Source organism: Lissotriton helveticus, chromosome 1_2 (genome assembly GCF_964261635.1).
Source record: "Lissotriton helveticus chromosome 1_2, aLisHel1.1, whole genome shotgun sequence".
Lineage (NCBI taxonomy): Eukaryota > Metazoa > Chordata > Amphibia > Caudata > Salamandridae > Lissotriton > Lissotriton helveticus.
The window spans coordinates 329,196,317-329,484,674 of record NC_136058.1 but is presented as its reverse complement, the minus strand read 5'-3'; the positions used below and the strand labels follow the sequence as shown (position 1 = coordinate 329,484,674).

Genomic DNA, 288,358 nt, shown 5'->3' with positions numbered 1-288,358 from the left:
AGAGTATTCTGCTTAATTCAGAAACTCTGTCCATCACCACCCCTTGTTGTTAAATATTTTGTCCACCCTAAGCGTGAAAGGGTATACTCAGATGTGAGTCCCTTGCTAATTGCACCATCAGGATTCAAGCAAGCCGGGCCGACGACGGCTGAAATGCCAGAAATCGGTCCCCGGAAGCTTGTTTCCTTCCCAGTGTAAGAATTGGCTTGGTAGTTTGGTTTTCCCTGTTTCCATCATGCACTGGGACAGGAACAGACTAATTTGCATATAGCCAGGTTCTGAACAGCGATGGTGCAGTCAGCTAAAAAACGGTGTTGGATCTAGCCCTGATCTCTTGACTGGGTGAGAGTATTCTGCTTAATTCAGAAACTCTGTCCATCACCACCCCTTGTTGTTAAATATTTTGTCCACCCTAAGCGTGAAAGGGTATACTCAGATGTGAGTCCCTTGCTCATTGCACCATCAGGATTCAAGCAAGCCGGGCCGACGACGGCTGAAATGCCAGAAACCGGTCCCCGGAAGCTTGTTTCCTTCCCAGTGTAAGAATTGGCTTGGTAGTTTGGTTTGCCCTGTTCCCATCATGCACTGGGACAGGAACAGACTAATTTGCATATAGCCAGGTTCTGAACTGGGATGGTGCAGTGAGCTAAAAAACGGTGTTGGATCTAGCCCTGATCTCTTGACTGGGTGAGAGTATTCTGCTTAATTCAGAAACTCTGTCCATCACCACCCCTTGTTGTTAAATATTTTGTCCACCCTAAGCGTGAAAGGGTATACTCAGATGTGAGTCCCTTGCTCATTGCACCATCAGGATTCAAGCAAGCCGGGCCGACGACGGCTGAAATGCCAGAAACCGGTCCCCGGAAGCTTGTTTCCTTCCCAGTGTAAGAATTGGCTTGGTAGTTTGGTTTGCCCTGTTCCCATCATGCATTGGGACAGGAACAGACTAATTTGCATATAGCCAGGTTCTGAACTGGGATGGTGCAGTGAGCTAAAAAACGGTGTTGGATCTAGCCCTGATCTCTTGACTGGGTGAGAGTATTCTGCTTAATTCAGAAACTCTGTCCATCACCACCCCTTGTTGTTAAATATTTTGTCCACCCTAAGCGTGAAAGGGTATACTCAGATGTGAGTCCCTTGCTCATTGCACCATCAGGATTCAAGCAAGCCGGGCCGACGACGGCTGAAATGCCAGAAACCGGTCCCCGGAAGCTTGTTTCCTTCCCAGTGTAAGAATTGGCTTGGTAGTTTGGTTTGCCCTGTTCCCATCATGCACTGGGACAGGAACAGACTAATTTGCATATAGCCAGGTTCTGAACTGGGATGGTGCAGTGAGCTAAAAAACGGTGTTGGATCTAGCCCTGACCTCTTGACTGGGTGAGAGTATTCTGCTTAATTCAGAAACTCTGTCCATCACCACCCCTTGTTGTTAAATATTTTGTCCACCCTAAGCGTGAAAGGGTATACTCAGATGTGAGTCCCTTGCTCATTGAACCATCAGGATTCAAGCAAGCCGGGCCGACGACGGCTGAAATGCCAGAAACCGGTCCCCAGAAGCTTGTTTCCTTCCCAGTGTAAGAATTGGCTTGGTAGTTTGGTTTGCCCTGTTCCCATCATGCACTGGGACAGAAACAGACTAATTTGCATATAGCCAGGTTCTGAACTGGGATGGTGCAGTGAGCTAAAAAACGGTGTTGGATCTAGCCCTGATCTCTTGACTGGGTGAGAGTATTCTGCTTAATTCAGAAACTCTGTCCATCACCACCCCTTGTTGTTAAATATTTTGTCCACCCTAAGCGTGAAAGGGTATACTCAGATGTGAGTCCCTTGCTCATTGCACCATCAGGATTCTAGCAAGCCGGGCTGACGACGGCTGAAATGCCAGAAACCGGTCCCCGGAAGCTTGTTTCCTTCCCAGTGTAAGAATTGGCTTGGTAGTTTGGTTTGCCCTGTTCCCATCATGCACTGGGACAGGAACAGACTAATTTGCATATAGCCAGGTTCTGAACTGGGATGGTGCAGTGAGCTAAAAAACGGTGTTGGATCTAGCCCTGATCTCTTGACTGGGTGAGAGTATTCTGCTTATTCAGAGACTCTGTCCATCACCACCCCTTGTTGTTAAATATTTTGTCCACCCTAAGCGTGAAAGGGTATACTCAGATGTGAGTCCCTTGCTCATTGCACCATCAGGATTCAAGCAAGCCGGGCCGACGACGGCTGAAATGCCAGAAATCGGTCCCCGGAAGCTTGTTTCCTTCCCAGTGTAAGAATTGGCTTGGTAGTTTGGTTTTCCCTGTTCCCATCATGCACTGGGACAGGAACAGACTAATTTGCATATAGCCAGGTTCTGAACAGCGATGGTGCAGTGAGCTAAAAAACGGTGTTGGATCTAGCCCTGATCTCTTGACTGGGTGAGAGTATTCTGCTTAATTCAGAAACTCTGTCCATCACCACCCCTTGTTGTTAAATATTTTGTCCACCCTAAGCGTGAAAGGGTATACTCAGATGTGAGTCCCTTGCTCATTGCACCATCAGGATTCAAGCAAGCCGGGCCGACGACGGCTGAAATGCCAGAAACCGTTCCCCGGAAGCTTGTTTCCTTCCCAGTGTAAGAATTGGCTTGGTAGTTTGGTTTGCCCTGTTCCCATCATGCACTGGGACAGGAACAGACTAATTTGCATATAGCCAGGTTCTGAACTGGGATGGTGCAGTGAGCTAAAAAACGTTGTTGGATCTAGCCCTGATCTCTTGACTGGGTGAGAGTATTCTGCTTAATTCAGAAACTCTGTCCATCACCACCCCTTGTTGTTAAATATTTTGTCCACCCTAAGCGTGAAAGGGTATACTCAGATGTGAGTCCCTTGCTCATTGCACCATCAGGATTCAAGCAAGCCGGGCCGACGACAGCTGAAATGCCAGAAACCGGTCCCCGGAAGCTTGTTTCCTTCCCAGTGTAAGAATTGGCTTGGTAGTTTGGTTTGCCCTGTTCCCATCATGCATTGGGACAGGAACAGACTAATTTGCATATAGCCAGGTTCTGAACTGGGATGGTGCAGTGAGCTAAAAAACGGTGTTGGATCTAGCCCTGATCTCTTGACTGGGTGAGAGTATTCTGCTTAATTCAGAAACTCTGTCCATCACCACCCCTTGTTGTTAAATATTTTCTCCACCCTAAGCGTGAAAGGGTATACTCAGATGTGAGTCCCTTGCTCATTGCACCATCAGGATTCAAGCAAGCCGGGCCGACGACGGCTGAAATGCCAGAAACCGGTCCCCGGAAGCTTGTTTCCTTCCCAGTGTAAGAATTGGCTTGGTAGTTTGGTTTGCCCTGTTCCCATCATGCACTGGGACAGGAACAGACTAATTTGCATATAGCCAGGTTCTGAACAGCGATAGTGCAGTGAGCTAAAAAACGGTGTTGGATCTAGCCCTGATCTCTTGACTGGGTGAGAGTATTCTGCTTAATTCAGAAACTCTGTCCATCACCACCCCTTGTTGTTAAATATTTTGTCCACCCTAAGCGTGAAAGGGTATACTCATATGTGAGTCCCTTGCTCATTGCACCATCAGGATTCAAGCAAGCCGGGCCGACGACGGCTGAAATGCCAGAAACCGGTCCCCGGAAGCTTGTTTCCTTCCCAGTGTAAGAATTGGCTTGGTAGTTTGGTTTGCCCTGTTCCCATCATGCACTGGGACAGGAACAGACTAATTTGCATATAGCCAGGTTCTGAACTGGGATGGTGCAGTGAGCTAAAAAACGGTGTTGGATCTAGCCCTGATCTCTTGACTGGGTGAGAGTATTCTGCTTAATTCAGAAACTCTGTCCATCACCACCCCTTGTTGTTAAATATTTTGTCCACCCTAAGCGTGAAAGGGTATACTCAGATGTGAGTCCCTTGCTCATTGCACCATCAGGATTCAAGCAAGCCGGGCCGACGACAGCTGAAATGCCAGAAACCGGTCCCCGGAAGCTTGTTTCCTTCCCAGTGTAAGAATTGGCTTGGTAGTTTGGTTTGCCCTGTTCCCATCATGCATTGGGACAGGAACAGACTAATTTGCATATAGCCAGGTTCTGAACTGGGATGGTGCAGTGAGCTAAAAAACGGTGTTGGATCTAGCCCTGATCTCTTGACTGGGTGAGAGTATTCTGCTTAATTCAGAAACTCTGTCCATCACCACCCCTTGTTGTTAAATATTTTCTCCACCCTAAGTGTGAAAGGGTATACTCAGATGTGAGTCCCTTGCTCATTGCACCATCAGGATTCAAGCAAGCCGGGCCGACGACGGCTGAAATGCCAGAAACCGGTCCCCGGAAGCTTGTTTCCTTCCCAGTGTAAGAATTGGCTTGGTAGTTTGGTTTGCCCTGTTCCCATCATGCACTGGGACAGGAACAGACTAATTTGCATATAGCCAGGTTCTGAACTGGGATGGTGCAGTGAGCTAAAAAACGGTGTTGGATCTAGCCCTGATCTCTTGACTGGGTGAGAGTATTCTGCTTAATTCAGAAACTCTGTCCATCACCACCCCTTGTTGTTAAATATTTTGTCCACCCTAAGCGTGAAAGGGTATACTCAGATGTGAGTCCCTTGCTCATTGCACCATCAGGATTCAAGCAAGCCGGGCCGACGACGGCTGAAATGCCAGAAACCGGTCCCCGGAAGCTTGTTTCCTTCCCAGTGTAAGAATTGGCTTGGTAGTTTGGTTTGCCCTGTTCCCATCATGCACTGGGACAGGAACAGACTAATTTGCATATAGCCAGGTTCTGAACTGGGATGGTGCAGTGAGCTAAAAAACGGTGTTGGATCTAGCCCTGATCTCTTGACTGGGTGAGAGTATTCTGCCTAATTCAGAAACTCTGTCCATCACCACCCCTTGTTGTTAAATATTTTGTCCACCCTAAGCGTGAAAGGGTATACTCAGATGTGAGTCCCTTGCTCATTGCACCATCAGGATTCAAGCAAGCCGGGCCGACGACGGCTGAAATGCCAGAAACCGGTCCCCGGAAGCTTGTTTCCTTCCCAGTGTAAGAATTGGCTTGGTAGTTTGGTTTGCCCTGTTCCCATCATGCACTGGGACAGGAACAGACTAATTTGCATATAGCCAGGTTCTGAACTGGGATGGTGCAGTGAGCTAAAAAATGGTGTTGGATCTAGCCCTGATCTCTTGACTGGGTGAGAGTATTCTGCTTAATTCAGAAACTCTGTCCATCACCACCCCTTGTTGTTAAATATTTTGTCCACCCTAAGCGTGACATGGTATACTCAGATGTGAGTCCCTTGCTCATTGCACCATCAGGATTCAAGCAAGCTGGGCCGACGACGGCTGAAATGCCAGAAACCGGTCCCCGGAAGCTTGTTTCCTTCCCAGTGTAAGAATTGGCTTGGTAGTTTGGTTTGCCCTGTTCCCATCATGCACTGGGACAGGAACAGACTAATTTGCATATAGCCAGGTTCTGAACTGGGATAGTGCAGTGAGCTAAAAAACGGTGTTGGATCTAGCCCTGATCTCTTGACAGGGTGAGAGTATTCTGCTTAATTCAGAAACTTTGTCCATCACCACCCCTTGTTGTTAAATATTTTGTCCACCCTAAGCGTGAAAGGGTATACTCAGATGTGAGTCCCTTGCTCATTGCACCATCAGGATTCAAGCAAGCCGGGCCGACGACGGCTGAAATGCCAGAAACCGGTCCCCGGGAGCTTGTTTCCTTCCCAGTGTAAGAATTGGCTTGGTAGTTTGGTTTGCCCTGTTCCCATCATGCACTGGGCCAGGAACAGACTAATTTGCATATAGCCAGGTTCTGAACTGGGATGGTGCAGTGAGCTAAAAAACGGTGTTGGATCTAGCCCTGATCTCTTGACTGGGTGAGAGTATTCTGCTTAATTCAGAAACTCTGTCCATCACCACCCCTTGTTGTTAAATATTTTGTCCACCCTAAGCGTGAAAGGGTATACTCAGATGTGAGTCCCTTGCTAATTGCACCATCAGGATTCAAGCAAGCCGGGCCGACGACGGCTGAAATGCCAGAAATCGGTCCCCGGAAGCTTGTTTCCTTCCCAGTGTAAGAATTGGCTTGGTAGTTTGGTTTTCCCTGTTTCCATCATGCACTGGGACAGGAACAGACTAATTTGCATATAGCCAGGTTCTGAACAGCGATGGTGCAGTGAGCTAAAAAACGGTGTTGGATCTAGCCCTGATCTCTTGACTGGGTGAGAGTATTCTGCTTAATTCAGAAACTCTGTCCATCACCACCCCTTGTTGTTAAATATTTTGTCCACCCTAAGCGTGAAAGGGTATACTCAGATGTGAGTCCCTTGCTCATTGCACCATCAGGATTCAAGCAAGCCGGGCCGACGACGGCTGAAATGCCAGAAACCGGTCCCCGGAAGCTTGTTTCCTTCCCAGTGTAAGAATTGGCTTGGTAGTTTGGTTTGCCCTGTTCCCATCATGCACTGGGACAGGAACAGACTAATTTGCATATAGCCAGGTTCTGAACTGGGATGGTGCAGTGAGCTAAAAAACGGTGTTGGATCTAGCCCTGATCTCTTGACTGGGTGAGAGTATTCTGCTTAATTCAGAAACTCTGTCCATCACCACCCCTTGTTGTTAAATATTTTGTCCACCCTAAGCGTGAAAGGGTATACTCAGATGTGAGTCCCTTGCTCATTGCACCATCAGGATTCAAGCAAGCCGGGCCGACGACGGCTGAAATGCCAGAAACCGGTCCCCGGAAGCTTGTTTCCTTCCCAGTGTAAGAATTGGCTTGGTAGTTTGGTTTGCCCTGTTCCCATCATGCATTGGGACAGGAACAGACTAATTTGCATATAGCCAGGTTCTGAACTGGGATGGTGCAGTGAGCTAAAAAACGGTGTTGGATCTAGCCCTGATCTCTTGACTGGGTGAGAGTATTCTGCTTAATTCAGAAACTCTGTCCATCACCACCCCTTGTTGTTAAATATTTTGTCCACCCTAAGCGTGAAAGGGTATACTCAGATGTGAGTCCCTTGCTCATTGCACCATCAGGATTCAAGCAAGCCGGGCCGACGACGGCTGAAATGCCAGAAACCGGTCCCCGGAAGCTTGTTTCCTTCCCAGTGTAAGAATTGGCTTGGTAGTTTGGTTTGCCCTGTTCCCATCATGCACTGGGACAGGAACAGACTAATTTGCATATAGCCAGGTTCTGAACTGGGATGGTGCAGTGAGCTAAAAAACGGTGTTGGATCTAGCCCTGACCTCTTGACTGGGTGAGAGTATTCTGCTTAATTCAGAAACTCTGTCCATCACCACCCCTTGTTGTTAAATATTTTGTCCACCCTAAGCGTGAAAGGGTATACTCAGATGTGAGTCCCTTGCTCATTGAACCATCAGGATTCAAGCAAGCCGGGCCGACGATGGCTGAAATGCCAGAAACCGGTCCCCAGAAGCTTGTTTCCTTCCCAGTGTAAGAATTGGCTTGGTAGTTTGGTTTGCCCTGTTCCCATCATGCACTGGGACAGAAACAGACTAATTTGCATATAGCCAGGTTCTGAACTGGGATGGTGCAGTGAGCTAAAAAACGGTGTTGGATCTAGCCCTGATCTCTTGACTGGGTGAGAGTATTCTGCTTAATTCAGAAACTCTGTCCATCACCACCCCTTGTTGTTAAATATTTTGTCCACCCTAAGCGTGAAAGGGTATACTCAGATGTGAGTCCCTTGCTCATTGCACCATCAGGATTCTAGCAAGCCGGGCTGACGACGGCTGAAATGCCAGAAACCGGTCCCCGGAAGCTTGTTTCCTTCCCAGTGTAAGAATTGGCTTGGTAGTTTGGTTTGCCCTGTTCCCATTATGCACTGGGACAGGAACAGACTAATTTGCATATAGCCAGGTTCTGAACTGGGATGGTGCAGTGAGCTAAAAAACGGTGTTGGATCTAGCCCTGATCTCTTGACTGGGTGAGAGTATTCTGCTTAATTCAGAAACTCTGTCCATCACCACCCCTTGTTGTTAAATATTTTGTCCACCCTAAGCGTGAAAGGGTATACTCAGATGTGAGTCCCTTGCTCATTGCACCATCAGGATTCAAGCAAGCCGGGCCGACGACGGCTGAAATGCCAGAAACCGGTCCCCGGAAGCTTGTTTCCTTCCCAGTGTAAGAATTGGCTTGGTAGTTTGGTTTGCCCTGTTCCCATCATGCATTGGGACAGGAACAGACTAATTTGCATATAGCCAGGTTCTGAACTGGGATGGTGCAGTGAGCTAAAAACCGGTGTTGGATCTAGCCCTGATCTCTTGACTGGGTGAGAGTATTCTGCTTAATTCAGAAACTCTGTCCATCACCACCCCTTGTTGTTAAATATTTTCTCCACCCTAAGCGTGAAAGGGTATACTCAGATGTGAGTCCCTTGCTCATTGCACCATCAGGATTCAAGCAAGCCGGGCCGACGACGGCTGAAATGCCAGAAATCGGTCCCCGGAAGCTTGTTTCCTTCCCAGTGTAAGAATTGGCTTGGTAGTTTGGTTTTCCCTGTTCCCATCATGCACTGGGACAGGAACAGACTAATTTGCATATAGCCAGGTTCTGAACAGCGATGGTGCAGTGAGCTAAAAAACGGTGTTGGATCTAGCCCTGATCTCTTGACTGGGTGAGAGTATTCTGCTTAATTCAGAAACTCTGTCCATCACCGCCCCTTGTTGTTAAATATTTTGTCCACCCTAAGCGTGAAAGGGTATACTCAGATGTGAGTCCCTTGCTCATTGCACCATCATGATTCAAGCAAGCCGGGCCGAAGACGGCTGAAATGCCAGAAATCGGTCCCCGGAAGCTTGTTTCCTTCCCAGTGTAAGAATTGGCTTGGTAGTTTGGTTTGCCCTGTTCCCATCATGCACTGGGATAGGAACAGACTAATTTGCATATAGCCAGGTTCTGAACTGGGATGGTGCAGTGAGCTAAAAAACGGTGTTGGATCTAGCCCTGATCTCTTGACTGGGTGAGAGTATTCTGCTTAATTCAGAAACTCTGTCCATCACCACCCCTTGTTGTTAAATATTTTGTCCACCCTAAGCGTGAAAGGGTATACTCAGATGTGAGTCCCTTGCTCATTGCACCATCAGGATTCAAGCAAGCCGGGCCGACGACGGCTGAAATGCCAGAAACCGGTCCCCGGAAGCTTGTTTCCTTCCCAGTGTAAGAATTGGCTTGGTAGTTTGGTTTGCCCTGTTCCCATCATGCATTGGGACAGGAACAGACTAATTTGCATATAGCCAGGTTCTGAACTGGGATGGTGCAGTGAGCTAAAAAACGGTGTTGGATCTAGCCCTGATCTCTTGACTGGGTGAGAGTATTCTGCTTAATTCAGAAACTCTGTCCATCACCACCCCTTGTTGTTAAATATTTTCTCCACCCTAAGCGTGAAAGGGTATACTCAGATGTGAGTCCCTTGCTCATTGCACCATCAGGATTCAAGCAAGCCGGGCCGACGACGGCTGAAATGCCAGAAACCGGTCCCCGGAAGCTTGTTTCCTTCCCAGTGTACGAATTGGCTTGGTAGTTTGGTTTGCCCTGTTCCCATCATGCACTGAGACAGGAACAGACTAATTTGCATATAGCCAGGTTCTGAACTGGGATGGTGCAGTGAGCTAAAAAACGGTGTTGGATCTAGCCCTGATCTCTTGACTGGGTGAGAGTATTCTGCTTAATTCAGAAACTCTGTCCATCACCACCCCTTGTTGTTAAATATTTTGGCCACCCTAAGCGTGAAAGGGTATACTCAGATGTGAGTCCCTTGCTCATTGCACCATCAGGATTCAAGCAAGCTGGGCCGACGACGGCTGAAATGCCAGAAACCGGTCCCCGGAAGCTTGTTTCCTTCCCAGTGTAAGAATTGGCTTGGTAGTTTGGTTTGCCCTGTTCCCATCATGCACTAAAACAGGAACAGACTAATTTGCATATAGCCAGGTTCTGAACTGGGATGGTGCAGTGAGCTAAAAAACGGTGTTGGATCTAGCCCTGATCTCTTGACTGGGTGAGAGTATTCTGCTTAATTCAGAAACTCTGTCCATCACCACCACTTGTTGTTAAATATTTTGTCCACCCTAAGCGTGAAAGGGTATACTCAGATGTGAGTCCCTTGCTCATTGCACCATCAGGATTCAAGCAAGCCGGGCCGACGACGGCTGAAATGCCAGAAACCGGTCCCCGGAAGCTTGTTTCCTTCCCAGTGTAAGAATTGGCTTGGTAGTTTGGTTTGCCCTGTTCCCATCATGCACTGGGACAGGAACAGACTAATTTGCATATAGCCAGGTTCTGAACTGGGATGGTGCAGTGAGCTAAAAAACGGTGTTGGATCTAGCCCTGATCTCTTGACTGGGTGAGAGTATTCTGCTTAATTCAGAAACTCTGTCCATCACCACCCCTTGTTGTTAAATATTTTGTCCACCCTAAGCGTGAAAGGGTATACTCAGATGTGAGTCCCTTGCTCATTGCACCATCAGGATTCAAGCAAGCCGGGCCGATGACGGCTGAAATGCCAGAAACCGGTCCCCGGAAGCTTGTTTCCTTCCCAGTGTAAGAATTGGCTTGGTAGTTTGGTTTGCCCTGTTCCCATCATGCACTGGGACAGGAACAGACTAATTTGCCTATAGCCAGGTTCTGAACTGGGATGGTGCAGTGAGCTAAAAAATGGTGTTGGATCTAGCCCTGATCTCTTGACTGGGTGAGAGTATTCTGCTTAATTCAGAAACTCTGTCCATCACCACCCCTTGTTGTTAAATATTTTGTCCACCCTAAGCGTGAAAGGGTATACTCAGATGTGAGTCCCTTGCTCATTACACCATCAGGATTCAATCAAGCCGGGCCGACGACGGCTGAAATGCCAGAAACCGGTCCCCGGAAGCTTGTTTCCTTCCCAGTGTAAGAATTGGCTTGGTAGTTTGGTTTGCCCTGTTCCCATCATGCACTGGGACAGGAACAGACTAATTTGCATATAGCCAGGTTCTGAACTGGGATGGTGCAGTGAGCTAAAAAACGGTGTTGGATCTAGCCCTGATCTCTTGACTGGGTGAGAGTATTCTGCTTAATTCAGAAACTCTGTCCATCACCACCCCTTGTTGTTAAATATTTTGTCCACCCTAAGCGTGAAAGGGTATACTCAGATGTGAGTCCCTTGCTCATTGCACCATCAGGATTCAAGCAAGCCGGGCCGACGACGGCTGAAATGCCAGAAACCGGTCCCCGGAAGCTTGTTTCCTTCCCAGTGTAAGAATTGGCTTGGTAGTTTGGTTTGCCCTGTTCCCATCATGCACTGGGACAGGAACAGACTAATTTGCATATAGCCAGGTTCTGAACTGGGATGGTGCAGTGAGCTAAAAAACGGTGTTGGATCTAGCCCTGATCTCTTGACTGGGTGAGAGTATTCTGCTTAATTCAGAAACTCTGTCCATCACCACCCCTTGTTGTTAAATATTTTGTCCACCCTAAGCGTGAAAGGGTATACTCAGATGCGAGTCCCTTGCTCATTGCACCATCAGGATTCAAGCAAGCCGGGCCGACGACGGCTGAAATGCCAGAAACCGGTCCCCGGAAGCTTGTTTCCTTCCCAGTGTAAGAATTGGCTTGGTAGTTTGGTTTGCCCTGTTCCCATCATGCACTGGGACAGGAACAGACTAATTTGCATATAGCCAGGTTCTGAACTGGGATGGTGCAGTGAGCTAAAAAACGGTGTTGGATCTAGCCCTGATCTCTTGACTGGGTGAGAGTATTCTGCTTAATTCAGAAACTCTGTCCATCACCACCCCTTGTTGTTAAATATTTTGTCCACCCTAAGCGTGAAAGGGTATACTCAGATGTGAGTCCCTTGCTCATTGCACCATCAGGATTCAAGCAAGCCGGGCCGATGACGGCTGAAATGCCAGAAACCGGTCCCCGGAAGCTTGTTTCCTTCCCAGTGTAAGAATTGGCTTGGTAGTTTGGTTTGCCCTGTTCCCATCATGCACTGGGACAGGAACAGACTAATTTGCATATAGCCAGGTTCTGAACTGGGATGGTGCAGTGAGCTAAAAAACGGTGTTGGATCTAGCCCTGATCTCTTGACTGGGTGAGAGTATTCTGCTTAATTCAGAAACTCTGTCCATCACCACCCCTTGTTGTTAAATATTTTGTCCACCCTAAGCGTGAAAGGGTATACTCAGATGTGAGTCCCTTGCTCATTGCACCATCAGGATTCAAGCAAGCCGGGCCGACGACGGCTGAAATGCCAGAAACCGGTCCCCGGAAGCTTGTTTCCTTCCCAGTGTAAGAATTGGCTTGGTAGTTTGGTTTGCCCTGTTCCCATCATGCATTGGGACAGGAACAGACTAATTTGCATATAGCCAGGTTCTGAACTGGGATGGTGCAGTGAGCTAAAAAACGGTGTTGGATCTAGCCCTGATCTCTTGACTGGGTGAGAGTATTCTGCTTAATTCAGAAACTCTGTCCATCACCACCCCTTGTTGTTAAATATTTTCTCCACCCTAAGCGTGAAAGGGTATACTCAGATGTGAGTCCCTTGCTCATTGCACCATCAGGATTCAAGCAAGCCGGGCCGACGACGGCTGAAATGCCAGAAACCGGTCCCCGGAAGCTTGTTTCCTTCCCAGTGTAAGAATTGGCTTGGTAGTTTGGTTTGCCCTGTTCCCATCATGCATTGGGACAGGAACAGACTAATTTGCATATAGCCAGGTTCTGAACAGGGATGGTGCAGTGAGCTAAAAAATGGTGTTGGATCTAGCCCTGATCTCTTGACTGGGTGAGAGTATTCTGCTTAATTCAGAAACTCTGTCCATCACCACCCCTTGTTGTTAAATATTTTCTCCACCCTAAGCGTGAAAGGGTATACTCAGATGTGAGTCCCTTGCTCATTGCACCATCAGGATTCAAGCAAGCCGGGCCGACGACGGCTGAAATGTCAGAAACCGGTCCCCGGAAGCTTGTTTCCTTCCCAGTGTAAGAATTGGCTTGGTAGTTTGGTTTGCCCTGTTCCCATCATGCACTGGGACAGGAACAGACTAATTTGCATATAGCCAGGTTCTGAACTGGGATGGTGCAGTGAGCTAAAAAACGGTGTTGGATCTAGCCCTGATCTCTTGACTGGGTGAGAGTATTCTGCCTAATTCAGAAACTCTGTCCATCACCACCCCTTGTTGTTAAATATTTTGTCCACCCTAAGCGTGAAAGGGTATACTCAGATGTGAGTCCCTTGCTCATTGCACCATCAGGATTCAAGCAAGCCGGGCCGACGACGGCTGAAATGCCAGAAACCGGTCCCCGGAAGCTTGTTTCCTTCCCAGTGTAAGAACTGGCTTGGTAGTTTGGTTTGCCCTGTTCCCATCATGCACTGGGACAGGAACAGACTAATTTGCATATAGCCAGGTTCTGAACTGGGATGGTGCAGTGAGCTAAAAAACGGTGTTGGATCTAGCCCTGATCTCTTGACTGGGTGAGAGTATTCTGCTTAATTCAGAAACTCTGTCCATCACCACCCCTTGTTGTTAAATATTTTGTCCACCCTAAGCGTGAAAGGGTATACTCAGATGTGAGTCCCTTGCTCATTACACCATCAGGATTCAATCAAGCCGGGCCGACGATGGCTGAAATGCCAGAAACCGGTCCCCGGAAGCTTGTTTCCTTCCCAGTGTAAGAATTGGCTTGGTAGTTTGGTTTGCCCTGTTCCCATCATGCACTGGGACAGGAACAGACTAATTTGCATATAGCCAGGTTCTGAACTGGGATGGTGCAGTGAGCTAAAAAACGGTGTTGGATCTAGCCCTGATCTCTTGACTGGGTGAGAGTATTCTGCTTAATTCAGAAACTCTGTCCATCACCACCCCTTGTTGTTAAATATTTTGTCCACCCTAAGCGTGAAAGGGTATACTCAGATGTGAGTCCCTTGCTCATTGCACCATCAGGATTCAAGCAAGCCGGGCCGACGACGGCTGAAATGCCAGAAACCGGTCCCCGGAAGCTTGTTTCCTTCCCAGTGTAAGAATTGGCTTGGTAGTTTGGTTTGCCCTGTTCCCATCATGCACTGGGACAGGAACAGACTAATTTGCATATAGCCAGGTTCTGAACTGGGATGGTGCAGTGAGCTAAAAAACGGTGTTGGATCTAGCCCTGATCTCTTGACTGGGTGAGAGTATTCTGCTTAATTCAGAAACTCTGTCCATCACCACCCCTTGTTGTTAAATATTTTGTCCACCCTAAGCGTGAAAGGGTATACTCAGATGTGAGTCCCTTGCTCATTGCACCATCAGGATTCAAGCAAGCCGGGCCGACGACGGCTGAAATGCCAGAAACCGGTCCCCGGAAGCTTGTTTCCTTCCCAGTGTAAGAATTGGCTTGGTAGTTTGGTTTGCCCTGTTCCCATCATGCACTGGGACAGGAACAGACTAATTTGCATATAGCCAGGTTCTGAACTGGGATGGTGCAGTGAGCTAAAAAACGGTGTTGGATCTAGCCCTGATCTCTTGACTGGGTGAGAGTATTCTGCTTAATTCAGAAACTCTGTCCATCGCCACACCTTGTTGTTAAATATTTTGTCCACCCTAAGCGTGAAAGGGTATACTCAGATGTGAGTCCCTTGCTCATTGCACCATCAGGATTCAAGCAAGCCGGGCCGACGACGGCTGAAATGCCAGAAACCGGTCCCCGGAAGCTTGTTTCCTTCCCAGTGTAAGAATTGGCTTGGTAGTTTGGTTTGCCCTGTTCCCATCATGCACTGGGACAGGAACAGACTAATTTGCATATAGCCAGGTTCTGAACTGGGATGGTGCAGTGAGCTAAAAAACGGTGTTGGATCTAGCCCTGATCTCTTGACTGGGTGAGAGTATTCTGCTTAATTCAGAAACTCTGTCCATCACCACCCCTTGTTGTTAAATATTTTGTCCACCCTAAGTGTGAAAGGGTATACTCAGATGTGAGTCCCTTGCTCATTGCACCATCAGGATTCAAGCAAGCCGGGCCGACGACGGCTGAAATGCCAGAAACCGGTCCCCGGAAGCTTGTTTCCTTCCCAGTGTAAGAATTGGCTTGGTAGTTTGGTTTGCCCTGTTCCCATCATGCATTGGGACAGGAACAGACTAATTTGCATATAGCCAGGTTCTGAACTGGGATGGTGCAGTGAGCTAAAAAACGGTGTTGGATCTAGCCCTGATCTCTTGACTGGGTGAGAGTATTCTGCTTAATTCAGAAACTCTGTCCATCACCACCCCTTGTTGTTAAATATTTTCTCCACCCTAAGCGTGAAAGGGTATACTCAGATGTGAGTCCCTTGCTCATTGCACCATCAGGATTCAAGCAAGCCGGGCCGACGACGGCTGAAATGCCAGAAACCGGTCCCCGGAAGCTTGTTTCCTTCCCAGTGTAAGAATTGGCTTGGTAGTTTGGTTTGCCCTGTTCCCATCATGCATTGGGACAGGAACAGACTAATTTGCATATAGCCAGGTTCTGAACAGGGATGGTGCAGTGAGCTAAAAAACGGTGTTGGATCTAGCCCTGATCTCTTGACTGGGTGAGAGTATTCTGCTTAATTCAGAAACTCTGTCCATCACCACCCCTTGTTGTTAAATATTTTCTCCACCCTAAGCGTGAAAGGGTATACTCAGATGTGAGTCCCTTGCTCATTGCACCATCAGGATTCAAGCAAGCCGGGCCGACGACGGCTGAAATGTCAGAAACCGGTCCCCGGGAGCTTGTTTCCTTCCCAGTGTAAGAATTGGCTTGGTAGTTTGGTTTGCCCTGTTCCCATCATGCACTGGGACAGGAACAGAATAATTTGCATATAGCCAGGTTCTGAACTGGGATGGTGCAGTGAGCTAAAAAACGGTGTTGGATCTAGCCCTGATCTCTTGACTGGGTGAGAGTATTCTGCCTAATTCAGAAACTCTGTCCATCACCACCCCTTGTTGTTAAATATTTTGTCCACCCTAAGCGTGAAAGGGTATACTCAGATGTGAGTCCCTTGCTCATTGCACCATCAGGATTCAAGCAAGCCGGGCCGACGACGGCTGAAATGCCAGAAACCGGTCCTCGGAAGCTTGTTTCCTTCCCAGTGTAAGAATTGGCTTGGTAGTTTGGTTTGCCCTGTTCCCATCATGCACTGGGACAGGAACAGACTAATTTGCATATAGCCAGGTTCTGAACTGGGATGGTGCAGTGAGCTAAAAAACGGTGTTGGATCTAGCCCTGATCTCTTGACTGGGTGAGAGTATTCTGCTTAATTCAGAAACTCGGTCCATCACCACCCCTTGTTGTTAAATATTTTGTCCACCCTAAGCGTGACATGGTATACTCAGATGTGAGTCCCTTACTCATTGCACCATCAGGATTCAAGCAAGCTGGGCCGACGACGGCTGAAATGCCAGAAACCGGTCCCCGGAAGCTTGTTTCCTTCCCAGTGTAGGAATTGGCTTGGTAGTTTGGTTTGCCCTGTTCCCATCATGCACTGGGACAGGAACAGACTAATTTGCATATAGCCAGGTTCTGAACTGGGATGGTGCAGTGAGCTAAAAACGGTGTTGGATCTAGCCCTGATCTCTTGACTGGGTGAGAGTATTCTGCTTAATTCAGAAACTCTGTCCATCACCACCCCTTGTTGTTAAATATTTTGTCCACCCTAAGCGTGAAAGGGTATACTCAGATGTGAGTCCCTTGCTCATTGCACCATCAGGATTCAAGCAAGCCGGGCCGACGACGGCTGAAATGCCAGAAACCGGTCCCCGGAAGCTTGTTTCCTTCCCAGTGTAAGAATTGGCTTGGTAGTTTGGTTTGCCCTGTTCCCATCATGCACTGGGACAGGAACAGACTAATTTGCATATAGCCAGGTTCTGAACTGGGATGGTGCAGTGAGCTAAAAAACGGTGTTGGATCTAGCCCTGATCTCTTGACTGGGTGAGAGTATTCTGCTTAATTCAGAAACTCTGTCCATCACCACCCCTTGTTGTTAAATAATTTTGTCCACCCTAAGCGTGAAAGGGTATACTCAGATGTGAGTCCCTTGCTCATTGCACCATCAGGATTCAAGCAAGCCGGGCCGACGACGGCTGAAATGCCAGAAACCGGTCCCCGGAAGCTTGTTTCCTTCCCAGTGTAAGAATTGGCTTGGTAGTTTGGTTTGCCCTGTTCCCATCATGCATTGGGACAGGAACAGACTAATTTGCATATAGCCAGGTTCTGAACTGGGATGGTGCAGTGAGCTAAAAAACGGTGTTGGATCTAGCCCTGATCTCTTGACTGGGTGAGAGTATTCTGCTTAATTCAGAAACTCTGTCCATCACCACCCCTTGTTGTTAAATATTTTCTCCACCCTAAGCGTGAAAGGGTATACTCAGATGTGAGTCCCTTGCTCATTGCACCATCAGGATTCAAGCAAGCCGGGCCGACGACGGCTGAAATGCCAGAAACCGGTCCCCGGAAGCTTGTTTCCTTCCCAGTGTAAGAATTGGCTTGGTAGTTTGGTTTGCCCTGTTCCCATCATGCACTGGGACAGGAACAGACTAATTTGCATATAGCCAGGTTCTGAACTGGGATGGTGCAGTGAGCTAAAAAACTGTGTTGGATCTAGCCCTGATCTCTTGACTGGGTGAGAGTATTCTGCTTAATTCAGAAACTCTGTCCATCACCACCCCTTGTTGTTAAATATTTTGTCCACCCTAAGCGTGAAAGGGTATACTCAGATGTGAGTCCCTTGCTCATTGCACCATCAGGATTCAAGCAAGCCGGGCCGACGACGGCTGAAATGCCAGAAACCGGTCCCCGGAAGCTTGTTTCCTTCCCAGTGTAAGAATTGGCTTGGTAGTTTGGTTTGCCCTGTTCCCATCATGCACTGGGACAGGAACAGACTAATTTGCATATAGCCAGGTTCTGAACTGGGATGGTGCAGTGAGCTAAAAAACGGTGTTGGATCTAGCCCTGATCTCTTGACTGGGTGAGAGTATTCTGCTTAATTCAGAAACTCTGTCCATCACCACCCCTTGTTGTTAAATATTTTGTCCACCCTAAGCGTGAAAGGGTATACTCAGATGTGAGTCCCTTGCTCATTGCACCATCAGGATTAAGCAAGCCGGGCTGACGACGGCTGAAATGCCAGAAACCGGTCCCCGGAAGCTTGTTTCCTTCCCAGTGTAAGAATTGGCTTGGTAGTTTGGTTTGCCCTGTTCCCATCATGCACTGGGACAGGAACAGACTAATTTGCATATAGCCAGGTTCTGAACTGGGATGGTGCAGTGAGCTAAAAAACGGTGTTGGATCTAGCCCTGATCTCTTGACTGGGTGAGAGTATTCTGCTTAATTCAGAAACTCTGTCCATCACCACCCCTTGTTGTTAAATATTTTGTCCACCCTAAGCGTGAAAGGGTATACTCAGATGTGAGTCCCTTGCTCATTGCACCATCAGGATTCAAGCAAGCCGGGCCGACGACGGCTGAAATGCCAGAAACCGGTCCCCGGAAGCTTGTTTCCTTCCCAGTGTAAGAATTGGCTTGGTAGTTTGGTTTGCCCTGTTCCCATCATGCATTGGGACAGGAACAGACTAATTTGCATATAGCCAGGTTCTGAACTGGGATGGTGCAGTGAGCTAAAAAACGGTGTTGGATCTAGCCCTGATCTCTTGACTGGGTGAGAGTATTCTGCTTAATTCAGAAACTCTGTCCATCACCGCCCCTTCTTGTTAAATATTTTCTCCACCCTAAGCGTGAAAGGGTATACTCAGATGTGAGTCCCTTGCTCATTGCACCATCAGGATTCAAGCAAGCCGGGTCGACGACGGCTGAAATGCCAGAAACCGATCCCCGGAAGCTTGTTTCCTTCCCAGTGTAAGAATTGGCTTGGTAGTTTGGTTTGCCATGTTCCCATCATGCACTGGGACAGGAACAGACTAATTTGCATATAGCCAGGTTCTGAACTGGGATGGTGCAGTGAGCTAAAAAACGGTGTTGGATCTAGCCCTGATCTCTTGACTGGGTGAGAGTATTCTGCTTAATTCAGAAACTCTGTCCATCACCACCCCTTGTTGTTAAATATTTTGTCCACCCTAAGCGTGAAAGGGTATACTCAGATGTGAGTCCCTTGCTCATTGCACCATCAGGATTCAAGCAAGCCGGGCCGACGACGGCTGAAATGCCAGAAATCGGTCCCCGGAAGCTTGTTTCCTTCCCAGTGTAAGAATTGGCTTGGTAGTTTGGTTTTCCCTGTTCCCATCATGCACTGGGACAGGAACAGACTAATTTGCATATAGCCAGGTTCTGAACAGCGATGGTGCAGTGAGCTAAAAAACGGTGTTGGATCTAGCCCTGATCTCTTGACTGGGTGCCAGTATTCTGCTTAATTCAGAAACTCTGTCCATCACCACCCCTTGTTGTTAAATATTTTCTCCACCCTAAGCGTGAAAGGGTATACTCAGATGTGAGTCCCTTGCTCATTGCACCATCAGGATTCAAGCAAGCCGGGCCGACGACAGCTGAAATGTCAGAAACCGGTCCCCGGAAGCTTGTTTCCTTCCCAGTGTAAGAATTGGCTTGGTAGTTTGGTTTGCCCTGTTCCCATCATGCACTGGGACAGGAACAGACTAATTTGCATATAGCCAGGTTCTGAACTGGGATGGTGCAGTGAGCTAAAAAACGGTGTTGGATCTAGCCCTGATCTCTTGACTGGGTGAGAGTATTCTGCTTAATTCAGAAACTCTGTCCATCACCACCCCTTGTTGTTAAATATTTTGTCCACCCTAAGCGTGAAAGGGTATACTCAGATGTGAGTCCCTTGCTCATTGCACCATCAGGATTCAAGCAAGCCGGGCCGACGACGGCTGAAATGCCAGAAACCGGTCCCCGGAAGCTTGTTTCCTTCCCAGTGTAAGAATTGGCTTGGTAGTTTGGTTTGCCCTGTTCCCATCATGCACTGGGACAGGAACAGACTAATTTGCATATAGCCAGGTTCTGAACTGGGATGGTGCAGTGAGCTAAAAAACGGTGTTGGATCTAGCCCTGATCTCTTGACTGGGTGAGAGTATTCTGCCTAATTCAGAAACTCTGTCCATCACCACCCCTTGTTGTTAAATATTTTGTCCACCCTAAGCGTGAAAGGGTATACTCAGATGTGAGTCCCTTGCTCATTGCACCATCAGGATTCAAGCAAGCCGGGCCGACGACGGCTGAAATGCCAGAAACCGGTCCCCGGAAGCTTGTTTCCTTCCCAGTGTAAGAATTGGCTTGGTAGTTTGGTTTGCCCTGTTCCCATCATGCACTGGGACAGGAACAGACTAATTTGCATATAGCCAGGTTCTGAACTGGGATGGTGCAGTGAGCTAAAAAACGGTGTTGGATCTAGCCCTGATCTCTTGACTGGGTGAGAGTATTCTGCTTAATTCAGAAACTCTGTCCATCACCACCCCTTGTTGTTAAATATTTTGTCCACCCTAAGCGTGACATGGTATACTCAGATGTGAGTCCCTTACTCATTGCACCATCAGGATTCAAGCAAGCTGGGCCGACGACGGCTGAAATGCCAGAAACCGGTCCCCGGAAGCTTGTTTCCTTCCCAGTGTAAGAATTGGCTTGGTAGTTTGGTTTGCCCTGTTCCCATCATGCACTGGGACAGGAACAGACTAATTTGCATATAGCCAGGTTCTGAACTGGGATGGTGCAGTGAGCTAAAAAACGGTGTTGGATCTAGCCCTGATCTCTTGACTGGGTGAGAGTATTCTGCTTAATTCAGAAACTCTGTCCATCACCACCCCTTGTTGTTAAATATTTTGTCCACCCTAAGCGTGAAAGGGTATACTCAGATGTGAGTCCCTTGCTCATTGCACCATCAGGATTCAAGCAAGCCGGGCCGACGACGGCTGAAATGCCAGAAACCGGTCCCCGGAAGCTTGTTTCCTTCCCAGTGTAAGAATTGGCTTGGTAGTTTGGTTTGCCCTGTTCCCATCATGCATTGGGACAGGAACAGACTAATTTGCATATAGCCAGGTTCTGAACTGGGATGGTGCAGTGAGCTAAAAAACGGTGTTGGATCTAGCCCTGATCTCTTGACTGGGTGAGAGTATTCTGCTTAATTCAGAAACTCTGTCCATCACCACCCCTTGTTGTTAAATATTTTCTCCACCCTAAGCGTGAAAGGGTATACTCAGATGTGAGTCCCTTGCTCATCGCACCATCAGGATTCAAGCAAGCAGGGCCGACGACGGCTGAAATGCCAGAAACCGGTCCCCGGAAGCTTGTTTCCTTCCCAGTGTAAGAATTGGCTTGGTAGTTTGGTTTGCCCTGTTCCCATCATGCACTGGGACAGGAACAGACTAATTTGCATATAGCCAGGTTCTGAACTGGGATGGTGCAGTGAGCTAAAAAACGGTGTTGGATCTAGCCCTGATCTCTTGACTGGGTGAGAGTATTCTGCTTAATTCAGAAACTCTGTCCATCACCACCCCTTGTTGTTAAATATTTTGTCCACCCTAAGCGTGAAAGGGTATACTCAGATGTGAGTCCCTTGCTCATTGCACCATCAGGATTCAAGCAAGCCGGGCCGACGACGGCTGAAATGCCAGAAACCGGTCCCCGGAAGCTTGTTTCCTTCCCAGTGTAAGAATTGGCTTGGTAGTTTGGTTTGCCCTGTTCCCATCATGCACTGGGACAGGAACAGACTAATTTGCATATAGCCAGGTTCTGAACTGGGATGGTGCAGTGAGCTAAAAAACGGTGTTGGATCTAGCCCTGATCTCTTGACTGGGTGAGAGTATTCTGCTTAATTCAGAAACTCTGTCCATCACCACCCCTTGTTGTTAAATATTTTGTCCACCCTAAGCGTGAAAGGGTATACTCAGATGTGAGTCCCTTGCTCATTGCACCATCAGGATTCAAGCAAGCCGGGCCGACGACGGCTGAAATGCCAGAAACCGGTCCCCGGAAGCTTGTTTCCTTCCCAGTGTAAGAATTGGCTTGGTAGTTTGGTTTGCCCTGTTCCCATCATGCACTGGGACAGGAACAGACTAATTTGCATATAGCCAGGTTCTGAACTGGGATGGTGCAGTGAGCTAAAAAACGGTGTTGGATCTAGCCCTGACTCTTGACTGGGTGAGAGTATTCTGCTTAATTCAGAAACTCTGTCCATCACCACCCCTTGTTGTTAAATATTTTGTCCACCCTAAGCGTGAAAGGGTATACTCAGATGTGAGTCCCTTGCTCATTGCACCATCAGGATTCAAGCAAGCCGGGCTGACGACGGCTGAAATGCCAGAAACCGGTCCCCGGAAGCTTGTTTCCTTCCCAGTGTAAGAATTGGCTTGGTAGTTTGGTTTGCCCTGTTCCCATCATGCACTGGGACAGGAACAGACTAATTTGCATATAGCCAGGTTCTGAACTGGGATGGTGCAGTGAGCTAAAAAACGGTGTTGGATCTAGCCCTGATCTCTTGACTGGTTGAGAGTATTCTGCTTAATTCAGAAACTCTGTCCATCACCACCCCTTGTTGTTAAATATTTTGTCCACCCTAAGCGTGAAAGGGTATACTCAGATGTGAGTCCCTTGCTCATTGCACCATCAGGATTCAAGCAAGCCGGGCCGACGACGGCTGAAATGCCAGAAACCGGTCCCCGGAAGCTTGTTTCCTTCCCAGTGTAAGAATTGGCTTGGTAGTTTGGTTTGCCCTGTTCCCATCATGCATTGGGACAGGAACATACTAATTTGCATATAGCCAGGTTCTGAACTGGGATGGTGCAGTGAGCTAAAAAACGGTGTTGGATCTAGCCCTGATCTCTTGACTGGGTGAGAGTATTCTGCTTAATTCAGAAACTCTGTCCATCACCACCCCTTCATGTTAAATATTTTCTCCACCCTAAGCGTGAAAGGGTATACTCAGATGTGAGTCCCTTGCTCATTGCACCATCAGGATTCAAGCAAGCCGGGCCGACGACGGCTGAAATGCCAGAAACCGATCCCCGGAAGCTTGTTTCCTTCCCAGTGTAAGAATTGGCTTGGTAGTTTGGTTTGCCCTGTTCCCATCATGCACTGGGACAGGAACAGACTAATTTGCATATAGCCAGGTTCTGAACTGGGATGGTGCAGTGAGCTAAAAAACGGTGTTGGATCTAGCCCTGATCTCTTGACTGGGTGAGAGTATTCTGCTTAATTCAGAAACTCTGTCCATCACCACCCCTTGTTGTTAAATATTTTGTCCACCCTAAGCGTGAAAGGGTATACTCAGATGTGAGTCCCTTGCTCATTGCACCATCAGGATTCAAGCAAGCCGGGCCGACGACGGCTGAAATGCCAGAAATCGGTCCCCGGAAGCTTGTTTCCTTCCCGGTGTAAGAATTGGCTTGGTAGTTTGGTTTTCCCTGTTCCCATCATGCATTGGGACAGGAACAGACTAATTTGCATATAGCCAGGTTCTGAACAGCGATGGTGCAGTGAGCTAAAAAACGGTGTTGGATCTAGCCCTGATCTCTTGACTGGGTGAGAGTATTCTGCTTAATTCAGAAACTCTGTCCATCACCACCCCTTGTTGTTAAATATTTTGTCCACCCTAAGCGTGAAAGGGTATACTCAGATGTGAGTCCCTTGCTCATTGCACCATCAGGATTCAAGCAAGCCGGGCCGAAGACGGCTGAAATGCCAGAAACCGGTCCCCGGAAGCTTGTTTCCTTCCCAGTGTAAGAATTGGCTTGGTAGTTTGGTTTGCCCTGTTCCCATCATGCACTGGGACAGGAACAGACTAATTTGCATATAGCCAGGTTCTGAACTGGGATGGTGCAGTGAGCTAAAAAACGGTGTTGGATCTAGCCCTGATCTCTTGACTGGGTGAGAGTATTCTGCTTAATTCAGAAACTCTGTCCATCACCACCCCTTGTTGTTAAATATTTTGTCCACCCTAAGCGTGAAAGGGTATACTCAGATGTGAGTCCCTTGCTCATTGCACCATCAGGATTCAAGCAAGCCGGGCCGACGACGGCTGAAATGCCAGAAACCGGTCCCCGGAAGCTTGTTTCCTTCCCAGTGTAAGAATTGGCTTGGTAGTTTGGTTTGCCCTGTTCCCATCATGCATTGGGACAGGAACAGACTAATTTGCATATAGCCAGGTTCTGAACTGGGATGGTGCAGTGAGCTAAAAAACGGTGTTGGATCTAGCCCTGATCTCTTGACTGGGTGAGAGTATTCTGCTTAATTCAGAAACTCTGTCCATCACCACCCCTTGTTGTTAAATATTTTCTCCACCCTAAGCGTGAAAGGGTATACTCAGATGTGAGTCCCTTGCTCATTGCACCATCAGGATTCAAGCAAGCCGGGCCGACGACGGCTGAAATACCAGAAACCGGTCCCCGGAAGCATGTTTCCTTCCCAGTGTAAGAATTGGCTTGGTAGTTTGGTTTGCCCTGTTCCCATCATGCACTGGGACAGGAACATACTAATTTGCATATAGCCAGGTTCTGAACTGGGATGGTGCAGTGAGCTAAAAAACGGTGTTGGATCTAGCCCTGATCTCTTGACTGGGTGAGAGTATTCTGCTTAATTCAGAAACTCTGTCCATCACCACCCCTTGTTGTTAAATATTTTGTCCACCCTAAGCGTGAAAGGGTATACTCAGATGTGAGTCCCTTGCTCATTGCACCATCAGGATTCAAGCAAGCCGGGCCGACGACGGCTGAAATGCCAGAAACCGGTCCCCGGAAGCTTGTTTCCTTCCCAGTGTAAGAATTGGCTTGGTAGTTTGGTTTGCCCTGTTCCCATCATGCACTGGGACAGGAACAGACTAATTTGCATATAGCCAGGTTCTGAACTGGGATGGTGCAGTGAGCTAAAAAACGGTGTTGGATCTAGCCCTGATCTCTTGACTGGGTGAGAGTATTCTGCTTAATTCAGAAACTCTGTCCATCACCACCCCTTGTTGTTAAATATTTTGTCCACCCTAAGCATGAAAGGGTATACTCAGATGTGTGTCCCTTGCTCATTGCACCATCAGGATTCAAGCAAGCCGGGCCGACGACGGCTGAAATGCCAGAAAACGGTCCCCGGAAGCTTGTTTCCTTCCCAGTGTAAGAATTGGCTTGGTAGTTTGGTTTGCCCTGTTCCCATCATGCACTGGGACAGGAACAGACTAATTTGCATATAGCCAGGTTCTGAACTGGGATGGTGCAGTGAGCTAAAAAACGGTGTTGGATCTAGCCCTGATCTCTTGACTGGTTGAGAGTATTCTGCTTAATTCAGAAACTCTGTCCATCACCACCCCTTGTTGTTAAATATTTTGTCCACCCTAAGCGTGAAAGGGTATACTCAGATGTGAGTCCCTTGCTCATTGCACCATCAGGATTCAAGCAAGCCGGGCCGACGACGGCTGAAATGCCAGAAACCGGTCCCCGGAAGCTTGTTTCCTTCCCAGTGTAAGAATTGGCTTGGTAGTTTGGTTTGCCCTGTTCCCATCATGCATTGGGACAGGAACATACTAATTTGCATATAGCCAGGTTCTGAACTGGGATGGTGCAGTGAGCTAAAAAACGGTGTTGGATCTAGCCCTGATCTCTTGACTGGGTGAGAGTATTCTGCTTAATTCAGAAACTCTGTCCATCACCACCCCTTCTTGTTAAATATTTTCTCCACCCTAAGCGTGAAAGGGTATACTCAGATGTGAGTCCCTTGCTCATTGCACCATCAGGATTCAAGCAAGCCGGGCCGACGACGGCTGAAATGCCAGAAACCGATCCCCGGAAGCTTGTTTCCTTCCCAGTGTAAGAATTGGCTTGGTAGTTTGGTTTGCCCTGTTCCCATCATGCACTGGGACAGGAACAGACTAATTTGCATATAGCCAGGTTCTGAACTGGGATGGTGCAGTGAGCTAAAAAACGGTGTTGGATCTAGCCCTGATCTCTTGACTGGGTGAGAGTATTCTGCTTAATTCAGAAACTCTGTCCATCACCACCCCTTGTTGTTAAATATTTTGTCCACCCTAAGCGTGAAAGGGTATACTCAGATGTGAGTCCCTTGCTCATTGCACCATCAGGATTCAAGCAAGCCGGGCCGACGACGGCTGAAATGCCAGAAATCGGTCCCCGGAAGCTTGTTTCCTTCCCAGTGTAAGAATTGGCTTGGTAGTTTGGTTTTCCCTGTTCCCATCATGCACTGGGACAGGAACAGACTAATTTGCATATAGCCAGGTTCTGAACAGCGATGGTGCAGTGAGCTAAAAAACGGTGTTGGATCTAGCCCTGATCTCTTGACTGGGTGAGAGTATTCTGCTTAATTCAGAAACTCTGTCCATCACCACCCCTTGTTGTTAAATATTTTGTCCACCCTAAGCGTGAAAGGGTATACTCAGATGTGAGTCCCTTGCTCATTGCACCATCAGGATTCAAGCAAGCCGGGCCGAAGACGGCTGAAATGCCAGAAACCGGTCCCCGGAAGCTTGTTTCCTTCCCAGTGTAAGAATTGGCTTGGTAGTTTGGTTTGCCCTGTTCCCATCATGCACTGGGACAGGAACAGACTAATTTGCATATAGCCAGGTTCTGAACTGGGATGGTGCAGTGAGCTAAAAAACGGTGTTGGATCTAGCCCTGATCTCTTGACTGGGTGAGAGTATTCTGCTTAATTCAGAAACTCTGTCCATCACCACCCCTTGTTGTTAAATATTTTGTCCACCCTAAGCGTGAAAGGGTATACTCAGATGTGAGTCCCTTGCTCATTGCACCATCAGGATTCAAGCAAGCCGGGCCGACGACGGCTGAAATGCCAGAAACCGGTCCCCGGAAGCTTGTTTCCTTCCCAGTGTAAGAATTGGCTTGGTAGTTTGGTTTGCCCTGTTCCCATCATGCATTGGGACAGGAACAGACTAATTTGCATATAGCCAGGTTCTGAACTGGGATGGTGCAGTGAGCTAAAAAACGGTGTTGGATCTAGCCCTGATCTCTTGACTGGGTGAGAGTATTCTGCTTAATTCAGAAACTCTGTCCATCACCACCCCTTGTTGTTAAATATTTTCTCCACCCTAAGCGTGAAAGGGTATACTCAGATGTGAGTCCCTTGCTCATTGCACCATCAGGATTCAAGCAAGCCGGGCCGACGACGGCTGAAATACCAGAAACCGGTCCCCGGAAGCATGTTTCCTTCCCAGTGTAAGAATTGGCTTGGTAGTTTGGTTTGCCCTGTTCCCATCATGCACTGGGACAGGAACATACTAATTTGCATATAGCCAGGTTCTGAACTGGGATGGTGCAGTGAGCTAAAAAACGGTGTTGGATCTAGCCCTGATCTCTTGACTGGGTGAGAGTATTCTGCTTAATTCAGAAACTCTGTCCATCACCACCCCTTGTTGTTAAATATTTTGTCCACCCTAAGCGTGAAAGGGTATACTCAGATGTGAGTCCCTTGCTCATTGCACCATCAGGATTCAAGCAAGCCGGGCCGACGACGGCTGAAATGCCAGAAACCGGTCCCCGGAAGCTTGTTTCCTTCCCAGTGTAAGAATTGGCTTGGTAGTTTGGTTTGCCCTGTTCCCATCATGCACTGGGACAGGAACAGACTAATTTGCATATAGCCAGGTTCTGAACTGGGATGGTGCAGTGAGCTAAAAAACGGTGTTGGATCTAGCCCTGATCTCTTGACTGGGTGAGAGTATTCTGCTTAATTCAGAAACTCTGTCCATCACCACCCCTTGTTGTTAAATATTTTCTCCACCCTAAGCGTGAAAGGGTATACTCAGATGTGAGTCCCTTGCTCATTGCACCATCAGGATTCAAGCAAGCCGGGCCGACGACAGCTGAAATGTCAGAAACCGGTCCCCGGAAGCTTGTTTCCTTCCCAGTGTAAGAATTGGCTTGGTAGTTTGGTTTGCCCTGTTCCCATCATGCACTGGGACAGGAACAGACTAATTTGCATATAGCCAGGTTCTGAACTGGGATGGTGCAGTGAGCTAAAAAACGGTGTTGGATCTAGCCCTGATCTCTTGACTGGGTGAGAGTATTCTGCTTAATTCAGAAACTCTGTCCATCACCACCCCTTGTTGTTAAATATTTTGTCCACCCTAAGCGTGAAAGGGTATACTCAGATGTGAGTCCCTTGCTCATTGCACCATCAGGATTCAAGCAAGCCGGGCCGACGACGGCTGAAATGCCAGAAACCGGTCCCCGGAAGCTTGTTTCCTTCCCAGTGTAAGAATTGGCTTGGTAGTTTGGTTTGCCCTGTTCCCATCATGCACTGGGACAGGAACAGACTAATTTGCATATAGCCAGGTTCTGAACTGGGATGGTGCAGTGAGCTAAAAAACGGTGTTGGATCTAGCCCTGATCTCTTGACTGGGTGAGAGTATTCTGCCTAATTCAGAAACTCTGTCCATCACCACCCCTTGTTGTTAAATATTTTGTCCACCCTAAGCGTGAAAGGGTATACTCAGATGTGAGTCCCTTGCTCATTGCACCATCAGGATTCAAGCAAGCCGGGCCGACGACGGCTGAAATGCCAGAAACCGGTCCCCGGAAGCTTGTTTCCTTCCCAGTGTAAGAATTGGCTTGGTAGTTTGGTTTGCCCTGTTCCCATCATGCACTGGGACAGGAACAGACTAATTTGCATATAGCCAGGTTCTGAACTGGGATGGTGCAGTGAGCTAAAAAACGGTGTTGGATCTAGCCCTGATCTCTTGACTGGGTGAGAGTATTCTGCTTAATTCAGAAACTCTGTCCATCACCACCCCTTGTTGTTAAATATTTTGTCCACCCTAAGCGTGACATGGTATACTCAGATGTGAGTCCCTTACTCATTGCACCATCAGGATTCAAGCAAGCTGGGCCGACGACGGCTGAAATGCCAGAAACCGGTCCCCGGAAGCTTGTTTCCTTCCCAGTGTAAGAATTGGCTTGGTAGTTTGGTTTGCCCTGTTCCCATCATGCACTGGGACAGGAACAGACTAATTTGCATATAGCCAGGTTCTGAACTGGGATGGTGCAGTGAGCTAAAAAACGGTGTTGGATCTAGCCTTGATCTCTTGACTGGGTGAGAGTATTCTGCTTAATTCAGAAACTCTGTCCATCACCACCCCTTGTTGTTAAATATTTTGTCCACCCTAAGCGTGAAAGGGTATACTCAGATGTGAGTCCCTTGCTCATTGCACCATCAGGATTCAAGCAAGCCGGGCCGACGACGGCTGAAATGCCAGAAACCGGTCCCCGGAAGCTTGTTTCCTTCCCAGTGTAAGAATCGGCTTGGTAGTTTGGTTTGCCCTGTTCCCATCATGCACTGGGACAGGAACAGACTAATTTGCATATAGCCAGGTTCTGAACTGGGATGGTGCAGTGAGCTAAAAAACGGTGTTGGATCTAGCCCTGATCTCTTGACTGGGTGAGAGTATTCTGCTTAATTCAGAAACTCTGTCCATCACCACCCCTTGTTGTTAAATAATTTTGTCCACCCTAAGCGTGAAAGGGTATACTCAGATGTGAGTCCCTTGCTCATTGCACCATCAGGATTCAAGCAAGCCGGGCCGACGACGGCTGAAATGCCAGAAACCGGTCCCCGGAAGCTTGTTTCCTTCCCAGTGTAAGAATTGGCTTGGTAGTTTGGTTTGCCCTGTTCCCATCATGCATTGGGACAGGAACAGACTAATTTGCATATAGCCAGGTTCTGAACTGGGATGGTGCAGTGAGCTAAAAAACGGTGTTGGATCTAGCCCTGATCTCTTGACTGGGTGAGAGTATTCTGCTTAATTCAGAAACTCTGTCCATCACCACCCCTTGTTGTTAAATATTTTCTCCACCCTAAGCGTGAAAGGGTATACTCAGATGTGAGTCCCTTGCTCATCGCACCATCAGGATTCAAGCAAGCCGGGCCGACGACGGCTGAAATGCCAGAAACCGGTCCCCGGAAGCTTGTTTCCTTCCCAGTGTAAGAATTGGCTTGGTAGTTTGGTTTGCCCTGTTCCCATCATGCACTGGGACAGGAACAGACTAATTTGCATATAGCCAGGTTCTGAACTGGGATGGTGCAGTGAGCTAAAAAACGGTGTTGGATCTAGCCCTGATCTCTTGACTGGGTGAGAGTATTCTGCTTAATTCAGAAACTCTGTCCATCACCACCCCTTGTTGTTAAATATTTTGTCCACCCTAAGCGTGAAAGGGTATACTCAGATGTGAGTCCCTTGCTCATTGCACCATCAGGATTCAAGCAAGCCGGGCCGACGACGGCTGAAATGCCAGAAACCGGTCCCCGGAAGCTTGTTTCCTTCCCAGTGTAAGAATTGGCTTGGTAGTTTGGTTTGCCCTGTTCCCATCATGCACTGGGACAGGAACAGACTAATTTGCATATAGCCAGGTTCTGAACTGGGATGGTGCAGTGAGCTAAAAAACGGTGTTGGATCTAGCCCTGATCTCTTGACTGGGTGAGAGTATTCTGCTTAATTCAGAAACTCTGTCCATCACCACCCCTTGTTGTTAAATATTTTGTCCACCCTAAGCGTGAAAGGGTATACTCAGATGTGAGTCCCTTGCTCATTGCACCATCAGGATTCAAGCAAGCCGGGCCGACGACGGCTGAAATGCCAGAAACCGGTCCCCGGAAGCTTGTTTCCTTCCCAGTGTAAGAATTGGCTTGGTAGTTTGGTTTGCCCTGTTCCCATCATGCACTGGGACAGGAACAGACTAATTTGCATAAAGCCAGGTTCTGAACTGGGATGGTGCAGTGAGCTAAAAAACGGTGTTGGATCTAGCCCTGATCTCTTGACTGGGTGAGAGTATTCTGCTTAATTCAGAAACTCTGTCCATCACCACCCCTTGTTGTTAAATATTTTGTCCACCCTAAGCGTGAAAGGGTATACTCAGATGTGAGTCCCTTGCTCATTGCACCATCAGGATTCAAGCAAGCCGGGCTGACGACGGCTGAAATGCCAGAAACCGGTCCCCGGAAGCTTGTTTCCTTCCCAGTGTAAGAATTGGCTTGGTAGTTTGGTTTGCCCTGTTCCCATCATGCACTGGGACAGGAACAGACTAATTTGCATATAGCCAGGTTCTGAACTGGGATGGTGCAGTGAGCTAAAAAACGGTGTTGGATCTAGCCCTGATCTCTTGACTGGTTGAGAGTATTCTGCTTAATTCAGAAACTCTGTCCATCACCACCCCTTGTTGTTAAATATTTTGTCCACCCTAAGCGTGAAAGGGTATACTCAGATGTGAGTCCCTTGCTCATTGCACCATCAGGATTCAAGCAAGCCGGGCCGACGACGGCTGAAATGCCAGAAACCGGTCCCCGGAAGCTTGTTTCCTTCCCAGTGTAAGAATTGGCTTGGTAGTTTGGTTTGCACTGTTCCCATCATGCATTGGGACAGGAACATACTAATTTGCATATAGCCAGGTTCTGAACTGGGATGGTGCAGTGAGCTAAAAAACGGTGTTGGATCTAGCCCTGATCTCTTGACTGGGTGAGAGTATTCTGCTTAATTCAGAAACTCTGTCCATCACCACCCCTTCATGTTAAATATTTTCTCCACCCTAAGCGTGAAAGGGTATACTCAGATGTGAGTCCCTTGCTCATTGCACCATCAGGATTCAAGCAAGCCGGGCCGACGACGGCTAAAATGCCAGAAACCGATCCCCGGAAGCTTGTTTCCTTCCCAGTGTAAGAATTGGCTTGGTAGTTTGGTTTGCCCTGTTCCCATCATGCACTGGGACAGGAACAGACTAATTTGCATATAGCCAGGTTCTGAACTGAGATGGTGCAGTGAGCTAAAAAACGGTGTTGGATCTAGCCCTGATCTCTTGACTGGGTGAGAGTATTCTGCTTAATTCAGAAACTCTGTCCATCACCACCCCTTGTTGTTAAATATTTTGTCCACCCTAAGCGTGAAAGGGTATACTCAGATGTGAGTCCCTTGCTCATTGCACCATCAGGATTCAAGCAAGCCGGGCCGACGACGGCTGAAATGCCAGAAATCGGTCCCCGGAAGCTCGTTTCCTTCCCAGTGTAAGAATTGGCTTGGTAGTTTGGTTTTCCCTGTTCCCATCATGCACTGGGACAGGAACAGACTAATTTGCATATAGCCAGGTTCTGAACAGCGATGGTGCAGTGAGCTAAAAAACGGTGTTGGATCTAGCCCTGATCTCTTGACTGGGTGAGAGTATTCTGCTTAATTCAGAAACTCTGTCCATCACCACCCCTTGTTGTTAAATATTTTGTCCACCCTAAGCGTGAAAGGGTATACTCAGATGTGAGTCCCTTGCTCATTGCACCATCAGGATTCAAGCAAGCCGGGCCGAAGACGGCTGAAATGCCAGAAACCGGTCCCCGGAAGCTTGTTTCCTTCCCAGTGTAAGAATTGGCTTGGTAGTTTGGTTTGCCCTGTTCCCATCATGCACTGGGACAGGAACAGACTAATTTGCATATAGCCAGGTTCTGAACTGGGATGGTGCAGTGAGCTAAAAAACGGTGTTGGATCTAGCCCTGATCTCTTGACTGGGTGAGAGTATTCTGCTTAATTCAGAAACTCTGTCCATCACCACCCCTTGTTGTTAAATATTTTGTCCACCCTAAGCGTGAAAGGGTATACTCAGATGTGAGTCCCTTGCTCATTGCACCATCAGGATTCAAGCAAGCCGGGCCGACGACGGCTGAAATGCCAGAAACCGGTCCCCGGAAGCTTGTTTCCTTCCCAGTGTAAGAATTGGCTTGGTAGTTTGGTTTGCCCTGTTCCCATCATGCATTGGGACAGGAACAGACTAATTTGCATATAGCCAGGTTCTGAACTGGGATGGTGCAGTGAGCTAAAAAACGGTGTTGGATCTAGCCCTGATCTCTTGACTGGGTGAGAGTATTCTGCTTAATTCAGAAACTCTGTCCATCACCACCCCTTGTTGTTAAATATTTTCTCCACCCTAAGCGTGAAAGGGTATACTCAGATGTGAGTCCCTTGCTCATTGCACCATCAGGATTCAAGCAAGCCGGGCCGACGACGGCTGAAATACCAGAAACCGGTCCCCGGAAGCATGTTTCCTTCCCAGTGTAAGAATTGGCTTGGTAGTTTGGTTTGCCCTGTTCCCATCATGCACTGGGACAGGAACATACTAATTTGCATATAGCCAGGTTCTGAACTGGGATGGTGCAGTGAGCTAAAAAACGGTGTTGGATCTAGCCCTGATCTCTTGACTGGGTGAGAGTATTCTGCTTAATTCAGAAACTCTGTCCATCACCACCCCTTGTTGTTAAATATTTTGTCCACCCTAAGCGTGAAAGGGTATACTCAGATGTGAGTCCCTTGCTCATTGCACCATCAGGATTCAAGCAAGCCGGGCCGACGACGGCTGAAATGCCAGAAACCGGTCCCCGGAAGCTTGTTTCCTTCCCAGTGTAAGAATTGGCTTGGTAGTTTGGTTTGCCCTGTTCCCATCATGCACTGGGACAGGAACAGACTAATTTGCATATAGCCAGGTTCTGAACTGGGATGGTGCAGTGAGCTAAAAAACGGTGTTGGATCTAGCCCTGATCTCTTGACTGGGTGAGAGTATTCTGCTTAATTCAGAAACTCTGTCCATCACCACCCCTTGTTGTTAAATATTTTGTCCACCCTAAGCATGAAAGGGTATACTCAGATGTGTGTCCCTTGCTCATTGCACCATCAGGATTCAAGCAAGCCGGGCCGACGACGGCTGAAATGCCAGAAACCGGTCCCCGGAAGCTTGTTTCCTTCCCAGTGTAAGAATTGGCTTGGTAGTTTGGTTTGCCCTGTTCCCATCATGCACTGGGACAGGAACAGACTAATTTGCATATAGCCAGGTTCTGAACTGGGATGGTGCAGTGAGCTAAAAAACGGTGTTGGATCTAGCCCTGATCTCTTGACTGGTTGAGAGTATTCTGCTTAATTCAGAAACTCTGTCCATCACCACCCCTTGTTGTTAAATATTTTGTCCACCCTAAGCGTGAAAGGGTATACTCAGATGTGAGTCCCTTGCTCATTGCACCATCAGGATTCAAGCAAGCCGGGCCGACGACGGCTGAAATGCCAGAAACCGGTCCCCGGAAGCTTGTTTCCTTCCCAGTGTAAGAATTGGCTTGGTAGTTTGGTTTGCCCTGTTCCCATCATGCATTGGGACAGGAACATACTAATTTGCATATAGCCAGGTTCTGAACTGGGATGGTGCAGTGAGCTAAAAAACGGTGTTGGATCTAGCCCTGATCTCTTGACTGGGTGAGAGTATTCTGCTTAATTCAGAAACTCTGTCCATCACCACCCCTTCTTGTTAAATATTTTCTCCACCCTAAGCGTGAAAGGGTATACTCAGATGTGAGTCCCTTGCTCATTGCACCATCAGGATTCAAGCAAGCCGGGCCGACGACGGCTGAAATGCCAGAAACCGATCCCCGGAAGCTTGTTTCCTTCCCAGTGTAAGAATTGGCTTGGTAGTTTGGTTTGCCCTGTTCCCATCATGCACTGGGACAGGAACAGACTAATTTGCATATAGCCAGGTTCTGAACTGGGATGGTGCAGTGAGCTAAAAAACGGTGTTGGATCTAGCCCTGATCTCTTGACTGGGTGAGAGTATTCTGCTTAATTCAGAAACTCTGTCCATCACCACCCCTTGTTGTTAAATATTTTGTCCACCCTAAGCGTGAAAGGGTATACTCAGATGTGAGTCCCTTGCTCATTGCACCATCAGGATTCAAGCAAGCCGGGCCGACGACGGCTGAAATGCCAGAAATCGGTCCCCGGAAGCTTGTTTCCTTCCCAGTGTAAGAATTGGCTTGGTAGTTTGGTTTTCCCTGTTCCCATCATGCACTGGGACAGGAACAGACTAATTTGCATATAGCCAGGTTCTGAACAGCGATGGTGCAGTGAGCTAAAAAACGGTGTTGGATCTAGCCCTGATCTCTTGACTGGGTGAGAGTATTCTGCTTAATTCAGAAACTCTGTCCATCACCACCCCTTGTTGTTAAATATTTTGTCCACCCTAAGCGTGAAAGGGTATACTCAGATGTGAGTCCCTTGCTCATTGCACCATCAGGATTCAAGCAAGCCGGGCCGAAGACGGCTGAAATGCCAGAAACCGGTCCCCGGAAGCTTGTTTCCTTCCCAGTGTAAGAATTGGCTTGGTAGTTTGGTTTGCCCTGTTCCCATCATGCACTGGGACAGGAACAGACTAATTTGCATATAGCCAGGTTCTGAACTGGGATGGTGCAGTGAGCTAAAAAACGGTGTTGGATCTAGCCCTGATCTCTTGACTGGGTGAGAGTATTCTGCTTAATTCAGAAACTCTGTCCATCACCACCCCTTGTTGTTAAATATTTTGTCCACCCTAAGCGTGAAAGGGTATACTCAGATGTGAGTCCCTTGCTCATTGCACCATCAGGATTCAAGCAAGCCGGGCCGACGACGGCTGAAATGCCAGAAACCGGTCCCCGGAAGCTTGTTTCCTTCCCAGTGTAAGAATTGGCTTGGTAGTTTGGTTTGCCCTGTTCCCATCATGCATTGGGACAGGAACAGACTAATTTGCATATAGCCAGGTTCTGAACTGGGATGGTGCAGTGAGCTAAAAAACGGTGTTGGATCTAGCCCTGATCTCTTGACTGGGTGAGAGTATTCTGCTTAATTCAGAAACTCTGTCCATCACCACCCCTTGTTGTTAAATATTTTCTCCACCCTAAGCGTGAAAGGGTATACTCAGATGTGAGTCCCTTGCTCATTGCACCATCAGGATTCAAGCAAGCCGGGCCGACGACGGCTGAAATACCAGAAACCGGTCCCCGGAAGCATGTTTCCTTCCCAGTGTAAGAATTGGCTTGGTAGTTTGGTTTGCCCTGTTCCCATCATGCACTGGGACAGGAACATACTAATTTGCATATAGCCAGGTTCTGAACTGGGATGGTGCAGTGAGCTAAAAAACGGTGTTGGATCTAGCCCTGATCTCTTGACTGGGTGAGAGTATTCTGCTTAATTCAGAAACTCTGTCCATCACCACCCCTTGTTGTTAAATATTTTGTCCACCCTAAGCGTGAAAGGGTATACTCAGATGTGAGTCCCTTGCTCATTGCACCATCAGGATTCAAGCAAGCCGGGCCGACGACGGCTGAAATGCCAGAAACCGGTCCCCGGAAGCTTGTTTCCTTCCCAGTGTAAGAATTGGCTTGGTAGTTTGGTTTGCCCTGTTCCCATCATGCACTGGGACAGGAACAGACTAATTTGCATATAGCCAGGTTCTGAACTGGGATGGTGCAGTGAGCTAAAAAACGGTGTTGGATCTAGCCCTGATCTCTTGACTGGGTGAGAGTATTCTGCTTAATTCAGAAACTCTGTCCATCACCACCCCTTGTTGTTAAATATTTTGTCCACCCTAAGCATGAAAGGGTATACTCAGATGTGTGTCCCTTGCTCATTGCACCATCAGGATTCAAGCAAGCCGGGCCGACGACGGCTGAAATGCCAGAAACCGGTCCCCGGAAGCTTGTTTCCTTCCCAGTGTAAGAATTGGCTTGGTAGTTTGGTTTGCCCTGTTCCCATCATGCACTGGGACAGGAACAGACTAATTTGCATATAGCCAGGTTCTGAACTGGGATGGTGCAGTGAGCTAAAAAACGGTGTTGGATCTAGCCCTGATCTCTTGACTGGGTGAGAGTATTCTGCTTAATTCAGAAACTCTGTCCATCACCACCCCTTGTTGTTAAATATTTTGTCCACCCTAAGCGTGAAAGGGTATACTCAGATGTGAGTCCCTTGCTCATTGCACCATCAGGATTCAAGCAAGCCGGGCAGACGACGGCTGAAATGCCAGAAACCGGTCCCCGGAAGCTTGTTTCCTTCCCAGTGTAAGAATTGGCTTGGTAGTTTGGTTTGCCCTGTTCCCATCATGCACTGGGACAGGAACAGACTAATTTGCATATAGCCAGGTTCTGAACTGGGATGGTGCAGTGAGCTAAAAAACGGTGTTGGATCTAGCCCTGATCTCTTGACTGGGTGAGAGTATTCTGCTTAATTCAGAAACTCTGTCCATCACCACCCCTGTTGTTAAATATTTTGTCCACCCTAAGCGTGAAAGGGTATACTCAGATGTGAGTCCCTTGCTCATTGCACCATCAGGATTCAAGCAAGCTGGGCCGACGACGGCTGAAATGCCAGAAACCGGTCCCCGGAAGCTTGTTTCCTTCCCAGTGTAAGAATTGGCTTGGTAGTTTGGTTTGCCCTGTTCCCATCATGCACTGGGACAGGAACAGACTAATTTGCATATAGCCAGGTTCTGAACTGGGATGGTGCAGTGAGCTAAAAAACGGTGTTGGATCTAGCCCTGATCTCTTGACTGGGTGAGAGTATTCTGCTTAATTCAGAAACTCTGTCCATCACCACCACTTGTTGTTAAATATTTTGTCCACCCTAAGCGTGAAAGGGTATACTCAGATGTGAGTCCCTTGCTCATTGCACCATCAGGATTCAAGCAAGCCGGGCCGACGACGGCTGAAATGCCAGAAACCGGTCCCCGGAAACTTGTTTCCTTCCCAGTGTAAGAATTGGCTTGGTAGTTTGGTTTGCCCTGTTCCCATCATGCACTGGGACAGGAACAGACTAATTTGCATATAGCCAGGTTCTGAACTGGGATGGTGCAGTGAGCTAAAAAACGGTGTTGGATCTAGCCCTGATCTCTTGACTGGGTGAGAGTATTCTGCTTAATTCAGAAAATCTGTCCATCACCACCCCTTGTTGTTAAATATTTTGTCCACCCTAAGCGTGAAAGGGTATACTCAGATGTGAGTCCCTTGCTCATTGCACCATCAGGATTCAAGCAAGCCGGGCCGACGACGGCTGAAATGCCAGAAACCGGTCCCCGGAAGCTTGTTTCCTTCCCAGTGTAAGAATTGGCTTGGTAGTTTGGTTTGCCCTGTTCCCATCATGCACTGGGACAGGAACAGACTAATTTGCATATAGCCAGGTTCTGAACTGGGATGGTGCAGTGAGCTAAAAAACGGTGTTGGATCTAGCCCTGATCTCTTGACTGGGTGAGAGTATTCTGCTTAATTCAGAAACTCTGTCCATCACCACCCCTTGTTGTTAAATATTTTGTCCACCCTAAGCGTGAAAGGGTATACTCAGATGTGAGTCCCTTGCTCATTGCACCATCAGGATTCAAGCAAGCCGGGCCGACGACGGCTGAAATGCCAGAAACCGGTCCCCGGAAGCTTGTTTCCTTCCCAGTGTAAGAATTGGCTTGGTAGTTTGGTTTGCCCTGTTCCCATCATGCACTGGGACAGGAACTGACTAATTTGCATATAGCCAGGTTCTGAACTGGGATGGTGCAGTGAGCTAAAAAATGGTGTTGGATCTAGCCCTGATCTCTTGACTGGGTGAGAGTATTCTGCTTAATTCAGAAACTCTGTCCATCACCACCCCTTGTTGTTAAATATTTTGTCCACCCTAAGCGTGAAAGGGTATACTCAGATGTGAGTCCCTTGCTCATTGCACCATCAGGATTCAAGCAAGCCGGGCCGACGACGGCTGAAATGCCAGAAACCGGTCCCCGGAAGCTTGTTTCCTTCCCAGTGTAGGAATTGGCTTGGTAGTTTGGTTTGCCCTGTTCCCATCATGCACTGGGACAGGAACAGACTAATTTGCATATAGCCAGGTTCTGAACTGGGATGGTGCAGTGAGCTAAAAAACGGTGTTGGATCTAGCCCTGATCTCTTGACTGGGTGAGAGTATTCTGCTTAATTCAGAAACTCTGTCCATCACCACCCCTTGTTGTTAAATATTTTGTCCACCCTAAGCGTGAAAGGGTATACTCAGATGTGAGTCCCTTGCTCATTACACCATCAGGATTCAATCAAGCCGGGCCGACGACGGCTGAAATGCCAGAAACCGGTCCCCGGAAGCTTGTTTCCTTCCCAGTGTAAGAATTGGCTTGGTAGTTTGGTTTGCCCTGTTCCCATCATGCACTGGGACAGGAACAGACTAATTTGCATATAGCCAGGTTCTGAACTGGGATGGTGCAGTGAGCTAAAAAACGGTGTTGGATCTAGCCCTGATCTCTTGACTGGGTGAGAGTATTCTGCTTAATTCAGAAACTCTGTCCATCACCACCCCTTGTTGTTAAATATTTTGTCCACCCTAAGCGTGAAAGGGTATACTCAGATGTGAGTCCCTTGCTCATTGCACCATCAGGATTCAAGCAAGCCGGGCCGACGACGGCTGAAATGCCAGAAACCGGTCCCCGGAAGCTTGTTTCCTTCCCATTGTAAGAATTGGCTTGGTAGTTTGGTTGGCCCTGTTCCCATCATGCACTGGGACAGGAACAGACTAATTTGCATATAGCCAGGTTCTGAACTGGGATGGTGCAGTGAGCTAAAAAACGGTGTTGGATCTAGCCCTGATCTCTTGACTGGGTGAGAGTATTCTGCTTAATTCAGAAACTCTGTCCATCACCACCCCTTGTTGTTAAATACTTTATTGAAGGCAGGCAGTCCTCCCATTGTTTTGGAGGTCACTGGTCCTGCAGGATGAGTTAACGTTTGTAGCAAGGGTGAAAGCAGAAGACAGACCGGCAGGGCTGGCACCAAGTCAATCACTGGTCCTTCTGCTTTCTTGCTGTTGCGGCTCTTCGTGGTCCAAGCTTCCTAGGTTGTCAGGAATCTGATTTCAGGGTCTGGGGGTACCATATTAATACTAGATTTAGGGACATTATAGAGGAGTGACAGTTATGGACCATGGGTACTTTACCTGGGGTGTATACACCTTTTATTATGCCACAATCCTGTGGGAGGGGGGCATAGAACTAGCCCTGATTGCATAATTCTCATGATGGTTGGCACTGAAAAATGTGCTTCACTAAACCTTCAGCACCTGGGGTTGGAGTTGGCAACGGGGGGCACACCTCCCCTTCTCACTTATATTTCCCACCAAAAGAGGGGGATTGGACCAAGGCTGCCATCTCCTACTAGCAGCAGAGGCTGGTTTTGCATTAAAAGGTGGCAAGGCCTTTGAAGCTTCCCTCTCGTGGCCTGTGCCGATTCTGGGGGAGGAGGTGTGACATGGCTTTGTTTCTGGCTTCAGACAGCAAGGGTTCTTGACCCAGGGGTCCAGAAACATGTCTGGTGGTGGCATACTGCCTAAAGCCAGTCAGAGACCCCACCAGGGTTGGAAGGTTTTCAAGGGGCACCTCTGAGGTGCCCTCTGGGTACATGTTTTAATAAACCCAACACAATGGCCCCAACAGCGCTAGGATGCCTGGCCTCACCTTGGGGGTGCCCAGGAGTGGGCACTTCACAGGGAAAGGCCAGGAAGGGTTCCAGAGCGGTATGTGTACAGCGCCTTGAGAACCCTTCGGGGGTGATTCGTGCGCTATATAAGCACTACATTTACATTTGGCATCAGTGTGGGTTTATGAAAAGGAGTTTTTGGGTACCAAAGACTCCTGGGTTTAGTGAAGCCATCATGGTGCTGGGGAATTCGAATTGTCAAGTTTCCAGCACATGTACTCTCTATGGCTTCCTTGGCACTTACAATATTAAGAAAAGACGCACATATTGTGGGAGTTTATCTGCTCATGCAGATATGCCCACACCTAAGATTCAGTGCATCCTGCCTTAAGGCGTGTAAGGCCTGCCAGAGGGGTGACTTAGTTATACCTTAGACAGTGCACACAGGCAGTGTACCATGTCGACTTTATCATTTTGGTCTGCACCAAGCCATGCAGGCTGCAGTGGAATGGTCTTGGTGAGGGGTCCATAGTGGACACGCGTCAGTCCCAATGCCCTGGGTACCAGGGGCACCATTTACTAGGGACGTACAGGGGGGTCTGAAGCGGTGCCAATTGTGGTACAGTTTTAGGGAAGGAGATCTGGAACAGGGGACCTGGTTGGCAGGGACCCCGTGCACTTTCAAGCGAAACAACATCATGGTACAGGCGAAAAACTGATGGGCTAACCATGTCAAAAGAGGCACCTTCTCCCAGTCGGCCTTGAGAGCCCTTGCGAGGAAGGGACAGGCGTTAGGTTAGAAGACATTTGTGGTCCACATCACCAGGCAGGATGCTTAAAATAGCATAATGGCAAGGGTAAGAGCATTGGCACTAATTAGAGGGTAAGGCTAAGCACGCAGAGAAAATGTGATACCCCATGCACAGATGCCACAACGCTTAGGGGAAGGAGGAGCTGTGGCTACTACCAAGGGGAGGGTTGAATACAATGCACACAAGGAAAACAGGTAAAGTTCAGTTTTCACTGGGTATATGTACCGTCCATACTGAGAAGATCCAAATAGGAAGATTACCATTAATGCAAGATGTGTTGTCTGCTAGTGGAGGCAGGCCGTGCCGCTAACCTCCTGTTTAGACCCCGTCTCTTGCTCCCCCACTGCATTCTTCCTCTGCGATCCCCTGCCACCTCTGCTTTCCCCTCTGCTTTCCCTGTCCGCCTCCAGCCCTGTGTGTGCCTCCTCTGTGGAACTCATCCGCCTCCCACTCTCACTTACGTGCAAGAATCCGGGCGGCCCGACCAAACAGCCCCCTCGGTGTCCCACGCCGCCTGCTGCTGCAGCCTGACGGTCATCTGACCACACAGCTGAGCTGTGTGTGCTCCCCCCCCCCCGTGGCGGCCCCCGACTGCGCACACAGATCCCATGGCCCACCGGAGACTCCGAGGTGGCTGCCCACCTGCCAGCCAGGGCCCCCCTCGCAGAGCACCGTGCCAAGCTCTCACTGCAGACCCCTGTTGTGTCCTGCTGAACACATTCTAGTTGTTTGCAGGATGTGATCTCACATTGTACACCCACCCACCACTGTGTCACGAGTCATGTGACACAGTTAATAAAAGGAGCCGAGCGCACGTGCTCGTGGCTCATTAACCCATCATACTGCACAGTGTCTGTGTCCAGTGATTGCCAGCATGTGGGCCTAGGGCCCCCCGACACAACAACCCCCTACCAAAACCAAATGTGTGGCCTTTTCTGGACTGTAAGTTGCCTTCTTTGAAACCTTCTGTTTTCAAAACGTGTTCATTTCATTAAGGGCAACTTAAAATAACACCAAGCAGTTACTGCGTCTCCACATGCACGCATGCAACAAAGGTTCTGTTCGTGTTTCCCTTTTTTCTCCCTTCCCCTGATTTATTCTCTCCCCCCACTAATGTTTCCTTTTCAAACTCCACACCAATATCTTGTTTTCAACAAATATAGCAGATTGCTGGCTTCTGTTCGTCCACAAACCTGACCTGTTTTCCAAATATTACTAGAAGCTTTACAGCACTAACAATCTTATAATCATGAAAGTCAATCTTATAATCATGAAAGTCAATAATATTTATTCTTTCTATCTCAGAAGGGTAACATGCTTATATTGCACTCCAGAGTGAACACGTATTAGTGCCGCACGGAAATTAACTAATTTATCTTTCCTAGCATTCAAGCCGGAGAGGAAGGGTTGCACCATATCTGTGCAGAAGGCACATTAACACTTAAAGTGATCTAAGTAGGGCCTGACACTTTGACTTGCGGATTAAAAGTAAATCTTTCCAAATCCGCATTAATAAACTGAGTATGTGACATGAAAATTATGCGCCAGTCTCCGAGGAAGGCGATTTAACCCTTAGCATCCTTGTCAGGTTTCAATCCCATGACTGCAGTTTACACACCCAAACACAGATACATCACGGCAGCACTTCTGTTAACCCACTGAGCTACTAAAACCCATAACTTGGAGGTTAAACACATGCGTGTCTGCAAGCGAAGACAATTTGGTAGTGGTGTTTCCTACAAGGGAATAGCCGCACATCAAAGCATATTCAAATAAAGGAAAACCTAATAGTCAGGGCACATTAATGTCAAAATTGCTGTGACAATGATAGAATATTGGGTAGATGCACAGCTGTGATTATAACAATGTTTGTTAAGGTAGAAAATGTTTTTATGGTGCTCCTAAAAGTGACGACGAGGGTCCAACGTCGTCTCGTTAATGCATAGATGTGAAATCGGATATTATCCAATATCATCCCTTTAAGGCACACATATTAGTTGTCTTTCCCATTGAGGGAAAAAGTACTTTCACTCAGTTCAGTGTTAGTTGAATATATAAATTGTTTAATGAAATTAGTCTTCTTTCATATTTATCAAACGATTTATATATTCAACTAACACTGAACTGAGTGAAAGTACTTTTTCCCTCAATGGGAAAGACAACTAATATGTGTGCCTTAAAGGGATGATATTGGATACTATCCGATTTCACATCTATGCAAAATTGCTGTGACTACAGCAGGGGTGCTAAAGGGACCACTGTCACTCACTACCAGGAATGACTAGAGCAGATCAGTATGACCTGACGGCTCAGAAATTGAAAAGGTCAGCACAGCACAACCCAATTTGAAATGTTAAAGGATCTTGTAAGTCTCAAGATTATTTAAACGATAAAACTGTAAAATGCAAGTAATACATCAGCAAATTATCAATTATTTCAAGACAAGATGACCAAATCTGAGTCTTTATGCGTGTGACTTTTATTCTTGTATTCAAGTTCAAGCGTGAGATGCAGCCAACACACGTTTCGTCAGTACAAAGTTGGTACCCAGACGTTCGCAAGGCAAAAGGGGGTCGGCAGTATCCTAAGTGATTCAGGTCGCTTAAGGATGTGGGATTGATAACCACAAAGTGTTTCGGGTCGCTTCAGGAAGTGGTATTGATAACCACAAAGTGATATCTTGTAAATGGATCAAAGCCAAAGAGACCCCAGCATAAGGTACAGGGCGGGGATAGAGTTCCTATGTGTAAAGGATACAAGTAGGTTCCGCAGGAGCGTCAGGAATCCGAAGAATATTCCTCAGCCTTCCCCTGCGGCCTTCCGACTCTATCAAACACTAGAGTACGAGAGACACGCCAGGGAAAAACAGGGAGACAAAACAAGGAAAGATGGGGGAAAAAATGCTTGATGGTAGTCTTCAGACTGGATGCGTGGCAACTTCAATTGGGTACGGGACAACAAGTTAGCTGAAATACAAAATAAGTAAGCACCCTTATCTAATGACAATACTATCCTAACATTCTCTATGACACCTATGCATATAAACATTTCATACCAAGGGTTTCCTAAGTGTCGCAGAATTAATATGTAGGCTCTTTCTTGTAGGAAACACGTCTGGAGCTGTGGCAAAGATGATATAACAGATCAGTAAGTAACTGCTTACTTCAATACACATAAGTGCACTACAATTTGATTTGATATACTGCTCACTCTGGTTGCTGTAGAGGGCTCGAGATAAACATCCACTAATCTGATGGAATGTAATGACCCCAGTGCCAACACCCCTGTCGGTTGTACGAATATCTAAGAAAACAAAACATGTATTTAGGCTTCACATATGTCATGTACCTTAACCAATGTAATGTGAAGCGCTACTGCGCTGTTACCGTGATTCAATGACGCGAAGAAGTAGCTGCACCCACTCAGGTCCACGCAAGATTCACAGCAAATACGTGAATATTCCAGGATAGATCTCCAATAATGGGAAGGCTACGCAAAGAGGGGAGAGGGTAATAAGGAGGCAAGGAGACCCCAGTAGAAGGAAAAGAAGACTGACTAGCTAACTAAATAGGGACACCAGAGAAAACCCAACCGGGCAGAGGAGACCAAGCCCGGCTGCCGGGTGAAGCAACTCGAGTGAGGGGCAGCAAGAACAAAGCCCGGCCGGACAGCGGAGAACAAGCCCGGCTGTCAGGCGGAGCAATTGTGAGGAGAGAAGGGGAATGAAGGATACCCGGCCAGACAGCGGAGACCAAGCCCGGCTGTCAGGCGGAGTACAGGAGAAGGAAACAACGAAAACTGAGCCCAGTCGGATGGCGGGGAAAAACCCGGCCGCCGGGCGGGACTCTAGTGCGGGAAAGAAATGTTCACGGAAGGACCCGTGAACCTGCAGCAGTCCAAAATCAGGCGCTAAATGGAGGACGCCCGTGCAAATGCTGACAGCTGCAGAGAGGGAGAGAGAACCGGCGCCCGTAAGGAACACGGGGGCCCGGGACGCTCCCTCTGATCTAACTTGAGCCGGAAGAAAATACAGAAAACGGAAGTCAGGCAATCAGAAACAGGACGGACACAGAACCCGTCGGAGCTAGACGCAAGGACGTGAAGCGTCGCTCCATAGGTCATGGAGTCCTATATAGCGAGATCTTAAAGGGACAGTGTGGTAGGAGGTTCGAGGCATGACAGTACACTCCCCCCACAACAACCCCCTCCCGGTTTGGGCTTGTCAGGGTGTCTTTGATGATACACCCTTAACAGTCGAGGTGCATGAATGTTAGAAGCGGGTTCCCATGTACGCTCTTCAACACCGTACCCCTTCCAATGGACCAAATATTGTACAGTATTCCTCACTCTACGGGAATCTAGGATAGCCTCGACCTCATATTCTTCCGAATCTTGAAGAGTTATAGGAGTAGGTTTCACAGGTAATGAGGTCCCTGGTTCAACCGGTTTTAGCAATGACACATGGAATACCGGATGGATCTTAAACGAAGGGGGAAGTTGTAGTTTCATGGCCACAGGATTGATCATCTTTTCCACCTTGTAGGGACCTATGTATTTGGGGTTGAACTTGCGTGGACCCCCCAGAGTAATGTATTTTGTGGAGAGCCAAACCTCATCCCCTGGTGCGTAAATAGGTTCCAATCTCCTGTGTAGATTTGCCCCCTCTGTGTATCTCACCTTTGCCATTTCAAGACTCTCTAATGCCTTCTTATGTACTTCATGTAGTCTCTCTACCCTGTCGGAAGCAGCAGGGGTCGGACAATCTGTAGAACATCCGGAGGGTAATAACTTAGGGTGGTAACCATATGAACAAAAGAATGGAGAGGTGTTGATGGAGGAGTGTGTACTGTTGTTATAGGAGATTTCTGCTGACGATACTAGCTCATCCCAGTCCACTAAGGATTGTAACACCTGATTCCTTATGTATTGTTCAAAACACTGGTTAACTCTTTCCGTCTGTCCATCTGACTGTGGGTGGTGACTCGAGGACAAACAGACTTCTATCTGGAGCAAAGAACATAAACACTTCCAGAATCTTGACACAAATTGGGCTCCTCTATCAGAGACCAAAACCGAAGGGAAACCATGAAGTCGAACTATTTGTTGCATGAATATGGATGCCAATTCTACTGCCGTGGGTAAACCCTTTAAAGGCACGAAATTAGCCATCTTTGTGAATAGATCTACTACAACCAGCAAAGTATTGTTCTTCAACTTTGTGAGCGGTAGTTCCACTATAAAATCAAGTGACACAGTATGCCAGGAGCCGGGAGGGGAAGGCAATGGCATGAGAAGGCCCACGGGATTGAGGCGTGATACCTTGGTTTGCGTGCATACATAACATGTCTTAACAAAGTGTTCTATGTCTGTAAGCATAGTAGGCCACCAAAAACGGTCACGCACAGTTCTGATAGACTTTTTGATCCCTGGATGACCTGCTACCGGATGGGAATGGTACCACTTCAAAACCTGTTCTTACAACTCCCTTGTCGGTAACACCACTCCCCCTTGCACCCACATAAGGCCTCCTCTCTTAGTAATGTCATGTGAACCCACCACAGTCGTCATGTCTACCGAGGCTTGACTGGTCCTAACCTGCGCCAGGAAATCTTCCTCAGTCTGTAAGCTTCCTATGATGTTCGTTCTGGGAATAATAAAGGTCTGTTCTATTGGTTCTGTAGGGGAATCGAATCCCAATCGTGATAGGGCATCTGTTTTACCATTAGGTTTTCCAGGTCTATATTGGACAGTGAAGTCAAACTCACTAAAGAATTGAGACCAACGCAGTTGTCTCATGGAAAGTGCCTTGGCTGACTTGATGTATTGGAGGTTACGATGGTCTGTATATACTACTGCAGGATGTCTGGCACCTAGGAGGTACTGCCTCCACTCTTCAAAGGCCTTCTTGATGGCTAAGAGTTCCTTATCCCCTACTGCATAGTTGTATTCAGCAGGGGTGAACTTATGTGAGTAATAGGCTACTGGATGACACTCGCCAGACATTGCATCCGCTTGGGATAGTACACCTCCTACTGCCACTTGAGAAGCGTCCACCTCCACCACAAATGGCAGTGCGGGATCCGGATAGCGCAGGACAGGGGCACTAGTGAAAGCTTCCTTTAGTAGCTGAAAGGAACGATCCGCCTCACAAGACCATACAAAGGGAACCCCCTTCTTCAACAATGCTGTAATGGGTGACACCAGGGCTGAGAAGTTCTGGATGAACCTCCGATAAAAATTGTCCAGACCCAAAAAACTTTGGATTTCTTTTACTGAACGGGGAGCTTGCCATGCCAGAACAGCCTCTACCTTGGAGGAATCCATGCTAAGGCCTTTGGGGGAAACAACATACCCCAAAAAGGGAACTTCCTGGGTGTGAAAAGTACACTTTTCTAGCTTACAATACAAACGGTTTTCTAGTAAACGCTCTAACACGTTGCGTACATGTTGTTGATGTTCTGTAAAGGTAGGGGAAAAAATTAATAAGTCATCTATATATGCAATTACATATATCTCAAGCATGTCCTTTAGGACTTCGTTTATGAAGAATTGAAATGCCGCAGGGGCATTGCAAAGCCCAAAGGGCATCACAAGGTATTCAAAGAGACCGTATTTGGTGCAGAAGGCGGTCTTCCACTCGTCTCCCTCCTTGACCCGCGCCAGATGATAAGCGCCACGTAGGTCCAATTTAGTAAAATATTGGGCATTGCGGATTCTGTCAAGGAGGGAGGCGATAAGAGGCAGAGGATAACGGTTCTTTATTGTGACGTCATTCAACTTCCGATAATCAATGCAGCACCGCAGACCCCCTTCACGTTTCGGAATGAAGAACAAAGAGGAAGAAGCTGGGGAACGCGACTGTCGGATAAACCCTTTCTCCAGCATAGAGTCTAGATAATCACGTAAATATACGTTCTCTTTTTCAGTAAGTGCGTAGACTCTACTGCATGGTATTCTGGCCCCTGCTTCGAGATCAATACGGCAGTCATAGACTCTATGTGGAGGAAGAACCTCTGCTTCTTTAACATCAAATACCGCCTGTAGATCTTGATAACAGGGTGGGAGGACAGGACTGTCCTCAGGACCTCCTTGTACTAAGTGTGCGTCTTCCACAGCTGCCCCTACTCAGGGTGCAGGTGTAACGGGAGGAAATGTTATGGTAGAAGTCTCCCAATTTATGTTAGGGTTTTGAGACCTCAACCATGGAATACCCAGTAGCACCGGGAATTGTGGAGAACAAATCAAATCAAACATCAAGTCTTCATGATGATCAGGTTCTATTGTCATATGTAATGGGGTGGTACGATGAGTAACAGGACGCGAAATAAGAGAGCTACCATCTATGGTCGTGACATTACTGGTGATCTCTCTTTTAGTACAGGTTATCATATTCTCCTTAGCCCACTCCACATCCATGTAGCTCCCAGAAGCCCCGGAATCTATCATGACTAAAACATGTAAACCATGTGCACCTTGTGTTAGATATGCAGATACATATAAATGATTAGTAGGAGTGTGGGCATAATCGGAGGAAGAGACTGTAAGGCCAGACCTACCTGGGTTCCTCGTCTCACAAGAACCCAGGCTGACTAGTTTCCCGAATACTTGGACTGAGTAGGTTTAACTGGGCACTCTCTTAAAAAGTGACCTGCTTTACCACAATACAAACAGAGCCTAAGTGTTCTTCTTCTCTGTCTTTCTTCGGAAGTCAGAGGTCCCCGAACTATACCTATCTGCATAGGTTCGCTTTCATCATTGGTTTTCTCTGGAGCACTCTTTTTCTCCTTCATAGCAACATAGCGGTACTCATGCTTCCCTCTCTCTTTCTTCCTTTCATGCAACCGATGGTCAATCTTCACTACCAGATCAATGAGAGCTGTACATGAGGTGGGGAGATCAACTATCTGTGATAAGGCATCCTTTAAGTCCTCCCGTAAACCCCTGTAGAATATGGTACTGCGTTTCTCTTCAGGCCAGTTGGATTCGACCACCAACCTACGAAACTTAGTTATATAGGCAACTAGATCCTGAGTACCCTGTTTCAGTTCTAACAATTCCGTATCAGAAGAATGGGTATACATATGTCTGTCGCATAATTTACGAAATTCTCGCCTGAAGGATGAATAGTTATGTAATAATGGGTCATCTCTGTCTACTAAGGGTATTGCCCAATCAGCCGCAGGACCACTAAGGTACGATATTACAAAGGCTACTTTTGCCTGATCAGAGGGAAAACAGTGAGCTTTACAGGAAAAGTGCAGTTGACATTGACTAAGGAAGGCTGCGCATTGCGCTGCATCCCCTGCATATCTTTCAGGGGGTGCTAAAGGTATGGAAGGAGGCGTGGTTACTTGCACCACCGATGTCCCTCCGCCTGTAGCCCCTGCAGTCTGTTGTCTTTGTATAGTGTCTACTCTGGCCATCAGTGTTTGAGTCTCGACCTGCAGACTCCCTAACATACCAGCTAAATCCGCCAGGGTAACTGCTTCCAGATCCATGACGCTCGGGCAGAACACACCACGTGGGCTTCACGTTCTGTAAAGGATACAAGTAGGTTCCGCAGGAGCGTCAGGAATCCGAAGAATATTCCTCAGCCTTCCCCTGCGGCCTTCCGACTCTATCAAACACTAGAGTACGAGAGACACGCCAGGGGAAAACAGGGAGACAAAACAAGGAAACATGGGGGAAAAAATGCTTGATGGTAGTCTTCAGACTGGATGCGTGGCAACTTCAATTGGGTACGGGACAACAAGTTAGCTGAAATACAAAATAAGTAAGCACCCTTATCTAATGACAATACTATCCTTACATTCTCTATGACACCTATGCATATAAACATTTCATACCAAGGGTTTCTTAAGTGTCGCAGAATTAATATGTAGGCTCTTTCTTGTAGGAAACACGTCTGGAGCTGTGGCAAAGATGATATAACAGATCAGTAAGTAACTGCTTACTTCAATACACATAAGTGCACTACAATTTGATTTGATTTACTGCTCACTCTGGTTGCTGTAGAGGGCTCGAGATAAACATCCACTAATCTGATGGAATGTAATGATCCCAGTGCCAACACCCCTGTCGGTTGTACGAATATCTAAGAAAACAAAACATGTATTCAGGCTTCACATATGTCATGTACCTTAACCAATATATTGTGAAGCGCTACTGCGCTGTTACCGTGATTCAATGACGTGAAGAAGTAGCTGCACCCACTCAGGTCCACGCAAGATTCACAGCAAATACGTGAATATTCCAGGATAGATCTCCAACAATGGGAAGGCTACGCAAAGAGGGGAGAGGGTAATAAGGAGGCAAGGAGACCCCAGTAGAAGGAAAAGAAGACTGACTAGCTAACTAAATAGGGACACCAGAGTAAACCCAACCGGGCAGAGGAGACCAAGCCCGGCTGCCGGGTGAAGCAACTCGAGTGAGGGGCAGCAAGAACAAAGCCCGGCCGGACAGCGGAAAACAAGCCCGGCTGTCAGGCGGAGCAATTGTGAGGAGAGAAGGGGAATGAAGGATACCCGGCCAGACAGCGGAGACCAAGCCCGGCTGTCAGGCGGAGTACAGGAGAAGGAAACAACGAAAACTGAGCCCAGCCGGATGGCGGGGAAAAACCCGGCCGCCGGGCGGGACTCTAGTGCGGGAAAGAAATGTTCACGGAAGGACCCGTGAACCTGCAGCAATCCAAAATCAGGCGCTAAATGGAGGACGCCCGTGCAAATGCTGACAGCTGCAGAGAGGGAGAGAGAACCGGCGCCCGTAAGGAACACGGGGGCCCGGGACGCTCCCTCTGATCTAACTTGAGCCGGAAGAAAATACAGAAAACGGAAGTCAGGCAATCAGAAACAGGACGGACACAGAACCCGTCGGAGCTAGACGCAAGGACGTGAAGCGTCGCTCCATAGGTCATGGAGTCCTATATAGCGAGATCTTAAAGGGACAGTGTGGTAGGAGGTTCGAGGCATGACACTATGTTCTGTGTAGATTAAATTACTCAAGTGTCCCCTCTTGCGTCCACATTAAGCGTCCAAAGTATATCTTAGCTAGGCAAAAAAAAAACAATCAGAAAAGCCTTAGACAGACAGACTTAGGATACTGCCGACCGCCTTTTGCCTTGAGAAAGTCTAAAGGCAAAATGAGTTTCAACACATCCTCTTCCCTGCCGTTCTAGCTGTGCCGAAGGCCTTTGAGTTCTGAGGCCCAGGTGAGCTGTGTCCCACTCTACTCTCTGCAGACAGAGCTGTGTCCCACTCTGCTCTCTGTCGGTAGAGCGGTCTCCCACGTTCCTCTATGCAGACAGGGCTGTGTCCCACTCTACTCTCTGTGGACAGAACTGTATCCCACTCTACTCTCTGCAGACAGAGCTGTGTCCCACTATACTCTCTGCGGACAGAGCTGCGTCCCACTCTACTCTCTGTGGACAGAGCTGTGTCCCACTCTACTCTCTACAGACAGAGCAATCTTCCACTTTACTCTCTGCAGACAGAGCTGTGCCCCACTCTACCCTCTGCAGACACAGCTGTGCGCCCACTCTACCCTCTGCAGACAGAGCTGTGTCCCACTCTACTCTCTGAGGGCAGAGCGGTGTCCCACGCTATAACCTGTGAGATAAAGGAGCATAGTGTGTCTGGTGGTAGATTAAAGAGGCATCAGGTGGACTCAAGACTACGCAGTCTTGGTATTCAGCACCCCAATACTCAGTAGTGTTGACTGTGGTCTTCTCATCAAAAAGTTAGGCCCCATCACGGTCACAAAGAAAGCACTGGTTAATGTTAACAAAAGGCAGGTTATTAACAAGTCTACTGCTTATTTTACCATGCCCCTATTTTCTCTCTCTGCCTTGCACTACAATTCCTCCCACAGTGCTCTTTCTCGTTTCTCTTCCTTGCTACTTCCTCCTTGTCTCAGGTCTCTTTTATACTTTTTTTCTTCCGTAATATATCATGCATCTCTCTCTCTTTCTCTCAATTCAATTTCTCTACATTACTCAAATTCACTATTGCTTTATCAGCATGGCACAAGTCAGGGGTAGACCCAGTTTGATAGGGTCCCCCCCCCTATTTTTCAGAAAAGGGACTCAGTTCCACTTTGCTCATTAAGCATGTGTCAGATGTATTACTTTGTGCCCCAGCACTGCAGTTTCTTGCATCTGTAAACACTGGCCTCTGCGTGTTTGTAACTATCCGTCCCACTAGCAGTGTCCCCTTTATTTGTGTGAATGGCACAAGAGAAGAACAGTGAACTTGACAAAATTAACCTTTCTATTACTTAATGCATTGTAAATGTGAAACACTTTGGGGCGGTATAAAGAACAATGTCAGGAAACAAACGCAAATTAACAGCACATTTTATTTATTCGCAAAAAAATGTTTCAAAATGTAATTTCCAAGTTCCACATATCTGTTTAAAAATATTTACACTTTCAACAATTTCCAAGATTAGTTACAAATTGATAGGGAGAAAAACACCAGGTATAAAACAAAAAAATCAAAAAAATGTTTAATGTTATTTTATGTTTCTTGTTATTTGTATATAAAATAGGCAGTCAACCATTTAAGTAGAGTAGAGTGGAGTAGTGTGGCTCACTGGTTAGAGGCGGCAGACCCGAGAGCAGAGGACGGCCCGGGACCAGGGTTCGATTCCCGACGCGGCAGGTTTCTGGACCAGGGTCAGCGGACTCGATAATTCTCTCGCCTCGGTGCCCACTCTGATCAGCGATCACACTCGGCAACTCTGGGCACTAGCTTGCCTCATCTTCACTAACGGCCCCACCAGACCGCCGGGGATGCCTGGTCTCACCCTGGAGATACCCATTAAGGGACCATCTCTCAGGGAAGCCAGGAAGGGTTTCGCAGCGGTCGAAGCGCGGAGGTACCCCTTCGGGAGTGATTCCAGCGCTATATAAGCACATAATTAATTAATTAATTAAGTGAGAATTATTATAAGGGCCTGCCATCACTACATTTGATGTCATTGTGATTTGCATCTGATAACTGGCCCCCTCACTATTTTCCTTAGAACTCGTGCCCTGTTTATTGGCATGTGAAAAGAGAAAAAGGCCCAGCCGGCACGATTCAAGATCTGTTAAATTTATTTAACAGACTCAGGTCCATTAGCCAAATTAACTGGACCTAAGATATCGATTTACCATATAATTTAATGTATTTGTTATTTTCACGCAGAAACAACAAGGTGATACATAAAACAATTAGTATACATCATTAAAACATTCAGACATAACATAAGCACGTAAATAGACCGCGTAGTTAAGGAAGAGAATAAATTGTGAACAAAGAAAATCAGTTTGAACATTTATACCGAAAACCAGTCATGATTACACAACAATAGCAGGACTGGACACACATTTTTCTACCAATCAAAGTGCTTCTAGTCACAGGGGAAAACACAGTTGCGACAAGTAGAACAATAGTTTTGAATAGTTTTCTACAGAGGCAAAATAAATCAATTTCAAAGTTGCCCGTAGTGGGTGATGCCTGCCGACGCATTTCGAAACCCTGATTCGTTTAAGGGAATCTCTTCAGGGCGTTGACTGGAATTTCTAAAGGAAAAAAGGGGTAATACGATAGTTTCCCAAAAAAGGTGAACCTCAAACCCTCTGACAAGACCTGAATATATGTATTACAACTGAAGTAATTACCTGCCCTCCTAAGGGGGAAGGGAAAACAATCCTATTGAGTTCTTGGATGAATAAATCTAAAAGATGCAAGTCAAAGCGGTATGTATGTTATTATTTTTATTTGAGGCCAAAGAGTATTCTCCAACCAGGTGAGATACCATGTTTAAGAACAAAGAACTTACTTGTGGAACTCAGATATGGGGATTGAATCCAGAAGCCATAGTGTGGGAGCTGATCAAGCACGCATTCAAACGAATTGCTAAAGTAGCAGTGTTAATTAAAGGGAGGATGCACTGTGGGCCTTCTATCATTTGGTATTTGAATGTCCACAAGAATTGTAATTATATATTTTTCTGCAACTCCTTCATGTCGCAATAACTGCACATGTTGCTCCTGTCTATGTCCACAGATGGTTCAATATTATTGTTAATGTTCTTAAGTTCTGTCTGGATTCGCAGCAAATCTAGGATTATTTCTGTGTGAGTTAAATGAAGGTGTGTGCTCGCTGAGGGCTGTGTGGGATCAAAAATTTACAAAAGCTCTTCACACTTTCAGTGTACTTCTATGTATTCTCCCTGTGCGTTCACTGATTACTTTGATTGCAATTATATAGTTTTCTCTGTGTGTATTCGCTGATGTATCCATAGGTTTAATAACTGACAAAAGAAATTTACACATTTACTGCACCAGAAAGGCTTTTCCTGTGTGATCGCTGATGAATCATTAATGTTGACAAGTCACTAAACCTTCCTGCACATTCATTGTAATCGTATGGGTTAGCCCCTGTGTGCATTCACTGATTTCTTTATGGATTTGATAATCAACAAAACCTCTTCACAAATTCACTGCACTTTAATGTTTTTGTCCCTTGTGTGTATTTCTTGATGTCTTTGTTGGCCTGATAAGTGACTAATGCTCTTCACACATTCAGTGCATTTGAATGGTTTTTCTCCTGTGTGTATTCGCTGATGATTTCTTAATGCTAAAGAGTCACTAAAACTAATATCACATTCACAACAATGGTAGTGATTTTCCCCAGTGTGTGTGCGCTGATGTTTCTTTAGGGCTGATAAGTGACTAAAGCTCTTCACACATTTACTGCACCTAAATGGCTTTTCTCGTGTGTGTGTTCGCTGATGCTCTTTTAGGTGTCCCGAGTGAATAAAGCTCTTCATACATTCACTACACTTGAACGGTTTTTCCCCTGTGTGTGCTCGCTGATGAATCCTTAATGATGAAGAGTCAATAAAAGCACTGCCACATTCACTGCAATAATATGGTTTTACCCCTGTGTGTGTTTGCTGATGTCTTTGTAGGTTTGAAAAGTGACTAAAGCTCTTTATACATTCACTGCACTTGAATGGCTTTTCCCCTGTGTGTGTTCGCTGATGAATCCTTAATGATGACGAGTCAATAAAAGCACTGCCACATTCACAACAATGGTAGGGCTTTTCTCCGGTGTGTGTTTGCTGATGTTTTTGTAGGTGTGAAAATTGACTAAAGCTCTTTGTACATTCACTGCACTTGAATGGTTTTTCCCCTGTGTGTGTTCGCTGATGTATTTGTAGCTGCGATACCTGTCTAAAGTACTTTGGACATTCAGTGCACTTGAATGGTTTTTCCCCTGTGTGTGTCCGCTGATGATTCCTTAATGTTGAGGCACGACTAAAACTACTTCCACATTCATTGCAATTGTATGGTTTTTCCCCATTATGTGTTTGATGGTGTACTTGTAGGTTGGCTAGTCGGCTAAAAGTCTTCACACATTCACTGCACTTAAATGGCTTTTCCCCTGTGTGCGTTCGCTGATGACTCAGTAGGTTTGATGAATACCTAAAGCTATTTCCACATTCACTGCACTTGAATGGTTTTTCCCCTGTGTGGGTTCGCTGGTGGCTGTGGAGCTGCGATGACTGACTAAAGCACTTAGCACATTCACTACACTTGAATGGTTTTTCTCCTGTGTGTGTTCGCTGATGAATCCTGAGACTTGAGGAATCACTAAAACTACTTTCACATTCATTGCAATGGTACGGTTTTTCCCCTGTGTGTGTTCGCTGATGTCTTTGTAGTTCTGATAACCGACTAAAGCTCTTAACACATTCACTGCACTTGAATGGTTTTTCTCTTGTGTGCGTTTGCTGATGAAGCTTAATTAGTGATGACAAACTAAAACTCTCGCTGCATGTGTAGGATTCTTCCTCCTTGGTTAGCGTCTGTGGGTCGGGTATATATTTGTCTGCATCCAAAGACTGTGTTCCCTGAAGGGCCAACATGCCTGATAAAGCACTTGTGTTATTCTCACACTCCCTGTGTGTGTGGTATTTTGCACGTTTGAGTTCTGATTTAACAATAATGTGTCATAGTCACCAAATACTTACCACACTCATAATATGCACAATGTTTCTTTGTAGGTGGTTGTGCCTTTAGATTGGACTATAGTAATGCATGCTTAAGGGTAAAGATTTATCTTCCTTCTGGTCAGTGCAAATTGGAACAGTCCATTGTAGATAGCAGAACTCCTCTTTTTGTAGCTCTTAGGTTGTCTGGCTCCACTCAGTTTCTCTGGTTGCTGAGGGTTAGCCAGAAAGAGTTTACAATACACCTAGACCACTTAATGATGGTCTGTTATTGCTTTAGAAAACAGAGTACTGTGGTAACCACATCATACTGATCCCATGGTCAAGAATGGTGTTGGACATCAGTTTATATAGGAGGTGGCTTGCCAGTTTTCTTGTCTAAATGTTCTAGAGGTCACATCTTAGTCTTGTGGTGTGGAGGTGCGCAGCTCTGACTCTTACATCCAATGTACTGTCCTTGACTGCTTTTTCATGGATCTGTCAGTTTATGTGCAGGTTCATCTGTCGCCAACTGAATAGATGTGTTCCTGAATACTGGGACTCATTGTTTCTTCTATGTTTACAGAGTTACAGCATTAGCTTCATTATTCATAATCATTTCATGCATTCAAGGCTTTTCTGTTGGATGTAAAGATATTTAGAATTACTAAATGTAAGCATAATGGGACATGAGTTCACAATGTTTAACTGATTGTAAAAGACATCTCTTCTTTATCGTCTTTGAAACTTAGCATGGAATATTTCAACATACATAGGTATTTAACTAAAAGTTCTGTGGATCACGTCACATCGCATTAACTTCAGAAAAGGATTTGATTTACTAGTGTTCACAGAGAAACTTAGTTAAGAAGGGTGCTCACATAGCACCCACATGCTAGAGGTACCGCTTTAGGTAGATGCACATGGACAAGATTTAATTTAAACAAGAACCGATTGTGGATAAAGAGAGGAATCAGGATGGCCTGCTGTTAATTCAGTAACACTTCAGGAACCATATAACAAAGGTAACTCTTCAGCAAGTGCATAACAAAGGTAAATCCAATCCAATCCAAAATCCTTTTTTTCGGCCATCAAGGCCATAAAAGCCATAAAAGATATAAAAACATTTAAAAATCATTCCATCATTTCACAGTTACAAAGAGATTTTTACAAGGAAATATACACAACCCATAAAACACAGCGGTTTACATTATATAGATAAAATCCACATTTACAAAATACTAGATAATAAGAATATCTCCTCCAGTTTCACCCTAGCTAGGCAGAAATTTTCGTCTTAACATCCACATAGCTAGCAGGTACTTGGAGACTGCAAAAACAATAGAGCTTAAAGTGCTAGTTTTTAGGATTCTGAAGGAATGTAGACATTTTTTGAAGCATAAGTGTTTGCACAGTGGTACCAACCAATACTTCCTAGATCTGCTGTATGCGGGGCAAAAGAAAAGCACGTGAATTTCATCCTCCACACTACCATTACAACCTGGGCAAGATTTATCATCTGAAGCAGACCATTTGCATGTAAAAGCTTTAAGGGGCAGGGTGCCATACCTCCATTGAATAAAAAGCTTTCTTGCAATTGAGGGAAAAACAATGTCCATAAAGTCTTCAAACCTATAGGAACTTTTAGCATCAAGAAATTGTTGTGTTAGAGTGCCAACGTTCAAAGCACACACGGCCGTACTCTGTTAATTGAGAGTGGCGTAGATGGTAGGGAAGAAACGAATCACAGGTGGAGGTCACGGGGACTCCGTGGGTAGACTTCAAGGGACCTCGTCCGATGTTTAGGGGGCTCGCGTCTCAAATTTCGCCATTGTGAGACGCGAGCCCCCTAGACATCGGATTCATTCCGTCTTCGTGCGTGATGCCGATTGGCTCCGACGACGAGTCAGCGTTGACGAGGTCCCTTGAAGTCTACCCACGGAGTCCCCGTGACCTCCACCTGTGATTCGTTTCTTCCCTACCGTCTACGCCACTCCCAATTAACAGAGGACTTATCGTCTACGGCACAGCATGATCTGAAACATATCTGTGATGTTCATCACTCTTCGCTTGACCGTTTGAAAAAGAGCGACAATTGATCTTGGTTGTCAGCCCCTACCCTGTCCTGAAGAAGACCCCGCAGCAAGGGTTACATTTTTTCCTGCAACTGTCAGAGGGTTGAAACGTCGACAACTGTTTTCGAATCACCAGCTTCACGCCACCATTATAACATTTATGTATATTGTGAAGTATGATTTCCAATCAAGTGATTTAATGAACTTATGGTTTTGTGTTAGTTTATATATCTAAATTAACTCATATACAGAATTGTGCCATTTGGTTGTTTTTTAATGTCACTATTTCCCTTCTACACCATCCTCACTTTCACCTCCTTCCTCCTTTGGGGCACCCCACAGCCTTTGTAAATTGTGCCTTTAAGATATGATATTGAATATAAAAGCTACATGAAGCTTAATTTATTGTTTCTTTATACTCATTTGAATTGTGTTAATTAATGACCATACACTGGGACCCCTCTCTCTCAGTACTGATATTACCCAGGTCCCAGTGACTTTATTTGGGTGAACCCGTATGTTATACCCCAAAACCTAAGTGGCTTCAGAGCGAACTCATCTTCTATGGATGGTAGTGCCAGATCTAATCTCAGGGGAAAAAATGGGGTACCTTGTGGTACCGACAGCAAGCGTCTGGTAACATTTGTTTCCACTTTGGTGAGTTCACTGGCACCGCAGTGCCCCCACAGCTCTCCACCATAGAGGGCTGCTGCTCTGGCCTGGGTTTTATACATTTCCAGTGCCGGACTTACTGGCTTGAAGGTTGAGGAGTTTGCGATCTTCAGAATGCCACCCACCATTTGCGATAGTTTTAAGCGTGATTTGGCTTGCTGTGGTCGCCAGGAGAGATTTTCGTGCAGAGTCACCCTAAGATATTGAAAGGTCATAACCCTTTCCAACCTTTCCGATCCAAGAGTCGGATTTGGTCGGTAGATACCGAGGGATTAAATATCATGAACTTCGTTTGATCGGCATTTATCTCAAGGCCGTGGTTTTTGCAGAAGTCTCCAAACCCATCCTATATCCTTTGGATCCCCATTGGGATTTGGAAAGCAGGATGGTGTCATCGGCAAACATAATTGCCGGCACCCTCCTACCTGCCAACATTGGGGCATCATTGTTAGGGACACTGTCAAGATGTGAAATGACACCGTTTACATAGAGCGGTAACTGCAAACACAACAATGATGGACAGAATGTGGATCAATGTCACACATTCACCCCAGTCCAAAGATCTGGGCCCAAATCCATCGTTTTTCCACTCCACACCACCCTGGGTTAGACAATGGCGATATGCAAATCAGCGCTGACCCTGTGCCCCATGGGAACAGTCCAGTCCGAACTACAAAAGCCATGTCCTTCCCAGAACGGAAACAAGCATCCGAGGACCGGCCCGGTTTCGAGGTAACACCTCTCTTCAGCCCGGCTAGCTTGATTCCAGTGGTGTGGAGTGCCTGGGACTCACGTCTGAGCATCCCCAGTACACTTAGAGCGGTAACTGCAAACACAACAATGATGGACAGAATGTGGATCAATGTCACACATTCACCCCAGTCCAAAGATCTGGGCCCAAATCCATCGTTTTTCCACTCCACACCACCCTGGGTTAGACAATGGCGATATGCAAATCAGCGCTGACTCTGTGCCCCATGGGAACAGTCCAGTCCGAACTACAAAAGCCATGTCCTTCCCAGAACGGAAACAAGCATCCGAGGACCGGCCCGGTTTCGAGGTAACACCTCTCTTCAGCCCGGCTAGCTTGATTCCAGTGGTGTGGAGTGCCTGGGACTCACGTCTGAGCATCCCCAGTACACTTAGAGCGGTAACTGCAAACACAACAATGATGGACAGAATGTGGATCAATGTCACACATTCACCCCAGTCCAAAGATCTGGGCCCAAATCCATCGTTTTTCCACTCCACACCACCCTGGGTTAGACAATGGCGATATGCAAATCAGCGCTGACCCTGTGCCCCATGGGAACAGTCCAGTCCGAACTACAAAAGCCATGTCCTTCCCAGAACGGAAACAAGCATCCGAGGACCGGCCCGGTTTCGAGGTAACACCTCTCTTCAGCCCGGCTAGCTTGATTCCAGTGGTGTGGAGTGCCTGGGACTCACGTCTGAGCATCCCCAGTACACTTAGAGCGGTAACTGCAAACACAACAATGATGGACAGAATGTGGATCAATGTCACACATTCACCCCAGTCCAAAGATCTGGGCCCAAATCCATCGTTTTTCCACTCCACACCACCCTGGGTTAGACAATGGCGATATGCAAATCAGCGCTGACCCTGTGCCCCATGGGAACAGTCCAGTCCGAACTACAAAAGCCATGTCCTTCCCAGAACGGAAACAAGCATCCGAGGACCGGCCCGGTTTCGAGGTAACACCTCTCTTCAGCCCGGCTAGCTTGATTCCAGTGGTGTGGAGTGCCTGGGACTCACGTCTGAGCATCCCCAGTACACTTAGAGCGGTAACTGCAAACACAACAATGATGGACAGAATGTGGATCAATGTCACACATTCACCCCAGTCCAAAGATCTGGGCCCAAATCCATCGTTTTTCCACTCCACACCACCCTGGGTTAGACAATGGCGATATGCAAATCAGCGCTGACCCTGTGCCCCATGGGAACAGTCCAGTCCGAACTACAAAAGCCATGTCCTTCCCAGAACGGAAACAAGCATCCGAGGACCGGCCCGGTTTCGAGGTAACACCTCTCTTCAGCCCGGCTAGCTTGATTCCAGTGGTGTGGAGTGCCTGGGACTCACGTCTGAGCATCCCCAGTACACTTAGAGCGGTAACTGCAAACACAACAATGATGGACAGAATGTGGATCAATGTCACACATTCACCCCAGTCCAAAGATCTGGGCCCAAATCCATCGTTTTTCCACTCCACACCACCCTGGGTTAGACAATGGCGATATGCAAATCAGCGCTGACCCTGTGCCCCATGGGAACAGTCCAGTCCGAACTACAAAAGCCATGTCCTTCCCAGAACGGAAACAAGCATCCGAGGACCGGCCCGGTTTCGAGGTAACACCTCTCTTCAGCCCGGCTAGCTTGATTCCAGTGGTGTGGAGTGCCTGGGACTCACGTCTGAGCATCCCCAGTACACTTAGAGCGGTAACTGCAAACACAACAATGATGGACAGAATGTGGATCAATGTCACACATTCACCCCAGTCCAAAGATCTGGGCCCAAATCCATCGTTTTTCCACTCCACACCACCCTGGGTTAGACAATGGCGATATGCAAATCAGCGCTGACCCTGTGCCCCATGGGAACAGTCCAGTCCGAACTACAAAAGCCATGTCCTTCCCAGAACGGAAACAAGCATCCGAGGACCGGCCCGGTTTCGAGGTAACACCTCTCTTCAGCCCGGCTAGCTTGATTCCAGTGGTGTGGAGTGCCTGGGACTCACGTCTGAGCATCCCCAGTACACTTAGAGCGGTAACTGCAAACACAACAATGATGGACAGAATGTGGATCAATGTCACACATTCACCCCAGTCCAAAGATCTGGGCCCAAATCCATCGTTTTTCCACTCCACACCACCCTGGGTTAGACAATGGCGATATGCAAATCAGCGCTGACCCTGTGCCCCATGGGAACAGTCCAGTCCGAACTACAAAAGCCATGTCCTTCCCAGAACGGAAACAAGCATCCGAGGACCGGCCCGGTTTCGAGGTAACACCTCTCTTCAGCCCGGCTAGCTTGATTCCAGTGGTGTGGAGTGCCTGGGACTCACGTCTGAGCATCCCCAGTACACTTAGAGCGGTAACTGCAAACACAACAATGATGGACAGAATGTGGATCAATGTCACACATTCACCCCAGTCCAAAGATCTGGGCCCAAATCCATCGTTTTTCCACTCCACACCACCCTGGGTTAGACAATGGCGATATGCAAATCAGCGCTGACCCTGTGCCCCATGGGAACAGTCCAGTCCGAACTACAAAAGCCATGTCCTTCCCAGAACGGAAACAAGCCAGGGTGGTGTGGAGTGCAAAAAAACGATGGATTTGGGCCCAGATCTTTTGACTGGGGGAGTGTGTGACATTGATCCACATTCAGTCCATCACTTGTTGTTTTTTGCAATTGCCGCCCTAAGTGCGCTGGGGATGCCCAGACGTGGGTCCCAGGCACTCCACACCACTTGGAGTCAAGCTAGCCGGGCTGAAGAGAGGTGTTACCTCGGAACCGGTCCGGTCCTCGGATGCTTGATTCCGGTCTGGGAAAGATATGGCTGTTGTAGTTCGGACTGGACTGTTCCCATGGGGCAACAGGGTCAGAGCTGATTTGCATAAAGCCATTATCTGACCCAGGGTGGTGTGGAGTGCAAAAAAACGATGGATTTGGGCCCAGATCTTTTGACTGGGGGAGTGTGTGACATTGATCCACATTCAGTCCATCACTTGTTGTTTTTTGCAATTGCCGCCCTAAGTGCGCTGGGGATGCCCAGACGTGGGTCCCAGGCACTCCACACCACTTGGAGTCAAGCTAGCCGGGCTGAAGAGAGGTGTTACCTCGAAACCGGTCCGGTCCTCGGATGCTTGATTCCGGTCTGGGAAAGATATGGCTGTTGTAGTTCGGACTGGACTGTTCCCATGGGGCAACAGGGTCAGAGCTGATTTGCATAAAGCCATTATCTGACCCAGGGTGGTGTGGAGTGCAAAAAAACGATGGATTTGGGCCCAGATCTTTTGACTGGGGGAGTGTGTGACATTGATCCACATTCAGTCCATCACTTGTTGTTTTTTGCAATTGCCGCCCTAAGTGCGCTGGGGATGCCCAGACGTGGGTCCCAGGCACTCCACACCACTTGGAGTCAAGCTAGCCGGGCTGAAGAGAGGTGTTACCTCGAAACCGGTCCGGTCCTCGGATGCTTGATTCCGGTCTGGGAAAGATATGGCTGTTGTAGTTCGGACTGGACTGTCCCCATGGGGCAACAGGGTCAGAGCTGATTTGCATAAAGCCATTATCTGACCCAGGGTGGTGTGGAGTGCAAAAAAACGATGGATTTGGGCCCAGATCTTTTGACTGGGGGAGTGTGTGACATTGATCCACATTCAGTCCATCACTTGTTGTTTTTTGCAATTACCGTTTACATAGAGGCAGAACAGGGTCGGGGCCAGGACACAACCCTGTCTCACCCCTCTGCAGACTGGAAACCTGGATGACAGTGCCCCGTCCCTTCCGCATCTAACCTGCGCGAAGTTCCCTTCGTGGAGCCTCATCAGTACGTGCAGAATTTGGGGCGGAACGCCCAAATTCTCGAGAACTCCCCACAATTTCTTCCTTAGTACCAAATCGAATGCGGACCGGAGGTCCACAAACACCATGTAGAGGCTGCCACCCTCAATCTTTGCCGTCTTCCAGTTAAGGAGGATAAGGCGAAAGATCTGGTCCATGGTGGATGTGTTCCTTCTAAAACCCGCCTGAAAAGGGCTCAGGAACTCATGGTCCTCCATCCAACCCTGGAGATGGTCCAGTAGAAGGCGAGCAAAAAGTTTCTGGGGGACATCAATGAGACTGATCGGCCTGTAATTGGCTGGGAGCAGAGGAGAGACATTTTTAGGGCTCGGGCCTACGTCACACGAAGTGGGGCGGGGCTTCCGAGCTCTAATGGTATAAAAAAAAAAAGTTCAGTAAGGGCTGTGGGCTGCCGCATTCCAGAAAGCGCGCGTTTTTTGCGTGTGGTATTCTGCCATGTGAATGGTAATTGGTCCAGGCAAGGCTGTGTTTAAGTAAGGCAGCACGCCATAGGGCATTGGAATTTTTGCAATGTCCACTTCCTGCATAAAGTGTTCGGACACGCGCAGAAGAATACATAAATCCTCAATTACCAGCTGTCCGAGGTGCCGGTAATTGAAGGCAGATGGTGCTGGGAGCGTGTGCACTGATGTGTTTTTTTTCCCTTGAGCTCTGTGTGCACGCCGGCAAACCCGCGCCTGCTCTTTGACTGAGGTAGGCTAAACAAGCATTGGCAAAGCAAATAGGACTCTCCTATACAAAATCTGTTGGTTTTGTCAGGGATATGTTTAGCCATGTTGTACAGCAGCCTGGCTAGTAGTGTAGAGTAGTGAGGGCAGAGTAGCGAGGGCAGAGTAGGGAGTGCAGAGTAGGGAGTGCAGAGTAGGGAGTGCAGAGTAGGGAGTGCAGAGTAGGGAGTGCAGAGTGCAGAGTAGGGAGTGCAGAGTAGGGAGTGCAGAGTGCAGAGTAGTGAGGGCAGAGTAGTGAGTGCAGAGTAGTGAGGGCAGAGTGCAGAGTAGTGAGGGCAGAGTGCAGAGTAGGGAGGGCAGAGTGCAGAGTAGTGAGGGCAGAGTAGTGAGGGCAGAGTAGTGAGGGCAAAGTAGTGAGGGCAGAGTGCAGAGTAGTGAGGGCAGAGTAGGGAGTGCAGAGTAGGGAGTGCAGAGTAGGGAGTGCAGAGTAGGGAGTGCAGAGTAGGGAGTGCAGAGTAGGGAGTGCAGAGTAGGGAGTGCAGAGTAGGGAGGGCAGAGTAGGGAGGGCAGAGTAGGGAGGGCAGAGTAGGGAGTGCAGAGTAGGGAGGGCAGAGTAGGGAGGGCAGAGTAGTGAGGGCAGAGTGGTGAGGGCAGAGTAGTGGGGGCAGAGTAGTGAGGGCAGAGGGCAGAGTAGTGAGGGCAGAGTAGTGAGGGCAGAGTAATGAGGGCAGAGTAGTGAGGGCTGAGTAGGGAGGGCCGAGTAGGGAGGGCAGAGTAGGGAGGGCAGAGTAGGGAGGGCAGAGTAGGGAGGGCAGAGTAGGGAGTGCAGAGTAGGGAGAGGAGAAGTGAGTAGTGAGTAGAGTAGTGAGTAGTGAGTAGTGAGTAGAGTAGTGAGTAGTGAGTAGAGTAGTGAGTAGAGTAGTGAGTAGTGAGTTGAGTAGTGAGTAGAGTAGTGAGTTGTGAGTAGAGTAGTGAGTTGAGTAGTGAGTAGAGTAGTGAGTAGAGTAGTGAGTAGTGAGTAGAGTAGTGAGTAGTGAGTAGAGTAGTGAGTAGAGTAGTGAGTAGTGAGTAGAGTAGTGAGTAGTGAGTAGAGTAGTGAGTAGAGTAGTGAGTAGAGTAGTGAGTAGAGTAGTGAGTAGAGTAGTGAGTAGTGAGTAGAGTAGTGAGTAGAGTAGTGAGTAGTGAGTAGAGTAGTGAGTAGAGTAGTGAGTAGTGAGTAGAGTAGTGAGTAGTGAGTAGAGTAGTGAGTAGTGAGTAGTGAGTTGAGTAGTGAGTAGAGTAGTGAGTAGTGAGTAGAGTAGTGAGTAGAGTAGTGAGTAGTGAGTAGAGTAGTGAGTAGAGTAGTGAGTAGTGAGTAGAGTAGTGAGTAGTGAGTAGAGTAGTGAGTAGTGAGTAGAGTAGTAAGTAGTGAGTAGAGTAGTGAGTAGTGAGTTGAGTAGTGAGTAGAGTAGTGAGTAGTGAGTAGAGTAGTGAGTAGTGAGTAGAGTAGTGAGTAGAGTAGTGAGTAGTGAGTAGAGTAGTGAGTAGAGTAGTGAGTAGTGAGTAGAGTAGTGAGTAGTGAGTAGTGAGTAGTGAGTAGTGAGTAGTGAGTAGTGAGTAGAGTAGTGAAGAGAGTAGTGAGTAGTGAGTAGAGTAGTGAGTAGTGAGTAGAGTAGTGAGTAGTGAGTTGAGTAGTGAGTAGAGTAGAGTAGTGAGTAGTGAGTAGAGTAGTGAGTAGTGAGTAGAGTAGTGAGTAGAGTAGTGAGTAGAGTAGTGAGTAGTGAGTAGTGAGTTGAGTAGTGAGTTGAGTAGTGAGTAGAGTAGTGAGTAGAGTAGTGAGTAGAGTAGTGAGTAGAGTAGTGAGTAGTGAGTAGAGTAGTGAGTAGTGAGTAGAGCAGTGAGTACAGTAGTGAGTAGAGTAGTGAGTAGTGAGTAGAGTAGTGAGTAGTGAGTAGAGTAGTGAGTAGTGAGTAGAGTAGTGAGTAGAGTAGTGAGTAGTGAGTAGAGTAGTGAGTAGTGAGTAGTGAGTAGAGTAGTGAGTAGAGTAGTGAGTAGAGTAGTGAGTAGTGAGTAGAGTAGTGAGTAGTGAGTAGAGTAGTGAGTAGTGAGTAGTGAGTAGAGTAGTGAGTAGAGTAGTGAGTAGAGTAGTGAGTAGTGAGTAGAGTAGTGAGTAGTGAGTAGAGTAGTGAGTAGTGAGTAGTGAGTAGTGAGTAGTGAGTAGAGTAGTGAGTAGTGAGTAGTGAGTAGAGTAGTGAGTAGTGAGTAGAGTAGTGAGTAGTGAGTAGTGAGTAGAGTAGTGAGTAGTGAGTAGAGTAGTGAGTAGTGAGTAGTGAGTAGTGAGTAGAGTAGTGAGTAGAGTAGTGAGTTGAGTAGTGAGTAGTGAGTTGAGTAGTGAGTAGTGAGTTGAGTAGTGAGTTGAGTAGTGAGTAGAGTAGTGAGTAGAGTAGTGAGTAGTGAGTAGAGTAGTGAGTAGAGCAGTGAGTAGTGAGTAGAGTAGTGAGTAGTGAGTAGAGTAGTGAGTAGAGTAGTGAGTAGTGAGTAGAGTAGTGAGTAGTGAGTAGTGAGTAGTGAGTAGTGAGTAGAGTAGTGAGTAGAGTAGTGAGTAGTGAGTAGAGTAGTGAGTAGTGAGTAGAGTAGTGAGTAGTGAGTAGAGTAGTGAGTGGAGAGTAGAGTAGTGAGTGGAGAGTAGTGAGTAGTGAGCAGAGTAGTGAGTAGTGAGCAGAGTAGTGAGTAGTGAGCAGAGTAGTGAGTAGTGAGTGCAGAGTAGTGAGTAGAGTAGTGAGTAGTGAGTAGAGTAGTGAGTAGTGAGTAGAAAGTAGTGAGTAGTGAGTAGAGTAGTGAGTAGAGTAGTGAGTAGTGAGTAGAGTAGTGAGTAGTGAGTAGTGAGTAGTGAGTAGTGAGTAGAGTAGTGAGTAGAGTAGTGAGTAGTGAGTAGAGTAGTGAGTAGTGAGTAGAGTAGTGAGTAGTGAGTAGAGTAGTGAGTGGAGAGTAGAGTAGTGAGTGGAGAGTAGTGAGTAGTGAGCAGAGTAGTGAGTAGTGAGCAGAGTAGTGAGTAGTGAGCAGAGTAGTGAGTAGTGAGTGCAGAGTAGTGAGTAGAGTAGTGAGTAGTGAGTAGAGTAGTGAGTAGTGAGTAGAAAGTAGTGAGTAGTGAGTAGAGTAGTGAGTAGAGTAGTGAGCAGAGTAGTGAGTAGTGAGCAGAGTAGTGAGTAGTGAGCAGAGTAGTGAGTAGTGAGTGCAGAGTAGTGAGTAGTGAGTAGAGTAGTGAGTAGAGTAGTGAGGTGAGTAGTGAGGTGAGTAGTGAGTAGAGTAGTGAGTAGAGTAGTGAGGTGAGTAGTGAGGTGAGTAGTGAGGTGAGTAGTGAGTAGAGTAGTGAGTAGTGAGCAGAGTAGTGAGTAGTGAGTGCAGAGTAGTGAGTGCAGAGTAGTGAGGGCAGAGTAGGGAGTGCAGAGTAGGGAGTGCAGAGTAGGGAGTGCAGAGTAGGGAGTGCAGAGTAGGGAGTGCAGAGTAGGGAGTGCAGAGTAGGGAGGGCAGAGTAGGGAGTGCAGAGTAGTGGGGCAGAGTAGTGAGGGCAGAGGGCAGAGTAGTGAGGGCAGAGGGCAGAGTAGTGAGGGCAGAGTTGTGAGGGCAGAGTAGTGAGGGCAGAGTAGGGAGGGCAGAGTAGGGAGGGCAGAGTAGGGAGGGCAGAGTAGGGAGGGCAGAGTAGGGAGGGCAGAGTAGGGAGTGCAGAGTAGGGAGTGCATAGGTGAGTAGAGTAGTGAGCAGTGAGTAGTGAGTAGAGTAGTGAGTAGAGTAGTGAGTAGAGTAGTGAATAGAGTAGTGAGTAGAGTAGTGAGTAGAGTAGTGAGTAGAGTAGTGAGTAGTGAGTAGTGAGTAGAGTAGTGAGTAGAGTAGTGAGTAGTGAGTAGTGAGTAGAGTAGTGAGTAGTGAGTAGTGAGGTGAGTAGTGAGTAGTGAGTAGTGAGTAGTGAGTAGAGTAGTGAGTAGAGTAGTGAGTAGAGTAGTGAGTAGAGTAGTGAGTAGTGAGTGCAGAGTAGTGAGTAGTGAGTGCAGAGTAGTGAGTGCAGTGTAGTGAGTAGTGAGTAGAGTAGTGAGTAGAGTAGTGAGTAGAGTAGTGAGTAGAGTAGTGAGTAGAGTAGTAGAGTAGTGAGTAGTGAATAGAGTAGTGAGTAGTGAGTAGAGTAGTGAGTAGTGAGTAGAGTAGTGAGTAGTGAGTAGAGTAGTGAGTAGTGAGTAGTGAGTAGAGTAGTGAGTAGAGTAGTGAGTAGAGTAGTGAGTAGAGTAGTGTGCAGAGTAGTGAGTAGTGAGTAGAGTAGTGAGTAGTGAGTAGAGTAGTGAGTAGAGTAGTGAGTAGAGTAGTGAGTAGAGTAGTGAGTAGAGTAGTGAGTAGTGAGTAGAGTAGTGAGTAGAGTAGTGAGTAGTGAGTAGAGTAGTGAGTAGAGTAGTGAGTAGTGAGTAGAGTAGTGAGTAGTGAGTAGAGTAGTGAGTAGTGAGTAGTGAGTTGAGTAGTGAGTAGAGTAGTGAGTAGTGAGTAGAGTAGTGAGTAGAGTAGTGAGTAGAGTAGTGAGTAGAGTAGTGAGTAGTGAGTAGAGTAGTGAGTAGTGAGTAGAGTAGTGAGTAGTGAGTAGAGTAGTGAGTAGTGAGTAGAGTAGTGAGTAGTGAGTAGAGTAGTGAGTAGAGTAGTGAGTAGAGTAGTGAGTAGTGAGTAGAGTAGTGAGTAGAGTAGTGAGTAGTGAGTAGAGTAGTGAGTAGTGAGTAGTGAGTAGTGAGTAGTGAGTAGTAAGTAGTGAGTTGAGTAGTGAGTAGAGTAGTGAGTAGAGTAGTGAGTAGTGAGTAGAGTAGTGAGTAGTGAGTAGAGTAGTGAGTAGTGAGTTGAGTAGTGAGTAGAGTAGAGTAGTGAGTAGTGAGTAGAGTAGTGAGTAGTGAGTAGAGTAGTGAGTAGAGTAGTGAGTAGAGTAGTGAGTAGAGTAGTGAGTAGAGAGTAGTGAGTTGAGTAGTGAGTTGAGTAGTGAGTAGAGTAGTGAGTAGAGTAGTGAGTAGAGTAGTGAGTAGTGAGTAGAGCAGTGAGTACAGTAGTGAGTAGAGTAGTGAGTAGTGGGTAGAGTAGTGAGTAGTGAGTAGTGAGTAGTGAGTAGAGTAGTGAGTAGTGAGTAGAGTAGTGAGTTGAGTAGTGAGTAGAGTAGTGAGTAGTGAGTAGAGTAGTGAGTAGTGAGTAGTGAGTAGTGAGTAGAGTAGTGAGTAGTGAGTAGTGAGTAGTGAGTAGTGAGTAGAGTAGTGAGTAGAGTAGTGAGTAGTGAGTAGAGTAGTGAGTAGTGAGTAGTGAGTAGTGAGTAGTGAGTAGTGAGTAGTGAGTAGTGAGTAGTGAGTAGAGTAGTGAGTAGTGAGTAGTGAGTAGTGAGTAGAGTAGTGAGTAGAGTAGTGAGTAGAGTAGTGAGTAGTGAGTAGAGTAGTGAGTAGAGTAGTGAGTAGTGAGTAGAGTAGTGAGTAGTGAGTAGAGTAGTGAGTAGTGAGTAGTGAGTAGTGAGTAGTGAGTAGAGTAGTGAGTAGTGAGTAGTGAGTAGAGTAGTGAGTAGTGAGTAGTGAGTAGAGTAGTGAGTAGTGAGTAGTGAGTAGAGTAGTGAGTAGTGAGTAGAGTAGTGAGTAGTGAGTAGAGTAGTGAGTAGAGTAGTGAGTTGAGTAGTGAGTTGAGTAGTGAGTTGAGTAGTGAGTTGAGTAGTGAGTAGTGAGTTGAGTAGTGAGTTGAGTAGTGAGTAGAGTAGTGAGTAGAGTAGTGAGTAGTGAGTAGAGTAGTGAGTAGAGCAGTGAGTAGTGAGTAGAGTAGTGAGTAGTGAGTAGAGTAGTGAGTAGAGTAGTGAGTAGTGAGTAGAGTAGTGAGTAGTGAGTAGAGAGTAGTGAGTAGTGAGTAGAGTAGTGAGTAGAGTAGTGAGTAGTGAGTAGAGTAGTGAGTAGTGAGTAGAGTAGTGAGTAGTGAGTAGAGTAGTGAGTGGAGAGTAGAGTAGTGAGTGGAGAGTAGTGAGTAGTGAGCAGAGTAGTGAGTAGTGAGCAGAGTAGTGAGTAGTGAGCAGAGTAGTGAGTAGTGAGTGCAGAGTAGTGAGTAGAGTAGTGAGTAGTGAGTAGAGTAGTGAGTAGTGAGTAGAAAGTAGTGAGTAGTGAGTAGAGTAGTGAGTAGAGTAGTGAGCAGAGTAGTGAGTAGTGAGCAGAGTAGTGAGTAGTGAGCAGAGTAGTGAGTAGTGAGTGCAGAGTAGTGAGTAGTGAGTAGAGTAGTGAGTAGAGTAGTGAGGTGAGTAGTGAGGTGAATAGTGAGTAGAGTAGTGAGTAGAGTAGTGAGGTGATTAGTGAGGTGAGTAGTGAGGTGAGTAGTGAGTAGAGTAGTGAGTAGTGAGCAGAGTAGTGAGTAGTGAGTGCAGAGTAGTGAGTGCAGAGTAGTGAGGGCAGAGTAGGGAGTGCAGAGTAGGGAGTGCAGAGTAGGGAGTGCAGAGTAGGGAGTGCAGAGTAGGGAGTGCAGAGTAGGGAGTGCAGAGTAGGGAGGGCAGAGTAGGGAGTGCAGAGTAGTGGGGCAGAGTAGTGAGGGCAGAGGGCAGAGTAGTGAGGGCAGAGGGCAGAGTAGTGAGGGCAGAGTTGTGAGGGCAGAGTAGTGAGGGCAGAGTAGGGAGGGCAGAGTAGGGAGGGCAGAGTAGGGAGGGCAGAGTAGGGAGGGCAGAGTAGGGATGGCAGAGTAGGGAGGGCAGAGTAGGGAGGGCAGAGTAGGGAGTGCAGAGTAGGGAGTGCAGAGTAGGGAGTGCAGAGTAGGGAGTGCATAGGTGAGTAGAGTAGTGAGTAGTGAGTAGTGAGTAGAGTAGTGAGTAGAGTAGTGAGTAGAGTAGTGAGTAGAGTAGTGAGTAGAGTAGTGAGTAGTGAGTAGTGAGTAGAGTAGTGAGTAGAGTAGTGAGTAGAGTAGTGAGTAGTGAGTAGTGAGTAGTGAGGTGAGTAGTGAGTAGTGAGTAGTGAGTAGAGTAGTGAGTAGAGTAGTGAGTAGAGTAGTGAGTAGTGAGTGCAGAGTAGTGAGTAGTGAGTGCAGAGTAGTGAGTAGTGAGTGCAGTGTAGTGAGTAGTGAGTAGAGTAGTGAGTAGAGTAGTGAGTAGAGTAGTGAGTAGTGAGTAGAGTAGTGAGTAGTGAGTAGTGAGTAGTGAGTAGTGAGTAGAGTAGTGAGTAGTGAGTAGAGTAGTGAGTAGTGAGTAGAGTAGTGAGTAGTGAGTAGTGAGTAGAGTAGTGAGTAGTGAGTAGAGTAGTGAGTAGTGAGTAGAGTAGTGAGTAGAGTAGTGTGCAGAGTAGTGTGCAGAGTAGTGAGTAGTGAGTGCAGAGTAGTGAGTAGTGAGTAGAGTAGTGAGTAGTGAGTGCAGAGTAGTGAGTAGAGTAGTGAGTAGAGTAGTGAGTAGAGTAGTGAGTAGAGTAGTGAGTAGAGTAGTGTGCAGAGTAGTGAGTAGTGAGTGCAGAGTAGTGAGCAGTGAGTAGAGTAGTGAGTAGTGAGTAGAGTAATGAGTAGAGTAGTGAGTAGAGTAGTGAGTAGAGTAGAGTAGTGAGTAGAGTAGTGAGTAGTGAGTAGAGTAGTGAGTAGAGTAGTGAGTAGTGAGTGCAGAGTAGTGAGTAGTGAGTGCAGAGTAGTGAGTAGTGAGTAGAGTAGTGAGTAGAGTAGTGAGTAGTGAGTGCAGAGTAGTGAGTAGTGAGTACAGAGTAGTGAGTAGAGCAGTGAGTAGTGAGTAGAGCAGTGAGTAGAGTAGTGAGTAGTGAGTGCAGAGTAGTGAGTGCAGAGTAGTGAGTAGAGTAGTGAGTAGAGTAGTGAGTAGTGAGTAGAGTAGTGAGTAGTGAGTAGTGAGTAGAGTAGTGAGTAGTGAGTAGAGTAGTGAGTAGTGAGTAGAGTAGTGAGTAGTGAGTAGTGAGTAGAGTAGTGAGTAGTGAGTAGAGTAGTGAGTAGTGAGTAGAGTAGTGTGCAGAGTAGTGTGCAGAGTAGTGAGTAGTGAGTGCAGAGTAGTGAGTAGTGAGTAGAGTAGTGAGTAGTGAGTGCAGAGTAGTGAGTAGAGTAGTGAGTAGAGTAGTGAGTAGAGTAGTGAGTAGAGTAGTGAGTAGAGTAGTGTGCAGAGTAGTGTGCAGAGTAGTGAGTAGTGAGTGCAGAGTAGTGAGCAGTGAGTAGAGTAGTGAGTAGTGAGTAGAGTAATGAGTAGAGTAGTGAGTAGTGAGTGCAGAGTAGTGAGTAGTGAGTAGAGTAGTGAGTAGAGTAGAGTAGTGAGTAGAGTAGTGAGTAGTGAGTAGAGTAGTGAGTAGAGTAGTGAGTAGTGAGTGCAGAGTAGTGAGTAGTGAGTGCAGAGTAGTGAGTAGTGAGTGCAGAGTAGTGAGTAGTGAGTAGAGTAGTGAGTAGAGTAGTGAGTAGTGAGTGCAGAGTAGTGAGTAGTGAGTGCAGAGTAGTGAGTAGAGCAGTGAGTAGTGAGTAGAGCAGTGAGTAGAGTAGTGAGTAGTGAGTGCAGAGTAGTGAGTAGAGTAGTGAGTAGAGTAGTGAGTAGTGAGTAGAGTAGTGAGTAGTGAGTAGTGAGTAGAGTAGTGAGTAGAGTAGTGAGTAGAGTAGTGAGTAGAGTAGTGAGTAGAGTAGTGAGTAGAGTAGTGAGTAGAGTAGTGAGTAGAGTAGTGTGCAGAGTAGTGAGTGCAGAGTAGTGAGTAGTGAGTGCAGAGTAGTGAGTAGTGAGTAGAGTAGTGAGTAGTGAGTAGAGTAGTGAGTAGAGTAGTGAGTAGAGTAGTGAGTAGTGAGTGCAGAGTAGTGAGTAGTGAGTAGAGTAGTGAGTAGAGTAGAGTAGTGAGTAGTGAGTAGAGTAGTGAGGTGAGTAGTGAGTAGAGTAGTGAGGTGAGTAGAGTAGTGAGTAAAGTAGTGAGTGCAGAGTAGTGAGTAGAGAAGTGAGTAGAGTAGTGAGTAGTGAGTAGAGTAGTGAGTAGTGAGTAGAGTAGTGAGTAGTGAGTAGAGTAGTGAGTAGTGAGTAGAAAGTAGTGAGTAGAGTAGTGAGTAGTGAGTAGAGTAGTGAGTGGAGAGTAGTGAGTAGTGAGCAGAGTAGTGAGTAGTGAGCAGAGTAGTGAGTAGTGAGCAGAGTAGTGAGTAGTGAGCAGAGTAGTGAGTAGTGAGCAGAGTAGTGAGTAGTGAGTGCAGAGTAGTGAGTAGAGTAGTGAGTAGAGTAGTGAGTAGAGTAGTGAGGTGAGTAGTGAGGTGAGTAGTGAGGTGAGTAGTGAGTAGAGTAGTGAGTAGTGAGCAGAGTAGTGAGTAGAAAGTAGTGAGTAGAGTAGTGAGTAGAGTAGTGAGTAGAGTAGTGAGTAGTGAGTAGAGTAGTGAGTAGTGAGTAGAGTAGTGGGTAGAGTAGTGGGTAGAGTAGTGGGTAGAGTAGTGGGTAGAGTAGTGGGTAGAGTAGTGAGTAGAGTAGTGAGTAGAGTAGTGAGTAGAGTAGTGAGTAGAGTAGTGAGTAGAGTAGTGAGTAGAGTAGTGAGTGCAGAGTAGTGAGTAGTGAGTAGAGTAGTGAGTAGAGTAGTGAGTAGTGAGTGCAGAGTAGTGAGTAGAGTAGTGAGTAGTGAGTAGAGTAGTGAGTAGTGAGTAGAGTAGTGAGTAGTGAGTAGAGAGTAAAGTAGTGAGTGCAGAGTAGTGCGTATAGTAGTCAGTAGTGAGTAGAGTAGTGAGTAGAGTAGTGAGGTGAGTAGAGTAGTGAGTAAAGTAGTGAGTGCAGAGTAGTGAGTAGTGAGTAGAGTAGTGAGTATAGTAGTCAGTAGTGAGTAGAGTAGTGAGTAGAGTAGTGAGTAGAGTAGTGAGTGCAGAGTAGTGAGTAGTGAGTAGAGTAGTGAGTAGAGTAGTGAGTAGTGAGTAGAGTAGTGAGTAGAGTAGTGAGTAGTGAGTAGAGTAGTGAGTAGTGAGTAGAGAGTAAAGTAGTGAGTGCAGAGTAGTGAGTAGAGAAGTGAGTAGTGAGTAGAGTAGTGAGTAGTGAGTGCAGAGTAGTGAGTGGAGAGTAGTGAGTAGAGTAGTGAGTAGTGAGCTGAGTAGTGAGTGCAGAGTAGTGAGTAGAGTAGTGAGTAGAGTAGTGAGTAGAGTAGTAAGTAGTGAGTGCAGAGTAGTGAGTAGTGAGTAGAGTAGAGTAGTGAGTAGGACATCACAGGCAGCAGCTGTGCAAGCTTCTTACACTCAGTAGGAGACCACAGGCAGCTGAGTTGCAAGCTTCTCCCACTCACAAGAAGGACATCACAAACAGCAGCGGTGCAAGCTTCTCACACTCACAAGAAGGACATCACAAACAGCAGCGGTGCAAGCTTCTCACACTCACAAGGAGACCACAGGCAGCTGAGGTGCAAGCTTCTCCCACTCACAAGAAGGACATCACAAGCAGCAGCGGTGCAAGCTTCTCACACTCACAAGAACGACATCACAGGCAGCAGCAGTGCAAGCTACTTACACTCACAAGGAGACGACAGGCAGCAGAGGTGCAAGCTTCTCACACTCGCAAGAACGACATCACAAGCAGCAGTGGTGCAAGCTTCCCTTACACACTCACAGCAGGTACTGTGCCAAGGCAGCAGCAGCAACAGAGCAAGAGTCCCTTACAAAGAACAGGCACAGCACAGAGATGCACAATGCAATCTTCTCATACTCACAGGCAGCAGCGGTGCAAGCTTCTGACACTCACACGAAGGACATCACAGGCAGCAGCTGTGCAAGCTTGTTACACTCACAAGGAGACCACAGGCAGCTGAGGTGCAAGCTTCTCCCACTCACAAGAAGGACATCACAAGCAGCAGCGGTGCAAGCTTCCCTCACACACTCACAGCAGGTACTGTGCCAAGGCAGCAGCAGCAACAGAGCAAGAGTCCCTTATAAAGAACAGGCACAGCACAGAGATGCACAATGCAACTTCTCATACTCACAGGCAGCAGCTGTGCAAGCTTCTCACACTCACAAGAACAACATCACAGGCAGCAGCAGTGCAAGCTTCTTACACTCACAAGAAGGACATCACAGGCAGCAGCAGTGCAAGCTTCTTACACTCACAAGGAGACCACAGGCAGCAGAGGTGCAAGCTTCTCCCACTCACAAGAGGACATCACAAGCAGCAGCGGTGCAAGCTTCTCACACTCACAAGAACGACATCACAGGCAGCAGCAGTGCAAGCTTCTTACACTCACAAGGAGACCACAGGCAGCAGAGGTGCAAGCTTCTCACACTCACAAGAAGGACAACACGGGCAGTAACGGTGCAATATTCTCACACTCACAAGGAGATCACTGGCAGTACACACCACATGAACACACTCCATAACACATAGCAACAATACATTGGCATTTACAATGCCATTAGCTCAAACTCAAATAAATCCGAGCCCGATTGCATTTCTAATGCTTGTTAAAAATCGGAACTATCTCTGCTCCCAGCCAAGTGCAGGGGATCACCATGCCCCTTAAGATCGCATTGAAAATGATAAGCAAGTAAGGGGCCCATATCTCGGGTTGGTGCTTGAATAGGTCTCCAGGAAGCTTGTCAAGACCTGGAGCCTTCCCCAGTGCAAGTCTCTCTATTACGTTATGGACTTCCCTCAGTGTAAACTCAAGTGGATCAAATTGTTCAACTAGAGTTGGGGAGCCAGCCTCAATAGACAGAATAGATCCATCACAATATAATTCTTTAAAATGGGCTTCCCATACTGAGGCAGCGATATTAGGTTCTACAGCCTCTCTCGGGTCCCCTGAACCTGTATTTACTAGGGACCAGAACCTTCGTGTATCTCTAGCTTCAAGGGCCGATGTTAAGTTGTGCCATCTGTCCCAGTCCCATTCGTTCTTTGCAAGTGCTATTTCTTTTTTATAGTGGCATCTCAGTTCATGCATTTTATGCTTGTTAAAACCAGATTTGACCGCTGCTATCAACTCAGCCTTAGCCTTTCTGCAGGCAGAGTTGTACCAGGCTGAGGTTGGTGTCCTCTTTTTCCTTGGGGTGGACACAGGGTTAAAGACATCTCCCAACCCACACACTAAATCTGCATAAATACGCCTTAATTTCTCATTATAATCGGCGGATATGGGTTGATTAATCAGAATGTCCACCTCCACAAATCTTGGAAGGGCCAAATCATAAATTTTCCCAACATTCTCTGAGGAGTCCACTATTTTCCCCCATTTTACCCTGCGCCTATTATTTGATAGTATTAGCTTCCCTGCGGCAGAATCGTTTGTTTCAGGGATGGGCCTTTCCATGAGCCCCGGGAAGACCATTTCCAGACGAAGGGCATTATGATCACTGTCAGCCCTCGCAATTACACTAAAGTCCAGGACTTTGGACCACATACATGTCTCAACTAAAATGTAGTCTATACGTGATTCGTGTCCCTTCTTGTTAAAGGTACACATTGATGGGCTATCTGATGGTGTGCGCCCATTGCAGGCTCTCATGACATTATTTAGGGTGAGAGACATAATCTGGATCGCCAGGGGAGACCAACATTTAGGATTTGGCGATTGACACAGTGGAATCCCCCAATAATCGTCCTCACCCATGAGGGCGCCCTCCTTTGGACCCAAAAGTGGCTCGAACTGACAGTTAACATCACCTGCTACAAGAAGCTTATAATCTCTTGGCAGTGACCCTAAAAAATATGATAATTCATCTATGGTAGGGGATTCCATGGTCAAACTAACTGGGCGTGAATAAACATTCACCACTGCTAATTTGTAACCATTTGGCCATTTCAGGAGAACACACTGTACATCAAGCGAGTGCGTAGGCATATACTCTGCAGTACAGCCCAAGTCAGTGGCCACCCAGATTGCAAGGCCGCCTGACGGGCGTCATTTTCCTCCCCACCTAGCGGAAACATAAAATGTTGCAAAGCCCTGCCTGGGGTAATCCCCCCTAGCCCATGTCTCCTAAAAAAGACAGATATCATTATTATCCACCAAGGAACCCCATTCTATGGAATTAAACTTGTTTACTAGGCCTGCAACATTCCAAGATAGTATGGTTAGCCTCTTTGGCTCTGGAACGTCCGTACACCCCCGCCTGGGCTCCCTCCTCACAATGTGACTGGGTGGAGAGCTCCCCATCCAGAGATTCTGGATCAGCCAGATCCTCAAAGTCTAGTACCTGAACATATCCTTTGGTGGTGGCTATAATAGAATCTGACTGCAAAGTTAAAGAGTCACTCTTTTGCATCTCTTTGGCCCTGCTTTCCACCATTAAATGCCTGAGTGAGTACTCTTCTCTTCGGCCTGCTCACTGCAGTGCAGTCAGTCTACCGCATCCAAACAACTGAACCTGTTCTGCAGGGCTGGATAGCTCAGTGCTAGTGTCTGGTCGGGCGTGGCCCTTTCTTGTCTAGATCCTAACCGGTTATGCACTAGGGACCATCCATCTACCCTATCTTGTGGATTAGCGGTGGATAGAAAAAGGATAGGGGGTAAGGTCGAATTGTCGAGCTAGTACTGCTGTGACTCCATTTGCAAATATGCTCAACAGTGCGTGGGTCCCTAAAATTGACCAGGACGCAATCACCTACTACAGTCTTAGGCCCTCGTCCCACCCATGGGGCCCTTCGCACCATCAGTAGTTCACTAGTGACATGAGGAGGCAGCGGCCTATTCATATTCAACCAGTGGGTCACTTTGTTTTTTAAAGACCAGTACGATTCCTTTTCCATATTACTTAGTTCAGGAATACCAGTTAAAACCACCAGATAAGGACTAGTTTCCGGTGGTAAGTCAATACTGGGGATCACCCTAGGTAAATCCATTCACAAACTCCTTCTCATTGCTTTCCTGTTCACGTTTGAGCAGCTCAAATGCCAACTCCTGTTTTTACCTTGCTGTTCATTGTCACCTTTGACACTTGTAACAGCTCCCCTGGTTTAAGCATTTCTGGTTTCTTCTAACCTTGAAGATTGGAGCATTTTTGTGAGTTGGGGTGGGTTTGCTATCGCCATAATATCTGTCCATCTCCCTAAAACTGGTGCTGCTTACAGGGCCTGGTTCTGGCCCTGAAAGACAACTTAAAAAAGCACGTCTTAAGTTCTTCATAAAGTACATAAAGTTCTGCAGGATGCAGCTTTTTTGTGAAACAGAATGAGGGGTTCACTGTAATGCCCATCTATTATATTATACATGCAGATAAGGCAAACAAACAATGATTCATATAATTTAATATTCAACAATATCAGTAATGTAGTCCTTAAGAGAATCTATCACAACCAATAATGTATCCAACATATCCCTGCAACATATGTGTGCATATTCATCTCCCCCCCCCCCCTTTTTTCTACCTTTACATGGTATCTGACTTAACTTTGTCCGTTTGGGGCCCAGGATGCTATTTTGTGACTGAATGTTCATTTGGTAGAGCGAGAGGAGGTGTTCATTGTCCACAGGAGATGCACCATTTCTACCTTGCCATATCTCTTAAATTGAGGGTTACCTCATATCCTCTCCTTTAGCTCCCCTACTCCCCTCTGTCAGCGCACTCACTCTGCAGGGTTCAGCAGAAGTCAAATAATGGCCCGATAGTCAAGAGGCCATGGTTCTCACTCCTTCTACAACACTTGTTGCAGACAAAGGGCCTGGTTTAGAGTTGGCTGGACAAGTTATTGCCTCAAAACAAGACATATGTCCTGACTGCCTTTTCACAAGGACATCATGCACTTTAAATAGGGCGGACAGGATGTCTGTCACTTCTGTGACAGAATAAACCATTCGCTGGAATCCAAATTGGTCCCTTGGTGTACACTGTGTCCAGTATTGTCTTATGGGCTTAAATGATCTTGTGGTTTGTGGGTCTCTCACTGCTTTAAGGCCACCGCCATGCAGGACTTGTTAGCTGTGCCTTGTGCAAATCTCCCTTCCAGGCAGGACTTCTGTCAGCTGTGCCTTGTGCAGATCTTTCTTCAGGGCATGGACTTCTTTCCTCAATGTCAGTTCAAAGGTCAGGTAAGGCAGAACTGGTCTAGGGCGTCTTCTTTGTTGGAATTCAACTGGTCTAGCCACAGAGCTCAAGCTGTGAGATGAAGGGGAATATGGATTTTCTGAGCTCTTTGGGACATTGAGACAACCCTATCGCATCCTCCATTTACTACAAGACTCAAGACGTTGACGCTACAAGTACTGCTCCAAGGTACAATTCTACCCCTGTATCTGAATAGATCCTGGGAAATGGCAACTAGAGAATAAAGGTCCTGCCTGTAACAGCACATTGCAGAAAGCTTTTCAGGAACTTCGAGGTGAATGGACTTTCTCTATCCGTCGTACCTGAAGACAGTAATCCCTGCTAACATCTATCCTCTTTGGACAAGGTGCTCAATTTTGCTATCAGATTCCAGCCCAGACACACACCCTCATGTCGTGTTGAGTGACGCTGGGTAGTTCTCACCCAAAACAGGGCCCTTCACAAATTTCTGTTCTTTTCTTACACCCCTGGGCAGCCGTGCCAACACACAGACCAACTGCACACCCTCCATAGATTACCAATCTATTTGACAGAACTTGGCAGTCCAACCCTGAATAAAAGGTAGCATGTTTGTTAGAAAAGCTGCACCTATTAAAATAGTAACATAATGAACACAGAGCACACAATAAAATAACACGGGTCAGGCACTAGAAGAATCTGAGGCAGACAATACAATAACATAGGTCAGGTACTAAGAGAATCTGATGCAAACAATGTAATATATCGTGCAGAGGCTAGCTCTGTATGTCAAAGGTAAAGAATGGATTCACACCCAGTCATGGTATATCTGCATAGTTTAAGCCAACACGTTTTCTGCCCCTGTAGACTGTTGGTCTTGAGGACTCTATTGTGATGGGCATTGTGTGAGACTTGGCACTAGTTCAATGGGCAGATATATTATAAACAGGTAAAAAAAGGATGCCATTGCTCAGGGCCCAAATGGGTTCTTTGGATATCAAGCACTGAAATTCCAGATCTGAGCTCTTCTGTGAAATGATGACTGTCACACACTCTTCCGCAATCACCTCTGTCAAACAGGCAGGATTTAACAATAAGCTAAACCAGAAGACATATTTTGAATTTGCCTTTCAACCCAGTCTACAATTGACAAGGCAGATTTTTTTGTGTGTAATTTGGAGCAGTTGCCAACAAGAATATTGGATATTTTTGGTTCATCTCTGACAGGCTTTCTGCTCTGATGTGAAGGCAAATGGGATGGAATAGGCTACAGGAGGCTGGATGTCTATTCCACACCCTATGTCAGACATCTAGTAAACAAGAGTGTTCCTCGGAGAAGCTACCAGGGGTTGCTTTGTGAAGCAGGCCACATATACAAGGACTCACCCTCATGTAGGGACTAATACAATTTCCTATTCCTCTCAAACATGTGTTAGATAAACGAGGTTCAGTGTGACACTGATTGAAGCAAGTAGCACCTGTGGTTCTGGAAACATTTAGTAGGATTATAGAGAGGGTTTATAGAAGGGAAATATATAGAGTAAATCTCCAGAAGCTAGGAGTTTGGTAACAGGTAGATGTATGTATGTGTAACATAAAGACCAATATAGCTGAACAAATCAATATCTAACTGAGATTATTCATGTCCTAACCTCTCTTCCACTGTCACAGTAAAAAGCAGCACCAGATGGAAAGATGACTTCTCCTGCAAATGCCTCCTCAAACTGAAGACCAATAAAAACTAGTGCTGAATAGAAATGTTGTTTTCTGTTTGCACTTTGTGAGTAAAATGCAGTGCAATATGCATGGATTCTCGTTTAATTAAGACCCCTCAAAGTGTCAGTAATAATTGGTGCAATTCATTAAGGATTTCTCAGTAAATGCCCTTTGTGGTGCAAGTAAAACGCAGTGTACAGATACTCTCTACTCTAAACACTTTTAGTGTGAGTAAACATCAGTGCACCTTAGAGATCAATAAGCACCCCTTATAATGTAGTAAAAACAGGGCTTTGTGCACGGATTTCCTCTTTCGTAAAAATCCCTCTCTATGTTGTAAAAAGACAGTGCAGGGAGCGCTGTTTTGTTCCGTAAACCTCCCTGATAGTGTAATAAAGAGCAATGCACTGTACTCAGATGTTCTCCTATTACTGCCAGTTACAGTACAGGAAAAAACAGTGCAGTGTATACATATTTTCTCTGTAAAGGCACCTCATAGTGACAGTGAACAGCAGTGCAGAGTGTACAGATTTACTCTTTTGTTAACACCCCTCATTTTGATGTAAAATAGATTTCCTCCTATAGCTTTAAACGTTGCTTCTAGTTCAGTTAAAAAGTAGCAAGGTGCATATTTCCTCTTCTGTAAATGTATCTTGTAATGAAAAAATCAGCAGTGCAGAGTACGAAGATTAACTAATTTCTAACCCACCCTTCATTCTGTTGTAAAATAGATTTCCTCCTGTAGATGCAAACACCGCTTCTAGTGCAGTTAAAAAAATAGTGCAGCGGACAGATTTCCTCTTTTGCAAACACCTCTCGTTATGTAGCAAAGAACAATGCAACGTGCACAGCTCATCTCTTATGAACATGCCACACATAGTCACATAGTGTAGTAAAAAGCTGTGCAGTATGGATGGATTTTTCACAGTGAAGAGTAAAGAGCAATGCCCCCAGATTTTCTCTTTTTTTAACAACCCCTCGAAGTGTACTAAAAAGTGATTCCGTTTGCAGGCTACAGATGTACTCTAAGCACCCTTCGCAGAATAGTCAAAGATAGAGGAGTCTACACAGAATTCATCTTTTATTTCAAATCCCCCCATAGTGCAGTAAAGAGCAGTGCAGTGTGCACACATTTTCTTTCCTGTCAACAGCCATCAGAGTAGGAAAAACTAATGCAATACACAGATTTTCTCTGAAAGACGGTTCACAGAGATTAGTAGAAAGCAGTGCACACATTTCTCACAAAGTAGGAAAAGACGGTACCATTTTCACACTTTATCCTCTGTCAATGTCCCACAAAGTGTAGTAAAAAGCAGAAGTGGGTACACATTTCGAGCAGTGTGCACAGATTCCGGAGTGTAGTGGCACTGAATTTTCATACTGCAGTAAGATGCCGTGTGGTGCATACATTACTCGTAGTGGTAATAAGCAGTGCAGCGTGCACAGATTCCTCATAGTGCAGTACGATGCAGTGCACAAATTCCTAATAGTGCATTGTGCACACATGTCTCCTAGTGTAGTAAACAGCCGTGCAGTGTGCACACATTGCTTAAAGTGCAGTGACATGCAGTGCAGTCGCACATATTATATGCAGAGAGAGTCCTCATAGTGCAGTAAGACGCAGTGCACACAGATCACTTATTCAACACAAATGATAACCACAAACACCTCTTGGGCCGAAGCGAAAGACACCCCCCGGGTCCCCGTACAAACCTGTGGAGACATTTCCAGGCTCTCTCCTCCCCCTGGGGAGAGGCAGGTGCACATTTGGGGCCTTCGGGCGGCGAGGGAAAGAGGTGGAGGCTGTGGTCTAGATGAAGATAACTGCACAGACAAATAAGAATCTTTCCTCCTCCGCAAGAGAGTGAGGCCGGAAGTGATGTCAACATTTCCTACTGGTGCTGTCTCTGCCGCCGTTGATCCAGAAGAGGAAAACCTTCCCCCGTTCTTAGAATGTGCTCAGGATTTCAGCAGAAGGGAGGAGCGCCCTCAGGTGGCCGCTGACAGAACCTCTTTCTCAAGTCTCCAGCAGTGAACAAACATGTTTCACACAAATAAGCTTTTTGGGGCAGGAAAGACCTTGGATTTTAGATGTCGTAGACCTGGTTGTTTTTAAGATTCACACAGTCCTAGTATACAGTCTCAAAAATGGCCAACAATCCTACATCGTGCATTCTTCTAACTCCACACACTCTGCTCCCTAAACTCATCAAGGCACATTCTGGAGTGTGGTTGCTGCTGCATTTTCACCTTCAGTTCATACGAGCATCTTCCAAACACTGATGTAGAGGACTGACGTGTATGTACAAAAAGGTGACAACTGGAAGTGACGGTTTGTATGTCATTAAATACACATGTCATATCTAGTGAATACATCAGACATCCTACTCTCATTCTTCACCGCCATGTTGTGTCGCAGACATGATGCTGCAGGCTGGAGATGTGGAATGAACAGGCCTTACTGCATGTCCTGTGTTCCTCGACGTCTTTCTAACTTTGATGCTTCTTCTTCGAGTCGTATCTCCCTCACAAAGCATTGTATGAACAGCTCTTTGACATTACTCTGCAGCTCTCCAAGCCTGCTAGTGCAAACAATTCAAGCTCCTCCAGATGTTTATGGGTGTGTTCTTTATTTTTTTTATTATTTTTTTTTGGCATTTAGATATGACAACCAACAAAAACAGTGCCAGGAAGGAGGGATAGCAGAGCTGGAGAGGAGCAGGGAAAGGGTGGGGAATGAAAGGGGAAGGCCATAGGATTAATCATAACATGAGAATGACAATAGCCATATGCATGTCATATTCGCCACATAGCAAATCAGAATAAAAGACCCCAAAAAACATACAAAGCCACCAGGTATTACCTGAACTCCAGTGAGGAATGCAACCTTGGACCGAACATAGGAGCAATAGAGAGACAGCACCACATGACTAGAAGTGCTTATAGCTGAAGAAACAGCCTGGCACAGCAAGGAACATAGATGTCAAAGGGGGCGAACCTGGGCAGACCCTCATTGTCAGGATTAACTCCTGAACGGTTGTCTCCCAATGCTGGATTGAAAGGGGTCCTTTGTCGCATGCAGAAGAGAAAAGGTTCCCATATATCCTTGGGACGGAAGCGGGTAGGCATCCACTCCCAAAAATTAGACCGCTGCTCCTGACAATACGCCATGCCCTGGAGCCATAACTTTATAGTGGGAGCGGCCTTACAACCCAAGTGTATGGCCACCCTTTCCTTGGCCAGGAGGACCAGCACGGCGGGGATGCGGCGTACACCAGCAGGCATCCAAGGGGATGTGAGGGATTGAGTGCCCCATGACTGTGTGGATAGTCGAGGACACTTCTGCCCAAAAAGCTGCCACTTTCGGGCAATGCCCTGCAAGATAAATGAAGGACGCCTGGGGTACGGAGTATCTAAGGCATCTGGAGTCGGCACTAAGACCCATTTTGGCAAGCTGTAAGGGAGTGCAGTAGAGGTGGTGTAAGAGGTTAAAATGAATTAAATGTAGTCTGTAGTTTGGAGAGAGTGACTGCAGCTGACTGCAGAAAAGGACCATTGAGTATCAGTTATGGGGGAGTCTGTGTCAGCTTTCCATGCTGTGCGCGCCCTGGGCACTGTGAGTGGTACAGAGGTACCCATGCTGTTATCAATTTTCGTTGTGAGGCAGTGGTGAGCATGTTTTTCCAACACAGGTACATGGGGAGGAGGCGGGGGGACTGGGAACGTATCATGTAATGTCCAGCAGGTGTCTCTGAGTTGATAGTACAGTAGAGTGTCAAGCATGGTGGGACCCAGAGATGTCGTGGACTCAAAAGGTGGGATAAAGTGGTTGTCCAGCTACAAGTCAGACTATGTTATGAGGTTACGGACACGCGCCTTCTTTCTGGCACCCGTATCCAGCAACAGTGTTTTTTTTAGGTTTATTGCAGAGTGGAATGGAGGAAGCATCGAGGCTGGATAGTTTTGCCTTCCTTCTCAGTCCCTCCAAAGCCCATCATACTCTCCCAACACTATATATATCCGCCCTTGGAGCCCTGTAGGCACATAGAGTGGCCAGAGAGCCGCCCGGTCAATTTCTACAGTGATGTGCAGCTGGAAAGGATTGGGGTTGATCCAATAGTGTAGAAATTGGGCTTGCGCACACAGGGCATTTACTGGCATATCAGGAGTCCCCAAAAACCCTGGGCAAGCAGTAAGGTGAGGAGATCCCATGACACCCATGGTTGTTTACCTGTCCAAACTAGGGCGACCGTGGCAGTCTTTAAGCATCTGACAACTAGCACAGTGAGAGGAATAGGTATGTTGAGAAAGGCCCTTGCTATAGCTATGCATCCCGCTAGGGACAGGGGCAACTTGGTCCACACCGTAAGTCCATCTTTAAAGTATGCAAATGCCCGGCCGTAGTTGGCACGTCAGAGTTCTTCAGGATCCCGGCTGGGCCAAATGCCCTGGTACCTCATCATGTCAGTCACCCATTTAAGAGAGAATTCCGAGGGAAATGGTGGTGTGGCTTCCGTAAGTGGATATGTGACAGATTTGGACCAATTAATCTGTATACCAGGATGACAGGCAAAAGGCACCACCTCACGTGTTAGGGAGTCAAGGTTTTTCTGGGGGTCACAGACATAAGAGTGATATCATTCTCATACAGCAAAGACTACCCGTCCTCTAGCTCTACAGTCAATGCCCCGATTTGTATGATGTTGCCTGAGTCTCACCACCAGGGGCTCCATAGCAATCGCAAAAAGGCTGGTCAATGATGGGCAACCTGCTGTGTACCTCATGAGATCAGAAAAGGATCTGACAGCAGCCAGTTCCGACAAATTTCCACGGCCGGAAGAGTGTAGAGGAGCTAAATGTGGCAAATGAAACGCTAACTGAGTCCAACGTAAAAAGGTGTGAACGCTCCAGGGTATCGAATGTCTTAGTGGCATCAAGCAGGGCAGCTAATGTGGTAATTTGGGGGTCGAGGTGGTGCATGTCCCCGAAGATGGTGTGGAGGTTGTGGGACTTTGGGTGGCCTGGGATGAAGCCGGAATGGTCAGCCCGAAGTATGTGGGGCAGAAGTGGCAGTAGTCAGTCAGTCAGTCAAAGTACTTTATTTCGATAATTCAATATCATAAAAAGAAGGTGACAGCATATAATACATTCAAACTATTCAAACTATTCAAAATATTCAAAGTGTACATTAAAAAAACAGTTACAATTCATATTTTAAAAATATCCCACAGAGTTCATAAAATCACTAAAAATCATTTACCATAAAAATTGCTGCCATATTACATTACTTTTTAAAAAAAAGAAAAACCTATATATACAGTAGTAAAATTTGAACAGTTACAATTTATCATTTTTCAATTTATCATTTTCTTGTTCCTAACCCTAACAGCACCTGTCAGATAACTGGCAACATGAAAAATAATTTGTGGGCTGTTAAGTAATTGCAAGTATAGGAGAGCGGGTTTGACTTGTAAGAACCCTGCCTCCTTAAGGATAGGAACAAGGAACTTGGTCCTTAATGCTGTGTAATTACCACAAAACATCAAAAGATGCATTGTATCCTGCGTTGAAAAATTATCGCAGGAACATGGTGGTGCCTTTTCAGGTTTACACCATTCAGGAAAGTGACCTAAGTTCAAGTGAATCATATTAAAACGAAAGCGTGTCAAAAGAAACCTGTGGAAAGGACGGTTGACTAAAATAAGGTAAAGTTCGGGTCCAGGGGGATTACCAACAATGAGATTACTCCTTACCGTGTTTTTTTTTAGCTCAATTTCTTCTCTATCTGTCATCAATATTTGTAGCATAGCCCCCTTTATTAATGCTATATCTTTACGGGTTATTTTGTCAGGAGTAAGAAAGAGCTCAGGTCTCCCTAATTTATTAAACCAGTGATTAACATAAGATAGCCACTTAATTCTATTTACATTATCTAATAAGAGGCAATCTTTAATGATAACATGGTTCAAAGAGAGTTCCTCATTCAGCCACATCTTCAGCCAGGATATTAAGGGGGCCACTCTGATCGCATCTGTAATAAAACCGACCCCTAGTTCTGAGTGGATTGTAAAGGATGGGGTGCACTGTGGCACTGATAGAATTGTTCTCAAAAATTTATTCTCAGTGACCTGTAGACAGTCTATTGCGCTATACCCCCAAATTGAAGACCCATATGTGGCTAAAGTCAAGCATTTAGCTTTGTAGATGTTCAACAAAGCCTTTATGGGCCTAGCCCCCAGTTTTTTGCTAAAATCCATAATTGCTGTGGAGGTTCTAGCAAAAGCCACATTTCTGTTTTTAATCTGTGGTCCCCAGTTCCCGTTCTCCTCAAAGGTAATCCCCAGATATGGGAATGTGGGGACTCTACAGATTTCCTCCTGGCCACAAAAAAACGTTTTCAAGTTTGTCTTTCTTTTACCTCTTCCCATGATCATAATTTGGGATTTCTTAACGTTAATTTTAAGATCCAGGGACTTCATGAAAAGATCGAAGGCATCCAGCAAACGTTGCAAGCCAACACCTGTCCCCGCCAGAAGGACAGCGTCATCCGCATACAGGAGAACAGGAATACCTAGTTCCCCTATATGCGGAATATCAGACGCGGCCTCCCTGAGAACCGGCTCAAGGGCATTAATATAAACTGTAAACAAAAGTGGGGCCATAATGCATCCCTGCCTGACTCCCCTTTCGGATTTAAAATGACTAGAACAACGCCCCTCTGTAGTCACCCTAACTGAAGTTAAAAGATCAGAATGCAGGTCGGCTAGGAAATTAACCAAAACGGGGTCAAGACCTAGGTCGATTAGAATCGACCAAAGTTTTGTGCGATTTACAAGATCAAATGCTGAGGACAGGTCCATGAATCCCAAATATAGGGACCCATCCTTAGCCTTGGTATATTTATCTACCAGTAATTGTAAATTAAGGCACTGATCCAAAGTACCTCTTTTGGATCTGAATCCATATTGAGCATTTGACAATATACCTTTATCGTCCAGCCACTCCTGTAATTTATACAGGATAACCCGACCCAAAACCTTAACAGAAGAATCTATCAAGGATATCGGTCGGTAACAAGCAGGGTCTACCCTGTTACCTTTTTTGAAGACTGGAACAATAATGGATTCTTTCCAGGATGCTGGGATGTTGTCATGCTTTAACGCATTAAAAACCTTGCATAAGATCTTCGACCATAATTTTGGGGCGTGTTTAAAAATATCGGCGGGGACCCCATCGGGGCCCGGAGCCTTATTTATCGATGTTTGTTCTATCGCCCTTTCAACTTCTTTCACATTGAATATAACACAGGAACCCTCCTTTAAGTAAATAAACTCATTTAAAGAGTCATGTTGTACCGTCTTAGCATATATGCTGCCAAAGTGTTTGATCCATGCCTCGTCGGGTATGTTAGACTCAAGAGGACGGGTATCCTCATTTGAGAAAAGTGGCTGGTTAACAACTTCCCAGAACTGGCTGCTATTTTTTAATGTCATAGGATCAAGCAATTTAGACCAGGCAATTTCTTTTAACTCGTTCTTCCTAGTTAAAATTGTCTTCTTATAGTGTACTCTTGACTTAGCTATTGAGGCACGATCTTTAGGACTGGTCTTTAAAGCCCTAAGTAAATCGGCATGAGCCTTAGTACATGCATGATCGAACCATCTCTTCACATGAGGTTTGGAAGGTCCTTTTGCCCCAGTTAAACTTTGATTAATTTGTTTACAAATATTGTCAAACGCCACAATTACTTGAATGTCTAATGCCCCTGAGTCAAGGCAGATAGCTACATCACCCTCCGCCCTAACCAGGACTTCCTCGACAATATTTCTGGGATTTATGTTCGTCCACTTTAACCTACGGCCTTGATCTATAGGAGTCACATTTCGGCCACCCATTTTAGACGATAATTTCATGGTTAAGAAATCCCTGGACACTACATCCATCACAACTGGATTATGGTCACTGAAGGCTGAGACCACTGTATTATATCTTAACAGTTTACCTAATATAAAACAGGACATAAAAAAAAAATCAATAATTGTGCCATCACCCAATCCTTTAAAAGTAGGGATTCTAACTTCACTGTCACCGCAACCAGATTCATAAAGATTCCATACCGCCAAGAAATCCTCAAGTGCCTCCCCTCTTTTTGAGTGTTCAAAGTGCGTCGCAGTAGAACAGGGGGGGCCCTCTTCCACTGAGTTAGCGCACGACTGGTTACAGGGGTGAATATTGAAGTCTCCTAAAAGAATTATCTCGAAACAGTTTACCTTAGTTCTATAGACTGACAGAAAATTATCAATGTGATCCAGATTATGTCTGGTACTTTCCGTGGCATTAGCATTATAAAAATTAATAAACAAAATAATTGATGAATCAGGGGAGTTCAATTCAACAATTAAGCAGTTTTCACAGCCTGAATCAAGCTGAGTTAAAACACCTTTTAAGTCGAGTTTAAACAAACTCAGTAATCCTCCTTTTGCTCGACCTACCACACCACTTGTTGCCGGAATAGAAAAATGTCTATAACCATCCAAGGAAAAGCTATTAATTGTGTCCCAAGTCTCCTGAAATGCCAAAATGTCAAAAGTTTTCAAAAAGTCAATCCATATTTCATTTTCACATTTGGCCCTGATCCCCGCAATGTTCCAGGTCATGATTCTGCAGAACTGTGGGTTAGACCTTGGGTTGTCAACCAGTCAATCATTTTCCTCCAAGGATGCCAAAGGCGCAAACCGATTACAAAGTGGGAGAATTTGTTCGGCTTGAAAGTTTGGCCTACACAAAGCATAACAATAGGGGTCCATTGCAATTGGAGTTTGTTGACCAGGATAAGCACCCACTCCGGCACATTGTATAAAAGGGGATGGTGGAGGGTACTGGTGGGTAACATGAGATTTAGATGTGTTACTGAGGTGGTTATAGAAAAACCCAAGGGGGCGTGCAGAGATAAACTCTTCTGTAGTTGATAAAGAGGCAGCCCTCAGGAGAACAGTAGCTACATGCTGAGGGTGCCTAAAATTTATAATGATACAGTCTCCCTTGGATGTTTTCCTAGAGTTGCCAATCCAGCCCACTCTGCGTGTTGATAAAATGTCATTTCGAAACATAAGAGGAAAACCACAATATTTACCCAGCCATGCCAGTACTTTATGATTCAACGAGTCCACCGTTTCCCCCCTTACATCGTTCACCCGTGAATCTATGCCAGGAACATTTGTTAGCACTACTATGTAAGGAGCACATTCTGGTGGTAAGTTGACTGGTTGTCTTTGCCTGTACTCCCTCAACCCTGTGTTATTAACTGGGTTATTCGCTACAGCAATAGGGACAGGGTTGGCTTTCGGGATAGGAGGGATAGGAGGAGAAGTGGACTGGTTACTCAAGGGCTGCTCAGGTGCTACAACTGGGGTGATGTTTATGACATTTTTACTCCCACTAGAAGAACTTGAAGCCCCCTCATTTACAATAGGAGCATTTACAGCGGTGCCCATGTTAGTACTCCTGTCTACTTTAGATGAAGACAAATGTGTGGACAGCAGGACGCCCAACCTCAAAACCTCCTTTGACACCTGATCCATTTTATCCCCAACCCCTTTACTAGAAACTGCAGGGCCCTTAGTTTCTTTCAGACTGGCATTAGATTTTTGGGAGTTTAACTCTACAGTGACTAGGTGGGAAGATAAAAGATTGTCTAGTTTGGACACCTCTTTTGTGATTTTTTCAACTTTGTCTACCAGGGGTCTAAGCATAGTCTCCATTTTCTCTGCGAGAATGTTAATCAAGGAGTTAATTTGTTCACTATTCAATTTATGCGTGCCCTCCTCATTTAGGCTATCCGGCAGAACTCCCCCATCGTCATCCGGGATAGTAGCTACCTTCTTTCCTCTCTTGTGCCCTCCACGTTTACTTTGTGCACCTCTACAAGATCTAATTTTCCTCTGTACCGACCATGGAGCTGGGGGAGACTCCAGAGACACTAAAGGCAACGGTTGAATAGAGGAAATCAGAGAACTATCTAATAGAGTCACTTCAGAAACGGGACTATCAGGTATATCAGTATCTGTGTCTATTTGAACACTAGGGGAGCCTCCTGTAGCCACCTCACAAAACTCTACAGGCACAGAACCATTAGTGGGTGAAACTGGAGGGCTGACTCGGCCCAGTGACATACGGCGTGCTGTATTAATCTTATTCACCACTTTTACCATGTAATTGTCTATTGGTCCGGACAAAGATGGGGTTTTGCAAGAGTGCAATTTAGCCATGGCTAACTGGCTTAATATTGCCCAATGAAGCAGTCAGAAACCCCTCTCAACAATAAGCACTCACGGTTATATACAGTCTCTAGGAGGGAGATCCGAGGTCCGTGGCCCAGCCCAGCCTCCTCTGGCCTCTGACGGCCGCAGACGGCCCCGCCCTTGTCCCGGACTTCTCCCGGTCGCTCCCGCACGCGACTCGCGGGGCGAGAGGCGTTCCGTTCTTTTCTGGCGCCTCCGGGCGCTGTGATGGCGTCACAGCCGCGACCTGGCCGCCGGGGCACATGGGAGTTGGAGTTCCCGTGCTGCCGTTTCCCTCACGGCGCCTGCTGGGACCCTCTCTCGAAGGACACACAAGCCGTTCCCCTCACGGCCGGACAAAAGGTGAGACTGAGCACCCCAGTGAGCGCTCGGCGCTCCGTTCTTTTCTGGCGCCTCCGGGCGCAGTGCTGGCATCACAGCCGGGACCTGGGTGCCGGGGCACCTGGGAGTTGGAGTTCCCGTGCTGCCGTTTCCCTCACGGCGCCTGCTGGGACCCGCTCTCGAAGGACACACAAGCCGTTCCCCTCACGGCCGGACAAAAGGTGAGACTGAGCACCCTAGTGAGCGCTCGGCGCTCCGTTCTTTTCTGGCGCCTCCGGGCACAGTGCTGGCGTCACAGCCGCGACCTGGCCGCCGGGGCACCTAGGAGTTGGAGTTCCCATGCTGCCGTTTCCCTCACGGCGCCTGCTGGGACCCGCTCTCGAAGGACACACAAGCCGTTCCCCTCACGGCCGGACAAAAGGTGAGACTGAGCACCCCCACTGGCAGTAGTCTATTCACCAGATTTTTAACAAAGATTTTAATATCCATATCAAGGAAAGATGTCTATAGGAATCACATTGTGTACCAGAATTGTCTGGTTTGATAAGCGTTACAATGCCTGCCTGTCTGCGCGAGGGGGCTGGGAGACGGTCTCCAGGGAGTCCCCAAACATTAACAAAAGATGCAGCACTGGCATAGGGGCAAATTCCTTGTAAAAGGTCGCAGAAATGCTGTCTAACCTCAGAGACTTGTCTCCGGGAAGGCTGTGAATAACTTGGACTATCTCCTCAATGGTTATGGGAAAGTCAAAGTAGGCTCAGCCAGCCATAGCAGCTCAAGATTGTCTAGATACGAGGACAGCTGGGACAGGCCTAGGACCATGGTGGCAGAGTATAATTTAGAATAGAAAGAGGACATCACATGTAGATGTGTCTCATAATGCGCCTGGAGGCAAATGCCAGCTAAAGGCACAAAGAGACTCCTGTGGAATCAGCAATTCCAGCTTGACCAGGCCGTGATCTGAGAGGGTTCAGGGCAAATGTGTTACCCATACTATCCATGTCTGGACATCAAAAGACTAACCAGTAGTTAATTCTGGACCATACATTGAGGTGTGCAGTGAGGCAAGTGCCATACTAGTATCTGCATGTGCATGTCTCCATACATCCTGTAGGCAGTTGTCATGTATAAGTGTGCGCAAGGTATGTGCAGCATTGGGATGTGGGAGGTACCCAAGTGGTCAAGTTGTTCGACCAGCGCCAAATTAAAACCATCCCTCCCACCACCCAGTTTATAGCTTGTGGGCCAAAGCCAGAGATCTGTCTTAAAATCCCAGAAAAAAAGTCAGGGTCTTAAATGTTCGGGCCATGTAGCGCACCTGCAATTATAACATAGTGCCCTTCCCTATCCGTAATAGTGTGCGTCAGCTGCCATGGGAGCTCATTATCCTAACGTACTTGTTAAACCTTGCAACTTTTGGCGTGTTTCCCCTATCTTTTTGCTTTCTGACCTCCCGCTTTGACTCTGTTTTTGCTGGTTTAATGTCTCTGTGCACTTTCCCACTGCTTACAGTTTTAAAGTTCAAGTGCTCCTGTTTATAAATTGTATTATGGATCGGTGTTTTCATGATTGGCATATTTGATTTACTGGTAAGTCCCTTGTACAGTGCTGGTGCCTGTAAATCAAATGCTACTAGTGGGCATGCAGCACTGATTGTGCCACCCACAGATGTAGCCCTGTAAATGTAACTCAGACCTGCCACTGCAGAGTCTGCACGCAGTTTGTAAACTGTCATGTCGACCTGGCAAGTACACACATTTGCCAGGCCCTAATCTTCCCTTTTATTTCATGCAAGCCACCCCTAAGGTAGGCTCAATGTACCCTTGTGGGCAGGGTGCTGTGTATGTTAAAGGTGGAACATGTACTGGTGTGTGTGATATGTCATTGTGATGCATTACATGGTATTTCGTTTTTCACCACTGCTAGGCTATGTGTCCCATAGGAAAAAATGGGAATTTTACTTACAACATCTTATAACCGTAACTTCCCATTGAGACAAGATAGGGAAATTGAGTTTAGTATGTCTGGACTCAGAATGTAAAAATGCATCTTTTAGTAAAGATGAATTTTATTTTCTGTGTTTGAAAATACTACTTATAGAAAGTAGGTATTTTCTTGCTTAGCCATCCTGTGTGCCTCTGCTGGTTTTTGAATTGACTGTCTGGCTTTGAAGTGACAGGGGCTGGGGGGTGCATTCTCTTCAGTCAGCCACTGGGGTGGGGTCGAGGTGTGTCCTGCTTTTCCAAGATGAATTATGGCTGGGCTGAATAGACCTGACTGCATTTAGAGTAGTGGGAGGAGATTTCCTTGCACCTGAATGGGCCTGGACTGATTTAGACAATGCTGTTTCCACTTCCTGCTGGTAAGCTAGGCCAGAGAGGACCACAACTGGTTTGAACTAAGCACAGAAACTCTCTGCTTGAGACAACAAAGGAACTTTCAGTATAAATATTGGGGCCAAAACCCCAGAACTTTAGAACTTTTTTGGGACTAAGAAGACCGCCAAGAAGAAGAGCAGGAGGTGCCGTGAGGATGAACTTCCACTCTGCTTTGTGCTTTGCTGTGTTGGCCTGCAGTGGCTGCTTCTGTCTTGGGCAGGGAAAGGACTGGACTGAACTTTCTGCAACTTTTTTATGTGAGTTTCTCCAAGGGCTTGAGGTAGAGCTTGCCCCCTGTTCAGAACTCTCAGGAACAGCAAAGACTTCAAGTTCATCTGCTACAGGCACTGGGAACTATGTGTTTTGTGCTGCAACAGAACAAAACAATTAAAGATAATGGGGTAACCCTCAAAACCTGGGTAGGTATGCAAGAGAAAAACAATGGTTCTGTCAGGAATCACGTATAATTGATTTACCGTACTTAATACGTTTCATGAAATTAAATTAATCATCAAATGTTTAAGGCAACACACCCAACACAACTTAATTCAGAAGATGAGTTCCTTTTTAAAATTTTACTTTTTGGATATATAATTAAATAACTGGCTGTCCAAAACATAGAACTACAATAAAGCACGTGATGGGTGATACAATTAGTGGCTGGTCGTGATCAGTGACATAGTGCTGTCTAGAAGTGACATGAATAACACATATTTACAAATATGAACGGTATTTTACAAGAGTGTCCACCGTTGAATGCGTAAACCACAACAGGATATAATTTTTCCTAATTCTAGTTGAGGAGTTGCGTGGACAAGTTGAGCTAACAACGTCGACGTTTCGACCCTAATACTTAGTGCAGATTCGTAAGCATCAGTGGCGGGTCTTCATCAGGACAGGGGAGAGTATGACAGCCTAATGACTAAGGAAGTGTAGCACATTGATTAAGTGCGTCCTTATTTCCGGAGGTGTCAGCCAACACCTTACACTCACAGCATGGGGTTGTATTCTTTACAACATGCAATACTTTCAGACAGCACCCTGGAAAAGATTCAGACGGACAAGGACGTCTCCCTTTTGAAGTTAAACAACTTTGATGTTCGCTACAGCGGCCCCCCACATTATTCGTTCCATCGGCTGGTGATGAAAGTATTGCATGGTTGTAAAGAAAACAACCCCTTGCTGTGAGTGTAAGGTGACAAGCATAACTTGTCCACGCAACTCCTCAACTAGAATAAGGAAATATTATATCCTGTTGTGGCTCATGCATTCAACGGTGGACACTCTTGTAAAATACCGTTCATATTTGTAAATATGTGTTATTCACGTCACTTCTGTACAGCACTATGTCACTGATCACGACCAGTCACTAATTGTATTACATACTAGCAGTCCGTCCCGACGTTGTCCGGGTATGAATTGCTGCCGGCCAGTAGTATATTGTTTAGTAGGATTTCGTTTTGATAGCATTTCTTATCTGTGACAGGCCTGTGAAACGCTCCTATTCACAGTGCACTGCTGATGCACTTAAGAGTGCGCGTTCAGTAGTGTGTGAACTCGAGTTTCCCTACTTTATTTTTCCTTGCAATATTATATAGCGCGAACTCGACAACATGGCATGAGCACAATTTACATTACATAAGAACACATTCATTTGTGGTAGGCACGGGGAGACAAAGCGATTTGCCTGGAATCACAGGATGTTGAGCTGATGCCGAGATTCGAACGTAGCTCCCCAGCTCTAAAGTTTGCAATTCTAGAACTTGTGGCGGGAGGTGTGTCTAAAAGTGTATGTCGGTGCTGGCCATCAATGAGAGAGACCTGTGCATTTTTCAAATCGGTGGTGAAAAAATATGAGTATGTTGCTGGAGATGTGGGCCGCCGTGCCACCAATGTACTTACCGGGGGAGGGTAAACACCCATTATTCCGCAACTTTCTTTCCGCATACCATCACTCCGCATACTTTCATTACGAAAGTACCATGACTCCGCAATGCCATTATAACGCATGGCATTACATTTTATATGCTTTTACCACGCATACATTTACAACGAAATTCGTTGAAAATGCATGAATGTTAAAAGCATGTTTTTTTTAATGTTTGGATACGGTAAGTATGGGTATAGGGGTATATGTTTTGGGGTACTGAGGTATATGTTTTGGGGTGTTTGGGTATTTTAAGGGTTCAGATATAGTTTTGGGTTATGGGGTATAAGGGTAGTTTTAGGGTTCAGGGCTAGGTTTGGGTTTGGGGGTACAGGGGTATTTTTAGGGTTCAGGGCTAGGTTTGGTTTTGGGGTACAGGGGTATTTTAGGGTTCAGGGGTAGGTTTGGGTTTTGGGGTACAGGGTTATTTTTATGGCTCAGGGCTAGGTTTGGGTTTTGGGGTACAGGGGTATTTTTAGGGTTCAGGGCTAGGTTTGGGTTTTGGGGTATAGGGGTATTTTTAGGGTTCAGGGGTAGGTTTGGGTTTTGGGGTACAGGGGTATTTTAAGGGTTCAGGGCTAGGTTTGGGTTTGGGGGTACAGGGGTATTTTTAGGGTTCAGGGCTAGGTTTGGGTTTTGGGGTACAGGGGTATTTTAGGGTTCAGGGGTAGGTTTGGGTTTTGGGGTACAGGGGTATTTTAAGGGTTCAGGGCTAGGTTTGGGTTTTGGGGAACAGGGGTATTTTAGGGTTCAGGGGTAGGTTTGGGTTTGGGGTACAGGGGTATTTTTAGGGTTTAGGGCTAGGTTTAGGTTTTGGGGTACAGGGGTATTTTTAGGGCTCAGGGCTAGGTTTAGGTTTTGAGGTACAGGGGTATTTTTAGGGTTTAGGGATAGGTTTGGGTTTTGGGGTACAGGGTATATTTATAGGGTTAAGATGGGTTAGAGTTTAAGGGTGTTGGGGTATTTTAAGGAGTAAGGGTGGGTTATGATTATGGGGTGCAGGGGTATTTAAAGGAGTGAGCAGGGTGGACACCCGGAGCTGGAATGTACAGAACATGGGAAGAAAAAACAATGAAATATTTGGCACAATGCTCGCTTTTTTTCCCCGTAATCCCGCACCCCACACACGCCCAGGCCCCAGCACACGCCCACAATATGAGATATGGCATGAAAGGCAGAACACAATAACAACAGTTGATGGACAGAATGCAGAACAATGTCACACATTCACCCCAGTACAGAGATCTGGGCCTAAATCCATCATTTTTTGTACTTCCACACCACCCCAGTTCAGACATTGCCATATGCAAATCAGCCTTGACCCTGGGCCTCATGGGAACAGTCCAGCCTGAACTGCCAAGCCATGTCTTTCCTGGACCGGAATCAAGCATCCTAGGACCAGGTCCTGCTATCAGCTGTGTTCAACCAGGATAGCTTGACTCCAGTGGTGTGGAGAGCATGGGACTCACGTCTGAGCATACCCATCCCACTCGGGGTGACAAATGCAACAGCATTTACAATGCAATGGTCTCGGCATTATTAAAGGTAGAGCTATTGGCATTGCTCATGACATTTTTTTTTTTAAATCATAAAGAAATGGCATTGTCATTTACATTGCCAATAGCTTAATCGCTTGCAAATGTATGACCTATTGCATTTACACCCACACAGAGCCACACACACAAAGCCACCCACACACACATACAGAGCCACACACATACAGAGCCACCCACCAGCCGCGGGCCGTGGAGGGAGTTACGGTGGGGCAGGGAGGCGGGGAGGGGGAGGGGAGGGGCAGGGTGGAGGGTGCTAAGAACAGGCATATGGATCATTGCAGGTAAGTACACAATTTAATTAATAAAACGAAATTCGTAGCGCGCTCAGCATTGCTTTTTGCCATGCAGTGCGCGCTACGAATTTCGTTTTATTAATTAAAGTGTGTACTTACCTGCAATGATCCATATGCCTGTTTTTAGCACCCTCCACCCCGCCCCTCCCCCTCCCCGCCTCCCTGCCCCACCGTAACTCCCTCCATGGCCCGCGGCTGCCACCCACACAGAGCCACCCACACAGTCATTCACATAGAGCCACCTACACAGAGCCACCCTCACACAGACAGAGCCAACCCACACATAGAGCCACCTACAAAAAGCTATCCACACAGAGCCACACGCACACAGAGCCAAACACACAGAGCCCCCCCAACACACACACAGCCACACACACACAGATCCACACACACAGAGCCACACACACACACAGAGCCACACACACACAGAGCCACACACACACAGAGCCACACACACAGAGACACATGATACCTTTACTTGACCACGCCGATAAAAGCACTGGACACATCTCTCTCCCACTGGAAAGTTACTCGGGGAGGAGCGACGCTGCAGTAAGTTTACTAACACACAGCAGCTACCGGGCAGATGGTGAACAAATACATCGGCACCGGAGATGCGGAATAAACCTTTGCTCAGCCAAGCAGGTGCCACATTTTTGGATACTCACGTCTCTGATGTGGGAGAGATGTTTCCACTCCTTGTCCGTTGGGCTCCTAAATGCATTTGTATGCATTTGTCCAAGCAGCGAGGTTCAAAATGAAAACAGAAGGCAACTGGAAACAGTGCGGGTCTCAGGTGCTGTCCATGAACTCAGATGTGTGCAGTCTCCCCTGGATGGTGCTCGGCGCTCCTCATGTTCGGTGTGTGGGAGAGGGGGTACTGCAGGTGATATCCAAAAGGGCTCGGCAGTCAGGTGGGCAGAAGGATGTCCTGGGTTCCATTCCTTGACAGGCTGTGCTGTCCCCAGCAGAGATGTGAAGGCAGTGGTGGAGAGGGCTGTCTCGTGCAGTGCTTCAAGGAGAGGTGACTGCAGTGGTAGAGAGGGTTATCTCGTGCAGTGCTTCAAGGAGAGGTGACTGCAGTGGTAGAGAGGGCTGACTCGTGCAGTGCTTCAAGGAGAGGTGACCTCAGTGGTAGAGAGGGCTGACTTGTGCCGTGCTTCAAGGAGAGGTGACTGCAGTGGTAGAGAGGGTTGACTGGTGCAGTGCTTCAAGGAGAGGTGACTGCAGTGGTAGAGAGGGTTGTCTTGTGCAGTGCTTCAAGGAGAGGTGACTGCAGTGGTAGAGAGAGCTGACTCGTGCAGTGCTTCAAGGAGAGGTGACTGCAGTGGTAGAGAGGGTTGTCTCGTGCAGTGCTTCAAGGAGAGGTGACTGCAGTGGTAGAGAGGGTTGTCTCGTGCAGTGCTTCAAGGAGAGGTGACTGCAGTGGTAGCGAGGGCTGACTCGTGCAGTGCTTCAAGGAGAGGTGAATGCAGTGGTAGAGAGGGCTGACTCGTGCAGTGCTTCAAGGAGAGGTGACTGCAGTGGTAGAGAGGGCTGACTCGTGCAGTGCTTCAAGGAGAGGTGACTGCAGTGGTGGGGAGGGCTGTCCCGTGCAGTGCTTCACAGAGAGGTGACTGCAGTGGTAGAGCGGGCTGACTCGTGCAGTGCTTCACAGAGAGGTGACTGCAGTGGTGGAGAGGGCTGTCCCATGCAGTGCTTCACAGAGAGGTGACTGTAGTGGTGGAGAGGGCTGTCCCGTGCAGTGCTTCACAGAGAGGTCACTGCAGTGGTGGAGATGGCTGTCCCGTGCAGTGCTTCACAGAGAGGTGACTGCAGTGGTGGAGAGGGCTGTCCCATGCAGTGCTTCACAGAGAGGTGACTGCAGTGGTGAAGAGGAATGTCCCGTGCAGTGCTTCACAGAGAGGTGACTGCAGTGGTGGAGAGGGCTGACTCGTGCAGTGCTTCACAGAGAGGTGACTGCAGTGGTAGAGAGGGCTGACTCGTGCAGTGCTTCAAGGAGAGGTGACTGCAGTGGTGGAGAGGAATGTCCCGTGCAGTGCTTCACAGAGAGGTGAATGCAGTGGTAGAGAGGGCTGACTCGTGCAGTGCTTCACAGAGAGGTGACTGCAGTGGTGGAGAGGGCTGTCCCGTGCAGTGCTTCACAGAGAGGTGACTACAGTGGTGGAGAGGACTGTCCCGTGCTGTGCTTCACAGAGAGGTGACTGCAGTGGTGGAGAGGGCTGTCCCGTGCAGTGCTGCACAGAGAGGTGACTGTAGTGGTGGAGAGGGCTGTCCCATGCAGTGCGTGCTTCACAGAGAGGTGACTGCAGTGGTGGAGAGGGCTGTCCTGTGCAGTGCTTCAAGGAGAGGTGACTGCAGTGGTAAAAGGGCTGACTCATGCAGTGCTTCAAGGAGAGGAGACTGCAGTGGTAGAGAGGGTTGTCTCGTGCAGTGCTTCAAGGAGAGGTGACTGCAGTGGTGGAGAGGGCTGTCCCGTGCAGTGCTTCACAGAGTGGTGACTGCAGTGGTAGAGAGGGCGGACTCGTGCAGTGCTTCGCAGAGAGGTGACTGCAGTGGTGGAGAGGGCTGTCCCGTGCAGTGCTTCACAGAGAGGTGACTGTAGTGGTGGAGAGGGCTGTCCCGTGCAGTGCTTCACAGAGAGGTGACTGCAGTGGTGGAGAGGGCTGTCCCGTGCAGTGCTTCAAGGAGAGGTGACTGCAGTGGTAGAGAGGGCTGACTTGTGCAGTGCTTCACAGAGAGGTGACTGCAGTAGTGGAGAGGGCTGTCCCGTGCAGTGCTTCACAGAGAGGTGACTGCAGTGGTGGAGAGGGCTGTCCCGTGCAGTGCTTCACAGAGAGGTGACTGCAGTGGTGGAGATGAATGTCCCGTGCAGTGCTTCACAGAGAGGTGACTGCAGTGGTGGAGTGGGCTGACTCGTGCAGTGCTTCAAGGAGAGGTGACTGCAGTGGTGGAGAGGGCTGTCCCGTGCAGTGCTTCACAGAGAGGTGACTGCAGTGGTGGAGAGGGCTGTCCCGTACAGTGCTTCACAGAGAGGTGACTGCAGTGGTGGAGAGGGCTGTCCCGTGCAGTGCTTCACAGAGCGGTGACTGCAGTGGTGGAGAGGGCTGTCCCGTGCAGTCCTTCACAGAGAGGTGACTGCAGTGGTGGACAGGGCTGACTCGTGCAGTGCTTCAAGGAGAGGTGACTGCAGTGGTGGAGAGGGCTGTCCCGTGCAGTGCTTCAAGGAGAGGTGACTGCAGTGGTGGAGAGGGCTGTCCCGTGCAGTGCTTCACAGAGAGGTGACTGCAGTGGTGAAGAGGGCTGTCCCGTGCAGTGCTTCACAGAGAGGTGACTGCAGTGGTGGAGAGGGCTGACTCGTGCAGTGCTTCAAGGAGAGGTGACTGCAGTGGTAGAGAGGGCTGACTCGTGCAGTGCTTCAAGGAGAGGTGACTGCAGTGGTGGAGAGGGCTGTCCCGTGCAGTGCTTCAAGGAGAGGTGAATGCAGTGGTAGAGAGGGCTGACTCGTGCAGTGCTTCAAGGAGAGGTGACTGCAGTGGTAGAGAGGGCTGACTCGTGCAGTGCTTCAAGGAGAGGTGACTGCAGTGGTGGAGAGGGCTGTCCCGTGCAGTGCTTCAAGGAGAGGTGACTGCAGTGGTAGAGAGGGCTGACTCGTGCAGTGCTTCACAGAGAGGTGACTGCAGTGGTGGAGAGGGCTGTCCCGTGCAGTGCTTCAAGGAGAGGTGACTGCAGTGGTGGAGAGGGCTGTCCCGTGCAGTGCTTCAAGGAGAGGTGACTGCAGTGGTAGAGAGGGCTGACTCGTGCAGTGCTTCACAGAGAGGTGACTGCAGTGGTGGAGCGGGCTGTCCCGTGCAGTGCTTCAAGGAGAGGTGACTGCAGTGGTAGAGAGGGCTGTCCCATGCAGTGCTTCACAGAGAGGTGACTGCAGTGGTGGAGAGGGCTGTCCCGTGCAGTGCTTCACAGAGAGGTGACTGCAGTGGTAGAGAGGGCTGACTCGTGCAGTGCTTCAAGGAGAGGTGACTGCAGTGGTAGAGAGGGCTGACTCATGCAGTGATTCAAGGAGAGGTGCCTGCAGTGGTGGAGAGGGCTGTCCCGTGCAGTGCTTCACAGAGAGGTGACTGCAGTGGTGGAGAGGGCTGTCCTGTGCAGTGCTTCACAGAGAGGTGACTGCAGTGGTAGAGAGGGCTGACTCGTGCAGTGCTTCACAGAGAGGTGACTGCAGTGGTAGAGAGGGCTGACTCGTGCAGTGCTTCAAGGAGAGGTGACTGCAGTGGTGGAGAGGGCTGTCCCATGCAGTGCTTCACAGAGAGGTGACTGCAGTGGTGGAGAGGGCTGTGCCGTGCAGTGCTTCACAGAGAGGTGACTGCAGTGGTAGAGAGGGCTGACTCGTGCATTGCTTCAAGGAGAGGTGACTGCAGTGGTGGAGAGGGCTGTCCCGTGCAGTGCTTCAAGGAGAGGTGACTGCAGTGGTGGAGAGGGCTGTCCCGTGCAGTGCTTCAAGGAGAGGTGACTGCAGTGGTGGAGAGGGCTGTCCCGTGCAGTGCTTCACAGAGAGGTGACTGCAGTGGTGGAGAGGGCTGTCCCATGCAGTGCTTCACAGAGAGGTGACTGCAGTGGTGGAGAGGGCTGACTCGTGCAGTGCTTCAAGGAGAGGTGAATGCAGTGGTAGAGAGGGCTGACTCGTGCAGTGCTTCAAGGAGAGGTGACTGCAGTGGTGGAGAGGGCTGTCCTGTGCAGTGCTTCACAGAAGGTGATCCTGCCGGGGTGGCAAGGGCTGTCCCGTGCAGTGCTTCACCGAGAGGTGACTGCAGTGGTGGAGAGGGCTGTCCCATGCAGTGCTTCACAGAGAGGTGACTGCAGTGGTAGAGAGGGCTGACTCGTGCAGTGCTTCAAGGAGAGGTGACTGCAGTGGTGGAGAGGGCTGTCCCGTGCAGTGCTTCAAGGAGAGGTGACTGCAGTGGTGGAGAGGGCTGTCCCGTGCCGTGCTTCAAGGAGAGGTGACTGCAGTTGTGAAGAGGGCTGTCCCGTGCAGTGCTTCACAGAAGGTGATTCTGCAGTGGTGGAGAGGGCTGTCCCGTGCAGTGCTTCAAGGAGAGGTGACTGCAGTGGTGGAGAGGGCTGTCCCGTGCAGTGCTTCAATGAGAGGTGACTGCAGTGGTGGAGAGGGCTGTCCTATGCAGTGCTTCAAGGAGAGGTGTCTGCAGTGGTGGAGAGGGCTGTCCCGTGCAGTGCATCACAGAGAGGTGACTGCAGTGGTGGAGAGGGCTGACTCGTGCAGTGCTTCAAGGAGAGGTGAATGCAGTGGTAGAGAGGGCTGACTCGTGCAGTGCTTCAAGGAGAGGTGACTGCAGTGGTGGAGAGGGCTGTCCCGTGCAGTGCTTCACAGAAGGTGATCCTGCCAGGGTGGCGAGGGCTGTCCCGTGCAGTGCTTCACGGAGATGTAACTGCATGCAGTGCTAGCGGGGTATCCAGTGCAGTGCCTACCAGAGGGGTGACGACTCCTCTTCAGTGCGCTATAGAGCGTCAACAGCACCTTCTTCACAGATAGCTGGTTTGGAGAGATAGAGAGAGGTGCAGCTGGCGGGGCTCCAGAGAGTCGTGACCCTCCAGTGGTGAAGATGGCGGTCTCGTGCAGTGCTTCACGGAGAGGTGCTTGGGGTGGTGGAGAGGGCTATCCCATGCAGTGCTTCACAGGGAGGAGACTCTGCAGTGGTGGAGAGGGCTGTCTCCTGCAGTGCTTCACAGAAGGTGATCCTGCACTGGTGGAGAGGGCTGTCTCGTCCAGTGCTTCAGGCAGAGGTGGTGGAGAGGGCTGTCCCGTGCAGTGCTTCACAGAGAGGTGACTGCAGTGGTGGAGAGGGCTGTCCCGTGCAGTGCTTCACAGAGAGGTGCTTGGGGTGGTTGAGAGGGCTCTCCGGTGCAGTGCTTCACAGGGAGGAGACTCTGCAGTTGTGGAAAGGGCTGTCTCCTGCAGTGCTTCACAGAAGGTGATCCTGCAGTGGTGGAGAGGGCTGTCTCGTCCAGTGCTTCAGGCAGATGTGGTGGAGAGGGCTGTCCCGTGCAGTGCTTCACAGAGAGGTGACTGCAATGGTGGAGAGGGCTGTCCCGTGCAGTGCTTCACAGAGAGGTGACTGCAGTGGTGGAGAGGGCTGTCCCGTGCAGTGCTTCACAGAAGGTGATCCTGCAGGGGTGGCGAGGGCTGTCCTGTGCAGTGCTTCACGGAGATGTAACTGCATGCAGTGCTAACGGGGTATCCAGTGCAGTGCCTACCAGAGTGGTGACCCAGGCAGTATGTGCCAGAGTGGCATCCCCTGGTACATGACTCCTCTTCAGTGCGCTATAGAGCGTCAACAGCACCTTCTTCACAGATAGCTGGTTTGGAGAGGTAGAGAGAGGTGCAGCTGGTGGGGCTCCAGAGAGTCGTGACCCTGGCAGTGATTCTGAGAGAGTGGAGCCTCGAGCTGCGCTTCTCCCATTAAGCGCGTTACCAGAGGGGTGTCACGAGCGCTGCTTCACGGAGAGGTGACCCTGACAGGAAGAGGGGTCGGGTGTCCAAAGCAGTGCCCCACAGATGCGAACCTGGCAGTGCAGGGGAGAGGGGAGGGGGCAGACGCTGCTCCACTGAGAGGCGACCCTGGCAGTCACAGACACAGATATCCCAGGCTCCCCTTCATCCCCCGAGGGGGGGTCCCAGTAAGTGCCGGGGGTGCAAGCAGGGCTTGTTAGAAGGACGTTCAAGGAGTAATTATTCCAGGTAAATAGAGATTGTAAAAGTGGCCATCACATGCAGTCCTGTTCAGAGTGGTAATCCTGGCCGCGATAAGCCAGCTGCATAACTTGGAATCAGGCAGGACTGCACCCCTCGCCTAGCGAGCCCAGACCACTGCACCTACGGGTGGGTGGGGGGTTTGAAGCCGGCTTAGCCCAGTGACCCTCACGCGCCTGCCTCGCAGCCTGCTATCACTGCATTCTCCCCTGGTGAGGTCCTGTAACGTGTACAGACTCGTTCCCCCGAGAAGCTTTTGTTAGGTCTCGCGACCTATCAATGCGCGCAAGCGCATTGAGCGGAGCGAGAATTCAAGTGCTCAAAATCCTCGTCAAACCAAGGGCTTCTTGCTGCGGTTTTGTATGAGTTCACATGAATCACGTTACCAAACAAGCATGCGCATCAGCCTCCCTCCCACCTAATTGCATTTTTTTTAACGGCCGCACAGCACATCAAAGGGCTTCGCCCAGCGTGCGCTCTGCGGCTTCTCCTCCCCTAATTAATCATGGCTGTTTGGCCGTACTTTCCGTTTCCCGGCCGCTCTGCATTATCAGGTACGTGTTGGTGATGCATCATGGCTGTTTGGCCGTACTTTCAGTTTCCCGCCCGCTCTGCATTATCAGGTACGTGTTGGTGACGCATTATTTCACTTTGTCTCCGTGCGTGCATTCATTTAATCTTATCCTCTCATTCATTAGGTCCTATCTCTTGCACTTAGGTCAATGTGTCTCTATCACACTCTCATTATTTCCCTTTCTTTTTCTGCCCACTTCTCCCTCCTCTCTCTCCTATCCTCTTCTCATCATCTCCGTCTATCACTCATTCTCCCTCAGTCGCCTCTCTGCTTCATTTGCTTCTCTTGTTCTCTATCTCATTGGATTCTTACCCCCTTGAGTCTTTCTCTCATTCTCTTTCTCTAGACTCTCTCTCATCCTCACGTTTCCTCTTTCTGTCTCTCATGCACTGTGTCATTGTCACCCCTCAATCTCTCAACGTCTGTGTTCCGCTCTCCCTCTTCCCGCATCTTTCGCTCTAAACTTTCTGGCACACACACCATAATTATCTTTCTTTTTCCTGTGACCCTTGCTTCCTCTCCTGCGTCCCTTCTGTGCCTCTCTGTCTATTACTCGTTGTCACCCACACTGTCTCTTCACCTCTCTGTCTCTCCCGCACCGCTCTCATTGACCTACTCACTCTCGTCTCTATTGCTCTCCCACCCTAGACATTCCCCTTCCACTCACTCCCTCGCTTTCCTGCCCTCACCCCCTCCTTACCTCTCGATGTTGCGTGTAATAGACCAAAGGAACATTAAAATAATTCTATAATAATCTGTAAAAATAAAAAATAACTAGAAAACTGAAACGCGAACAAACTCAAAAGTAAAAATAAAAAACCATACGTGCGGTTCACTTGTTTTATTGCAGAGTTTGCTGGATGATTGATTGAGCCCTTTTCGCGACTCCATGTCTATATTTGCTCATGCCGGCAGCTTGTACCCACTCAACCTCAGTGATGCTGCACTGTGTCATGTGTTGGTTGAGCGCCGCCACAACGGACTTGGATGGCGACCTGTCACACTAAACTACATGTCCCAGAGTCCTTTACGGTGCAAAGGAAGTTTACATATGGAACTCATTTCCTGTTCCTGGTGTCGGATATTCTTGCACCACAGACCCTCTGTAAGAGACGTACGGTTGCGTTCTCTTTGTTCCTGCTTTCAGCAACTTTCCTTGTCCTGAGGCGCTATTGGGCTTAGCGCTTTTACCATCTCTGTATTCTCGTTCCTCCGTTGGCGAGTCAGGCAGACTCATGCGGAGGACGGGTTCGTTGGCTCACTTGCTGATTTTCAGAGCCCTACATTGCCCTCCGTTGGCGAGTCAGGCAGACTCATGCGGAGGACGATTTCCTAGCGAATCGAGGTGTCTCACCTGTCATTGCCCTCTTGTTGGACGAGCTTTGTGTAGCTCATGCGGGGGACGATAAAACTTTGATTTTCCAACCTTTCTGTTCACTGCTGCACATTTCTTCTATTGCCCTCCGTTGGTGAGCCTGACCCTTGGCTCGTGCGGAGGACGTTATCTCTTCACTGCAGCACCTTTTACCAGGCTTGGTAATATTTTGCTTCATTTGGGATTACAGCGTCTTGCTGCCCCGGTTTGAGTTTCCGAGAGGTGGACTCTGAAAGTGCATCGTTTATGCTGGTTCTATGATGAGACTAGAGGTACTGTGACTTATACTTTCTTTGCAACGGGTGAAGTAACCCGCTCAGGATCATTTTGGTTTTGGTCTAATATTACCTCTGGCTACGCTAGTTCTCCCAGACACTCTTTTGAAAGAAAGACATTTACAAAAGGGGGTACGTACGCTACCTATCCTAGTGAGTTGTTTTCCTCTAGATCTCTATCAGAAGTGGGTGTGAGATTGTTGTTGTGCTTTGTGTTACAGGTGGGAGTAGCATGGTTTACAGTCTTCTCTGGTCAGGAAGTGGGTGAAGAGAATTATCTTCCACAGTTACCAGCCTTTTCATTTCCTTTACAGGTAGATGTTGCAACTGATTAGGAAGCTAAGATACTACATGTTGTGTTGTGATCGCAGTAGAGAGAGGAAGGGTTTAATCCTCGTTTTTTGTTTTGTCGTTTCAGATCTCCTTCCCCGCTGTTCCCTCCCTTCCCCGCGGGCTTTATTGCCCTCGTCTGATCCTTCCTTAACCTTTGGCTATCATAGAATTCAAGGTTCGGATAGATCAGGAGGTGGCCTTTCTTTTGCATCACGTTGATCCCGAGGAATCAGAGGATAACAGAATATCCGACCCAAGTTTATACTTCCTCCTGGTCAACGGGTGTAACAGATGGCTACTTTAGATGATGTATTGGCGGCCTTAGTGCTGGTCCAGTCAGAACTAATCTCTTCTAGACAGGAGACCACAGAACTCCGCAACCGGGTAGATGCTATCCAGAGAAACCCATTTAATGCAGGGGCTTCTAGTACCACTCCACCAGGCCCGGTGGTTGTAGAAATGCCTACCACAGTTCCATTAGCCAATCCGGAAAGGTTTAAGGGGGACGCGGGCTCGGTGCAGGTGTTTCTCTCACAAGTGATGTTGCATTTCTCTTGTAAGCCACGTTCCTTTCCCACAAACCAGGCCAAGGTGGCTTTTCTCATCTCTTACTTGGCGGGTGATGCCGCCCAATGGGCGGTACCCCTACTACAAAGAGACGATCCGGTCATACACGATTGGGAAGCGTTTAAGGAGGAGTTCCTTAAGGTGTTTGATCGCAGGGCTGATTCCTATGCAGCAGATAGAGAGCTGCTACAGTTGAGACAGGGAAATCAAGATGTGTTGACATATCTCAATTCCTTTAGGAGGCTGGTTACTGAAACGAAGTGGCCTGATGCCAAACAAGCTTCCCTATTCCATCAAGGTTTGCGAGAAGATATGAAGGACATAATAGCCCAGATTGACCCCCAGCCTTCCACATGCGAGGATTTGATTAATCTAGTTTTACGTTTAGACCATAGAATGAGGGACCGTAAGGGCTATCCTAAACTCCAGGGAAGAACAGTCCCTTCTTCCGGGCCTTCGAAAGCGGCAGATAAGGATACCGTCCATGCTGCCGAACCTATGGATATAGGGGCAGTTAGGGCGGCTCTCTCATCCTCTGAGAAAGACCTAAGGCGTAAACAAGGTCTCTGTTTATATTGCGGGAAGAAGGGGCATTTTGTGCGAGAATGCCCGGTGAAACCCAAGACGACTCGATTCCGCAGTTTCAAGGGTATTTCTGCAGCAGCCGAAAAACCTTCGGAAAACTAGATGACTCTGAGGTGACGAAGGGGTTCCTTGGAGTCATAAGTTTGTCCCTTCTCTACTCAAGAATATGACGGGGGCTCAGCACCTGTTTATAGAAGTTATGTTGTTGGTACAGGCCAGCTGGATCACTGTGCATGCCATGGTAGACTCCGGTGCTACAGGCATGTTCATGAATTCGTCTGAAGCACGGAAAGTTGGGATCGGGTTAATTCCTAGAGATACTCGTGAAGTGGTTTATGCAGTGGATGGGAGACAGTTGAATTTAGGCCCTGTGGGTTATCACACAGGTGATATGGACATGATGATTGGGGATCATAGAGAAAAGGTCATGTTCAGTATAATCAAGGCTCCTCAATATGGTGTTATTCTGGTATCCCATGGTTGAAAAAACACAATCCTGAAATAAACTGGGTTACAGGCATTATTACTCTGAATTCCCCGTATTGTAGGGAGACCTGTTACGAAAGAAACGAAAGGCCTTCTTTGGCGTTAGCCTGTATCGAGCATGTAGCTACAGCAGCTGAAAAAGATGTTAGCTTACCGGAAGTATACAGAGACTTTGAAGAGGTCTTCGATGAAGTACAGGCTGAGACTCTCCCTCCACATAGGCAGTACGACTGTCAAATAGACCTGGTCCCTGGTGCAGTGGTTCCTTGTGGACGCCTGTATGCTTTGACTGAGCCCGAAAATGCGCATTTAAGAGAATATTTGGATAAACTGTTAAAGCTTGGTTTCATTCGTCCATCTATGTCTCCAGCGGCTTCTCCCCTCTTCTTCATTCCGAAAGCCAACGGAGAATTGAGGGCATGTGTGGACTTCAGGGCCTTGAACGCAGTAACAACAAAGAACAGGTATCCCCTCCCCTTAATACGTGTATTGTTAGACCAGGTGAAGTCCGCCACCATCTACACCAAGTTAGATCTGAAGGGTGCATATCATTTGGTGAGAATGAGAAAAGGGGATGAGTAGAAACCTGCATTCAAAACCAGGTATGGGCTATTTGAGTATTTAGTCATACCGTTTGGTCTCTGCAATGCCCCAGCTGCATTCCAGTACTTTTTAAATGATGTGCTAAGAGAGATACTGGACCGTTTCGTCATAGTCTACATCGACGACATTCTTATCTACTCTGACACGGAAGAGGCCCATATACATCATGTCCAAAAGGTACTGAGCATTTTGCGAGAGCACAGCCTATACTGCAAACTGAGCAAGTGTGACTTTCACGTCTCCACAGTGGAATTCTTAGGGGTCATGCTCAGCCCCCATGGACAGGAAATGGCCGAAAGGAAGATCAAGGCGGTCAAGGAGTGGCCTGTTCCTAGAAACGTGCGGGATGTGCAATGCTTCATAGGCTTCGCCAATTTCTACCGGCGCTTCATCCATCAGTTCTCCAGAGTGGTTGCTCCTATCACTCGGCTGCTGCGAAAGGATCAACCATTTGTTTGGGACTCTGTAGCTCATGAGGCTTTTGTAACCTTGAAGGAGGCGTTCGTTTCTGCTCCAGTGCTTGCACATCCGAACCCTGATAAGCCCTTCATAGTGGAAGCAGATGCTTCCAGTGTAGCGGTGGGAGCAGTGTTGTCTCAGAGACACGACCAGACCGGGCAGCTGCATCCAGTGGCATACATGTCCCGGAAACTGAATGGGGCGGAATGCAATTATTGCATTGCCAAAAAGGAACTTTTGGCCATAAAGGTAGAATTCACTGAATGGAGGCATTTCTTGCTGGGGGCAAAGCATTTGGTTACTGTCTATACTGACCATCGTAATTTACAATACATGACAGCTGCGAGACATCTTACGCCCAGACAGCTCAGGTGGATGCTCTTCTTTTCTGTATTCCATTTTACTATCACGTACAGACCTGGGGTGGCTAACAGGAAGGCCGACGCTTTGACTCGCCAATCCTCTTCCTGTACTCCTGAGATCAGGGAAGAAAAGGCCATCATAAATCCGGCTCAGAGTGTATGCGCCATACAACCTGATGCTTTTTTGGAAGGGATTCGGAAGGGGATTAACACCTTTCATTGGAGGTCCTGGCTGCGTAGCCACATCGAATGGAAACTGATGGATGGCTTTCCAGTGAATAAGGGACGGCTTTTGGTGCCTACGGTTTCCCTTCGGAAACAGGTGTACAGATGGTGTCATTGTTCCCCCAGTGCGGGTCATCTTGGGGTGGAGAAGACCGTGGAATACATCAATAGAAGGTGTTGGTGGCCTTCTCTACGAGCTGACGTTACGGAGTGGGTGGCAAAGTGTGTGGTCTGTGCGACCGTCAAGGCGGATCATCGACGCCCTGCTGGGCTGCTGCAGCCTTTGCCCACGCCTCATGTGCCGTGGGAGCATATATCAATGGATTTTGTGGTGGGACTCCCTAGAGATCAGGGGTGTACGGCGATCTTGGTGGTGGTCGATTATTTGTCCAAAATGGGACACATCATTGCCTGCCCTCAAGTCCCTACGGCAGGCCAATTGGCAAAACTTTTGTTGATACATGTGGTCCGTTTGCATGGGTTGCCGGCTGTCATTGTTTCGGACAGGGGCGCGCAATTCACCGCGCAGTTTTGGAAGACCTGGTGTTCCTCTCTGCATATCAAGACCGCGCTTTCCACCAGCTTTCATCCACAGACGGATGGACAAACTGAGCGTCTCAATCAGACCTTGAAACAATTCTTGAGATGCTATGTGGATCAGGGGAAGGACAATTGGGTGGACTATTTGTGGTTGGCAGAGGTGGCATATAACAACGCTACCCACAGTGCTACTAAGGTGTCTCCCTTCTATTGTACTTATGGTCACCATCCTCGTTTTCTTCAGTTTCTCCAGCCAGTTCAGGAAGACAAGGTACCGGAGGCGGCGAAGAGGGTATTGCATATCAAGGACACCTTGTTGAGGGTTCAGGGCAGTCTAGTAGCTTCCAAGGCTGCGTACAAGCGCGCAGCGGACAAACATCGTCGGGCCGGTCCTTTGTATCAGGTTGGTGACATGGTGTGGTTATCTACCCGAAACATCAGATTCCGTAAACACAGCGTGTTTAACCCTCGCTTCATCGGCCCTTATCCTATCGAGAGATGTGTCAACCCTGTGGCGATGCGGCTGAAACTCCCCAGACACTTAAGGATGCATCCGGTATTCCATGTGTCCTTACTGAAGCCTGCTAGTTCCTCTGTGCGTCGTCTCCCTCCGCCTTTGGCGGTTTCTGATGGCTGTGAGTACGAGGTGGATGCCATTCTGGATTCTCGGTGGCGGGGTCGGGGCCTCAGTTATCTGGTTTCCTGGAAGGGATATGGCCCGGAGGACAATACGTGGGAACCCGCGTCGGGAGTTCATGCTCCTCGTCTGGTGTCCTTGTTCCATAGACGGTATCCGTTGCGGCCTGGGCCTGTGCGGCGCTCTCCGTGAGGAGGCGGATGTACTGTCATGTGTTGGTTGAGCGCCGCCACAACGGACTTGGATGGCGACCTGTCACACTAAACTACATGTCCCAGAGTCCTTTGCGGTGCAAAGGAAGTTTACATATGGAACTCATTTCCTGTTCCTGGTGTCGGATATTCTTGCACCACAGACCCTCTGTAAGAGACGTACGGTTGCGTTCTCTTTGTTCCTGCTTTCAGCAACTTTCCTTGTCCTGAGGCGCTATTGGGCTTAGCGCTTTTACCATCTCTGTATTCTCGTTCCTCTGTTGGCGAGTCAGGCAGACTCATGCGGAGGACGGGTTCGTTGGCTCACTTGCTGATTTTCAGAGCCCTACATTGCCCTCCATTGGCGAGTCAGGCAGACTCATGCGGAGGACGATTTCCTAGCGAATCGAGGTGTCTCACCTGTCATTGCCCTCTCGTTGGACGAGCTTTGTGTAGCTCATGCGGGGGACGATACAACTTTGATTTTCCGACCTTGCTGTTCACTGCTGCACATTTCTTCTATTGCCCTCCGTTGGTGAGCCTGACCCTTGGCTCGTGCGGAGGACGTTATCTCTTCACTGCAGCACCTTTTACCAGGCTTGGTAATATTTTGCTTCATTTGGGATTACAGCGTCTTGCTGCCCCGGTTTGAGTTTCCGAGAGGTGGACTCTGAAAGTGCATCGTTTATGCTGGTTCTATGATGAGACTAGAGGTACTGTGACTTATACTTTCTTTGCAACGGGTGAAGTAACCCGCTCAGGATCATTTTGGTTTTGGTCTAATATTACCTCTGGCTACGCTAGTTCTCCCAGACACTCTTTTGAAAGAAAGACATTTACAAAAGGGGGTACGTACGCTACCTATCCTAGTGAGTTGTTTTCCTCTAGATCTCTATCAGAAGTGGGTGTGAGATTGTTGTTGTGCTTTGTGTTACAGGTGGGAGTAGCATGGTTTACAGTCTTCTCTGGTCAGGAAGTGGGTGAAGAGAATTATCTTCCACAGTTACCAGCCTTTTCATTTCCTTTACAGGTAGATGTTGCAACTGATTAGGAAGCTAAGATACTACATGTTGTGTTGTGATCGCAGTAGAGAGAGGAAGGGTTTAATCCTCGTTTTTTGTTTTGTCGTTTCAGATCTCCTTCCCCGCTGTTCCCTCCCTTCCCCGCGGGCTTTATTGCCCTCGTCTGATCCTTCCTTAACCTTTGGCTATCATAGCATTCAAGGTTCGGATAGATCAGGAGGTGGCCTTTCTTTTGCATCACGTTGATCCCGAGGAATCAGAGGATAACACACTGAGCACAGTGAAAAGGGGCTCCCGAGCCCCAGCCCTCACCGTCAGACTCCAAAGGCCCGAGCAATCTCCTGCTAGAGACAGGAGTGAGCGTAGCAGCCAGGAAGCACATGGCGGTCAGGGATGGGATGCCCCTTACATGTTTGCCAAACTCAACACCATAAAAGTGTCACTGTGTTTAACCTGTCCACCGAATTCACAGCCTCAGTAAGGTGTTTATTATTAATGAGTTTCCTTACACATATGAAATGATTTATGTGATGCTCCTGGCATTTTTGAGGTCACTTAGTCCTTTACTGTTCTCATTTAGCTCTAAAACGTTCTGCCGCAGTAATGCCTCGCGCATGAGAAAAGCATAACCTGAAAAGTTATGCGGAGAGGTCGTGGTTACTCCATAGCTGCCCACTTCGCAACTAGGGATCCGGGTTCGAGTCTCGGCACTGGCTCAACATCCTGTGGTTCTGGGCAATTCAAGTAATCTCCCTGTGCCTTTAAAATAACACAGTGACCTAGTGTAGTGTAAAAGGTGCTCATGTTGGGCGCTCCAATACCTTTGGGTTGAGTTCACTCTATATAAAACTGCAACAAAACATTAAGTAACGGAAGCCACAGCCGCAATTATCTGGACACAACACTTAGAGCGGGCCGCCATATGCTGCTCACGTCTCGGCAGATGGAGGGAAGGGCCATAAAACCCCCCACTCCACTTCAAAGCGGGCACGAGGGATTCTTCAGAGTTGAAGGCCATCCCCCACCCATAAATTATCAGCTTATCTCCAAGAGCGCATTCCTCTAATGCTCTCTGAGAACAGGCAGAGACACGGGAATTTGGAAAAGGGGGCCCCAGCAACAACATAAAATGTTGGCTGAGGCTATCAAATATAGTACATAGCCCCTCTATAACATAACGCAAAGGCCCAAAAAACGCGCTACAACCTTTGGCACTATTTATAGCCGCTCAAGGCATTTGACTTAATAGTAAGCCGCAGGTACAAATAACCAATGCTGCTGCCTCCAACACGCATTAACACGTGTGCCAGGGCACATTTTATCGCAGCTGCAAAATGAAACAGCTGCCTCACAATTATGGGGGGGAAAGTGATACAGATCAAGTACACGCGAAATGCCCTGTATTGCTACAGAAACTGCCAAGCTTTAAACTAAGAACAAGCACTGGCGTTGCCAATAGGTTTCGCATTTGGAAAGTTGGAGCTATTGGTTTTGTAAATGACATTTTATATTTATAGATTGTTATTGACAATGCCAATAACGATATATAAATATAAAATGTCATTTACAAAACCAATAGCTCCAACTTTCCTACTGCGAGACCTATTGGCACCGCCAGTGCTTGTTGCTGGTAGGAGGCGCTACAGACGTGAGGTCAAGGTGGCAGCTGTTGCCATTCCTGCAAGCGGAACCACAGTCCTCACTAAAATTAATACTTTCTTATTGTTACGTTCCATTTCTTTGTTATTCAATGTGAAACACCAGCATACGCGTTTCAATGGGTATAAAAGCAAAGGTCCCAGTTGAGGGGCGTGTCCTTTTAGGCGCTCCTGAAAGGCTGGACAGCCGGATAAGCAGCGCAGGGGGTTAATTAGGCTTATATGCATTTACATCTAAATGCTACTAATTTCCGATTTAAAAAAAACCGCAATGAAATAAAAATAAAGAAAATGTAAATAAATGCATGACTGAATTCGATCCCATTTCACACAACATGCAAAGAAAAACACATATTAGTAGTAACTTGTTCTTCTATCGCATAATCGCGATAACTTTTGTTACGGTTAAAGATCAGAAATAATTATAGTTGACCACGATTTCGGTTTAAAAACAGCACAACATTCACATTTTCTGCAGAAAATAGAGTTAATCAACGTCGACGTTAATATGTTATTTGAGGAAACATTGTGAATTGAACGATATCTGTTGAAATCTGGCTGCTACCTGGTGCCACAGGCTCAACCCGCAACTTCGCATTTCATCCTGCTGACCATCCATTGTGGTTTTGGAAACAGTAACTTATCAGTTTAGAGGGACCAGGGCTGCTATGTCAGTCTGTGAGGAAACCTAGGTTTTCTGTACCAGGGAGTGAACGCGTTGGCATTACGGGAGATCACGGATCTGGTGAGGGGAGAGGATGTGGTCTGTCTGCTAGACTGCCGACTTTGGTGCTGGGGTACCAGGTTCGAGCTTCAGCATCCTGTGATTCTAGGGGCGGGGCTTAAAGTAGTCATGTAATCTACCCATGCCTATCACAAATGAATGTGCCCTTGTGTAAGGTAACTGATGATGCTCATGTAAAGTGCTCCAGTACCTTGGGGTCGAGTTAGCGCTATATAAATCAGCAAAAAAAATCATGGAGGGCGGTGTGCCAATCTGGAGGGACTGTGCCAATTGAAGAGACCTACTGTGTGTGCCAATCGGGGAGAGACACAGGTATCTTTCTGCAGAGCAGTGTGATTCATGAGAGTTCAAGACGGAGCTCGGGGTCAGGGTTCACGAGGCTGTCTGTGCCGATCTCTCAGGGGCCCCCACCTTCACTGTGGCCTTATAACACGAGGTTCACAATCAGACCCCTGCTGCTTTAATGTCTCAGTGTGCCTCCGCCCCCACGTGGAGTAGTTGAGTTCCTCACGACGGAATGCCACCCTCACATAAAATATGCTTTTATGCGGGAGAGGTTCATCTCTCGGACACGCGGTCGGTCGCGGTCGGTCGCTGATGCCTCAAGGGAGGTATACTTCTCATACCCTAGGAACACAATGCACCCCGGTGACACAGCTCCCTGCACCAGGATGCCCTCCACATAGGGGTGACAAATCACCCCTCCCCCACAAGGGACTCAACACCCCATCACTCACTGTTCCCTCCACAAAGTATCCCTTCCGACACTCTACTCTCCAAGGGACTCCCCCCATCTCAGCACTCTGCCCTCCTCAGGAGAGACCATTGGAGCCACTTGAGACCCCCCCCCTCGCTCCACAGAACCCCCACCCCCTTTCAGCACCCTGTATTGTGACTCCTGGACCGCCAAGCACATGCTGGTGTCACATCCTCCAACTTTTAAAGGGGTGGGACTCTCGGCGCAATCCACCTCAGGTAATGCCCCGGTTACTTACCGGTATCTTCATTACTCCGAGTCCTTATCTTCCTCGCCACAGTAATCACACATGAGCCTCCGGCTCCACACAGAACTCCAAGCATAAAAATTTCACTCTAGTCTCCCTCTCCCTCCTCCAAGATGGCCCCCAATGGCTCCAGCCAATCCCATAAAGGGATACAGAAACACTCAATCGACCTGAAAAACCAAGCCGCAGACATTAAGCCACCACCAGGGCCGGGAGGGAAGGGAAACTATACTGTGGCGAGGAAGACAAGGACTCGGAGTAATGAAGATTACCGGTAAGTAACAGGGGCATTACCTCCTCGTCCGTCTTCCTCGCCACAGTAATCACACATGAGCCGATACCAAAGCAATCAGCTTCATGCAAGGAAAACAGGCCACACCAGAAATGCAGCAAAAAACACATTTTAATAACAAGAGGCATAACAACCAAAAAGGACAACCTCTCAAGGAACCCCCGCAGATAGAACAGAAGAGGCAAAAGAAACAGAACCCCCACCCCCAATCTGAAGGCGGTAATGTGACAAGAATGTATGAGGGGATGACCAAGTAGCAGCCCTGCAAACATCCTCCATGGACACCCCTTTGAAAGCAGCCCACGACACAGCAACAGACCTGGAGGATCAACCCTGAACAGGAACGGAGGGGACCTCAGAAACAGAAGCATACGCCAACAGAATGGCCTCCTTGATCCAACGACTGACCGTGGAGAGCGAGGGTTTCAGGCCCTGACGTGAAAGACCAAAATTGACAAATAAATTGTCCACCTTACAAAAGGAAGACGTGCGTGACAAATAAATCAATAAAGCACGCCAAACATCCAAGAGGTGCAGAAGACAATCCTCATCCGAGGAAGGATCTGGGCAAAGAACTGGAGGAAACACCTCCGCAGACCGGTGAAAATAAGAATCCACCTTAGGCACAAACGTAGGATGAGGGCGCAAGACCACACGATCCGACACAACAACCAAAAACGGGGCAGACCGCAGGAACATCCCCAACTCCCCAATACGCCTGGCAGAAGCAATAGCCACAAGAAACACGACCTTGAGCGTCAAAAACTTCAAGTCCACAGACTCCAATGGCTCGAAAGGAGCCAACTGCAAGGAACGCAACACCAACCGAAGGTCCCAAGGTGGAGGACACAGGATAGGACGGGGACGCTGGAAGGACAGGGATTTAAAAAGACGTGCAACCAAAGGTGAAATAGAAACCAAAGGGAGAACATGAAAAGCCCGAATGGCGGCCCACTGAGCTCAAAGAGTCGAAATGGCCAATCCCAACACAAATCCATCATTCAAAAAATCCAGAATGCGAGCCGGGTCCAAGGAAGCCACCGACAGACCGCGACCCACACACCAAGAAGCAAAATTATCCCAATGCTTCGCGTAGGACTTCAGCGTAGAAGGCCTCCGTGACTGCTGAATGACCCCAGCCACAGTCACCGAACAACCTTCCCTCATCAAAGAATCCCTCTCAAGAGCCAGACCCGCAGACCCAGGGAACGGAACAGAGGCAGAGGAAGAAGAGGACCCACCAGAGGATAAGGCACGAATGGCAAGGCCCATCCCGGAGACACAGCCAATTCCAACAGCAGGGGATACCAAGGGCGACGCTTCCAACTCGGAGCAATCAGAAGCACCAAGGACCCCTCCCTCTTGATCTTTTGCAAGACAGCCGGAATCAGGGGAAGAGGGGGAAAGGTATACAACAGACCACTCGGCCAAAGGAACGACAGAGCGTCCACTTTCCATGCACCCCGGCAAGGCATAATCGTGCAAAAGCAACGGATCTTGGCATCGTCCTGGGAAGCAAAGAGGTCCACAATCGGAGAGCCAAACATCCTCTGCAATCTCTTGAACATCAATTGCGTGAGGGACAAAGACCCCATGGAAGGAAATATCCGGCTCAGACAATCCGCTACAGTGTTCCCCGGACCCGGCAGGTAAACGCCAGATAAGGATGCCAGGTGCACCTCCGCCCAACCACAAATCCGACGGCTGAGGCAACTGAGGGAATAAACCCTGCACCCCCTTGATGGTTCACATAAGACATCACCACCTGGTTGTCCGTCTGGACCTGCACATGGTGACCCTGAACAAGATCCAAGAAATCCAATAGACCCAAAAGGACGGCCTTCAGCTGCTTGTAGTTGGAAGAACACAACAACACCGACCGAGGCCAAACCCCTTGAGTCGACGAATCCCCCAGAGTAGCACCCCATCCCAGCAGGCTGGCATCTGTAGTGAGAATTCGGGTGGGGACAATCAGAAAGGGGCAGCCCCTGGACAGATGATCTTCGTCCATCCACCAACTCAGGACCACCCGAACATCCTTTGACATAGGAATCAAAACACTCATATCAAGGGAACAGGAGTCCCAATGCGAGAAAATGTGGGACACCACCGGGTACATGTGGAGGCGAGCCCATGGCACTGTCAACAAAGACGCCGACATCAGACCGAGAACCCTCAACCACAGGCTCACAGGAAGAGAAGGTCCTAACAACAGGGAACGAACTGCAGACATCAGGGACAGAATCCGGGGAGAGAGCAGGAACACCATCCCCAAACGAGTCTTGAACAGAGCCCCAATGAAAGTCAATTCCTGTGCAGGAACCAGGGAGGACTACGGTACATTCACGAGGAAACCGTGACTCTCCAGGACATCGCACACTCTCTGGACATGCAACTCCGCCTTAGAAAGAGAAGAAGCAGAAATTAAAATGTCGTCCAGATAAGGAAAAACACTAATACCCTCCCCATGCAGATGACCAATAAGAGGAGCCAGAACCTTAGTAAAGATTCGGGGAGAAGAGCAGAGTCCAAAAGGTAATACCTGGAACTGGTAATGACGACCCAGGACACAAAAGCGGAGAAACCGCTGAGAGTCGGGATGGACCGGCACATGTAGATAAGCATCCCTCAAGACTATCAAAGCCAGGAATTAGCCCTGAGACACCAGAGGAAGGATCAACTGAAGTGAGACCATTTGGAATTTTTGGTGAGGGATGAAAGTATTGACCCATTTCAGGTCCATCACAGGCCGAAGATCCCCGGTGCGCTTGGAAACTAGAAACAGGATGGAATACACGCCCAACCCCAACTGATCGCTGGGCACAGGTATCACCGGATTCTTGACCACTAGGGAATCGATGCTGTCCAAAAGCGCCAACCGCCTTAGAGGATCTCTGGGACAAGGCGTGGATCTGAAACAGTCTGGGGGAGTCTGGGTAAACCCAAGACTTACACCTTCCGAAACCACCTGAAGAACCCACCGGTCGGACACAGTCTCTCGCCAAGAGTCCATGAAGCAAGTGAGGCGACCCCCAACCGGACCTACACCAGGAGCGATCCAGTCATGACTTGGAAGCGGGAGTGGAGGAGGTAGAAGCACCAGAGAACCAGGATTTATCAGAGGAAGGAGCACCCCGGCCACGCCCCTGTCCACGAAAGGGCTGACCAGCACGGCCCCTCCGAGAATGACCAAAAGCTCGCTGGGAACCAAAGGCCCTGAAGCGTCCAGAACGCTCCGGAGCAAGGAGCTTACGGTCCTCCGCCGTCTTCTTCACCATGTCATCCAAAGGAGGACCAAACAGCTTAACACCCGAAAAAGGGATCTTCATCAGGAGATTTTTCTGCGTAGCATCAGCCTTCCAGGAGCGAAGCCACAACTGACGCCTTGCAGCGACAGACGACCCAGCCGCAGAAGCCGCTGCCCCCAACGAATTAAAGGAAACATCAGAAAGCAGGCGAACCTGCTGCTCCATCATGGCCAGAGTAGAAGAAATATCCTCCCCCTGATCCAAAAGTTCAGCCACAGATTGAAAATCTTTTTGCAAAGACTGGATCGTGTAAGAGGAATAGGCAGCAGCCCTGATAGAAAAATTCGCAGCCGCAAAGTGCGTTTCACCGCACTATCCACTTTACGGTCAACCGGGTCAGCAGGAGAAGAATCCTCCGAAACAACAGTCCCATGAGAAGACATGCTAGCCACCAAAGAATCCACCTTCACAGAGGAAGGGTACTTCACAGCAAAATCATGCAGCGGGTACCTTTTACTCAAAAAACGTGGAAAAGAACCCTTGTCCACATCCTTCCATTCATTATCCAAGACTTTCAAAACAGAAGAATGTATAGGCAAAGAATCGGGCTCAGGACGCTGATACTGGGAAAACAGATCGTCCTCCAGAGGCACCACTGATGCAGGAAACACCAAGTTCTCGCGAATGTGACCCAGCACCTCCTTCAGGTTGGCACCTTGCACAAAGCGACCCATGACATCAACGTCCTCTTCATTGTCAGACTCATTAACAGCAGCCCCATCAACTTTCGCTTTCTTATCAGGAGGAACAGGCACCTGACCCTGAAATGCCACAGCCACAGCAGAATTAATCATCTGTTGTAACAATTCCATCGAAGGAATAGTCACCCCAGAATCAGAAGCCATATCCAAGGAACCAGGATACGCCGAAGATCCACGCTCCATCACAGCCACACACGAGTGAACGAGTGGAAAAACTCAGGCAATGAACAGGACAACATGCCCGGCATAAAAAGGTCCTGAGGTTGCTAGGCAACCCTACAAACCACACCCCGTCTGACACAAAACCACATAAATGTAAAATGAAAGTCGCGCGCACGCGCAAAGACAGGCACAGACCTTCGAGTGTGGCAGGAACAATGGAGAACCCAAGTCGGTTCCCATCGCAGCCCGCAGAGAATCGGCAGTATGCAAGCAATGCGACCGGGAGCCTCCGGCCCCCGGATCAAGCTCACCCGGCCACGCTACGTCCGCTCAGCAGTACGCGCGGCCGGCAAAGGAATCAGAATAGAAAGATCCGCTGGCTCCACACACAAATGGCAGAGCAGGATTCCATGCGCCCAGCACAACGAGCCGAAAAACGACCCCAGCCGCAAAGAAACGCCACGAAAGTTCGCTAAAGCAGGACAAGAGGCGTGTAGGCAGAAGAAGGGGGAAAACAAAATTAAACATAAAGAAAGACGCTAATGAAAACATCAAGGAACAACACAAACACACTAAAACTACTTCCCCCAACTTGATACCCAAGGACATAAGGGGCTGCACAAGCAGGACCCCAGCCCCACTCACCTGACCAGCAGGGAACACAGCACTTGGAGAAGTGTAGAAAAAAAGAACAGGTCGATTGGGTGTTTCTGTATCCCTTTATGGGATTGGCTGGAGCCACTGGGGGCCATCTTGGAGGAGGGAGAGGGAGACTAGAGCAACATTTTTATGCTTGGAGTTCTGTGTGGAGCCGGAGGCTCATGTGTGATTACTGTGGCGAGGAAGACGGATGAGGAGGTAATGGGGCTAGAATGTGTTCCCTACTACCACCCTACTCCCATTCCTTATGGAATTGACTTCGCTCTATTGTAAAGCGCCCTGACACCTCTGGGCAAAATACACGCTATATAAAGACGCATAAATAAATAAATGCATCACACTGCCTGCCCCTTTCAGCGGAAGGGCAGCAATTCAGCCCCCAGCACCCCCCTGTACCCTACCCCAGGGACTCACCACTCTCGAAATGTTGCCTTCCGGGAGGCTTCTCCTCGGCCTCTGAGCGGAGGGAGCCGGTGCCGCCCGCAGCCTGGCTGAGGGATGGGGACGGGTGAGGAGGAGGCGGAGAGAGAGAGAGAAACAAACAAGGTGCTTCCCTCAGCTGAAGCCACTGGTTAACAAACAAGTTAACAAACACATTGACAAACAAGTATCTTCCTGGCACGGTAGCGCAGAGTCCTCTGTACCCTGCCTGTACAGCGTCAAGATTGCTTTTAATTTTTCTATTTTCCGTCCCCGTCATGCAGCAAGCTACAGCTCGGCTCGCGCGCTTTTGCACCTTCCTTTTCCAGGAAACTAATGAAGAATTCATGATGTGGTCAAAGCAGGGCACTCAGTGAACAGCTGTTTCAGTTCGACCTGAAGTCGCGCGGGGGCCGTCACCCCTAAACCCTATCTCAACGGGGAGGGGAGGAACGCCACCGCAGCAGGACGAGGCCCGTAGTCTGGAGGCCCAGAGCTGCAAACCGACACATGGAGTGCAGTGGCATCAAGAAGCGACCTGACCCGAACCCACTGGTGATCCAAGGTGAACAGCGGGGAGTGCAGTGGCATCAAAAAGCGACCTGACCCGAACCCACTGGTGATCCAAGGTGAACAGCGGCCGCCATTTTGGTTAAATCCCGGGTACTGCGTGTCTGCTGTTGCTTGGGACCTTCGCCGGGACTGTCCTGGGTGCAGGACTCACAGAACCCTCCTGCCTGCACTCGCCCCTCCCGGCCTGGGGCGTGTTTGACTTCCCTGCATCTGGGGCAGGGAAGGAGACCCCCGGAAGGGAATGGGGGAAGTGGGTCCCGCGGTCGGCCCACGAGCGACCCGCACGCCTGGCCTAGCCCCAGCCGTCCGCCCGGCGGGCGGGGGGGTGTCAAGCGGAATAAAGGGGACATCCGCGGGCCCTGCCGCAACCATCAGCAGGAGACCAGACCCCGATCTCGACACCCTCACGCCACAAGGCAACCCGGCCTGCTCCTCCTGGCGAACCACGCCAGGCACGGCCATGGCACAGGCTCCCGATCGAACTCGCGACCGGACCGCAATCAGCCCACCTGCCCACCCCAGCTCCAACGGCCCACACCCAATCGGGCCGAGGTTCTCTCTTTTTTTCGGTTTTCAAAGGAAACGGGACAGACTGGGCTGCCATCCAGTTTCGGGTTAAGGGCCATTCGGGCTCCGGTGTTACCTGTTCCTCTCGTCTGAGAGGCTGTCTTGTAGCGCGCCGAGTGAGGTGCCATCCGACTGAGCCGTGAATGGAAGCAGCCGGCGGTCTCTGCGGGGTGTTGTTTTTTTGCGGAATTGATGCTCGCAGTCCAGCCGTAAGGGTTTACAACACAGGGGCTTCTTGGTCGGTGTCTATCTTGGGCAGGTTTAAGCTCCAAACTCAAGAAGAGGGCCTTGCATTACTGATAGCGTCTTACACCCTGCTATGAGAGTGAAAAAAATGGCGGCCACAAACATCAGAAAATTTCGGATTCGGGGGCGTGTTTTGCCGTTCTGAGTGACGGATGACGTCACAGGGCTAAAGAACGCCAAAAACACGCCCCCGAATCCGAAAGAGATAGGGCTTATTTGGAGTGATGCCTCTCTCTTCCAATGGCTGGCCTCCGTTTAGGAAGCCAGCCAATGGAAAAGAGGTGGAGGAGAGAGGCGGGTTCCAAGCCCCGTCTAAAAATCATTAAATCTCCGACCAAAGACTGCGCAAGCGCAGCCTTTAGGTCCTCGACCTAAAAACAACAGTTGATGGACAAAATGCAGAAAAATGTCATACATTCACCCCAGTAGAGATCTGGGCCTAAATCCATCGTTTTTTTGCACTCCACACCACCCCAGTTCAGACATGGCCATATGCAAATCAGCCTTGACCCTGTGCCTCATGGGAACAGTCCAGCCCGAAGGGCGGAACGTACCACACGCCCCCAGCGTTTGTCACGCCCACCAGCACACGCCCACAGCACAATGCAGACACGCCCACAAGGAACTACTTTGCTGGCACGGTTCTTTTACCTTTTAAATGTATATGGTTGGCGTCTGCATAGCCTATGTCCTTCTGCTGCAACTGCCCTTTCCAACGCTGTATTGGGTGTTGTGATTGGTGCTTTGGTTCCTGAGATTACCTGCCTCAAAGGTTTGGGCTCTCTCTTTATTATATTAGTATGGATCACATGCTTTATTGTACTTCTATGTTTTGGACAGCCAGTTATTTACTTATATATCCAAAAAGTGAAAATTTAAAAAGGAACTAATCTTCTGAATTAAGTTGTGTTGCGGGTGTTGCTTTAAACATTTGATGATTAATTTAATTTCATGAAACGTATTAAGTACGGTAAATCAATTATACGTGATTCCCGACAGAACCATTGTTTTTCTCTTGCAACAGAAGAAAAAGCAACCCGATGCCGTTGCCGATTATGTCCTGATGGCACTGCAGATGGCATAGAGGCGCCTCGCACCGCAACCCTGGTCTCACTGACAACGCCACCTGATGCCACCTCCGAGCCGCTGCTTGCATCGTGACCTGTGGGCACCGCACTCCACACCGTTTCGCTTCATGCCGTCGACCTGGTATCACAGACGACAACGCTCTACTCTGACATTGGCACTGTTGCTTGCACCGTGGTTCGAGGGCACTGCTCGTAAGTTACACGATGCACCGCCATCATCCTGCACGGCAGTCTTGGACTACCGATGCTGGCACCATCGACTCCAGTTCCTCAGCCGACGACAGCGCTTCCGCAACGACGATGAAGATGGTTGCACCGTGACCTGCTTGCACCGTGACGAGCACCGCATCACTTTGCACTGCAGCCCTGGTCTCACAACTGCTGCTGGATGACCGTCACCGAGCCACTGCCAGCACCGCGACATGAGTGCATCACACACCACACCGCTGCACTTCGCACCTCAGCCCGATGCCTCCCATTGCCGGCGCTCCCAGCTTCAACTGCAAGGAAATCGATCGGCAACGCTTTTCACTTCAAGGGACCGACGACTTCTGCACCGATCTCCGAAACCAATGCCCGCAGGCTTTGGGTCTTCAGGGCTCAACGAGAGGTTGCAGACACACTGCATTTCTAAAAGGTACTGTTTTGCAAGCCAAGAAAGCGGAGATAAAAGTATCTCCCTATTACCTAGCTGTCGCTAACACCAGTTAGCGACAGCTAGTAGGAGATAGCGACCATCTTGGGCCCCACTTTGCCTGTCAGTGATATTTATCACTAATGACATGCAAAGTGGGCGTGCCAAGATGTTAGCGACTGGAAACAGTCGCTAATATCGCTATCTCCTATTACAAACTTTTGGAGATATTCGCGCTTAGCGCGAATATCTCCAAAAGTTAACACCTGCCCTGAGCAGTTCTTAGCCAGGTTATCCAATGGGAGGTGGATAACATGGCTAAGAGCATTAGCTCGGTAATGCATGAGTATCGCTGACTTTTCAGCGATATTCATGCATTGCGGCCGTTTTTATCGCATTTGCGATAAACCTTGGTAATACCAAGGTTTATCTGCGATAAAAATCGCCGCAGTTCAGCTGTAACATTTTGTCTCTAACCAAGCAATAGCGGTAATATGCCCCTGTATTTTAAGTCTACTTTTGATCATTGAGAATTCTGAGAACTGTTTGCTGGATTTTTATCGTTTTTGATCTTGTTTGACAGATAAAATATTGATTATTTTTCTAAAACTGGCGTTGTGTCCTTTTCTAGTGTTTTCACTGTATTACTGTTGGTTATGTGCAAATGCTTTACACACTGTGTTAGAAATGGGGGTCTCTAGTTGGCAGAGGTAGGTACATTTGTCCAAATAGGGACCCTTGCTTCTAGTCAGGGTATGGGGGATACACTCCTAAAATAACCCCTGCTCACCCCCTTGGTAGCTTGGCACGAGCAGACAGGCTTATCTCAGAGGCAGTGTATAAAGCATTTGTGAGCACATACAATAACAGTGAAAACACTACAAATGGACACCCCACCAGTTTAGAAAAATAAGTCATCTTAATCTAAACCAAAACAAGACCAAACAACAAAAATCCACAATACAGTATTAAAAATAAGGCTTTCAAATGGTAGAAATAGTTCAGTTCAATGCAAGTTGTAAATGTGACACTTTTCCCAGATTCCTCACATACAACACGCAAAGCAAACAAAATGGCTACAGGGAAGGCGATGCGTCTGTTCCTTACACTCAGGGGAGGCGATGCGTCTGTTCCTTACTGCAGCGCCGGGGAGGTGACGTGTCAGTTTCTTACTGTGGACCCCAAGTGATGTGACAGTCTTTGGCGCCTCAATGCGATGCATTGATCCAGTACGATGCGTGTCTTCATGCAGCCGCATAGCAGGCTTGCGTCAGGATTGGTGCGGCTGCGTGATTTCTTGAGATGCGGCAGCTGCTGCGATGGTTTCTTCGGCGATGCGTCGGGAAACCAGTGCGAATGTGGCACGCTTCTTCGGTGTTGCGTTAATTTCCCAGCTCCCAGCGACAAAGTCTCCAGTGGTCCTAAACAGCAGCAGGCACCTCTTTGCAGGTTGGAATTCCCTGCAAGGAAATTCAGGGGAGCTGGTGGTGAAGTCTTTGTGTCCCTGAGACTTCAGAATAGGAGGAAAGCTCAGTTTCAAGCCCTTGGAGAACTTCCTCAAGATGACAAAGCAAACAGCAAAGCCCTTTTCTCCTTTCCTTGGCAGCAAGCAGCCACTGCAGGCCAACCCCAGACAGCAAACGGCACAGGGGCAGTATTCCTCCTCAGCTTCTCCTTGGCAAAGGTTTTGCTTGATTCCCAGAAGTGATCTAAAGTTCTGTGGTCTGGGTCTCCCTTTTTATATACTCAAATCCTTTGACCTCTGAAGGCAGAGAGTGTCTGTACCCAGTCAAAACCAGTTCTGTCCTCACTGGTGCAGCTTCCTGGCAGGAGGTGGAGACAACATGGTTGAAAGCAGACCTGGCCCAGGCAGGTGAAAGGAAATTTCCTCCCCCTACTCTAAATTCAACCCAGGTCCATTCAGCCCAGCCCTGACTCATCAGACTGCCGGAGCCGCTGCCCTCTTCCAACCCCTGTCACTCACAAGCCAGACATGCAATACACAAACATAGCAGAGGCACACTGGATGGTTAGGCAAGAAAATACCTACTTTCTAAAAGTGGTATTTTCAAACACAGAATGTAAAACTCACCCACACTAAAAGATGCACTTTAATATTCTGAGTTCAGGCATACTAAACTTTATTATCCTATCTTGTTCCCAGGGTCAGTTATGTTTATAAGATGCTATAATCAAACTGCCCATTCTGGCCTATGGGAACAGATAGCCGTGCAATAGTGAAAAAAACAAAATTGGCAGTATTTCACTATCAGGACATGCCACACACATCAGGGCATGTCCTACCTTACTCATACATTGCACCCTGCCCACAGGGGTACCTTTGGCCTACCTTAGGGGTAACTAACATGCAGATAAGGGAAGGTTTAGGGACTGGTAAGTGCGTGCACTTGCCAAGTCGGCATGGCAGTCACAGACTGCACACAGGCTCTGCAATGGCAGGCCTGAGTCACATTTTACAGGCTGCTTCTGTGGGTGGCACAATCAGTGCAGCAAGCCCACCAGCAGCATTTGATTTACAGGCCCTGGGCACACATGGTGCACTGTACTAGGGTCTGACAAGTAAATCAAATAACCAATCATGGAATCACTAATCCAAAACAGCACTTTACAAATGGGAGCACTTGCACTTTGGCACTGAACAGCAGTGGCAAAGTGCTCAAAGCATCTAGACCAGCAAAAACAGATGCGGCAACGGCAAAAAATGGAAGGGAGACCCACGCCAATGGTGCCAAGTCTAACGCACTGCTTCTGAGATAAACCTGACTGCTCGTGCCAAGCTACCAAGGGGGTGAGCAGGAGTTATTTTAGGAGTGTATCTCCCTTGGTCTGACTAGGAAGAAGGGTCCCTAATTGGACAAAGGTACCCACCTCTGCCAACTAGAATCCCCCATTTCTAACACTATGGCAGTGCCCCTCATGTAGTTGGAGTAAAGTGATGTGTGGGTCTTGCGTTACAACCTAGCGTGCAGCCCAAATGCCATTGACTGCATCAAGTGCACTTCCTGTACGAATCATGTCTAGAAAGGTATATGTGGACCAGGCGGGCTTTTCTGTTTATTGCTGAGGCCCCATATGTTCTGTGTAAGGCATGTTGTGAAATTCATGACACTGGAGTTTGGGCAAATGTGAGCAGGAAACCAAGAAGTCTAGTCAGCTGCCCTCATAGCAAAAGGAGCTAATACAATGTCTAATGGGAGCCATGTGAGCAATCTGAGTTTCCCTGTCAGTGTTGTTCCGAGCAGAGAAACAGCATCCAGTGAGTGGGCTCCTCAGGACAACACAGTGGAGCCAGCCCTGGGGAATGAGGTACATACCCTCTGCATTCGACTATGCCGAGCCCTGGGGGATGGGGTTCCTGCACTGTGATCAGCTATGGGGGGAGGGTCACACAACCCCTCCTTTTAATGTTGAACAGGCTCCTAGGACTGTGATTGGCTCAAAAATGGGTGTTGCGGGCCCCCCTTTCACAAAGATGTTTGGTCCAGGGGATGGGCTTCCTTGGGATGGCGTCCCAGGGGCTGTAATTGGCTTGGGGAGGGGGTCCCATGCACGCCCCCTATATAAAACAATACACTGACCCCCAAGCCCTGGCCCACTTTGGGGTCATATTTATTTTCTTGTTAAAAATGACGACCGCCTGTTTCTTTTCCCTCCATGCATATATATTTTTTAAACATTTTGACCCAGAAGGACTATGGGGAGCAGTATCCCTAACCTGCCACCTTATATCTTATTTTAAAAAACATTTTCAGGACAGGGGACTAAAGCCTTATGTAGATCTTGGCGGGTGGAATGCTCTGTCACAAATGTGACGGATATTCCATCCACTGTATTACGATCTCCATTGGATATAATGGGATCGTTAAATGGCGGACAGGATCTCCATCACATTTGTGATGGAGTATTCCCCTCTACCAAGATCTAAATTTGGCGCTCGCTGCTGTGGGAGCCTGACTTCTGAGGAGGGAGATAGCCCAAGGAAAAAAAAATTCAACCAATCAGAATGCTCTACTTTTTGTATCTTCATTTCTCCTAACCTACTTACGGGATTTACACCAAATCAAGAAAATGCACTCTTTCTCAACCAAGATCTAGCTTCCTGCAAAATTTGGTGTAATTTCATTCAGCCGTTTTGGATGTAGCCCTTTTCAAAAAAGACTATATAAAATGCGTGAGGAAATTTGGCTTCGGGTGGGGCACCCCTTTTTTCTAGGCCCCGCTCGACAGACCACCCTTCACTCAGGTATACACTCACACACCTTCATTCATCCATAGAGCTACTCACACATACAGCCACTCACACATTCACTCATTCACCTATAGAACCACACATAACCACTTTTTTTAAAGACCTTTATTGTTCTAGACAGTCCTTCACGTATTCACACAGCATTTAGCCTACAACCCATAGGGCCGGCCGCAATGGTTGGTAGACAGGGAGTGTTGAGCAATATGACACAGCCATTCAGCCGACAACCCGGGGGTCCGGCGGCGTAATATGAGGAGAATGTGTGGACACAGTATAGCATTGGGCACAACAGACTATCAGGTCCTTACATTTTCCCATTTTCTACAGTAAGTCTGGTTGGTTCGACAGTGCGCCCATGACGCTTGTAACAGTCAGACAGCAATCTATGTCCACAGCGTGTGTGAACATAACCACTTACCCATACAATGACTCACCCCCCACAACTACTTATATACCCCTTCATGCATCCTTACAAGCACTCACATGTCCACTCACTCACCCATACAGCCATTCACACACTCACTTACCCATAGACCCACTGAACAGCTACCTACCCAACCATATACCCACTTACACATCTAGTCACTCACCCATAGTCACTCACACAGCCACTTACACACCCACTAAACCAACCATAAACCATTCTCAGATCCACTGATTCACCAATACAGCTACTGACACACTCATTCACCCATGCATCCACTCACACACCCACTCACTCATTGATAGAGCAAATCACACAACCACTCATGTAATACAATTTAGACATGTTTTCACTCATTAGTAGTGCAGCAAGTATACTCATTTAACATATGTAGTAGTTTAATATATAGGTTTAACAATCATAGATTTTAGAAAACACTCTAAAATCACTGGCCACGTCACGGACCATGTCATGAGGGATGTAATATGTGAGGCCATACGCAGTGCATTGCAGGGGTATACACTATAGTAAGCTCAGGTAACTATAACTGCTGAACTTCTATAGTTTTGTGCGTGTAAAATCTGAGCCTAAATATAGGGATGTAATAATTAGGTGGAAATGTCAGTTAAAACGTATTATTTCACTGGAACAAACCTACTAAGATCCACAGTAATAGTTACTATACCTTATGCCCAAAGGTAACTGTAAATTGTGTTGGGCTGTATGACTGGTTTGTCCAATGATAAAAAAAAAGTAAACAGAAATGGAACTTTTTTGTCTACAATAAGAAGGAGTGGTACTCATACACATCTCTTGAAGTGCCTGATGCAGGGAATGCCCCCCTCTACGTTTTGGGGAATATTGAAAGAATAATGGAAGTGTAGTAATGATGTGCTACAGAGAACAATAAAATCTGCCCTGAGAAAGTCCTTGTGTATAAGTACGAAACATTTTGGCTGTGTCTGTGTTCCTATCTTAATGTGCAATAAAAAGAAGGAATAAAAGATTAATAATAGATATTGATTGTGTGATGTTTATTACTGTGATGTTGCAGTTTATTTTTGTTGCCCTTTCTAGTGAACAAATCATCCTATTTATCAATAAGTGGATCTGTTTATGCTCCAAGTCATGAGGGATGAAATTATGTGAAATCATAAGCAGTACATTGCAAAGGTGTACACTGTAGTTAGCTCAGATAACTATAACTGCTGAATTTCTATGGTTTTGTGCGTGTAAAATCTGAGCCTAACTATCTATATATATCTATAAATATATATATCTATATATCTATAAATATATATACATAGATATATATCTATAAATAAAGTGCATAAAGTTGCACGTTGTCAGTTTAATTACTCTAAGCAAGACAAATTGTATCATTAGTTAATTAAAAAATTGCAAAATGGCAAATCAGTGATTATTCATCAATCTGACAAAGGTGGTAATATAGTTATTTGGCCTAGGGTCATGTACTTAGAAGAAGCTTGGCAACATCTTAATGATAAAAAATGCTACAAGAGGGTCGATATACCTACTGTTAAGTCATCTTGGAATAACTATTACTTGAAATTAGTAGCTTGGAAAAGCTTAGGGCTGCTAAGTGGAGATGAATTTAAATTTCTTAAGAATGACAACCCGGTCATTCCGTGTATTTATTTTATACCTAAAATACACAAGCATCTATCTCAGCCTCCAGGCAGACCTATCATTTCAGCCTGTAACAGCCTCTTGGAAAACACATCTAAGTACATTGATTTCTTCCTGCAGGAACACGTGACCAACCTGCCCTCCTATGTACAGGATACGGGAGATTTCCTAAGGAAATTGAAGGGAATAACATGGCAGGATGACTTATTGCTCATAACATTGACGTAACTTCGCTCTATACGAGCATTAATCATCTTGATGGTCTCAAAGCCATTCAGCACTTACTAGATAGTAGGCCACTATGTTGTTATACACACAACAGGATGCTGTTGAGTATGATTGAAATATGCCTAGAGAATAACTTTTTCATGTTCCAACAAATGTGTTTCCAGCAAACTAGAGGGGTGGCGATGGGATCCTGCATCTCCCCTAGTTATGCTTGCCTGCACATGGGACTGTGGGAGAATGTAAATGTAAACTTCTTTTATATAGCGCGGGTTACACTCCATGGAGCATCTTAGCGCTTTCAAAAGAGGAGAACAGGTGGTATTGTTCATGTGGGAGAGCATAACAGGTGGATTAGATGAGGTTTTTACAGTATGTATCAGGTAGGTTGTATAACCAGGTTTTAAGAGTCTTTCTGAAGATTGTTTCAGTAGGAATATGTCGAAAGGGGGGTGGTAAGGTGTTCCAAGCCTTAGACCCAAGGACTGCTAGAGCTTTTCCTCCTTTGGTTTTAAGTCGGAACTTGGGTATGGTGAGGAGATTTTCACCTTGGGATCTCAGACAACGTGTAGGGATATAGTGCTTAAACAGGTTCTCAGAGTCCTTCACGCTGAAACCATGAATGATCATGTAGTATGCCTGTACAAATATATAGATGATCTATTTATTATCTGGAAGGGAGAGGAAAGTCTAGCATGTTCCTTTATCAAGGAGTTGAATTGTAATTCACTGAATCTGCATTATACCTCTAACTTGAGTGCCACGTCTGTTAACTTTTTGGATGTAGCGGTTTACATTGATAACAACACTATCCAAACCAAACTCCATCGCAAGGCCACTGCGGGCAACACTGTGCTGCACCCCTCTAGCCATCATCCAAGACATTTAATCCATAGCATCCCCTATGGGGAAATACTGCGCATTAAGAGAATATGCAGCAAGCAAGAGGTTGTTAAAGAAGCTCAGGCATCATGCCGTTTACGTTTCTTAGCTAGAGGCTACTCAGTTAAGACAATTAAAGCAGCCATGAAACGTACAGATGCCCTAACTAGAGATGAGGCACTCACAACTGAAACAATGAAGAAAGCCACCCGTTCTATGTCAAACTTGGAACAAACCAGATTAGTTGTTACATACAGTAAACAACATTTTGCCATACGTAACATCATGAGCAAGCATTGGGCTCTCATCAGAAATGATCCTAGTCTCAAGATGGGATCTTGTATATCTCCCACCATTACGTATAGAAAAGCGGCCTCAATGCATAATTGCCTAGTTAGCAGCAGTCCAGAAGTCTTGGTTAAGACGTACTGGCTCAGCTCACGTACAGGATTTTTTAAATGCACATCCTGTAAGGCATGTAAGCATGGAGTCAATGCGCTTTCTTACACTACACCTTTTAAAGATAAGGCCATCCCAATCACTAAATATCTCACATGTAAAACGGAGTATGCCATATATGTGCTGGAGTGCCCTTGTGCCCTTAGATATGTAGGGAGCACCAAACTTCAGGTTCATAAAAGGGTGCTCCAGCACATGAGGGCAATTACCAACTGTGATGAAACATATCCAGTCGCCAGACACTTTAATGACTGTCATCAGAGGGATCTGACATTTTTAAAGTTTTATGTGATTGATGCAGTAATGCCTCTCAGAAGGGGAGGAAAAAGAGAGGGGATCCTACGGAAACTTTAAACGCATTACATTTTAGATCTTGATAGCAAATACCCATCAGGTCTTAATGCTAGTGAGGATTTTTATACGTGTCTATAAATGGTTGGTTTTATACGTACTCTGCTCTTATGACAACTCAATTTACAGGGGTTTTTAGGTCTTACATCATTGACTTGTCTTGAATATGAACATTGTTATTTTAACATCTATGCCTTTTCCGTTGTTGTATATATATTAATTTTTTTTTAAAGTATTGTGTTTTTTGCACATTCTTTATACTTTGCACAGGTTGTTTTGCACTACAATTTTAATATATGCACATTTTGCACTTAATCAAGAGCTTCATTTTGACTGCCCACTTGGGCTGAATAGTGGTTCACATACTGGACGCCAGTGTGGATATTTACACACTACAAATTTTGCATAAGGTGTGTCAATTCAAATATCTGCCAACGCAATATGTATTTAACATTGTTACACATTTGCATAAAAAGATTAGCGCAATTTTGCACTATGAATGTTACAGTGGTTTTTAATTACTATTTTAGTATTAATGTCCGTTTTTAAGCCATGCATAAATTATTCGTGAACATTATGAATTATTTGTAAAAAGGTTAACAGTTATTTTAAATTGTTTGTGATAACCAGGAGTCAAATTGGTAACTTCTATGTCTATGATGACGCTCGATGTGTTAATCAGCACAATGAATGCACTGTCACTTTAAATAGCATGTGAGCACTCCATAGCGTGTCATGTGATCAAGGGCCATTGAGGCTCGAAACGCGTCATGGCGGAGGTGCGGGGTTTTCCACAATAAAATAATAGCACTTCTCATTTTGGGTCCGCTGTCGTCTTTCTCGAAGCTTCCTGGAAGTCCGAGGTGTGACGATTTACTACTGCCATCTATAAAAAAAATATATATTACCTACTGGCGGTCGCCAGTAGGTATATATAGTTAGGATTTTTTCTCTATGGGATTTTTGAAAATTCTATGTCTAATAACTTTGGCGTTTGTGGACGGAATTGGCTGAAATTTTCAGGAAAATGGCACATTTTGTTTCTGAGCAGCCCTTGAAAATTTGGGGGGGGTTCGTCAAGGGGGGGCCGAGAAAAAAGGGGGGTCCCAAAACGTGTTTTTAACATTGAGTTTTCCATAGGGCGGTTGGCCTCACTTTTAGCCCGAACGGCTGAATGGATTTGCACGAAACTTGGCAAAATTGTAGGGACTGGTAGCCCGATGTGCCTTTTGTAGGTCTCAATATATGTGCTACAGTGGATTTTGAGAAATTAACGTTTAAAAAAAGATATATATCTGTAACAGCGGACCGGGCAGCGCTCCAGGACGCGTACTTTTCGCGCAACGGAGCTTTGTGAAGCGAAGCTGATTGGTTCTCCGGCGTCTGTAAACATTCCAAACAGTCCGTAGCGGCCGCCATCTTGTCTCTCGGTAGGATCGAGAGACAAGCGGAGGCCAAACCGAAGGGGCAAATGACCATAAGGGGGCATAGTAGATCCTCCCTGACCGTTTAGGTTTGATGTGGAGGTTTTAAAAGGGCCCCGCGGGGCAAAAAAAATAAATAATAATAATAATCGAACAGCTGAATGGATTTGCACGAAACTTGGCAAAATTGTAGGGACTGGTAGCCCGATGTGCCTTTGCTAGATCTCAATATATGTGCTCCAGTGGATTTTGAGAAATTAACGTTCAAAAAAAGATATATATCTGTAACAGCGCACCGCTTCGCGTACTTTTCGCGTTACGGAGCTTTGCGAAGCGAAGCTGATTGGCTCTCCGGTGTCTGTATACATTCCAAACAGTCCGTAGCGGCCGCCATCTTGTCTCTCGGTAGGATCGAGAGACAAGAGGAGGCCAAAGCGAAGGGGCAAATGACCATAAGGGGGCATAGTAGATCCTCGCTGACCCCCTAGGTTTGATGTGGAGGTTTTAAAAGGGCCCCGCGGGGCAAAAAAAATAAATAATAATAATAATCGAACGGCTGAATGGATTTGCACGAAACTTGGTAAAATATTAGGGACTGGTAGCCCGATGTGCCTTTGCTAGGTCTCAATATATGTGCTTCAGTGCATTTTGAGAAATTAACGTTCAAAAACAAGATATATATCTGTAACAGCGCTCCGCTTCGCGGAGATAAAATTATATGTGTATTACCTAGCTGTTGCTAACACCAGTTAGCGACGGCTAGTAGGAGATAGCGACCATCTTGGGCCCCACTTTGCATGTGAGTGATATTTATCACTAATGACATGCAAAGTGGGCATGCCAAGATGTTAGCGACTGGAAACAGTCGCTAACATCGCTATCTCCTATTATCAACTTTTGGAAATATTCGAGATAAGCGCGAATATCTCCAAAAGCTAGCACCTGCCCTGAGCAGTTCTTAGCCATGTTATCCAATGGGAGGTGGATAACATGGCTAAGAGCATTAGCTCGGTAATGCATGAATATCGCTGAGTTTTCAGCGATATTAATGCATTGCGGTCGTTTTTTATCGTATTTGCGATAAACCTTGATAATAGCAAGGTTTATCTGCGATAATTTCTGACGGTAAAAAAATCGTTGCTAAGCATCGTTAGGGATAAATATCGCTTAACTTTGGTAATATGCCCCAACGTCTGTTAACGTTCGATTCGAAGGAAATCAGGAAGTGTTGAAAAACATTGTCTGCGCCATCTTGTCTTTTTTCAAATGCCACACTTTTGTCGTGCACGGCAGCCATTTTAGATGCCTTGACCAGACCCACTCTGTGCACGCTGTCGATCCTTAGCATGGCTCCCCACCCTCGCAAGCATCTCCCCCAGGCAGTGGTCACCCCCGGTCTCTGTCTTATGCATGGGTAATAAACCTCCCCCCATCTGCGCTGCTCTTCCCTGAGAATCACACCCTGTGCCCGCCCGACACCTCCCTTTCGCCCTATTCACTACCGCACCCTCTGACACTCCTTTTCCTCTGTGTCCGATTGTCCAGGCTGGTCCTAGGGTATCAGCTAGCCCTGCAGATGTAGTTTATGGCCACAGCTGTAAAGAATCACCCCTCTTCAAAGGAGTTATAGTAGATCAAGGCCCACACTCGATGAGATCCGTCACAGCAGAAGCGTTGCTATTATCTGAAAACCATCCTGTATTGTGATTGGGGAGGGGACCGAGCCTGAAGCGGAAGATTCCAGGGATGACTCTTTGTACATCAAAGTTTTTACAATTATGTGTCACATTAAAAATATATAGCACTCCGACAAAGTAGTAAGATTATAAAACTTTAATAATTTATAAATATATACAAGAAAACAAAAATAGTAATAACATATAAACATTTTTAGGGAAAAACAACGAAGTAGCGGTCGGCTGTGCGAATAGTCCCAACGCAGCACAACGTCCAGATTTCCGGCGTGGGGCGTCGCGGGGGGTGGGTCATCAGTAGCAAACTGTTGTGCGTATAGTTCCAAGGCAGCAGAACGCGCTGAAATCTAGATGACACGAAAGTGATGTCTAGTAAGTTGCCACCCAGCAAATAACGGCGTGGGGCGTCGCGGGGGGTGGGTCATCAGTAGCAAACTGTTGTGCGAATAGTTCCAAGGCAGCAGAACGATGGCACCAAGGTGATGTCCAGTAAGTTGCCGCACTGGTTTTGGTATCCTACAATGCTGCTCCGAATAACGGCGTGGGGCGCCCCGGGGGAGGCGGCGTGAACGGGCCTCTCCAGGTGGAGTGTCATCTGTTGTAGTGGGGCGCCCCTTTATCGTTTCAGTTGCCATTCCGTCCGTTTTTGGTCCACTGTGTCAAAAGCCGCAATTCAGCTGAGTTGCGCCCACTCTTGCGGTGCAGCGATAGGCGGCTGTCACAGGACTCTCAAAATGGCGGCAGGCTGTTTCCTTTTTGGGCCTGGTCCACTGAAATGGCCCTGGGACACCTTGGAAATCGGACGCTTGTCTGCTAGGTCTTGGACCCCATTCTCGAAAGCGTCCCCTCCGCCTTGAGAATTCATCAAAAGTTTTGGGGGCCCTGACTCCTGCAGGCTTCTGGTGGGGAGCGGCTGCCATGATTGCTCGCGGAATGACCACGACTGAGCTACGAGATGGTGGTGCTCTCATGCTGACGCCAGCTTCAGTCTGAAACATCCAGAAACAAGGTGGGGCTTTCATCGTTTGGGAAAAAAAAAAAGTTTTCATCCAATGAAAAGTGTTGTTTTTAGGTCATATGATCAAGCCTTCCATCATTAGGAAACCAAAAGTAAAATGAACCAATGAAAAGTTTTATAAACAAGTCACATGACCTGTTATGCGGCATAGGGTATAAAATGCGGAGAAAATACGTTGGCACGTGAGGCAGCGTCAGTAGCGGACCGATGTGCGAATAGGCCGAAGGCAATACAACGCGCCAAGATCCGGATGGCACCGAGGTGGTGTCATAGTTGAGAGTTCTGAGCAGCGGTTGTAACACTGTCTGAAGCTTATTTGCAGCTGCTGCAGCTTCACTACGCGCCAAGATCCGGATGGCACCGAGGTGGTGTCTAGTAAGGTGCACTGGTGTGGCCATCCTACAATGCTGAAAGTCGGCGTGGGGCGCCCCGTTGGCCTGTGAGTTTGCGTCAGTAGCGGACCGATGTGCGAATAGGCCGAAGGCAGCACAACGCGCCAAGATCCGGATGGCACCGAGGTGGTGTCTAGTAAGTTGCCGCACTGGTGTGGCCATCCTACAATGCTGAAAGTCGGCGTGGGGCGCCCCGTTGGCCTGTGAGATGGCGTCAGTAGCGGACCGATGTGTGAATGGGGCCGAAGGCAGCGGAACAATATTTTCGGAATAGAAGACACCACTAGGCGCTGAGATGCCAAGATCCGGATGGCACCGAGGTGGTGTGTAGCAAGTTGCCGCACTGGTGTGGCCATCCTACAATGCTGAAAGTCGGCGTGGGGCGCCCCGTTGGCCTGTGAGTTTGCGTCAGTAGCGGACCGATGTGCGAATAGGCCGAAGGCAGCACAACGCGCCAAGATCCGGATGGCACCGAGGTGGTGTCTAGTAAGTTGTCGCACTTCTGTGGCCATCCTACAATGTTGAAAGTCGGCGTGGGGCGCCCCGTTGGCCTGTGAGATGGCGTCAGTAGCGGACCGATGTGCGAATGGGGCCAAAGGCAGCGCAACAATATTTTCTGATTTGAAGACACCACAAGGCGCTGAGATGCCAAGATCCGGATGGCACCGAGGTGGTGTCTAGCAAGTTGTGGCACTGGTGTGGCCATCCTACAATGGTAAAAGTCGGCGTGGGGCGCCCTGTTGGCCTGTGAGATGGTGTCAGTAGCGGACTGATGTGCGAATGGGGCCAAAGGCAGCGCAACAATATTTTCTACAATATTTTCGGAGTAGAAGACACCACAAGGCCAAGATGCCAAGATCCGGATGGCACCGAGGTGATGTCTAAGTTGCGGACCGATGTGCGAATGGGGCCAAAGGCAGCGTAACAATATTTTCTGTATGGAAGATACCAGTAGGCGTTGAGATGCCAAGATTCGGATGGCACCGAGGTGATGTCTAGCAAGTTGCTGTACTGGTGTGGTCATCCTACAATGCTGAAACTCGGCGTGGGTCGCCCCATTAGCCTGTGAGATGGCGTCAGTAGCGGACCGATGTGCGAATAGGCCGAAGGCAGCACAACGCGCCAAGATCCGGATGTCACCGTGGTGGTTTCATAGTTGAGAGGCACTTCATCTGCAGTGGGGCGCCGAGATCCGGATGGCACCGAGGTGATGTCTAGCAAGTTGCTGTACTGGTGTGGCTATCCTACAATGCTGATAGTCGGCGTGGGGCGCCCCGTTGGCCTGTGAGATGGCGTCAGTAGCGGACCGATGTGCGAATGGGACCAAAGGCAGCGCAACAATATATTCTGAATTGAAGACACCACAAGGCGCTGAGATGCCAAGTTCCAGATGGCACCGAGGTGGTGTCTAGCAAGTTGTGGCACTGGTGTGGCCATCCTACAATGGTAAAAGTCGGCGTGGGGCGCCCTGTTGGCCTGTGAGATGGTGTCAGTAGCGGACTGATGTGCGAATGGGGCCAAAGGCAGCGCAACAATATTTTCTGACTGACACCACAAGGCGCTGAGATGCCAAGATCCGGATGGCACCGAGGTGATGTCTAAGTTGCGGACCGATGTGCGAATGGGGCCAAAGGCAGCGCAACAATATTTTCTGAAGAGAAGACACCAAAAGGCGCTGACATTCCAAGATCCGGATGGCACCGAGGTGGTGTCTAGCAAGCTATGCAGTTGAGTTGTGTGCGCACTTGCGGCGAATAGGTCGAAGGCAGCATAACAATGTTTTCTGAATAGAAGACACCACAAGGCGTTGAGATTCGGTTACCACCGGGGTGATGTCTAGCAAGTTGCCGCACTGGTGTGGCCATCCTACAATACTGCTCCGAATAACGGCGTGGGGTGCCCGAAGGGGGGGGGGGGGAGCCGGCGTGAATGGGCCTTCCTAGGTGGAGGCTCGTCTGCTGTAGTGGGGCGCCCCTTTACCGTTTCAGTTGCCATTCAGCTGAGTTTCGGCTGCTGTTGATGCTACAGCGACAGGCGGCTGCAAGAGGACTCTCAAAATGGCGGCCTGTTCTTTGGATTTGGGCTTGGTCCACTAAAATGGCCCTGGGACACCTTAGAACTCGGACGCTCGATTTTTTTTTCCTTTCCTGTACATGCAAAAAAAGGTAAATGCCCGGTACGTTACACGCTTCATCTGCTACGATGAACTCTCCAGAGGAACCGAAAAAAAATATAGTTGTGGTAACTATACCATGCATCGTCATATGGAGAGGTGGCACCAATTAATTATAGTGCTGCATAAAAGAGAGATTTGGAGGAGAACCCCTGACCTGCTAGTACATTCATCAAAGAAGTGGCACTGAGAGCTTCAGAGGCAAGGGAAACGGTCCCAAATATTTAGAAGAACTTTGGAAAGATTAAAATGACATGTTTAGATTGTGGTAAATTAATTTCATGTGGACAGATGAGTGTTACTCTAATAAATACAGCATATGAACATCATCATAGTCGATGGTTGGTAGAGACATTTTGACTATATCCTGGACCTGCCCGTCCTCGCCCAAAATGGCGCCGGAATAAATGGGACTCGTAACTCCTTGTTGTGTACTGGTTGCAGAACCTTGAAATCACGAGATACGTATGCAGTTTTGAAGCACATGGCGGGCGGGGACGAGAATTGATTGAATATTTCGACATCCCTATTGATATTAAGTTCTGATGTGTTATTGATTACTGTACTGTTGAAAGTTCGAATTAACGTCACCCATGGTACTTGCCCGCAAATGTATATCTAGATAATTTTATTGTAACTGGCCCTGTCGTATTTTAATTATAAAATGTACGTCCACCGATTCCGTAACTGTTAGACACCTTAGTTCTTGCAACCTAATGGCCCGCCCGTTACGTTCTTCTACAGTGTAAATGTCTATTCATCATATACGATTACAGTTTGCTCCGTGGCAGGCCCACGTGGTTATAGGCTCGTATTTGTATAATGAAATTTTCACAATAAAGGTTTTTAAAAGAAAACATGGTAGTAGTATATACATTGGTAAAGTTTTTAATAATAGTCACTGTTTTAGAATCATTAAAAGGCAAGTGAAATAAAGCAGACCAATTACATGAAGGGTAAAAGGTATAATACGAAGGAACGCAGTAAAGATAAATGGTCAAGGGCTGTTGTGTTTTCTATTCCTGCAACATAAAGTGATCGATAAGAATCTCATATTCAGGCGTATTGGCGACTAAGACAGCAGGTCGACCCTCTTTTGCTCAACGGCTCTGTCATGGGACGAAGAAACGCTCTTTTTCTCGAAAAAAGAATATATTTTACTTGCAGGACAGTTGTAAAATTTCCGGGAAAGTACATTAGCCTGGAACATTATAACATATATTTAAGAAAAAATAATGTTCGGAAGTAATGAAAAGCGTAATTTTTAGGTGATATGACCAAGCCTTTCATCATTACAATAAGAAAAGTAAAATGAACCAATGAAAAGTTTTATTAACAAGTCACATGACTTGTTATGCTTACGTTACGCGCTGCGCGCCCCGGATGACTTCCGGATGCGCTAACGCGGCGCGTCATATGACGCATTACGCGACAACGCAGGTCCAGAATATAGTCAAAATGTCTCCACCAACCAGCGGTCGGAACACAACCCCTTTCAGCAGGCTAAATAGTTCTGTTAAATAACAACAGAAGGGACAGGCAACAAGAACCATCAGTCAAAGAGGGGAGGGCTAGTTCTTCTCTACCGGGTTACATTGGGGCACTACCAGAACTGATCGAATTGGTAGTCTACAGTGTTTCTGGATGTTTAAGACTGAAGCTGGGGTTAGCATGAGAGCAGCACCATTTCGTAGCTCCGTTGTGGCCATTCCGCAACCAATCATGGCAGCCGCTCTTTATCGTTATTTTGGGCGGGGTGGGTGGCGGAGCCGAGCTGTTTTGCAGCCATCATTGTGTGGAGTTCAGTTCATCTCACTAGTTTTGTATTTGTCATGAGGGGTTGTTCCTAATGTTTCTATTTTAGCGAGGTCAAAAAGAGATCCCATTAGTGGCCTACTGATTTTGCTCGATTCCTTTTCTTTTTTTTTTACACGATTTTTCGTTATCTGCAAAGACTAAACAGAGTATTGCGACTCTGTGTTTGTTTGTAAATAGAGAATGAACCAAAGAGAACTAATTCTAAAACAGTAATTACTTGGATAACAATCAATCAAATGGAGAGAGAAGCAGGCACGACGGATTACAACGGGGGCAAAGGCCTGCGTTAACTACCTTTCACTATCTGCAAAGAGAGAGTACTCCTAATAGAAATGAGGGGGGGGGGCACCATTCAAAGCAGATCAGTGTGCATAAACACGAAAATGTTTTCACTTACCACGTACTTGACATTCGACAGCTTATGATATTTGCTATTAAAAAACCATTGAAATTCACTGAAAAAACCATAGGTTATAGACCATATATAGTTAGGAATTAGCATTTACAAAACCTTGAAAATTCACTGAAAAAACCATAGGTTATAGACCATATATAGTTAGGAATTAGCATTTAAAAAACCTTATTTTACTCACACAAAACCATTGAAATTCCATATATAGTTAGTTGCACTAACTATATATCGCGCACCCGCAATCCACTGCTGATCATGTCACATATTACATCATTCATGACATGGTCAGTGACATCACTGATGACATCACTGATGACATCTCAAATGACATCACTGATGACATCACTGATGACAACATCCAGTGACTATGTTTCTGTAAAGTTAAAATATGTCTTACATATTGAAGAATGAGTGGATGTATAAGTGTCTGGATGAAGGATTTAGTAGGTGCATGCCTGACTGTATGAGTGAGTGATTAAATGTGTCTCACTGAGTGCATGGGTTAGTGACTAAACTGTCTTAATTTGTGCATCATTATGTCTGTTGTTCTGTAAACTGCTGCATGTGTTGATCAGTAGCTATATGAGTAACTATATGGGTTATTGATTGGTTGCCCAAGTATTTGTATGGGAGACGGAGTGTGTGTGTGGGTGGCTGGGAGGTGTATGACTCTGTGCATAGATGTGTGAGCAGTTGATTCACTAGATGTATGGGTTCAAAAGTGCATGTGGAAACAGCTGTATGGGCGGTTGACTGTGTGCATGAGTGTATTGGTGAGTGAATGGATATCTCAGTGCTGCATGTCAAAGTAAGTACATATGTAAAACACAGTACATGTGAGAGTTGACATATATAAATAACTGTGCATAAGAGCCAGTGAATGTGTGAGTGGCTGTATGGATCACTGTGAACTTGTATCAGGGATTGTATAATAGAGTAAATATGTGTTAGTATATGTTTGAATAAGTAAGGTGTGTATAACTGTATAGTTGAGGAAATGGAGGTGTGATTGATTCTTTGCATGACTGACTAGGTGTGTGAGTAACTCCATGGATGAGTGACAGTCTGTGAGTGTCTGTTTACACTGAGTGTATCTAAGGTTATATTAGAGTCTGAAGAGGTTCATCGTATTATCACATGAATGATGTCATCAGTGATGTGATCAGTAATGTCAAATGAGATGTCATCAGTGATGTCATCAGTGATGTCATTTGAGATGTCATCAGTGATGTCATCAGTGATGTCATTTGAGATGTCATCAGTGATGTCATCAGTGATGTCATTTGAGATGTCATCAGTGATGTCATCAGTGATGTCACTGACCATGTCATGAATGATGTAATATGTGACATGATCAGCAGTGGATTGCGGGTGCGCGATATATAGTTAGTGCAACTAACTATATATGGAATTTCAATGGTTTTGTGTGAGTAAAATAAGGTTTTTTAAATGCTAATTCCTAACTATATATGGTCTATAACCTATGGTTTTTTCAGTGAATATATACATATATATATCTCTATATATATATATCTATATATAGCTATATCTATATATATATATATATATATATATATATATATATATATATATATATATATATATATATATATATAGATATATAATTTTTCCTGAAAATAAACAAAGGTTAAAGGGATGTAGTAGCTAGGTAGAAATGTCAGTTAAAACATATCGATTCACACGAACAAAACCAATGCAATCCACAGTTATAGTTACTATAACTCATGCCCAAAAGGACCCTCACCATTCACAGAAGTGTCATCAATGATGTCATTCTAAATGTGCTATTATCAATGATGCTATATAACATGTCTTAATTGATGTGATATGTAGGATAATTAACAGTGCATTTTGGTACTCCTACACACTTTGGAGCCTTGACAGGGGATGGAGATAACTTTCCAGAACCAGATGTTGGAGTAGGACAGGGAATGCCCCCATTCACAAAGGATGGTACCAAGTATAAATATTGGACCCCCTGAGCCTCTCATCAGACCTCTCCTAGACTTGTGGAATTACAGGAGGACTGCTCTGCTGCCAGAGGATTCCCTGTAGCTTGGGGACTGCCTTGCTCTCTGAGAAGGTAGACTGGACCAGATCCCTTCATCCCAGGCTAACCTGAGTGACTCCAAGGGTTCTTTGACTGACCCCCCCTATCCAAGCTACATCCTTCCTGCAACTGCAAAGCTTACCAGCTGCACTGGACTTGCAACAGGACCTGCTTAAGGCCTATGGGCCTCTGTTTGAGTGAATACCTGACCACGAGCATGCTTCCTCAGATTCTGAGCCCTTGGCTGGCATTTGGAGTGTACTCCTCGCTGTGCAACTGAGGAGACGAAGCTCAAAGCTTTGCTCTGCACTGCCTGATCTGTGGCTTCATCAACACATCACATCGCTGGTTGATGCAGGACCTCGAATTGTAGCTCCTGATCAGTGGCTCCATTGGCACTGGCCGATTGTGACGCACCTCGAGACAGGATCTCACATCGTACTGCTTGTCTGACAGCTCCAGCGACACCAACGTTGTGTGGACAGACGGAGTCCGTGCATTCCAACACCAAAGGCACATATTACAATCCTCAGCAGACTGACCTCGGTCCTGTACTCAACCCACATTCCATCATGGTTGGTTTGAATCTGTGACTTTGTTCTGGCCTAGTGTGACCAGATAACTGCAGTTGGCGCTTCTCGCTTCTAAACACTATTTTTACCTACACCTTAGGCATTGCCTACCTCCAGTCCTACCAATTGGATTTTTGTCATTTTGGTCACAATTTATTTATTAAAATGTAATATATTGTCTTACTGGATTAGGGATTTTTTCACTTTATTAGTGTTTGTGTGCTGCATAAAATCTTTACACTTTGCCTCTTAGTTAAGTCTGATTTCTTAATGCCAACATACCAGAGGATTAAGCGTAGATTAATTTAGCGATGGTGTGGATAACCCTGATAAGAACTGTTGTTGTGCCCAAGTGGTGCTCCCACCCCCCTCAACGAATAACAACATTTCTTAGTGTAATTAGTCCATAGACACTGGTGGGAAACAAACAACGGCTACATCAAAATGTTAACATTCATCACACATCTAAACGTGATTTTATGTTTAATTTAAGACTGAAAGACACGCAGATTAACTAAAATTATTCCATGCTATATCACATCAATAGTTAAACGAAACTTGCAGAAGTATGTACAAGCATCATCCTCCAACCTATGTGTGACACAAGTGTTTAGGTTAATGAAGTCACGTTTGACCTACATTTCACAGACTTTGGCAATTCCTCTGTAGTGTTAATTTGTGTCATTCTTTCAACCAATTACTAAAGAACTTGTACATCCTCTGATGTTAGGAGGAAAGTCATTACATATTTATAGCTTCCCACATTATCTTTTCGTAAAATTATTACTAATTTCATTTTAAGGTCACAAATACACTGACAAGGGTAGCTCAGCGCAGGTCATGACTGTGGGTAAACTGCAGCTCTGTTTCCGGGTACCAGTTTCCTCAGAGCCACAGCGACTGACTATACCTCCTTATGGTGTACATGTGAAAGCTAGGGACTGATGTCTTATCAATAAAGTGATAATTTCAATTAGTCAAACGTCCCTAGTGCTGTTTTAGCGGGTCCTGGGTCTGGGGCTGTAGTGGTTCTGTAGCGCTACCAGTTTGGGCGCCATCTTGGGTAGGTGAGTGACGCTTTGGCGGCGCCATATTGAGCGTCCTCGTGGGGCGGTCTCTACCTCACCTGGAGGCCCTATTTAAGGCGGTCCTCTGCCCTGACGCGCTGTTTGGAGTCGTTTGCCCGCTGGGGTGGCTCAGCATTGCTCTCAGCGCTGCCTGGTCAGCGCGTTCGTTTTAAAATACCCGTTTTGTATTTCTGTTTGTTTGCTTTTTCCTTATTCCCTGATTTTACTTGGGAGTGCCCCCTTACCTGCGTGTAATAGTTTTTCACCGCTGTTTTAGCGGGTCCTGGGTCTGGGGCTGTAGGGGTTCTGTAGCGCTACCACTTTGGGCGCCATCTTGGGTAGGTCAGTGACGCTTTGGCGGCGCCATATTGAGCGTCCTCGTGGGGCAGTCTCTACCTCACCTGGAGGCCCTATTTAAGGCGGTCCTCTGCCCTGACGCGCTGTTTGGAGTCGTTTGCCCGCTGGGGTGGCTCAGCATTGCTCTCAGCGCTGCCTGGTCAGCGCGTTCGTTTTAAAATACCCGTTTTGTATTTCTGTTTGTTTGCTTTTTCCTTATTCCCTGATTTTACTTGGGAGTGCCCCCCTACCTGCATGTAATAGTTTTTCACCGCTGTTTTAGCGGGTCCTGGGTCTGGGGCTGTAGGGGTTCTGTAGCGCTACCACTTTGGGCACCATCTTGGGTAGGTCAGTGATGCTTTGGCGGCGCCATATTGAGCGTCCTCGTGGGGCGGTCTCTACCTCACCTGGAGGCCCTATGTAAGGCGGTCCTCTGCCCTGACGCGCTGTTTGGAGTCGTTTGCCCCCTGGGGTGGCTCAGCATTGCTCTCAGCGCTGCCTGGTCAGCGCGTTCGTTTTAAAATACCCGTTTTGTATTTCTGTTTGTTTGCTTTTTCCTTATTCCCTGATTTTACTTGGGAGTGCCCCTTTACCTGCATGTAATAGTTTTTCACCGCTGTTTTAGCGGGTCCTGGGTCTGGGGCTGTAGGGGTTCTGTAGCGCTACCACTTTGGGCGCCATCTTGGGTAGGTCAGTGACGCTTTGGCGGCGCCATATTGAGCGTCCTCGTGGGGCAGTCTCTACCTCACCTGGAGGCCCTATTTAAGGCGGTCCTCTGCCCTGACGCGCTGTTTGGAGTCGTTTGCCCGCTGGGGTGGCTCAGCATTGCTCTCAGCGCTGCCTGGTCAGCGCGTTCGTTTTAAAATACCCGTTTTGTATTTCTGTTTGTTTGCTTTTTCCTTATTCCCTGATTTTACTTGGGAGTGCCCCCCTACCTGCATGTAATAGTTTTTCACCGCTGTTTTAGCGGGTCCTGGGTCTGGGGCTGTAGGGGTTCTGTAGCGCTACCACTTTGGGCACCATCTTGGGTAGGTCAGTGATGCTTTGGCGGCGCCATATTGAGCGTCCTCGTGGGGCGGTCTCTACCTCACCTGGAGGCCCTATGTAAGGCGGTCCTCTGCCCTGACGCGCTGTTTGGAGTCGTTTGCCCCCTGGGGTGGCTCAGCATTGCTCTCAGCGCTGCCTGGTCAGCGCGTTCGTTTTAAAATACCCGTTTTGTATTTCTGTTTGTTTGCTTTTTCCTTATTCCCTGATTTTACTTGGGAGTGCCCCTTTACCTGCATGTAATAGTTTTTCACCGCTGTTTTAGCGGGTCCTGGGTCTGGGGCTGTAGGGGTTCTGTAGCGCTACCACTTTGGGCGCCATCTTGGGTAGGTCAGTGACGCTTTGGCGGCGCCATATTGAGCGTCCTCGTGGGGCAGTCTCTACCTCACCTGGAGGCCCTATTTAAGGCGGTCCTCTGCCCTGACGCGCTGTTTGGAGTCGTTTGCCCGCTGGGGTGGCTCAGCATTGCTCTCAGCGCTGCCTGGTCAGCGCGTTCGTTTTAAAATACCCGTTTTGTATTTCTGTTTGTTTGCTTTTTCCTTATTCCCTGATTTTACTTGGGAGTGCCCCCCTACCTGCATGTAATAGTTTTTCACCGCTGTTTTAGCGGGTCCTGGGTCTGGGGCTGTAGGGGTTCTGTAGCGCTACCACTTTGGGCACCATCTTGGGTAGGTCAGTGATGCTTTGGCGGCGCCATATTGAGCGTCCTCGTGGGGCGGTCTCTACCTCACCTGGAGGCCCTATGTAAGGCGGTCCTCTGCCCCGACGCGCTGTTTGGAGTCGTTTGCCCGCTGGGGTGGCTCAGCATTGCTCTCAGCGCTGCCTGATCAGCACGTTCGTTTTAAAATACCTGTTTTGTATTTCTGTTTGTTTGCTTTTTCCTTATTCCCTGATTTTACTTGGGAGTGCCCCCTTACCTGCATGTAATAGTTTTTCACCGCTGTTTTAGCGGGTCCTGGGTCTGGGGCTGCAGGGGTTCTGTAGCTCTACCACTTTGGGCGCCATCTTGGGTAGGTCAGTGACGCTTTGGCGGCGCCATATTGAGCGTCCTCGTGGGGCGGTCTCTACCTCACCTGGAGGCCCTATTTAAACCTGTCCTCACAGCGCAGCGGGATCGCGCAGCGGGGTTGCCTTCGCTTTGCCGGAGTCTTGCCAGAGTCCTGCCCGTCTGCGCCCGTCTGCGCCCGTCTGCGCCCGTCTGCGCCCGTCTGCGCCCGTCAGCGTCCCGGAAGTGGCGGTCTGGCGGGTAGGCCTGGCTGTATAGGGCTCTCTGTTGCGGGAAGATGGTCAGCTATTCACCGCAGGAACTTCGCTCTCTGCAAAAATCTTCTTGCGCTTGTCGATCCGTTTTCCCAGGTCGCTACAGGGGAAAAAGGCATTGTCCTGGGTGTGGTTGGTCGCCTGGCTATGCCCCCGCCGCCTCGCTGCGGAGAGGAGAGGATCGTGCGAAACATCTCTGCTTATTGCTCAACACGAGATCAGTATGCAGACATGCCCTGGAGATCTTTGACCTCCTCGTTAGGGAAAAACCATTATGTCTGATGCTGACTGAAACTTGGCTGGGGGAGTTGTCCAATCCAGACATCATGGCGGCTATTCCACCGGACTATAACATCTATCGACAGGATAGAGCGAAGGGAAGGGGAGGTGGGGTGGCTTTGGTGGTGAACAAGCTTGCATCGTGTTCTATTCTCCCTCTGGAAACGATCGCAGGCTCTGAATCCCTCGCCTTTACTATTACGCTGGCCCCTCATCAAGCTTTGAAAGGGTTGCTGGTATATAGACCCCCTGGGCCAGTGGGGTCCTTCTTTGATGATCTTCAGGCAGCCATTTCTGGACTAGCTCTGAGAGCTCAGCATTGCCTGCTGGCGGGAGATTTTAACTTTCACATGGACTTGTGTGAGGATCCGGATGCGAACAAATTTTTCGATATTACGGCCCCCCTTGGCCTTGTCCCTTTTCTTTCTGGCCCCACACACGACAAGGGACATACCTTGGATCAGGTTTTTTCCTCGGTCCCTTTAGTGGATATTGAGCTTCTCCAGTGCTCTGGTCCGACCATAGGTTGGCCAGGTTCTCTGTACTGGGCAGGGAGAATTTATCCAGTAATGCCCCTAGACCGCATGGATCTGCCTCGAGGGCATTTCACCGGGTGACTCCTGAGCTGTTAGCTCAGGCCGCCATGGACCATCCGTGCCCCTTTTCAGGTGACTTAGAGCAGGACGTAGAGTCCATGCAGATGTGGCTGATGGATAGGCTGAATGACCTAGCCCCTGCGATGGCTCCCCGGTCCACGGTAAAGCGGGTTTCTGCCCCGTGGTTCACTGAGGCATTGTATGCCACTCGCCGCCAGTGTAAGGTGGCCGAGAGGGCGTGGCGCCTCCAGTATGACCTGGAGGCCAGACTTGCATATAGAACGGCGGTTAAAGCCTATCATCGCGACATCCTCCGTGAGAAAAAGAACTATCTTGCCAGGAGGATAGAGGCAGCTTCCAACTCATGCAAGGAGATTTTCACTGTGGTGAGGGAGTTTATGGCCTCTAGATCCAATGTGCCTCAAATTGCTCCATCTGAGTCGTGGGTCTGTGATTTGGCCAAGTTCTTTACGGACAAGATTAAAGTGATCCAAGACTCCTTCACAGAGAGGTCGGCTGAACCGCTTTCCAGCACGGTGGTTGGATTAGCTCCTTTGTCCACTCGGGATTCCGTTCTGGTGGAGTTTCCTCCCATCTCCACCGATGCATCTCTGGCATTCTTGGCCAGTCTTAAATCGGGGTCGCCATTAGACCCCTGTCCGGCCAAATTCCTGGCCAAGATGGCGGCTGTGGTCAACCCATTGGTTAACCCACTCTTGAACCTCTCTTTGAGGGAGGGGATTGTCCCGCAGTCCTGGAAACGGGCAATGGTGATCCCCCTCCTTAAAAAGCCTGGTCTAGACCCGGAGGTTTTGGCCAATTACAGGCCCATTTCCCTCCTTCCGGCGCTGGCTAAAATCACGGAGAAGCATGTGCATGGCGTACTCTCGAGCTTCTTAGAATCCAATGACCTGCTGCACCCCATACAATCCCGTTTCCGCCCGAATTTAAGCATGGAGACGGCACTCCTGGAGGTGTCAGAGGCCATCAGGGAGACGCTGGATTCAGGAGGCAAGGCCATGCTTGTCATGCTTGATCTGTCGGCGGCCATTGACACCGTCCCCGATGAGGGTCTCCTCGCCAGACTTTATAACATCGGTCTGAGGGGGACGGTGCTCAATTGGTTTACATCTTTTCTTGAGGGTCGCCGACAAACGGTCTGGGCCGCCATTGGGAGTCGGAGTTCCGCAGGGTTCTGTGTTGAGCCCGACTCTTTTTAACATCTTTATGACCCCTTTGGCGGCACTGGTGGAGTCCTTCGGGGCCCGGATCGTTTCCTACGCTGATGATACCCAGCTGCTTTTCACGTGTAGGAAAGAGCAGGTTTTTGACGGTGAGAGCATTCGGCGCTGTCTTGGGATGGTCTTCAACTGGTTTCAGCAGAACAGCCTCAAATGTAATTGCAACAAATCGGAGGTGTTGTTGTTTGGCTGTTCTTTAGAGCCTGATTGGCTGGCTTGGTGGCCATCGGGTATGTTCCCCCCTGCACAGGCATCCCAGGTGGCAAAAAATCTGGGAGTCAAGTTTGACAATAATCTGACGCTGAGATCCCAGATCCTTGGTTTGACGGGCACTTGCTTCGGCATTCTTAAAATGCTCCGGAAGTTTTTGCCTCTGCTTACAGAAGAGCATAGAAAGATCACCGTGCAAGCCTTAATTGGCTCCAGACTGGACTACGCCAACGTCCTCTATTTAGGTCTTCAGGACTATTTGGTACAGCGGCTGCAGGTTGTGCAGAACTCTACGGCTCGCGCTATCTTTGGCCTCCATAGGCGAGCTAGAGTGTCCAGTTTGGTGCAGTCGCTCCATTGGCTGCCCATCCGGAAGCGGATTATGTTCAAAACGCTGACCCTGGCTCACAAAGCGCTTTTTTGGCTCTGGAGTAAAGTACTTGCAGCGCAGGCTTGTCTTCCACCGCCCGGTTCGATCTCTGCGGTCTGAATCCTTGTTTCTGGCCGTGGTTCCTCGAGTGAGGAAGGCCCGTATCGGGGGGCGCTCCTTCAGTCTGAGGGCCCCTCAGCTCTGGAATACTTTGCCTCTCGCCTTGCGCAGCACATCCAATCTTCTTTTGTTCAGGAAGGGCCTTAAGACCTGGCTTTTTAACCTTTAGTGTGTCATGTGTCTCCTGTTTATGTATGGTTTTGTGGTGTTATGTTCTTTCTCGCTGAGCTACCAAAACAAAGCGCCGGGATACTCTTATTGAGTAGCTGTGCGCTATAGAAATTAAATTTAACATAACATAACATAACATAAGCCAGGATGTATAGCCCTCTAGCTCCATAGATGTACTGTGCTCGAACTGGTATTTAACAGCAAGTAACAGTTTCATCTCCAAAGTCTGAAAGTTACTATGTCCCAGACTACCAGACATAGACCTAGTGTAGTAACTGCTGCATCTCTATCTCACATCAGTATTATACACACATGGACTAGCAGCTGTTTTCAAGGTTACCAGAGGTAAAAAAAATGTTTTGAGACTCTCTGGTTTACCTATTAATCATAAAATCAAATAGATTAATGTTGCTATCACAGCTTTTATGTCATTTTTTTTGTACACTAACTGACTCCGCCTAGTAATAATAGTAAATTATATAGATTTTTAGACATGATTTCTTGCTGTTAGAAGTGGTGGAGTGAATATGCACGTGAATGGAGTAGACAATAACAAAATTTCACTAGCAGAATAAACTGTGAGATTCCCGGATCCCTGCACCAATCACTCACACTCCGTGACCATGAAGATTTTCAAAACCATTCAGCGAACATTCTCCCCATATTGACAGACTCTCTGTCAGGTAACAAAGACATACATCAGTACAGGTTAATTATTTGCTCCTATCTTGGACCAGTACAGAAGAGCTTTTAATTCCACAATATATAAAAAAAATAAGCACCCATAGGACTATGGAATTACTGTCCCCCAGACAAGCTTCTCTTTTACAAGTAACATACACCTAGAGCAGGTCCTACTCAGTGCGCCAGCGGAATAACTTCATTGATGGTGTTCCTAAAAGTTTAGCACTGTATGCTCTTAAGAGGCTTTGAGGAACAGCCTCCCAAAGTATGAAAAAAACATTAATACTGAGATAGTTTAAGATATACCTATATCGCATTCACAAAAACAAATACATTCATTTGTATTCCAGTGTTTTACATTAAACATATTGGTCCACCAACATTATTAGGATGAGGATTAGGTGCTTAGGAGGTACAAACAGTTGAGGTGCACAGGTAGGTGCTTGTGAGATACAAATAGAGGTGGTGCACAGGTAGGTGTTTGTTATGAAAAAACAGAGAAGTTGTATAGGTAGGTGCTTATGAGGCATACACAGGGGAGGCGCACAGGTAGGTGCTTATGAGATCAAAACAAAGGAGGTGCACAGGTAGGTGCTTATAAGGTACAATACTCACTCTATGAGAAAGACATGTACTCAGGGGTAGTGAAGTAAATATTATATTACCCACTAGGAAGTGGGCCACATGGTCCCACACTGCTTAAAATGAAACAGGAAAGAGGAAAGCACAAGCGAACACCAGACCCTAAGAAGGAGGCAAGGAATTATGGTGTCAGAGTTACCTCCAGAGGTGACAAACCAATTTGGGAATCCCAAAGGTTTGGAAATACTGCCCTCACCCACTCAATGAGTGGCATGCTTAATCATAGAGCCGCTGTGACTTCCTGAAGCAGACCAATCTCCAGGGAGGAGCACAAATAAAAAAATATAAAATATAGAGAAGAAAGAATTCGTAAGATAGGGATCCATAATGCAGAGAGAAATTCTAAAATTGTCTAAGTGGGTATCAAAACCATTTCTTGTGGAGACCACTTGGAAGGATTAAAATACAATTAGTAGAATGGGTATATGGGAAATAAACAAAACCACTACCCTATCTGCTGTATCATCATGTTTTTGCCATGGATTGCCGCCCGGTAGGGTTGATGGCATTCATCAAGACACAGATCCCTAAAGAAAGTGCTGGTAATGTTCCCTCTTAGTCCTTTCACTATCTGGTAGCGGACTCCTAAATGTCTATACTTGCCCTTTTTGTAGACACACACTGTCTGCGTATCTACGGGAATAAACACCAAGGTTAGGTATGGTTGTGTTAACTCATATAGCTACATCTTCCCTTGCCCCCACCCAGGTCTAGGCAATACTTTTTCCGGATAAAGATGCTAATTACACCAAATGTGTGATCGCCTTACCTATTGAAAACTAAAAAGTATATGCCCAATCAAAGAAAAGGAAGACACCTTACAAGTAATCTACTATTTTTACACGTGCCCAGTAACTTAAATGATAACCTACTTACCCGAGTTTCATCAATGATGAACCTAACCTGGGGACAGAGTGGGGACACCATCTTATGGTCACACTAAAATTGAAGGATTAAAAGCCAATGAACGGCGCTTAGAGGGTAAGTAATGCTGAGTGGCCATAAAAATATTTGTGGTCACAGTCTTTTGTCTCACAGAATAGTAACTACCTTTATAACCTCCTGCTCTTAATGAAAGTCCCCAAAGTTTCAATATACAAGTTAACAGTGAATACTTAGTGGAACTTGTATGTGAGGGAGACCCATTCTTAGGTACTCCCTTACCACTCTTGTGTTACAACTTACAGAACATTAAAAACACAAATACAGAAATGCAATTTTTTAGGACTCGACCTCTGCCAATGCGCTTGCGCATTGCAGATGTCGAGACATATAGAGGTGCAACAGGAAAGCTTACCAAGAGGGCTTTGGCAGGCGGATTACGGACAGTGCATGTTCCCTTGCACGCGCTTGCCATTTGCTCCCCGAGCCGCCTCGCATCATTGCATCAGACCCGCCACAGCAATGCCGAGAGCTTCACACTTCAAAGGAATACTCTCCCCCGCCACCCTCTGCGATGCTGCAGACACCGCTCGTGAATGACTTGCTTCGTGTCATCCGCTTGTTTTCATTATTTTCATGTGTAGTCAAACACTTCCAGTGGGGCACAACACGCTATCAAGTCTCTTCTGGCGCCCGTTTCACAAGATCTCCGTTTGTTTTCAGTGCGGGGCAATTCCAAAACAACCTTGTCTTCCATTACTGTAACACCGAGAGCTTCACACTTCAAAGGAATGCTCTCTCCCGCCCCCCTCTGCGACGCTGCAGACACCGCTTTTGAATGACTTGCTTCGTGTCATCCGCTTGTTTTCATTATTTTCATGTGTCGTCAAACACTTCCAGTGGGGCACAACACACTATCAAGTCTCTTCTGGCGCCCGTTTCACAAGGTCTCCGTTTCTTTTCAGTGCGGGGCAATTCCAAAACAACCTTGTCTTCCATTTCAGCAGAGGGATTGTTAAATAGACTCTGCCTTTTCTCAGTGACTACCCGCCTCCAACAACAATATGGTGCTGTTCCGGGAAGATGAAAAGCTTGAGGCTGCTTGCCTTGCAAGGGAACAGATGGTAAATGCCATGCTGCTAAACACCGGATTTTTTTTTTTTAACTCTGGTTAAAGTCCGAAGACAATCTGCCCTCAGGGGCAGCATTTGCTCATCAGCCAGAACTGGCTTTTTATTTGGGAAGAGGCATCTGTGGCACTCTGCTGTGCACACCTTTAATTGTTTTTTTTAGTTTTACAGTACCCTCGGACAGAACCCCATTAGCTTTTGTGCAGTAAAAACACAGTTTGCGGACTGTTACTAAACTGCCCAGCTTGCCTACGGTTGCAAAATTATATTTGTATATACTGCGAGGCTTAAAAAAGGGGGAGGGCAGTGCTTTGTTTGCATTTATAATGCGTTTTCCAAATCAGAAATCCCCGCATTGTTTTAAAGCTTCCGCCCATCCCTACCTTTCCCACATGTTTAAAAAGTAGACTCCATTTTGTTTTCCAATCCATTGTCACATCTTGCTGAAATTTATGTCTTTATTTCCCCCACTACTCCCCCGTTCCTGCAAGCTTCCAGGGCCTACGTCATCAAAAAGCCTTAAGTCACACAATGTAGTGATGAGAGTCCTTTGATGGAGGCCGGAAAACACTTTCTACTTTACTAAATGGTAAGGTTAATAAGTTCGTACTTCTTCTGCACGCTAGCTCCATGAATAATAGAGTCCCTGGCCTTGCTAATGCACTCCCTGGTCCAGGGATTATGCAGTTTTTAATTGGTCCAGGTGCAATTTGATGCAGAGATAATGTTCAGCCCTGCTAGCGCTTTCACCACTAGGCAACCGCAATTAAAAGTATTAGCACAATATTTACTTCCCCACCCCCCACAAGACCCCCGCACAGCTGTAAGAGGTGGTAGGGGTAAGAGGGGAGCTTGGGTTTATGGACCAGATATCAGCTGTGAGGTCGCAGCCTGCACCCTTATCCTTGGCACTATTACAATGCCCAAAAAGAAACTAACATTTTCCAGCGCATCATAATCTACAAATAACTTTGGTTTATTTGTTCTTCCATTTGTGATCTTCCTATTAGTATTTCTGACTATAAAAATGTTTCTGTGCATTCATATGATAATTTGCAAAAGGATTCTGTTGACGTACTCAAACACCCTTATTCTTTAAAAAAAAAATCGGTGGATTTGTAAAAAAAACTTTGCACATTTTCTGCTATCTGATTCGCTAACGGGAAGTACTTTTTATTTTGGTGCCCTTCTGATTATATTTTCCTGTTTAGTCATTTACTGACATTACAACAAAACAATACAAATGTGTGCTTCAGTGATACTAATATGTGTTTGCAGTTCCTCTTTCGTTGCCATAGCTGCTCTATTATGGATTTAGTTTTGCTTACTTGCCTCCTCCTATCCTAACTTGTGCTTACTGTTTCATAATCCATACCCTCAGTTAGCATCACCTTTTTAGCACCAGCCAAGCTTCTTTTTTGTGTGCCATTGCCATCTTCCCCTGTTCACTTGTCCGGTGTGCTGCCCCATTATGATTAAGCCGTTCCGTTTCTTATCTGGAATATTTAACACCACCGCTTCATGCTGCTCTCCTCCTCACTTTCCTTCCTGATGCTTCACGCTGCTCTTCTCCTCCTCACTCTCAGTCCTTGTCCCTCCGGCTGCTCTTCTCCTCACTCTTCTACTAACTCTGTCCTTGTGCCTCACGCTGCTCTTCCTCTCGCTCTCTTTCTCTGTGCCTCATGCTGCCCTTCTCCTCGTTTGCCTTCCTTGTGCCTCATGCAGCTCTTCTACTACTCTCCTGCCTTGTGCTTCACGCAGCTCTTCCCCTCTCTCACCTTCCTTGTGCCTCTCGCTGCTTTACCGCCCACACTCTACCGCCCTCACTCTACCGCCCTCACGCCCTCACTCTACCGCCCTCACTGTAACACTCTACCGCCCTCATGCCCTCACTCTACCGCCCTCACTCCCTCACTCTACCGCTCTCACTCCCTCACTCTACCGCTCTCACTCTACCACTCTACCGCCCTCACTCTACCACTCTACCGCCCTCACTCTACCGCCCTCACTCACTCTACCACCTTCACTCACTCCCCTCACTCACTCTACAGCCCTCACTCTATCGCCCTCCCTCTATCTATCTATCGCCCTCCCTGTAATGACCTGTCTTCCTGGGTGTGCTGGTTCCATGTTGGAACCTAGAGATTGGAACCATGTCACACCAATGTTCCCTGTCTTGTAAATTCCTTATGTGTCAGTTGCCAGCTGACTGTTGGTTGGGGCTGAATAAATATTACTTTTTTGACTGCATTGAATATAAGGGGAGGTATGCTGAAGCAAAAATGTATGTGGTGAACAGAGGTGACAACTTGTTGAGTTGGACTCATCAGGCAAGATTGGGTGTGAGTCTCAATCCTAATGCACATCCAGTTATTCAAGTGCTGGCTGTAGACAATGGTGAGAACAAGTTCATAAAGAATTTTAAAGAGTTGTTGTGAAAAACTAGGATGTATAAAGGGCTACAATCACAACATCAAACTGAAGGTGGGTGCTGTGCCTGTTGTTGCTAAAGTAAGGCGTATTCCAATATGTGTGAAGGATGCTGTAGGTAAAGAGATTGAAAAGTTGTTGTCGGCTGGGGTCATACAACCAGTAGAGGCTACTGAATGGCTCGCACCAATTGTGGTCGCGAGGAAGAATAATAATGAGATTCGGCTGTGTGTTGACCTCCGCGCTTTAAATAAAGAGGTTATAGTTGACAAGTACCCTTTGCCAAACATAGAGGAGTTGGTTTCTTCACTAGATGGAGCATGCTATTTTACCACCTTGGATATGGCTTCGGCCTATCACCAGGTTCCGCTAAAAGAAGAGTGTCAAGAGCTTACTAGTTTTATCACACCAATGGGCGCATTCAAGTTTTTAAGAATGCCTTTTGGTCTGGTCTCGGCAGCCTCGGTATTCCAGAGAATTATGGAAGATCTGTTCAAAGGAATACCGGGGGTAAGATGTTATCAGGACGATGTTCTGATCTCTGGTAAGGATGAGCAAGAACATGATGAGAGAGTCTGTCTGGTGTTGAAGAAGATGATGGATTTTGGATTAACTCTGCGACAGAGCAAGTGCAAGTTTGGTGTCAATGAGCTGGATTATTTGGGCCACCACATTTCAAGGAAGGGCATTTGTCCAAAGAAGGATCTTGTGGAAACAATCGAAAAGTTGAAGGAGCCTTGTTCAAAAGAAGAGGTGTCATCATTTTTGGGGATGGCAGAGTTCTATAATAAGTTTGTCAGAAATTTCGCTGATAAGACTGTTAATCTTAGGAAAATCATGTGTAAAGGTTCTGTGTTCAATTGGTCTGAGGAGTGTAGCAGAGAGTTTGATCAGGTGAAGATGGATCTGAGGAATGCACCAAATTTGCAGGCGTTTGTTCCAGGGGATCCGACGTTTATTGTAACTGATGCTAGCAGTAAGGGTCTGGGTGCGTTGTTGTTACAGGTGAGGAGAGACAAAGAGGTCCTAATAGCTTGTGCTTCGAGGTGCTTGAAGGGCGCGGAGTTGAATTACTCTGTCATAGAGAAAGAGGCGCTGGGTATATATTGGGCTGTGAATAAATTCAGGAAGTTTGTTTGGGGTTCCTCCTTTACCGTAAGATCTGATCACAAGCCGCTAAAGGAAGTGTTTGAAAAGAAGGGGTTAGACTCAATCTCGGCGAGAATTAGGAGATGGGTAATTTCTTTGCAGGAGTTTGTGTTCAAGTTTGAGTACTTTCCAGGAAAAACTAATGTCTCGGCTGATTGTCTGTCTAGGCTGGTGGATGTTGTAGAGAGTGGTGAGGAAACTTTGGCTGACGATTTGGAGGCTCAGTTAAAGGTGTGTGACGTTACTTTGGGGGCGGTGAAGGAAGATGCTTGGAGAGAAGAGCTGAGTAAGGATGAAGATTTAAAGGAAGTCATTAAGTTGTTGGAAGGTGGTAAGTCTCGTTCTTTAAAGAAACCTTGGTCTTTGATTGCTGATGAGTTGGCAGTGGTGGATGGTTTACTCATGAGAGGTACTAGGCTAGTTCCACCTGTTAATCTCAGGAGTGTTTTGGTGGACATGTCTCATGAGGGGCACTTGGGTATCTCAAAAACGAAAGAACGTATACGAATGGACTTCTGGTGGCCTGGTATTGATTTGTTGGTGGAACGCACCGTTAGAGATTGCTCTTCTTGTCAGGCCAGTGATAAAGTTTTGAGGACGAGGTTTTCTCCAATGGTTTGCAGGAGATTGCCTAGGTCCCCATGGGATGAAATTGCAGTTGACATTGTGGGGCCTTTACATGGTGAGCATCAAACTCCATTTATGTTGGTTTTATTGGATTTGTATTCTAGGTGGGTCGAGGTTAGCTTGGTAAGGGAGATTACAAGTGAGTCTGTTATTTCCTTTTTAGAGTCTGTATTTAAACGCGAGAGTTTCCCGAACTCCATTCTTTCTGACAATGGGCCTCAATTTTGTTCAGGGAAAGTTGAGGAGTATTTCAGTAGGTGTGGCATAATTCACAAGAAGATTTCTTTGTATCATCCTGAGGCAAATGGTGCTTTGGAGAGACTCAACAAAACTTTGAAGGAAAGCATTCAGTTGGCAAGGGTTAACAAGTTGGACTGGAGAAAGGAGTTACAGAACAGAATTTCAGCATATCGTTTCTCTCCCCACTCAACTACAGGAAAAACTCCGTTTGAGCTTTTCAAGGGTAGAGCTCCTAACACTTGTTTATGTCCTGCTTGGATGGCTGCAGACAAGGGTGTACAAAATAATGATCTTGGTGCTTGGAGAGAAAGGGAATTGAGTCTACAAAGGAAAAGGAAAATATATGTAGACAGGAGAAATTCTGCAAAGGATTCCAAATTCATGGTGGGGGAGGTAGTAAAGATCAGGGCTCCTGTGGGCTGTCAAAACTGGTCGAAGTTCTCTGTTCCCAGAACCATTGTGAAAATTTTCAAAAATGCTGTAAAGACGGAGGATGGTCGCATCTGGAACAATAGTCATGTTTCTCACTTTGGGGGAAAAGAGAAATGTGAGGACTTTGTTGTTGCTCCTGACCCACGTTCTAAATGTTCTCATAAGAGTGTGAGAGTACGCAGGCCTCCTGTTCACTTACGTGATTATGTCTAGGTAATTTCTTCTTTGTTTTTCCTTATCTTTTTGTTGCCCATTTTATTGCTGGACATGTAAACCTGTTTGGTGGTTAAGAGGGAGAAGTGTAATGACCTGTCTTCCTGGGTGTGCTGGTTCCATGTTGGAACCTAGAGCTTGGAACCATGTCACACCAATGTTCCCTGTCTTGTAAATTCCTTATGTGTCAGTTGCCAGCTGACTGTTGGTTGGGGCTGAATAAATATTACTTGGTGAACACATCCTGTGGAAATCCTACTTTATTACACTCCCTCTATCCATCTATCGCCCTCCATCTATCCATTTATCGCCCTCCCTCAATCGCCCTTCCTCTATCTATATATCGCCCTCGCTCTATCTATCTATCGTCCTCACTCTGTCGCCCTCCCTCCCTCTATCCATCACCCTGCCTCCTCCTCTAACTCCCTGTTCTCTTCTCCCGTGCTGATCTGCTCCTCTCTTCCACCCACCTCCTTCTCTAACTCCCTGTTCTCTTCTCTTCTCCTGTGCTGATCTGCTGCTCTCTTCCACCGCCTCCTTCTTTAACTCCCTGTTCACTTCTCTTCTCCGAGCTGATCTGCTGCTCTCTTCAACCCGCCTCCTTCTTTACCTCCCTGTTCTCTTCTCCCGTGCAGTTCTGCTTCTCTCTTCCACCCCATCCCCTTCTTTAACTCCCTGTTCTCTTCTCCTGTGCTGATCTGCTGCTCTCTTCCACCCCACATCCTTCTTTAACTCCCTGTTCTCGTCTCCTATGCTAATCTGCTGCTGTCTTCCACCCTACCTCCTTCTTTAACTCACTGTTCGCTTTTGCTGTGCTGATCTGCTGATCTCTTCCACCCCACCTCCTTCTTTAACTCCCTTTTCTCTTCACCTGTGCTAATCTGCTCCTCTCTTCCACCCCGCTTCCTTCTTTAACTCCCTGTTCTCTTCTGCTGATCTTCTGCTCTCTTCAGGGGCGTAACACAGGCCCCCGCAGGCCCCGCATTGCGGGGGGGCCCCCCTTGCTCCAAGGGCCCCTTCACTTCAGCATGAAGTGAAATGGTGCGCTCGGCGCCCAACACTTAATAAATTAAATGATGCACACGGCACGCACGGGCCCCGGCCGGGCCTCAGAGGCTTTTCATTAATTACATGGTGTGCACGCCCGGCCCAGGGCTTCAGAGCCCTTCTGAGCCTCTTCATTCATTAAAAGGTGCGTGGGCCTGGACAGGCCTCTTACAGTGGCAGTTCCTTTCTTCTTATTTCCTGCTGTCAATTTTTTTATTTGTTATATTCACCGCCGATGCGAATTGCATTTTCACTTATTGAAGCAATCAGGCCCTTTTTTAAAGCCACATTCGCTGCTGTCGCATCATTTGCGGGGCTTACCTTTCTTCAACCCCGGCCCTCTAAAGCCTGCCACTGTGTCAAAATGGTGTTCAGAGTACATGATCATCCAATAGTTGGCCTCTCTGCAGAGCGCACAGAGCAATGGCCACGTATTAGAGGTGAAATTGTGCAAATATGTGTGAAGAAAATACAGTTGTCAAAAAATTAACAAAACAAAATTAAACGAAAATGCAGACAATAAAAGATGTGCCAGTGCCTTCTCTGCTGCCTGCCCAGCACACGAAGTTAGCTGGACAGCGACGCTAGAAACTCCTGATTGTTTGTTTGTTGGCACAACATTTTGAGCAGGGATCCTTGGAGCAGGCCAGGGCATCGTAAAGTCAGCCTCCAAACCTTCAGTTTCCATGCAGGCAGCCGATTGGCATATGAAAAGTGTAATGGTTGTGCTGCAGCGTTTGCACAATTCTCATTTGAACTTAATACATTTTAGTTCATTGACAGTACAAATAAGCACTGCAGTAATGAATATGACACTGGTTGGCAACTCTTGCCTGTACAGCCATTAGAAAATCCAAATCGAAAAGAAAATATTTCTAATGTAAAAGAGATGGTCTGACACCAGTCATTTTTGGAGAACACCTCCTGGAAGTATTTATTAGCACTGCCAATGAACACATACCGGTTGGCAGACTAGATAATCGCTGTCCAGCTGTTATCACTATACTACCAGAAGTCACAAGCCTGATCTTGTTCTTACAAGGTATTCAGCGCTATCTTTGCTTACTGAGGATTGGTGTTCACCCAGGACTGTCCCAATCCTTTTAATTCCTATATCAAGGTCTTCTCAACACCCCTCTGTTGGGAGGTTGATCTTTTCATTTGTTCATAACTGTTAATTGAAAATATATGTTTTTAATATTACTTCTGAATATCCTCTAATTTCATAATGGTATCTGCTTTATCGTAGCATGATGTGGTGAAGGAACTACCAAGTTACCTTATGTCATGTCTGACTTCTGTTGCTGGGTTTTTAGCAAACAGCAGCACTTTGAGTGCTAAGAGTTTTCAATCCGTATGTGAACTTTAAAAGGAAAGTAGAAGTCCCTGAATACAACAGCTTTTTGCTAAAAAGCAGAGCCTTGATGTTGGTATTACACTTGATTTCTTACATCCATTTAAGAGAAGGGACTGCATTGATCTTACAGGTGGATAAGCTAAGGTGGCGTGGAGCCTGTGTCGGCCAAAGATCTATTTCTAGGAATCTGGCACATCTTTAGGCCCTACTTAAATGACTGCCCACATATGAGCTAGGCGGATGGGCAGGCGAGTTACAGCTTCCTAATCAGTACCCAACACTTTGTGGCAGCAGTGAACCTGAGTAGTGCATGGCATGTGCCCACATCTCTAACCCTGGTTAGGGACAGCAAAGTAGGTGACCTGCTAGTCTCTGAAGAGGTTAGGGATGCCCATGTGGAAGAGTTGCATATTTCATATCATCTCTCACATAGCCAGTTGGAAACTTTTTGTTTGCCAGGTGGTAAGGGGTGGCCAGTTGGGAGACCTGAAAGTCTTGATACTGGTAAAGAGTTGCTAAATGGAGGTTCAGTTCTCTCCAGAATAGCCAAGTTAAAAGCTCACAAATCTCTGGACTGCCAGATGAAATTCTGCATATCTCTGAACCTGGTCAAAAAAGGGGCAGTTGCACAATTTGAAGACTTTAATAGTGTTATTTATTATCCTTATGGTTGGAGAGTCACAGGCATTTGTAATAGTTTGGGATTGGCAGAGGAGGCAAGCAGGTCACTTTCTTTGTTACGGGCGCCCAAATCTGTGACCCAGTTAGTGGTAATGAACTGGGAAATTGACCAGTCTCTGTTCTGGACATAATGATCAGGTGAGACTTTGGTAAATCTCTGGACATGTCTCAAACAACCAAGTGGGGTACTTTTGACTGCTTAGGTATGGCCAGGTTTGTGTATATGTATATTCACATAGCACAGACTTAGCTAGGGAGCATTTGAATGCTGAACCACTCTTTCCTTCTCAAGCTTGGCCTGTGGTTGTCTAGGTATTAATTGTGAACCATATGGATAGTGGCAATTTCTTATTCTTAGGATATGCAGTAGGCATATTTAAGGGCTTATAGCTTATTCAGAATGTGGCTGCGAAACCAGCCCTAAAATGGCAGAGGATGCCTTCGGATTCCCTAGGATGGGATACTCGTAATTGGTTGTTGATTGTCAAGCGGGTCAGTTTCAAATCTTTGTATTTGGCCCATTGGGCTCTACGTGGTAAGGGCCCGTGTTACATACAAAATAAATTGATGTTTTTTATTCCAGCCAGAACTGTACGTTCGGCAATTTAGTTGGGAGGCAACTCCTCAGTACAAGCTGTTCAACATTGGAACACGTTGCCCAGCTTTGCAGAAGATCCACAGCGGTTGTGTTAGTAAAGCTTAGAAACCTGGCTTTATAAACAACATGCCTGAACTGGTACTCGTATCTAATTGTAATTGGAATCTGCCGTTTATCTCAGCACCAGGATACAGTTTAGGTTTCAGTGCACTTTATAAGCTAACAATAATTACATTGTCAAGAGTGCAGGGATATGATTCCTTATCATCCACAAAAAGCAGAATCTCACAATGGTGATTTCTATTGTTAAGCAGTGTAGCATTCTTGAAAATGCGAATCTTCAGGCCTTTTCAGGATAGGGCCTTTCTGATGTTGATAATCCAATTCCTGGTAGCTTGGACAGGATAAGCCTACTTTTTGTTTTTAGTGTGTTTACAATTTGGTTCTAATATGACAATGTCCTGTCTTCTAGCACAACACTGTGTGCCCCAGGTGTTTTTTTTCTGACAATATAGAGGCATTTCATTTAAATGTTTGAGGTTTCACATAGAAATATACTAGATTTCTGGGTGGTGGGGCAAAGTAGTAGGTGGTGGGGGGGCCCCCTCCATGTGCTTTGCAGGGGGGGCCCCTCAAGTTTCGTTACGCCACTGGCTCTCTTCCATCGTGCCTCGTTCTCTAACTCACTGTTCTCTTCTCCTGTGCTAATCTGCTGCTCTCTTCCACCCCACTTCCTTCTTTAACTCCCTGTTCTCTTCTGCTGTGCTGATCTGCTCCTCTCTTCCACCCACCTCCTTCTCTAACTCCATGTTCTCTTCTCTTCTCCCGTGCTGATCTGCTGCTCTCTTCCACTCTGCCTCCTTCTCTTACTCCCTGTTCTCTTCTCTTCTCCTGTGCTGATCTGATGCTCTCTTCCCCCCCGCCTCCTTCTTTAACTCCCTGTTTTCTTCTCCTGTGCTAATCTGCTACTCTCTTCCACCGCCTCTTTCTCTAACTCCCTGTTCTCTTCTCCTGTGCTGATCTGCTGCTCTCTTCCACCCGCCTCCTTCTTTAACTCCATGTTCTCTTTTGCTGTTCTGTTATGCTGCTCTCTTCCACCTCGCCTCCTTCTCCAACTCCCTGTTCTCTTCTACTGTGCTAATCTGCTGCTCTGTACCACCCCACTTCCTTCTTTAACTCCCTGTTCTCTTCTGATGTGCTGATCTGCTCCTCTCTTCCACCCACCTCCTTCTCTAACTCCCTGTTCTCTTCTCTTCTCCCGTGCTGATCTGCTGCTCTCTTTCACTCTGCCTCCTTCTCTAACTCCCTGTTCTCTTCTCTTCTCCTGTGCTGATCTGCTGCTCTCTTCCACCCACCCCGTGTTTAACTCCCTGTTTTCTTCTCCTGTGCTAATCTGCTGTTCTCTTCCACCCGCCTCTTTCTCTAACTCCCTGTTCCCTTCTCCCATGCTGATCTGCTGCTCTCTTCCACCCCACCCCTTCTCCAACTCCCTTTTCTTCTCTTCTCCCGTGCTGATCTGCTGCTCTCTTCCACTCTGCCTCCTTCTCTATCTCCCTGTTCTCTTCTCCTGCGCTGATCTGCTGCTCTCGTCCACCCACCTCCTTCTTTAACTCCGTTTTCTTCTCCTGTGCTAATCTGCTGTTCTCTTCCACTGCCTCTTTCTCTAACTCCCTGTTCCCTTCTCCCATGCTGATCTGCTGCTCTCTTCTACCCCGCCCCCTTCTCCAACTCCCTGTTCTCTTCTCCCGTGCTGATCTGCTGTTCCCTTCCACCGCCTCCTTCTCTAACTCCCTGCTTTCTTCTCCCGTGCTGATCTGCTGCTCTCTTCCACCCACCTTTCTTTAACTCCCTGTTCTCTTCTGCTGTGCTGATCTGCTGCTCTCTTCCACATACATCCTTCTCCACCCACACACACACACACATGTGTGGGCTTCGCTTCACCAGCCTCGCCCTCGCCATTGTCCCACGAATTTGCAGAACCACCTCCGGAGGAAGATCATTCTCCTACCTGGCAGCGAAGACCTGGAACTCCCTCCCCACTTACCTACGACTGACCCAGGACCATCTCGGCTTCAAGAAGCACCTCAAGACCGGGCTCTTCGAGCAGCAGCACGCCCCCCCCCCACCCCCCCCCACCCCCCCCAGCGCCTTGAGACCCTCACTGGTGAGTAGCGTGCTCTATAAATGATTGATTGATTGATTGATACATACATACAACCACGCACATACAACCACATACACATAACCACACACACACAATCACACCCAACCACACACACACAACCCCACAGACAACCCCAGACACAACCCCACACACACCCACACACACCACCAACCACACACACACAACCACACCCAACCACACACACAACCACAAACACACACACAGCTACACATACAACCACACACAACCATACACACACAACCACACCCAACCATACACACAACCACACACACACACACACACAACCATACACACAACCACACACACACACAATCACACCCAACCACACACACACACAACCCCACACACAACCCCACACACAACCACACATACAACCACACACACACAATCATACACACACACAACCATACCCACACACACAACCACACCCAACCACACACACAACCACACACACAGCCACACACCCACCCACAGACATACACGTACAACCACACACACAACCACACACACAGCCACACATACAACCACATACACACAACCATACACACACACACAAACACACACAACCACACACACAACCACACACAACCACACACACATACAACCACACACAACCACACACATCTATCGCCCTCCATCTATCGCCCTCACTCTATCTATCTGTCGCCCTCACTCTATCTATCTGTCGCCCTCACTCTATCTATCTATCTATCGCCCTCACTCTATCTCTCTATCACCCTCTATCTATCGCCCTCTATCTATCGCCCTCTATCTATCGCCCTCTATCTATATTTCGCCCTCACTTTATCTATCGCCCTCACTCAATCTATTTCCCTCACTCTATCTATCTATCGCCCTCACTCTATCTTTCGCCCTCGCTCTATCTATCTATCGCCCTCACTCTATCTATTGCCCTCACTCTATCTATCGCCCTCACTCTATCTATCTATCCCCCTCACTCTATCTATTGCCCTCACTCTATCTATCGCCCTCACTCTATCTATCTATCACCCTTTTCGCCCAGTAATTTCTTTGCTGCTAGGTGGAGGGCATTGTGTTATGTACTTTCCTTCTATTTCTCTCTTTGCCAAAGCGCCGGGACACTCCATGGAGTAGCCGTGCGCTATAGAAGAGCCCTTTATAACATAACATAACCCTCACTCTATCTGTCTATCGCCCTCACTCTATCTATCTGTCTATCGCCCTCACTCACTCTATCTATCTATCTATCTATCTATCTATCTATCTATCTATCTATCTATGTCTTTTTATGCTTAAGGGTTGCTAAAATATCTTTGACTTTGCAATAGTGTCGAAGAAGCTCACGTATACACTTTGATTTTCAACTCGGTTAAACCGGGCACTATAGACAGTTCATTGTACTTTTCCACAGGCATAACGTTTATCAGTGCACCACTGTCTATGATTAAAGGTATGAAGCACCCATTCACCTTCAGTGTGATTTCAGGATAGTGTCCAAATTAAATTTGCACTTTTACTTGTTGATCTTGCTTTGACTGCTATTTTTCCTTGCAAGACTTTAATCCTACATGCAAACTTTTTTTCATCGGTTGATATTGACTTTGAACATCCATCTTCCTCACTGACGCTTGGCAATGACAAACTTTTAGATGGGGTGTCGACAATTGATGTTCAGTTTCTACTTGCCTCAACTGATGTTGCCGCTTGGCCTTCTGGGCGTGGTTGGAAAATCTGTGGAACTTTCTGGCATCCATTTAGTTTTTTCGAAATGATGGACTTGATCCTTCCCTCGCTTTACAAACCGTTACAAAATAGTTCTCTTTTCCGTACCCCTTGCATATCTGTCCAATGGCAGGACATTAATCTTCATGTGTAGAGGAAAATCCACATCGAAAACACATTTCTTTTTCTTTGGTGACATTACTTTGTGGCCTTCTACCATGTGCTTCGGCTTACTTTTCGCACTCAGCGCTGATTCATTTTGGCCCATTCTGGCCTAAATGTTAGCGGATTGTCTGTCAGCTCTTTCTTCTGCTCTAGCAGTCATCTTGTGCTAATCTGCTGCTCTGTACCACCCCACTTCCTTCTTTAACTCCCTGTTCTCTTCTGCTGTGCTGATCTGCTCCTCTCTTCCACCCACCTCCTTCTCTAACTCCCTGTTCTCTTCTCTTCTCCCGTGCTGATCTGCTGCTCTCTTCCACTCTGCCTCCTTCTCTAACTCCCTGTTCTCTTCTCTTCTCCTGTGCTGATCTGCTGCTCTCTTCCACCCACCCCCTTCTTTAACTCCCTGTTTTCTTCTCCTGTGCTAATCTGCTGTTCTCTTCCACCAGCCTCTTTCTCTAACTACCTGTTCCCTTCTCCCATGCTGATCTGCTGCTCTCTTCCACCCGCCCCCTTCTCCAACTCCCTTTTCTTCTCTTCTCCCCTGCTGATCTGCTGCTCTCTTCCACTCTGCCTCCTTCTCTATCTCCCTGTTCTCTTCTCCTGCGCTGATCTGCTGCTTTCTTCCACCCACCTCCTTCTTTAACTCCGTTTTCTTCTCCTGTGCTAATCTGCTGTTCTCTTCCACCCGCCTCTTTCTCTAACTCCCTGTTCCCTTCTCCCATGCTGATCTGCTGCTCTCTTCTACCCCGCCCCGCCCCCTTCTCCAACTCCCTGTTCTCTTCTCCCCTGCTGATCTGCTGTTCCCTTCCACCGCCTCCTTCTCTAACTCCCTGTTTTCTTCTCCCGTGCTGATCTGCTGCTCTCTTCCACCCACCTTTCTTTAACTCCCTGTTCTCTTCTGCTGTGCTGATCTGCTGCTCTCTTCCACATACATCCTTCTCCACCCACACACACACACATGTGTGGGCTTCGCTCCACCAGCCTCGCCCTCGCCATCATCCCACGAATTTGCAGAACCACCTCCGGAGGAAGATCATTCTACTACCTGGCAGCGAAGACCTGGAACTCCCTCCCCACTTACCTACGACTGACCCAGGACCATCTCGGCTTCAAGAAGCACCTCAAGACCTGGCTCTTCGAGCAGCAGCACGCCCCCCCCTAGGGCCTTGAGACCCTCACGGGTGAGTAGCGTGCACTATAAATGATTGATTGATTGATTGATACATACAACCACGCACACACGCACATACAACCACATACACATAACCACACACACACACAATCACACCCAACCACAAACACACAACCCCACAGACAACCCCAGACACAACCCCACACACCACCCCACACACACCCACACACACACACACCAACCACACACACACAACCACACCCAACCACACACACAACCACAACCACACACACAGCTACACATACAACCACACACAACCATACACACACAACCACACACAACCATACACACAACCACACACACACACACAACCATACACACAACCACCCACACACAATCACACACACACACACACACAATCACACCCAACCACACACACAACCACACACACACCCCCACACACAACCGAAGAGACAACCCCACACACAACCACACACAGCCACACACACAACCACACATACAACCACACACACACACAATCATACACATACACAACCATACCCACACACACAACCACACCCAACCACACACACAACCACACACAAGGCCACACACACACCCACAGACATACACGTACAACCACACACACAACCACACACACAGCCACACATACAACCACATACACACAACCATACACACACACACAACCACACACAACCACACACACAACCACACACAACCACACACACATACAACCACACACAACCACACACCACACACACACAACCACACATATCTATCGCCCTCCATCTATCGCCCTCACTCTATCTATCTGTCGCCCTCACTCTATCTATCTGTCGCCCTCACTCTATCTATCTATCTATCGCCCTCACTCTATCTCTCTATCGCCCTCTATCTATCGCCCTCTATCTATCGCCCTCTATCTATATATCGCCCTCACTCAATCTATGTCCCTCACTCTATCTATCTATCGCCCTCACTCTATCTTTCGCCCTCGCTCTATCTATCTATCGCCCTCACTCTATCTATCGCCCTCAATCTATCTATCGCCCTCACTCTATCTATCGCCCTCACTCTATCTATCTATCCCCTTCACTCTATATATCCCCCTCACTCTATCTATCGCCCTCACTCTATCTATCTATCTATCTATCTATGTCTTTTTATGCTTAAGGGTTGCTAAAATATGTCTTTGACTTTGCAATAGTGTCGAAGAAGCTCACGTATACACTTTGATTTTCAACTCCGTTAAACTGGGCACTATAGACAGTTCATTGTACTTTTCCACAGGCATAACGTTTATCAGTGCACCACTGTCTATGATTAATGGTATGAAGCACCCATTCACCTTCAGTGTGATTTCAGGATAGTGTCCAAATTAAATTTGTACTTTTACTTGTTGATCTGGCTTTGACTGCTATTTTCCTTGCAAGACTTTAATCCTACATGCAAACTTTTTTTCATCGGTTGATATTGACTTTGAACATCCATCTTCCTCACTGACGCTTGGCAATGACAAACGTTTAGATGGGGTGTCGACAATTGATGTTCAGTTTCTACTTGCCTCAACTGATGTTACCGCTTGGCCTTCTGGGCGTGGTTGGAAAATCTGTGGAACTTTCTGGCATCCATTTAGTTTTTTCGAAATGATGGACTTGATCCTTCCCTCGCTTTACAAACCGTTACAAAATAGTTCTCTTTTCCGTACCCCTTGCATATCCGTCCAATGGCAGGACATTACTCTTCATGTGTAGAGGAAAATCCACATCGAAAACACACTTCTTTTTCTTTGGTGGCATTACTTTGTGGCCTTCTACCATGTGCTTCGGCTTACTTTTCGCACTCAGCGCTGATTCATTTTGGCCCATTCCGGCCTAAATGTTAGTGGCTTGTCTGTCAGCTCTTTCTTCTGCTCTAGCAGTCATGAGTACTCGCTCCAAGCTGAATGTCTCTTTCAGCATTTCTCCTCTGAAGGAATTGGAGAGACAACCATCTATTACTCTGAGATGCATGGCCTCTTCATCGTTGAACCCGTTGAACTAGCAATGCTTGATGAGCTAATCAAGTCCTTTTACAAACTCATACATAATTTGATCAGCTTTCTGCCTTTCTTGATTGAAAATGTAACTTTCATGGTCGAAATTTGTCAATGGATCTTCTTTGATTTGACGGTACGTCACTTCATCACCGTGTTGTATTTTCTTTATCGCTCTTTTGTTCCTTCACCCGCCAAATTCCTCCGATATTTAAAGACCTTTTTATCATTTGCTACTTCCAGCACATCAAAGAAATCATCAAAGGATTAGATCCAGGCAGCCCGTCTGTCGCTAATATTCTGCTATTTGGTGATATCGAGGGAAGCAGTGGTTTTAGGAAGGCAGAGGCAACATATTTGCCACTCTTTTCAGTAGCTATTGAAAAGCTTCACTATTCCGGCCGCCGCCTATGGCTCACCATCCTCATTAGCACAACCCCTGTGCTTCTACTTGGGTGGCGGTGCCTAGTTCGGTCTCTCTTTAAACCGGTTCTGGTAAGCATAATCATATTATCTATGCATCTGGTTATTGCCTACTCTAATGTTTCTCTGCGTTTAGCTGCTTCTACTTATATTTATTTATTTATTTTTGCCATTTGTAGAGCGCCTGGTTACACTGCTGGTGTGTCACCGTGCTAATAGCCAAACAGATATCCGAACTGAGAGGGGGAGACAGAGCTTTGCCTTCCACCTGTAGACAGAAGGTTGTGGGAAGGTCTAGAGATTAGCAGGTGGAAAGAGCCAGGTCTTTAGTCTTCTGCGAAAGGTAATTTCAACTTGTTCTGTTCTTATTTCAGCTGGCAGAGTGTTCCATTGTTTAGCTGCTAAGAATCTAAAAGAACAACTGGAAGAAGGGGGAGCGAGAGGAACATGGTGGCCGCTAACTAGACGGCCGCGGCGGCGCTCACCTCATGAAGAACGGAGCTTTGATTTGAGGCTTCGGCGATGGATTTTTCCGCATGTTCTACCCGCATTTGTACGTTCGATGTTTGAGGGGCCATGCGAGAGGGCTTAAGGAGTTGCTGTGGTGCCGGCGATCTGCCGGCTTTTTCCGGAAGACGCGAGCGCGAGTGTGTTGATTGGAGGTGGGAGGAGGCTGCACGGCTGTGGAGGCACCGCTGCCTGCTTCTGGTCTCGCCCTCTGACTGGTGTGGAGCACATTGAGTCTGTGTTCGGGGGCTCTGAAGCGGTCTTTTTCGAGATAAGTAGCCTACACAGGGGAGTGGGGGAGCTTAATGGCAGTGAACTAATCTGGGAGCAGTTTAGGCCCACAGGAGAGCCTATGAAAGTTTGTTCTTTTCCTGCATTTGGGTGCTGGGAGGCTTGTGGTGTTTCCTCCCCGCGCTGTATGGAGGTGGAGGTGGAGGAGGGGGCTACGAGGACGAGGACAGAGGTGCCTGAGGTGGCAGAGAAGGAAAAAGTAGGGCTCTCCCCCCCCCACTGTGCCCCCCAAAGTAAATCGCTACACCCTAAGGGCCAGGGCAGCTCATTCAACACAAAATTCAGATATTATCTTGCCAATAGTAACCCCCAGGAAATCTCCTCCTATTTCGGTGACAGGGGTCTTCGGAAGGGACAAGGTGTAGTTACGGGGGAAGCGGAAGAGGAGGTAGAAGTAGGGGCAAAGGCGGGTCCAAAAAGTAGACGGAGGAGTCGAGGGAAGAAAAAAACAGTTTTTAAAAACAAAATAACCCCCTCTCTAAAAACCTACCAGAGAGTCATGTCCTCTAATGCAAGTGTGGGCAGTGTGGCTTACTTAAGCACCCAAGAAGATAGGGAAGGGGGGCTTTCTAAAATTAAGGTCAAATCTAAAACTAAAACGAGGCACCAATTGGTGATAGTGAAGCATCCCCCTGTTTACCCCATTTCAGCAATGTAGGCAGAGGGAGACAAGGCTGCCTACAGTAAATCCCCCCCAGACACCGCTTGGGTCCCATTTAGAAGGGACTCTGTCCAATAGGTTTAATGCTTTAGAGGTTCAGGACCTATATGTTCAGTCTAACCCCCTTTTGAAGGGCTGCAAGAGAAGGCGATTGAGGCTGAAGCTGTTATCACAGGGGGACAACAGCTATGATGAATGAACCCGGAGGTGTGGAGTCGGAGAACGCTGGAAGCACAGGGTCAGCTGTGCATACTCTTTCGGACATCTTGATTGCAATGAAAGGGGAGATGATTAGCGGTTTTAAAATCTCAGAGATGAATCAGGTGGACCTGGCGAATAGATTCTCGGTCTCTGAAGCCAATCAGGCGGCAATTAAGTCTTCCTGCGAGGTGCTAGCTCAGAAATTGGAGGAGGTAGCCGCGAGACAAGACCAGATAGAGGCAGAGCTACCAGTAATCAAGAAAGCGATTAAGGCTGCCACAACGGATATGGCAAAGCTGGCAACCCAGAATAAAGCATTAAGAGAGGACGTGGAAAGGTTGGAAAAACACTCACGGAAAAACAATTTGAGACTTCTGAACATACCAGAGAACCTTGAAGGGACAGACCTTAAGGGATTCATTATTTCATTGCTACAAGGGATGGTCCTCCAAGGTTTGCCGGATGTAAATCTGACTTCAGAGATCCAAAGGGTCGACCGGGATCCTTTCAGGAAAAAACCCGGCCAACTTAAGCCTAGGAAGATCTTGGTCAACTTTCTCTCCTACACTCTTAAAGAACAGATATTGTCAGCGGGGCTTAAAGAAGGGTCCATTTCCTTTTCTCCTACAGGCCGGGAGCCATTTGTTTTTCAGATAAGGTCCGACAGATCTCATGTACCAGCTACTAGGCAATGGGAGTTAGGGAGTAGGATGGAGGAGTTAAAAAGCCTAGGTGTGAAGGACCAGCTCAGATTCCCAGCCCAGCTAAAAAACATGTATAATAATAAAATGCGTCTCATCCGTACAACCGAAGAGGTGGATGAATTTATGGAAAAGGGTAGAGAGGAGAAAGCTGGGAAATAACCATATAGAGTTAAATCGTGGGCAGAATAGCAATATAAGATTGTTTTCCATCTACACTTTTTGGCCTTATTGTTGTAGAATTTTTGATTTTTTTTTTGTTCTATGAGGTGGATGTAGCCATATAGGTTTGCCTATTCAGGAAGGGAGGGTTCCTCATGGGAATTTAGGGGCCCAGGAGGGGGTGGGCGGGTTAGGGGAGCACTGGGTGGGATGCAAGGGGAAAAAAATGAAAAAATACTCATCTCACTTTAGGAATTTATTGCGCCGACGAGCTGCTTTTGATAGGAGACTTCTAACTAATGACAGGGGCATCGGCACAAAGTGGAAAGAAGTGTGTTATCTCCTGGAATGTTAATGGTTTGAGATGCCCAAGGAGGCAGAGGTTGCTTATGAAGTACTTAGAATTTTCCGAGGAGCATATATGCATCTTTCAAGAGACACACCTGACCGCCGCGGAATCCAAAAAGCTCTTCTCCAATACCCCGTGGGTCGGGGGTTTTGTTTTTCCAGTCAAACCATAAACGACCGGGGAGTTGCGATTGTGATAAAGTGGGGGCTGGTGTGTTACATTAAATCTATTCAGACAGACCAAACAGGGAGGTGGATCATTGCACGTTCAAACATCGAGGGTAAAGATTTGACCTGTGCCTCATTTTATGTTCCGAATGTGGATGATGCATCCTATATCTCCAAACTTTATTCTAAGCTTATACTGGAGAGTCCACCAATGATTGTGGGAGGAGACTTTAATGTCCTTTTGGATCCCTTAAGGGATAGGTCAAACCAGAGTCGGTATATAGGGGCTCCCCGTGTTTGGCGAGCAATGAAGAATCTGATCCACGACCTTGACCTTGTATACGCCTGGAGAGAGAAGATGGGTGAGGCAGCCGGGTTCACCTTCTATAGTAAAAAAAAACATCACTTTTCAAGAATTGACTATATTTTAGCAAGCAAAGAACTCCTGACCAAATCATCTTCCATATCCATCCTCCCGTTTCTTCTTCTGGACCATGCCCCGGTGTTGTTTTCATATAACGAAACAACTAATCCAACTCCGACTAGGTGGACACTTAATAGGGGAAAATTGGCTCATTCTGACATCATTCAGAGTATCAAAGCTTCATCTCTAGAGTTTTTTTAGATCAATATAGGCTCAACGAGTATGGTGGTAGTCTGGGTCGCCTTTAAAGTCAAACTAAGGGGTCGGCTCCATGGACTTATATGTTCTAAAAATCGAGCTGAAAGTCAGGAGATAAAACTGAGGGAAGGTAAAATTAAGAGCTTGGATGTTGTTTTGGCCAGTGCAATAGGGGGGCATCCGGAAAGGATGGTTAAGGTGCAGGAAGACCTTGAGTTAGCCAGGCAAGATCTTAGAGGGAAGCTAAAGGATAAATGTAAGGCTCAGTGACTAAAAAGAGTATGGAGAACTACGAATATGGCGAGAAGGCAAGTGCCCTGCTTGCATGGAAGGCTAGATCTGACCGCATTAAAAACAACATCAGCGAGCTTATTATAAATGAGGGTGGGGACCAATCTAAAGATATAAAGAACTGCTTGCTCTCCCTTTTCTCAGATCTATATAAAGAGAACATATGTCCCTCACAACATCAAATACGGACATGGCTGAGCACCAAAACTCTATCCTCCCTCACGCAAGCAGGTAAAGACCTCCTGGACTCCCCGATCTCCTTAGAAGTGATCAGAACTCAAATTAGGCTATCAAAAAATAAGAAAGCAGCAGGATTGGACGCCCTCCCAAATGAGATATATAAACATCTGGCAGATGAGGTTACCCCGGTTTTGGGAACTTTGTTTCAATCGATTTACAATCTTGCAGGGAAAGTTCCCAGTTCATGGAGAGAGGCAACCATTGTTTTGATACCAAAGGCCGGGAAGGACCCCCTGAGAGCTGACTCCTATCGTCCGATCTCCCTGCTAAACTCCGATTATAAAATCTTTATGGGTATTTTAGCAGGGAGATTAGCCAAACTGGCTCCCGGATTGGTCAATTTTGACTAAAAGGGATTTATCAATGGACGATATATACAGGAACAAATGCAGCTTCTTATAGGTAACATCAACCTTGCCACAGTTAGAGGAGAACCCTTGGCGGTAATCCCTTTAGATGCCGCCAAGGCGTTCAACAGAGTTTGTTGGTCCTATCTCTGGGAGGTATTAGAAGCAATGGGTTGCGGGCCTGTGTTTATTCACACCCTAAGACAATGTTATGAGGGAGCCTCAGCCAAAATCTTGATTAACGGCTCACTTACTCCTAGTTTTGAGATACAGAGGGGAACTAGGTAAGAGTGTCCCCTATCGCCCCTTGCTGTTCGACCTATATATAGAGCCGCTGGCTCAGGCAATAAGGTTAGATGATCAAATTCTCCCTTTTAAATCTTGTCAAAAATAGCTCTATATGCGGACAATATTATTCTTTATACCAGCGACCCTGCAGCAACCATCCTGAGGGTTGAGACCCTCTTGGGGGAATTTGACCTAATTTCTGGCTATCTGGCCAACTCCACCAAGACGGAGGTAATGTGCTGGAATATCGAGCAGTGGAGGGGAGAGGCCAGCATGGAATTTAAGTATTTAGGCATTACGATAGTTAAAGAACTGGACAAGATTGCATCTTTGAATCTGGGGAAAGTTACCAAGAAATTAGACCGTCTGTTTGCAAGATGGAAGAACCTCCCCCTTACTATATTCGGTAAGGTAAATTTGGTCAAGATGACTATCCTTCCCAAACTGACCTATATTTTTAATGCCATCCCCCTGACATTCCCACAGCATGGCATTAAGAAAATACAGGGTAAGATTGGGAGTTTTGTCTGGGGAGACAAAGGAGTGAGATTGTAATGGAAGAAACTAAGGCGGCGGTTGGTTAAGGGTGGGCTTGCTCTCCCAGATATCAGCTGGTATTTGGTAGCATTCCAATGTAAAGCTATCCGTATGCTTTTGGCAAACCTGGCAGCCTCTGCGTTGGGAACATTGCTTGGAGAGTTAGTCAAGAACGAAGGGGGCGACAGTATAGAAGGGTATCTTTATAAATTTGGGTCACTGAAATTTTTTAAGAAAGTTCGTTTGAAGGTCCGAAGGAATGCACTCGAAACCTGGCTTAAAATAAGGAATAGGTGCGGGATAAGTTATTACTCGGACCATGCCCCTGTTTGGGACTCTCCGGGGACCCCTTTATGCCTCAAAGATGGGTTGGCTGCACCTATTAGGGGAGCGGGAGTCTCCATTTGGTCAGATCTGGGGGACACGAATGGTATACACCCATGGGAGGCATTAAGTGCTAGGATAGGCCCTGGTTTATCCAAGTTTAAGTTTTTGCAACTGAAATCCTGGTTTGAGGGGGAGACCGGGGGGGTTAGGGAAGACTGGGATATAGAGCTTCTTTTCTTATCACCACAAACCCTTGAAGAAAGAAATTTCAATCTGGTATAGGAAATTGGTGGAAGCAGACGATCAGAATATCCCAACACAGGCCTCTGCATGGAATCAATCTCCCTTTGAGTCTACTATTGGGGATCTCCTAGAACCTTCCTTAAAACCTCTTTATAAATACACCAAATCTGCCAGTTTAAAGATGAATCACTTGTTTGTGACCAATAAAATACACTATACTCCAGCAAAGATTGCGAAGTTCGCCCCCACCCCCGTGCCAAAATGCTACAGATGTATGGCCCCTAAAGCTGACGATATTCATGTTTTTTTTGAGTGCCCGGTTTTGGACCCGCTTTGGGAAGGGATTGGGAATTTTCTCTGCAAGATCTGTGATTTGAACATAGTGGTAAATATGTCTTTGGTCTTTTTTGCTGATGATCGTGTGTCAACAATGGAGTTGGCAGTGAGAGATAAAGGACTATTTTTATGTCTTATTTTGCTGGCCCGCAGGGAAATCTGTGCAAAGTGGAAAGATCCCAGCCCCTCAAGAACGGAAGAGTGGCTCAAATCTGCATTGGCAATGGCCCGCCTTGATCGTGCTGGTCCCAGCAGCACCCAGAATAACCTTTGGCAGCCCCTTGTGAATATGGGCCAAGATTTAAGGTTGCTTAGGTAATCAACAACGCAGGTACCCGGTCCTATGATTACACCTTAACTCCGGTGAAAGGAGTTGGTCGGGAGACCTAAGCAATCGCAGTTGGCCGGAGGGGGCCCAGAGACGTAACAACAGCTGTAACACTCTGCTGTACGCTTATAGGTAAGATGAGGACTGTAAAACATTTTTTTTAAAAAGAATCTAAAAGAACGGCCACCCATCCTAACCATTCTGATTCTGGGGATCGTCGCAAGTGCTTTATCCTTAGATCTTAGATTTCTGTTGGGTATGTGAGTTGCCATCCGGCTCTGAAGGTATAATGGCCCTTTCTTTGCCAGAACACGGTGGCAATGGCATATTGCTTTAAACAATATTCTCTTTTCAACTGGAAGCCAGTGGAGCCTGTCTAAGGCTTTTGATAAGGTGTGCTGCTGCATTTTGTATAGATTGCAGCTTCATTATTCCTTTTTTTGCTGCACCTAAATATAGGATATTTCCATAGTCAATTTGGGAAGTGACCACAGCGTGTACTATCGTTTTCCAGGAACTGATAGGCAATAGATCAATGACCTTTCACAGGGTTTTTAGAGTGCCAAAACATTTGCCTGTGACTCTCCTGATTTGACTCTCAAATGTCAGTTTTGAGTCAAGACATACTCCCAGATTCTTCACTTCTGTTTTAAAGAGTTGCCAGCTGTCCCAATGAGTTAAGCCACCATGCTGATGACAAGATGGATGGTGTTTTTCCTACGATCATCACCTCCATTTTACTGCCATTAAGTTTCAGACAGTGATTAGACATCCAAATTGTTACCTCTTCCATGCATTGTGAGAAATTATGGGCAGCCAGGCCCGGATTATGGGACAGTTGATTGATTGATTGATTTTAAAACTTATATAGCGCGTTTTGTCACCCCACGGGTATCCTGGCGCTTCAGACTGATAAACAGAACCAAGATGGCATAGGTCACAAGCAGAGAGAGCAAGGAGAAGGGAACAGAACTAAGCCCTGGGGAAGAGCCAGGTTTTCAGGTTCCTACGAAACTCTAGCAGGGAGCTGTTCTGTCTAAGGTTCTGGGGAAGTACATTCCACAGCCGAGCGCCAGCCACACTGAATGCCCTTCCTCCTAGCCTAGACCGTTTGAATCTAGGGACCATAAGTAGGCCAGCACTAGCAGAGCGGAGCTGCCTTGTAGGTCGATACCATGAGAACCTTTCCTGCATAGGAACAGGGCATAACTCATGTACCACTTTAAAAACCAGGCAAAGGGATTTAAAATGAACCCGTTCCGTCACTGGCAGCCAATGCAGCTCTCTCAGAGCCAATGTTGTAGAGGAGCCACATTGCCTGCCAAGAGCCAGTTTAGCTGCTGTAGACTGGATTCTTTGAAGCCCCTGCAGAATGTATAATGGGGCCCCCAGATACAGGGAATTGCAGTATTCCAGCCTGCTACCTACTGTACTGCTTACTAGCAATGATCGCGCCTCTTTGGGTAGTAGAGGGAGTATTCTACGCAACATGCGTATTAAGTCAAAACAGACACTGGCGGTCTTACTTGCCTGTGATTCCATCTGGAGATCAGTGTCAATCAACACCCCCAAATTACGTACCTTACTAGCCAGGATTAGTGGTTCCTCCTCTGGGGTAAGCCGAAATTCAGAAGGAAATTGTCTGGGTAGCCTGCCAGAGGAGCAGTAAAGCACCTCGGTCTTTCCAGCTTTGAATTGTAGGGAATTCCTTCTAATCCAGTTGGTTGTCTGCCACATGCATTGCTGGAATAGGTCCAGAGATACTGCATTCTCACCTTCCAAAGAAAATGCCAATTGCGTATCATCCGCATAGTTGACAAGGCAGACTCCGGCGGAGGCTGCAGATACACATTAAATAAAATAGGGCTAATCACAGAACCCTGCAGCACACCATGAATGACTGGTGATTTGCTAGAAGAGAATGGAGCTAGTGTTACCACCTGATGTCGTCCTGCTAGGTAAGATTGTAACCATTGCAGTGCCCGACCTTTCACTCCTAGCTTCTTTAATCTTTCCAGTAGGATGAGATGGTTCCCCATGTCGAATGCGGCCAACATATCGAGAAGCACTAACACAGTGGCATTCCCGTTGTCGGCACGCATCCGCAGGTTATCCAACATTGTGACCAGGGCCGTCTCCGTCCCATGACATGGGCGGAGACCGAAATTATCTTTGTCAAGCAGGGAGTTCTCCTCCAAAACAATCGACAGTTCCCTACTAACTGTTTTGTCTAAGATTTTCATCGGGTATGGTAGGAGAGAGATAGGCCTGAAATTAGCCGGTACCGATGGGTCCAGGGAAGGCTTTTTGATCAATGGAGTCACCACCGCCAATTTCCAGCCCTCTGGGACCACTCCTTCCTCCAGGGACTGGTTACATATCTGCCTCACCCAAGGAAGAGTATCTTGGCCAGATGACTTCCATATTTTGGAGGGGAAGGGATCATACGGGAAACCTGAGGAAATGCTCTCCACCAGACTGTCAAATTCAACTTTAGTGAGAGTTTGGAAGTTGTTCAAAGATACCACTTGTTGTTGATCTTCGCCTCCCAACTCTCCAGAGTTTAGTTGTTCAGCCTTGCAGCTAACCTGCAGAGTATCCACGATCTTAGCGATCTTATCCTGGAAGTATATAGCGATTTCATCGCATAGTTTTTGAGATGCTGCCACTGTCCTTGCATTTAGGGGCGGACAATGCCTTAGTGATTTTAAAAAGCGCCTTTGTCCCGTTTGATGCCTGAGCAATTGAACTGGCATAGAACTCTGCCTTGGCCTTAAAGATGCTCTCTTTATAGAGCAGTTGTCTCAGTCTTAGATCACTTTTATCTTCCTCCCCATACCCCTTCCTCCATTTCCTCTCTGCCTTCTTGCGAAGCAAGCAGAGCTGTTTCAGCTCTTCATTAAACCAGGGCGCCGTAGCCTTCCTCCTATTTTTTATCTTTTTCATGGGGATTACCTGGTCTAAGATAGCATATACATAATTGGTGTAGGCTTTGTAGTTCACTTCTACAGCTAACATGGAATCAAAATATGTGGCCTCTGCATGAAATACTGAGGTTCTGATCTGATCCAGTTTTGCCCATTCCTACCTATCCTATAGGACCTTTGCTGACCTTTACTATCCCTCGAGTGCGCCATCCTAATACTAAATTGGACTACATAATGGTCCGTCCAGCTCTGAGGTGCTATGTTTAATACCCTCGTTGTAGCCTGATTTGAAAATAGCAGATCAAAGACATGCCCCCGTTCATGTGTTGAACTTTCCACCATCTGAGTAAGATCCAGGTTTGTACATGTATGTCTCAGATCTCTCAAATGGCTATTAGCCTTCCCATCTTCCCAGAGATTAAAATCTCCAAGAATAATCATTCTAGAGTGAGCCAACGTAAGGTTAGTAATAGTATCAAACAAATTCTGATAGTCTGTGGCGACCCCCGGAGGCCTATAGCATAGCAATCCAGTGAGTAGGTTCCCACTTAAGGAGTATAGTGAGAATCCCATCACTTCTATACTCTCTACTTCGTTGATCTGTAGAAGTCTAAAATGCAGCTCCTCTCTAAAAATTACTCCCACTCCCCCTCCTCTGCCCGTGGCTCTAGGCTTATGAAGGATTTTGTAGCCACTAGGGCAGACAAATCCCAGTACAACAGTGGACTCTGCGTTCGTCCATGTTTCTGTTAAAAACAGTACACCAAGCCCCATATCCTCGATCAACTCTGAGACCTCTGTAGCGTGCTTCACAATTGACCGGCTATTAATCAGTCCTCCCATGAGAGTCTTTCCATCAACTCTTAAGGGGGCCGTGGCAGAGATGCCCTCTATCTTACCCAGCTTCAGAAGTCGTTCTCTACCATATGTTATCCGCCTTTGGTCAATTTCCAAACGGGCAGCGATTCCTGCGCCGTGTGCCTCCAGGGCGCGGACGGGCGCAGACGGGCTTGCCTCTGGCGTGCCATTGGCGCACCCACTGCGCGCTCGCGCTGCACTCTTGCATTCCCCCCTTTAAGTATGCTGGGCAGTGGGATCCGCCGAGCAGCTACAGAGACTAGAGCGCCTCCCAAGATGGCGCCTGCCGGTGGCAGTGAACCTGCCTCTCCCTCAACCAAGATGGCGTGGTGGCTGGCCGGGAGTTCTAATCACGCTAAAGTAGCATGTAGTGAGGTAAATTTTTTATTGTGCAAGTATGCGGGTACTTTTAAATGGCAATACAGTCACCCAGCAGTTAAAATTAGTTCCACAGTGATATTAAATATACGGCGATTTTTTTAAAGTGTGCGAGTTCCTGTCTTCCTCTCAATGCAACCTGTGAGATCGCGATGTAGTTTAGTGTAAAAATAAGGTGAGTATCGTCAGCATAGGACACAATAGACACCTTTTGCCCCTCCACTATAGTGGCAAGTGATCCCATGTATATATTAAACAACCTGGGGCTAAGGATTGAGCCCTGTGGTAAGGGAAAACTCTTGGACGTATGGGTGCCTAGTGTCATTTGGAAGATTCTAAATGACAGGAAGGACCTCATCCATCGTAGAGCCCTGTCCCTTATTCCACATGACTCTAATCTTTGGAGGAGGAGGCCTTGTGATACAGTGTCAAAAGATTCACTGAGGTCCAATAGGATCAGAGCAGCTGTTTGAACTTCGTCCACACGCTGTCTTAGGGTTTCCGTAGCCAGAAGAAGGACTGACTCCGCAGAGTGTGCAGCTCGGAAGCCGATTGTGAAGGATGTTTTAGGTTGTTACTGTCAATATGCTCGTTGAGCTGCATATTCACAATTTTTTCTGCTATTTTTGCAAAGAAAGATAGTAGTGAAATAGGGCGTAGGTTCTCTAGAACCAAATTGTCTATTTGAGTTTTTTTCTTAGAGGGCGAACCATAGCTTGTTTCCATTCATTGGGAAGCTCTCCCAATGGAAAAGAGCGGGTGATAAGCTCAGATATGAATAGCAGAATGCACTTCTCGCCGTGCAGCAATAAATCTGGGCGTGCTGGGTCCCTCGGGGATCCAGATTTGATCGCCCTCGCTAGCTTCCTCATCTCATCTGTTTGAGGCATCTTGAACTGCTCAAGGTTATCTCCTTTGAGTACTACAGACGTAATGTCCTTGCTGTTGTGCTTCTATGGGTAAAGTGTTGTAGATTCTTGCTTCTTTATCAGCAAAAAATTCTGCGATCTTGTTACCGGACTCCTCAGTGATTGAGGGAGGTTTGGTTAGTTTTTCCACTGATTATAGTGATTTAGGAATGGTGAACATTTCTTTAGAGGAGTCTTTAGCCTCTTCTATCTTCCCGGTATAGAAAGCACTGCGAGTTTCCTTAATTAATGCATGGTATGTTTTGAGTTGTATTTTGTATTCCTCCTTGATATTTGTGCAGTAGTTTTTACGCTATCTGTGTTCTATCTGTTTACACTTGTGTTTGGCCTTCCTTAAAATCTCATTAAACCAAGGAGCTGAAGGCCTAGTTCTCGTGGCATTCGTCGTAGTCCATGGGGCTACTTCATTCAAAGCTTCAATTATCCACTCTCCCACCTGTTTATTGGCTACATTAATATCCCTATCTAGAACTGGTTCATTTTTCCCCAGTGCCTGTTTAAACGTATGGGTGTTAAAATTACTGCATTTCCTTTGAGTCAATGGCATTTTAGGTTTTTCTACTAAGAGAGTTTGGGTTGGGATAAGGAAAGGAATTAAATGGTGGTCAGACCATGGGACTGGTAATGAGACACCCACTTCAAGATCAATTATGTTGGTTAAAATCGGGCTTAAGATGTGACCAGCATGATGTGTTTGCGTGTTAACCTTCTTGGTTAGATTAACCATCATGAGGTCTTTGCGCACGGATTGTACCTCTGGGTTCTCGGCTACAATGAAGTGTATATTCAGGTCGCCTAAGACCAGTAGTTTATTGAGACGAATGGCTGTGTGTATCACTTTTCCCCCAGGCTCCCTATGAACTGTGTTGTCGGGCCAGGTGGGCGATAGATTAGGAGCCCAGCAATAGTGTCATTATTAGTTATTGAGAGGGTGAATGAGAGTGACTCGCACTGTTCACCATTGGCATCACTTATACCACATTTTATTGGAAATTTGTAAATTATAGCTATTCTTCCCCCTCGTTGCCCAACTCTGTCCTGTCTCACTATCCCATACCCATCTGGAAGAGCGTCCAGTATGTCTGGAGTGAAGCTGTCATTGAGCCAAGTTTCAGTAAGAAACATGGCATCTGACCTTCTCTCTCTCAGAATTTCTGCAATCTCATATTTATGCCTTGCTAGAGAGCGACAATTGCGAAGGAAAAAAGACAGCTTCTCCCTCTGTTGTGCGTCTGTATTGAACAGCTTTAAATCTTTATGGCAGTGTCTGCATGCTAATGGACCTTTATCTGCCTTCACACTGGGTCTACAATCTTTGGCAATAGATGTCGCTAGTCGTCTAAGCTCATCCACTGTATATGTGATTAGTTTGCCGTTATTCCCAACGGCAGGGGGACTTGCCCCTGGGCCCGGTCAGGTGCGGACGGTCACAGACGGTCTTGCCTTTGGCGCGCCGGCGGCGCGTCCGCTATAACATGTGTGTTTTATAGGTCTCGTGCAGCTAGGGTGCGCAGAATAGCCGGAAGGGGCTGTGAAGCAGGAAGTGAGGGAAAGAAGCTTGGTCCCGCCCTCCGCTCAATTGGCAGAGAAGCGGTGGCGGACCGGGGCCAGGAGCACAATAATTAGGTTTTAAAAATTAAAAGCAAACTGCATGACCTAATGCATGGAGAGCCTATCTGTCTCTGTAGTTCCGCTGCATGTCCGCTGCAGCATGCATGTTTTATAGGTATAGTGCAGCTAGACCCTGCAGAACAGCCGGAAGGGAGTGTGAAGCAGGAAGTGAGGGAAAGAAGCTTGGACCCGCTCTCCGCTCAATCGGCAAAGAAGCCATGGCGGACCGGGGCCGGGACGGAGGGAGGAGAGGAAGAGGTGAGGAGCAACCAAGTGTTAGAGTTAAAAATACCCTAAGAACAGTTGAAATACAAAAACTAACATATTTAAAAAACAGTCCTAACACCGGTCTTAAAAGCAGCACAATAATTAGGTTTTACAAATTAAAAGCGAACTGCATGACCTGATGCGTCGAGAGCCTATCTGTCTCTGTAATCACAGCCTTCTCTTGCACTTGGCTGTCATCTCTTGTTGCACTTTCCGTACCTGGATGTCAATGCCTTTAGCGTTTCTTTGTGTCAGCAAGGTTTCTGCTTTTACCACTTCTTTGCACTTGACGCTCACTGCCTTTGGTGGTTCTCTGCACCCGGATGTCGCTGCCTTTAGTGTTTTGTACTGTATGAATCACGGCTCTGTGTTACGCTGTGACGCAGTATCTCTTATCTAGATTTTACCAGCAACTTTCTAGCTGATGACAAACAAACTTTCCGTAGGGCCTTCTCTTTCTCTACAGTCTTTGCACTGGCTGGACGAGCGCTTTGACCCCACATATACCAACGGTCTGTTTTTTCACTTCGACTGAGGCATATGGGAACAAGCATTTACAATGCAACGGTTTCGCCTTTGGAAATGTTTGAGCTATTGGCATTGTAAATGAAAAAATTTGTATTTATGTGTTGGTTTTGAAAAAAGATAAATAAATGGCATTGTCCTTTACATTGCCAATAGCTCTAACTTTTCCAAAGGCGAAACCGTTGCATTGTAAATGCTTGTTAAGAATTGTTGCTACTAATAAGATCAGGTTGGTGTATCTAATAAGGTTTGCATGATTTCCACCTGTACCTCCATTCCTCGCACTGACAAAGACTTGGAATAGTGATCGTATTGAAATTCCATTCACATGCTACAAAATAAGAAATATTGATGAACTACTGGTGTCCGATACGCTAGTGTTGTCATACAATTGATTGATCTGCCTCATCCTTAACCACAGACCGGTTTTCCTAAAAAAGCAGAGAATGAATAATCAGAAAGAATACCCAGATCGGCTATTTACACGCTTTGACTTGGAAGGCAACAAAAGAAGGTAATCCCTCCTCTATCCCAAAGCGGTTAGATGAGGATAAGAAACAGTTACATTCGCAAGTGCTACACAAGTGAAAATATTGGTTATTAAAGATGCTAGAGAAAAAATATTTGAGAAGGACCAGCTTTCTCGATCAGAGATCAATCTGTTGAATCAACAAGTAATGCAATTAAACTAGAATTATGTAAGTAAGCATGTATTATTGACCTTGTTGATCAAAATATGGGTACTGCGATTGATGATTAGTTTTCCAGAAAACCCATACGTCTGACGTGTGACTAAGCATAACAATATCATCCCACAGATAAGATTTTTTTAATCTCCACATTCTCCACAGCAATCTAGAGAGAAAACATGTTTTAACAAAACAAAGGTGTACTACGTTGACAGTTATATGGCAATAGCCCAACTGACCCCATCTAACAACCCTGAACTTGACACAATGAGCATCGTTTTATCTTGCTAATATAGATTTACGAGACATACGGTCCTTCTTTTCTAGGGATATAGAGTGACAGCGCTCCCTTAACATACTCTGTCGTCTCTCAGTTATTTTAAGCACACTGTATTCATTTTATGTGAGAATCGTATGACTTAACACAAATTGTAAAGAACCTCTCATTCATATCTCCAATGAAGACATTTATCCACCTAACAAATGAATAACATTAGTTGTTAGAATTCGGGTATTATCGAAATACAGGTGGACGGGCGATACTCTCCGTTGTTTTGGTCCCGTAGACGCAAATAAGCCGACCAAGGGCCGTTCTCATATCGAGTCAAAACATGCCAGTAGCCGAGGTACCCACCAGGGCTCCTTTTCGAATTAATATCTTGCAGGGACCGGAGTGGCTGGGTCGTCCCATTTAATACCATGCAAACAAACCAGCTGCGACTGTAACACTGAGATCATTGTCATAATTAACAGGCACTAAATGCGACAGGCAGCCAGAGTTGCGAGAACGGAGCCCCCTGACTAGACAATAGAGTCAACGGGGACAGTGTTTACCTCTCTCCAGCCGAGCAGGTTCGCACAGCGCCGCCATCTTCACCAGTAGCCGTAGAGATGAACTGTCAGGAAATGACGCGCTCAACGAGACAGGGAGGAGGCGCCGCAACTAAAGAAGGACTTAAAGGCCCCCACTATCCCACAGCTAAAGCGCCACTGTGTGTTTTCTCTTGCCAGACCGCACCAGACAGCCTTGTGGGAAGGGTGGTTGCTGGCGTTGGCGGGGGGGGGCGGGAGAGGACACGGACGGCGGGAGGGGGCGGGAGAGGACACGAACGGCGGGAGGGGGGCGGGAGAGGACACGAACGGCGGGAGGGGGGCGGGAGAGGACACGAACGGCGGGAGGGGGGCGGGAGAGGACACGGACGGCGGGAAACGTGCACAGGACAGCGAGGGGGGGGTGAAAAGGCACACGGAGGGGGCGGGAATGGACATCGCATCTGAAATCACTTTCAGTGAAAGGGGAGGGAACGGGAAACAACGTAACTCCGCCCAGGGAAAAAATCTCAGGAACGCCCCCGAATCTGGTCCGGCCTTGACGGACAGATCCAGCACTCAATGGCTAGCCTCCATTTATGGAGCTAGCCAATGAGAGCCGGGGGACGTTCCAGAACTCCTTATTGTCGACATAGGATTTCACCTGCGCTGAAAAGCTGCGCAGAGCGCAGCCTTCGGCAGGCGAAACCCAAAAACGTGAGCAGTTTGCTGGACCATGGCAAAAACTCCAGGGGAGCACTCTTAGTTCTTCAGGTTGCGGAGTTTACGTAATCCCCTCTCATTGCCAGTTGTAGCATCCTCCCCAGCCCGGGTACATATAAATGATCACGCCACTGCCGGAGATCGGTATCACATGTCTTTATTCGTCAATAACCGTTAACTGTCTGTACTACGTCAGGAAGTTTTTTTACCACAATAAATCACTTATGTCACTATGTTACTAATGACCCTGTCAGGGGCCAGACGGGTCCCACTATCTCTAACACAGACGAGGCTACACCCTCCTGCATTCTAAATTAGTAAAGGATGTGCTGCTTACTGATGCAGCATCACTGATGACAGGACACACTGTGCAGAAGAGAGATGAATGCACTGAGCAGTGTGTTTTCAGTACTGTTCACTTTTAGGTTGCTTGAGTTATGAGCATGGTAGGAAACAGTAGGAATCTTCCAGCAGCCAGTGGGAAATTTTGTCTGGCAATGGGATGAACCGCCAAGACATGAACTACTGGAGGAAAAAATCCCACCAGCATGACCTCTGTCCTCTTCTGTTCGGAACACTGTGAGGGTAGTCCTTGCGAGGGGGCATTTGTCTGCTCTGGCAGCAGAACGGGCACGGAAATATCAAACAAAAGCTGTACCCCGTTGCCTAAATCTGGCTTGGCCAATCGAGAGAGACACACTGCTGCCATCCAGATGATCACGTGGCCCATCCAGAGAGGCTCAAAAGCTGGGCTTTACTGATCAGAAGAAGCCCCTGTCCCTCTTTTAATTTAGTAATAGACACCCAGAGCCCAGTGCTTACCCCTCACATTTCTGTGAATGAAGGTAAAGCAATCATCAGAGGCACTGGGCAGCAGTGCAATCACTGGCAGAACAACCGGACCCATGTTAGAATGCTGGCTGCTTTTGTAAAATACAGTCTCCTGGGGCATGGCTTGCACTTGGGTGGTCCCAGGGCACTATAATGTGTGACTAATGCATTTTAGTGCAGTGATGCGGGTGCCAGAACTACAATGCATTAGTCTAACCCCTGATATGTGGTATTGGTAATTTCGATTTACAGTAGTAATGCCTAATTACCAAAATTACTATGACTCTCACATAAACTCTCTCCCCTCCAGTCTCCCCACCGCCCTCTCACATAAACTCTCTCCCCTCCAGTTTCCGCACCTCCCCTTCCTCTCACATAAACTCTCTCCCCTCCAGTCTCCGCACCTCCCCTTCCTCTCAAATAAACTCTCTCCCCTCCAGTCTCCGCACCTCCCCTTCCTCTCAAATAAACTCTCTCCCCTCCAGTCTCCGCACCTCCCCTTCCTCTCAGAAAAACTCTCTCCCCTCCAGTCTCCCCACAGCCCTCTCACATAAACTCTCTCCCCTCCAGTCTCCCCACCGTACTCTCACATAAACCCTCTCCCCTCCAGTCTCCGCACCTCCCCTTCCTGTCACGTAAACTCTCTCCCCTCCAGTCTCCCCACCGCCCTCTCACATAAACTCCCTCCCCTCCAGTCTCCGCACCTCCCCTTCCTCTCACGTGAACTCTCTCCCCTCTAGTCTCCGCACCTCCCCTTCCTCTCAAATAAACTCTCTCCCCTCCAGTCTCCGCACCTCCCCTTCCTCTCACGTAAACTCTCTCCCCTCCAGTCTCCCCACCGCCCTCTCACATAAACTCTCTCCCCTCCAGTCTCCGCACCTCCTCTTCCTCTCACATAAACTCTCTCCCCTCCAGTCTCCGCACCTCCCCTTCCTCTCAAATAAACTCTCTCCCCTCCAGTCTCCGCACCTCCCCTTCCTCTCAAATAAACTCTCTCCCCTCCAGTCTCCGCACCTCCCGTTCCTCTCAAATAAACTCTCTCCCATCCAGTCTCCGCACCTCCCCTTCCTGTCACGTAAACTCTCTCCCCTCCAGTCTCCCCACCGCCCTCTCACATAAACTCTCTCCCCTCCAGTCTCCGCACCTCCCCTTCCTCTCACGTGAACTCTCTCCCCTCTAGTCTCCGCACCTCCCCTTCCTCTCAAATAAACTCTCTCCCCTCCAGTCTCCGCACCTCCCCTTCCTCTCACGTAAACTCTCTCCCCTCCAGTCTCCGCACCTCCCCTTCCTCTCACGTAAACTCTCTCCCCTCCAGTCTCCGCACCTCCCCTTCCTCTCAAATAAACTCTCTCCCCTCCAGTCTCCGCACCTCCCCTTCCTCTCACATAAACTCTCTCCCCTCCAGTCTCCGCACCTCCCCTTCCTCTCACGTCAACTCTCTCCCCTCCAGTCTCCGCACCTCCCCTTCCTCTCAAATAAACTCTCTTCCCTCCAGTCTCCGCACCTCCCCTTCCTCTCACGTAAACTCTCTCCCCTCCAGTCTCCCCACCGCCCTCTCACATAAACTCTCTCCCCTCCAGTCTCTGCACCTCCCCTTCCTCTCACATAAACTCTCTCCCCTCCAGTCTCTGCACCTCCCCTTCCTCTCACATAAACTCTCTCCCCTCCAGTCTCCGCACCTCCCCTTCCTCTCATATAATCTCTCCCCCCTCCAGTCTCCGCACCTCCCCTTCCTCTCACGTAAACTCTCTCCCCTCCAGTCTCCGCACCTCCCCTTCCTCTCACGTTAACCCTCTCCCCTCCAGTCTCCGCACCTCCCCTTCCTCTCAAATAAACTCTCTCCCCTCCAGTCTCCGCACCTCCCCTTCCTCTCACGTAAACTCTCTCCCCTCCAGTCTCCGCACCTCCCCTTCCTCTCAGATAAACTCTCTCCCATCCAGTCTCCGCACCTCCCCTTCCTCTCACGTAAACTCTCTCCCCTCCAGTCTCCGCACCTCCCCTTCCTCTCACGTAAACTCTCTCCCCTCCAGTCTCCCCACCGTACTCTCACATAAACCCTCTCCCCTCCAGTCTCCGCACCTCCCCTTCCTCTCAAGTAAACTCTCTCCCCTCCAGTCTCCTCACCTCCCTCTCACATAAACTCTCTCCCCTCCAGTCTCCGCACCTCCCCTTCCTCTCAAATAAACTCTCTCCCCTCCAGTCTTTACACCTCCCTCCTCCCTCTCACATAAACTCCCTCCCCTCCAGTCTCTGCACCTCCCCTTCCTCTCAAATAAACTCTCTCCCTTCCAGTCTCCCCACCTCCCTCTCACATAAATTCTCTCCCCTCCAGTCTCCGCACCTCCCCTTCCTCTCAAATAAACTCTCTCCCATCCAGTCTTTACACCTCCCTCCTCCCTCTCACATAAACTCCCCCCCTCCAGTCTCTGCACCTCCCCTTCCTCTCAAATAAACTCTCTCCTTTCCAGTCTCCCCACCTCTCTCTCACATAAATTCTCTCCCCTCCAGTCTCCGCACATCCCCTTCCTCTCAAATAAACTCTCTCCCCTCCAGTCTTTACACCTCCCTCCTCCCTCTCACATAAACTCCCTCCCCTCCAGTCTCTGCACCTCCCCTTCCTCTCAAATAAACTCTCTCCCTTCCAGTCTCCCCACCTCTCTCTCACATAAATTCTCTCCCCTCCAGTCTCTGCACCTCCCCTTCCTCTCAAATAAACTCTCTCCCTTCCAGTCTCCCCTCCTCCCTCTCACATAAACTCTCTCCCCTCCAGTCTCCGCACCTACCCTTCCTCTCACGTAAACTCTCTCCCCTCCAGTCTCCCCACTGCCCTCACATAAACCCTCTCCCCTCCAGTCTCCGCACCTCCCCTTCCTCTCATGTAAACTCTCTCCCCTCCAGTCTCCTCACCTCCCTCTCACATAAACTCTCTCCCCTCCAGTCTCCGCACCTCCCCTTCCTCTCAAATAAACCCTCTCCCCTCCAGTCTTTACACCTCCCTCCTCCCTCTCACGTAAACTCTCTCCCCTCCAGTCTCCGCACCTCCCCTTCCTCTCACGTAAACTCTCTCCCCTCCAGTCTCTGCATCTCCCTTTCCTCTCACGTAAACCCTCTCCCCTCCAGTCTCCGCACCTCCCCTTCCTCTCAAACAAACTCTCTCCCCTCCAGTCTCCCCACCTCCCTCTCACATAAACTCTCTCCCTTCTAGTCTCCTCACCTCCCTGTCACATAAACTCTCTCCCCTCCAGTCTCCGCACCTACCTCTCACATAAACTCTCTCCCCTCCAGTCTCCCCACCTCCCTCTCACATAAACTCTCTCCCCTCCAGTCTCCACACCTCCCTCTCACATAAACTCTCTCCCCTCCAGTCTCCCCACCTCCCTCTAACATAAACTCTCTCCCCTCCAGTCTCCCCACCTCCCTCTAACATAAACTCTCTCCCCTCCAGTCTCCATACCTCCCCTTCCTCTCACTTAAACTCTCTCCCCTCCAGTCTCCTCACCTCCCTCTCACATAAACTCTCTCCCCTCCAGTCTCCACACCTCCCCTTCCTCGCAAATAAACTCTCTTCCCTCCAGTCTTTACGCCTCCCTCCTCCCTCTCACATAAACGCTCTCCTCTCCAGTCTCCGCACCTCCCCGTCCTCTCAAATAAACTCTCTCCCTTCCAGTCCCCCACCTCCCTCTCACATAAACTCTCTCCACTCCAGTCTCCGCACCTCCCCTTCCTCTCAAATAAACTCTCTCCCTCCAGTCTCCCCATCTCTCTCTCACATAAACTCTCTCCCCTCCAGTCTCCGCACCTCCCTCCTTATTCTCACATAAACTCTCTCCCCTCCAGTCTCACCTCCCCTTCCTCTCAAAAAAACTCTCTCCGCCCCAGTCTCCCCACCTCCTTCTCACATAAACTCTCTCCCTCCAGTCTCCCCACCTCTCTCTCACATAAACTCTCTCCCCTCCAATATCCGCACCTCCCCTTCCTCTCAAATAAACTCTCTCCCCTCCAGTCTCCCCACCTCCCTCTCACATAAACTCTCTCCCCTCCAGTCTCCGCACCTCCCTCTCACATAAACTCTCTCCCCTCCAGTCTCCGCACCTCCCTCTCACATAAACTCTCTCCCCTCCAGTCTCCGCACCTCCCCTTCCTCTCAAATAAACTCTCTCCCCTCCAGTCTCCGCACCTCCCCTTCCTCTCAAATAAACTCTCTCCCCTCCAGTCTCCGCACCTCCCCTTCCTCTCAAATAAACCCTCTCCCCTCCAGTCTCCGCACCTCCCCTTCCTCTCAAATAAACTCTCTCACCTCCAGTCTCCCCACCTCGCTCTCACATAAACTCTCTCCCCTCCAGTCTCCCCACCTCCCTCTCACATAAACTCTCTCCCCTCCAGTCTCCCCACCTCCCTCTCACATAAAATCTCTCCCCTCCAGACTCCCCACCTCTCTCTCACATAAACTCTCGCCCCTCCAGTCTCCGCACCTCCCCTTCCTCTCAAATAAACCCTCTCCCCTCCAGTCTCCGCACCTCCCCTTCCTCTCAAATAAACTCTCTCACCTCCAGTCTCCCCACCTCGCTCTCACATAAACTCTCTCCCCTCCAGTCTCCCCACCTCCCTCTCACATAAACTCTCTCCCCTCCAGTCTCCCCACCTCCCTCTCACATAAACTCTCTCCCCTCCAGTCTCCCCACCTCCCTCTCACATAAACTCTCTCCCCTCCAGTCTCCCCACCTCCCTCTAACATAAACTCTCTCCCCTCCAGTCTCCGCACCTCCCCTTCCTCTCAAATAAACTCTCTCCCCTCCAGTCTCCGCACCTCCCCTTCCTCTCAAATAAACTCTCTCCCCTCCAGTCTCCGCACCTCCCCTTCTTCTCAAATAAACTCTCTCCCCTCCAGTCAGCGCACCTTCCCTTCCTCTCAAATAAACTCTCTCCCCTCCAGTCGCCCCACCTCGCTCTCACATAAACTCTCTCCCCTCCAGTCTCCCCACCTCCCTCTCACATAAACTCTCTCCCCTCCAGTCTCCCCACCTCCCTCTCACATAAACTCTCTCCCCTCCAGTCTCCCCACGTCCCTCTCACATAAACTCTCTCTCCTCCAGTCTCCACACCTCCCTCTCACATAAACTCTCTCCCCTCCAGTCTCCCCACCTCCCTCTAACATAAACCCTCTCCCCTCCAGTCTCCCCACCTCCCTCTCACATAAACTCTCTCCCCTTCAGTCTCCGCACCTCCCCTTCCTCCCTAATAAACTCTCTCCCCTACAGTCTCCGCACCTCCCCTTCCTCTCAAATAAGCCCCCTCCCCTCCAGTCTCCGCACCTCCCTCTCACATAAACTCTCTCCCCTCTAATCTCCCCACCTCCCTCTCACATAAACCCTCTCCCCTCCAGTCTCCGCACCCCCCTTCCTCTCACATAAACACTCTCCCCTCCAGTCTCCCCACCTCCTTCTAACATAAACTCTCTCCCCTACAGTCTCCCCACCTCCCTCTCACATGAACACTCTCCCCTCCAGTCTCCGCACCTCCCTCTCACATAAACTCTCTCCCCTCCAGTCTCCCCACCTCCCTCTCACATAAACTCTCTCCCCTCCAGTCTCCACACCTCCCTCTCACATAAACTCCCTCCCCTCCAGTCTCCCCACCTCCCTCTAACATAAACTCTCTCCCCTCCAGTCTCCGCACCTCCCCTTCCTCTCACATAAACCCTCTCCCCTCCAGACTCCCCACCTCTCTCTCACATAAACTCTCGCCCCTCCAGTCTCCGCACCTCCCCTTCCTCTCAAATAAACCCTCTCCCCTCCAGTCTCCCCACCATTCTCTCATATAAACTCTCTCCCCTCCAGTCTCCGCACCTCCCCTTCCTCTCAAATAAACTCTCTCCCTTCAGTCTCTGCACCTCCCCTTCCTCTCAAATAAACTCTCTCCCTTCCAGTCTCCCCACCTCCCTCTCACATAAATTCTCTCCCCTCCAGTCTCTGCACCTCCCCATCCTCTCAAATAAACTCTCTCCCTTCCAGTCTCCCCACCTCCCTCTCACATAAATTCTCTACCCTCCAGTCTCCGCACCTCCCCTTCCTCTCAAATAAACTCTCTCCCATCCAGTCTTTACACCTCCCTCCTCCCTCTCACATAAACTTTCTCCCCTCCAGTCTCCGCACCTACCCTTCCTCTCACGTAAACTCTCTCCCCTCCAGTCTCCCCACTGCCCTCTCACATAAACCCTCTCCCCTCCAGTCTCCGCACCACCCCTTCCTCTCACGTAAACTCTCTCCCCTCCAGTCTCCTCACCTCCCTCTCACATAAACTCTCTCCCCTCCAGTCTCCGCACCTCCCCTTCCTCTCAAATAAACCCTCTCCCCTCCAGTCTTTACACCTCCCTCCTCCCTCTCACATAAACTCTCTCCCCTCCAGTCTCCGCACCTCCCCTTCCTCTCACATAAACTCTCTCCCCTCCAGTCTCCGCACCTCCCCTTCCTCTCACGTAAACTCTCTCCCCTCCAGTCTCTGCACCTCCCCTTCCTCTCACGTAAACCGTCTCCCCTCCAGTCTCCGCACCTCCCCTTCCTCTCAAATAAACTCTCTCCCCTCCAGTCTCCGCACCTCCCCTTCCTCTCAAATAAACTCTCTCCCCTCCAGTCTCCGCACCTCCCCTTCCTCTCACATAAACTCTCTCCCCTCCAGTCTCCGCACCTCCCCTTCCTCTCAGAAAAACTCTCTCCCCTCCAGTCTCCGCACCTCCCCTTCCTCTCACGTAAACTCTCTCCCCTCCAGTCTCCGCACCTCCCCTTCCTCTCACGTAAACTCTCTCCCCTCCAGTCTCCCCACCGCCCTGTCACATAAACCCTCTACCCTCCAGCCTCCGCACCTCCCTTTCCTCTCACGTAAACTCTCTCCCCTCCAGTCTCCTCACCTCCCTCTCACATAAACTCTCTCCCCTCCAGTCTCCGCACCTCCCCCTCCTGTCAAATAAACTCTCTCCCCTCCAGTCTCCGCACCTCCCCTTCCTCTCAAATAAACTCTCTCCCCTCCAGTCTCCCCACCTCCCTCTGACATAAACACTCTCCCCTCCAGTCTCCCCACCTCCCTCTCACATAAACTCTCTCTCCTCCAGTCTCCGCACCTCCCTCTCACATAAACTCTCTCCCCTCCAGTCTCCCCACCTCCCTCTAACATAAACGCCCTCCCCTCCAGTCTCCCCACCTCCCTCTCACATAAACTCTCTCCCCTCCAGTCTCCGCACCTCCCCTTCCTCTGAAATAAACTCTCTCCCCTCCAGTCTCCGCACCTCTCCTTCCTCTCAAATAAACTCTCTCTGTTAGACCTGGCACCTTGGCGTGAGTTTCCCTTCCACTTTTTGCTGTTGTGCCTCAAATGTTTTGCTGGTGTCTGCTACTCAGGGCACTGCGCCACGGCCAACCCGTGCCGCAGTGCAAGTGCTCCCTACTGTAAAGTGTACATGTGATTGATGTCCATGATTGGTTCATTGGATTTACTGTTAGTCCCTAGTAAAGTGCACCAGGAGTGCCAGGGCTTGTGAATGCCAATACTGCTAGTGGGCCTGCAGCGCTGGTTGCGCCACCCACAGAAGCAGCCTTAAAATGTGTCTAGGGTCTGCCATTGCAGAACCTGCGTGCAGTCTGGTACTGTCATGCTAGCTGGGCAAGTGCACACACTTGCCAGCCCCTAAACCTTCCCTTAACTTCATATTAGTCACCCCTATGGTAGGCCTGAGGGCAGGGTGCATTGTAAGTGTAAGGTAGGACATGCCCTGGTGTGTGTGGCATGTCCTAATAGTGAATTACTACCAAATTCGTTTTTCACTATTGTAAGACTACCTGTTCCCTTCTAGGCCAGATGGGCTGCTGGAATTATTACACTCTATAATCCCAGCAGGCTCAGGGAACATGGTAGGAATTCATGTTTAGTATGCCTGAACTCAGAATAATAAAATACTTCTTTTAGTAAAGTTTATTTTAATATCCTGGGTTTGCAAATGCTACTTTTAGAAAGTTAGCATTTGCTGGCCTAACCATTTCAGCCCGCCTCTGCTTGGATGTGGATCTGTCTGTCTGGTGTGTGTGAGTGACAGGGCTGGGAGTTGACAGGTAGTGATTAGCAGGATGATCCCTTAGTGGGTGGTGGGAGTTTCCCCTGAATGATGCATCAGGCTGTGCTCTGCCCCCACAATGCTGGCTCCGCCCTCCTGGGGAGCGACTGATGACTCAGCCTGCACCTGGCCCAGGAAGGACCGAAGCTTGTCAACAAAGTGCTCAAGCTGCCTCTGCCTTCACAATGCCGGCTCTGCCCCCCTGGGGAGCGGCTGATGTGCCTGCCCTCACACTGAATGCAGAAGCCAGAAGTACCCACAACAAGTGCTCAGAGACTGGAGCAGTTATGCAGAGGCCCCCCTGGCCTGCTAGAACAAAAGAAACTGGGTATAAAAGTAGGAGCCCTGCTCCTTGTAAATTAGATCCTGTTTGCGCTACAGAAGAAACTCTGCCCGAAGAGAAGGACCTGGAAGGACTACAAGGAGGAGTGCTGACTCTGGCCTGTGTCTGGTGCCTTGCTGCAGAAGGAGAGGAAAAGAAGAGACTACAAGAGACTTTTGCTTTTTATTTTAAACTTTGTGCCAAACTCTGCTGAAAGATCTCCAAGGGCTTGCTGTTGAACTTGCCCCCTGACCAGCGCCCCAGGAACAGTGGGCGCTACCCCCGTCTGGAAGAGGAACAGCTGCTGTGTATTGCCGACTCTGCATCACCGCCCTAAAGGACCCGTGCTAATCCCTGTCCTGCCAAGCACCGTAAATTCCTGCCGTCGCAGCTCGCACCGCAAAGGTCAGCCCTGTCTGACCCCAGCCCCGTGACTGCCTCCCCGACCGGAAGAGACAACGCAAAGCAGAGGACCTGTCCGGTCCGATCACCACCTACTGCTGCCCCCGCGCTGTGGAAAGTGAAGAGGAGACGGACTTCAGTACGTGTGCCCATCGGGAGGAAAGAGCCCTGCAGAGACCCTCGCAATCCGCTGCACCCCTCTCCAGGCGGACCCAAGACGCAGCCCCTGCCTGTAAGCCTGTGTCCCCTGAACACCGCCAACCTCGAGATTAGTGCCCCTGTGGTCTCCGTGCCGCGTCACCCTCCTAGAAAGCACCGCAACAGGGACGTCTGCCTGGCATCGACCGCACCGAAGCTGAAAAGGACACGAAGGTATTGTGTGCTAAGCGAGCAGCCTATTAGCCCACGCTGTGTGCTCCCAATTGTATGCCCAGCCTGACTGTCCGCTCTACGTTTGACGAAACACCGGGCGCATCCTGATAACAAAGTGAACTGAGCCCGTGATGTGCGCTGAGAGTGTGCTGTTCTCTTAGAGCTTGTGCGCACCGTACCCTGCTTGTACGCCCCGCACTGCCAGCTCTGACTGTCTGTGCCTGAGTGAAAACAGAACTGTACGCCAGTGGTGCGCTGCTATTTTACATTAAGTACGCTCCTAGTTTGCCGAGAACAGTGCGCTGTCAACCCGGTGGATGGTATGTCTCGCATCTGCCCTTCACAGCACTCTCGACGTACGCCAGCTCACGCGGGAAGCGTGAGGTTTAGGAGGGCTTGTCCCAAGAGCCGTACACAACGTACCAGGAGCGCTACAGAGCGCACAGACCTGAAAGGAAGGGAGAAAACATTCAGAAGTGCATATAAAGACTTGTACATTACTAAAAAGAACTGTGGCAACTTAAATAAGAGTGACTGGAACCTCGCAATCCTTTAAAGTAACAAACTGTATTTACAAGCCTGATTTTAAAAATATATAAAGAGAATATATTTTTTACTACAAAACAGTTTGGTGTCATTGTGTGGTGGGTTGGCTGTGATGGTATGATATTGCAAATGTTTAACCCTATATGCCCCAGAGATTAGCCTAAGACTGCTTAAGCCACACTACCTAGAGGGTAAGCAGAGGTTGTCTTGAAGGTAACCCTCAGCCCTGACAGGGAAGAGAGAGTCCCTGCTTGTCGCCAGTGCTGCACTGCGCCAACTAGAGACTCCCCCTTCCTACATTGGACGCAGCGGTGAGGATCGCGAATTTACATTTGCAGTGTTTTACCTTAGCTACTGACCATTGCATAGTGATTACAGTCCAGTATCTTAGCCACAGACTTGTTTTTCAATTTTGCTAAAGAAGAAGATCCCTAGTGTTGAAATCATGCCTAGCACAAACAGCGTTGATGGGGCGGAATCCATGACCTCTGAGGTGTTGGAGGTAGAATGGGATGCATCAAAGTTGGATGACTACAAGAGGAAAGAACTGTGGAGCTTTATAAAGAAATTCAAGGTTCCACATGCAGGGTGCAAGAACAAGGAGGATTTCCACAGAGCCCTGAAAGCCTGGAGTGAATCAAGGGATGCGCCTGTAGATCTTGTGGTACCTGAGCGACCAGACAGCGTCCACAGCTTTGGCAGAGGCCTGTCGCCAGAGGAGCTGGCAGACAGACAGGCAACCAGGGATCATGAGATAAAGCTGGCAGAATTGAATTTAAAGGGCCAAATGGAGCTTGAAAGCAAAAGAATGGCTCTGGAAGAGCGAAAACTCCAATTGGAGTATGACGTGAAAATGAGGGAGATGAGTCTAAAAGAGAAAACCTTGGATCATCCTCCCTCTGGTGGCAGCGCAGCGCCGGTGCAGGTAGAGTCAAGAGTGCACATCCCCAAAGATGTAGTTAAAGAGTTCTTTAAGGGGGATGACATAGGACAATGGTTTAGGGCATATGAGGTAGCCATGTTTTCCCACCGGGTCCCTGAGAAGGATTGGGGAGCGGGGTTATGGGGAAGGTTCCTTAGCGAAGGGCGGGACACCCTGCTAGATTTGCCCACTGAAGACCAGAGATCCTATCCCCATATGAAAGAAGCTTTAATGACCAGGTATGGGCTTACCCCTGAAATGTATAGACAGAAGTTCAGGGGGTGTAATAAGCGGCCTGGGAATACATATGTGGAGTTTGTGACTTTTTTTTGCAGAGCACTGGATGGTTGGGTGAAGGGTAACAAAGTGAATGATTTTCAAGGTCTCTTTGGTTTAATTGCGTGGGAGCACTTGTCTGATCAATGTTTTCCTGAGTTACGCCAGCACCTGATTGATAGCAAGCTGTCCAACCCGAGGAAGCTTGCTGAGGAGGCGGACCGCTGCCTCAGCACCAGGGTCCACAAGGGTCCAGTGGGAGACTCCGCCAAGGGTGGGCAGGGTCCCCAGCAGAAGAGTGGGGGGGACAAGGGAAAACAGAAAGGGTTCCAAAAAGGCCCCCAAAGTAATCCCCAAGGGGACCAGCAGAAAGGTTCTCAGCCTCCCCCACCCCCAAAGCAGAATTGGGCCCCGACAGGTAGACCTGTTCCAAAGGGGCCCTTCAATTGTTTCAAATGTGGTGACCCGGGGCACATAGCCAGTGACCCCAAGTGTCGCCTGTTTGGAAAACCAGCACCCACTGGTGCTCCGCCCCGACAAGTGACCAGTGTTCACTTAGGAGAAGAAGTGATGGTCCCGGGGGGTGGAGATCCTGTTCAGATGACCCTAGTCTCACTAGGAGACAGTGAGATGGTCCCTACAAACTACCTGCCCTCTAACACTAAAAAATATGGGCAGGTGGTTACCATCAATGGTAGGAAAGCTGAGGCTCTTAGAGACACAGGAGCCAGTGTGACTGCAGTGAGGCATCACCTGGTGTCTCAAGAGCAGGTTGTACCCCATGCCTATTGTAGGGTTGTCAATGCTGACAACTCTGAGAGCCAATGTCCAATGGCTCAAGTTCCCTTCGAGTGGGGGGGGGTCTCTGGTACTCTGCAGGTCTGTGTGAGGAAAGCCATGCCTGTTGACTGTTTGCTAGGGAACGACTTGGAGGACTCCCCTTGGGAAAAGGTGGAGAAGACGACTCACCTGAAGATGGTGGGTCTACCTGACTGGGCGTGCGTGACCACCCGGTCAATGGCAGCCAGTAGGGGTGATCAAGAGGTCCTGGGGCCTGAAGGAGAGGCCCAGGAACCGGCCTTAGGGAGAAGGCGCAGGGGGCGCGGGAAACCGGCCCCTGAAGTTCCCACGGTCCAGGAGGAAGCAGACCTTGAGGGGGATGCCCTGGAGCCTACTGGGAAACAGATTGCCGAACTGGGGGACCTGCCTGAGCTGACCCATTGGCAGCAAGAAGGAGGCCCCTCCAGGGAGGAATTCTGCAGGGAGCAGAAAGAATGCCCTTCTCTCGTGGGTATGCGGCAGCAGGCTGCAGACCAGGCCAGTGGTGTTCAGGCCAAAACACATTATGTGTACTGGGAGAATGACCTCCTGTATTCAGAGCCTAAGGCTGCTGAACCTGGGTCAGCCCGTGTGCTGGTGGTACCCCAGAAGTTCAGAGCCTTCCTACTGGGACTGGCTCATGATGTGCCTTTAGCAGGACATTTGGGGATGGACAAGACCTATGACAGGCTTGTCACCCACTTCTACTGGCCCCAAATGCACAAGAGCTCAGATGCTCATTGTAGGACCTGTCCAACTTGCCAGGCAAGTGGGAAGAGCGGAGGGAAGAACAAGGCTCCCCTCCAACCCTTCCCTGTGGTCAGTACGCCATTCCAACGAGTGGGTATTGATATTGTTGGGCCTCTGGACCCCAAGACAGCCATGGGCAACAGGTTCATCCTGGTCTTGGTGGATCATGCCACCCGGTACCCTGAAGCCATCCCTCTGAGGACAGTGACGGCCCCCGTGGTGGGGCGTGCACTGATGGGAATTTTCTCCAGAGTGGGATTCCCTCTAGAGGTGGTGAGCGACAGGGGGACCAACTTCATATCCAAGTATATGAAGTCCCTTTGGCAAGAGTGTGGTGTGACTTACAAGTTCACCACACCTTACCATCCCCAAGGAAATGGGTTGGTTGAAAGATTCAACCGAACCCTGAAGGGCATGATCATGGGCCTGGAAGGTCCAATGAGGCGTAAGTGGGACGTCCTCTTACCATGCCTGCTCTTTGCATACCGCGAGGTGCCACAGAAGTCCCTAGGGTTCAGCCCCTTTGAACTGCTGTATGGTCATCCCGTGAGAGGACCACTGAGTTTGGTAAAGGAAGGCTGGGAGCAATCTCCCAGGAAACCTCCCCAGAATGTATATAGCTACATGCTGGCCTTCAGAAACCAAACCAGGCGCTTCAGACAACTTGCTGAGGCAAATCTGGAAGCCAGCCAGGAGGAGATGAAGCGGTGGTACGACCAGACTGCCACTCTGGTAGAGCTTCAGCCTGGACAGGAGGTGTATGTCTTGGCCCCAGTGGAACCCTGTGCACTTCAGGATAAGTGGACAGGCCCATTTGAGGTTGTGGAGCGCAAGAGCTCAGTGACATACTTGGTGGACATGAAGACGCCCAGGAACCCTTTACGGGTCCTCCATGTTAACCGCCTCAAGCCCCACTTGAAAAGGTACGAAGTGGGCATGCTGTTGGCCACTGATGATGGAATGGAAGAGGAGTCTGAGCCTCTTCCTGACCTCTTAGTGGCCTGTGAGAAAGATGGGTCAGTGGATGGAGTTAACCTCTCACCCACACTGACCCCTGAGCAACAGGAAGACTGCCGCCAATTGCTGGGGCAGTTTCCAGATCTGTTCTCCCTGGTTCCTAGTGTCACAGATTGGTGCGTCCATGATGTGGACACAGGAGACAGCTTACCTGTGAAGCATAAGGCTTACAGAGTGACTGACAGGGTCAGGGCCTGCATCAAGGAGGAGGTCTCCAAGATGCTTGCTCTTAGGGTGGTTGAGTCTTCCAGCAGTCCTTGGTCCAGCCCCGTGGTCTTGGTCCCAAAGGCTGCTGCGCCGGGAGCCACACCTGAACTCCGGTTCTGTGTGGACTACAGAGGACTCAATTCAGTCACCAAGACTGACGATCACCCTATCCCCAGAGCTGATGAGCTCATTGATCGGCTAGGGGCTGCCCGGTTCCTCAGCACGTTTGATTTAACGTCTGGGTACTGGCAGATCGCCTTGACCGATGGGGCAAAGGAGAGGTCAGCATTCTCCACACCAGATGGGCATTTCCAGTTCCGGGTTATGCCATTTGGGATGAAGAATGCCCCTGCCACCTTTCAGAGGTTGGTCAACCAGGTGTTGGTTGGGCTGGATGAGTTCAGTGCCGCCTACCTGGATGACATCGCAGTGTTCAGTGGTACCTGGCCAGAACACCTGCGGCACCTCTGGGAAGTGTTGATGGCCCTGCGCAAGGCAGGCCTCACAATCAAGGCAAGCAAGTGCCAGATTGGGCAGGGTTCAGTGGTGTACTTGGGACACCAAGTGGGGAGTGGCAAGGTGGCACCCTTGCAACCCAAAATTGAAACCATCCTGGCTTGGGAACCCCCCAAGACCCAGACTGCAGTGAGAGCCTTCCATGGGCTCACTGGGTATTACAGGAGGTTTGTCAAGGGCTATGGCACTATTGTGACCCCCTTGACAGAGCTGACTTCTAAGAAGCAGCCCAGGAATGTGATTTGGACTGACACCTGTCAGAAGGCTTTTGACACCCTGAAGACTGCCATGTGCACGGCGCCCGTGCTCCTGGCTCCTGATTTCTCCAAGGAATTCATAGTGCAAACAGACGCTTCAGAGCATGGTGTAGGGGCTGTTCTCTCACAGATGACTGAGGAGGGCTGGGACCAACCCGTAGCCTTCATCAGTAGGAGGTTACTTCCACGGGAAAGTAGGTGGAGTGCAATAGAGCGAGAAGCATTTGCTGTGGTCTGGGCGATGAAGAAGCTAAGACCCTACTTGTTTGGGTCTCACTTCCGGGTTCAGACAGACCACAGGCCCCTCAGATGGTTGATGCAAATGAGGGGTGAGAACCCAAAACTGTTGAGGTGGTCCATCTCCCTACAGGGGATGGACTTCACGGTGGAACACCGCCCTGGCACAGATCACGCCAATGCTGATGGTCTGTCCAGATTTTTCCGCCTTAGTGATGTGGAACTCCCTGGGGAAGGGTAGTTCCCCCCACATTTCAGCTGGAGGGGACACGTGTTAGACCTGGCACCTTGGCGTGAGTTTCCCTTCCACTTTTTGCTGTTGTGCCTCAAATGTTTTGCTGGTGTCTGCTACTCAGGGCACTGCGCCACGGCCAACCCGTGCCGCAGTGCAAGTGCTCCCTACTGTAAAGTGTACATGTGATTGATGTCCATGATTGGTTCATTGGATTTACTGTTAGTCCCTAGTAAAGTGCACCAGGAGTGCCAGGGCTTGTGAATGCCAATACTGCTAGTGGGCCTGCAGCGCTGGTTGCGCCACCCACAGAAGCAGCCTTAAAATGTGTCTAGGGTCTGCCATTGCAGAACCTGCGTGCAGTCTGGTACTGTCATGCTAGCTGGGCAAGTGCACACACTTGCCAGCCCCTAAACCTTCCCTTAACTTCATATTAGTCACCCCTATGGTAGGCCTGAGGGCAGGGTGCATTGTAAGTGTAAGGTAGGACATGCCCTGGTGTGTGTGGCATGTCCTAATAGTGAATTACTACCAAATTCGTTTTTCACTATTGTAAGGCTACCTGTTCCCTTCTAGGCCAGATGGGCTGCTGGAATTATTACACTCTATAATCCCAGCAGGCTCAGGGAACATGGTAGGAATTCATGTTTAGTATGCCTGAAAATACTTCTTTTAGTAAAGTTTATTTTAATATCCTGGGTTTGCAAATGCTACTTTTAGAAAGTTAGCATTTGCTGGCCTAACCATTTCAACCCGCCTCTGCTTGGATGTGGATCTGTCTGTCTGGTGTGTGTGAGTGACAGGGCTGGGAGTTGACAGGTAGTGATTAGCAGGATGATTCCTTAGTGGGTGGTGGGAGTTTCCCCTGAATGATGCATCAGGCTGTGCTCTGCCCCCACAATGCTGGCTCCGCCCTCCTGGGGAGCGACTGATGACTCAGCCTGCACCTGGCCCAGGAAGGACCGAAGCTTGTCAACAAAGTGCTCAAGCTGCCCCTGCCTTCACAATGCCGGCTCCGCCCCCCTGGGGAGCGGCTGATGTGCCTGCCCTCACACTGAATGCAGAAGCCAGAAATACCCACAACAAGTGCTCAGAGACTGGAGCAGTTATGCAGAGGCCCCCCTGGCCTGCTAGAACAAAAGAAACTGGGTATAAAAGTAGGAGCCCTGCTCCTTGTAAATTAGATCCTGTTTGCGCTACAGAAGAAACTCTGCCCGAAGAGAAGGACCTGGAAGGACTACAAGGAGGAGTGCTGACTCTGGCCTGTGTCTGGTGCCTTGCTGCAGAAGGAGAGGAAAAGAAGAGACTACAAGAGACTTTTGCTTTTTATTTTAAACTTTGTGCCAAACTCTGCTGAAAGATCTCCAAGGGCTTGCTGTTGAACTTGCCCCCTGACCAGCGCCCCAGGAACAGTGGGCGCTACCCCCGTCTGGAAGAGGAACAGCTGCTGTGTATTGCCGACTCTGCATCACCGCCCTAAAGGACCCGTGCTAATCCCTGTCCTGCCAAGCACCGTAAATTCCTGCCGTCGCAGCTCGCACCGCAAAGGTCAGCCCTGTCTGACCCCAGCCCCGTGACTGCCTCCCCGACCGGAAGAGACAACGCAAAGCAGAGGACCTGTCCGGTCCGATCACCACCTTCTGCTGCCCCCGCGCTGTGGAAAGTGAAGAGGAGACGGACTTCAGTACGTGTGCCCATCGGGAGGAAAGAGCCCTGCAGAGACCCTCGCAATCCGCTGCACCCCTCTCCAGGCGGACCCAAGACACAGCCCCTGCCTGTAAGCCTGTGTCCCCTGAACACCGCCAACCTCGAGATTAGTGCCCCTGTGGTCTCCGTGCCGCGTCACCCTCCTAGAAAGCACCGCAACAGGGACGTCTGCCTGGCATCGGCCGCACCGAAGCTGAAAAGGACACGAAAGTATTGTGTGCTAAGCGAGCAGCATATTAGCCCACGCTGTGTGCTCCCAATTGTATGCCCAGCCTGACTGTCTGCTCTACGTTTGACGAAACACCGGGCGCATCCTGATAACAAAGTGAACTGAGCCCGTGATGTGCGCTGAGAGTGTGCTGTTCTCTTAGAGCTTGTGCGCACCGTACCCTGCTTGTACGCCCCGCACTGCCAGCTCTGACTGTCTGTGCCTGAGTGAAAACAGAACTGTACGCCAGTGGTGCGCTGCTATTTTACATTAAGTACGCTCCTAGTTTGCCGAGAACAGTGCGCTGTCAACCCGGTGGATGGTACGTCTCGCATCTGCCCTTCACAGCACTCTCGACGTACGCCAGCTCACGCGGGAAGCGTGAGGTTTAGGAGGGCTTGTCCCAAGAGCCGTACACAACGTACCAGGAGCGCTACAGAGCGCACAGACCTGAAAGGAAGGGAGAAAACATTCAGAAGTGCATATAAAGACTTGTACATTACTAAAAAGAACTGTGGCAACTTAAATAAGAGTGACTGGAACCTCGCAATCCTTTAAAGTAACAAACTGTATTTACAAGCCTGATTTTAAAAATATATAAAGAGAATATATTTTTTACTACAAAACAGTTTGGTGTCATTGTGTGGTGGGTTGGTTGTGATGGTATGATATTGCAAATGTTTAACCCTATATGCCCCAGAGATTAGCCTAAGACTGCTTAAGCCACACTACCTAGAGGGTAAGCAGAGGTTGTCTTGAAGGTAACCCTCAGCCCTGACGGGGAAGAGAGAGTCCCTGCTTGTCGCCAGTGCTGCACTGCGCCAACTAGAGTCTCCACCTTCCTACACTCTCCCTCCAGTCTTGCCACCTCCTTCTCACATAAACTCTCTCCCCTCCAGTCTCCCCAACTCCCTCTAACATAAACTCTCTCCCCTCCAGTCTCCCCACCTCCCTCTCACAAACTCTCTCCCCTCCAGTCTCCGCACCTCCCCTTCCTCTCTAATAAACTCTCTCCCCTCCAGTCTCCGCACCTCCCCTTCCTCTCAAACAAACTCTCTCCCCTCCAGTCTCCCCACCTCCCTCTCACATAAACTCTCTCCCCTCCAGTCTCCCGACCTCCCTCTCACATAAACTCTCTCCCCTCCAGCCTCCGCACCTCCCCTTCCTCTCAAATAAACTCTCTCCCCTCCAGTCTCCGCACCTCCCCTTCCTCTCAAACAAACTCTCTCCCTTCTAGTCTCCCCACCTCCCTCTCACATAAACTCTCTCCCCTCCAGTCTCCGCACCTACCTCTCACATAAACTCTCTCCCCTCCAGTCTCCCCATCTCCCTCTCACATAAACTATCTCCCCTGCAGTCTCCACACCTCCCTCTCACATAAACCCTCTCCCCTCCAGTCTCCCCACCTCCCTCTAACATAAACTCTCTCCCCTCCAGTCTCCCCACCTCCCTCTAACATAAACTCTCTCCCCTCCAGTCTCCACACCTCCCCTTCCTCTCACTTAAACTCTCTCCCCTCCAGTCTCCTCACCTCCCTCTCACATAAACCCTCTCCCCTCCAGTCTCCACACCTCCCCTTCCTCTCAAATAAACTCTCTCCCTCCAGTCTCCCCATCTCTCTCTCACATAAACTCTCTCCCCTCCAGTCTCCGCACCTCCCTCCTTATTCTCACATAAACTCTCTCCCCTCCAGTCTCACCTCCCCTTCCTCTCAAAAAAACTCTCTCCGCCCCATTCTCCCCACCTCCCTCTCACATAAACTCTCCCTCCAGTCTCCCCACCTCTCTCTCACATAAACTCTCTCCCCTCCAATCTCCGCACCTCCCCTTCCTCTCAAATAAACCCTCTCCCCTCCAGTCTCCCCACCTCCCTCTCACATAAACTCTCTCCCCTCCAGTCTCCGCACCTCCCTCTCACATAAACTCTCTCCCCTCCAGTCTCCGCACCTCCCCTTCCTCTCAAATAAACTCTCTCCCCTCCAGTCTCCGCACCTCCCCTTCCTCTCAAATAAACTCTCTCCCCTCCAGTCTCCGCACCTCCCCTTCCTCTCAAATAAACCCTCTCCCCTCCAGTCTCCGCACCTCCTCTTCCTCTCAAATAAACTCTCTCACCTCCAGTCTCCCCACCTCGCTCTCACATAAACTCTCTCCCCTCCAGTCTCCCCACCTCCCTCTCACATAAACTCTCTCCCCTCCAGTCTCCCCACCTCCCTCTCACATAAACTCTCTCCCCTCCAGTCTCCCCACCTCCCTCTCACATAAACTCTCTCCCCTCCAGTCTCCCCACCTCCCTCTAACATAAACCCTCTCCCCTCCAGTCTCCCCACCTCCCTCTCACATAAACTCTCTCCCCTCCAGTCTCCGCACCTCCCCTTCCTCTCAAATAAACTCTCTCCCCTCAAGTCTCTGCACCTCCCCTTCCTCTCAAATAAACTCTCTCCCCTCCAGTCTCCGCACCTCCCCTTCCTCTCAAATAAACTCTCTCCCCTCCTGTCTCCCCACCTCTCTCTCACATAAACTCTCTCCCCTCCAGTCTCGGCACCTCCCCTTCCTCTCAAACACACTCTCCCCTCCAGTCTCCCCACCTCTCTCTCACATACACTCTCTCCCCTCCAGTCTCCGCACCTCCCTCTCACCCAAACTCTCTCCCCTCCAGTCTCCGCACCTCCCCTTCCTCTCAAATAAACTCTCTCCCCTCCAGTCTCCGCACCTCCCCTTCCTCTCAAATAAACTCTCTCCCCTCCAGTCTCCGCATCTCCCCTTCTTCTCAAATAAACTCTCTCCCCTCCAGTCTGCGCACCTTCCCTTCCTCTCAAATAAACTCTCTCCCCTCCAGTCTCCCCACCTCGCTCTCACATAAACTCTCTCCCCTCCAGTCTCCCCACCTCCCTCTCACATAAACTCTCTCCCCTCCAGTCTCCCCACCTCCCTCTCACATAAACTCTCTCCCCTCCAGTCTCCCCACGTCCCTCTCACATAAACTCTCTCCCCTCCAGTCTCCACACCTCCCTCTCACATAAACTCTCTCCCCTCCAGTCTCCCCACCTCCCTCTAACATAAACCCTCTCCCCTCCAGTCTCCCCACCTCCCTCTCACATAAACTCTCTCCCCTTCAGTCCCCGTACCTCCCCTTCCTCCCTAATAAACTCTCTCCCCTACAGTCTCGGCACCTCCCCTTCCTCTCAAATAAGCCCCCTCCCCTCCAGTCTCCGCACCTCCCTCTCACATAAACTCTCTCCCCTCTAATCTCCCCACCTCCCTCTCACATAAACCCTCTCCCCTCCAGTCTCCGCACCTCCCCTTCCTCTCACATAAACTCTCTCCCCTCCAGTCTCCCCACCTCCCTCTAACATAAACTCTCTCCCCTACAGTCTCCCCACCTCCCTCTCACATAAACTCTCTCCCCTCCAGTCTCCCCACCTCCCTCTAACATAAACACCCTCCCCTCCAGTCTCCCCACCTCCCTCTCACATAAACTCTCTCCCCTCCAGTCTCCGCACCTCCCCTTCCTCTGAAATAAACTCTCTCCCCTCCAGTCTCCGCACCTCTCCTTCCTCTCAAATAAACTCTCTCCCTCCAGTCTTGCCACCTCCTTCTCACATAAACTCTCTCCCCTCCAGTCTCCCCAACTCCCTCTAACATAAACTCTCTCCCCTCCAGTCTTCCCACCTCCCTCTCACAAACTCTCTCCCCTCCAGTCTCCGCACCTCCCCTTCCTCTCTAATAAACTCTCTCCCCTCCAGTCTCCGCACCTCCCCTTCCTCTCAAACAAACTCTCTCCCCTCCAGTCTCCCCACCTCCCTCTCACATAAACTCTCTCCCCTCCAGTCTCCCGACCTCCCTCTCACATAAACTCTCTCCCCTCCAGCCTCCGCACCTCCCCTTCCTCTCAAATAAACTCTCTCCCCTCCAGTCTCCGCACCTCCCCTTCCTCTCAAACAAACTCTCTCCCCTCCAGTCTCCCCACCTCCCTCTCACATAAACTCTCTCCCTTCTAGTCTCCCCACCTCCCTCTCACATAAACTCTCTCCCCTCCAGTCTCCGCACCTACCTCTCACATAAACTCTCTCCCCTCCAGTCTCCCCACCTCCCTCTCACATAAACTCTCTCCCCTGCAGTCTCCACACCTCCCTCTCACATAAACTCTCTCCCCTCCAGTCTCCCCACCTCCCTCTAACATAAACTCTCTCCCCTCCAGTCTCCCCACCTCCCTCTAACATAAACTCTCTCCCCTCCAGTCTCCACACCTCCCCTTCCTCTCACTTAAACTCTCTCCCCTCCAGTCTCCTCACCTCCATCTCACATAAACTCTCCCCCCTCCAGTCTCCACACCTGCCCTTCCTCTCAAATAAACTCTCTCCCTCCAGTCTCCCCATCTCTCCCTCACATAAACTCTCTCCCCTCCAGTCTCCGCACCTCCCTCCTTATTCTCACATAAACTCTCTCCCCTCCAGTCTCACCTCCCCTTCCTCTCAAAAAAACTCTCTCCGCCCCATTCTCCCCACCTCCCTCTCACATAAACTCTCTCCCTCCAGTCTCCCCACCTCTCTCTCACATAAACCCTCTCCCCTCCAGTCTCCGCACCTCCCCTTCCTCTCAAATAAACTCTCTCACCTCCAGTCTCCCCACCTCGCTCTCACATAAACTCTCTCCCCACCAGTCTCCCCACCTCCCTCTCACATAAACTCTCTCCCCTCCAGTCTCCCCACCTCCCTCTCACATAAACTCTCTCCCCTCCAGTCTCCCCACCTCCCTCTCACATAAACCCTCTCCCCTCCAGTCTCCCCATCTCCCTCTAACATAAACCCTCTCCCCTCCAGTCTCCCCACCTCCCTCTCACATAAACTCTCTCCCCTCCAGTCTCCGCACCTCCCCTTCCTCTCAAATAAACTCTCTCCCCTCAAGTCTCCGCACCTCCCCTTCCTCTCAAATAAACTCTCTCCCCTCCAGTCTCCGCACCTCCCCTTCCTCTCAAATAAACTCTCTCCCCTCCTGTCTCCCCACCTCTCTCTCACATAAACTCTCTCCCCTCCAGTCTCGGCACCTCCCCTTCCTCTCACATACACTCTCCCCTCCAGTCTCCCCACCTCTCTCTCACATACACTCTCTCCCCTCCAGTCTCCGCACCTCCCTCTCACACAAACTCTCTCCCCTCCAGTCTCCGCACCTCCCCTTCCTCTCAAATAAACTCTCTCCCCTCCAGTCTCCGCACCTCCCCTTCCTCTCAAATAAACTCTCTCCCCTCCAGTCTCCGGATCTCCCCTTCTTCTCAAATAAACTCTCTCCCCTCCAGTCTGCGCACCTTCCCTTCCTCTCAAATAAACTCTCTCCCCTCCAGTCTCCCCACCTCGCTCTCACATAAACTCTCTCCCCTCCAGTCTCCCCACCTCCCTCTCACATAAACTCTCTCCCCTCCAGTCTCCCCACCTCCCTCTCACATAAACTCTCTCCCCTCCAGTCTCCCCACGTCCCTCTCACATAAACTCTCTCCCCTCCAGTCTCCACACCTCCCTCTCACATAAACTCTCTCCCCTCCAGTCTCCCCACCTCCCTCTAACATAAACCCTCTCCCCTCCAGTCTCCCCACCTCCCTCTCACATAAACTCTCTCCCCTTCAGTCTCCGCACCTCCCCTTCCTCCCTAATAAACTCTCTCCCCTACAGTCTCGGCACCTCCCCTTCCTCTCAAATAAGCCCCCTCCCCTCCAGTCTCCGCACCTCCCTCTCACATAAACTCTCTCCCCTCTAATCTCCCCACCTCCCTCTCACATAAACCCTCTCCCCTCCAGTCTCCGCACCTCCCCTTCCTCTCACATAAACTCTCTCCCCTCCAGTCTCCCCACCTCCCTCTAACATAAACTCTCTCCCCTACAGTCTCCCCACCTCCCTCACATGAACACTCTCCCCTGAAGTCTCCGCACCTCCCTCTCACATAAACTCTCTCCCCTCCAGTCTCCCCACCTCCCTCTCACATAAACTCTCTCCCCTCCAGTCTCCACACCTCCCTCTCACATATACTCCCTCCCCTCCAGTCTCCCCACCTCCCTCTAACAAACTCTCTACCCTCCAGTCTCCGCACCTCCCCTTCCTCTCACATAAACCCTCTCCCCTCCAGACTCCCCACCTCTCTCTCACATAAACTCTCGCCCCTCCAGTCTCCGCACCTCCCCTTCCTCTCAAATAAACCCTCTCCCCTCCAGTCTCCCCACCTTTCTCTCACATAAACTCTCTCCCCTCCAGTCTCCGCACCTCCCCTTCCTCTCAAATAAACTCTCTCCCTTCAGTCTCCCCACCTCTCTCACACAAACTCTCTCCCCTCCAGTCTCCCCACCTCTCTCTCACATAAAGTCTCTCCCCTCCAGTCTCCCCACCTCCCTCCATCCTCTCAAATAAACTCTCTACCCTCAAGTCTCCCCACCTCCCTCCTTCCTCTCAAATAAACTATCTCCCCTCCAGTCTCCGCACCTCCCCTTCCTCTCAAATAAACTCTATCCCCTCCAGTCTCCGCACCTCCCCTTCCTCTCAAATAAACTCTCTCCCCTCAAGTCTCCGCACCTCCCCTTCCTCTCAAATAAACTCTCTCCCCTCCAGTCTCCGCACCTCCCCTTCCTCTCAAATAAACTCTCTCCCCTCCTGTCTCCCCACCTCTCTCTCACATAAACTCTCTCCCCTCCAGTCTCGGCACCTCCCCTTCCTCTCAAATACACTCTCCCCTCCAGTCTCCCCACCTCTCTCTCACATACACTCTCTCCCCTCCAGTCTCCGCACCTCCCTCTCACACAAACTCTCTCCCCTCCAGTCTCCGCACCTCCCCTTCCTCTCAAATAAACTCTCTCCCCTCCAGTCTCCGCACCTCCCCTTCCTCTTAAATAAACTCTCTTCCCTCCAGTCTCCGCAGCTCCCCTTCCTCTCAAATAAACTCTCTCCCCTCCAGTCTCCCCACCTCTCTCTCACATAAACTCTCTCCCCTCCAGTCTCGGCACCTCCCCTTCCTCTCAAATACACTCTCCCCTCCTGTCTCCGCACCTCCCTCTCACATAAACTCTCTCCCCTCCAGTCTCCGCACCTCCCTCACATAAACTCTCTCCCCTCCAGTCTCCCCACCTCCCTCTCACATAAACTCTCTCCCCTCCAGTCTCTGCACCTCCCTCTCACATAAACTCTCTCCCCTCCAGTCTCCCCACCTCCCTCTCACATAAACTCTCTCCCCTCCAGTCTCCCCACCTTCCTCCTTCTTCTCACATAAACTCTTTCCCCCTCCAGTCTCCCTGCCTCCCTCCTCCCTCTCACATAAACTCTTTCCCCCTCCAGTCTCCCCACCTCCCTCCTTCCTCTCAAATAAATTCTCTCCCCTCCAGTCTCCGCACCTCCCCTTCCTCTCAAATAAACTCTCTCCCCTCCAGTCTCTGCACCTCCCCTTCCTCTCAAATAAACTCTCTCCCCTCCAGTCTCCGCACCTCCCCTTCCTCTCAAATAAACTCTTTCACCTCCAATCTCCGCACCTACCCTTCCTCTCAAATAAACTCTCTCCCCTCCAGTCTCGGCACCTCCCCTTCCTCTCAAATAAACTCTCCCCTCCAGTCTCCCCACTTCCCTCTCACATAAACTCTCTCCCCCTCCAGTCTCCGCACCTCCCTCTCACATAAACTCTCTCCCCTCCAGTCTCCGCACCTCCCTCTCACATAAACTCTCCCCTCCAGTCTCCGCACCTCCCTCTCACATAAACTCTCTCCCCTCCAGTCTCCCCACCTCCCTCTCACATAAACTCTCTCCCCTCCAGTCTCCCCACCTCCCTCCTTCTTCTCACATAAACTCTTTCCCCCTCCAGTCTCCCTGTCTCCCTCCTCCCTCTCACATAAACTCTCCTCCTCCAGTCTCCCCACCTCCCTCCTTACTCTCACATAAACTCTCACAGCAATTGGCAGAGGGGTAGCGTACTACATTCTTGTTCTGTGAGGCACCAGTGTTTATCTTCGTCCGGGGGACACCATACCAATGCTGGAGATATCTGTGCAGCTAAGATGCAACGTTTGATATCAGGGACTCCTATGCCACCCTCCTTAAGCTCCTCATCAAAAGCAGCCTGCCTATACTTGATGGCTTGTTATTGTCTGAATGAGTACTTAAGGACATCTGAGGGAATTTGTATTAGGAGGAAATGGAAAAGATAAAGCAGTCTTGGCATAAAAGTTCATTTTAATGCAGTTTATTGAAAACATCTGTTGTTGCGGGCATATTAACCACTCACAAATACTTGATCTGTTTGGAGGCCAGTTGCAGCCCAAAACCTACCGCCACAACTTTGCTGCCTGATTCTTCCCCACCCCCACTGACGTAAATTTGTACTGAACTTGAAACCCGCTGCGAGACAGAATCGCACAAGCGGAGTCAGCAATGGAGTTAGGGAGCTAAAGGGGATATTAAAAAAACAGATCATTGGCAAAAAGGGCCAATTTTACCTGTCTGCCATTGATATCTCTAGCTGTCATCAGTGAGTTAGCCATCAAGCAGGGGAACATATTTTACATCATGAGGGACAAAATCAGAGGTGAAAGAGGACGCCCCTGCTGAGTACCTGGGGTAAGTCGGACAGGCTTGGATCACCCTATGTCGTTTGCTAATATAAATGATTTCATATGAGTCCCAAAGTGGACTTGCCAAGTGTGTTGGTCAGGTACGACCAGTCCACATGATCAAAAGCCTTCTCTGCATCGATAGCGAGATGAAGGAATGTCAGTAAGGCTGCCTGTAACTTCAGCGGCCATCTTGGGGGAGGCAGGCTCGCAGGTCGGCGGTCCAGGCTTTGCTGGATCGCGCTGTGACGCTATAAATCTAGGCGGTCATGGCCCCGCGCAGCGGATGCGAACTGCAGACGCGCCTTCCACGCGCCGAAGGAGTGCCAAAGGAAAGCCCGTCTGCGCCCGTCAGCGTCCCGGAGGCGGTGGGGCGGGTGTTTCTTCTGGTCACTCCCCGGGTAAGGTGCTTAAATACACTTCAGCACAGCTCATTCCATTAAGGGGAAGCATTGGAAGCTGTCGTACAGTTTTTCCCAAAAGTTCTAAGGGCAATATGTGCGGCTCCAGGTGTGGATGGACATGGGCCAACGGCTCCATTTCAAAGCCTTCTCTTGTGTGGGTTAACCCCCCTAATCTGGGGTCGGGTGTGGGGGTGTTGCAAAACAATGGCACCTGTTCACTCCTCAACACTCGGTCACTTAGTAAACATTCTCTGGATCTCTTTAATTTGCTATCCGAGTCCAAGCCGGATTGTCTTTTTTTAACCTAGACTTGGCTGGACGAGTTTTTGGGTCCAGATGTTGCCAATGCCCTTCCCCAGATCTATTTTGTGCTAAGAAAGGATCGGGCAAACAGCAGGGGAGGAGGGGTCGGACTAGTGGTTGACAAGCATTTTGCTTGTTCCATTGTCCCTACGGATGATATCAATGGGGCAGAGGCCCTTGGCTTCAGCCTATCGCTTTCACCTCATCAATCCTGTGCTGGGCTGCTGGTTTATAGGCCCCCGGGCCCGCTTGGCTCATTTCATGAGGAGCTTCATGCTGCCATTTCATCTCCAAGTACAAAGTTTAAGCATTGCCTTCTTTTGGGTGACTTTAACATCCACATGGATGTGGCTGACGCGGCGGATACTATCAAGATCCTGGATACTACTAATCCTTTGGGCTTGCTTCCCTATCTCTCTACCCCCACTCATAATAAAGGCCACATACTTGGCCGTTTTCACAGGTGATTTAGAGGCATATTTAGATCTCTTTCAGATGTGGCTCGCGCAGCACCTTGAGGAGTTGGCACCCCCTCAGGCTGCTCGTAAAAACACCATTCGGGCATCGGCACCCTGGTTTACACCTGCACTTAATGAAAGTCGAAGGCATTGCAAGAAGGCTGAGAGGGCTTGGTGTCAAAACTACGATGGGTCTTTAAAGGAAGCCTACAGGGAGCGCACCAAGGCCTATCGTAAAGAAATTATTTGGGAGAAAAAATCTTATTTCACCAGAAGAATAGAAGCGGCCGCTAACACCAGTAAAGAAATCTTTGCGATAGTGAAGGAATTTACATCACCATCATCCATAGAAGCGAAGTGCTCTCCTTCTGAACTGTGGATTACTCAAATAGCTGACTTTTTTGCAAGTAAAATCAAACCATTCAGGCGTCCTTTGCGCCGTCAGACTCTGTGGTGACCCCAAATTCGATTCTCCTGATATTATCTCCCGCCGTTGAGCGGCCGTCACTTTCTAACTTTCCGGCCCTCTCCCTAGCGGCCTCACTGGATCTCTTATCCAAATTAAAATCTGGATCTCTGATGGATCCTTGCCCTGCTAAGTTCCTCGCCAAAATAGCTCAAGTTATTAATCCCATAATCAACCCGGTCTTAAATCAATCTCTTGATACTGGAGTTGTTCCTCTCGCCTGGAAGCAGGCGCTTATTCTTCCTCTCCTGAAGAAATCCAACCTGGATCCCAGCATTCATGCCAACTATAGACCTATTTCCCTTCTCCCGGCACTTGCTAAGGTCGTGGAAAAGCATGTGCATTCTGCTCTCTCTAATTTTCTAGAGTCTCATGATGTCCTCCATCAGACCCAGTCTGGCTTCCGTGCAAATATGAGCACTGAAACAGCACTGCTGGAGGTTACGGAAACCATCAAGGAGGCCTTGGATGATGGAGGAAAGGCGATGCTGGTGATGTTGGATCTATTGGCGGCTTTTGATACCGTCCCCCACAACCGTCTCCTTTCAAGACTCTATGAGATTGGTTTGAGGGGGACGGCTTTTAGTTGGTTTGAGTCTTTTCTATCGGACTGTCAACACACAATTTGGGCCCCTCCGTACTCAGCCGAAGTGCCGCCAGTGGAGGTGGGAGTGCCCCAGGGGTCGATTTTGAGCCCCACTCTTTTTAACATTTACATGTCCCCTTTGGTGGCACTGGCGGAGTCCTATGGTGCCCGGATTGTATTATACGCCAACGATACACAGCTTCTTTTCACATGTGAAGAGAAGACTGTTTTTGACGGAGAGAGTATTAAGAACTGTTTGGGGGCCGTGTTCTCGTGGTTCCAGGTGAACCACCTGAAATGTAACCCAGATAAATCTGAGGTTTTTTTTTGGCTGCCCTCCGGACCCGTGCTGGAAGTCCTGGTGGCCAGTGGATATGTTTCCTCCATTTGAGGCCACTTTTGCGGCCAAGAATCTTGGAGTAAAGGTGGACAATGGTATTACTTTTAAACCACAGATCTTGGGGCTAGTGGGACAGTGTTTTGGTTTGCTGAAAATGCTGAGGAAATCTCTCCCACTCCTGCCCCTCGCCTACAGGAGGACCATTGTCCAGGCCCTGATAGGTTCTAGGCTGGATTATGCTAATGTGTTGTATCTGGGCCTTCCTGAATATCTTCTCTCTCGCCTTCAAACGGTACAGAATTTGGCAGCTCGTGCGATCTTCGGCCTAGGTCGGAAATCTAATACGGCAGTTCTTCTTAAGTCTCTTCACTGGCTGCCGGTACGCAAACGGATTTCATTCAAGGTTTTAACCACGGCATTTAAGGCCCTTCACTGTACTGGTGCCCGCTATCTTAGGAAAAGAATAGGCTTTTATCTTCCTTCCAGATCATTACGCTCTGCAGCGTTAGCTTTGGCTACGGTTCCTGTCATTAGGCGAGCCCGCGTGGGGGGTCGCTCCTTTAAACGTCTGGCACCCCAACTCTGGAATGCTCTGCCTCGGTCTCTGCGGAAGACAGATAATCTTCTTGCCTTCAGAAAAGATCTCAAAACATGGCTGTTTGGACAATAATTTCATCTAGTCCTCTTGCTTGGTGCCTACTTGGTCTGATAGCGCCGGGACACTCTTGTTGAGTAGCTGAGCGCTTTATAAAACCCGCGTAACATAGCATAACATACCAGTAAAGTGGCTTTATCAACCACATTAAGGGCCAATTATCCATATGTCTATTCTTAACCAAGCTCGATTAGTAGGGTGAAACCAACCGACGTCAGACACCTCTCAGCCGAAAAGCCAGTACTTCAGTGAAAATCTTCACATTTACCTATTGAGGAGTGCAATCAGGCGATTCCATCATCGTCGGAGTAACCTCCCGAGAGTCCAACAATGAGGTGAACTCTTTAGTCAGGTAGAGGTCTATGTACTGATACTGACACCAATGCATGGTCTGACCAAACGTGAGTGGCGATTGCCCGAAGAGCCAACCCAAGGGTAACAAAAAAATATAGTTGATCCTGGAATGCAACCAGTGAATGTTAGAATAAAAAGTAGAATCCCTTCCTGTGCATGTTGAGCATGCAAGAAGTCTACGAATCTCAAATCATCTAGGCCCATGGACAGGGAAGGCGGGGCATTAAACGTTTGCCAAGTGGGGTGTAATCTATCAATACTGGGCTCGAGGCCACCCTTAAATCTCCCCCAAACACGAGCATGGCAGTGTTGTGTCATGTACAGGAACAACCCACTTATTAGCTTGGGTACAGGAGATAGCAGCTCCACCTGGTGTCACACAGCCATAGACCCATGAGGAAGGGAACTGCAAAGACCGCCAACAGCAAACACGGTCCTGTGCCATCCCCCCGAGACTTCGCACTACCAGCTCCGGGAACCCACATGGGCAAAGGTGCCCCATTAGCCCTCTCCACGGGCCACAGACCCGCTGGAGTTGTGGCGACAGCAGCCATGTTGTTATGATCAACCTCAGGCCAGAAAGAGATTCATCTTCAGGAGTCTTGTAGCACAATTAGGGGTTGTCCAGGCCCATGCCATTGGCACCCTCAAGTGCAGGAACATCTCCCGTGTGCAGACTGTTGGTCTTAGAGGCTCACGTTTTGAGCCTGACTGACCAACATTGTTACAAAAGGCTATTCATACCGAAGAAGACCCTAGACATTCATTTCAAGTATTCTCCATTCACAAATAAGAAAATCACAGAACTGTTGACAGAATGTGAGTGAATTAATCAATCAAGATTTATTTGAGAACTTATTGTACATTAATGCAGATTTCATGAAAGTGTTCCATAAATAGTACAGAAGAATACATCAATGACAAAAATGCAAATAAACATAAGCTAATCAATTCATAATTCATTCATAGTAGTAGGGTAGCATGGAACTGCTGTGCCAAAGGTATATCTTACATCTAATGTCTGAAAACTAACTGAAAGGATCCATATTTTAAAAGACCAATGGTTAAATTAAACTTGCAGAAAAATGTACCAGCAGCTTCCCCCAACCTGTGGATGACATGATTTTTTATGCTAATGACGTCAATTTATAACTTAAAACTCACATACTTAAACAATTCCTCTCTAGTTTCAGTATGTTTCATACTTTTGGCCAATTATTACAGAACACTCAGGTCATGTGATATTAGGAGGAAAGTTATTACATATTTACAGCTTTTCACATTAGTTTTTTAAGAATTATTATTTTTACTTTAAGGGCAACAATACATTGATAAAAGCAGCTTGGCTAACTGCAATTCTGTTTTCCTTTTTTTGTTTCCTTGAAGTCACACAACTTGGTGCCATAGTGACTATGTGCACCTCCTTATTCTGAACGTCCGCACTGAAAGCAAGGGACAGATTTCTTATCAATCAACTAACCATTTAAATTAGTCAAACATCCCCAGTGCCCTCAGCTCAGTTGGAGAAGACAATTCTCAGTGAACCCCCCGCCATGTCACACAGAGAAGTAGCCATGTGAGTAGGAAAAAAAAAGTTAATTACCCATGGTAACAGTCTTTCTGGTGCATACTCTTATCTGCCTGCAGATCCCTCACCAGTAGAACAATCTCAGGTACCAATCTGGATCCGGAAACTTCAAGGTTCCCACATAGTCGGTAGGAGGCACTGGTTTGCATCAGCATTGGAAGTGGCACCCAATGACGTCACTAAAGGTATAAAGCGCCCATCCCAGTACAAGGCCTTTAGGCTTCACTCATGTTTTCCCAGCCTTCAAGACCAGCTACTGATTGACATGGATAGAGTGGTGCAGTACCAAAATGAATTTGGGATCTTATTAACTCTCCCTAGAACATTAAACAAGGAGTCAATGAGGAAGCTACAGGTAGATACAGTGTATACAGAAATTATGTTACAACAGGTAAGTAACATTTTCTTTTGATGGACTTTGTAGAGAGTCAGGATGAAGTCTGCCACCTCCAGTGGCAAGAGAAATGCGTAGTGTAGTTGAAAGTTCCAACTCAAACATTTTCCTTTGGCTCCCATCAACAGATACTGGAGGGCACAGAACTGCTGAGTGCATTTTTGAAGAGGCAAAAAAGTCCACCTGAGTGGTATCGCACTGGTGAAGATGTCCTGGACTACCTCCAGTGGAATATGCCACACATGATTGGCAGGATAAAGTTGCCTGACATTGTTGGCATTTAGAGACCTGCCTACATGGCAGGTGGACGGACCGACTTTGGATGGAGGGAAAGAAGGCCGAGCACCAGCCAAAGTGCCTGCTGTTCCAACAAGTTGATATGTGGAACCTGTTCTTCCAGAGACCACAGGCCTCTGATCCCCAGATCTTCTTGGGGAGCTCCCCACCCTGAAATGGAAGCATCTATTACTACCATAGCCACAGCTCAACTGGGAGCAAAAGCCATCCTGCAACATCAGGTTCACCTTGTTTCCCCAACAAACCACTTCTGCTGCAAAGCTATGGGAGATTATGATGGGGAGTGACAGGTTTTCCACATCCTATAGCCACTGCTTGCAGAGGAACCACTGCAGAGCCCTCATGGGCCAAAATGCATGTGGGACTAGGAGAAAGCAGGAACCCAACAGACCCAGGAGTTGGAGCGAGGGAACACATTTCTGAACTTCAGCAATCCTCTGTGGTGGTGAAAACGAGTGGAGAAGAGTGATGTCCTGTACTGACCCTATGAACTAAAGTTGTTGGGAGGGCTTCAGGTCGATTACCGCTGAAAAATACAAGGCAGCACAGGAGGGCTACTCTTGACTGTACATGGCGGAATACCGCCTCTGGCGATCCAACTTTAATTAGCCCGTCAAATGGGTTTGGATAAACTGGTACGCCTGACCTTCGTAGATGAGCTGCAACCACTGCTATCATCTTTGTGAAAACCCTAGGTGACGATGAGGAGTACAAAAAGTCAAAGGGAAATCCCTGGGGTGTATCAATACGTTACTGGTGTCAATGCTCGCACGGTTGCACTATAGTCCCCAGTTAACAGGTTACTGTAGGTCACCGTCAGAAGAACAGAGAATTTTATAATGATTCCCACAACGAAAAGTACTTGTTAACAATCTAGATTTTTTATTAAAAATAAAACAACAATTTACAATAAAAATGTACACATTTAAAATTTCAAAGGAACCTTTCCCTGAAAAGTAAAAATTAATCAACAAGATGTCATTGAATGATAAAAAACTGTAAAGCATATAAGTATATTCACATTACATTGCATATCATGAGCACACACATTGGTTATTATAGACAATACAAATAAGAAAAAGAAAAGAAAAAAGACCCCTTAAAACGGTGGCACTTTGATGTTTCTACCACAATTGATTCCTGGATCCACTAACAGAAAATGGCCTGTATATTATAACACACATGTGACAATAATATATGTGCATCCAGTGCGTTTGGGCTAAAGGTGGATTCTCTCATATAGAAATGCGTCGACGCGTTTCGGTGCTTTGCACTTGGTAATGTGGCACCTTCCTCAGGACTTCTTGATAGGGGTTTTCCGTACAAGAAAGACTTCACTTTCCCTGTATATGGGGCGAAATAATATCATGTCAGAGTCTATTTGGCCCTAAATTCATAGTCATATTCTCTACATACTTTTATCTCCTTTATTATACTGATGCTCAGGATATATTCATGTTAGCCCTCCTCAATGACCAATGGTGTGAGCCTCTTCAATTTTCCTTGATGTGGGTACCATCTATAATTGCTCTTAACATTAGGAAACTCCACAATTAATAAATATACCAGTGGTGTACAATTGATATTACCATTGAACTAATTGGAAGTCATATGCAACATTTCATTCCCTTCAAATACTATTCGTATGTGGAAATCATTGCTAGAAAGGGGGGGACTCCAAAAATACGGAGTGAGGAGTGCAAGTTATATATATGTTGGGTAATACCAACTACCTCACCTAAATATAGGCGAAAGGATGGAACACCGTTCCTTTATCGGTGGGTCCTGGGCGCCAGTTAGGTCGTTCCAGGGCAGTCGCTGTAGGATCACAGGCTGTGTTTGGCCTAAGGGTAGATATAACAGATATTCAAAAATGATGAGGAGTACTACAAACTGGTATAGCGCAAAACCAACTATAACACTCATGTACCTCAGATGTGACGGCAAGAACAGAATGTGGATGTGTGCATCCTGCAGTCATGTGACACCATCCAATCTCGATATACCAACACCAGAAACACTTCAGCTAGGGTCTGCCTATTGAACCTTTTGTTTTTGAGACAGAAGTTCAATTCTCTGAGGTCCAGGATCAGATGCAGAAAACCATCCTTCCAACTCTGACACTTGCACCATAGCTCCTTTCTGTAGGAGTTCTGCCTCCTCTTGCTGATAATGGAAAGATATACCCAGATGGGTGGGGGGGACAGACAGGTGACGAGGAGGTGTAGCCTGAAGAAATGGAAGGACATAGCCTTGTTCTATGATTTGGAGGATTTGGAGGACTTACTGATCCAATGTAACAGCCTTCCAGGCCAAGCGACTGGAGGCCATCCCCATCCCTTTATGCTAAGAGTCTGTTAGGATAAGTGAAGTAGATCTTCTATCCTGCTGGAGTAGGGGAGGAGGAGGAGGTTTGCTGGATGGATTCATAGTCCTTTCTTCTGACTCTGCCCTTATACTGTTTGACCAGAGGATGTTGCTGCTGCTGGAATTGGAGCTGGTTAGGGTTGACATGAAAAAAAGAGAAATTTCCTCAACGAGCCATGGAAATGCTGAAATTGGTAATAATCTCTTGTAGGAGGTGGCAGTTGAAGTCCCAAGAAGTGGGCTGTAACTTTGCTAGCTTTGAAAGTCTCTAATGCCAAATCCGAACAGGCATACCCTGTCAAAAGGGAGATCCATGAGCTTGTCCAGGACATAGGGTTCCAGCACCAGAAATCAACTTTACATGCCTCAGAATGCTACATCAATGGCATTTGTGGTCTGAGGAAGTCTCATCTTCATCACAGACTTTCACTGTTTGCCCACGAGGCAGCACATACTTAAAAAATCCATGAATTCCCGAGATGCGTTCATATAAAAGAGGGTTCCTTTATGTTTGGAAACATGAGCCTGAATATCATTCATGTTCCTTTTGTTATGTATCCAGATTTCTCTTCCATAACCAAGGTTCCAGAACTGTGAAGCTGTGAGTCGACGATTCTTAATTCTAGCTCCTAACAGCAGCACATCTTAACTGCTCAAGATTCAATCTTTACTTAACAGTCAAGGCTTCAGAAATCTATTAAGAGCTAAACTTTTTAACATCTCTTTCTCATTGCAAGAATGTTGCCATGATGCACTAATTCTGCCCTTTCAACAGTTAAGATTTGATTGAATGATGCTCTGCAAAAAAGAAACTCATAAAATAATATTTACACATAATTAATCTAACCGTGACTCATAGTTAGTGATGAGCTAGCAAATCTCCCAAGGATCCAGCTCGATGTCGGACACGCGGAAAAGTGCCACCATGGTGGCTTCATTTACAGAAACATGTGATGATGGAAAAGACTATCACTTCTGCATCAGGGTTTGTGGGGGAGGGGGTGCCATTCACTGCAAACATTAACTCATAGAGTGACAGCTCACCTTTTCTTACTTTCAATTCTACTTTTGGACACCGCTCTCTGGCCTTTGTCACTGAACCAGCAATGTTGCAGAAAATGACCAAACACCACAATCAGCTGTGGCTATTCACCATTGTGAGATTGTTAAACTGTCTGGAGTGCATAGGGATTATAGGTTGTATCATTAATCCCTAAAGTTAGCTAAAACTCCTTACTGGTTCAAGCATTGTTCATAGAGTTTCTTTTACAGGTAGCATGGTTAGGTGTGCTTGGGAGTCTTTCTTTCAAAGTCTATTTCAGCAAATAAAAATCAACACTGTGTCTATTGCTTTAGTCTGTACTGTCCTAAAAAGAAATGAGCAATCGCTGAGAACAAACACTTTTATAATTCAAGAAATAGTTTTTTCTTCTTTTTGTGGAAGTTGGGTCTTAGATAATAAATCTTTCAGCCTCTGGCATTAGAAAGTCCCACATAATTGTAATTTTATCATCTTCTGTAATTTGCTGATGGCTTTGTAGGCATGATAATTGGCTACAGCTCTTCACATATTCACTGCTCCTGAATGGCATTTCCTCTGTGTGTGTTCGCTGATGTCTTTGGAGATCTGATAACTGACAAAAGCTTTTCACACATTCATTGCAATGGTATGGCTTTTCCCCTGTATGTGTTCGCTGATGTCTTTGGAGATGTGATAACCTACTAAATCTCTTTACACAGTCATTGCAATGGTATGGTTTTTCCCCTGTGTGTGTACGTTGATGTACTTGGAGGTGAGATAACCGGGTAAAGCTCTTCACACATTTATTGCAATGGTATGGTTTTTCTCCTGTGTGTGTTCGCTGATGTACTTGGAGGTGTGATAACCTACTAAAGCTCTTCACACATTCATTACAATGGTAAGGCTTTTCCCCTGTGTGTGCTCGCTGATGTCTTTGGAGGTGTGAGAATCGACTAAATTGCTTGGCACATTCACTACAACTGTATGGTTTTTCCCCTGTGTGTGTTTGATAATGTCTTTCAAGGTGCGTTAACCGACTAAAGCTCTTCCCACATTCACTACAATTATATGGTTTTTCCCCTGTGTGTGTTCGCTGATGACATTCTAGGTTTGATAATTGGCTAAAGCTCTTCATACATTCACTGCACTTAAATGGTTTTTCCCCTGTGTGTGTTAGCTGATGTCTTTGTAGGATGGATAACTGACAAAAGCTCTTCACACATTCATTGCACTTGAATGGTTTTTCCCCTGTGTGAGTTCGTTGATGATTCTTTAATGTTGAAGACTGACTAAAACTATTTCCACAATCACTACAATGATATGGTTTTTCTCCTGTGTGTGTACGCTGATGACTCCTTAATGTTGAAGATTTGCTAAAACTACTTCCACATTCACTGCAATGATATAGTTTTTCTCCTGTATGCATTTGCTGATGTCTTTGGAGGTGTGATAACTGACTATACCTCTTTTCACATTCATTGCAGTGGTATGGTTTTTCCCCTGTGTGTATTCGCTGATGTCTTTGGAGGTGTGATAAAAGACTAAAGCTCTTCACACATTCATTACAATGGTATGGTTTTTCCCCGGTGTGTGTTTGCTGATGTCTTTGGAGGTGTGATAACCGACTAAAGCTCTTCATACATTCAGTGCATTGGTATGGTTTTTCTCCAGTGTGTGTTCGCTGATGTAGCTGTAGGTGTGATAACCGACTAAAGCTCTTCACGCATTCATTGCAAGCATATGGTTTTTCCCCAGTGTGTGTTCGATGATGTCTTTGGAGGTGTGATAAGCAGCTAAAGCTCTTCACACATTCATTGCAATGGTATGGTTTTTCCCCAGTGTGTGTTCGCTGATGTAGCTGTAGGTGTGATAACCGACTAAAGCTCTTTACACATTCATTGCAATTGTATGGTTTTTCCCCGGTGTGTGTTTGCTGATGTCTTTGGAGGTGTGATAAAGAACTAAAGCTCTTCATACATTCAGTGCAATGGTATGGTTTTTCCCCAGTGTGTGTTTGCTGATGTCTTTGGAGGTGTGATAACAAACTAAAGCTCTTTACACATTCGCTGCATCTGAATGGCTTTTCCACGGTGTGTGTTTGCTGATGCTCTTTTAGGAGTACTAAATGACTAAAACTTTGCACACATTCAGTGCAATAGAACAATTCTTCTTTTGTATGAGTTGGCTGATGTTGCTTTATTACTGATGACAAACTAAAGATCTCAGTGCATGTGTATGATTCTTCTTTCTTGATTAGTACCTCTGGATTGGAGATATATGTGTCCACTTCCCATGAAAGTGCTTCCTGAAGAGCCAACATGGTTGATAAAGCACTTGTGTTATTCTCACATTTCCTGTATGTGTTGGTATTTAGGACATTTGATTTCCAATTTAAAAGTAAAGTGCTTACTGGTAAGTAAAGTGGTTCCTAAATATTTGCCACACTCATAAAAAGTGTCAGGCTTCTTCGCAAGAGATTGTGTCTTTAGATTGGATAACAGGTTTTTAATGCTTAAAAGTAAAGGTTAATCTTCCTTCTGGCTGTTACAAATTGGAACTGTACTATATATTTTAGCTAGCAGAAATCCCCTTTCATTTACTCTTCAGTTGGTTGTCTCCACTCCGTTTTTCTCTGGTTGCTGTGGTATAGCCAGGAAGAGTATACAATGCACTAAGAGCACTGAATGATGGTCTATTATTATTTCAGGTATCAGAGCACCGCAGTAACCACATCATACCGATTCCATGATTAAAGCTAGTGTTTGCTACAGGTTTATTCAGGAGGTGGTTGGTCAGTGTTGTTGCCTTAATTTTCCACAGGTCATTTCTTAGTCTTGTAGTGTGGAGGTGCACAGCTCAGATTCTTGCATTGAATTGCTCTTGACTGCTTCTTCCAGATCGGTCAGCTCATGTTCAAATTCCTCTGTTGATGACTGAACTTATGTTTTCCTGAATACTGGTGCTTGTTATTTTTGACCGTTGTTCTGCAGAGTTAAAGTATTATCTTCATTATTGAAAATCATTGCAAGCATTCAAGTTTTTTCCTGTTGAATGTAAAGAGATTTAAAATTACTAAAAACAATCGTAATGGAATATGAAAACAGAATATTTATCTGGTTGTAAAATACATCTCTTCTTTATCATCTTTGATACTTAGCAAGGTATATTTCACCATACACAAATATTTAACTAAGAGTTATATTGAACACACCACATCTTACTTCAGGAAAGGAGGTGATTTACCAGTGTTCACAGAGTCACTTAGCAAAGAAAGGGCGATCACAGAGCACCCAAGTGCTACAGGTACAGCTTTATGATAATGCAAATGATCAAGATTTCGTTAAAGACCAGATTGTTCAAAAAGAGGGCTCAGGATGTACTGCTGATTCTTCAGTTTCAAGAAGTATATAACAACGGTAATTCTTCAGGAAGAATATAACAAAGGTAAACACATTCACATACTTCAGTGCTTTCCTGTTTACTTTGTATAAGCTCAAGTGGCAACTCTGGTCTTTACCTTGCTGTTCGTTAAGTAATCTTTGCCACTTTCTCAGCCCTACTGGGGGTTGGTCCAAGCATTTCTGGTACCTTCTATCCTGAAAGATAGCAGCATTATTAGCTGTTGAGGTGGATATGTATTGTTGGGACTTCTGTCCATCTCCCTCAATGTATCAATCAATCAATCAATCAATCAATCAATCAATCATAGGCATTTATACCACGCACTACTCACCCGGAGGGTCTCAAGGCGCTTTGGGGGGGGGGGGTCCGCTACTGCTCGAACAGCCAGGTCTTGAGCTTCTTCCTGAAGGAGAGGTGGTCTTGGGTCAGGCGTAGGTCGGTTGGGAGGGAGTTCCAAGTCTTGGCGGCCAGGTGGGAGAAGGACCTTCCTCCTGTTGTCGCTCTGCGGATGCGGGGGACGGCTGCGAGGGCATGATTGGTCGAGCGGAGATGGCCTTTGGGAGCGTAGAAGTTGAGGCGGCTGTTGAGGTAGGTCGGGCCTTGGTTGTGTAGGGCTTTGTGTGCGTGGGTGAGGAGCCAGAAGGTGATTCTTTTGTTGACCGGGAGCCAGTGCAGGTCTCTCAGGTGTCTGGAGATGTGGCTTCGTCTGGGGACGTCGAGGATGAGTCTCGCCGAGGCGTTCTGGATCCGCTGGAGTCTCTTCTGGAGCTTGGCGGTGGTTCCGGCGTAGAGGGCGTTGCCGTAGTCCAGTCGGCTGGTGACGAGGGCCTGGGTGACTGTCTTCCTGGTCTCGGTGGGGATCCACCGGAAGATCTTACGTAGCATGCGCAGGATGTTGAAACAGGACGAGGAGGTGGCGTTGACTTGTCTGGTCATGGAGAGGGAGGAGTCCAGGATGAAGCCCAGGTTGCGTGCGTGGTCTGTCGGTTTGGGTGCGTTGCCCAGGGCGGGGGGCCACCAGGAGTCGTCCCATGTGGAGGGTGAGGAGCCCAGGATGAGGACTTCCGTCTTGTCTGTGTTCAGTTTCAGGCGGCTGGTCGTCATCCACTCGGCCACGTCTTTCATCCCTTCGTGTAGGTTGGCTCTGGCGGTGGCGGGGTCGTTGGTCAGGGAGAGGATCAGCTGGGTGTCATCGGCGTAGGAGATGATGTTCAGGTTGTGTTGGCGTGCGATGGCTGCAAGGGGGCTCATGTAGACGTTGAAGAGGGTGGGGCTGAGCGAGGAGCCTTGGGGAACGCCGCAGATGACTTCCGTGGCTTCTGATCTGAATGGGGGGAGGCGGACAATGTATTGCAACTTGCAGGGCCTGGTTCTGGCAAGCACACATTATGCAGAAAACAGATTCTTTAAATTCTCCCTTAGGAGGACAGCCTCCATCCCTGCCTAGGGAGTGTACCATACAGGAGGCAAAAGATGGATTTCAATACCAGGGGATCTACATAACAGCCGATCCTAAAGCTAGTTACGAGCATAATCTGCTCCCCCCGCTACAGCGAAAAAGCGCGATGTTGCGAACTGGAAGTCACTTCCTCTATCATTGTTGGGCAGAGCGGCATTATTCAAAATGATGTCACTGCCACGCTTCCTCTATGCCCTCCAAAATTTTCCAAACCGAGTTCCTGCAAAGTACTTTAAAGAAGTAGAAAGTGTACAGAGGGAGTTGCTCTGGGAGGCACGTCCCCGTATAGCCTTTTCAAAATTAGAGAGGGCTTGGTACGATGGAGGTATTGGGCTCCCCGATATTAAGAAATACTATTGGATGGCTCACTTGGCTGCAATCAACCACTGCACATCCTGTCACTGGGAGGAACTGGGCTATAGAATAGACATATGGCTATTACCAGGTGGCAATTTTATTATGGCCCTGTACTCTAAGCCTAACAAATTTTCCCTGACAGGACCGACTAGACATTCAGTACAAGTGTGGCATGCCGCCATCAGGATCTTGGGCTGGGGGCTGAAACTTACACAGGTCACTCACCTGTGGGATACAGAACAACTGGACACTCTGAAGAAAACAAAGGGATTCGAAAGATGGGATATGATTGGAATCTCAAGAGTAGGCGATCTATGGAAAGGGGGAGTCATAACATTTGCTACTCCAACAGGAATATAATATGGCTGACTCGGACCGCTACAGATACTCACAGTTGAGACAAGCACTGACATTGTATTCAATTCAAAAGTGCTTTATTCGAGTAATTACTCATAAAAGCAGACAAACAAACACATAATAAAATACAATTAAATTACAAAGTCAGCATGACTTTAAGCACAGACACGTTAAAAAGGAGATTTTTCCTTATTTTTAAAACAAATTTCATCAAGTTATAACCATCAAGGTGCAAAGTTCATATTATAAAAACATACATGATTAAAAATTAATTTAAATAAGTTTTCGTCAGATAGACTCCAGGCAAGGGAACAGAGAATAGATAAACTAGCAGTCTCTGAACAACTAGGCAGAGAGTAGTCACCCTACTAGCAATCTCTGCCTAATTACCCACGCCCACCCCAAATACTTTGCAGTCGCTATGATAATCCAGTTTAAGGGGGTAGTTTTAATAATGCGTAAGGCTACCATGGAGCTTTTAGTACCCAAATTTCTGCACATGGGGGCCAACCAGACACGTCTCGGAACAGAATATGCTTGACAAACAAACAAAAAATGCCCCAGAGTCTCTTTCCCTTCCCCACAAGCTAAACAAGTTGCTGGACCTCTATTTCTCCATTTAGATGTTAAGTTACCAAGAGGTAGAGAGCCAGCCCTCAATTGGAAAAACAGTTTCCTATCCAGGGATTTAGATATAATATCCCAGTATATCTCAAACATTGGAAACAGTTTAGCTTCGAGGAAGGCAGTCGTCATAGACCCATTACTATTACTTAGAAGGCTCTTGTTTGCAACATGTTCCCAGTAAAGGTTTTTTATAAACAACTTTGGTGGAAAAGGTGACCCGGTTGGATCCGACCACAATTCACTCAACCCTAGTTCACTTAATGCAGTTCTCAGAGATCTAAACCATTTAATTTCATGAAATCGATCTGCCTTGATTACATCAGCAAATCCTTCTGCATATTGTGACAACTCAGGGGTGGTCCAGATTCTGCGCCAATATAGTATCGGTCGAAGTTTACACATTGCCGAAATTTCCTTTCTACCAAGATCATATCTGAGTGGCAAAAGGGGAGTACTCTGTGGGGTGCCAGTTAGTTTACGGAGGAAACTATTCTCTGACCTCTGTAACTCCTGGAGGTTCTCTTGCCCCCACAGTTCTGCCCCGTATAGTGCAGACCCTATTGCTTTAGCCTCATATATGATCAGTGGCGGATTAATTGGCTTGGTTAAGGATTTCGCGTGCTCCTTAATGATGGTACCAGCAAGCTGTTTATGCCTTAATATAGCTAAATCTAGGTGGTGGTTCCATCTGTTATTATTTGAGATATGTATCCCCAAATAAGTAAAGGAGTTCACGACTTCAAGGCAGCGCCCGCTCATGGTAATTTTGGGTTTGAATTTCCTACTGGGATTAAAAACCATGAGTTTTGTTTTCGCTGCATTTACCTCCAGACCATGATCACAACAAAATTTGTCAAAGATTATCAATGCCTTTTGCAGACCACTCGGGGATTTTGATAAAATTAGGGTGTCGTCTGCGAACATTAAAATTGGAACTTTTGCACCAGCAAGAGAGGGAGCATCTACAGGCTCAATTTGCATAAGGGGAACAATTCCGTTTATAAAAAGAGTAAACAGTGTTGGAGCCATTGAACAGCCCTGCCGAACCCCCCGCTCGACAGGGAAGTCAATAGTGTCGTTACCATAGCCACCCCATTGAATCTTTGCATAGGTGCCCTCATGGAGTCTCATAATCAAAGTTAGGGTAATCATCGGGACCCCTAGGGCAGCCAGAACTTCCCACAATTTTGCCCTCGGCACCAGGTCGAATGCAGCCCGCAAGTCAACAAAGGCTGCATACAGGCTGCATCCACCCAGTACCACTGTCCGCCATTGTATAAGTTGAAAACGAAAAACCTGGTCTACAGTGCTTGTTGCTTTGCGAAAGCCCGCCTGAAAAGGGGATAAAATGTTCTGCTCCTCAGCCCAATCAAGCAAATTGTTGATAATAACACGTCCTACCACCTTTTGGACCGTGTCTATTAGGCTGATTGGGCGATAGTTACAGGGTTGTGCACGATCCCCCTTTTTATATACAGGTATAATGACGGCACCCCTCCAAGAAACCGGAATTTCAGCACCTCTGGCTAAATGGTTTAATAAAAGGCAGATGTACTTACTCCACCTGTCGGTGTCATCTAAGAAGACATCCGCCGGAACACCATCATTACCTGGGGCTCTGCCCCTATGGACGGATTTCAAAGCAGACAGGATTTCGCCTAGCATAAAAACATCTTCGTCTGCGAACAGATAAGTAGGGTTAATGTTGCTCGCAGGCTGACCCCTAGAGGAGTACTGCTCTTTAAAAAACGTAACCCAGGCATCGTGAGGGACATTATTATTAGGAGGCTCTGGAGGTCTATCATGACCCCATTTGACGATGTGCCAGAATTGTCTAGAATTTTTACTTTCGCTAGCACATCTCAATTTCTGCCAATGATCTTCGTCCCATTCTTTTTTTGCCCTGGCGATACAATTTTTATAGTGCTTTCTAGCAGACCGAGTCTCAGTCAGATTATTATTTTTAATTGCAGCTCCTAGTTTCGATCTTGCTTTCCTGCAATCTTGGTTATACCACTTGGCTGTTTTAAATGGACAAGCCTTGATGTTTCGTGCGGGTTTTAAAAAGATTTTTTTAACTTCGTCAAAAAGAGACGTATGAACATTTTTAACCTCATCTTGTCCATTTGCAAGATCAGTGATATTTTCCAGTGCCAGAATGGCCTTGTCTGCAGCTGCACCTATCTTTTCTAGGGCCTGCTGGTCCGTCTTAACACCAGACCATCTTAGCCTACGCATATTATTGGATTGCGTAATCGTTGGCGGCACAAATGAATGACAATTAGTTGAGGGGTTTACATTAGATGTCCACCAATTATGCGAGACACATAGCGGGTCATGGTCACTTTCTATTCTAGCAGTAACTACCATATCAATAAGGGATGGCCATAGCGATGTACTACAAATAACGTAGTCAATACGACTTTTACTTCGCCCATTATTAAATGTCATGGCGGGTACACGGTCTGATTGGGTTCGGCCATTCAGGGCGCGTAACCCATGCTCCAAGCACATGGCATTTAGACCTAAGATGTCAGCTGTCCATCTGGTTATCGGGGGGGACTCAAGTGTGGGAATGTCCCAAAGTTTGTCTTCCTCTGATCCCAGAGGAGAATCACCGGTGATTAGAGGTTCAAATGTCCGATTCAGATCACCTGCAATTAAGATGTTTTTTCCTGCAGATTCGGTCTCAAGAATAGTAGAAAGGCTCATAAGAACCTCGGATCTACCTTTACTACCACCTCTGGCATAGATATTATATACATCCATGGAGAGGGGTAGATCACTGGTCAATCGTATCAGCTGGATATCTTTTTGGTCAAGTTCCACACTTTGTACAGCAATCTTTAAAGACTGCCTGATCCATATGGTAAGGCCCCCCATAGGCCGTCCTTTGGGACCCTTAATGGCAGGAACATGAAAGTTTAGATACCCTAAAGCAAAGGTAGGCTCACACGCCCAAGTCTCTTGGAAAATACAGAGGTCATACCTATTTATAAATTCTAACCAGTCTGCGCTTTCCATTTTAGAAGATATACCAGCTACATTCCATGATATGATATTCCCTGAAATTGGTGTCGTAGGAATACCATTGGTTGTAGAATGCATGTTTAACACCTTACCCCCTATGCCCTGGTCTACAATCGTAACATTCGGTGCCCCAGGTAAATCAGCAGTCAAAAGCCCCGACGGGCTAGTTGTTATGGGGTAACAAGCCAAACCTGATAAACTTATGGCATAAGCAGGTGCAGACACAGCATTACAAATAGGTGGTTGTCAATCACAATCACTTAAATTGGATAATGAAGAAAATCGATTTTCTAGCCCCAGACCCCAGTCAACTGATGCAACATCCTTACTCCCCCTCTTAGTCACAATGTTCCATTTAGTTCTTAAAATGCTTGAATTTGGTCCGCTTCCCTTTCTTGGGTAGAAGAAGTCCAAAGTCAAAGGAACAATTGAAGTCGTTCTCCGTTGAGGTGGTAAAATATTTGGTAGGATGTTGGGCAAGACCCCAGGGTCAGAGAAGTGGAGAACAACACACTCCCCTTTAAACTTTTTTACCCTATCCCCGATCCACTGAACCCTTCGTGCTTTAACAAGCTCTTCAGAAAGTTGCTGCTTTCCCCAAGGAGTAATTACCATGTTAGTGGTTAACCATGATAAAGATTTGTTTCGTAGAGAAGATGCTGTTTCCCTCTCACCTTGAGCCAAAGCTGGAACATTGGCAAGGACAAGTACCAATGGGGAAGCTTCAACCACAAGTTCAAAAGTCCCGTTCTCAATAAACGGGTCTTCAACAGCAGGAGCAGGGATCGAGGCAGTATGAGAATCACCTGGGAGAGTGCTATTCCTTGCCGTTAGGGTATCCAATACCGGGGCAGTGACTGGGATGAGACCACCTACGGCTGCAATTACTGATTTGTTGACAGATTCCTCTATCTTTGCAGAGACACTTTCCGGAAGTTTCCCAGTCTCGTCTATTGATTTTTGTAGTAGACCTTCCAAACGGTTGACCTCAGAAGTTAGCTTGTCTATTTTGCTAACCAAGGGCTTTATTGCACCTTTGATTTTTGAGTCCATTAAAGTTAACAATTTATTAAATTGGGCATTCGAAAGTGTAATATACGCTTCACTAGTCAAATCATGCTCCTCTTCCTCAGAGTGTTTCCTCGGGGGGTTTGCTACTCTGTTCTTTGCTGACCTTAGGCATTCCCGTTTACCCAGAACCGGTGCTGGAGGAGAAATAGATTGATCCTGATTAATAGCAATGTCAACCAGTACCTCGTTTACACTCAGATCTTCAGCTCCAGCAACAGTACCACTTGGCTGTATAGTAATAGAATCTGGGAACAAATCAGGAGTGGCACTATTAATACTGTTATTTATTAAAAGGCCAAAAGGGTCATCAGCCTCGATATCAATAAATGGAGATTGAGCAGATGAGTCTATTCCCAAAGACGCTCTTCTATCAAGGTTGATTTTTTCCACTACCTGCACCAAATAATTTTCCATAGTGTTAGTAGACGTGGTTAACTTTTTAGGGGGCATAATGAACTGTATGAGCAACCAAAGTCAATGTAACTTACGCAACAGATTGGTCGACAATTTCGCAGCTCAGCAACAGCAGCTCCAGGGCAGCGAGCCAAGAGACCAGGCCCAACCCAACCTTGGCCAACCTCGGACGGCCTCAGACGGCCCGCCCTTTGTCCGGGCTTCGTCCGGGCGTCCCGCTCGCGTCCCGCGAAGCGGGTATCAGCGGCGCTTTTGTGCGCCTCCTGGCGCCCTCGCGTCACTGTGAAGCGCGCCGCCGCGTAGGCTGCCGGGAATTGAAGTCCCGGGGCGGCGACGCGTGCAGGCTGTGCAACAGATGACTCTCGGCGGTGGCGGCTTGTCTCCAGTGCCCCTGCAGCCAGAAGAAGAGGTCCGGTCAGCGTCAGCGTCAGCAGGTAAGTAAAAGGCTCCCCCAGCTCCGCCGGTATCAGCGGCGCTTTTGTGCGCCTCCTGGCGCCCTCGCGTCACTGTGAAGCGCGCCGCCGCGTAGGCTGCCGGGAATTGAAGTCCCGGGGCGGCGACGCGTGCAGGCTGTGCAACAGATGACTCTCGGCGGTGGCGGCTTGTCTCCAGTGCCCCTGCAGCCAGAAGAAGAGGTCCGGTCAGCGTCAGCGTCAGCAGGTAAGTAAAAGGCTCCCCCCTGACATTGTAGATACCGAAGGGAGGGACCCGCCTGGAGGCCTCTCCTCTGGAGGATAGACTCCTCGATGGATGCATGCAAACAAAAGCAGTATCATTAACATATAAAAAGTTGATCAATAATGCCCCGGACCCCCTTGAGACACTTCGAAAGCACTAGGAAAGAGACATCTCAAGGCTGGACGAGGAAGAGTGGCAGGAAGCATTGGCATCCCCTAAAGAGGTTGCGATCTCCGCTTGCCTGAGACTGGTTCAAATCAAGATCATTCATAGAGTATATATCACAGGACCAATACTGGCAAAGATGTGTAGAGCAGATGATGTGGACTGTAGTAGATGGTGCGGCCATGAGGGTATGTTCATACATATATTGTGGGAATTTATTCATGTTCGGAAATATTGGGCAGACATCCACCAATGCTGCAGGGAAGTTTTTGGAATAAGCATTGACATTGATACTAAGAGGAATATTTGGGAACCTACAGATCTAAATAGCAAGGATAAACTGTGGGCGACACTGGGTTTGATGGTAGCTAAAGAGAAGGTGGCCAGGTTATGGGGTGCTAGTGCAGCTCTCACAGTGGCAGAATGGAAGACAGACATGGACTGGTGTATGATGCGAGAGAAAACTGTCTATGTTGCAACAGGCTGCCCACAAAAATGGACGCATGTGTAGGGCAAATGGAACGAATACCGAGGTAATATTTGTGTCCCACCTGATATCCCCCATCTTTCAGATCCATGTTCACCATAAGAAATGTACTATAAACTGTTAGTTTTGAAATGTGTCACTGACCTCAGTAAGATGGTATTTGTCACCCTGAATATTCTTGTACTTAATGAAGAAAGTAAATGTCACACTTAAGTTGTTAATAAAAAGTTGTATATAAAAAAAAATTCTCCCTTAGGAAAATAAAATTGGATCTTGTTGCATTTCAAGATGCAGCTTTTTCCATTGCAGGGGTTCTTTGTAAAACAGAGTGAGAGGTTTATGGTAATGTCCAGCTTTTACATTATGCGCAGAGATAGGGCAAACAAGCTTTGACTTATAAAGTAATATTCAACAATATCAGTAATTTAGTCCTCATTTCAGAGAATCTATGACAGCCAAGAATTTACTTGACAAATCCCCACAACCAACAGATGTATGCATATTAATCATTTGCTTTTCTTTTTCTAACTTTCCAGGGTATCTGACTTAACGGTGTTCATTTAGTGCCCAAGAAGCTGCTTTGTGACTGAATGGGGCTTTGCAAGAGTGAGAAGAGATGAACAGGTAGGTGCTTGTGTGGCGCAAAGAGAGGAGGAACACAAGCAGGTGCTTATGAGGCACAAGTATAGGAGGTGCACAGGTAGGTGCCATGAGGTAAAAACAGAGGAGGTGCACAGGTGTGTGCTTATGAGTTACAAACACATGAGGTGAACAAGCAGGTGCTTATGAGGTATAAACAAAGGCAGTACATATGTAGCTGCTTATGAGTTATAAACAGAGGAGGTGCACAGGTAGGTGCTTATGTGGTATAAACAGAGGAGGTGCACAGTTAGGTGCTTCTGCGGTATAAACCGAGAAGGGGCACAGGTAGGTGCTTGTGAGGCAAAAAGAAAGAAGGAGCACAAGTAGGTGCTTGTGAGGCAAAAACAGAGGAGGTGCACAGCAAAGTGCTTGTAAGATATAAACAGAGGAGTTTAGCAGCTAGGTGCTTAGGAGGTATAGTGGAGTGCACAAGGAGATGCGTGTGGTGTGTAAACAGAGGAGATGCACATGTAGGTGTGTATGAGGTACCAACATGGAGGTGCACTGGTAGGTACAAACTAAGGAGATGTACAGGTAGGTGCTTATGGGGTCCAAACAGAGGAGGTGCACAGGTAGGTGCATATGGGGTACAGACACAGGAGGTGCACAGGTAGATGCTTGTGAGATACAAATAGAGGAGCTGCACAGGTAGGTGTTTATGAGGTACAAACTGAAGTGGTGCAGAGGTAGGTGTATAGGAGGCATAAACAAAGGACTAGATCTGTGACGACCTAAGAAGCAAGAAGACAACCTGTAGGAAACTGCCTTCGCCCCGAGCCCTACCGGCCTGTCTCAAACTTCTGCAAACCTGCAGCCTTGTAAAAGGGCGTGAAGGGGGGCATGATGGGAGGTTCCTGTCGAAAGCATGGGTTGAGGGTCCTCATATCCTGCCTAAGCCTAACATAACTGAACCGCTTCAGACGGGTGGGAGAGGAGGTTCCGAAGAATCCCTCGCTAGTGCGGAATCTCCCTTTCATATAGAGTTGAACCCAATTGAGACTGGAAAGCTTGCGTAGTAAGTGGCGGCAACCCCCTTCTTGTGTAACCAGGAGATCAAGTCTCAAGACAGTGGGTCCTTCAGGCCAGGTCTTTCCAAGCACTGGTAGTGCATTGAACAGTGGTGGAGGCTGAATGTCTGGGGTCTGTAGGGGTGCTCACGTATGCTGAACATGGTGTGGGGGTCATGTAGCCATCCCCTATTGCGAGGTGGGGCTTGTAGAGGGGGATACATCCAGTAGGCAGCAAAGTGAGCCTGAGCGCATATTAAATAAAATTCCAAATCGAGTATTTTGAAACCTCTGGCCGCGAAGGGTCGCATGAGAATGTACCAGCATAACTTGGCTTGCTTTCCGCCCCATACAAGACAAATCATTTGGGTTTTAATATCTTTAAAAAATGGCGGCTAGGAGCGTAAGGTATATTCGTAAAAAGGTAAAGCACTTTGGGAAGTATCACCATTTTGATCAGTGAGGCTCTTCCAGCCATGGAGAGGGGCAGCACAACCCATCTAGTGATTTTGTCAGTAAGGAGATCAAGCGTTTGTCCATAATTAGACCGCATCAGTTCAGATCTGTCCCTAGAGAGGTTTATTACGATGCATGTAAGTGTGCCTTCACACCACTTGAGTGGGTAGTCCGGCTCGAACCGTGTGGTGGCGTCCGTAAGCAGGTATATCTGGGATTTCCCCGAATTGAAGATAACCCTAGAGATGTGGCCAAACCGGATGAGAAGTCTAAGGATGGGGTTAAGGCTTTCGTCTGGATTGTGCAGATACAGCGCAAGGTCATTAGCATACAGGGAGATAAAAATTTGGCGTTCTGGATAGACCAGCGCGTGGTCCCGATAATGTTGCCTCATTTTGGCCGCCAGAGGTTCAATCGCTGTGGCGAAGAGTAGGGGCGAGAGGGGGCATCCTCGATGGGTGCCCTTAGCTATTGTGAAGGGAGAGGATTGGACACCATTGACCATGTCTCTAGCCTGCAGGCCAGTGTATAACAAGTCTATCCATGCCAGGAAGGGACCAGGAAACCCCATGCGCTGCAAGACGAAAGCTAGGTAATCCCACTCTAATGAGTCAAACGCCTTGGTGGCGTCAAGAAATATTGCCGCAGCGTCCATATCGGGATCAATGTCCTGCAGAACCGCAAACAAAGTACGCAGATTATAAGACATGCCTCTATTTGGTACGAAGCCCGATTGATCTGGGAGTACAAGGGCAGTCATAAGAGGGCTGATGCGGTTAGCGATCAATTTTGCTAGTATTTTGGCATCAACGTTAATTAATGAGAGGGGTCTATATGAGTCGCAGTATAATGCGGTTTGTCTGGTTTGGGCAAGGAGATTATGAGCGCCTCGCGAATTGTGGGGGGTAGTATGCCTGTTTCACGTGCCTCTTCAAATACATGTCGCAGTACAGGGATAAGTAAGTAGCAGAACGTTTTATAAAATTCGGCCGGGAGGCCTTCTGGCCCGAGTCCTTGCCTGACTGGAGTTACATTATGGCGGAGATGATCTCCTCATCTTTGTGGTATGCTAAAAGAAATTCCCTCTGTCCATTTCCTAACCAGGCTATTGCGGTGTTCTCAAAGAATGGTTTGAAATCCACTGGGTGAGTTCTTTGTGTTTTCTATAGGGCTTTGTAGAAGCTGCAAAAAGTTCCCACAATCTCAGAGGTGTTTTTATGTAGTTGACCGTTTTCGTCTTCGATTTCAAGGACCATATTAAAGAAGCGGGGAGGGCGAATCAGAGAGGCGAGCGCCTACCCTGGTCGCTCGACTTCTCCATATCAGCGTGCCCGGTGGTATTTCCCTCTAAATTTACATTCACTCTCAGCTGTCTCCTGATATTCAGTAAGTAAGTTTCTCAACTAGGCCTGTAGTTCTGGAGTGGGGGCGTCCTGCATCATAGTTTCCGTACGTTTGAGCTCTGTCTCCAGTTTGCGGAGCCGATATCCTTCAGAATTACCCCGGTTTTCGCAATACAACTCCCTTGAATGGTGACTTTGAATACCTACCATATCGTGGAGTATTGCTCGACTGAGTTTTCGTTTTGGGGAAAGAAGTCAGGTATTTCTTGTTCTAGTTTCTGTTTAAAAACTGGGTCCAGTAGGTTTTGTGGGTTCAAGCACCCGGACATAAAAGGCGAGTCGTTATGGGGGGGAAGGAAGGGTGATCAATGCTGGGGAGTGGTTAGAATATGTGCGCGGAAAGTATGGAGCGTGTGTCAACCAAGGAGCGAGACCCCTGATGAGGAGCCACCATCTATCCACCCGTGGTGTAACATGACCCCTTCTGAAGCCGCGGGTGTAAATGTCGCCAATCATCGATCGGTTCATATTCCTGGACTATCGTTTTATGGGTATAGTGTGCCTTGGAATAGTGATGCGGTTGTGGGTGTGGGCGGTCTAGTGTGGGCTCTAAGGTGACATTGAAATCTACACCCCATATCACATGCGTGGACCAGGTATCTATGATCTTCCGTCATCAGTGTTTGGTCCGTAGCAGGAGACAAAAGTGATAAGACTCTGGGGAGAGGTGTGGCGCCGCGGCCAGGGCGACTGGCGCTGGACGGTTCGACCCCCGGCTCCGGCAGCAGGGGTCTGCCTAGCACCATGCGACTCTGGGCAATAGCTCGCTTAATCTTTCCAACGGCCCCCAGCGCTGAGATACCCCATCAGGGGTGATTTGTGCGCTATACAAGTACTGGATTTACATTTACATTTTACCAACCCGCCCCAGAGGATGTTGTAGCAGCGTTGCAAGTCTTCGTAGGACCCTATAGGTGTGTAGGGAAGAACGTTTCACCAGTATAGCTGTTCCTCGGGCGTAACAGGAATATGAAGAAAATCGTGTATAATTTGCCTATTGGGATGCGAATCACCAAAGGCCCTGCAAAGCATTATAGGATGAGATTAGCCGTGGGCAGTGAATATTATATAGTATCCAATATCAAAATAATTCTACAAAGAGCTGCAGTTCAACTGGTGGTTACTAGATGTCCCTCACAAGTAAAATGCAAATGCTTGATGAAAGGGTTTCAATGGTTTTGCATTTGACTCGTGAGGGACATCTAGTAACGACTACTGGAACTGCAGCTTGATGTAAGAATAATTTCAATGCTTTGCATTTGACTCGTGAGGGACATATAGTAACGACTAGGTGAACTGCAGAATTATTTTGATATTGGATACTATAATATTCACTGCCCCCTGCTAATCTAGTCCCATAATGCTTTGCAGGGCCTTTGGTTGGGATTGTTTTTTTGCCAATAAATGTGCTTGGGGTTGTCTGAAGAGAATGGCACCACCACTGAAGTTCAACAAAATGTGCTTTTTGTTTATGCCCTTTGTGTTCAAGGCATCTGCTTGGTCCTCCCCCTAGGTTAGGGGGGGACCTCAAAATCGTCAGTTCTCTCATTGCCTAATGTTTTCATTGTAAAAGTTCACTTTTGTGATTTGGTTATATGCTTTTAAGCATGTAAAATTGCTTTTTCAAAGCATCTGAGGATGTTGTTGATATAACTGCTTGTTTTAGTACTATACTACGTGCACGCACAAATTAATACAAACTTTGCACGCTCCATTATGCCCAGGGTTAATTATTACCCCTCTGTACCACAGAATGTGGAGGAGCACTGTTCCAGGTCACCAGCAGAGAGATGGAATTTGACACAATCTGTGATAGTAAAGAGATTCCAAGGAGTGCTATGCACCAAGCGAGGTGGATCTCAACAATAACTAATGGTTCCACCTGGTGTTTTACCAGTCTAGAACGTCATACAAATACCAGAGTCAGTATGAAGAGACAAGTACACTTAAGATCGAAAGCCTCTTTATTAAGAGATGAGCACAGATTCGTAGGTGGTGTAGTTCTGAAAATTCTGGACTCGTGTAATAACTCTGGACTCGAGAATTAAAATTTGTCGTAAAATGACGAATTTGGTATCAAAAGACCGAGAATGGCTGGTACACTATGTACAAGCATTTTCGTCATATTCGAGTGACGATTTCACCTCGAAATCGTCATTCTCGTTCTGAACCCTTGGCTTCCATTTTGTGTATGACAGCCATTTTGTGAGTTGCCCCCACATAGGCAACGAATTAAGCCAAATTCGATTCCAAAGGACACGTACACCTTAATTGACTTTTTTCTGAACTGGGCAAGTTGGAACCATTGCCCCAGGCCGAACCTGCTTGGTCAGTTCCTCTCCCAGTGGCCGAACAAGATAGCATCAAGACAGAACAGGCCATAAACCTTTTCATCGCACACACACCCTGCCGAATCTTACTCACACCAGTCCCTGCTCTTTTCTCTCTCACTTGCTTTATGATGGGGAGGTGCCCGTTTTTATTGGGGGTCCACCGGTATCTGATGGAAATGCTGGGCCTTGCCGGGTAATTTGTTGTGGGCTGGACAAACTGAACTATGGGCTTGTCATCATGACTCTGCTTTTTCTTTGTAATGGGAACATGTCTATGGTATACTAAAATTCGAAGAATGTTTGCCTAAAGCACAATATTTCGTATAAAAAGAGAAGCCTGACTTTGTAAATTTGAGCAGTCTCCTGAGAATATACATCCCGTGTTGTTGTACTTCTAGGACCTGTTACTTGGTTTCAGCCAATAAAATCGATCCTTGACTTCACCTAGAAGACTCTGAGTTTCGGTGGTCTGAATCAGGAAAGTACTCGAGGTCTTTGGGTGTACCCTGACACCGCTGGGTTACCGGTTCGGTACCGGTTCTGAAAAACCCAGTACCTCAGTTGGCGCCCAACGCGGGGCGATACCAGCGGTACCGGTCCAGCCAGAGGTTCGTGAGGAGCTTCGTGTGAAAATTCTGGAGGAAGGCCAACCACTTCAACGACCCCTGCATGTCGACGTGGTCCGAAAGTCTTTGCTGCGAGGTTCCCCGCTTCCCGACGGCTACGAAGGACTGCTGCCCTGGCTATCGCCCTGATTTGGACCCTTGAAGTTTGGTAGAGCGAAACGATAAGACGAGTCTTCTGGTGACGTCATCGATATCTCAGTTAAGTATAAGTGGAGCGTCTCCCAGTCCTTAGTTGGTTCTTAGTCTTGGGTATCCTTTGGGATCTTGAATTTGGAACTTGCAAGTGCCAAAGCCGAAGGACTCGTGTATTCACGAGAAATATCGTAATCGATAATCCTTTGAAGTTTGGAGCTAGACTAGAGAGCGAAGATGCCTGGTCTTAGCAGACTTGGAAATTTGTTGTGTCTTGGTTGTAGTAAAAGGGACTCCCGATTGGAGGACTCGTGTCCGGTTCCTCCGGTTGGAACTCCAACTTATGAATTATATGTGAAACATGGAGTAGGCCCCATCACATATAACGAAGTGTGGATCAAATACACCAGAAAAGATGGTGTTTTAAAATGGCCCCAATACGGTAGCTTTGATACCGAAATCCTAGATAACCTTGAAGTTAAACTTTTTAAGAAGAAAGCCCGGCCGGCGATGTTTGACTCTTTCCGCCTATGGCGTAAGGAAGCCAAACAGAAGGAAATAAAATTAGCGAAGAAAAATAAGAGAGAAAGGGGTATTTCGATAATGCAAGCTGCTATGCAGTTTAAAGACAATGAAGAAGAACAGATGAGTGAGCAGTTGCACAGGCAACGTAAAATGGTAGTAGATAAATGCTATCCAGTTTTGCCCCCTCTTCAGCAAGATGCAGCAAAAGAGCTTGAAAAAGATCCGTTAATGATGCATTTATTAAATTCGCCACCCCCCTATGCGCAAAATGCTACGGCACCTCCGCAACCTTTAGTTGCGCAACCTGTGATTGCATTGCCTCCTGCTCCTCCACAGCACCCACCAGCTGTTCTTCAGCTGGCTCCTGCTCCTTCGGTGCAGCCTCCTCAAGGCCCGCCGATCACATCTGCTTCACCTGTGCTTGCTACGACTTTGCCTAGTACACCTTCTATTTCTCCTAATGCTCCCTCTGCTCCTGCCTTATCTCCCCGTGTTTCTCTGCCCGTTCTTCCGTCAGTTTCTCCTACCGTTCGACAGAGAATGGCCAACACTGTTACTAATCTTTTCTCACCTTTCTTCGGGTCGCCTAATACTACCCCTAACACGGAATGAAGACAGTTGCGGAGTCAACTGCCTGACTATCGAGAGAGAGATTTACTGAATCGTTTAGCGCATAAATGGGTTATCGACGCTGTAAGGTATGATGTAGAGTCTGTCATGGAAGTCTTCCGTCAATGGGGAGCACCGAAGCAGAGATATGTTTTTGAACAAATGTGTGTTTTTCTCTGTGAAGATTTGGAAGACAATGATCTGGAATACAATCCGCCCAAGTTATGTCGTGTGCGGTTCGATTTCGCAGAGGGCATGATCGTAGGTCCCGATGTCGAGAAAGCAGTTGAGACATTGTTGTCGTATCGGAGTAAGGGGGGCACTTCTCGAAACTATTTGAGCGTGACGCATCCGGTAGAAAAAAGGCGCGACAATACCCCATGAGAGAAGTTCCCCCACAATGGAGAGAGGGTGACGCAAATGCTAACCCACCTATTCAGCCTCATTTTCAGCGTGTATGGGTACATGTTCCATGGAAGCGAGTTGAAGTTTTAGCCCTTAAACAGACATTGCCTGATCCCCGTAAAAATCCTGCAGGGTATTACAAAGAGTTGTCACAGACTGCTGGGTCATGTATCATGAATTTAGCAGATATCGATATGTTATTTGGGAATGTTGTTCCACAGCCTTTATGGGGAAAGATTCGTCATATAGATAATGATCAGGAGTTAGGTGACTCATGGGCTAATATTGCTGCTGCAGATGCCCTACAAATTAGTGGTGCTAAACCTGAGCCTTTAGTAGCAGATCTCCCTGGTAGGATCATTGATTATATGAAAACGATAATGCCTGCGATGCGTGTAAACTGGGATAAGTTGTCTGCATGTAAGCAGAAGAAAGATGAAACGGTGTCTGATTTCTTCACCAGGTTTGAAGAAACGTTTGTCGACCACAGTGGTCAAGATATGAGCACAGAGGTGGTCAGTGATTGTTCGTCGATAAATTTGTGCACAATCTGCTTCCAGAGTTGTGTAAGAAGTTAAAGGATTCAGAGAGTTCTTGGGCAGTTTCCTCTTCAGCACAGATATTGGCTACTGGACAATATTACGAAAATCGAGACAAAGGCGAGAAAGATAGAGCAGAAAAGAAAACTAAGGAGCTGAAAACGAAGGTTCTGTTACAGCAAGCATATCTGCCACGTGGTGGTGGTGGCCAGAATAATGGTGGTCAGAATAACTATCAGAGTAATTATCAGCAGCCTCAACAGTATCAGAGGAACTCGCAAAGAGTCGAGTATACTCAGCCACGTGTTCCTGTAGGTCCCAATCAGTGTTCGTATTGCAAGGAAGAGGGTCATTTTAAGTATAGTTGCCCTATTCTGTTACAGCGCGCAAACGGTGGTTCAAACACAAGAGGTAGAGGTGCTCAGCAAGCGCCTAGAGGTAGAGGACGTGGAAACGTCCCCCAGAACGCACGTCCCCTTCCACCTCAAAATTCTATGAATAGGTTCGATCAACAGAATAATGCATCTGGTAGGACAGCTCAGTACTATGCTGATGATTACTATACAGAAGATGGGCATTGGGAAGGTAATGATTGCTAGGACAGCCATAGACAAAGAGAGGGAGTTGTTTCAGTTCCAGTAGACCAGAGTGGACCATACGTCGAGGTGATTACATCAGGTGTGTCAGAGCCTTTTCTGTTGGATACTGGTGCTACAAAGAGTTCTATTATGCACTCCAAACTCCCTGGCGCACCTTTGTCTGGCGAAATGAATGTTTCTGTAGGTTTTTCTGGCACCGCGGTTAGAAATCCAATTTCTGACCCTTTGTCTCTTTCTGTTGGTCCTTATGAATTCGAAGCACCCCTTATTCTGACAACAGGTTGTGGTGAAAATTTGTTTGGATTGGATCTGTTAAAAAGATTGTATGCGACTTTGTACTGTTCTCCTTCAGGAGTGCAAGTTACTTTAGGTAAGAAAGTGGTTTCTCCAATGTATTTGTCAAGGGATAAACTTCCAACAGAATTGTCGTTTCTTCCTGATATTCTTTGGGCTACTGGTCCTAATGATGTGGGTCTTTTAGAAATACCACCATATATTGTAAAATTGAAAGCCAATGTTAAAATGCCACGAATTTCCCAATACAAAATTTCCAGTGAAGGTGAAAAAGCTTTGCTAGCGATCGTTTACGATCTAATTGAAAAAGATGTCATTGAAGAGACAAGAGGCAACGTTTGCAATAGTCCTGTTCTGCCTGTTTTAAAACGAACTGATCCTTCCCAGCCACCTGTTTACAGATTTGTGATTGATCTTAGAGAGGTCAATAAAATAGTTGTACCACAATTTCCAGTTGTCCCTGACATTACTGCCCTATTGACTATGATTCCAGCTTCTGCCACCTGGTTTTCGGTGATTGACCTGAAGAATGCTTTCTTCAGCATCCCGATTGCTGAGGAGAGCAGGGATATTTTCGGCTTCAGTTTAGGAGGACGAAGCTTCCGCTTTAAACGAGCTCCACAGGGCTACTGTGAAAGTCCATCAATATATAGTCAAGCTTTAAAAACACAGCTTGATACGATTGTTTTACCTGAAGGTGCTACTCTTGTACAGTACGTTGATGATTTGCTTGTTGCTGCAGATACTGAGGAAATATGTAAAAAAGCCACATTGTCATTGTTGCGTCATCTTTGTGATTTGCATCACAAGGTGTCACTTTCCAAATTGCAATATTGTCGACAAGAAGTGACCTACTTAGGTCATCTCTTTTCGAAGGAGGGAAGGAAACTGACCCCAGAAAGAATTCAGGCAATAGCGAAATTAAGTGTGCCAAGAACACAGAGAGAAGTGCGTGCCTTCTTGGGTATTACATCATATTGCAGACAGTGGATACCAAATTTTTCGTTATTAGCCAAACCTTTGGTGGCATTAACGTGTAAAGATACACCCAATCCCGTTCCTTGGTCTGAAGAGTGTCAGAAAAGTTTTTCTGAATTGCGCATAGCATTATGTTCGGCTCCTGTGTTAGGTACCCCCAACTACAGTAAGCCCTTTACATTGTATGTCCATGCGAAACAAGGCTGTGCATTGTCAGTACTGACACAGTTGTTTGAAGACAAACAGCGTCCATGTGCATATTTTTCGTCGACTTTAGATCCGGTAGCCAAAGCATTGCCAAGTTGTTTAAGAGCTACAGCAGCAGCGGCTGTTTCTATTCGACAGTCTGCTGGTCTAGTGATGAATAACATGCTAGTCGTGATGATCCCACATGCGGTAGACACGTTGTTAAACAGGACCAAGACACAGCACTTAACTAGTGCTCGATTGTCAGGTTACGAATTGACATTGTTAGCGAGTCATGTGCATATAAAAAGATGCAACACTCTAAACCCAGCTACGTTGTTGCCAATTGTAGAGGAATTAGATGCTTCAGAACAGCATGATTGTTTTCTTAGAACAGAAGAAGAAACGAAAGGGAGAATAGACCTGCAGGACACTCCTCTTGCTGAATGTGATGGTACATTGTGGGTGGATGGTTCATGCTTCAAGCTCCCGAATGGTGACACGACTGCAGCATATGCTGTCACGACCTTGCATACAATTGTTGAAGCTGCACGTATTCCACATAATTCAGCTCAAGCAGCAGAATTGATTGCACTCACGAGAGCATGTGTGTTGTCGAAAGGAATGAAAGTGAATGTCTACACCGACAGCCAGTATGCGTTTGGAGTGGCTCACAGTTTTGGACGATTGTGGAAAGAACGTGGGTTCCTGACTTCGCATGGAGCTAAGATTCAGCATGGTCAGTTGGTGAATGAGCTTCTTGAATCACTGACCCTGCCTCTGCAAGTGGCGATTGTGAAATGTAGTGCTCACAAGAAGGTGACTGATGATGTTGGTCGTGGAAATGCATTCGCTGACGAAATCGCGAAAGAAACTGCAAGGAATGTGATGAGCCGAATGTATGTTGTAGGCCCTGCAAGATGGATTGGTGATGTTGGAATGTGTGAAGACACGATAGAGAGTGTGAAGTCGATTCAAGCTGAAGCTACAGAGAAAGAGTTGAGTGTGTGAAGAGAAAGTACGGGTAGAATGGATGCAAATGGTTGTTGGGTTGAATTGTCAGAGATGGTTGTTACCCGATGCATATGTGCTTGCAGTGGTTACAATGGCTCATGGAATGGCTCATATCAGCGTGAAAGGGATTTGCAAGTTGTTGGCTCCAGTATGGCAAAATTCAGGAATTCCCAAGTGTGCAGAGAATGTCGTCAAGAATTGCATGGTGTGTCTGAAACACAATCCTGGTAGGGGAACCCCAACTCCAGCTGGTCATTTTGCACCTCCTACGTATCCGTTCGAGGTTTTGCAGCTAGATTTCATTCACATGGAGAGGTGCAACAATTTAAAATATGTACTCGTTGTTGTTTGTGCCTTTTCAAGATGGGTGGAAGCCTATCCCCTAAAAGACAACACTGCCTTATCCACAGCTAAAGCCCTTGTGAAAGAGTTCTTCCCCAGGTTCGGAATGCCTAGAATGGTCTGGAGCGACAATGGGAGTGAATTTGTGGGTCGAGTGATGAAGAAAGTATGTGAAGGGCTAGGCATTCAGCAAAAGTTCCACGCTGCAAATCACCCCCAATCAGCTGGATTAGTAGAATGTTACAATGGCACACTTAAGTTAAAACTAGCCAAAATACAAGCGAGCACAGGTCTTAAATGGCCTGACGCTCTCCCTTTAGCACTCCTGTCCACCAGAATGACTGTGCACTCGCGAGTGAAACTAAGTCCCTATGAAATAGTCTTTGGCCGCCCGGCCAACATATGGGGAGTGCCAAGGCTCACAAAGTTCAGAGGACTAGAACACCCTGTTTTGCTTGATTATCTGTACAACTTGATGGCTAAATTGCGTGTTTTGCATCAACAGGTTCATGACACCCTGCCTCCGGTCTCTGAAACTCCAGGTCACGCCATCGACCCTGGATCCTGGGTCCTTGTGAAAAATTTCCAGCGAACCAAGAACGACCAGCCCAGGTAGACCGGACCGCACCTCGTCCTTCTTTCTACAAGATCAGCTGTTCGAGTGGAGGGGAAAGCAAACTGGATCCACGGGATCCACTGCAAACGGATCCCTCTACCTCTGCCGTATGACCAGTGGGTCCAGAAGGGTGTCGCCGACTCAGAAACTGAAACTGTACCACGCTTTCTGGCTTTCAGTGGTGCACGAGTAAAAGGAACATTTACTGAACAAGAGAGCGAGAACATTTTGCAACCAGTTGTATCACCGTCATTTCGATTGGACACTTCAGAACCTGAACTCCTTTTCCAAGATAATACAATACCAGGAAAACAACGGTATAATTTGAGGCCGAGAAATACGAACTAATAAAAGTGTTTTTTTCCTCCAAGTACTATTTTTGAAAGCGCAGCTCTCCCATCTGAGAAACTTGCTTATTTTTTTTTTTTGAACCGCCATCCGGGTTCCGCTGCTAGGGCCGCGATTGCCCAAAGTCTTTGGGGTGCAGCTGACGACGTTAGGTCGGCAGTTCTGGTTGGTCCAAGGGAGTTGCCCTAGACTGACAGAGGCACTCCTTAGCAGAATCAACTTCCCATCGCGGGCAGCACTTTAGAGAGGATGGAGTTTTTCAAGATGGAGAGACCTGCCAAGGAAATTAACTTTAAACACAGATTATGTAAAATAATGACAAAGAAAAGCTTTTTGATATTGTGCATTTTTATGTTATTCAGTGTGATGATATTTTTAATAAGTTATGTTTTATTCTCTTTTCAAGTAACATTTGCACCCACTACCTCGCCTATACCTCCTCCTTCCACTGTTTCCTCACATTCTTTTCAACCCCTTCCTGAACATGAATCCGCTAGGAGATTAGAGTTTATTAATAACTCCTTTGTTCAGCTCTTGCACCAACACCAACTTGTAATGAACACGACTAACTGTTGGGTGTGTGGTCTTATGCCTCACACAACGGATAAAGGTATCCCTTATCTGGTCCTGCCTTTCAGCCACAATGGTTCTGTGTGGGCATACAGAACAATGTTCATATATGCACATAAAGTCTACCCCCTATGTTCTGTAACAGACAATCCTAAAAATAGTGCTCTAGTCAAGGGTATAGTAGATATGATAAAGGAAGACATTTCTTATGAGACTATCCCAAGAGATGAGACACTAGTATACATAGGATGGAACGTAACCGGATATGGAACTACTCTGAGTGAGAAACAGCAAGCTAAGAGATCTTCCCCGATTTGGATTGTACCCCATCAGGGTCACCTGTGTCTGCAAGGTAATGGCACGAATCCCAGAGCTCAGTTAGGGAAGAGTATCTGCACTAAAACGTATGTTTTTGCAGCCCAGACTTCCCCTTCGTTTTTAGCAGCTAAGGGTACCTATTTCATCTGCCATGATAGAGCCTATACATGGTTTCCCCCTGACTTTTCGGGCTCATGTTTTGTTTCGTTCCTGTTGCCCCCCACCTACACAGCAGCGGCAGAGTTGGAACCATTGCCCCAGGCCGAACCTGCTTGGTCAGTTCCTCTCCCAGTGGCCGAACGAGATAGCATCAAGACAGAACAGGCCATAAACCTTTTCATCGCACACACACCCTGCCGAATCTTACTCACACCTGTCCCTGCTCTTTTCTCTCTCACTTGCTTTATGATGGGGAGGTGCCCGTTTTTATTGGGGGTCCACCGGTATCTGATGGAAATGCTGGGCCTTGCCGGGTAATTTGTTGTGGGCTGGACAAACTGAACTATGGGCTTGTCATCAGGACTCTGCTTTTTCTTTGTAATGGGAACATGTCTATGGTATACTAAAATTCGAAGAATGTTTTCCTAAAGCACAATATTTCGTATAAAAAGAGAAGCCTGACTTTGTAAATTTGAGCAGTCTCCTGAGAATATACATCCCGTGTTGTTGTACTTCTAGGACCTGTTACTTGGTTGCAGCCAATAAAATCGATCCTTGACTTCACCTAGAAGACTCTGAGTTTCTGTGGTCTGAATCAGGAAAGTACTCGAGGTCTTTGGGTGTACCCTGACACCGCTGGGTTACCGGTTCGGTACCGGTTCTGAAAAACCCAGTACCTCAGTGGTGCACGGGGTGGCAAGTCCCTGGAGCAATGTTGGTGTGACAGAGTGTACCTCGTCGTATTTTTTCTTCCGAGAGTGACCAGAGTAACGAATATCTTGACAAGTGCTCAATATGATATTAACGTGCTGTTTATCAGTAGAGTTTTAAACTCTGGGCAGTCGTTTGGGTACACCTAAAGAGGTACTCTTATTAAACATCGGTGATTATAAAACAGTGCTGACCACTGTTCCCATGACCAGGTGATGACACAACGGTTGGCTAGTAACAGCTGTTTATAGCTCTTTGTACTTGAACCACATTGAGGAGACTGCCTCATGGCTTGTGTGGTAAATCTGTGTAGGATGTCATAGCCAGGTGCCTGCAAAGTTAACAAGAGGTGGCTGGGTCTCTTAATTAAACGTATGTCAAATGTCAAAGGTTCTTATATAGCGCCTTATCACCGCAAAGTCTCAAGGTGCTTGCTTTGGGAACCCGTCCTGGATTTTCCCTGTGAGATAACCCGTACTGGGCATCCCCAAGGTGAAAGCCAGGCATCCTGCCGCGGGGGGGCCATAGTTGAGATTAAGCAAGCTATTGCCCAGAGTTGCAGAGTGTGAACCCGTGGTTCAAGTAGGCACCGAAGCGAGAATTATCAAGTCCGTGGACATTTTGGGCTCAGGACCCTGCCGCGTCGGGAATTGAACCCTGGTCCCGGGTCTGACCTCTGCTTCACGGTCTGCCTCCTCTAACCAGTGAGCCACACTTCTCCACAAGCCCCTAATGTATGTATGTAGCCCCTAAAGTTGTAGGGTTTTGTAGAGTTGGTGGTGATCGAGTTGACTGTCTCAGCTCTCCTTGAATGTTCCCCTGCACTGCTCGATTCTGCTCCTTAGATTCCCTACTCCCTAAGCACCCCTCCTTCAATTTAACCATCCCTCTGTAACTCTTTGTTAGGCTAAATGTGTGGCTTGAATCATCACAAGGGAGGAAGGATTTTTGGTTGCAATAGATTGAAACCAAACCAGTTTCAGCAAATGAGAGTGTGACCTGGCCAGAGCAGCACCTGAACAAGGACTGTGGGTTTTAGCCAAGGTCAAGGTGAACTCCCTCTACTAGGATACATTAAATAAGCATACACGGGGGTACAAAGGCAAGCACAATTTACAACCCCAGTACACACAGTCCTACCATGAGACGTACATGTTAAATTAAGCACAGACTGCCTGGCAGAGCAGAGAACATCGATCCCTCTGCAGATAAGAGCCTGGGACCTTGCAGGTTACATCATACCTCCCTGTAAGCCTAGCCACCCTCCTCTGTAAGCCCCCAGTGAGCTCCCTGTGACACAGACCTCGAGAGCAATGGATTACTCCAATGCACAACCCTCACATGAGGTCACATAACCTTCAACAGAGTTTCGGTCAAACTGGACTAAAAAACTTAAATCCACCAAAGGAGAATAAGCACAGACAGTGGATTTCTAGAATATGTTTTGTACTTATATAACCCTGACACTAGTAAAAGTCACACAACTGTGACCATTAAATCAAATAAGCATACATGAGGGGTACAAAGTCAAGCACAATTTACAACTGCACTAGTGCACATCATAGACGGCCATAGCCACAGATCTCTAGATGATGGCCAGGCCTGCCTCTTAGTCCTCCTGAACCTCTTGGCTGCTTTTGATACTATCAACTATGACACCCTATTAAACATCCTCTCTCAGAGTGCAGGCGTCAATGGAATCAGTGGTTCACTTCTTTCCTGAACCAACGCTCACAGCTAATCAAACTAAACAACTCAACCTCACTGTTAGAACTGGCTATTTCTGGTAGGCTAAGGCTGACGCCAAAGCCAGGCAGAAACCACCATTCTAGTCAGGGCATGGGAGTCACACGCCAAGATAACCCCTGCTCACCCCCTTGGTAGCTTGGCACGAGCAGTAAGGCTAAACTCGGAGGCAATGTGTAAAGCATTTGCGCCAGCACACAACAGAAACAACATCCTAGGCACACCACAAAAGGAACTCCACACAAGGTTATATGAAAATAACTTCTGTATTGCCAAAATCACATCAGATAAAAATCACACATGTACATTGTGCCAACTGGCACGGGCAATATTCATAAGGGATTATGTACAGGACAGGGCCACATGGCCCACTGTCAGAATCAACACTCTTAGAAATAGAAATACTGTCAGGAATTAGAATAAAAGGATATAAAATCACTGTAGCACAAATTAGCAAGAATAAATCACAACCAGTAACTACTGGTAAAGGTAGGTACACACTACACAATACTAATAACCATAGGCCTAGATCACGCATGGACACATAACCTCTCTAGTATAAACTATACTAGGCAAAACACTACCACCTAAGAATAAAATACATTTAGGGGTAGAAGCAAGAACACATTACACATGATGCATCAAACATTCAGAGGTGTAGAGAAGGAAAAACACATGATGCATCAACCAACACATTCAGAGGTGTAAAATCAAGGAAGACACATGATGCATAAAAACATTCAGAGGTGTAAAATCATAACTCAATAGCGCAAAAACACATTAGGCAATTACCCTCACATAGATACTCACATTGCGCCTAAATAAAAATCACATACCAGCCCCCATCTAAAAAAGGGACTAAGGAGTCCTGTGTCCAGAATGTCAGGGCGCGCTGCCATGCAGCGCCAGTCAGGGGTGCGCCACCGGCGCAAAACCTAAACGTGGCAGCTGCCCACAAATTGCTGGGCAGCTGAGAAGACCTGGCACCTCTGTGCCATCTCTGTCCCTCTCAGGGACTCACTCTCCATCTTGCGCCTAAACGGTGCAGCTGCCCACTAATTGCTGGGCAGCTGGAGACTCAAAACTGCGCCAGGGCCCTCACTGGCCCTAGAAAGAAAGACTGCGTCCAAGGTTGGAGCCACGGGGCTCAGCACGGGCTCCTCTGGCCCTCTAGGCACTCAAATAAGCATGTGCACTGGAGCCACAGAGGCTCTAAAATTAATCAGCCCCATATTGTTGGAGTCCCTCTTGGGGGACTCAAAATACACCAATGCCCCCTTGAGCCTTCTCGGGGCTCTACAACATGCCCCCAGGGAGCCTTCTCAGGGCTCTACAACGTTGGGGCGACCCGCTGCCAACCAGGGCCGCCCTGACTCTGTGCCTCTCAACCAGCACCAACAGCAGCCGCACGGAGCTTCCCCCCGCAGCCCCTCACTCACTGGCCCTGCTGCGGGGAGGCTCCATCGTCGCGCCGTCTCTCTACGGCGTCCCCCACTGCTGCCGGCCCCACTGCTGCCGGTCCATCAGGAACTACCATGTGTATACATATTCCCTATTCATTCCTATGGGAGGGCAGGTCACTCACCACACATACACAGAGAGCTCACGCACTTTACACTGTACCACAGTGAAAAAGTGCGCAAAGGCCTAAAATCACCAACACCAGGTACCAGAAACAGGCTAGGAAAAAGCTAAAAGTTTCGGGGTGAACATGCCAAAAAGGGCCAGGTCCAACACTCACAAACAATGCCAGTCTCGCAAGGATTCCCCAAGGGTCAATCCTGTCTCCTGCCCTATTCAAACTCTATATAGAATCCCTTGCAATCATCCTGAAACAAGCCAAAATTGCCTATCATCTCTGCGCAGAGGACACCCAACTCTACATGAAAATCTCCTCACCCACCCCAACAACAACCTACCTCAACTTTCTCAGACTGTATATTGTGCACCTGTGCTACTGTCTGTTATGAATTTAGGCAAAAAAATTCTATTAGTATGTTATTTACTCCACATGTAACTCATGCAATTGCTGTTGAGCTAACTCTGCAAAACCCCGTATCTTTCCTACTGGTGGTCGTCAGTAGGTAGTTATACTTAGGACCAAAGTTTCCATAGGAATAGCGCTTGACAAATCTCCTCGAAATGTTCACAAAACATCCCTCTTTTGATCCAGCAGCTGTTTTGAAAGTCTTGGGGTGATCTGTCATGCACCGGGTGGTCCAAACCCTGGGGGCATGAAGAAGGGGTGCCCCATTGAAGAAGGGGGGCCCATGTGGCTCCCCTCTCAGGCTTACAAAAAAGCCCCAGGGACCGCCACCTCCCCAGGGCTGCAAACAATAAAAATAGGTGTGGCTCGCTCTGCCCCCCGCAGCCTTGGGGACCGCTACCATCGGGAGCACACTGGTTTTTCAATGAAATGTGGTGGAGGCCCTATGGCCCCAGGGACTGCCACCTCCCCGAGGCACATTTGTATATATATATATATTTTTTTTAATGCAGGAGAGTCACTACAGCCCCCCCCACCCCCGAGAATCGCCACATAACCGGGGCACAAACACAACAATGAAGGGGATCCCTACCTCCCTGGAGTCAAAGTTAACATTGGAGTGGGGTTGCGCATCCACGTCCTGGAGCCCTAGATGGTTCTGGGGACAGCCACATCCCAGGGACGGATCCAGCAATATCCCTGTGTGCCCACCCCCTAAGACATTGCTCCCGCCAAGTTATAGCAAACAAGTGTTCTGCTTTGAACAAGAAGGAGCAGAAAATGCTCTTGTTTGCTGAAAGCAGAGCAAGTGTCTTTTTCCCTGTCCACTGTCAAGCGAGCAGGAAAACAGACATTGCTTTGAGATCCAGGGAGCTGCATGGTAGCAGCTCCCTGGGTCTCAAAGCAATGCTGGCTCTCGCAGGAGTTGCCAGGCCAGGCCCCACGGGATTGGGTCCCCAGGGCGATATCGGTCTGGGGAGGGTGGCCGGGTGGGCTCCCCTCTCCATTAAAAAAAAAAATATGAAGGCCTGGATCCCAGGTAATGGAGTCCCAGGGGCCAAAATCAGCATGAGGAGGGGGCCGCGTGGCCTTCTCCCCTTTCTTTAAAACATATATAAAGGCCTGATGTCATCAGTAATGTCACTGACCATGTCACGAGAGATATGCTTTCACCTTGTATTATATTTATTCCAAATGCAACCCCTTGTAAATTGCTGCTATGCAAACTCTTTGAAGAACTCTGATGCCTTCGGGTCAAGTTTGCACTATACAAAACTCTTGTCAATAAATAAAATAAAATAAATAAAATACAGCCTGTCTGGAAGAGCAGGGTGCATCCTTCCCCCTGTAACTTAGGGCCCAGGGTCTTGCAGACTAAATCATACCTCCCTGGAAGCCTAGCCACCTTTTTCCCTAATCCTTTCATGAAGGAGTTACATACATTATAACAGATAAGTTGTGCGATAATAGTTCAGAATTGAGTTGACTCTTGGACGGAGGATAACTTCCCTACAACTGACAATGATGGGATATGGAGAGGTGGTCCAGGACAAAGAACAGCCCTAATTAATGTCAGACATTCATTCATTCATCCATAACATCAACAACCATTTCACTACTGAGTCTCTCATTTTCTATATCCTCTTCCCTAACTAAAACACAGCTCTACACAGTCTCTGAAGACCATTCATCCCTTGGCAGGCTATCAAGCTTTCCACTCATACCATGGGAGAAACAGAGACATTCCAAGGTGGACATCCTGATAGAAATAATGGAGATTTCTCCAGGGTTCAAGGACTCTGTTAAATGCACATGCTGAGTTAGAGATGCACAATAGACCGCAGTCTCAAAACAAACCCACCAAGCTATTCTTTGCGTAGGTGGTGTTTTCAGGTTCCTATCAGCAGTCCAATTAAACAAGTTCAGGGACACAGTGGTAATCAAAATGATGGGTTCGTCTTGCCGACAACACACTCAAACATTGCACTAAGAAATCGGGACTTGTAGTTTTAAAAGTATGCTGTAAAGGTCTTGATTTTATGCAGATACAAAGAACGGTAACAACACAGAATGAAAATGTAATGGCAGTTAACATCGTTACTATTAATGAGAATAATAAAAACATTTCAAGCATGTTTGCTTTGAGTTACCCACACCTGTGCCTCATTCTTGCCAACTCCGTTAGGCTTTGGGAAATGTAGAGACAGATGTAGGGAGGTGGAATCTGACTACATGGTTGCCCTCACTTGTTTCCTGGTGTTTTGATGGTTTTTGACTTAGTTTGGCTGGGATCCTGCTATTCAGGCCCCAGCCTATCTGCTTACTCTTCTAAAATGATTCCATGTTCTTTAGGTACACTCCAGTTTGGTTACTGGGGTACCCTTATGAGTGCCTAGTATATAGTACCTTAGGTACCAAGGGCATAGGTACCCCAGAGGCCTACCAGGGGCTGAAGCATGTATTATGCCACCCCTGGGAAGCCTTGCAAAATGACCCCAGAGGTCTGCTACTGCAGCCTCTGTAAGGTGGTGTATGCACCCCTTACTTAGATATAGGTTCCCTATATCTAACTTATACAACTTCACATATAAATCTATCAGTCACCCCTGTGGCAGGCCTTATCAATCCTGAAGGCAGGGTGCTGGGTTTTGTGTGGGAGGGTGCCCATACATGAGCAGGGCCCCTCTGCAGCCTTCAGAATCTATTCTCCGGGGTTATTTTATTTATTTAAGAGGTTTTATATAACGCTGGCTGGACCCAGGAGTATCAGAGCGCTTTACAAGGTGTTTCCAACAGGTACAGTGTGTATAGGCACAGACAATGAAATAATAAAAGAGCAAGTCCACATAGGATACATGACATCTAGATAAGAGAGTAAAAACAAATTGCTAGACACTCTGATTAATACAAAATAGCGGTCACAGTTTGGCAGGAAGCCTCACTTAAGAGTATAAAAAAATAAAATAAAAAAAAAAACACCAAAAAAACAGGCAAGAGAAATGAGGGTCATGAGGAGGGGAGTAAAGGTGATCAGATAGACGGAAAAGGAGTTGGCCAGGCGGGTGGTCACAAGTCATATGCGGAGCAGCTAGGCGGGGTGATGCAGAGGGGCGGGGCTACCAGGGAGCGATTAGAAACCCCAGTATTTATTAAGGAGAAGAAGTTTGAGTTCTTTTTTGAAGCTGGGGTAGGACTGGTTACAGCGGAGGTCTTTTGGGAGGGAATTCTAAATAAGTGGGGCATTGCCTGAAAAGGAGCGTGACTGAGTGGAATTCTTTTTCTGTAGGGGGGGATAAGTAGGAGGGTGTTGGAGCTTCTCAGTGATTGCGTGCAGCCTGCTTTGGTCAGTTTGTTGGAGAAGTATGTTGGAGTGTTTTGGTGGAGGATTTTGTGTGTAATGCAGGCTGTTTTATATGTGGATCTACCTTCAATGGGGAGCCATTTAAGGGATTTAAGGGCGGGAGTGATGTGGTCAAATCGTTTGCAGTCCGTGATAAGCCTAGCCGCGAGGTTGAGCACAGATTTAAGAGGTGCCAGGTGGGTTTTGGGAATTCCGGTGAGGATGGCATTGCCGTAATCAATGCGCGATAGAGCAAGCGATTGGACTGCCAGTTTAAAGTCATCAATTGGGATGAAGGGCTTAATTTTCTTAAGGTTACGGAGGGTAAAGAGGGCTCCTTTGGCAGAGTTGTTGATGTGTACATTGAGAGTTAGGCGGTTGTCAAGGGAGATGCCCAAGGATTTGACTGAGGTGGCTAGGGACAAGGAGCAGTTGAGGGCGTTATGGTCTGTGATCCACTTTTGGATGGGGAGCTGGTTGTTTTTTGGGGAGAAAAGAATAATTTCAGTTTTTTTGGGGTTAAGTTTGAGATGGTTCGAGTGGAACCAGGCTTGAATTTTGATGAGGGTGTTGTTGAGGTGGAGGATGTCAGCATGGTTTTTTATCTTATGGTAGAGTTGTGTATCGTCAGCGTAGAGGTGATAGTTAATCCCTGCTTGTTTGAGAATGAGGGTGAGAGGTTCCATGAAGAGGTTAAAGAGAGAGGGAGATAGTATGGATCCTTGTGGAACTCCTAGAGAGATGCGGGAGGGGTTAGAAAGGCAATTGTGGATTTTAATTTGCTGAGCGCGGTGTTGCAGGTATGAGACAAACCAATTATGAGTCATGCCATTAAGGCCGAATCGTTCTTTAAGGACTTTGAGAAGAACAGAGTGGTTAACGGTATCAAACGCTGCGGAGAGATCGAGGAGGATCAATAGGCTAGATTCGCCATTGTCGAGTGAGTGGTGGATGTCATCAGTTCAGTTCATTTAGTCTTTATTTCGAATAAAATTCATAAAAGACCACAGAAATAAAAACATTTTCAAAGTATCAACATTTTTACATTTTAAAGTGGAACCCCAAGTATAAAAAGAATTTGCCATCAGGCAACATACAAACATTAAAAAAGCAAGTTGATCAAAACAGGGTTACAAGTTCTTTGCGCGAATCAGCCACATCCACCCCAAAAATTTAGCAACACAGATCACAGATTTTTCAGTACGCATATCACATAATTTCAACAGGGCTGTACGATTCCCCTCACAATTTAAGGTTTTACAAATTGGTTTAAGCCATTTTAGTCGGGGCAATCGATATGCTGGGCAAGCAAAAAACAGATGGCCAATACTTTCAACCTGGTCAGGACAATAAGGGCATTTGGTACTTGAGTTCTTAGCCCACTTTGCAGTAAAGGAATTGATCGGCAAAGTGCCCACCCGAAACTGATGATACAGCTTGCGGTCGAGGGTTTTGCATATCAAATCCCAATAGGGCTCAGGGGATGGTATTATCTTGTGTATTAAAAACTGACCCGTTAAGCTATTTTCTGATGAAAGGGAGACCTGTGCAGATTTCTTTGCAGCCCAAAATAACTCTTTAAATTCCGCTTTAGAAGGGAACCTAGAACATTCGGGATGTAGCCATAATTCGGGGAGGCCCATAGAGTGCAAAATTTGTTTGACCTCCCGCAACCAAGGAATTTTCTGAGCACCCCACAATGATCTAATCTCACCCAATTCATGAGCGAAAAGACTAAGCTCTTGGGTCGTCCAGAGGCGTCGCCAAAAAGCAGCAAGACGATACTGTGCCATCTCATCCAAGGGTCTGCAACCTAAGTCCAAGAGCAATGGTTTTATGGGTGTCGATTGAGGAAGCCCCACTAAATTCCGAAAAAACCTGTTCTGTGCTATGGTTAGTGCTGACAAGCCTTTGTAGCCCCATATGTCCGCACCATACAGGGTAGCTGCATTAACCTTGGCCTCGTAGATTTTTAACGCCGGTGTAATGCGTTTGGTCAAGGTTTTTTTCTGTTCCTTCAGCAAGCATCCTGTGAGGCGAACAAATTTCAGAATTAAAACCTCCAACTGGGGGTTCCAAGTGAGTTGATGGTCAAGGGTCACGCCCAAATAGGTCATGACTTTGATCTGTTCAATTGGGACACCTCCTAATAAAAATGAACTTTTGATTTGTTTATTTTTGTTAAAAACCATAAATTTAGTTTTTTCAGCGTTAATCTGAAGGTCATTTTCTGTGCAAAATTCTGCAAATCTATTTAGAGCTGCTTGTAAGCCGCGCCGAGTCTTGGAGAGGAGCAGGGTATCATCGGCGAATATTAACATGGGGTACTTTGATCCCCCCAGGGTGGGAGCGTCTGTTTGTGTTTCACTAAAGAAAGCAACCACCCGATTGATAAACAGGAGAAACAGGGTGGGGGCCAACACGCAACCCTGCCGGACCCCGCGTTCGACAGGGAAGCTAGCGGTCACCTGACCCTGTTTCCCCCATCTTACACGGGCAAAGTTGTCTTCATGTAAGCGCCTAACCAGCTCTAATAGTTCCGGTGGAAGGCCCATGAGTCTAAGGGCATCCCAAAGTTTAGCCCTGGGAACCAGGTCGAAAGCCGACCTGAGATCGACAAAGGCGGCGTAGATGACACCGCCGCCCAAAAGGACCACCTTCCAATACAGCATTGTTAGACGAAACACCTGATCTAGGGTGCTGGTGCCTGATCTGAACCCTGCTTGCATGGGGGAGAGTATATTATTCTGCTCAATCCACCCCGTGTTCTAGCTAGGGCCATTCTTGATACCACTTTCTGAATGGTGTCAATCAGGCTAATGGGGCGATAGTTTTTTTCGGTGAAGATCGATCCCCTTCCTTATAGACAGGAAGTATTTCAGCCCCTTTCCAGGATTGTGGTACCCTTGCCCCTGCTGCAATAGAATTTGCTAAAGTTGTTATGTAAGGGACCCACAGTTCTAAATTCAATTTAAAAAGGTCTGCTGGTACTGCATCTATACCTGGGGCCTTCCCAGACTGGATTAAGCCTAAGGCATGTTCAGTATCCGAGGTACAAAAGAAAAGCCTATCCCCATAGATTACTGGTATGGTCCCCGCTACGGGCTCACCTGCCAGTTGAACGATATTAGGATCTTTAAATTGAGTGGAAAAAAATTCCACCCAATCAACGGCGGAAACATGATTTTCAGGTGTAAGTGAATCAGAGCCCCTACCCCATCTGACTAATTCCCAAAACTTGATTTGGTTGGACGACTCACAGGCTTTAAGGAGTTCAAGCCAATACGAATCATCCCATTCCCTTTTGGCTTCCCAAATGATATGTTTGTAGGCCTGTCTCGCTATCCTAATATCTGGAGTATTTCTAGATTTAACAGCAGCGATTAAAATGCTGGGGGCTTCTCTACAGTTTTTGTTATACCAACCTTTGGGTTGCATCACTTTCGGTTTTCTACATGGCCTAGTGAGCAATTCTCTAATAGCCACAAAACATGCCTCATGGAGATCAACAATAATGGGCTTTGCCCTGTCGTTAGGTGATAATGCACTCATCTTATCTCTGGTTTCGAGGACCAGTTCTTCTATTTGGCAGACAAGCTCCTGATCAGCTATGACCCTCGACCATTTGACCCGTCTTCTGTTGTCACTCAAGACTAGGTCTGATGTAATACAGGCTGTTTCTGCCAAAGGGAGCCCTAGACCCGGGACCTTAAGTACAAGTGAAAGTGGGTTGTGGTCGCTCTCTGGCCTTGTTTCTATTGACATATCCACTACAGTATCCCAGGAGTCAATATTGACCAATATGTAGTCAATGCGACTCGCACTAGACCCATTATTAAATGTTGGTTTACCCGCCTTGTCAGATAGGCTGCGGCCGTTCACCGCCCGGAACCCCCATTCCAGGCAGAGTCCAAGCCAGTGGAGAGCAGCCTCCGTACCCCTGACTCCCTTGGTTATTGCTAGCGGGGGAATATTCCAGACAATATCATCATCCATCCCTACGTCCTCAACAAAATTCAGGATGGGTTCAAATGAGCAGTTCAGGTCGCCGGCCACTAAAACGAGCTGATCACTTTTATGCTCATTTAAGAGGTCTTCCAAGTCATTGAGGATGGGTTGCTTTTTACCACCCTGACAACCTCGGGCATAGATATTAATTAGAACAATATCCTTACAATTCTCCTTGCTTAAGGATAAACAAAGGAGATCAGGGTTCTTCACCAGGATTTCCCTAACACTGAAGCCAAGTAAGTTTTTTATCCATATGGTTAAACCACCCAAAGCCCTACCCCTAGGGCCCTGCAATGCCGGTTTATAAAAATTCAAGAAGCCTACTCTATACAGGGGATCGACTGACCAGGTTTCCTGGAAAGCGATGATATCATGAGTAGTGATGTAATCAACCCAATCATCGTTATCCAGGCGGCCCCTTAAACCTGCTATGTTCCAAGAGGCCATTTTAATGTCATTAACTGGATTACTAGGGCTAGGAGTCTCAGATTGTCCCAGAACTCCTAACTCAGCCGGAATTGAATCGTAAACAATGTCCAGTGTTACTCGTGGGCTTGAAGGCGACATGGAACAAGCCAAACCGGGTAGTGCCTGGGGGGGCGGAATGAGATCTACTGGATGTTTTAAGGCATCCACCCCCCCCCCAAGTCAATCGACCTCATCCAAGCAGCCAAACATATTTGATGTAGAAACACCTTGCCACCCAGTTCTCTGGGTAGGCCCACCATTCCCAAATCCTCTGTGCCTGGGCTTTTGGATTGTCGTCCAAGACCCTCCCATTCCAAGCTGCCTTCGAGGAGGATAGAAAAAAGTGAGAGGTCTAACAACGACTGAATGGTCGTCTTCATAAGGAGCCCATGAACAAAGATGCTGTGCTGTATGGGGGTCAGCAAATGACACCACTATACAGTCACCAGTAATGGATTTGTGGGTGGGTCCTACCCATGGTACTCTTTGCACCATTAAGACCTGACTTCTTAGGTGACTAGGTAGCTGTCTATTCTTGTTTAGCCAATGAGTGACCTTATTTTTAAGAGACCAAAGGTTCTCTTTTGTTTGTGGGTCAAGAGTGGGTACACCAGCTAAGACGATGACATATGGACTGGCCTCTGGTGGTAGATCGATATAACCACCTCGAAAATTCGGTCGGCTAGATTCTAAGGATGGCAAGTTCTTATTAGTCAATTGGTTAGGCTGTTGTACAACAGATTGTGGCCTGGGTTTAAAGCATGCTGCGTTTCGCTGAGAACTAGTTTGAGCCCTAGCATTAGATAGTGTTGTGTTTTTGGCTGGGCGAGCTTGTTGTCTGGGTTTAGGTGGAATTAGATCCTGGGGCGGGAGACAGACACTAGGATTGGAAGTAGTAATAGCGCTATCCCCAACTATTGTGCGAGGTTTTGGTACAGGTTTAAATCTTGGGGGTAGGGGGGCCGGGGGATCTGGCTCTGATGGCTGGGAAATTGAACCCTCATCCTGTGAAAGCCTAGCTTCCATTTGCTTACGACTAAAGCTAGCCAGTGTAACTATGGTCCTGTCCATTTCTAGCAAATGGTTTTCCATTCTGGAAAGTCTAAGTTCCAGGGGGGCAAGTAACTTTTTAAGTGTGTCCCAAACAGTTTGTAAGAATTCCTCGTCCCCCCTCCTATCCCCCTCTACCACACGCAATCTACCCTCATTTGACCCTTCATTATTCTTGTGTTGGAAATTTACCACTGGGGGATCAAACTCAACACCACTTGGAACAGGGCTGATGTCACTGCCTGGTAAAGCTGTGGTGGTTTTATCTTTTACTTCCCCGAACCCAAATGTGCCCAATGGTCGTCGACTATTAAAAAACTGGGATCGTGCAATTTTTGCCTTTTTACGAGCAAAGATAGACCTAGCCAGACTTTTTTTCCGCTGTAGGGCAGCCTTTCTAGCATTAACAGCAATCTTGGGCATGACAATATTTACTGGAGAGCTTATCCCAGCCACATAAATAGGTGATGCAGGCTCCTCCAAGGGGGTTGGGATAAATTCCTTAGCTTGCTTAGGAGGAAATGTGGGTGGCTGGTGGTGTATATCAGCCACTGCAAGCAAGGGACGAGGACCAGATGTACGCTCGGGGGTTAGCGCTAGGGCCAGCTTTCCTAGGGATGATTTCTTGGAAGAAGCAATATCTAGAGACAATTTACGCGCAGCATCTAGTTCTAGGGAAACCCTGTGCTGCATTTTATTAATTTCTGCATCAATGGCCAAATTGGTCTTCGTGAGGAAGTCATCCAGGGTCCCACTGGGTTTTTTAAGGCCCATGGCAGTTTTACTACGACTGCCCCGTGAACAGATCATGAAAACAACAGGGAACAAGGGCACAAAGAGATTAACGCAAGTAAAAACAAGTTAATAAAAAACCCAAGGGATATGGCCCAGCCCAGACCTCTCCGGCCTCAAACGGCCTCAAACGGCCTCAAACGGCCTCAAACGGCCCGCTCTTAGCCCGGTCTTCGCCCCGAGCTGCATCCCGCGCTGCGGGAGTCCTGTTCCCAGATGTAGGGGTCGAAATGGGCTGTGGGCGGGCCACGGGGAGAGCGGACCGGAAGGTCTTGCTGGGTCACGCAGGGACTCCTGGGCAATGGAGTCCCTGCACACGCTCGCAGCCCCGCTGTGCCTCACACCCAAGCCCTGCTCCACCACAGCGCCAAGTGCAGCCCTCGGAATCCAGCCCCCAGCCAAGGAAGGCGAAGCGGCACCCGCGGAGCGGGTGCGGCGCGCTTTGGCAGCAAACAGGCAGCAAAAGTCCAGGTGAGCGCCAAGGAAAGCGCAAGCAGTCAAAGTGGCGTCCCAGGGAGCGGTTGGTCCAAAGGAGATAAAATACCCTCCTGACGGCTGTGGGCGGGCCACGGGGAGAGCGGACCGGAAGGTCTTGCTGGGTCACGCAGGGACTCCTGGGCAATGGAGTCCCTGCACACGCTCGCAGCCCCGCTGTGCCTCACACCCAAGCCCTGCTCCACCACAGCGCCAAGTGCAGCCCTCGGAATCCAGCCCCCAGCCAAGGAAGGTGAAGCGGCACCCGCGGAGCGGGTGCGGCGAGCTTTGGCAGCAAACAGGCAGCAAAAGTCCAGGTGAGCGCCAAGGAAAGCGCAAGCAGTCAAAGTGGCGTCCCAGGGAGCGGTTGGTCCAAAGGAGATAAAATACCCTCCTGACGGCTGTGGGCGGGCCACGGGGAGAGCGGACCGGAAGGTCTTGCTGGGTCACGCAGGGACTCCTGGGCAATGGAGTCCCTGCACACGCTCGCAGCCCCGCTGTGCCTCACACCCAAGCCCTGCTCCACCACAGCGCCAAGTGCAGACCTCGGAATCCAGCCCCCAGCCAAGGAAGGCGAGCTGTGGCAGCAAACAGGCAGCAAACAGGCAGCAAAAGTCCAGGTGAGCGCCAAGGAAAGCGCAAGCAGTCAAAGTGGATGTCATCTATAATGTTAAGCATGGCGGTTTCGGTGCTGCAGCCTTTCCTGAAGCCTGATTGGAGGGGGTCAAGTAAGTTAAAAAGTTCAATGTGTCTGTCAATTTGAAGAAGGACACATTTTTCGAGGGCTTTCGAGAGGAGGGGCAAGTTGGAGATAGGGCGGAGGTTGTTGAGGTCATTAGGGTCAGCCGTAGGGTTTTTAAGAATGGGGGTGATTTGTCCCAGTTGAAGGAAGGTGGGGACACAGCCGGTGGCTAGGGAGGTGTTAATGATCGAGGTCCAGGCAGGTGTGATGATATGTTTGAGGTTTTGGACGAGTTTAGAAGGGAGGGGGTCTTTAGTGTGGGAGGAGGGTTTAAGTTTTGCAATGATGTCAAAGACATCTCTTTCAGTGACTGGCTGGAAATTATGCCAAGCTGCGTTATTTTTAGGGCGAATCTTAGGGGGATTAGAATGGGGTTGTTTCGTGATGCAGCCAGACCATATATTCTTAAGTCATTGGTTATCAAACAGTGCGCCGCGGCCAGGGGCGCCGCACGTGATGTGGGGAAAGATAGTATGTGGCCATGTGCTGAGGAAGCTTGGAATCATGTTGTTGTGAGAATGTGGGTCCGTAAAAAATTATGCATCTTTTGACACTCTACCTTTCAGCCTGAAGTCTGCAAGTAAAGCTTATTCCAACCACAGCACTAAACAGGGGGGGAGTTACAAATGCCTCCTGCATAATCCGGGAACATGGTTTGGCCAAACAGCGCACTGCTGCCATACACGCGTATGTGCTTTCACGCGTAGTAGCCTCAGGATATGCAGCAATGATTGACGAGCGTTATTCTTGCCCGTATTCTGCCGCGCCTCTGGGGAGCCTCTTCACTACAAGTAGGTAAGAGGGCTGACACTGCTCGCTCATTGACTGATTTATTTTCACATGTCGAGTTTGAAAGGGACAAAAATGAACGGTTACTGTTTGAAAATGTGCAGTGGTCTGCAGTCTTGCCAAACAGGACAGCATCCTTAGTGAACACGGCGGCTTGCAGAACAAGCATTTACAATGCAATAGGTCTCGCAGCATTAAAGTTTGAGTTACTGGCATTGTAAATGACAATGCTTTGCATTAATTTTTTTTTTTAATTTGCAATTGGTATATAAACATTGTTTGTGAATGGTTAGCTGTTGCTTATGCTAAGCAAAGTTGGCAGTAATATAGAGTGCTAGTCTTGCTTGTTATAAGCATGCTGATTAAAAAAATTATTTACCGCAGGAGAACCTTACCGACTACACTAAAGGGTAATAAGCTACATGAACATCACAAGCATTTACAATGCAACGGTCTCGCCTTTGCAAAAGTTAGAGCTATTGGCATTGTAATGACAACTTTTTTATTTATGTGTTGGTTTTGAAATCAGATAAATAAATGTCATTGTCATTTACAGTGCCAATAGCTTAATCTCTCGTAAATGTCAGACCTATTGCATTTGCACCCACACACACACACACACACACAGAGCCACACACACACACACACATGAATGTGGTGGTGGTGGATGTGGTGGCGGTGGATGTGGTGAATGTGGTGATGGTGGATGTGCTGGTGATGGTGGATGTGCTGGTGATGGTGGATGTGCTGGTGATGGTGGATGTGGTGGTGGTGGATGTGGTGGTGGTGGATGTGGTGGTGATGGATGTGGTGGTGGTGGATGTGGTGGATGTGGTGGATGTGCTGGATGTGGTGGTGGCTGTGCTGGATGTGGTGTATGTGCTGGATGTGGTGGTGGATGTGGTTGTGGTGGATGTGAAGGTGGTGGATGTGGTTGTGATGGATGTGAAGGTGGTGTATGTGGTGGATTTGGTGGTGGTGGTGGATGTGGTGGTGGAGGTGGATGTGGTGGATGTGGAGGTGGATGTGGTGGATGTGGAGGTGGATTTGGTAGTGGTGGATGTGCTGAATGTGGTGGATGTGCTGGATGCGGTGTTGGTGGATGTGGTGGTGGGGGTGGGGGTGTATGTGGTGGTGGTGGTGTATGTGGTGGATGTGGTGGTGGATGTTCATTTTGATTACTTTTTGTAAAATGGGCTCGAAGAGGTGGAATGTCCAGTAATGTCGCCTTGCGGTAAATAGAGCCTGTAAAATAGCTGCACCTCTAGCAGCCAGCGAGCTGTCGTATTTTTAGTTAAAAAATATTTCCTCCAATGTCTCACCTCCCAGCCTGATGCACAACAAGGCTGGTCTCCCCCACCCCAAGCACATTAGTGTAAGAGCAGAGAGAAAGTTATCTGTGCATGTTCAATATGAAGTAGCAAGCTGTACGTATACAAACAGTTACAGTAATCGATACTTGCGTATACGCAAAGCATGAGCAATCAGTGCGGTGAAACGGAGGTTCAACAAGCACATTTAATAGCTCAGTAAGTAAATGCATCACATAGAAAAATGACACACTGTGCTTGTAAATAACGAGCTTTTGCCGTTTGAACATGTCTGTGCATATTGTATTAGCTGTACACGCATGCATGGACTGTACAATTAAGGTACTCGGCTGTGGCTAGTACCCTATACTTGAATGCATGGCCCATTAGCAGTTCGTATACATGCACTTTTCCATCAGTCTGTGCATGCGCTGTTTACACGGGTAGGTGGTGCGAGGCAAGTGTACATGCTAAAGGTGCTGTAATAAACCCTAAATGTCGGTCTCATCGTGACAGAGTGCAGTTGCCCTTGGTAATCAGTGCAGCCAGGCAGATGCCAGAGAGCCGCACAACGCGGCTCCGGGACAAAGGCTGTGGCCTCGGGAAGCACAACGAGTGAGTGAGGGGCTCCCTCCAGCTCTAAACTCGCCCGAAAGTTCCTGCGAGTGCTGTAAGGTGACACAACAGGCGCGGGAAGGGGCTTCCGCAGACATCTCCCTGTTGCGCCCTTAAGTCTAAACATAGCAGCACCCCACTCCCCGGCCCGTAAACCGGACTCACCGGCAGCGAGCAGCAGCAGGCCGCAGCTCCCCAGCAGCAGCAGCGGGAGGCCCGGCTCCATGGCCGCCTCAGGCCGGTGGCTCCATCAGGCTCCGCAAAGCTCTCTGGCTTTTCTTAGCGCAGTTCCCGGGACAGACTTTTGTGCTGGCGAAATCGTCCCATGGAAATGATATCTCGCGAGAGTAGTAAAGGCGTTTTAGGTCGAGACAAGAAGACTTCCGGCGTTTATCTTTTGCGTTTATGTTTTTCGTAGCAAAATAAAGTGTGACGTTTGCTAGAATAGTGAGTCCGTTCACCGCGTATTATGTTTTTTTGGGGCAGTTTTATATACCGCAACCTCGACCCGAAGGTAACGGTGCGCTTTACGCGAGCAACAGTTATATTACACAAGGAAATATTTATTTTCTTGTAAGCACGGGGACATTATGTGATGTGTTAGATCCTTGCAGGCGCTGCCCGGGTGAGGAGCGAAGAAGCCCCTCCCGCCCGGCGTCGACGACACTTCCGTTTCCAGGCAACGGCCCCACAGGCACCAATCCCAGCGCGGCTCCTCGTCTGACGTCAGAGGAGCTGCGCTCGGGATTTGTGAGGCTCTCGAAGGCTGCGGCGGTGTTTACGGGGACTCGGGGAGGCAACTTTTAATTTCCCTACAATGCCGGTGTGGGAGGCGGCGGTGATTTCAGACCGCGCACCTTCTAGCACAGTGCCTTCCCATGCGTAAGGGGAGAGGAGCCCGGTGAGTGGGGGTGTACGCGCGTGTGTCTGTTTGAGTGTGTCTGTGCGTGCGTGCGTGTGTCTGTCTGTTTAAGGGGGGGTGCGTGTGTGTATGCAGCGTGTGTCTGTTTAAGGGGGGGTGTGTGTGTGTATGCAGTGTGTGTATGTGCGCATGCGTGAGTGTGGCTTTGTTTGCGAATGGGAAAATGAGGCACGGCGACGTGCGCGCTCACGAGGTAGAATCTCCGGCAGGAGACGCTCGTGACAGTCTGCAGTCCACATTCCCCTGAAAGTGATTACATAAGTTGTCTCGCCTTAGACAGCAAAAGCTAACGCTTTTGCTTTCGTCTAGGCGAGACCTAAAAATATTGCTTAATATGCTTATGTGCTCAGAAGCCAAGGCACAGGAAAACCAGTAAAACAAAAGCAAGTTGAAAATTCTAGTAGGACAAATGCTGCTGTACAAAAAAAACAGGACTGGGTAGAGGTGTCAGACTGGACATAGGCACTTGTTCTGCAATTTATGCATGTGTGCAGTTATATATGAGCTGTCCCTGTATGCCTGTCCAATGTAAACGTCTACGTACACGGCCTATCCCTGCTGATGAGGTGTAATACCCCGAAACACGTGTCCAGGGATGGCGAAGACAGCGAAGATAGCAGAAGATCGAAAGATGATGCATCGCGAACACTTTACTACATTGACCAGAGTCCTTAGGGGCGACACCGCCGGTGTGTGAGTAGTGTGCGACCCCACCCCCATTTGTAACTTTAAAGCTCCCTTGAGCAGCGGGCTGACGAGCCTGGGATCCCGCACCTACGCGCCTGAGTGGTACTATACCTGGCAGATATTGGCAGCCATCGACAACCCCAGTACACGGCCTATCCCTGCTGATGAGGGGTAATACCCCGAAACACGTGTCCAGGGATGGCGAAGACAGCGAAGATAGCAGAAGATCGAAAGATGATGCATCGCAAACACTTTACTACATTGACCAGAGTCCTTAGGGGCGAAACCGCCGGTGTGTGAGTAGTGTGCGACCCCACCCCCATTTGTAACTTTAAAGCTCCCTTGAGCAGCGGGCTGACGAGCCTGGGATCCCGCACCTACGCGCCTGAGTGGTACTATACCTGGCAGATATTGGCAGCCATTGGCAACCCCAGTACACGGCCTATCCCTGCTGATGAGGGGTAATACCCCGAAACACGTGTCCAGGGATGGCGAAGACAGCGAAGATAGCAGAAGATCGAAAGATGATGCATCGCGAACACTTTACTACATTGACCAGAGTCCTTAGGGGCGACACCGCCGGTGTGTGAGTAGTGTGCGACCCCACCCCCATTTGTAACTTTAAAGCTCCCTTGAGCAGCGGGCTGACGAGCCTGGGATCCCGCACCTACGCGCCTGAGTGGTACTATACCTGGCAGATATTGGCAGCCATCGGCAACCCCAGTACACGGCCTATCCCTGCTGATGAGGGGTAATACCCCGAAACACGTGTCCAGGGATGGCGAAGACAGTGAAGATAGCAGAAGATCGAAAGATGATGCATCGCAAACACTTTACTACATTGACCAGAGTCCTTAGGGGCGACACCGCCGGTGTGTGAGTAGTGTGCGACCCCACCCCCATTTGTAACTTTAAAGCTCCCTTGAGCAGCGGGCTGACGAGCCTGGGATCCCGCACCTACGCGCCTGAGTGGTACTATACCTGGCAGATATTGGCAGCCATCGGCAACCCCAGTACACGGCCTATCCCTGCTGATGAGGGGTAATACCCCGAAACACGTGTCCAGGGATGGCGAAGACAGCGAAGATAGCAGAAGATCGAAAGATGATGCATCGCGAACACTTTACTACATTGACCAGAGTCCTTAGGGGCGACACCGCCGGTGTGTGAGTAGTGTGCGACCCCACCCCCATTTGTAACTTTAAATCTCCCTTGAGCAGCGGGCTGACGAGCCTGGGATCCCGCACCTACGCGCCTGAGTGGTACTATACCTGGCAGATATTGGCAGCCATCGGCAACCCCAGTACACGGCCTATCCCTGCTGATGAGGGGTAATACCCCGAAACACGTGTCCAGGGATGGCGAAGACAGCGAAGATAGCAGAAGATCGTAAGATGATGCATCGCAAACACTTTACTACATTGACCAGAGTCCTTAGGGGCGACACCGCCGGTGTGTGAGTAGTGTGCGACCCCACCCCCATTTGTAACTTTAAAGCTCCCTTGAGCAGCGGGCTGACGAGCCTGGGATCCCGCACCTACGCGCCTGAGTGGTACTATACCTGGCAGATATTGGCAGCCATCGGCAACCCCAGTACACGGCCTATCCCTGCTGATGAGGGGTAATACCCCGAAACACGTGTCCAGGGATGGCGAAGACAGCGAAGATAGCAGAAGATCGAAAGATGATGCATCACAAACACTTTACTACATTGACCAGAGTCCTTAGGGGCGACACCGCCGGTGTGTGAGTAGTGTGCGACCCCACCCCCATTTGTAATGTTACGGGACTCGATTGATCTACTTCATTACCAGGTAACAAATCAACTTAAGGATCTTAATATAAATACACACAGAGGCAAACCTAAATTCAACAAAGAGAAATCAGATTATATTACTTTGCTGTCTAAACTCCGAGAGAACACTAAAATTGTAATTCGTGCCTCTGACAAAGGTGGGAACATTGTACTGATGACCAAAGACAAGTACACCAAGGAAGCTTACAGTCAGTTGAATGACAGAACTTGTTACACTGGATGTAGTGGGACGGAATTGAAAACAATGTATGCAATCATTCACCAAAAATTGTCAACATGGAAATCAAATAATTTGATCAGAGGGCAAGAGTTCAAATCCCTAAAGAACAATCATCCAGTGGTACCTACTATTTATTTCTTGCCCAAGATTCACAAAGACTCTGTAAATCCACCTGGGAGACCCATTATATCTGCTAGGAATGGGTGTCTAGAACATACATCGCAATATGTAGACTTTTTCCTACAGTCTGGTGAAAGCCCTTCCATCGTACATGAGTAAACCAAGTGACTTTCTACGGAAAATCAGAAATGTTACATGGAAGCCTAGTTTCCTACTAATTGCCCTTGATGTCAGCTCACTTTATACGAGTATCCAACATACAGGTGGACTGAGGGCACTGGATTATTTCTTGGAAAAGTCAATGGGTAACATGAGAGACCACAAAAATATGTTAATTGAAATGGTTGATTTCTGTTTAACAAACAATATCTTCATGTTTAATAAACTTCTTTACAGACAACTCAGAGGTGTGGCGATGGGGGCCAGCTTCTCCCCAAGCTACGCATGTTTACACATGGGCTGGTGGGAGGAGCTGGTCCTCCTGACAGAACACCAGGAGGTCATGACAACTAAGTTTTGGTTGCGCTTTATCAAGGATTTATTCATCATATGGGAAGGCAGTACAGATAGAGCACATGAGTTTGTACAAGCAATCAATGTAAACGATTTTAACTTGCACTTTACTGCCAGGATTAGCGCACTCTCAGTGAGTTTTCTTGATACAGAGGTCTATGTTGAGAACAATAAATTGGAAACTAAACTCCATCGCAAGGAAACTGCTGGGAATTCTACGCTTCATGCGAGTAGCTCCCACGTAAAACATCTGGTGAATAGTATTCCCTATGGTGAAATGCTAAGGCGGATCCACAGTATAGAAAACGACTTGCATGTAGCCCAGACCGAAAGCAAACAGATTCAGGGAAAGGGGATACTCTGACCTTACCATAGACAATGCCATCAACAAATCTATGCGCAAAAGTAGGGTCGAGCTGTTAGACAAGACAGAAAATATAACTGACATTACAACAATTGAAACAGAAATCAATAAGGAAGAAACTGACAAGGTATTTAGAATTGTTGTCCAATGCAGTCAACAGCATAAAAAGGCTGAATCAATAATAACTCAAAACTGGCCTCTGGTTCTAAGTGATTCTATAATAGGCCCCAGACTACCAAAGAGACCTTCCATAACCTACAGCAGTGGTCGTTCCATGAGAGACGACCTAGTCAAAACCAGCCCTGAGGTCATTGAGTCAACAAGTTGGCTACAAACTCACACCGTTTTTTTTAACTGTAAATCATGTAAAGCTTGCCAACAGGGTGTAAACAAAACCACATATATCACTCCCTTTGATCAGAAAAAGCATAAAATTGGCAAATTACTTACATGTAAAACCGAGTTTGCGGTCGATGTGTTGTCATGCCCATGCAATCTACTTTATGTAGGGAGCACTAAGCTCCAAGTTCACAAAAGAATATTACAATATTGGAGTAAGTGAGTGATAATGTGATAAATTTAAGAATGTCTGGATTGTGTCACAACAGAATTTTTATTGGGTAGCCAATCAAACATATTAAAAACAAGGTGTGCCGAATTCGCCACCACCCTCCTCCCGAGGCCCAGGATGTGAGGATCGCTCACATTAATAGTGCAAACCGGTTTTCTCAAATTGAGCTAACTATTTTTCTGTTTGCACGTTTTTCACTTTTTCACTCTCACGTCCTCAGGTTAGGGTGGACCTTAGTGCCCCCATATCGGCAAGGTATATTTCTTAGGTCCTGACGAATGCCTGGAAACTAAATCCATGATGGCAGAAACATGTTGACCTCACTTAAGAGGAAGCAGCTGAACAATTTATTTGGCTCCCTTCCCACACATTGTTCCTACACTCCTCACAATACAAAAAACCAGCTCCGTAGTAGTTCTGGCGTCGAAGCACACCGGGGAGGCATTCGGCCTCTACTAGTGGGGCCCAATGACGAAGCATGTCACCAACCAGGTTGGTGAGTGAGGGCCTTCTATATAAATCTAAACAAGATTTATGTATCTTTGTCCATGCTCCCCTCTCTTTTTCTCCTTTTTTTGTAAAATATATTTTTATTGTATTTATTCAGAGGAAAAAGGGGAAGGGAGGAAAGGGGGAAAGAAAGGGAATAGGCGACAACCCCGCCACAAATCCCACACAGGGGAGTGTAATAAGCTGTAACGAAAATGCTGTAAGCAGTCCACGATAGTACACGCTACATCAGGTACGGACAGACACAACGCTCGTGCCTTCCCAATGGACCAAAGAAACCCTGTCCAGAAGCAATCAAGGAAAGGTGCTTGAAGCCATAGCAGTGCCTAGGCACCAAGTGAAGCAGAGTCGCAACAATAAACAGTAACCAAAAAAAAAACCCAACTGGATCTCCCCCCCACCCCTCCCCGGTGGTGACGACACAGCCATGCTCCCACATATCCCGGAGGCAGGACACACAAACCAATCATACTTGGAACAAGTGCAAAGCTCGTAGCGTGGGCGGGCATACAGCAGACGGGAGTCCAGATGACAAAAAGCGGACTAGTGGACCCCATCGAAAGTGGAAATTCTTAAAGTCCCCCAGGAAGATGTCCGACATTCTCTCCATGCTCAGAAGGCCCCACAACCTCGAGTGCCACAATGATACAGCCGGTGCTTGCGGCTTTTTCCACGCCGCCGCCAGGGTGAGCTTAGCCGCCCCGAGACATAGCCATTGAATACGCTTATCAGCCTTAGTCTGGTGTTCCAACAATGGGTCTCGAAGACCCAACAGGACATGAGCCACCGAGTCTGAGATCGGGTACCCCAGTATCTCCTTGATGTGGGAGAGAATCTCCGACCAGAAGGGGCGGATGATCGGGCAATCCCACCAAATATGGTGGAAATCACCCAACAGGCCACACCCTCTCCAGCAACGGTCCGATGACGTAGGAAAGATGCGATGGAGCCTGGAGGGGTACAGGTACCAATCATACATCGTTTTCAGATGGGCTTCCCGAAGGCTCACAGAGTGATTGTGTGCTGCCACATCCCTCCAGAGGTGTTTCCATTCCGTGTCAGAAATGTCCCGCTCCAAAATGCTCTCCCATCGTTCCATATATCGAGGGCGCGGAGCAATCGCCGTGCGCAGGAGCAGGCTGTATAAAAAAGAAATCGCTCCCCACATCGTCGAAGTGCGAAGTAAGAAGGATTCGAAGAGAGAGAGTGGACGAGTAGCCGCCTCACGCACCCCCTCTGTGGTCGCCCAGTGAAGCAGCTGGGCATGGCGATAGCTCTCTGTGGGTAATAGACCATAATCACGCATACAATTATGGAAGGTGAGGGGTACGTTCCCATGGAACAAGTGCGTAAGCGCCCGACATCCACCCTCGCGCCACTGGCGATAGGGACCCTCCTGAGCGGCCGGCGGAAAGGCCGGATTAAAGTGGATAGGGGTGAAGGGAGATGGGAAAGTGGTCCACCGATCGTCACCAGTGACCGTATCCCACACCTTTAAAAACGTGCTAGTGGGTGTGCTAATGTAAGCATTCTTTGGGCGATCTATCTTAGGCTTCCACGCCAGGTCCCAGATAGACCTACCTGCCACTGCCCGGTCCATATGTAGCCAATGCTTCTCAGAGAGCTGCTGGGTCCACTCCACTATCACCCGCAGCTGCGCGGCCTTGTAATACAGTAGCATGTCCGGGAGTCCAACTCCCCCCTCCTCCCTAGGCCGACGAAGCGTCGTAAAGGGTATCCGAGCCCGGCCCCCCTGCCAAACAAACTTCAGCATCATCGTCTTCAGGCGGCGAAAGAAATCCGCGTCCAAAGGTATAGGTAGGGCCTGGAAAAGGTAAAGGAACTTGGGGAGGAGGACCATTTTAAGCGCATGTATCCGACCGAGCCACGAAAGGAACTTTGGCTTCCACCGGTCAAGGTCATTGCGCACCGAGGCCAACAGGGGGGGGAAATTCGCCGCAAAGAGGGAGCCCACAGTTGGCGTGAGGCGTACCCCCAGGTACAGTAAGGACGAGGGGGTCCAAGACAAAGTCGTCATCACGCGTAGTCGGTCTACCTCCGCTGAGGAGAGGGTCAAATTCAGGACATGCGACTTGTCAAAGTTGACTCGAAATCCCGCCACTGCTTCAAACCTGGATAGCTCCTCATGGACAGGCGGCAGGGTCTGAGCGGGGTCACCTAAAGACAGCAGGACATCGTCTGCAAAAAGAGAGATTTTGTGTTGCTCCCCTGTGAAGGGTATGCCTTTGATGCGGTCATTCTCCCGAATCGCTAATGCCAGAGGTTCAATACTCAAGGCAAAGAGGAGAGGGGAAAGAGGGCACCCCTGCCTCGTACCTCTAGAGTGGGGGAAGGCAGCCGATCGGTGCCCGTTAATCAGTACCCTCGAGGTAGGACGATGGAAATTAGCCTGCAGCATTGTTAGGAATTGGTGGGAGAATCCGAAAGCAGTCAGGGTGCGGAACAAGAACCCCCAATCGACTCGGTCAAAGGCCTTTTCAGCATCCAGACCTACCAACACTGCAGGAATCCGGAACCTAGAGACCTTCTCAATCAGGTGGATCACTCTCCGTAAGTTGTCGTGAGTCTGCCGTCCCTTAATGAAACCAGATTGGTCCGGATGTATAAGGGCCGGCATCAGATCTTGCAACCGGCGGGCGACGAGAGAGGAATACAGCTTGGCATCCACATTTAATAAGGCTATTGGGCGGTACGAAGTACAGCTGGAGGGATCCTTCCCCGATTTGGGGATCACAGATATCAGGGCCTCAGCCATAGTGCCCGTGGTCTCCCCGGCTGTCGCCATGCTATTGAAAAGGGAGACCAGGCAGTCGACAAGTTCCGAGGCAAACGACTGGTAAAAATAAGCCGTGTACCCATCAGGCCCCGGGGCTTTATTGGGTTTCAGGGCCTTGATCGCTTCAAGGACTTCCTCCCTAGTAAAGGGGGCAGCCAATTGGTCATTGCTGACGGCAGAGACCTGTGGGAGGGGGAGGCCGGATAAAAAGGCGTCTTGCGCCTCCGCATCTAGAGAATCGCCTGTATAAAGCGTCTCGTAGAACCGCCCAAAAATATCCGCCTTATCCCCGTCCCGATGATGAATCGTGCCTCCCGGGTCCCGGATTCCCCCTATATATTCCCTCTCCCTTTTTTCTCGAAGCTGGCGAGCCAGATGGCGGCCCACCTTGTTCCCCTGAGCATACGAACCCCGGCGCAACCACAAGAGGGTTAGTTCAGAGCGGTTGGCGTAATGCGCCTTCAACTTCCCCCTAATAGCCGTCAGAGGTCGGAGTGTAATGCGAGAAGGAGTCAGTTTGTGGGCCCGCTCAAGTCTCTCAAGCTCAGCCTCCAAGGTCTCTCTCTCCTCCCTACGCAGGCGATTAAGAGCTGCATTAAGCCCTATGCAGGTGCCCCTCAGTGAGGCCTTACAAGCATCCCAGGTATTAAACACTGAGGTCTCCGAGCTCGGGTTAAGCGTCAAGAACTCCCTAATGGCTTTCCTGAGTTCCTTACAGGATGCCTCATCACGCACCAAAGCCGCCGGAAAGTACCACTTCCGATACCCATCCCCCCTCACTGACCACTGAAGCTGGAGTGTCAAGAGGCCATGATCTGAGACAGAGAGAGGAAAGATCGTAGAGGCTCGGACATCTCCCCTAAGGGCCTGATTCACAAAAATATGGTCAATGCGTGAGTAGGTGTGGTGCACATGAGAAAAAAACGTGTAGTCCCTGGACTGCATATTCACCGCACGCCACCCATCTAGAAGACCCAGCTCCTCCATCCTTTGCTTAGTCACAGCAGAGAATACACCAGAGTCCGACCTCTGGGCACGGGAGCTATCCACAACCTGATCCCATACCATATTAAAGTCCCCCATAACCACCAGATGACCCTCGACGAAGGCCCCCACCGCATCCAACAGTCCCTGAAGAAAATTATTTTGCTGGGCATTCGGCACATACACCACTACAAACGTACACAAGCGCCCATGAAGCACCCCTTTAACCATCAGCCACCTGCCATCCTTATCGCTATTCACTCCTAGAGGCTGGAACTGTATAGAGGACCTAAACAGAAGGGCCACCCCTCTATGCTTAGTAGAAGCGGAAGACCTGTATATGAGGGGGAATTGCTTATGTCGGAGCCGGAGCTCATCCCTAAGGGCCAGGTGGGTCTCCTGGAGTCCCACTACATCTAATTGGTGATCCAAGAGGTACTTCCACAATTTCAGGCGCTTCTGCGGCGAGTTAAGGCCTTTTATATTCCAGGTACCCAAACTAATAGGCATGTGGGTAGTTCAAGCCTCCCAGCTCTCCAGCAGCTAAATCCAGTAAACCCTCTTCCTCTCGGTAATCCCCCTTTCCAGACACCTCCCAGGCCCAGGAAGTCTCCTCTCACACCAGCCCAGACACGCACAACCGACCACCCGTCGTCACCACCCCTCCCCCCATCCCCCAGCCCCCATCCACCCAACAGCACCCCTCCTTTCCCCATTCTGCCCCCCACCTACCCCTCAACTCTCCAACTACCCAAAACACCAACAGAATGAGTCCCAAGGTGGACAGTCCCCGTAGAAAGTCTCCCATGGGGCGTAGTCGGAGACCCAAGAACGAGTCTCCCAGGGCCAAAGACCGGGGTGTCTTCTCGGAAAGTACATTCATCGCCCCGTTACCTGTAGGTGCGTGCCCCTCCGGCACCAAGGCAAGCAAGACGAAGATCAGGCCGCCCCAGAGCTCTGCTGCGACGGCGGAAGCGTGGCGGAGGCCACAGCATTTCCTCGTCCCTGAAGGCTAGTCGCGCGGTCGGGCCTCCTGCGATTCTCCGGGCCCACCCTGTGCCAGGACGATGAACGGCGCCTTCTCCGCGGTGAGGAGCTCCGACGGTCGGGTGTCGGGGTCTCATCCTCAAGACCCAACAGCTCTTTCGCTTCCCGGAGAGAGCGAATCTGAGCCAACCTGTTCTGCCATCGAAAGATGATCCGGAAAGGGTGCCCCCAGGAATAGGAGACATTGTGCTCTCGGAGGTAGGTAGTGACAGGACGGAACTCGCGCCTCTTCTGGAGCGTCGTCGCGGCCAAGTCCTGGTAAAGCTGAGGGCGATGATCTCTAAATTGTAGGGACGGTATGTCTCGCGCCTTCCTCAGAATCCTTTCCTTGACCTGGAAGTCGAGGACACACACCAGTATATCTGGGGGGGGACTTCCGTTCCGCCGGGGCAGGCCCACTCTATGAACCCGATCCATTCTGATCTCCTGCACGTCTTCCTCACCCAGAATCTGAAGAAAGAGCGCCTGCACATATTCCCGGAGATCCCCCGCCTCACCGTCCCAGGGAACCGCCCGAATGCGAATGTTGTTCCGGCGGGAACGGTTCTCCAGGTCTTCCGCATGGGCCTGCAAGTCTATATTCTGTTCCATCAGGGGGAGCACATCCTGCTGCAGCAAGTGCACATCATTGGCCATGCTAAGGTCGTGATCTTCTAGGGTGGCCACTCTTTCCCCAATGCCGTCGACGTCCCGCCGCACCTCGCGAAGATCCGACGTCAGCTGGGCGCGAAGCTCCGATATATCATCTTTGATGGAGGTAAAAAGTTCCTTCATGAAGGCCTTAGTTGCGGGGCCTCATCGTCAGATCTCCCCGATGATGAACTCTGACCAGGGGAGGCCGGGGCCTGAGAGTTCTTGGCAGCCCCCTCCTTCCCAGCCTTCACTCTGCGGGGATTATTGGCCATCTCTGCTCCAGTGCCTTGCTCCCAAGAGTCGGAAGAGCGTCCCGCAGAAGGATAGAGGACAGGCAGGGCGATCACAAGTGCGCCAGTTGTCTCTCACCGCTCCAAGATCCCAAGGCAGTCTCAAGGCGGCCACTACAGGAATGCTGCAGTCGCTGGGCAAGCCGGTGCCACCACCTCGATCTCACTCCGTGCACCCAAAGCCCCAGCCGCAGCAACTAGCTCCAAATGTGCCCTCACCGCAGGTAGGTCCACAACAGTAAGGGAAGCCCCCGCAGCTCCAGCTCCCACCGCAACGCCCGCAGCTATCCACAACCTCAGCTGCGCTGATCGCTCGGGGGGTCCACCTCTCCCCTCCCTGCCCCTCAGGTTCAGTCTCGTAAACCAGTCCCCAACACGCAGGGGGGGCCACACCGGAGCTGTATGGTCAACCCGGAGCCTCCCCAGGGCTCTCAGCGACTGTTCACCCAAGTGATGGGTCCACTGCTCATCCGCCACCTCACCGCTATGTCTCTCACCTCAAGGGGCCCCACAGTCGCGACGTCCCACGTCTTCGCCGCGATCTTCAGGCCTCAGGTCCGGCCCGCCACACCTCGTGGGCCCCAGACGAGGGACCCGACTCAGCCAATGATCATGGGGGGGCCCACCACAGTCCCCACAGGCCGCCACCACCACTCTCCGCAAATCGGGGGGTCCGGACGAGGCCCCCGGCAGCAGGTCCGCACGTCCGGCAGCAAGGCCTCAGACCCCGGCCTCGAGTGCGCCGACAGCCGTAGCGCAATGCCGGGTGCTTGGCCAGGAGGCTCCGCCCCCTCCCCGGCGCCGAGACTGATGCGCCGAGCCGGCCTCCTCTCGTCTCCGCTGGTACCCCTCCACTCCGTGGCTCCCACACAGAGGGCCGGCTCCCAGAGCAGCGCTTACCGCCTCGCGGACCAGGCCTCAGACCCCGACCTCAAGTAGGCCGCCGGTAGCGCTGCTGGTCCGCCGCTCGCGGGCAATAGGCTCCGCCTCCTCTCGGGGCTCAGGTCCACTGCTTCGGCTCGGTCCGACCTCGCCACCACTCAGCCCCCGTAGTGCCCCTCACTAGATTAGGCGCCACCGGCCTCCATTGTCCGCTGGGTATCCCCGGGCTCCTCAAGCTCCTCCCGGCGCCTCAGCTCACAGCGCCGCAGGGCCGCTAGAACTGCGGCCAGCCCCGATCCCCGGCCTCGGGTACCAGGAGCGACAAAGTTCACACCACCGCCGGCCACCGCTCTTAGAAGGCTCCGGAGCGACCCACAGCCCAGAGGAGCCCCTGGGGTCAACGCTGGTCAAGGCTATGCAGGGCCCGGGGCCGGAGGGGACAAGAAGCACGTCCTACTCCGTCGCCATCTTGGCCACGCCCCCTTTCCCTCCTTTTTTATGCTGTTTGCAGTAGTCACACTCTTTTGTTTTTTATACTAAATTCATTATGTGACTTTTATATTAGGATTTTGTAACAACTTCCTTGAGAGAAATACACATTGGATTTTAGAAAATTGTGGATTTTATCGATATATTTATTATTTATGGATGATCTAGTGATCTTTTATATACATATTTATTGGTTACATATATGAATATTTAAGCATATTTTATCTACTATAGATTGTATTACATTGCTTATATAATATTTAATATTTATGTATTCAATTATGTATGTGTGTAGGGCTCAAGGTCTATCCAGTGATATCATGGGGATATTTTATCTCCACTCTTTGATAATGACCACTAATACCATTACCAGCTTACAATTTCTATATTAACCCCTTCCATGCTCATGACGGAACGGTTCCGTCATCAGCGTCGGTGCTCCAGTGCTGATGACGGAACATTTCCGTCATGAGCCAATACGGTTTTAAACCCTTTAGCACTTCAGCGAAATTCGCGCAGCACTGAAGGGGTTAAAGCTTTCTGGTATTCATACCGATATTCTAATCAGTTGCTACCTTTACTTGTGGTACATAACTATTTACTATTTTTATGAGACCATTACACTATATATTATTGCACTTGCACTTTATTGAATCCTTTGAGCCTATTATGTTTGACCTAAGGATTACTGGGGCTCCAGTAACCCACATATCTCTAATATAGCTTACGTTATTTGACAGTAACAATCTATGTGTATTAACGGTGACTTAATGTCCATATGAATCTCCTTGTTGGCATTACTGCTCGCTAAGAAAACTTTCTGTATATATTTTAAATTCATTTTGCACTTATTTTGCACAAATAATTGTCTTTTGCACTTTGGCTTATCTATTGAGATGTATATAGAGTGAACACACCATTGATGGTGTAAGAATTTAAATTTTAAATGTTATGTTACACTTTTAAAATTTCATTAACAGAGGCTTTGGTGTCATTTTTAGAAAATCGAACTTTACATGTCATGATGAGGAATGAAACGAGACCTGTAGTTCGTAGGAAGTCTGTTTTTCATATCAACTGACTTTGTATGCCTCCAACACCAATGATTACCTCAACATGCTTTACTATTTAAACCAATGTGTATGTTTGCACTGTGTCATGTGATCAAGGCCCGTGGGAAGGGCTGAAAGGCGTCATTTATAATTGCAGCTCAGTCTCTCTATGCAAGTTTACGATTGTTTCAATAAATGTATTGTGAACTTTATTTGTATCTTTCTTGTGTCTATCTTGGCATGCACAAGTAACCAACGAAAGGGGTAAGATCTCTTTCTATGATTTCCTTGGGAATCCGAGTGTCATGTGTAGGAGAGTAGGGTCTGCTATCCTATGGTTTTTGCTTTTGGCTTCACTGGTTTATGACTTAATGTGGCTGTGGGCCTGCTAATCAGACCCACAGCCTGCTGTTCTCTCTCTAAATTAATGCCAATGCACACTAGGTGCATTACGATTTGGAACTGGTTCACCTTATTGGCCCCTGTAACAGTGTACCCCCGGTACCCAGGGCATAGGTGTTTCCAAGGCCTACCAGGGGCTTCAGCATGTATTATGCCACCCCTGGCCTGGCCTCCATATTTGACACAACTGGCTGATCACTCAGCTGGGGTAAGTTGATGTAATCACCCCTTACTTAGGTATAGTATGTCTATATCTAACTTAAAATGGACACATATGTTCCTATCAGCCACTCCTATGGAAGGCCTCATCAATCCTGGAGGCAGAGTGCTTGGAAATATGTGAGATGGTGCTCTAGCATGAGCTGAGCCTGTCTGCAGCTTTCGGAACCACGTCCTTTAGCTGTTCCATGATACTGCCATACCATATACTCTTAAGTGCATTATGAACCTCGCGGTTAAATGCTATCTTTGGTTTGGCTTTATCAAAACATGTCGAGTAAGGTGTCATACGAATTGGAATACTACCCCCTCGCCAATTCTGGTGATGGGGGTAGCATTCCACCCTTCTAGAGGGACACGACATGTACATAACCTGATACCCGGGTAAAGTTAAACATGAGCCTCAGCATCACAAAATGGATGCTGCCACCACAGACACAAGTCTGACCTCCTGCTGCTGGGAGTCCTTCCAGCGAGGGAGGCTTGGACAAAGGGTTTCCTGCCTTGGGAGGTGGTAGCACCACCCCAGACAGGATTTTGTGTATTGGGTAGGACAGGGCTGAATAGAATGAGACATGCCTGGGACACACAAGGTGTCCCTGTGCATAAGCCAGTCCAAACCGGTGCTGGGGATTCCCAGCCCCAGTCTTGGCGCGGAGATGGACAATGGAAAGGGGGTGTAACCACCCCCCTTCCTGGTCCCACCCAGAGGAGGGACCTAGCAGGTAATCCCACCCCTAGATTTGGAATAAGAGTAGGAGCTGTGTCTCAAGACTTCAGATCATCCTGAACTCGACTTGAAACTAAGAAGAAAACTGGACTTCGACATTCTGCTGCATAGAAGACTGAAGAGAATCTCCCTTGTGGCCAAGGAGTGACCACCTTGTGAATAAAGGCACCAACTAGCAACTCGACGTCTGCTTTGCCGCCGCCTCCCGCCCGAGCCCGAGCCCAGAGCCCGACAAGACCTGGATTCCCAGACATCTCACAGAAGAGACCCGTGGAGGCATCGAGAGACGTGGGACCGGCCATCTTGAAAGACCCCCGAGAAGCTGACTGCGCAGCACCCGAGGCTCCCTCAACGCTGTGCTTTGGGGTTTGAGAAGCCCCACCACCGAGCAGCATCTGCACCAAAGATCAGCCCCCCAGCATCTCCACGATCTGCGTGGGGCCCTTTTGCACTTTGCCACTCGACGCGTCATCCCGGTCGCTAGCCCGTTGGCTGGTGGCCATCTTGGCGACGAAATCTACAAACAACACCGCTGCTCTGGTTGCTCCAGACTGGCCCTCGATCCCCTGAAAAGGAGCACCCGCTCTGACCTTGCTGGTCCGAGTAACAAGCTTTTTTCACTTCCTGCGTGGCTTGCATTAGCCAAGGCCTGTTTGCTCCAATCAAGTTGCCGACACCGCCATCAGCTAGAGCCTTCGTGGGACAGCTCGTGACCGACTCCTGGACGTCCTCGACCTCTTCGTGTCCACGTGGCTGCGGAGACAAGCTACACCTCTCATCCCATGCCCCCTGAATGACGCAGCACGGTTGATTTTTGGACTACCTAGAAGGACCCATGCTTCCCCTCTGCTTCACAGGTTACACTGGCTCCCTGTGAAGCAGAGGGTTGAATTTAAAAGCTTGTGCATCTCCCATAAGGCCATTCATGGGCAGGCGCCTGCCTATATAAAAGAGAGGCTTGAAGTATATAATCCCAAGCGAGCTCTACGATCCGCCAATTCTTTACTGCTATCATGCCCGCGTTTTAAAATGGCGACCAAAGGTGGTAGATCCTTTTCAGTCTAAGCCTCTACCATTTGGAATAAGCTACCGGAGGTCCTCCGTAAAGAACCTGATCTTTTCCGTTTTAGGAAACGTCTGAAGACATTGCTCTTCAGGGACGCCTTTGCATCCCTGTAAGATTGGTCGGTAATCTGTACTCTTCATCATTCTTTTCCTGTTGCTGTATTCTGTCAAAAGCGCCTTGAGACCGGTCGGTGATTTGGCGCGATATAAAACTCAGATACAAATACAAATACAAATACACCTGTTTGCACCCGACATCGCCTGGTTCCATCCTGGTTCCACGGTAGTCACTGGCTAGTGACTTTGAACATTGTCCCCTCTGCTTTCAGGTCTTCACTTCTTCAGATCCACCCTTGGATCCACCGGAACTCTCCTCGACGACCCGCCTCAAGCATCTTCATCTCCAGGCACCATCGACCTGCGTGACGAAACGCGACACTACTTCGCACCTGTGCACCCGCTTCCTGTGGGTGAGGTAACTCAGCAACGCCGGTGTTCCTACACTGGTACACACCTCTAGTGCCTAGGTCTAAAGTGTTGTCCTTCTAGGTCAGTCGGAAGGTTCCTAAAACAGTAACTTTATAACTTTTACGAACCATTGACATTACATTGGTGCATGCGTGTGCTTTAAGCGCTGCACCCGAGTCCCGCGGGCCATTCCCGACTTCTTCACTGTTAGTCCCGAACAGCTCCAGCGATTCCGCAGGCCTTAGGCCTATTTCCTTTTCGATTGGTGGTCCTTATACCACTATTTTAGTATATGGTTTAGGTGGCCCCTAGGGCTCATCCATATTGTGCAACTTTTGTATATTTAAACTGTGTTTTGTTTTAACGCATTTGCTTCTGTGCTCCTAAAGAGTATAGGGATATTTGTAGTAAATAAATATATATATATTTTCTACATATATATCTGTGTGGTGTCCTTTCATTTGGTATTCAAGGGGATTGTGTATGGTAAAACAGCTTGCTTCACATGCCTTTACAGAGTTTAGCCTAAGAATGCTTTGTCCATGCTACCACTAGGATAGCTGGTCTATAAGGTTGACTTACAACCAATCATCATAAGGGTTGCTTGGCATGGTACAAGGTGATCACTAGAACTAGTGAGCATCATATACCAGGCCAACTTCTCACATCATGTTTGCCATAATCACCTGCCATCCCAGAAGGGTTAGGTGTTCAGGTGAGGCACTATGAGCTAGTCAGGAATCTGGCCAACAGTCTCTGATGGTGTAGATGGACTCAGTCCCTACATTCTGAAGTCCTGTTGTCCTAATACGCAGTCCTATCTTTTCTAAGTAGGAGCTGTATAACATGTTAGGCCTCTGCAATTTGGCCAACATACTTAAGCTCGGTCAGAATGGTATCTTTCAGCCATCACCCTGATCAGATCTCTGTATACAAATTTGTATCTACATAGATGGAGCTAGAAAGGCTGTTGGGAGAGGGACACCAAATAAATGAGAGAACCTATACCAAGGAGCAGCCTTCTTAGGAGGGTGAATAGCTATGAGCAGTCTGTGTGGTACATTATTAAGACCTTATATAGTACCAGAAGTAAGTCTTGCTGAGCCCGACAGCTGAGAAGATTAATTGCTCTGACCTATGCTACATGCCTAGGTACATGGTGTATGGGAAAAAGGTTGTAGTGTTAAGGAGATGACAATGAAACACAATAACTTTACTCAGGGATAGATATACGCATGCTTGGACGGACTGATCCTACTTCATGTTTTTCTCATTAAATTAGCTGAGACTGGATTTTCACAGATATTCTTGCGCAGAAACAAATGATTGAAGTAAGAATCATGCAGAGGCACCTGTTCATGTACTTACACAACTGCACAGGAAGCTAAAACTATCAGCAACTACAACAGCAAGTAAACACATACACACATGAAGAGGAACAGTGGGATTTCTGCTACGGCGCACATGCAGCTACCTGTAAACCACCAGCAATCAGGATGAAATCTCATGAGGGATTAGTGTTTTTGCCTATCATGAGATTTTGTGATAGCTGTTTTATAAAGTGCAAATGCCGGGACATGGTTTTGTTTCAACAGTAAACGCCCTCTTAGTGTGAGCACAAAGCGCTGTAGAGTGTACAGATCACCTCCACTCGTAAACACCCTCTTGGTGTGAGTAATAATTAACCCCGGGCAGGTAACTTCGCTACGCCAGTGCAGATTTGCCTACTCCATGCTCCGCTGCGAACGCGGAGGTAGGCAAAACTCCGGCTCCGTGGCTAAGCAGAGTTAGCCAGCCCCACACCCGCAAGACGTACAACGTAGGATTTTTTCATAGAAGAAGGACGAGAGGAGCAGGAAGGAGAGAGGCCATGCAGGGGGTAGAGGCAGCCACACAGGTAAGTGCCTTTTTTAGAAAGATTTTTTTTTTTATTTGGGCGGAGCGAAGCCGAGCGGAGCTTCAGGGAGTTTTTTTCAAATTCCTTAAACCTTCGCGTAGAGGCACTACGCCAGCTATGCCCACCCATAGTAATAATCAGCGTGCCTTACAGATCGGCAAATATTTATAATTCAGCAAAACGCAGTGTGGTGTGCACAGATTTAAACCATTTTATTACTTCTCTCAGGACAGTAAAAAGCAGAGTAGTTTATACAGCTCTACATATAATCGTTAGTAAACACCCGTCATTGTGTTGTAAAAAGGCAGTGCAGTGCAGTTTTCCCCTGTAAATGCCTCTCGTAGTGTAATAAAGAGCAACGCGCTGTACACAATTTCCTCCTGTTAATGCCCCTCACGGTCTAGGTAAAAGTAGTGCAGTGATTACAGATTTTCTCTGTAACAGAACCTCACAGTATCAGCAAACAGCAGTTGAGTGAGTACAGATTTACTCTTTTGCAAGCATCGTTCATTCTGCTGTAACATGGATTTCCTCCTGTGCCTGTAAACACCCCTTCTTATGCTGAGAAAAAAAAGCACCGCCCCTCATAATATAGGAAATAATAACTCTTTAAACACTCCTCGTAATGTAGGAAAAAGCAGTGCAGTATGGACAGATTTCTCATAGTGTGAGCAAAAGGTCATGCATTATGCACAGATTATCTTCCCCGTGTAGTGCAGAGTTACTACATGCTATAAACACTCCTCTTGGTGTAGTGAAAAGCAGAGCACTGAGCATCAATTTCTGCTTTCATGGTAGAGTTAAAAGCAGTGCAGTGTGCCCAGATTTCTTCTGTCAATCCCCCATAAAGTTCAGTAAAAAGGAGTGTTGTGTCCACAGATTCCTCACAGTGCAGAAAGGTACAGAGTAGCGTACTCAGATTACTCATAGTACAGTAAGATGAAGTGCAAGGTGCACATATTGCTCACAGTGCAGTAAGGTGTAGTGTGCTCAGATTCCTCTCTGCACAGTGAGATGCAGTGCAGCGTGCAAGGATCCCTCAGTGAAGTAAGATGCAGTGCACACAGATTTCTCACAGCACAGTAAGTCACAGCGCAGAATGCACACATTCCTCATACTACAGTACGATGCAGTGCACTGACATATTTCTCACAGTGTAATAAGACGCAGTGCACAGATTTCTCATAGTGCAGTAAGATGCAATGCAGTGCACAGGTTCCTTAGAGTGCAGTATGAAGCAGTGTGCAGAGATTCCTCATACTGCATTGAGATGCAGTGCAGTACACATATTTCTCATAGTGCAGTAAGATGCAATGCAGTGCACAGATCCCTTATAGTCCAGTATGAAGCAGTGCAGTGTGCACAGATCCCTTATAGTACAGTATGAAGCAGTGTACACAGATACCTCATAATGCGGTAAGATGAAGTGCAAAAGCACATATTTCTCATGGTAAAGTGAGATACAGTGCACAGATCCCCTCTAACTCAATTGATGACCACAAACACCCTCATGGCCGAGAGGAAAGCCCCCACAGAGGTCCCCGGATGGAAGAGCCCAGCTCAGCCCGGCTCCTGGCAGAGATTTCCGGCAATTATTCACACAGCAGAAGGTGCAGACACTCTCCTACCTGAGCAGACACTTCCAGGCGAAGCTCTCCTTCTCCTGGGGCTGAGGTGGGGCGGGTGCAGATTTGAGGTCTGGGGGGTCCTGCGAAGGTCTGAAAATGAAGAGAACAACACAGCGAGGCATAAGATCCTTCCACCTCTGTATAAGGCTGGACATACAAAGAAAGACCGGAAGTGATGTCAGCAACCGCCGCTGCAGCTGTCTCTACCGCTGCCGACCCGGAAAAGGAAATCCTTCGCTCGCTCATACAATGTGCTTGGTGTATTTCATCATTGGACGACGAGCGCCCTCGTGTGGCCGCTGACAGACCCTCTGGCTCCAGTCTCCAGGCCCTCGTGGGGCTCGCATTGGTCTCTATGAATTGGAACTGACAGGACTTGTGTTCCAATAAATATATGACGATGTCGACAGCTGCTCAAAGTAAACTAAACTGGACAGCATTTTTCAAATTTTCCTAAATCTGCATGTAATTCTTCAATATAGCTGCGTTTCTTCAAACAGCCTGCCGAAGCTTTACCAAAAATGAAGCTTTATATTTGTCTGCTGCTTTGTTGACCACCTCCAGCCCTACAAAGGTTCACTAATAAAACAAAGAAAGAAGTAGATTGTAGTCACAATAAATTTATACGACAGAACAATCAGGTTTGACTCACACAGAGATTTCTTACTCAGAGGAAGATATGATGAAAAGGAATAAAGTGTGCTGGGTCTGAAGAACGGAAGAGATATTTCCCCACAAGAAAGTGTTGAACTCCTTCCTATAGGTTTTTGTCGGGGTTACAACCTTTTGGTCATGTTTTAAGAATTTGTAATGGCCCGGACATGATTCTTCAAGAAGACTTTGTATAAAATTGTTTGTGTGAGAAAGTGATCCTTTTTGCCCAGTGGCGTAGCAAAGTCAGGTGGTAACCTTTGCGGAAAATCTCTTGTCCCCCCCGGCTTGACAAAATGGCAAAAATATGTATTTAAACACCACCGCACCCCCCTTCCTACGCCCGTTTTTGCCCTGACCACCCCCATTTTTTGACTGATACTGGTGTTAACTGATTCTGACTGTGCCCTGGGCTCTGCAAACCAAAAGGTATATGGTAAGTAGGGGGTAAATACAATTGTCTTGACAACCTACCTGTACGTCGCTAGTATATAGTAGGGCATGTAGGTTTAGAGGCCTTGCAGTTTTGAGGCACTTAAGTGTGCACGGCTCAGCCCTGCCAAGTACCACGCATCCGGGGTTAGTTAGACTAATGCATTTTAGTGCTGGTATCCTCATCACCGCACTATACCCAAGGTGCGCTAGGAGGAGCTGCAGC

The 288,358-nt window shown here is 47.9% G+C and overlaps 1 protein-coding gene across 1 annotated transcript; it reads right to left on the bottom strand.

Moving 5' to 3' along the window:
- Positions 1-52,283: 52,283 nt before the first annotated feature.
- On the bottom strand, positions 52,284-287,183 carry LOC144802968 (uncharacterized). Its single transcript, XM_078671838.1, has 4 exons — positions 287,050-287,183; positions 223,116-225,604; positions 79,920-79,933; positions 52,284-55,766 (listed from the first exon to the last, which is right to left on the bottom strand). Exons 2-4 carry the CDS (start codon positions 224,878-224,880, stop codon positions 54,432-54,434), a joined length of 3,114 nt encoding a protein of 1,037 aa, XP_078527964.1. The 5' UTR covers positions 224,881-225,604; positions 287,050-287,183; the 3' UTR covers positions 52,284-54,431.
- Positions 287,184-288,358: the final 1,175 nt, after the last annotated feature.

Bases quoted from the DNA above. Each gene is read 5' to 3' on its own strand.
- LOC144802968 (XM_078671838.1), bottom strand. From the start codon at position 224,880: ATGTTGGCTCTTCAGGAAGCACTTTCATGGGAAGTGGACACATATATC.